Source organism: Filicampus tigris, chromosome 3 (assembly GCF_054856515.1).
Source record: "Filicampus tigris isolate MCC_2025a chromosome 3, RoL_Ftig_1.0, whole genome shotgun sequence".
Classification (NCBI taxonomy): Eukaryota; Metazoa; Chordata; class Actinopteri; order Syngnathiformes; family Syngnathidae; genus Filicampus; species Filicampus tigris.
This window is the reverse complement of record NC_141219.1, coordinates 28,382,220-28,670,577: the sequence shown is the minus strand read 5'-3', so window position 1 is coordinate 28,670,577 and position 288,358 is coordinate 28,382,220. Positions and strand designations below refer to the sequence as shown.

General features: G+C 41.0%; 9 protein-coding genes and 1 long non-coding RNA gene across 36 annotated transcripts in view; 4 read left to right on the top strand and 6 right to left on the bottom strand.

Annotated features, from left to right (window-relative positions):
• Window positions 1-36,102, top strand: part of LOC147150535 (multiple epidermal growth factor-like domains protein 11) — a 143,608-nt gene extending 107,506 nt beyond the window's left edge. For 3 of the 8 annotated variants that reach the window (XM_086025415.1, XM_086025409.1, XM_086025414.1), the window contains exons 11-25: window positions 2,966-3,086; window positions 3,707-3,870; window positions 3,993-4,095; window positions 9,179-9,325; window positions 13,731-13,865; window positions 20,733-20,861; window positions 20,959-21,087; window positions 22,292-22,420; window positions 22,491-22,619; window positions 24,980-25,213; window positions 25,981-26,135; window positions 28,017-28,086; window positions 28,365-28,418; window positions 29,746-29,964; window positions 34,250-36,102. In XM_086025415.1, the coding sequence (XP_085881541.1) occupies window positions 2,966-3,086; window positions 3,707-3,870; window positions 3,993-4,095; window positions 9,179-9,325; window positions 13,731-13,865; window positions 20,733-20,861; window positions 20,959-21,087; window positions 22,292-22,420; window positions 22,491-22,619; window positions 24,980-25,213; window positions 25,981-26,135; window positions 28,017-28,086; window positions 28,365-28,418; window positions 29,746-29,964; window positions 34,250-34,434 (2,103 nt within the window). In that variant the 3' untranslated portion in view covers window positions 34,435-36,102. The remainder of the gene's footprint in view (window positions 1-2,965; window positions 3,087-3,706; window positions 3,871-3,992; window positions 4,096-9,178; window positions 9,326-13,730; window positions 13,866-20,732; window positions 20,862-20,958; window positions 21,088-22,291; window positions 22,421-22,490; window positions 22,620-24,979; window positions 25,214-25,980; window positions 26,136-28,016; window positions 28,087-28,364; window positions 28,419-29,745; window positions 29,965-34,249) is intronic. The other 5 variants (XM_086025412.1, XM_086025410.1, XM_086025411.1 and 2 more) reach the window with 5 other exon arrangements.
• A 707-nt stretch (window positions 36,103-36,809) lies between these two features.
• rab11a (RAB11a, member RAS oncogene family) lies at window positions 36,810-54,741 on the bottom strand. Its single transcript, XM_086025426.1, has 5 exons — window positions 54,559-54,741; window positions 53,090-53,285; window positions 51,503-51,696; window positions 43,940-44,020; window positions 36,810-39,102 (listed from the first exon to the last, which is right to left on the bottom strand). Exons 1-5 carry the CDS (start codon window positions 54,596-54,598, stop codon window positions 38,966-38,968), a joined length of 648 nt encoding a protein of 215 aa, XP_085881552.1. The 5' UTR covers window positions 54,599-54,741; the 3' UTR covers window positions 36,810-38,965.
• A 1,271-nt stretch (window positions 54,742-56,012) lies between these two features.
• sh2d7 (SH2 domain containing 7) lies at window positions 56,013-67,142 on the bottom strand. Of its 3 annotated transcripts, none has more exons than XM_086026042.1 (7): window positions 67,007-67,142; window positions 63,564-63,717; window positions 61,895-61,984; window positions 61,304-61,469; window positions 58,757-58,999; window positions 56,881-57,546; window positions 56,013-56,798 (listed from the first exon to the last, which is right to left on the bottom strand). In XM_086026042.1, the coding sequence occupies exons 2-7, from the start codon at window positions 63,713-63,715 to the stop codon at window positions 56,754-56,756; spliced, it is 1,362 nt and encodes a 453-aa protein (XP_085882168.1). In that variant the 5' UTR covers window positions 63,716-63,717; window positions 67,007-67,142; the 3' UTR covers window positions 56,013-56,753. The 3 variants fall into 3 exon arrangements, with proteins under 3 accessions (XP_085882168.1, XP_085882169.1, XP_085882170.1); XM_086026043.1 differs by having other exon boundaries at window positions 61,304-61,404; window positions 63,564-63,685; window positions 67,007-67,127; XM_086026044.1 differs by lacking the exons at window positions 56,013-56,798; window positions 67,007-67,142 and having other exon boundaries at window positions 56,942-57,081; window positions 57,468-57,546; window positions 63,564-63,741.
• Window positions 67,143-69,418: 2,276 nt separating this feature from the next.
• dapk2a (death-associated protein kinase 2a) lies at window positions 69,419-80,718 on the top strand. The gene is made up of 8 exons (XM_086025546.1): window positions 69,419-69,489; window positions 74,236-74,457; window positions 76,548-76,686; window positions 77,594-77,723; window positions 77,815-77,890; window positions 78,569-78,721; window positions 78,807-78,852; window positions 79,043-80,718. The coding sequence occupies exons 1-8, from the start codon at window positions 69,428-69,430 to the stop codon at window positions 79,694-79,696; spliced, it is 1,482 nt and encodes a 493-aa protein (XP_085881672.1). The 5' UTR covers window positions 69,419-69,427; the 3' UTR covers window positions 79,697-80,718.
• A 7,094-nt stretch (window positions 80,719-87,812) lies between these two features.
• herc1 (HECT and RLD domain containing E3 ubiquitin protein ligase family member 1) lies at window positions 87,813-187,057 on the top strand. 11 transcript variants are annotated; one of them, XM_086024808.1, is made up of 80 exons: window positions 87,813-88,055; window positions 97,184-98,160; window positions 98,956-99,051; window positions 99,988-100,182; window positions 101,220-101,531; window positions 103,491-103,587; window positions 104,743-104,886; window positions 105,218-105,345; window positions 107,016-107,160; window positions 107,406-107,577; window positions 108,458-108,592; window positions 108,872-109,037; window positions 111,263-111,388; window positions 111,653-111,874; window positions 112,104-112,256; window positions 116,280-116,412; window positions 119,511-119,702; window positions 120,659-120,883; window positions 121,018-121,191; window positions 122,783-122,897; window positions 122,982-123,102; window positions 123,313-123,484; window positions 125,779-126,121; window positions 126,989-127,109; window positions 127,922-127,973; window positions 128,394-128,459; window positions 135,281-135,552; window positions 137,140-137,355; window positions 137,494-137,614; window positions 139,838-140,075; window positions 140,161-140,333; window positions 141,977-142,132; window positions 142,208-142,314; window positions 143,200-143,310; window positions 143,392-143,562; window positions 146,902-147,141; window positions 147,879-147,962; window positions 148,228-148,787; window positions 150,478-151,084; window positions 151,314-151,584; window positions 151,877-152,087; window positions 154,537-154,703; window positions 155,104-155,220; window positions 156,719-156,962; window positions 157,123-157,244; window positions 157,335-157,564; window positions 158,001-158,269; window positions 159,392-159,444; window positions 160,229-160,429; window positions 161,725-161,899; window positions 162,146-162,413; window positions 163,557-163,770; window positions 164,192-164,448; window positions 164,535-164,662; window positions 165,073-165,209; window positions 166,743-166,943; window positions 167,082-167,212; window positions 167,302-167,519; window positions 168,375-168,495; window positions 168,602-168,748; window positions 168,975-169,076; window positions 170,236-170,409; window positions 172,393-172,692; window positions 172,797-172,862; window positions 172,975-173,100; window positions 174,447-174,585; window positions 174,788-174,969; window positions 177,279-177,434; window positions 177,510-177,632; window positions 177,745-177,847; window positions 178,018-178,187; window positions 178,330-178,468; window positions 180,089-180,258; window positions 180,476-180,645; window positions 180,738-180,903; window positions 180,985-181,061; window positions 182,326-182,578; window positions 184,183-184,335; window positions 184,424-184,729; window positions 186,380-187,057. In XM_086024808.1, exons 2-80 carry the CDS (start codon window positions 97,210-97,212, stop codon window positions 186,563-186,565), a joined length of 14,955 nt encoding a protein of 4,984 aa, XP_085880934.1. In that variant the 5' UTR covers window positions 87,813-88,055; window positions 97,184-97,209; the 3' UTR covers window positions 186,566-187,057. The 11 variants fall into 11 exon arrangements, with proteins under 11 accessions (XP_085880934.1, XP_085880933.1, XP_085880932.1 ...); XM_086024807.1 differs by having other exon boundaries at window positions 164,189-164,448; XM_086024806.1 differs by having other exon boundaries at window positions 150,454-151,084; window positions 157,335-157,543; window positions 164,189-164,448.
• Window positions 187,058-187,963: 906 nt separating this feature from the next.
• On the bottom strand, window positions 187,964-203,529 carry LOC147150530 (uncharacterized). 4 transcript variants are annotated; one of them, XM_086024817.1, is made up of 7 exons: window positions 203,211-203,529; window positions 202,350-202,403; window positions 199,221-199,701; window positions 197,934-198,009; window positions 196,309-196,387; window positions 192,895-193,003; window positions 187,964-191,631 (listed from the first exon to the last, which is right to left on the bottom strand). In XM_086024817.1, the coding sequence occupies exons 3-7, from the start codon at window positions 199,659-199,661 to the stop codon at window positions 191,245-191,247; spliced, it is 1,092 nt and encodes a 363-aa protein (XP_085880943.1). In that variant the 5' UTR covers window positions 199,662-199,701; window positions 202,350-202,403; window positions 203,211-203,529; the 3' UTR covers window positions 187,964-191,244. The 4 variants fall into 4 exon arrangements, with proteins under 4 accessions (XP_085880943.1, XP_085880942.1, XP_085880941.1 ...); XM_086024816.1 differs by lacking the exon at window positions 203,211-203,529 and adding an exon at window positions 203,007-203,173; XM_086024815.1 differs by lacking the exon at window positions 203,211-203,529 and adding an exon at window positions 202,558-202,992.
• A 3,273-nt stretch (window positions 203,530-206,802) lies between these two features.
• LOC147150529 (tetraspanin-18B-like) lies at window positions 206,803-227,981 on the bottom strand. 3 transcript variants are annotated; one of them, XM_086027037.1, is made up of 9 exons: window positions 227,831-227,981; window positions 215,773-215,861; window positions 215,489-215,683; window positions 214,283-214,357; window positions 213,994-214,092; window positions 213,727-213,903; window positions 208,884-209,106; window positions 208,759-208,800; window positions 206,803-207,219 (listed from the first exon to the last, which is right to left on the bottom strand). In XM_086027037.1, exons 2-9 carry the CDS (start codon window positions 215,833-215,835, stop codon window positions 207,167-207,169), a joined length of 927 nt encoding a protein of 308 aa, XP_085883163.1. In that variant the 5' UTR covers window positions 215,836-215,861; window positions 227,831-227,981; the 3' UTR covers window positions 206,803-207,166. The 3 variants fall into 3 exon arrangements, with proteins under 3 accessions (XP_085883163.1, XP_085883161.1, XP_085883162.1); XM_086027035.1 differs by lacking the exons at window positions 206,803-207,219; window positions 208,759-208,800; window positions 208,884-209,106 and adding exons at window positions 209,978-211,035; window positions 211,290-211,373; XM_086027036.1 differs by lacking the exons at window positions 206,803-207,219; window positions 208,759-208,800; window positions 208,884-209,106 and adding exons at window positions 209,978-211,035; window positions 211,290-211,373 and having other exon boundaries at window positions 215,773-215,837.
• A 4,208-nt stretch (window positions 227,982-232,189) lies between these two features.
• LOC147150528 (uncharacterized) lies at window positions 232,190-233,333 on the top strand. Its single transcript, XR_015086226.1, has 2 exons — window positions 232,190-232,465; window positions 232,683-233,333. It is a non-coding gene; the product is annotated as an uncharacterized LOC147150528 (long non-coding RNA).
• Window positions 233,334-240,521: 7,188 nt separating this feature from the next.
• LOC147150527 (CD82 antigen-like) lies at window positions 240,522-276,024 on the bottom strand. The gene is made up of 9 exons (XM_086026204.1): window positions 275,826-276,024; window positions 261,424-261,496; window positions 258,533-258,605; window positions 245,704-245,825; window positions 245,262-245,336; window positions 243,605-243,703; window positions 241,987-242,160; window positions 241,818-241,901; window positions 240,522-241,722 (listed from the first exon to the last, which is right to left on the bottom strand). The coding sequence occupies exons 2-9, from the start codon at window positions 261,484-261,486 to the stop codon at window positions 241,645-241,647; spliced, it is 768 nt and encodes a 255-aa protein (XP_085882330.1). The 5' UTR covers window positions 261,487-261,496; window positions 275,826-276,024; the 3' UTR covers window positions 240,522-241,644.
• A 6,920-nt stretch (window positions 276,025-282,944) lies between these two features.
• ccnb2 (cyclin B2) lies at window positions 282,945-285,685 on the bottom strand. 3 transcript variants are annotated; one of them, XR_015086276.1, is made up of 8 exons: window positions 285,517-285,685; window positions 285,296-285,409; window positions 284,248-284,505; window positions 284,013-284,171; window positions 283,695-283,931; window positions 283,471-283,611; window positions 283,288-283,420; window positions 282,945-283,219 (listed from the first exon to the last, which is right to left on the bottom strand). XR_015086276.1 is itself a non-coding variant. In XM_086026578.1 (8 exons), the coding sequence occupies exons 1-8, from the start codon at window positions 285,541-285,543 to the stop codon at window positions 283,112-283,114; spliced, it is 1,155 nt and encodes a 384-aa protein (XP_085882704.1). In that variant the 5' UTR covers window positions 285,544-285,685; the 3' UTR covers window positions 282,945-283,111. The 3 variants fall into 3 exon arrangements, 2 of the variants coding, with proteins under 2 accessions (XP_085882704.1, XP_085882706.1); XM_086026578.1 differs by having other exon boundaries at window positions 283,288-283,398; XM_086026580.1 differs by having other exon boundaries at window positions 283,288-283,398; window positions 285,296-285,406; window positions 285,517-285,681.
• Between the last annotated feature and the right edge of the window lie 2,673 nt (window positions 285,686-288,358).

The following is a 288,358-nucleotide window of genomic DNA, read 5'->3' as shown; positions in this document are numbered from 1 at the left end:
GAAAATAGAATAAACATAGCATGAAAATATTAGAACGAAACTCAAAATATTTTTTTTATTCGCCACGTCATAACATTGCATCGTACAGTGGAAACATTCCGTCACCTAGTGGAAAAAAAATGTGACAGATGCTCACCCCAATTGATGTGGGCATAGTTAAAAATATTATAATTCTAGTGTGAAAATAGAATGAAACTCACAATATTTTTAATTCACTTCGCGTCATAAGGTTGCACCATAGAGTGAAAACAACTTTTGGAAGGAAAAAAAACATGACACATTCCCACCAAAATGTATGTGGAGTAGGATAAAAATATAATAATCTTAGTCTGAAAATATTGGAATGGAATTCGCAATATTTTGGATGATTTTACCGGAATGACTCAAGTGTACTTCTCAGTCCTCGTCGGAATTCCGACACTAATGTCACCCAAAGTATTGCGAGTTTTGTTCTAATATTTTCAGATATGGGTTTTGGTGTTGGAGGCAGCAGCAGCTGCACCTGATCAATCTGATTACACCTGCCTGCTCTTACACTAGAACACTAACGTCGGGTGATTTTCACCCATACGATTCTTGTCGTGTGATTTTCATTGTGTTGCTGCTGTCTGAGTTGCTTGGGTCCTTGGGTAGCTTCAGGCTGCTCACTGATGCCATTAATAATATGTTTGTTTCCCTCCTCCCATCGATGTTTTTTTCAAGAGGCATGCGTTAGGGTGATTTTCACTCCACATTAGTGATAGAGAGTAACATAGAGTATTTTGCGGGTGGAATTTACCCAAGATTAGTGTTTGTATGGTTTTTGTCGCGTGTTCTTCCTTTTTTCTTCCCTCTAAATTATGGAAATACTTCACGACGCCATACTGCATTTTTATAGCATAATATACCAGGAAAAAAAAAAGTCCAAAATAATTTATAAATTATTCATCATTGTTTCTTTGTTTATTATATGTGTTTTAAGGCTGTAAAACCCCTCACCACACATCTCAGACAGCCATTAACATTTTCTCACATTTCTCTCACACCTTTGTAGATTTAAAATAATAACTACTCTGTTATAGAATGAAAGCAAAACCTGTTTTCAGGCCAAAACATTTATTTGAGAAATAAAAATCTAATTTGTTCAGTTCTAACTGAGTATACACATTTTCCTATTAAAAAATATGACTGCTTTTAGAAGTAACATTTAATTTTAATGATCAATCTACAAGATTGGACACACAAAAAAATATGAATAGTGACTCACGTGTATTTCACTGACCTTCCCTCTGACCAGGCCTGCTGGTCCTGGTGCTGCTCAGCAGTAGCGTCTTTGGTGTCTTTTAAAGTTTTTCCAGTGAAGAGCAATAGTTATGGGTAGTTGTTTTTTTTCTTCTGGGCGAGACAGTTGCTATAAACAGACTTGCTATCTTCCATTATATTTGAGAAAGGGTCCATTACCAAATCAGATCATATATATCATATATATATACGATTACAGTTTGGTTCGGCTTTGAAGGACTGACGATTGCGGACAGGTGCCCAGGCCACTGACAGGTGATGAATGACAGACCGGCAACATTTTGTTAATTGCCCACCCTCTGGAGTATGTTTCCTAAACAATAACTGAGTTAATTTTCACACCAGGCTAATGATATAGGGCACAAGTCTTGTTGTTTGTCGAGATTTACTTGCACAGACTTGTCCACATGTCCACTATTTCCATAGACAAGCTTTTACAGCAATTTCAAAGAAATATTAACTCTCTTGTTTAAAAACTTCCAGTCACACTAGATTATTTGTGTTTTCAAGCTTCAAATCATTATAAGCAAATGGTCACAATGACACTAACTTGCTCTTTCCTCGTACAAACAACAATAATGTCCCCGGAGGTGCTCTGCGTTTGCAACATGCCACAGTTAAGAACATGGAACTCCAGTGAGGGCTGTTTTTGCGTACTCGGCAGGACAACAACCGGGTTCCCAGTGGGTGCCACTAAGTTCGCTCCTTGTCAGCTATTCTGCTTTTTGATGAAGGTGCAAGTGGGAAGGAGGGTGCACATTGTTGTTGTGTGCTTATTCTTCATTTCCAGCCATGTATCAATGGAGAACCACCAATTTTAGCCCAGAGTCAACATTCACTCATGTACTATATACTTTATTATTAGTCCGTATGAATACTGGTATTAACTGACACTACACTTTAATCTGCCCCCCAAAACGTTGTATTTTTTGGGACGTAATCGAAGTCTCCTGCTGGTGTTGGCAAGCCTTGTGTGTCTCTTTGGTGGTGGTCGCTTCCTTTAGGCTGAGAAGTTGTTTGTCGAGACCAACTGTAAATGTAAATCTTTTCACCATGCACTTAGTCGGCCCTATTTGAATAGCAGGGTGATATTTTATGGTGAGGACTGTTGTTTTAGGGTTGAAATGTTTTCCTTTTGTCAAAATGCTGAGCAAGTGTGGGCACCAAATGGTCAGGATTAAAGATCACTTCATTACCAACCACTCGAGCTAACCTTCAACATTAATCTCATCAACCACAGCAGTGCTTCTTTTTTCCCCCCAAAGAAGGTGAGTGAGTAGGTGTTTCAATAAATCAACCATTCTGTGTCTATCATAGTACAATACTGTACAGCAGTACAGCTTGGTGCTGAACCCTCCGTAGAGTTTACATGTTCTCCTGGGCTCAAAAGTGGTTCGGTAGATGTACTCTTGCATCATTCATCCCGCATCGGAAAAAACATTATTTTTGTTCCAGTATGTGCCATGTGATTGACTGGTGATCAGCCCAGAGTTTAGTCCTCTTCTCGCCCTATGTCAGATGGGATAGTTTTCAGCTTTTCTGTGACCATAAGTAGGATAAATGATAGAAAATGAGTGAATCAGTGACTGTATATCGTTGCGTAATCATCCCCGTATTTGCACTCTCTTCACTGTTGATTTCCATTTCTGTATTATTTACTTTTTTTTTTTTTTTTTAACATTAGGAAGAGGACTGCTCTATTCTCTGTCCTGCAGGCCTGTATGGAACCAACTGCACATCGTCATGTTTCTGTCACAATGAGATATCATGCTCACACGTCGATGGCTCGTGCGTCTGCGGAGAAGGTTGTCAGCCTGTATTTGTGGTCATTATTGTCCCTTCTTTACATATTGATGTCAAACAGAGGGTTTAATACCACTTGCCCCATTATTGCTAGATAACAGACTTTAGTTCTCACATTTCAATTTTAAAGAAGGAAACATAAGTAGAACGTTACACGATTAAAAAACACATACATTATAAAACACTTCTAAAATTTGAGATTTTACAAAGATTGGATCTCGTAAAAGTTAAGGTTAGGAAAACACCAACATTTAATTACTCACAAAAGATATACTGTAATTCAATGCACTTTATTGTTACTTAAACAAAAAACAATCATTTTACGTAGCCCTTAAGGTGGAATGGAAGAAACAAAAATAAATGTTGCACTCTCTCGAATTCTTTTGCATTCCCTCACAAAAACGTTGTGCTTGCTCACAAAGATTGCATACCCTTACTACCTTTGCGTTCTGTAAAAAACTTTGTGTGGGAAACATTGTTTTAATGCACGTTGTTTATGTACCTCGGGGTCAACTTCCAAGTAATGCGAGATGTTTCATGTTAATGTATACAAATGTATTTCAAAAATTCAGATGCAAAAAAAGTGCTTTATGAGTAATAGTCAGTTTGGTTCTATGTCCAGGTTGGCAAGGAGTTGACTGCTCCATCCCATGCTCCAGTGGAAACTGGGGTCTAACCTGCAATCAGACTTGTCAGTGTGCTAACGGGGCAGCCTGTGACCCTGTTAATGGAACCTGCACCTGCTCTCCTGGCTGGAGGGACGAATTGTGTGACATACCCTGTCATGTTAGTGCTCACGGAATTCACTTTTTTCCCCTTAATTAACAATTGTTATTTTTTTTTTTTTTGCAATCTGGTAAAGTTGAAATGTTTTGTATACTGTAGCTCATTTGCTTCTTGGCTTGCAGGAGGGATCATATGGCCTGGACTGTAAAGAGAGATGTGACTGTGCAAACGCTGATGGCTGTGATCCTGTAACAGGCGCTTGTCGCTGTGTCGCAGGTTGGACAGGTAAGTCGTGCGCCCGCTGTTAAGACATAAGAGAAGTCACTTAAGGCTCAGGCTTTTCAACTAACTTAGGGCTTTTATGTTGATTTCTGCCTTAGACGCTCAATTTGGTTGCACAAATGAATGAGACAGGAGTCACTGATACATTCCATGCACTACCAATCCAACAGGTTTAGTAAAGTCAATATACACAAAGTCTATCAGTCAGTCGAAAGACACATCATTTGATGAACAAATAAGGGCAAAGTTCATATTCAGGCATCTACTCTGTTCTGAGTCCCAAAGCTGACCGGTGCTGCTGAAAGTAAAGTTGGCAGTGAGAGGAAAATACTTTTGAGGATTTTCTCAGTCCAACAGACACGTATGTTGACAAGATTTACCCTGGAATCATTGACACTTGAGATCCTGCTCCAAGTGGAGGAGTTCAAGTTTCTTGGGGTCTTGTTCACAACTGAGGGAAGAATGGAGATCAACAGACGGATTGGTGCAACATCTGCAGTGATGATGATCAGTCTAATGTGGTGAAGAAGGAGCTGAGCCGAAAGGCGAAAATCTCTGTTTACCTGTTCCTACCTTCACCTCCGGTCACAAGCTGTGGGTCGTAAAAAGAATCAGTTTGCAGAAAAGAAGAATGAATAGATGGATGGATGATTTTGAAGGATGCATCCAGAATACCCACGAAAGTGGAAGTATATGAAAAATACACAAAAGATCCGGATTCGCTGCTTATGGACTTTGAGGCAGCCAGTACAAAAAATGACGGTGTTGGTTTCATATGATTGCAGTCAGTGAAGTGGCCTTGTTTTGATCAGTATCTGGTTCACCTTTGTCATCCGCTACTTCTCGATTCACGCTGGGTTTTCATTACAACCGCCTGACGGACAGGGCAACTCCTTTGCCCCCACCATATGGCTCAAAGATAGTTTATTAATTGAGTCATTATTATGGCTGCTGACACTCCACTCTCATATTCTCTCATTTTCTATGTCAAAGGAATTTTCTAATGAGCTACTGATATGCCAAGTAACAGAGGAGGGATGAAGAAATTCTCTATTTGCACACTGTCCTGCTGTGTGAGCATGCGTGCGTGTGTGCGTGTGGGTGTGTGTGTGCGTGTGTGTGTATAAATATGAATTCATGTACTGTGAGTCTCAAAGGTACTGCAGCCTCCAGACTGTCCCCTGTGAACACTGGCAGTTCTGATCCATTCTTTAAGACTCTCTCTTAGGACACACATGTAAAACTGATGAAAGACAGAGACATGAGAAAGATTAAAGGGCAAAAAGCTTAGGCTGATTTTGAGGATTCTTGGCTTTTTGGTTAAACTTGTGCTACATATGCAACTGACAGTAATAACCTGCATTAGCATCAAAGGGTGTGTTTATCTGTTTTTCTGAAGACAAGCTTGAGCACTGATACCCCTGTCTAATGTTGTGTAGGTCTACCTCACGTGCCCACAACAGCTGGGACTCATAGGGACCAGTACAACTCATAACACATCAGCACATTTATTAAGTCCTGGAATGTGAAAAAGTGCAACAGAATGGGTCAACTATTTTTCAGAGGATTCTGAAAAATTCACGAGACCAAAGATGCGATGGGATTGGCAAGGGTCGTAGTAATCCAACCGGAGGCCGATGGAATGGTTTATTGCAGGCGCAAACCGAGCAGGCGTTGAGGAATTCTACAATGTCTTTCCGCATCCCTGGCCAACAAAACTTCTGGTAGATGAGGAAGTGGGTGCGCCCCACTCCGGGGTGGCAGGCGATCCGTGAAGCATGTCCCCATTGTAGTACCTCGGCGCACAACTGCTCTCGGACGAACATCAGGATCTGTGGACATCCGTCTGGGACTTGAGCAATACACAGGGCTTCCTGGACTTTCCTCTCCACTTCCCACTGCAATGCTCCCGCCACTCGGTCCTTGGGAATGATGGTCTCGGAACTGGTCCTCCACAGCCAGATCATGAAGCCTGGAAAAAGCATTGGGCTTGGTGTTAAAGGATCCACTTCTGTAGATAAATATGAAGCTGAACCGGGCGAGTAACAGCGCCCACCAGGCTTGCCGTGAGTTGAGTCGCTTGGCTCTTCTGATGTAGGGCCAGGTTCTAGTGGTTCGTGAAAACTGTGAACTGTTCCTTGGCACCCTCCAATAGAGATGGGCACCGAAAACCCGGAATGGAGTGGAACCGTATCTATCATTCGGGTTCTCCCGGAACCGTTCAGATTTTAGAATGTCGGTGCTCACGGATGCAGTGTCTTGTCCCTCTTGTCAAAAAAAAAAAAAAAAAAAAAGAAACACTGCACAGTTGAAGAAGCAGGACGGATTAAGCTGGCAGCCAGTGACTTTGAAATGTACTCATGTCGTGCTTCTTGTTTAGGTTGAGACACTTGGTACATTTTGAGTTTGGTCATGGGGCATTCGGGACGAGATTCTTTGCACAATCATAAGGTCGATGCGGAGGCAATGACAGAGCTTGATCCTTGCTAAACACCTTTTTCAAATATGATAGTCTGAGTGGACCTTATCAAAATCTATGACCTCAGGACTAGGTTCAGCAAGTCGTGGACTGTTGACCTCTGTGGATTTTAGGCAATGGGAATGACAGAAAACACTCCAATTTTCTAAGGCGGGGGTGACCCAGTTAATGTCTGGGACATGTAACTTAAGCCAAGGTCACCCCAAAAAGACAGGAGCGGATTCAGAAGGCAAAACCAAAAAGCGTTGCATTTAAGCCAGGAGGCGCCTGTTGAGATCTAACATGCCTAGGTTCGTGAAGTAGGAGGGTTGGTCCCTTGGACATCTAAGAACCACTAAGACACCTGGATCGATAAAACAATCATTGGACCCCAAGTCGATTAAGGGAGTTACTTTGATGCCATGCTCAAATCCTGAGACTTCTCCCACCAGTTCGAGCCTCTTGGCATGATAGTCTGTCACCAGGTTAAAATGTTCCGAACTGTCCTCAAAGTACTCACACTGGTGACTTCTGCTGGAACTGGCCGCCTGGGTTTCCACTTGTCGTTGATGCCTCAGAGCCAGAGACGAATCGGTGTGGAGGTCTAGCCTGGCAGGAGGATACCCTGTGTCCAAGTTGACCACAGTAGAAGCAGGCTCCCGTCTGGATGTCAATCGTTGTGCCGGATTGAAGCAACCTCCACCAACTTGCACTGGCTTGTCACCGGTTACCGGGATTCCCCTTGTCGGCTCCATGGCGAGTGAAGCAACCCAAGGGTCACTCCAGGAAGTCAGCTGGTTCGTCGGGGTGGACCTCACTTAGTGTCTAGGGTGCTCCATGTCTCACTGTCTGTGCCGTTCCCTCAGACAGATATCATCCCGGACACCTAGCTCATCCTTAAATCCTCTACGGAAAATACGGCATTAAGCAGAGTTGTCTGTAAAGCAAGATACGAAATTCTATTGAATAGTCCACTACTGACGTTTCTTTGGGCATCGTCCAATAGTTGACTTCCAGCCTCCTTGCCCTCGACACGGTGATCAAAGACTCGTTTAAATTCCGCAAGAAATGCCAGAAGTGATGTGCGTGATTTGGGATTCCCCCCTATACTCATCAGATTAATGCTCGCACCAGTTGGCTAACATAGCCACAACTTCCCTGAGCTCAGTCAAGGTCTGTTCATGACGTCCAACCATGTGCGTGACCAGGGCATGGCGGACCTTATCCGATCATATACTGTACATATATACTCCATTCCATAATCTATACCGCGTGTCCTCACAAGGGTCTCGGGGGTGCTGGAGCCTATCCCAGCTGTCTTCGGGCAGTAGTCAGGGGACACCCCGAACTGGTTGACAGCCAATCGCCGGGCACACAGAGACAAACAAATGTACACACTCACAATCACACCTAGGGGCAATTTAAAGTGATCAATCAACCTACCATGCATGTTTTTGGAAAGTCCGAGGAAACCGGAGTACCCGGAGAAAACCCACACAGGCACGGGGAGAACATCCAGAGTGCAGAGAGAGAGGGAGAGAGAGAGAGAGAGAGAGAGAGAGAGAGAGAGAGAGAGAGCATGCTTTTTTTTTGTTTCTTTGAATTTGTTTGAAATACAGCTTTTAGTATTGGAGTATATTTGGTATTGGAGTAATCCAGAAGTAATTAAAGTATTCAAGTTACATTACTTTAATATTATGGAACTTGGATTACGTTACTAGATACATTTACTAACAGGTAACTGGTGACTGTATTGGAATAAATGTTTAAAGTGACCCTCCCAACCCTGCCTATATTTGACCCTGAACAGAATAAGCGGCAGAAAGTGGGTAGCTGAATGAATTCGATATAACAATATATTCTGTTTTATTGGAAGAAAGGAATGGATGTCATGCACAGATCGTCAATATACCGCACACCACATTTGACATTTCTCAGATCTCACGTTAAAACAAGAACTGACATTGTTGATTGGATTTATTAAACTGACATCAGAAGTGTGATCGGAGAGAACAGGAGAAGTACAGCTGGTTCAGCCTTTTGGAAAACAAACCGACTTAACATTTTGTGATTCATGTTGGGATAGTTATCATATGACCACCCGCTGGCTCCTCATCAAAATGGGTAGAGCAAAAACATGCTTTGGAAATGGAACAGATTGCTTCTTGTTTTTGAGTGTGTAAGAAACAAGTCAAATGATGCTACTGGATACAAATTGTACTGCTTGTGCCTTGATGAAGTTCTCTTGGGCAAGGTGCACAGCACCCTCAAAGTCAGCTCAGGAGTTCAGAGGGGTAATAGATAGATCGATAATCCAATGAAATTAAATAGAGGTTATCATTCCCATGCAGTCTGCGGTCTGAAGTTATATAGAAGGTTTGAATAAGTTACATGGTGATCAGTGTGTAAGATGCTGTAGCCCAGCTACCACTTACATGATCAAGAGCTCAGGGTGGAGTTTGCTGCAAAAATGTAGCTGTTATTTTTTTTCTTTAAAAAGGTAAAACAAACACTTTTACATAAGCATTTACACATTAAACATTTTTATTTTATTCAAGTAAATGTATTAAATTCAATCATAATTCAGTTACATGTTTGTGTGTGCGTGTGTGTGTTGGTCTTCCACAGGTGTCCATTGTGACAGTGTGTGTAATGAGGGACACTGGGGACCCAACTGTTCTTTCAGCTGCACCTGTGTGAATGGAGGCTCGTGCTCCTCTGAGGATGGCGCATGTGTGTGTGCCCCTGGTTACCGTGGCACCAACTGCAAACGAAGTAAGAAATACGATTTGGCATTGGGAATAATGGTATGGAAATGGTAGTACTGGGGCATTGTAAAAAGTCAATTGCAATTTCTGGACTACTCAGTAATGAGTAGTACCAATATTTAGCCCTTGACTTGCCCTTACCTATGGAAACCGAATCCTGGCCTACCTTGAATAACAGCAAACAAAATCCCCACCATGTGTACTGTATGCTTAATGGGTATGTCATGTACCAAGAGAAGTTAGAACAAATAGCATAGTCGTTACTCAAGTCCTCGTTTTGTCAGATATACAGTTTCTGTGTATTTTAAACATACAGTCATACAATTCACAGCTATTGGTTCAGCTATTATGTAATGCAATCAGGAGTGAGACTGTCTCTACATTGGGGAAACCAAACAGCATCATCAAGCTTTTGGTTAGTTAAGATAAAAAAACAACTGTTGTGAATATAAACTAAAGTGAAAACATATACAGCACAGGGGTGTCAAACAAATTTTTGCCATGGGCCACTTTGTAGTTCCAGCTTCCCACAGACGGGTGTTATGAGGGTGGAAATGAATTTTTAATGATAACCCCATTGTATTATTACTAGTGCTGTCAAACGATTAACATTTTGTAACTAATTTATTGCTAAATGTTCCATAATTAATCACGATTAATCGTATTTTTCAACTACAATTTTTTACGAAGCTTGAGTAAAATCTTGGAATTAATGTGGAAAAAAAATAAAAGTCTATTTCGATTCAAAGACTGTTCTAATAGCTTTCTTTGATCCTTGAATATGATTCTTTTCCTGTAAAATCCAACAGTTGAACGATACACCAAAGACGTACGGTAATATGGTATTTGAATTTGGCTGTGCAAAGGTGCAAATTATTTAGGATTTCTCCAATGAGCCGTCAAGCAACTTTTTAAAGCAAAACTACGTAAAAGTCTGTCTTTGCGACAGTGACTCTCCTCTAAGTTTGGCTGCACAGTGAGCAGAGGTCAGCTGCTACAGGAAGTAAATAAGACTGAGTTAACAGAGTTAATTTTTTTTGTGCGTTATGAAATTTTAATTAATCTCCATAGTTAAAGCTTTAATTTTGACAGCCCTAATTATTACGTATTATTATTATTATTGATGGATTACTAGTTTCAAATCAGAAATCCAGGATAATAGTTTGTTGAATTATTGTTCAAGTTACTGTAAAAAGGATACCAAATAAATTCTTGCAAAATTCTGTGTTATAAATGAAAAAATTGAAATTTTGGTACGCATATTATCAAGGATCATGGAAGTTGACTCACATGATTTGCTTTTGCAGGCCACATAAAATGGCCCTTGGGCCTTGAGTTTGACACCTGTCACATAGACCATTAAATATGGTATATTAGAGGTACGGCTGAGCTTTGCAGGAAGCTCTTGGAATGAAACAGCAGGAAGTTGAAGGATAACACACACACAAAGCTTTTCATTACAGCAAAAATGAAAGTATGTATTCCATCAAGTATGAAAGAATGGCGATAGCACAAGTAGAATCCTCGTATTGCATATTGACTGAGAGCAACTTCTTGAATACTGTAGTAATGTAGTGTTTAATGCAAAGGGCTACAAGTTTATTACACACATCTCAAATAACAAATTTACTCAACTTTTAAATTGATTCATTCATACTCAAATTTTAAAATTATTCATTTATATGTTGTTAATGATATTTGTCTGTGTGAAGACTCAATTCATGTTAAAGGGACTCTTGGGTGAGCTTAACATTGGCACTTATATAATAAGTTTGCATGTAAAAATGACATCAGTACCAAAGTGCCCCCCCAAAAGACTCTGTAGGGATTTAAGGGTTTTTTTTGTGAATATGTTTATGACAAATTTCCCCGCCCCTGTCTGGGGCGTGGCTTATGTTATGTTTTCGGTATCAGCTGTCCACGTCACGGGAGGGAGCCAAGCGTCGTAATATTGCTCGCTTTGTCAGTTCTGTTGTCTAAAACGGTGACCGATCGCCCCCAAAATGCAAATGCACATTACTGCTCTTGTCCACTTCGACCTGTGAAAGTATAAAAGTGTTCTGCCCATTTATTGACATAAAACGTGATCTCATAATGAAAACCTCCACAAAATCAAAATTACCGTGGCGATTGCTCCTCCACTTTCACAAGCTGAAGCGGACAAGACCATGAATGCGCACACGAACCCCGACTGGTTATATTTGGAGCGTACCTTTTCGGCTGTTTACTTTCCAAATTGGATGGCGTGTTGTCGATCGAGAAAATGGGGCCATTCATCATCCAAATAAATGTGCACGTCTACTCATTTCCACTTCAGTTTCTGTTAATATCCTGACTGGTGTTAAATGCCTCGCTCGTCCTAACCGTGATCAACAAAGAAGCAGTGTTTTTTTTTGGGGGGGGGGGGGGGGGGGGGGTTAAGCAAAGAAGCACTGTGCTCTCGTCCCAGCCTAAATCTATGTAGCTCTGCTCACTTCCACATTTCTTCATTCTCATATAAATCAGCCACGGACAAGTTAATCTTTTTGATATGTTGAAGTGGGCAAGTGCCGGTGCACGGGAGACGGTTGGTCCAACGCAATTTTTGTGACTTTGATCTGGGCGTAGGCAGACCAAGCTCTGCTGACGTGTGGTGGATGTCGGACGTATGTATTTCTCTCATAAATACATGCATGCGAACATGGCCTCAGATGGTACTGGGCACGTCCCCCCCACTTTGAAAATGACCTCGATCAGTTCCCCTTCCTCTCTTCCCCCGGAGGTAAAGATCTGAAACGGAGATAACTTGCGTATGTCCGGACGGTTATGTTCTGTTTCAACTACTGATGCATTTAAGTTTAACAAGAACGTCAGAATTAGCACCTTCGAGCCAGACGTGTTAACCACTTGCCCATCGTGCCTAGCTTTTATTCATGTCACAGCTAATTAATATAGAAACTAAGGCCCTACAGCACCAAAACGAGGTGAGTCTCTGTTTACATGTCTTAATTCTATCAATAGCCGCTTTCTATTACAGATAATGACTTCAGCATATCTTTCGATTTAGGGCTTTGTTTAAAAACAAGGGTTAGTTCCCCGCTACTTAATCAGGTTCCCAAGTATCCTGCTGGATCTACGCCAGGTCCGATAAACCCAGTGAGAATGTGTGCAGCAACAACAACAACAGAACCTTTCAGCCATCATCCAAAGACTCCAGGCCACTGTGTGGAGCCCCCTAAAAAGGGAAAACTTAGACTTGTCGGCCTCATTGTCCCTTAGGGTGCTCTGCCATCCGAGGCACGGGATTCACATGAGAGGCACTCTCCTCAATCTTCAAGTCTCACCCCTAATAAAAGAACCAATGGATGGATCATCATTTAAATGGCTGACAGATATATTCAATATAGACGCTGCAATGCTACATTTACTCAATGATGTTATAAATGAGTGCCGGTATGTCAAAGAAAGCTGCTATGGTCACACCTGCCCAGCTGAACAACATCCCTAACCCTGCTCGCTGTTTTTTTTTTCCAATGTGTAATCTTTTTTTGTTTCTTTTTTTTTTTTTTGTAAAGGATGCTGAATGGTCATTTTATTTTCTATTACAGACTGCTACTATTTAATTAGGCCACACAGTTATGAACTTGCTTGACTCCTGTACAAAATCTGCCTATTCATATCTGCCTTCAAAATAACTTGAAATTGGAAGAAGTGTCACAATTGTGCGTCATATCCGTAGGCGCTGGACGAACACGAGAGTGACGCTTTTACAGCAGCTTGCGGGTAGGTGTGCTTCCAGATGACTCCTGTGGCTTTTCGGTCAGCAACAATTTCAAATCTGAAGTCATTACCTTTGATTGAAAATCTGTCTAAAGCTTGAATTGCATGCCTGAAAACAGAGACTTGGAAAAAGTGGATAGAAGGACGTCTGACAGCGTATGTATGGTACAGTGTTCATGGCTTTCCATTTATACAGTATATGGATTGCACCCCCCCCCCCCCCCCCCCCGGCGCTTTTTCTTGTGTTTCTTCTGTTTCTTCCTGCATCGGTGGGATCAATTCAAGCTCTTGGTTCAAAGTTTAGTCAATTGTCTTAATTAGGAGCGTGAGAGAAATGGTAGAGAGTCTCCATGGCCTGGCTTTCCACTTAGGCTAACACCAATTCAAACAAATTAAAGGTTTTAGCAAGACTTATGCGGGAGGATCAGTGGTGGAAGGCATACAAAGCAAAAGGAATGCTACAGAGAGGCTGACACAAAGGGAGGGAAATACATTTACAGGTACACGTTTTGCAAAGACCACACAACAGTAGCCTACGTATATGAATGAATATGGGTGGGAGAAACCACATCGTGATTATAACAATGAAAATGTCAGTCTCCCCATGACAGACACTCTTCTCAAATGTGCGTATGTGTGTGTGTCTTGCGCAGCATGTTCACCTGGTTTCTATGGCCATCGGTGTAGCCAATCATGTCCTCAGTGTATCCACAGCGACGGGGCTTGTCACCACATCACTGGCCACTGCGAATGTTTGTCTGGTTTCTTTGGCACCCTCTGCAACCAGGGTAAGTTGACACTTTCCTAAATTGCAATATATTCTGACTTGTGACAGACTGCTCTGAAATGCAATTGGGATGTCTGGTGGATATCGCACAGATGTCTTTACATGAACCCAACTAAACCGACTGAAAATAGAATGTACAGTGGCACCAAAAGAAGAAAGTACAAACAAAATGAATGCAAGCGCAAGAGCTCAGTTGAGAAATAGCATTCGTATGCATGCCACGACGTATGAATGCTGTTGCGGTACCTTTACATTATGTCCCCGGCGGCCACGGCAGTCAAGTTTCAGGCCGCCGTGGACAAAGCACGATGCAGGAGACAACGCGGGGCGATGGACAAACGTGACAGGATGTGATTGGCGTGGATGCTAGGACAGGCTTTTAAACAAGGGCTGAACAATTTGGAATAAAAGTCTAATTGTCTTTGTTTTGACCCTCAATATTGCAGTTGCCATTTAATATGCCATTATTTTTTTCAAGGTTCTCCTCCCGTGTATTTTTTTTAATCAAACACAAGCGATACATGAATCTGTATTGCAATAAACAATATCAGATTTATTGTAGAAAAATGTTTTGGGCAAATGAACCATACATGGATTCATATGAAAATCAGTTTATTTATCCACTTGTAGGTTTTTAACTCACTAAGCACTATGACTTGCAGTTTTTTAAGAATTGATAACTTCACAAAATTCTACCAAACAAATGTGGTATGAACATAAATCAGTAAGTCATAAATCAGATGACAGTAATGATGCAAACTAATGTGTGGCTTTATCACTTCAACGTTTCTTGTTTCATGACACAATCATTATGTAAACAGGTGGACTGCACTTCGTAAGCACTGAACCCATCTAGACACTATAAAAAAACACATGAAATACACATTGGTATATGAAGCCAACCAAAATAAAGCAGCGGTCATTGTTCAGTCCTATTTTAAATTGTGAAAAAAATGACCACAGCAGTGACGATGCAGATGAGAAGCCTGGTTAGCCGAAGTAAAACGATATGAAAGTAGCTAAACGTGATAGCACGTCGTAGGCTATAACTACTGGGAGGCGATCAGTAGTAGAGGTGGGACGGACATCGTTTGTATTCCCTGGACTCTTATGGTCCTTTCAAGTTTTGTCCCACTTTGCCACATTTTGTGATGATTCTCATTAAGCTTGGTTGGATGATGGCCATTACGTTGTGTGGTGGATTACTGGCCGGGCACGATGTCTTGCATTCCACTAAGGTCTGACACAACACGCACGGTCTGGGTGGAGGTAGCTATTCAACCTGAATATGGAGGGGAAAATGGCCAAATGAACCATGGGCACTGGAAACTTTATGTAAAAACCGAGCATTAGAGGAATATGCATACATTATACAGAAGATTGTGGGAGATACTTCTTGGAACATAAGATTTAAATCATATTTTAATGCGCATTGGCGTTTGTTTAACTGTGTCAAAGATTCTGTAATTTTTGGGTAGCCTGAAATAATTTGTCTTGGTAGGAAATTATTTTCAGGTATTTTGTTTAGTGTGAATATGTGATCACGAATAATCTCTTGAAGTGGAATACAGAATCTGCATCAAACCTTTTTGATGCATCGGTTTATGACAGCAGTGAGTGTATTATGTGTTTACTTTTGTTGTGGCACCATACATATAACCAGCTGCGCATTCCGCCTATGTGATGGATCTGTCCACCTATGACGGACGTCCATTTTGTAGGCAATAAACAATAGACGGAAAACGTTAAAAAAACCCAACAAAAAAAACGGATTAAGCGTAGTCAGAAGCATAGTCGTTTATTGTCTATTTTTGCGGTGAGGCTTCCATTTCTCTTTGGCCACGGCCGAGGTCCTAAAAGATATAAAAAGGGAAAAAAATTCCTAAAAGGAGACACATTTAGCCCGGCCGCAGTGAGGCTTTCATGCCAAAGTGAGTCTTTCGTTCATAATATCGCATGGAGGGGTGACATTTGGTGGAAGTTTGCAGACAGATATGCAAACGGACGCCTGTTTAAAATGATAGTCAGACCGGCCTATAGGCGATTACTATTTGTTCCAGCTGGACAAAATGGCGGATAAACAGACGGCGGCTGTTGGCGGAAGGTGATAAACGGACTGGGAAATTTTAGTAAAATGCCCAGCTCTGTATATAACATTGCTAAGTACATGTAATTTAATGCCAAACTGAAAGTGTGTGTGTAAGAGTAATGGTAATTTATATACGCTCAACAAAAATATAAACCCAACACTTTTGTTTTTGCTCCGATTTTTTATGAGATGAACAGATGTCTAAAACCTTCTCCACCTACACAAATATCGCCATTTCTCTCAAAAATTGTTCGCAAACCACTCTAAATCTTGAGGTGAAGGTGTTCTCTTCGCGGATGAATCAAATCAAATCAAATTTTATTTATATAGCGCTTTCCACACGTAAAAATGCAACTCAAAGTGCTGTACAATAAAAACATCAAGACACAACATAAAAAGAAGACCTGCTCCCTCCTTTCCTCCATCCCTCCCTCGCAATATACACAATGACAGATATCCACAAGCTCAGAAATTCTGTCAGTGCAGTACGGGAACAGGCTTCCGTTGGCGTTTCCGTCAACAAAACTGCACGTTTCAGAGTGGCCTTTTATTGTGGGCAGCTAAGGCACACGTGCACGAATCATGGTGTCTAATCAGCTTCTTGTTATGGCACACCTGTGAGGTGGGATGGATTATCTCAGCAAAGATTTCGACTGCTTTGTGAACAATTTTTGAAAGAAATGATGATATTGTGAAAAACACATAAATGGGAGCAAAAAGAAAAATGTGTTGCGTTTATATTTTGGTTGAGTGTATGTATGTATTTGTAATTTGTTTTAACATATACAGTACATTTGAATGGAGTAGTTTTCTCTGTCGCCATAGTTCTTTTATTGCATTTCAATGCATGCATAAAGTGCCTTGGGCGAACACCTCTTGTGAATTAGCACCACATAAATAAGAATGACTTGAGTACTGTTTGAACGGAAAGACGTATTTGCTTCCCTGCTCCATGTTATGACAGTAAAATAGAATCAATCAAAATGATTGTCACTGACACTCTAACAGAGTTTGATCAGTCAGCTGAAAATGATGGCGCATGTTGGAGAGGGCTGGCCACAGTCTTGCTGATGTGTATCTGACATGACATCGATAAATGCTAAACAATGCATTCATGATTTCAAAGCCATTACGGGGATGATGTATTGTGACATTACACAGACACTGAGGCTGAGCCGTCTTCAGAGGTTTGCACTGTGAATAAACTGAAGCTTTCAAACCAATTGGATATATCCAAACGGACGTTTGCCGTATATAAAGACGACTGTAGAATGTAACAAAAAAAAAACACACAAATCAGTGGTCATGGTAACAGAATTACTGAAGAAAACAAGAACCTGTCATGATAACCCCAACTTTACATTCAGACATCCTGTAGCAGGTTAAAATGACATTTAACTGTTATGTGCAACATAATACACAAAATGATGATCATGAAATGATGAAATCGTCACTCAAATTGATGATCACATTAAGCCTTTGAAGGGGAGAAAAATGCACAGTGTGCTCTGTTGTTCTCATAGCAATCACCTTGTTGTGGCTACCAGAGGGGAAGTAGCTCGAGACCCTCATCAGACTGAATGAGGGGGGTCTGTCGTAATCTTTGCTGCGGCATACATCAGGAAGGTGATGTGTTTTTTTTCCTGTCCTGCCTGCCAGCGCAAGCAATCTGTTGTGGTGGTACAAAGTGCATTGGGTCAGCATCTTATTTGGCAGGTTGAACAAGCTTAGCTGAAGGATGCTGTCCTCAGTCTTCTCAGACTCAAAGTTGTAAAACGTAATTGGCGGAAACAATAATAATAAATGTTTAAAAAAAAAAAACAATCAGTTTGCTAAGCTCTTAAAGAGGAAGTCAATGCAAACATTTTTTTTTCAAGAATGTGTTCTATGCAAGCCCACTAGTCGAAACAGGGCATTCTGATTAATATTGTCTTTGTGGAATAAGTGTTAATCCACTCGTTTTTAGCCATCTCTGCGGGAGGCCATTTCGTCTTCTGTCGACTGAAAATGACATCACAACTGCTCACAGCGACCAATCATGAGTCAGATTCAGAAAACAGGTCAGCCATGATTGGTCGTTGTGAGCAGTTGTGATGTCATTTTCAGCTGACGGAAGACAAAATGGCAGAGATGTCTTAAAACGAGTGCATTTTGCTGCTTAATTTATATTCCACAAGTGCAAAATTAATCAGAATGCTGTGTTTCAACTAGTGGGCCTGAGTTGACTTCCGCTTCAAGACTTGCATTAACCTCCGAAAATGGTGCTGTGTCTGAAAAAGGTTTATATTCATAAAATATGGTTGACAGATGCTTTGAAATAATTATTTGTGAGCCTTCACCTTTGCTGAGATAATCCTTGCGGTTGGCATTCGAGACATTTTAAGATGTTGATTAAAGAGCATAATTATTCCAGTTTCCATTAGGTTGTCAATCGTCACATTAAAAAGTGATTTAATGGACTCATTGTTCGCACATAAACGCTAATAGTCTAGACAGATCATTTTTATGAATAAGGGCGTGGGTCGAAGCCGGAAGAGGTACCCAGGTCAAAGGTGGAGGGTCGCGGCCGGACCGGCAAAAGAGGGTCAAGTGCCCAGCTCTGCGTACACTGTATACATTTTTGCATGGCAGCATGGTGGTCGAGAGCTTAGCATAACCACCTCACATTTCTAAGACCGAGGTTCCAATCAGAGGTCCTGCCTCCGTGTGTGGAGCTCTTGTCTAATTAACCTTTGTCACGTGAGTGTTTTTTAATACTCTTATTACGTATTACCTCCATTACACACGTTCCATTTTTGGAAATGTATTCCATCACGTTCTTTGTGTGCTGTAGTATATTTAGCGTCATTAACATTGCCTTGGGTTCAACAGATGTTAACTGGTCGATGAAGGCAGCCAAAGGTTCATTGCCAAGTTGAATTCTAAATGGAGACGCTGGAGAAGGGAGCTGTAAAATATTCATTAGCATTAAAAATGAAGGCGGCCTGTCCTACATTAGTTATTCCGCTGCGTCTTTGAGCCGATCCATAGATAACTCGGCAGCCCTGACAAAGCCGATGCCGGTGTTAGCACCGATCCATCCTTACACACTCTTACACATCAGACCCTCACCCCCATTTAGGAGAGGACTGGGATTTCATTTAATTTAAACCAATCACTTTTATGGACGCTCTATAGGACACTCGTTAAAATTAGGGTGCAATTCAAAACTTTTTTTTTTTTTATTGCAAAATCTGCTTTTATTACATCAATATGTCTTATTGTCTTCACAATATTATGGTGCATCATAATGTGTTCAATATTATCCTCATTTTCTTCACTGATTAGTTAGAGGAAAACACATCTTTATGGTGAGGCATGCAGGTCCATTTTAAACACTTTAGGGCCTAAAATAATTCCTTGCCTTACCGTTTACATGTAGTTTGACTTCAATGTTTTCATGGTGACTTTTTGAAGACCTGATTATGTTTTTTGATCTGATTATGTAGCATTTAATCAATCTTTCCCTTGGATTAACTCTGACACCTAACGCAACTTTGAGAGTGGTGTGTTCGGAGAGGCACAGCGTGCTCAGATCTTATTCCGAGAGCGCAGCCACGCTGCTATCGTTTGGTCAAATATAAAATAGCTTTTTTGACATGTGTATTTTCTACTGTGGTCTATTGTACTGACGGGCCACACATTATTAATTTTTATGCCAGAGGTTACGGGCAGGTGGAAATTTGAACACGGTCCTCATTTGACCTGCGGGCCAGACTTTGGACATGCCTGATGTTGACATTCTTTGTCAACTGGATACGGAACACTTTAAATTGCCTCATGCCGATTTTCATCTGGGTTCTCATGGTTCAACTTTCTGAGTGTTTGTCAAAAATTAAACAAAAGCCAATTGGACCGCATTCTTGTTGTTCTCGATACCCTCTATGGGCTTCTACAACGTTCATAATCAATTCCAAGTAAGTGCTTGGAACCAACGAGGCACTAAGACCTTGTACTTAGCCACCTGTCTGACCTTCTTCATCTTCATTGCACGCCTCACAAATCTGTCTTTCACTTTAATTGCAAAACTCCTATATGAGTCCTTCAATCTTTTGTCTGCGTGTGTGTGTTTGTGTGTATGTGTGGGGGTGTGTGCGTGCATGTGTGCGCATGTTTGTGTGTGTGTGTGTAGCAAATTGGCTAATACAGTGTTTGTACTAGCCAATATTGTTTAATTACCGTCTTTCCTCATTATATTTTGGTTAAAAACAGAAAATTCCCCAAATGTTTTTTTTGCTGAGTACTTTATCATAATTTTAAATAATACATTTTGTGAAATAGAAAATATATAGCCCGTTAAAAATATATATCTAGGAAACCAGACTTTTAAAATTGCTGATACTATCGGTCGCAGGTACTGGAGCCTATCCCAGCTGTCAACGGGCAGTAGGCGGGGGACACCCTGAACTGGTTGCCAGCCAATCGCAGGGCACACACAAACAAATATACACACTCACAATCACACTTAGGGGCAATTTAAAGTGATCAATCAACCTACCATGCATGTTTTTGGAATGTGGGAGGAAAACGGAGTACCCGGAGAAAAACCACGCAGGCACAGGGAGAACATGCAAGCTCCACACAGTGAGGCCGGGGCCGGGATCGAACCCACGACCTCTGAACTGTGAGGCGGACGTGCTAACCAGTCGACCGCCTTGCTAATGCTAGTCAATGGTTATTGCTTTGCAAAATTGAAAAACATGAATATTTTCTATCCTTTTTATGGTTGTGTGTCAACAGTATGCTCAAGTGGAAAATATGGTAAACACTGTGCCGAAATGTGCCTGTGCACAAACAACGGCACTTGTAATCCCATTGATGGCTCGTGCCAGTGCTACCCTGGATGGATTGGAGAGGACTGCTCCAAACGTAAGGCATGAATATCATACACAATATCGACTTTCTTTGCCTTTTGCTGGCACGTGCAGTCATCCCGGTGACATATTTGTGTGTGTCTTGTTGTCAGGCTGTCCTCAGGGCTCGTGGGGTCCCGACTGCATTCACACATGTAACTGTCACAATGATGCCCAGTGTAGCCCCTCAGATGGAGAGTGTGACTGCAGCCCTGGATGGACAGGACTCTTCTGTACTCAGCGTATGTCTCTCTCTCTCTCTCTCTCTCTCTCTCTCTCTCTCTCTCTCTCTGTCTCCCTCTCACACACACACATAGCTCACTCAAACCTTTAGAAGAAATACATTTACAAAGTACCTACTTTTCAGCTACCTATAAATCACTTGAACCACATCAACCTTCAATCAAAGTTATATGATCAATCGATGCTTTGACTACAGTATATCACAGGTTTAAAACTAATATTGTTTATTTATTTATTTTTTTTTTCAGTTTTTTTACAAGAGCAGTACTGTCAGCATCCACCGCTGCTGTGGATACACAAGCACACTGGGTTACATTCTGAGGTTCAGTCACCATCTAGCGGTCGATCAATACAACTACATGTCTTACACGCAGCCTCAAGGCAAAAAGTAACTGCCCATATCAGTTATGAGCTCGTGCCTTTCTGAGTGGAGCTTGCGTGTTCTCCTTATGCTTGTGGGGATTTTCTCCAGACTTGCTCCAATACATGCAAATTGAGTTCCCTGTGAAGACTCTAAGTTGTCCGCATAGGTCAGTCCTTCTCAATGAGAGAAACGGACCTTAGCTTGCTTGGTGTGATACCAGGGATGGTTTTTTGTCTTGTTTTGTTTTTTTCTGTACTAGAATAGTGTAATTGCACATCCACTACAGTTGGTGGCACTGGCGTTCTCATTATCTGAGTGTGCATGGGGAGTGTAAATGTTAATAAAGTTATTCAGCAGATTTATATTTGTTTTTGTTTTCTTTAATATTAATGAGAACACAATGTTACGCCGAGGTGTGCTTATAACAATTTTATGGACAAATTATACTATTTATAGTCGCGATGGAGAGTTGGGGGGGGCACAATTTTTTTTCTTCTTCCAAGGGGATGGGTATGGCGGGGGCATAACAGAAAATAATTGAGAAGCTCTGCCCTAGGTGATATATGCGTGTTAATTTTACCGCAGTTTGTTTACGTGTGTGCATATTTTGTGACGAAGGTGTTCAAAGGGTGGTAAATTTAAGGAGGGCACAAGGGTTAAGCATGTTGAACTTCTATCCACTCGCCTTGCAGTTAGTAAAGGTTGCATATTACAGATGATTTCCCAAAGAATACAACATCCCAAACAAATTGTGGGTTAACCAGCATCCTCAATGGTTTTGGTGAAAGCATAACATACCGATGTTTTTTTTTTTCTTCTTCTTTTTGGTCCTTCCTCAGGCTGTCCAACAGGTTTCTACGGCGCTCAGTGTGCTGAAGTTTGTCGCTGTCAGAACGGGGCTGACTGTGACCACATCAGTGGGCAGTGTTCGTGCAGGACGGGCTTCATTGGCGAGAGCTGTGAACTCAGTCAGTTTTGCTTCCACTGTTTCATTTGCACAATCTGTGTGCTGTGCAAAAACTCCGTTCATGTGCGCAGAATGTCCTGCTGGGACCTTTGGATACGGCTGCCAGCAGCTCTGTGAGTGTATGAACAACGCAACATGCGACTACGTGACAGGAACCTGCTATTGTAGCATTGGATTCAAAGGCATCCGTTGCGACCAAGGTGAGTCTTCTCCCATGTTAAGCTGTTGGTTCACATTGATAAGGAGAATAAATAAATCCAATATAAAGAGCTCTTCAAATGTTGCGTGTACTGTACTCAATGTTGAGAGGGGTAATAACAGTATGGTTGGAAATGCAGCTTTATTATTTTGTTTCTCTTTGCGGCAACTGCAGTGGCTGCATGTGTTCAGTAAAGATCAGTCTTCATTTCTAGTGGAATTCTTATCTGCAGTTGAATTTTCCATTAAAGAGATTGAAAACATTCCGCACATTCTTCATCTCAATGCGGAACAGTTGAAAAATTGCTTTGACTTAGGTCAGGGATGGGCAAACGATGGAGGGGGGCATATGTGACAAAAAAGCCATTTTAAATAAGGAATACATTTCTAGATATGTTTATTTTTTGAGCCGATGTGCATGAGAGTGGGTGGCACGGTGGTCGACTGGTTAGCACGTCCGCCTCACAGTTCAGAGGTCGTGGGATCGATCCCGGCCCCGGCCTCCCTGTGTGGAGTTTGCATGTTCTCCCTGTGCCTGCGTGGGTTTCCTCCGGGTACTCCGGTTTCCTCCCACATTCCAAAAACATCCGTGGTAGGTTAAATGGACTCTCTAAATTGCCCCTAGGTGTGATTGTGAGTGCGGATGTTTGTTTGTCTCTGTGTGCCCTGCGATTGGCTGGCAACCAGTTCGGGGTGTCCCCCGCCTACTGCCCGAAGACAGCTGGGATAGGCTCCAGCACGCCCTGCGACCCTTGTGAGGAGAAGCGGTATCGCTAATGGATGGATGGATGGATGGATGTGCATGAGAATATATTAATGCATATAAAAGAGCCACTCCTCTACTAGAAGGGCTTTGAAGCAAACAAACAATAACGCAAAGGGCTCTCTTGCATAAAAATTCCCATTCTGGCACATAACTACTGAACCAACCAACCTTAAGCGCAATAACTCATTTTGTGCACATTTTCACAAAACACAACTCACTCAAAGATGTGTGTATTAGATGTCCGTGTTGCTTGTCGTGGATGCCATTCGAACACCTGAAATCCATAGACTGGCTCACTCACCTGTGTGAACAATGCAGTATAATAGCAGTCAAGTTTGTCCCCAATGCGTCCCCCCCGCGTGGCGAGTCCGCCGTCCGTCACAACAGATGCTTCTCCAAGCCGGCATATACGTTTGTAACACTCTCAGGCGTTGGGAGTGTTTTTGAAGGACATAAATTTAGCAACTCTCATCACTTCAAAAGAACTTGTCTCTTGTGGCTTATGAAAAAAAAATGCTGTTTTGATATTGGCTTTGTAGTGACGGTTGAAATCTTTCATGGCTGATAGCGTCTGTCAGCAAATGAGGCAGACATAGATTTGCATTTTGATCAGAGGTGATGAATCCAGGACCAGAAAGTAAAAATCTTGCCACTGTTTGGTTTAAGCCACAAGTGCTTCTACTCACTCAAATGTAATAGAAGTGAATTTAAGCTTTTTTACCTGGCGGTTGGCGAGAAGCCAGAACACACGCTCTCTTAATTCTCTGATGCACAACTCCTGTTTTGGGTTTGGAGGCATTGGTAATAGTCTGCCATCTAGTGGTGAACACTGTTATTACAACTTAAGACTGCTGAGCTATAGTACATTTTTATTTGAAAAATGTAATTGAGGCCCACTCCAAGTGTGGGCATGAGCCGCATGTCGACTGTTGCTTATCCCAGACCTTTTTTTTTAAAGGTTTGATTAATCCTAAAATGAGATGCATGGATATCTATGCCATGAAACAGTGTTATAAATGCTAGTATGCCATCCAAAATGTAATAGAACTGAATCTAATAGGCAACGCAAGTTTGTGTAGCACTACTCATACACAAAGAAAATCTATAATGCGTTATAGAGGCAAAGAAATAATGATTAAAACAAGATAACATGAAACAATGAAAATCTAAATCAAAGCAGGATAAATGATAGCCAGCCCCAAAAAACAACCCCCCCCCCCCCCCCACACACACACACACACACAATTTAAAACGGCCATGACACAACGTGGGCCGTAACAACAAATATTTTGGATTCACGAAAATGCAGCAGTGATCAATAAGGTTGTCAGGCCAGATTTAAATGTCCGGACAATTTGATCATCCCTCAGGTGTTCATCAAGTTTGTTTTTGTTCCGCAGTCAAAGAACATCGAAGCGTCCATTTGTTTAGTTCTGGTTCTGGAAACGTTCAATAAGTCTGCACTCGGTCACCTTAGGGGTCTACAAGTCTCGTGGGGAACGAAAAGTAATGAGAGTACTTAGGCCCAGGACCTTTCTGAGCTTTGTAGACCAGGAGTAGAGTTTGACATGTTGTCCATTAATTTTCCTTTGTCAGCGGCCCTGTTAATGGAGGAGCTGAACCCCTACACCAAGATCAGCCCCGCTCTTGCATCAGAGCGCCAATCAGCCGGCGCCATCCTGGGCATCATCTTTCTGCTGCTGCTCATCATGGCCATGCTGGCTCTGGTGGTTTGGTTGCGTTACCGACAGAGAGACAAAGGCCACCATGTCCCCAGTGTCACCTATACACCCGCCCTGCACATCAACTCCACCGACTACTCCCTCTCTGGTAAACTCTCTCTCTCTCTCTCTCTCTCTCTCTCTCTCTCTCTCTCTCTCTCTCTCTCTCTCTCTCGCTCTTTTTTTTTTTTTTTAACTAGTGTGTTTCTCTCAACTGCAGTTTGATCCTATGTTTCCTTAAAGTGGAAGTCAACGCTAACATTTTTTTATGTTCAATGTAAGCCCACTAGTTGAAGCAGGGCATTCTGATAAATATTGCGTTTGTGGAATAAGTCTTAATCCACTAGTTTTTAGCCATCTCAGGGGGCCGCCATTTTGTCTTCTGTCGACTGAATATGACATCACAACTGCTCACAACGACCAATCATGGCTCAGATTCAGAAAACAGGTCAGCTGTGGTTGGTTGTTGTGAGCAGTTGTGATGTGATTTTCAGTCGACAGAAGACAAAATGGCCGCCCCCTGAGATGGCTAAAAACGAGTGCATTTTGCTGCTTAATTTATATTCCACAAACGCAAAATTAATCAGAATGCCGTGTTTCATCTAGTGGGCCTTAAGAAATTTAAGTCCTTGTTGCTGCTGATGTTGCACCTCAGATGAACGATTTAATATAATCCTTCCATTGCAGCATACACCATCATCAAATATGGCAACATTACGTGCCATTTAACAACTTCTTTCCAGTACTCACATCTTTTTCTGACTTTCCAACTTTGTACGCTAGTTACCAGATGTTGAAGTCTGGATGTTATGCCCCCCCATGTGTGTAGTGCATATGAAACGGTGATGTGAATGTGGTGATGTCATGTGGCGCCAGCAGGGCTTCAGTGCGCTGGCCTGCTCGCTTCTGCAGAGTCGTCACCTTGTAACAGCTCGGTAGGCCACTGCTTCTCCAACCCCAGCTACCGCACACTGGGCCCCTGCACCTACGCCGCCCACTACGCCAAACCGGACAAGAAGCGCTCCACCAAGGTGGGCCTACCATGGCTTCTCTCACACGTCATCACAGGACATATATACAGCGCATTCTAGGGGGTTACACTAGAAGGGTTTTCGCTCCCGTCCCATCCCACTCTCTCAGAAAAAAAATCCCATCCCGTCCAGTCCCGCACTATAGTAATAATAATAAGAAAAAAATCCTCTCTCGTCCCGCTCCCAGTGAAAACAACCCCCACTCCCACGCTGCTGCCATTTTGGAGGTCAGCTACATTAAAAATGGCTGAAAATCTGTCTGAGGTTTTTTTTTTTGATACTGGATAATCCTGCTCCTGTCTGCTTCCGTGATTGTTTTTTTATCCTGTACCGTCCCGATCCCGTGATTAAAGGTAGAGTTGAATCCTATCCTGTGGATTTCCATGACCTGCAGGATTCCTGAAAAAAAATGTCAACCTATGGCGACCTCCATTATTATTGCCACCCCTGGTTAAGATGCATTAAAAACCTTCAAATGAACACATAATCTGATATGGAAAATTGCTCACACGGTTCACCACACAGAAGCAAGCTCCTCTCCGTACCTCAAATCCATTGAAAACCTGTGGAGGGGACTAAAGAGAGTGCAGAGGAGAGTAGAGGAGCCAGGTCGCTGGATGATTTGGAGCAGGGGTCACCAAGTCCGGTCCTCAAGGGCACCTATCCTACATGTTTTCCATTGAAATGATCAGATCATCAGCTCACAGTTTAGTAGCTGGTCAGAAGAAACTATGCTGTTTTGAGTCAAGAGTCAAAACATTTAGCGTCAGAGGGCAGACTGATTTTCATTAGATTCAGATTAGAGTCATTCAATTTGACTCAATTAAAAATATGAACGCATTCATTTTTGCAACATTCGCCAAAGTCTCATGAGACGAGGCCATTTGCAGCGCTGGGCATCATCTATCCGTCTAGAACTTCTGGGCGGTATTTCCAGCCGACCCACTTGGTCCCAGAAATAAAAACCAAATGGGGCATATGTCATTGCATCTGTGGGACCGAAAGGTATACGACACTCTTTTATTTTGTTTTATTTTATTTGTTTGGCTGCGTGCGACGTGTTACCAGTAAAGTCCGTTGTCGACGCCGTTTGGCTGACTCGGACCGACCGGATGGGTCTGAAATATCAACGGAAAAATCATAGACCTGGGGAGGCCAAGTCCGGTCCTCAAGAGCCACAATCCAGCCTGTATTATGTTTATCCCTACGGCAACACACCTGATTCACATCATCAGGCTCATTATCAGGATTGTGCAAATCTTGCTGATGATCTGATCATTTTTCAACAGGTGTGTTGCCGTAGGGATAATACTAAAACAGGCTGGATTGTGGCTCTTGAGTACCGCACTTGGCCACCCCTGTCATAGGCGGACTAAAGCATGGACGAATGCCCAGCTCTGGCCAGTTGAGGGGAACTCAACAAATAAAGAATTATACATTTGTTGTAGCTCCCGTCAATCGCGTGCCCTGAAAGTCGTTGATGTCAAAGGAGGAGCAGTAGGCCATCTGTATGTGCGTGGGGTTCGGAACTGGAGGATCATAGTTAATGTCCTGCTGCAGACGAAATTACTGACAAAATGATCAGGAACAAAGCCGTTTAGCACGAAATATGAAGTAGACCCACTTTATGTGCTTTAGTGGGCCACATTTAATGATATGTTGGGCTTTGATTTGACACTGTAAGATGTGCGCCCCTTTCATGCTGACATCTGCCTCCGTGTGTGATCTGATTCTGTGTGAAATACGGCACAAATGTACAGCAGAGTAGCAGTTGAATTTTCCCCTTAAGGTTTGCAACAGGCTTTGTAAATAATGATATAATAAATCAATGTCCCAACCTTTCCCGTGTGTGTACAATAAGGCTTTGCTTTTATTTCCCAGATGAAGGCCAAACGACGATACAGGAACAGTGCTCCAGAGTGGGGCGCCTATTGTAACCTCAGTGAGTTGGGTCAGTCTCTGGTGCGCCTTTTTTTTTTTTTTTTCCATCTTTTGACTGCATCAGACTTCAATGGAATAACCGTCAATGCTTTTCACACATGAAAAGGCAACTCAAAGTGCTACACCAGAATTAAATCAAAGCCTGCCCCACCATCGCCATCACTTTATGGAATTTCACTGAAAAAAAACAAAAAAAACCCACTTCAAATCAAATGTATTCACGGGTCACAACCCCACCCCTCTAACTTGTTTGAATTGTTCTGGCTATTCCTTGTTGTTACCTTCCAGGTGTGTACTGCATTGACCGGCGTTACAGTTATCAAGTGGAGCCACACTACAGAGGTACTGTGTGAGGGGACCTCAACTCGTGACCTCATCACCTCTGACTCCTCAGCCAATCCGCTCGTTTCAACACTTTCCCCAGCCATGATTGCCACTCATGCATTTTGAACCTCCTCAGTTGTGTCGTGACACTGGAGCATTCAATGTCATACAATACTGCATATTCAAGTCGACGCTTCGACAGAACTTCATTGTCATACATAAAAGTTTGGGCTTGCCTTGGAATCTTGAAGTTAACAGAGTGACAGACGACTCTAGACTTCTATTAATGTTAAAGTGATCTTATAAAAAATGTGAGTGTGGGGTTGAGTTCCTACTCAGTACCGCTGAATGAATGGAATATTTAAAAAAAAAAGACAGCTAGGATAGGGCTCAAGCTCCCCTTGACCCTGATTGGGATGAGCAGTAGAAAATGGATGGAGTTTGCGGTGTCCATCACAAATGATGCTTAAAACGGAAGTCAACCCAAACATATTTTTTTCAAGAATTTGTTCTGTGCAGGCCCACTAGTTGAAACACAGCATTCTGATTGATTTTGCGTTTGTGGAATAGAAGTTAAGAAGCAAAATGCACTTGTTTTTGGCTATCTCCGGGGGCGGCCATTTTGCATTCTGTCGACTGAAAATGACATCACAACGACCAATCACGGCTGGCCTGTTTTCTGAATCTGAGCAGTGATTGGTCGTTTTGAGCAGTTGTGATGTCATTTTCAGTCGACAGAAGAGAAAATGGCCGCCCCCAGAGATGGCTGAAAACGAGTGCATTAACACTTATTCCACAAACGCAATATGAATCAGAATGCTTCAGAATGTTTCAACTAGTGGGCTTGCATAGAATATATTCTTGAAAAAAAAAATGTTTGTGTTGACTTCCACTTTAACAATGCATTACATATTACACATAAGACCGACGAGATGAACAAAAGAGGTGGAGCATGGAAAACCCCAATGTGCTCAATCTAAACTCGTACCTGAATGTTTTCTTACACCGCTGAGATGTTGTGTATGAGCTTGTCCTTATGAATGTGTTTGTGTCTGCAGGTTGCAACTGATTCCTCTCCCGTGTGTGCCACCCCCCATCCCTCCCCAAACTCACTCAAGAAATCTCTCCTGCACTGAAAGTTATCACTGTGTGCCGTTCTTCCTTTAAGCTTCTCTCAATGTCTGTCTTTGAATTTATTTATTCACTTCTGATGTTGAACTTTTTGACAAGTGTTCTCTGGAATTTACTTTGAATGATTTCTATGATAGCATTTGATCGGATGAGGATAATTTCTGAGTGCAACAATTGACAACAAACGTGTTTGTTGGGTTTGTTTCTCACTTAGACTACATGAAGAGCTCCATGTCCAGCACCTGCTCCCTCAACAGCGAAAACCCGTACGCCACCATCAACGACCCACCTGGGTTGGCGTGCAAACACTTGGAGAGCAGCTACGTGGAGATGAAATCACCAGCTCACCACCAACATGTGGCACACTGCCGTGCGGCGACCGTCGTCGCCGCTTCCAACACCAATGTGCCTGCCAAGAATGTCTACAACATGGGTATGTTGACTTGACTCTCCAACACTCTTGGGTTAGAAGTCACACAAATTGGGTGAAATAGCTAGCACAGCACTGGCTCCAAAAGCAAATGCTGGGTTACTTAGGGCATTGGGTTGAGGATTTGCCCCATCATGTTGAGTCGAGATGTTGATCCAACAAGAGGTGAAAATGACCAGAGTTGGGCATTTTACACAATTTTGCTGGTCCATCATCCGTCACCGGCCAGGGTACCAGTCCGTCATTTTTCGTGACAAACAGAATCGTAATCGTCAGAAGTCCAGATAATTGGAATTGCCATGTGGCGTCAACTAAAGGCTCTTGCCTTGGGACCAATGTTCCTTCTAAACTGCGCGCGTGAGCAACTGCGCACCACTTTCTTCCTCTCAGCGCACACGGTGACGCTGGCGCGCACCACGCACACACATTACATTTCTCCACTCATTTCTTCATTTCCAACCCAGTTTAATGTACAAACAGGAACCACCCCATTCTCATTTCCCTAACAGTTTCAGTAGTGCGTTTACTGTCGTTTGGAGCATACCTTGACACACATACACTCACACGCACCACTGACGAGACGCTCCAGGCGGCTCGTGCTGGCTCCATTCAGGAAGTCCAACCATGGGCGTAGTTTATAAGTTTCTTGCTCTTTCATGCGTTTCAGAGGTCAGGTGGCTAGAAATGTTTGTGTTTGATTAATTGACATGTTTTCCATTACTGATGAGTGGACAATGCCGGACCATATTTATATAAATTGTATTGAGACTTAATTATGCTTAAAATGTGCTAAAATAAAAGTAACAAACTAGGGATGATTTTATTGGTGTCACAAATTGCTATTCAATGATATGTTCTATTTTGTGATGGGGGTGGTTTGATTTTTTTTTTTTTTTTTGTAACATACCGACATCACGTAACTGGTTATGGTCTCAGATTTTGGAGCGATGTGATACTGGTTTGGTTGCAGCCATGTGCATGTCTGATGTTGCTCACCATGGGCCAAGGAATGCTCAGGAAATTTGTGTGAATGCTCAGATGCATGGAAAATTAGAGGAAATATTCCTTGGGACACACTGGATATCACGGTTCGTCCTGACTGGGATCCAAATCCCGATCCCTGTGTTCAAAGTCAGCGGGGTTACCCACTGAGCCATCCAGCTGACATTTTCCCAGAATGTTACAATTCATTTCAACTTCAGTACATACCACAAAATTGTTCAAAATTGCGATCAGTTTCAGCCCCCCTAAATCAAATCTTCAAGCCAATCTGTGGGGTTAAATTCGTTAACCCAACCTTGGGTAAAAGTAACCCAATCTTTCAAAATCCACAGCTATCCAGAAGCGAGTTAAGGAAAACAACCTAGTGTTTTTTGTGCACTGTAAAAAACACAGCTTGTATTTTTGGGGGCTAAAACGGTAATTTAGGTTGGTACACCTTTATATAAATATAAATTCTTGGCATTTATGGCAACAATGTTGTTTGCTTCACATTTGCTGAGTTGTTTTTAGTTTTATCTTTAAGTTGGGTTACAGTGCAAGGGACAGTTATCTCTGTAAATTCTTATTTCTTTGCTGAAAATGCGAGAAAGCCAATTTTCACATTAGCAAAATGTAAAATATTTTGTTGAATTGTGCAACTTAAAACTTTACCAGTTTGTTGCCTTGAAATTTTGAGTTCACTCAACATTTTTTTTTTCATTTTTCGCCATTTTTTACAGTGTATATATCTAATTCACAAGCAAATCAGCACAGACATGTATACAACATTATTTTGACACTAAAAATGCATATTAATAATTTGTTGTTTTTTTGTCCATGACTGTTAAAAAGAACAATCAAAATGTATAGTCTGAAAATTGGCCAAAAATGTATAAATATCAAAGACCAGTGCGATATGTACCAGTGGTGACTTGAGATATGACTTCTGAATTTTCCAAGATATGAGCTACCAATCAACCGATTTTTTTTTTCTTTGAGATATTAGCGCTGTATGGTGGGAGGTGATTCAACTCGCTTCACAACAAGCAGGAGCAGTTGAAAAAACTCAACATTATTTTCAGAGCTCTTTAAAAACAACCACATCTGCATACGAAGTGCTGTACATAAAGCAAAAATCAGAGATGAAAACAAAGTCGGTTAAAACAATAACATAGATAATACATAAACATAATAACATAAAAACAGTAAACACAATAAAACAGGAAAACAATGCTGCATGCTGAGTCGAAAGCCAAAGAATAAAATGTGTTTTAAGACAAGTTTTGAAAATGGAGAGGGAGCTTGCCTAACATTTAACGGAAGGTCATTCCAAAGTTAAGGCCTGTTCGCCTCTGAGGTTCTGCTTAGTCCTCGGTACCTCCAGTAGGCTCTGGTACGCAGACCTGAGGCACGTGGAGGAGCTCAAACAGGTAAATTGGGGCGAGACCATTTATAGATTTAATGACAAATAAAAATAATCTTAAAATGAACTCTGAAATGCACAGGGAGCCAGTGAAGGGATGCCAGAGTTGGAGTTATGTGCTCCCTTCTAGGAGCTCCCAGTTAGGAGGCGAGCAGCAACATTTTAGACCAACTACAGATGCTTGAGGGAGGACTGGCTAACGAGGGCATGAATTACTGTTTCTACTGCTGTTATGAAAAGAGAGGTTTCACTAGCCAGCTGCCCAAGATGGAAAAAAAAACAAAAAAAACCCGAAAAGGCTGGATTTAACAACAGCACCAATTTGACGGTCCATTTTAAAATCACTGTCCATTTAAAACACAAATTCAAGACTTTTGGCTTTAGATAAGGCGCCATGGGGCCCAAGTCAGCATGATGGGATGTACAAGGGCCACTGGGACCAAACAGCATAACTTCTGTTTTCTTTTCATTGAAGTTCAAGAAAACAACATAACTTTTGTTTTCTTTTCGTTGGAGTTCAAGAAGTTAAGTAAAACCCCAACTAATTTTCTTTAAATTTTTTCTTTGAAATGGACAATATGCATGCAGCTCTTCCGCGCTCGGTGTCACAAGGCACCGAAGCTTCCGGTGCCGGGTATAGATGCTGTAGCAGAGCGTGCTGTTCATGTGATGTAACCCGAGCCCATAAATCCTTAACCGACTCAAAAAGAACACGGACCGCTCCTTTGTTTAACACGAGGACAACCCGAATTCTAAAACTACTTAGATCTACTAGAGCCGTCATTTTTCTTTGATGAGACCGTCTAAAACGTTTAATATGCATGTAAAAAACCTTAATGTGGCTTAATTTAAGCAAACTACGACCGATCACCACCAAACTATAGTGGTGATTGCTTCGATATTTTCAGAGATTGAAGTGGGCATCAGTGGAGATGCGCATGTGAATTTTGGTGGCAATCGGTCGCAGTTTAACAACATTAAGCCACGCCAAGCCCCTTGACATGAAGGATTTTATTTTGACGGCTTGTGCTTTTGCAAAGACGTCATCACCTAAAATGATTATTGCTTGCTATTTGAGTAGCTATTAAAGGTATTTGATTTATTAAAAGTCTGTTCTGAGTATCTTTGAGTGTAAATTGTAAATTACGTACTGTAGCTCCTCTCCTGGGACCAAGAGTCCTCCGGCTCAGTTTCAGAAAACAGGTCAGTGGTGTTGGGCGTCAATATTAACGGAATGCCCACCTCTGGAAAATGTTGAGTCAGATGACCAAGAAAATACAGCATTAAATATTGAGTACTATTTTTATCTCTTTTTTGTTGTTTTTTTGGAGGTTGGAACAGATTAATGTTGTTTCCTTTCGTTGATGATTTGAGATAGGGTACAAGTGGTTTGAGTAAGGAGCGTGGTCACGGAATGAATAAAACCCGTATCGTAAGGCATCAATGTATCTGTTTACTCAAACTTTATTCCGCCAAGTAAAATATGTATACTATACTGTACTATACTATACTATACAAGACTATACTACTATATACCTTGTATATGATCCTTGTTAGCAAATATGTAGTAACTATCTCCATTGCTGAGGCTAACAATTTTGACAAAGATAAAATTACATCCAGTGCATGTAAATTGGGACTTAACAGAAAAGTGTAAGAGAAAAAAAAAAAAACATCATACTGACGGGATAGTTTTGGATCACAGTAAGAATCCATTGATGATAGATCACGGTCTCGGTCCGGTCCACTGTGTAGCCCACCCCTCATCCTAAATCAGCTCCAGAGTTCCCTGTGACCCTGAACAGGATATAGACTGTAGAAAAAGAACCTTTTTTTTTCCAAGGGACCACATAAATGACAGCTTTGTTCTTTTGTCCCTCCCAGAGCCCACCATCAGTATCATCCCCGGAGCTGGAGGCGTGGTGGTGCCCAGTTACCCGCAGAACCCCTACGACCTGCCCAGGAACAGCCACATCCCCAGCCACTATGACCTGCTGCCCGTGCGGCCCAACCCCTCTCTTAGTCACAGCCCGCCTCTTCCCGGCAGCCCCACTGGCTCACTGCTCTAGAACAGCACCCAAACATACATTCACACACTCTGGAAAGCCACTTATCCCTGCCTGGCCCTCCGTGAACCGGATGGAAACCAGTGTGACGTACTTGGAAACTGTGAAGAGGCCGTTTGGGTTTTGTAGGGGTTTTTTTGATAAGTGCGGAGGAAATGGGAAGGACAACAAATGTGAGGTGCAATTTCTACTACATTGCATTGCACTGCTATTTGATATTTTATCATTGTAAATAGATTCAATTTTAGGTGTTTTGTGCCATGAAAGTTTTGTTTTCACTGCAAAAAAAAAAAAAAAAAAAAATCTGTAGAAGAAATTTAGGCATCGGTATACTTACTGTACATACAACAGTGTACCTTTTTGTGGTAAAAAGATGTTTTTCCATACATTCACAGGGAGAATTGAGCTACTGGGCCTATTTGAAACCATGCACACAGCACACACAAAACACACGTGTGTGTCAGCAAGTTCGGCCGATTCAGCTGGTCGAGAATTCTCCACTAAGTGGCCACTGAAAAGGATGAACAGACACAAGCAAGCAAGCCTGATTAACACAGCATCATTTTTTTTTACATTCTTTCTTCTTTTTTGTGTGTACTGTAGAAAATGTGTTGTATTTGCTGTCCACTTGTAGTTGATTATGTTGTTGCATCAGGGTGAATACATGCATGCCAAAGATTATTATCATAGTTATCCAGCAATATCCTTATTACATCAATTAGAGCAAATTTCGTCATCGGTCAGACTCCACATAAGACTGTTACACCAACGTAGCAGTTTTGAGTAGTGAGAGGATTTGATACACACAATCAGGGTTGGTTGACTCATTTTTTCAAGCAACTTTTATTTGTTCATTTTCCGTGCCAACATAAAGATGGCATTCTTGCATTTGTGGCAATGTTAACTTTTGTTTAATTATTACCAGAGCTGGGCAGTCCGCCCCTGGGCCGGACTGGATGCCCATTTTTGGGGCGGGGGATGGGGGTTGACAAATTTTGAAAAATGGCTGGACTAAGCATGGCAGGAAGTGGATTTTAGTCCGGCCCACTAATCGGCCCTTATGCGTTTGACGTGGTCGCGAGGCGGCCAAATTTCATCTCAGCCTACTCAGTAAAAGGCTTCTTTTTAGGCTTCTTTCTACTCCCGCGTCAGCGAGAGCGACAACTGCCGCATTGATTCACGTGACCGACGCATTGTGCTGTTGGCGACAGGTCTGCGACACATGCCACGCACCCATCAGGAATTGTTGCTGATTATGTCACATGTTGCGATTGACATACAGTTTCCCACACGGAGAGGAGAGAGAGGATGCAGCACGCAGCTCGTTGCTGCTGCAAAAGCAAACTAGTCTGGCAATAAAATTAAATGCATAGGCTAGTCATCTCGGTCCCTGTATGGTTGTAGCAGGTACGATATCCATTGTTGTCGCTGTCTTTTTGAATCGACACCCCCCGACTTGGACCATAACGGTTTCGAAACAACTTGTGCCCGCAGCACTCAAGTACGACGCTGCCACATCAAGGTGGAGTTCATGCACTTCTTCTGACGTCTTTCCTACTTCCGGAAATACGCCATAGCAAACCTACTGTTTATAGTGGTTTGCTGGTATGCTTTTATTTTGAAGGCCGTGAACAAAGGGAATTGTGGAAAATAAATAAGTAACTTGTTGAATGCGACTTCTGGCCGTCTGTTGGACCCAAATAATTACCGGTATACAATACCACAAAACCAACCCCGGGGCTCGCAATGGAAGTAAGCACACGCAGTTGGGTAAGTAGTAAAGTACTAGTGGCGCATTTTGAAACGTGTCCACAGCGGGTTCGAATAGTAAATTAGCCAGCTAATGATCATTAAAAAGCCTCTGCCATTAACATCCCTCCCGCGGTGGCGTCAATCATGGACATTTTTTCTTTTGGGGCCAGGTGGTGATCGTTTTTATGAATAAGGGCGGGGGTCGTGGCCGGATGGGTACCCAGGTCAAGGGTGGAAGGTCGCGGCCGGACCGACAAAAAAAGGGTCAAGTGCCCAGCTGTGATTATTACAGATGAAGTAACACTATAGTGCAGTAAATATATGTATGAGGCCCCACTCACACAGATCAATCAGTAAAGTACTGTGCAACTGGCCACTAAGTTCAACTTCACACAGCAATAAGATGACATTTTGACAATCACGTTTATTTCCCACTCCAATTACCTTCTGTTACTGTTGCAAATGGATCCAGTTAGTACACGTTTTTTTTTTACCAATCTAAATTGGATTATCATTTCCTGTTCATGTTTCCAACCAATAACACTGTTATAGCTTCAGGGAGTAGAATCATAGTCACTCATAGTATTAAGTTAGTGAACTTCCAAGTCAAAAGACAAAACATCTAAAAGGTTTATGACTGGTGCGCTTTATTAAGATGAACTGATAACTTAAGATATAGACAATTGTACAATTTTATCAATCTGTACAAAACAAAACCATTCACTGGGGGCGGCAATTTTGCCACTTCTGTCGACCCCCTCTCACATTTAACCCTTCATAATAATTGAAATGACATCATTTCACTCTTACACTGGAATTACAGTCAGTTTATGAATTTCAAAACATAAAAATGACAAATAAAAAAGATTCAATGAAAAGACACAAAACAATGGATTATGATCTGGATTTTTTTTTTTTTTTTTGATGTCATCTGTCAGCTTGGGAGTATGTAGAAGCTTAGTTGGCGGCGCCGTCTGTTCGAGGAAACGCCATTGGTACTGCCAGCATGGCTCACACACTCCGCAACGACCCATCCATCCTCTGCCTCTACATACACACACACACGCGCATACACATACACCAAGTGCAGGTAGTGCACGTCTACCAAAACTATCAACGCTGGATATGACTAGAAGCTGAATGAAAACTCAGTATTGGACTGAGACTTGTTAGCTTGTCGTCCGAGAACGCCAAGATGATTTGATGGACATTGATGTTAGCAACGGAAGGCGGTAAACGTGGAATCCCACCAAAAGCCAAGCACTGTGTTCAAGTCAGAGGCAGCTTGGTGTAAAGTAGGCTTTATGTGACAGGGAAAATACACTGAGGGGACGGACCATCTGTGTGTGTTGAAGGAGGGCGATGCAAAGGTGAATGAAGGAGGCACCGTGACCAGAAAAGAACAGCTGATAACTTGGATGAATCTCCACATCTTTTCCTCTAAACATCAACTTAATATAGCTCAAACTCTTTTACGGAGGCTATTTTTGACTAAGCAACTAATGATTAAGTGTTTGAGACTCAGATGTGGTGTCACCCCCAAAATAAAAAAGTTCATTCTGAGAGAATAGATTTGAAAACTAGACTAGGCTTGTTTACTAAAGCTAGTAAAGTTCAGTGCAAGAAAAAAGTAAACACAAAAACAAGTAAGGTAACCAAGCAAGTCAAACAGTGATATTGTAGCTTTGTGGTCATATGCAAGCATGTTTCGGCATTCAGAACCACAGAGAAATGTCGCAAGCCTACATCAGTGTGATTTGAATGCTTTCAACTAGTGCACCAAGAAAAACACATCTGAACAGCCACATGCTAGTTCCTGCATAGTTGTCAATTGTGAGACAGATGTAAGCCCTGTTCCTCAATTTGAAGCAGAAATTTCCTCACCTCACAAGCATGTGTGCCTCTGTGACAAAGGACAACCAATGAACACGTTGCACTTTCAAGGTGGCGCACCTTCAAGGCGACAGCCGCGTTCCACAGCAAAGCCCAGAGAGTCTCTTGCCGAATAAAACATGCAGCACGGCATACGGCCGTCATTTCACAGACATGCAAAGCTGCCCCCAATCTGCTTTTTTTTGTAAACAAGATGGTAACGGCGCGTGAGGCGAGCTCGCTCTCTCGCCCTCTCCACAGCATAACCAGGACTGGCGGCTCTACATTTCACTAGCGTCATGTTCACAGCAATGGGATCAAAGGTCATGATACTCCTGCATGTGGTTTCCTAAACAGTACATTGATGGCAAAGAGGAGAGTCGACAATGACAGGAGCTCATTTAGAGGACTAGACTTCAGAGCAACTTCCATGTGCTTTATATTCATATATACTAGGAGTTGAGATTTGATACAATAAAGAGAAAGATCAGAAAAATGTAGACAAATCAACAGGGGCACAAAATATAAAGACAAGTAAAGGGAAACAAATCACATTCATATATTAAGACATTTTTTGTGACATGTCAGCGCAACAACTGGAATGAAATTTAAAGTGATATGAAATGCCTGCTGCCTTCTGTCCTTACGAGCCGAAAGACAGAGCGGCTCAGCTTGGGGGGGGAGGGAGGAGCCCCACGCTGCAACTTTCTATACTGAGACATTAAGTGTGGGTTGGGGGCAAGAGGGCAGAGGGGATGGGGGTGGGGATGGGGGTGGGGGAGAGAGATCGGGTAAAAGTAGTGGCGAGTTCAGGTCACAGGCCTGGAGCCCGAAAGGGAATATGGAGAATGGGAGAAGTGGGGCAGGATTTGGGGTTTTGGAGGCAAGGGTGGGAGGAGCCAGGGACAAGCTAGATGTTCTGGCAGCACTGCATCTTTGGTTTGTTCTCAGTGGGCTGCACTTGGATGTTGACCACGTTGTTGCTGGGGGACATGTCGCTCTCCTGGCGCTCCGACATCTGCTTTTGGGACACGATGCGGTAGATCTCTGGAGGGAGAGCACGGCGTTAATGTTTCATTTGAGATTACAAGTTATAACAATAGCACATTGCCCATAAACGTCTGTTTCCGTGAGCCGCTGTTTATGTCAAGGCTACCAATAGAGGAATCTGTAACCCAATCTGAAATGCAAGTTCTGCTGGACGCTTGAGACCAACTCCAGCTAACACGGGCACTGCACTGTTTTTCCAACTTTCTTCTCTTCCCCAGTTACAGAAAATGACACTCCAGTTTTAACTGTCTTTCCACTTTCAGTGTCATGGCCATGTGTCTTACTTTTTTTTTTTCTTCCTTATGCTGTTCATGTAGTGTCCAATTCTGGAATGCTCGGTATGCACATGCACCTCACACAACTCTCATAACATTTTTAATACCGAGTCTAAAAAAACAGCTTAACCCATTCAAGCCTGAAGCCCCTCGTGAGACATCTCTCTAAAACCTCCGGTCGTCTTTGGAGTCACCCTTGAAAACCTGACATTTTCGCCACCTACAAAATAATTAATATCTCAGCCCCTGTAGTAGATAGAATCATAATTCCCAAAGAATTTGAGAGCTAAGACGTGGAGTTTATTACATGGAGTTTATTATTATTTACTGTTTCAATCGAAGATGCAAGTGAAGCACTATTTTTGATTTGAAAAAAATCGAGTGGTAATTACCATGCTGTATTCTCCTACAAAGACGTTGAAATCGTCATTGTCTACGAACATATATCTTAACCGTACATCATGTTTGGATGGTTTCACGGCTTTAAAGTCCGCGAGCATGTCGTCTATATCACTGCCGTGACTTATAGCAGAGCTCCAGCGATCGACGGCGGTCGCCATTACGCCTCGAAAAAATTCCGGATATGTTCCGACAACTCAGGCTACCGTCACATGTATATTCTGATGCATTTCTTTGGCTAAGAGACCGGGAATTGGATTAAAAAAAGAAAATGATGTATACGCTCTCTGGCTTTAAAGGGAGAAACACGCAACAGTGCTCCCGGCTTTAGTGGTATAAAACACGGTTATGCGCTCCCATCCTTAATGGGTTAATAACAGGGGTGTAACGGTACGCTAAATCACATTTTGGTTCGGTTCGTTTTTTTTGGGAAATTTCGGTTCGGTATATTTTCGGTACAAATCTTTTTTAAATTTTATTTATTTATTTATTTTTTTAAATATGTTTTATTTTGAAAAGATGACAAGTAAATGGTATTTTTTTTAGAAAAAATAAAAGCAAACCATTCGGGTGATATTCTAAAAAATTACCCCAGAATAAAAAATACACTAACAATAAAGGTCTCTTAATTTTGTAAATTATTAAGACACTGAAATATTTAAACACTCAGCAGCAACAGCCTATGACACACCAAGTTTAAGACAAGTTAACATAACAGTACATGTATACACTTTTTGTGATAAAAAAAAAAATACAGTAAGAGTTACAATTATTGCTTAACTATATCAAAACTCTTTTTATAATGAAAAAAATACAGTATTTTTAAAAAGCCTTTATGAAATTGTATACACTTTTTAGGCATTGAAATCTTTGAATGTTCAACAGCATATTGTAACGAATTGGGTTGCCTGTGTTGTGGTGGGATTTGTGTTTTGCTGAGTTGTGATGTTTCCGAGGTTCATGAATGTATCGTACGGCAAGCGAGTGGAGCAGCGGAGAAAGAAGAGTGCGAGCAGTTGTACTTGGATTAATAAAAATGTGATAACTACGTCTGACGGCCTGTTCCTAGAAGACGCTACAATATGATAAATCTCGCTATTTAAGTTTGACGTTTTTTGGCTAAAAAGACTGCTTGCTTCCTCGTCTAAGAAACATTCAAAGTCGGATATTTGTTATTATGTTACACACAACTTTGGGACTTATCCACGTACCTTTCCCCATCGGCAATTTTAACAGGAAAGCCAGAATGTTGCCAAACAGGAGACCGCAGTGTATGGGGGACCTTCGAGCTCTGGTTTGTTTGCGTATGCCATAATAATGCCATTTATCCATGTATTTATGATTTATCACGACTTCTGGCGTACTGGCTCCTCTTTAGTGCTGCCACCCTCCACTCCCGCGAGCAACAGTCAAAAGCCTGCGCTAATAATAACAAGTGATCAGAAACGGAACGCAAAGTGGACCGAACCGAAAATGCCATTTATCCATGTATTTATGATTTATCACGACTTCTGGCGTACTGGCTCCTCTTTTGTGCCGCCACCCTCCACTCCCGCGAGCAACAGTCAAAAGCCTGCGCTAATAATAACAAGTGATCAGAAACGGAACGCAAAGTGGACCGAACCGAAAATGCCATACTGGAACGTATTAATACACCCACGTGTACAGTTACACCCCTCGTTAATAACAGTAAAAAGTAAAACATACAAAAACAAACACTGCATTAACTTTGATCGGTGTATGCATTCAACTAAACTACAAAAAGCGTGGTCAGACTTAATCCCAGAAGTAGTAGTAATAATAATAACAAAAACTGTGTTTAACCGCAAAGTTGTCCATAAACGTATTTTTGACACAGATTTAAAAAAGGTCTCTTACTTTCAGCACATCAGGTTTTTGAGAAATCAAAGCTATGACCTATGAAAGCTTGCAACATACCAATTTTGCCATGCCTTGCAATTTATAGTAAAGCCATTTCAGGAAAACTCCACCTTTTGCTGAACCCTTAATTTAGAAATATGACAAAATATGAATGACTACATTACATACTATATTACTATTATGATTATGATTATTATAAAACTTCTAGGGCGGATCTGGAATCAACGCACTCTGACTAAAAATTTTAGTGTAAATGTGTTGACCAGCATAACTTAAGTTCATGTCGCGACTGGCTTTCAAGGGACCCAAAGATGCTGAGGAAAAAGGACTTTAGATAGACCCACTGTCACAATCTCAAGAATGATACATTATGGTCCGCCCGCGCATGTTGCAGATTTAATAGCAGCTAAAAGCAGCCGTGCAGTAGTAGTAATAGGAAATCCCAGACAACAGAAAGGTGTGTTTCTCTTACGTCAAACATCACCTCCATTGCCTTGTAAAACACAAACGTCATGTAATCATATTTGATCAACTGAGCCAGAATGGTTGTTTCAGTAGCAAGCAACGGTTTGCCTGAAATAACGCCATAGTGCTAAATCATCATTCCATCTGTGATTAGTGGTGCAACGGATCATCTTTGATCTGTACGGATAAAACACCACGGTTCGGGCCGGGCACGATCCGCGGAAGAGTTGGTTAAAAAAGTTTTTTTAAGGTGTTAAGGCAACATGATTAGCCCACATTCACTGTAATAGCAGCAGAGGAAGTTGAAAACCCACACGGATCACCTAAATCGCGTGTATGGGCGCATTTTGGCAAGTTGAAAACCCACACGGATCACCTAAATCGCGTGTATGGCCGCATTTTGGCAACTTGGGGCGAAAAAGAGTCCTCAAATGAATGATACAGGATTTTTTTTTCTGGCTCTTGTCAGAACACCATCATTCAGACTAGTGTTGTCACGATCCCAAAATTTGGACTTCGATACTATACCTGCATAAAATACCCCAATACCGGTACCTTGACAAAAATCTAAAATGAGCAAATGCATCACAACTCTTTAAACTGGTGGTATAACTTTGGATGGCGATCAGTAAGCTGCTTGGCCAGATTGGATGTGTTCCCACCTCGAGCCACGGTCGTTTTAAAACAAACTTTAAGGACGGACTTTGTCATGCGGGTCATCTTGCCATGGCTGTCGGCCATCTAAGCAAAAAAGTTGCTTAACAGACACTTTTGCGCGTCATGCTTTTCAACGAGGAGCGGAGGGGCAGCTAGCGCTTCAATGCTTGAGGCCATCTTCCTCACACGCAGAGGAGGCGTGACACTTGAAGGCACATGTCGGTAGACAGGCGCCTTTAAGTGTGTATACTTGTCTTTAAGACAGAGTTGGTGAGCTCCTTTTTTTTCTTTTTAAATACCGGTGTTAAAAAAAAAATGGTATCGAGAGGTTTTTTTCGACGCTGAAAAATCACGGTACGGTACTGGCACCGGTATCCCGTGCAACACTAATTCAGACAGACATGGGACGCTGCATACATACTCAATGAACACGCCGCCTCCGTAAATGCTAACTTCAAAAGAAAGCTTACCAAATAATAATTGAGTCATTGATGCAAATTCAACAGCCTTAGTAGACTTTTACTTTTCAAGATCGCCCGCGGCTAACGTGACTTCCATTTTCGACTTTTCGGCTTGCCTTATCGCAGTTTTAATTGACCTTACATAGTTGCCACCAAACGTCAACAAAACACCATCCCAAAATCATATCCGGTCGGTAATTTAGGACGCTAACAAACCACTAGTTAATTATGCCGTCATTGTATGATACTGCACAAGTCTCCGGCGTTAGTGGCTAGCAGCTACTTAGCATTAGCAACAAGTGCCCAGCCGGCAGTTCAACAGCTTTACCTTGATTTCCTTTTTTTTTTTGTTTTTACTACTTTTTCCAATATTGTGGACCTAGATAACTTTGTAATGCACTCTCCATGTTCAAAGGCAGGGAACGTGCCTTAAATTGCACCTTGAGGTTAAATTATTAAAGCATTTTAAGAAAACATTCATCTCAAAATGTCTGGCAGGATATCTTATTTTGTACACTCTACCACTATAAAATAAGAATGTGTCCTGCTTATATTGCGTTAAATTGCGATTCTGATCCGAACTGTGACTTATGTGATCCGTTGCACCTCTATCTGTGACAAAAGATCTTTTTTTTGTTTTGATGGTTTTGAATTCACATGAGTCACCATTAACATAATACTTGCGCATGTACACACCTGTGAGAATGGTCTGGAAGGCAGTCTCAACATTAGTGGAATCCAGAGCTGATGTCTCCAGAAAAGATAAACCATTTTTCTCTGCAAGCCAAAAAATAAGAAAAAATAAGAAAATTAAACAATGTTACTAAACACTGAAATGTGTTGCAGTCCACAGCAAGAATCTTAAGTTCAAACACAAATGTCTTGATTTCACGACAAGCACAAACCATTAATTTTGAGAGTTACTCCAAGTAGCAAAAGTACAAAAAAACCCAACTTTTTTTCCCCCCTTTTCTCTGTGTAATATGTGTATTGTGTTGTTGATGAGGGAGTTCTGAGAGAAAAAAAAAAAAAAAATCACAGTACTTGCATACTTGAGGAACTACGGCCATTATGTGGGATTGGCAACATTATTTTTTGGGACACTTTTTGAATTGGTAACTTTCCCACATTCGGAAAATAAGCGCCCACGAGAAACAGATGTTGGCAAGCATATAAAAAATGTTGCTTAATTGGAACAGATGAAGCTAGATCTTCACAGATATACAAATTCATATAATTACCTATAAAGTGGACCCCCACTATTTGCGGGGGGGATAGGGAGGGGAGGAGCCGCTAATTTGCTGCGTCAACCCCATGGCTCCGGAGAAAGGTTTAACCAGTTGAAATAAGGTTGCTGATAACATTGTAAGGGAAATAAGGAGGGAGTGAGTGAGTGAGTGAGTGAGTGAGTGAGTGAGTGAGTGAGTGAGTGAGTGAGTGAGTGAGTGAGTGAGTGAGTGAGTGCCTCTATTTGTCTGTAAGCCACATTAAAGCTGCTGCAGAAGATCGTAGGAAAGCACTGCAAGTGAAAAGTCAATGGCTGTGCCTGTTTCACTACAAGCCAGTATGACGAAGACGGCGGCATCTGCATATGGGACACGCAAGAATAAAGGAGCACCCACAAAAAGCAATGGAGAGAAGACAGTCACGATGAGATTTTGCTGATGGCCAGTTGCTGCTTTGATGATGCACTTTTTTTTTCCCGAACTTTAAAACAAAGATTAGTGAAAGATGAACATTTGTCATAGTATACAGTATTGTATTTGGGTAAAACTTAAAGAAGATATTTAATTGTATGTTTTCATTTAACTTTATAAGACATCCTGCTGAGCCTGGGAGCTCCCTGTACTTTTAAATTTTTTTAAAAAGTTGTCAATTTTCTAAGATCTAAAAAAACACTAACATATTGCAATTAGGGGTGGGCGATATGGGCGAAAAAAAAAAGTTTAAAAAACTCGATAACGATAATTTGACGATATTCTACAAAAAATATTTTAAATCTGCACTTGCTTCACAGACCAATTGTGGATAGACAGCGTTTGTGAACATCTCTTTTAAATTTCTAAATACATCTTCTGCAAAACATAATGATATTCTAGGACAATATTTCACAAAGAACAAAAATTAAGTATAAACTTACATTGATTTTTGGGAATGCTTATGTTATTTAAATGTCTCTGCTATTATTCCATAATGATGTGACATTTTGAGCTGCAGTAAGTACTGGCGTACCACTGCCAACTACTAGAGCAATCAGAATGGCAAATAAATGTATTTGATATGTGATTTGTGTGACAGAAGTGTCACATAAGAGTTCACATAATGACTGTGTTGTCATGCGTGCTGCAACAGGTCTACTGTGCTATAAAAATTCAGTCGTCAAATATTGCCATAATTCAGATGGCACTCCTAACCATATCAGGTTTCATATTCTTCCTTTGGGAAAGGAAAGAAGAAAAAAAAAGATTTATTGCGTGAGTGACTGGCGAACGTAGCCAACCTGTTTAGTGCGCAACAGTGTGCCACCGTTCAATTAGGGTTACATAATGTACAAAAACCGGGATAGATCCTCACCAATATTTATGTGCAAATGCGTAGGCATGTGATAATCAGTCTGAAAATATTAGAACGAAACTCGCAATATTTTGGATAACACTAAGGTTTTAATCTTACGGCCATACAACGTTAATATAATCAAAAATGTTGCGAGTTTTGTTGTAATATTTTTAGACTCTGATTAGGATATTCACATCCATATGCACATACATTTTGGTGATAATCGGTCACATTTTTTGTACATTAAGTGACGTAAACCTTTTTTTTCCTCTACGAGGCAACTAGGAGGGGCAAACGTATGACATGAATAGTCTTGTATAATAGTTTTGTTCTAATATTTTCAGACTACGATTTTCACATGCGCACATACATTTTGGTGAGGATTTATCCCGGTTGTTGTACATTATGCAACCCAAACGGAACAGTTGCGCACCATTGCACAGCACACAGGGTTGGCTGCGTTCGCCAGTCACTCCCACAATAAATGTCGTCTTTTTTTTTTTTTTTTTTAAACCTGAGATGGTTAGGAGGCCATCGAAATCAGGGGTGTCTTTATGAGCACCTACCCAGCCTGTTTTGTATGTAACCCTGTTCCAACCGACCTGATTCAAATGATCTGTAATGATCGTAATCAGGCTTGTGCAAAGCTTGCTGATGAGCTGATCATTTGAATCAGGTGTGTTGGAACAGAGTTACATACAAAAGAGGCTGGATAGGGGCTCACGAGGACCGGACTTGGACACCCCTGATCTAAATTATGGCAATACTTGACGACAGCATTATTATAGCACATTGGATCAGGAAACCAGTCCAAAATGAACAAGTGTCTAAGTGTTGCAGCAGGCGTGACGATGCAGTGATTACGTGAACTCGTCCAAAATTGCAGCATACAGGGTGTGTCATTATTTTGACAAACATCTTAAACATTTTCAGGGAATCAGATGCCAATGATATTGGCACTATTAATGTTCATGCCTAATAGGATTAAGGGAAATTAATTTTAAGTAGTGTGTATCTTTAAACACTACTAAGTAAGTTACTGTATTTCCCGGACTATAAGACGCACCTTTATATAGGCCGCACCCACTCTATTTTAAAAAAAAAAGAATGAAAAAATATATAGAAGCCACACCTATCTGTGTTGAAAAATGTGATATTTACTGCATTTACAGAACGATTTTGAACTTTAAATGTACATGTATATTCTGGCTTCTGAAGATCCATATATTGTTTGTTATCTGTTTCTATTGTTACAGTTACAGGGCTGCTTTATTTTGCTAACGTAAATTTATGTTATTGTGAAAAGCAAACCGGATGTTGTTGTTGTGTGACACTTCCTGTTTAGCGTCATACGGGGAAGCTACATAAGGTGGACTGCAGCTTCGTGTTCTGAGCTAGCGATTAGCACATTAGCTCGCGAATGTTAGCATGCTAGCGTATTCAACAGTTTGTCAGGTAACAGAAAGGTGGGGTACATTGGATTGTTGTGTTTTGTTTTAGAACGACATTTAAGTGTTTTTATGTGCTTGTTACAGTTTTACACCTTGACTCGCCTCTACGGTGAATAAATAGCAGAAACCATCAACAGGTGTGATCATTGAAGGAGTTATCTGTCTGCCTAACTGCAACGGGGACGTGGCAAGGGCAGAACAATGTATGTACCTGAATAGACTCTTTCCGAACAGTGCCTTTTAACATGGTAGTAACTTTGCTGATTAAAACGGAACAGAACACAGAGAAAATAAACACTAAACAACATTTATTTATCTTCATTTCTCCTGTGTTTGAACTCACAATTCATTTTAATCATCTTCACAGAAACCCATGAAGTCGTATTCTATGTTGAGAAATTATATTTACTACATTTACGGAACGATTTTGAACTGTAAATGTACATGGATGTATCTGAACAGATTCTTTCCGAACAGTGCCTTTTAACACGGCAGCAACTTTGGTGACTAAAACGGAACAGAATCAAGAGAAAATAAATAGTACTTATCGTCATTTACCTGCCCGCTGCCGCTCCAGTTTGTCAGCTATTGTCCAACAGACTCCACCTTTTATTGTTCTACTACATGCCACCTAATGCACAGGTGTCAAACTCAAGGCCCGAGGGCCAGATCCGGCCCACAACCTCATTTCATATGGCCCGCTAAGGCAAATCATGTACATCAACTTAACAACACTGAGGTATGAGATACATATGAATAAGAAGGCCTTTATTTATCCCACAATGGGGAAATTTTCGGTGTTCAATGTGTTATTTGTTACCACTCCTCCTCTATAAAATAGAAAGGAAAATAATTGAACCAGCTTACCGGCTACTAATTTCAAAACTAGCTATCTATCAACTTGTGGGGTGTGTGATCATACGTTTATGGGTTCACAGACATGGGTTCACAGACAAAACGGCACTCCGAGGGACACCAAAACGAGCATGTGGCCCCCGACTAAAATGATTTTGACACAAATCATATGATGATATACAATAACCCAGTGCATGGCGCCCTCGCCTGTTGAAGTCCCCCACCTGCAGTCACATAGTGTTAATGGCAAATGTGTTGTATTAAATTGTACTGTAATTCCGGTTAGAGCGCAACTAGCGGTGGAAGAAAAATCCAAAGAATAGCCGCACCAGACTGTAAGCCGTATGGTTCAAACCCTAGGAAAAAAAGTAGCGGCTTATAGTCCGGAAAATACGGTAGATTCAATCAGTAATGTAAGAGTTTTAATATAGTTAGCAATAATTGTAACTGTTATTGTATGTATTTTTTTTTCATCACAAAAAGTGTATATGTACTGTAATGACAACTTGTCTTTAACTTGAATACTTGGATATGTCATAGTCATAGGCTGTTGCTGCTGAGGTTTTAAAGAAATCAGTGTCTTAATAATTTACATAACTAAGAGAGCTTTATTGTTAGCGTATTTTTTATTCTGGTGTAATTTCTTAGAATATCACAAGAATGGTTCGCTTTTATTTATTTTTTCTAAAAAATGTACCATTTACCCGTCATCGTTTCAAAATAAACATATTTAAAAAAAACAAAAAACGTTTTTTTTGTACCGAAAATATACCGAACCGACGTTTCCAAGAAACTGAACCGAACCAAAATGTGATTCAGCGTACCGTTACACCCCTACTTGTATCAGTTACTGTTTTCTGTTTCATGTGCAGTTTGTCATAAGATTAACTTTTGATTAACAATGTAAGTCTCCGGTTCCGACTGTCCACAGCTAAACGCGGGTCCGGAGATATCCGCAAACTATGGCCGGCGTTTTCGGTTTTCAATTAAAAAACATCCAGGGGCGTGTGGATGAAAGGGCAAAACGCAGGCTAATATCCACCGTTTGCAAACCCCCCGGCTACGTGTAGACAAGGCCTGAGTTTGAAATGTCCTACTGTGTTTGAATGTCTTGTGCCAATCACGAGTGACGTCAGTGTTTATTTCCGTTGCGATCGTCTCCGTTTGAACCACAAAGATTGATTGTATTAGAAACGATGACAAATATTCATTTACATGCATCTGCCTGTTAATGGCACAAGCGATGTAAGAGTGAGCCACCAGCTTTCACTTCACACACACAATAAATGTTTCCGGCGTTGTGTTTTAGAACAGTGCCTAACAGTATTGATAATTCCACATGTACCACTGGATGAAATAGATACACGCACAGTCTCCGTTGTCAAAATACACCACGCGGGTCACTGGTTCAAAATGTGCTCCCACTGTCCTTTGTACAAATCATGACAGTGTTAGCACGCTTTTGTTGCAATTTGTCCCCCACCCCAAGCATCAGTACTAAATAATGAATGGCATTGCATCATTTTTGCCCCTTTAAATTCACGATACTGTTATGGTAGTGGTATTTCCTGGAACACAATTGTGAGCAGCTTTTCTCTGTGATCAAAGTTAACAAAACATCACATATGAGTTGCCTCACTGAGTCCGTCCTGAAATTATTGACAACACAGACCCTCACATTTACATTTTGGATTCACATCTTCACTCAAAAATGTGTGGTTTTAGTCAGTTGAACAAATGTTTATCCTACTTGACCCATTACCGAAAGCACAGATCTTGAACTCGAGGCCGGGGGGCCAGATCTGGCTTGCAACAGTAAATTAAGCATGTCAACTACCATGACTCTTGCAAAAAATCATTACCAAAATTTAAAATTGTCAATTTGTCATATGTATTACATACCGTTAAGATATTGCAAGCATTTTCTTGTTATTAAAGGAATTTAAATAATAGTTAAATTATCATTATTGACTTTTGATTTCAAAACTTATGATTAGGGATGTTCCGATCAGGTTTTATGACACCAATACCGATACCAATCATGCATGAGTGTGATCGGCCGATACCGATTCCAATCACATGGAATAGCTGTATATTTTTCCATTTATTTATGGGGACTGCTATTATGCAATATTATCTGGGAAAAAAAACAGCCATATTATTGCCATAATTTTGACAAAAATCTATATATATTTTCAAAAGCATCAAGAAATACAAAACCGTTGCTGGCACAATACAACAATTACTCAGTCACAAAGATAACTGAAAAACTTAAATTTACCAGCTTTTAGTAACACAGTTATTAACAGATCAAAATAATCAGCAGTCTCAAAAGACTTAATCATGCAAAAAGTCAAATAAATAACATGCCACCTAAACATTGCATGGTTCAGAATATAATCAAAGTAGAAAAAATAGTCACATGCAGGCTTCACTTGAATAAACTATTCAATGAGTTCCTAAATTGAAACGACTCAGGAACTTTATTGTCTTGTGCATAGACAAACTATCTTGTACATTTGTCAACAAACATCCGATCACCAGCAGCTGCTGCTTCGCAGCTTTGTGTTGCGTCCCTCCCCTCTGCTCTGCTCGCAGCGGAAGCGTGGCTGCGTTAGGGAGCCTTTCTGGCGGCGCGTTTCAATTGGAGTGGTTGCAGGCATGGCGGCGCGGCGCGAGTGATGCTTTTGGACGGGGGGACGTCGTCACATATTAAACAAATCAACTTTTTTTGCCATTTGGTCTCGCGGCAGCCAAGCAGGAGCTGCGGGTGATCGGATGTTTTGATCGGCAATCAAAGGCTTTGATCGAATATTCCGATCACGTCATTTTTCACGAAAATCGGCCAATCATGATCGGTGCCCGATCGATCGCAGCATCCCTACTTATTATCCATCAATTTGTTGAGTTTGTATGTAAAAATATGATGTGGTGGTTAAACATTTATATGGTTTCACATCATAGCGGCCCTCCAAGGGAAACAATGTGGTCCGCAACAAAAATGACTTCAACACTCCTGACTAAAAGTGTGCTTTGAGTTTTGACCCCATTTTCAAATTGAGTTTGACACTCTTGCACCAGCCCACGAGTCCATATTGACCTCAAGTATTGATGTGGATGAATTTGCTCTAATGACACGACCCGTGTCCTTCAGCTAAATATTCAGAGCGTCTTGAATTGAGTTTGTGAAGAACGCAATCCTTAGAGAGAGAGATGGAGCTGAGCCCATACAAAAGAAGTGCATGGCATATACGCACTCACATATGTGAGGCGCGGAACGTAAAAAAAGCATGTGGAAGCCAAATGCAAAGTTTGAAGTTATTTTATATAGTTATACAAATCAAAGGGTGGTTTTCTATTTCAAAGAAGAAAAAGAAAAAAGTGAACTTTGGTTTACCAGCAAAAGCCCGGGCCTCGTCAGTTGGAACAGCCCGGAGGTGACGTAGGTCGCTCTTGTTGCCCACAAGCATGATAACGATGTTGCTGTCAGCATGATCTCTCAGCTCCTTCAGCCAGCGCTCCACATTCTCGTAAGTTAGATGCTTGGCGATGTCATAGACCAGGAGTGCGCCCACTGCACCGCGGTAGTACCTGCGGTTTCCATTTTGACAGAACACCCGGCTATCAATTTTCATCAGAGTCAATTCATTCTAACAAAGCTGGTGATTTTACAGCCATTTGGTAACCTGATTTCAGCAAGTTGCCTTGCGTCATTGGCAATGCAGCTGATTGAAAATCGTTTGTGGAACTGAGTTACTGCCGAGGCTTGTTTGAGATTGTGGACGGGACGAAAAGAAGATAACACATGTCAAGAATCTACACCTTGAGGTTACTATCGTTAATGTTTACAAAACTGTTCCAGCCACACTCTATGTAAAGCACTCATCTCCTAAAAGTGAATTGAATATTTAGGAATACTTTCTTGCAACAAGCCTGTGAACAATCAACATCACCACACCTTTGCATACTTTTCTTAGCCTGATAAAATACAAGCTCTATTCTGTTTCAAGGCGGACTGATGGCTTGCTCAATCAAAATCATTTACTCTAACCTCTGATGGTAATTCTTTGTTGCTTTGGCAAAAGGTTCTGGGTTAAAAAAATGCAATAATGACAGAAGATCTCCCAATCAATTTGGATGCAGCTTGAAATTAGCAAACATGTTTTTGTTGATGTCTTAGTTAAAGTGGAAGTCAACCCAAATATATTTTTTCCTCATAAATATGTTTTTTGCAGGCACACTGGTTGAAAGAGGGCATTATGATTAATATTGTGTTTGTGGAATACAACAAAATCCACTCGTTTTTAGCAATCTAAGTGGGCGGTCATTTTATCACTTCTGTTGACTTAAAATGACATCACAGTTGCTCATGGGTAAGGTAAAGACCAATCACGGCTCACCTGTTTTCTTAAGATGAGCCATGATTGGTCGTTATCTGAGCTCTGAGCAACTGTGATGTCATTTTCAATCGTAAGACGTGACAAAATGTCACCACCTAAGATGGCAGCAAAAACGGGTGGATTTTGCTGCCTAACTCATATTCCACAAACACAATATTAATCCGAATGCAGTGTTTCAACTAGTGGGCCTGCTTATAACATATTCTTTAAAAAATATATATCTGGGTTGACTTCCACTTTAATGTTGCTGCGAACAATGAGGTCCCAAAATGCACGCGCACACACTTATGTCAAAAGACTAACTGAACAGGAAAGCGTGACAGGTGAGCCGAGACCTGTTTCAGTTCAAAGGTGAAACAGCAGTTTCCACTGTCCTATGCAGATCATAAAAATAAAAAAAACAATAAAAACAACATCAGTGCTTGGCTGTGGTTACACATCTTGTTTAAATGCATTATGTCTTGACCAAATTGGATAGTTTCCACAGCCAACTTGAATTTTGTGCCCTTAACAGGCCCATACAAATTGGCTTTCCCAGTTCCAGAGGCTTCCTTTAGTGCATTTTCAATACTGACAGTACTCACGCTGAAGTGATGGCGCGGTAGCGCTCTTGGCCAGCTGTATCCCAGATCTGGGCCTTCACCGTTTTTCCATCCACCTGAATGCTGCGTGTGGCAAATTCGACTCCAATGGTGCTCTTACTTTCCAGGTTGAACTCATTGCGAGTGAATCGTGATAGCAGGTTACTCTTTCCCACACCCGAGTCACCAATAAGGACCACTACAATTCAGAAAATATTGATTAAAGCTCCTCGCATGGATCAATTGTATCAATAAAAGCATAGTAGGTGCGGGTCAGGTACACCTGGAGTCTAATGTAACCTTATTTAAGAGTGCTGTCAAACATTCTGTTTTCATGAATTTTTGAAGGCTCGGTTTTGATTGACAGATAAGTATACTATGACTGAAGTATACAGTGTTATACAACTGCATCACTAGGTCATATTGAAGGTTTCTAATTGTAGCTCAAGATCACTAAAACCCTACTAATGATAATAACTTTGTTCTAATAATATTTTACCCCTCTGGGTTAAAGACAGTTCTTGGAATTTGATATATGAATAAACATACTGGCAATGTAATTAAAATTGAGCTTTCTTCAGAGTTGGATTTATCTATGCTAAATTCATTAGATTGTGCAGGTGTCCCTACGTGGAGCCAGTGAGTGTACTTTTAAATCATAAATACAATGGGTGCACTGGAATTGAAACCAATCATCCCAGTCGTTTCATAAACAACATCGTATTTACTAGAACAGCTTTACGATATTGCTCAAAAGGAGGTTGATTAGGGTTTAAAGTTGTCACGAATAGAAATGTAAAAATTTTAGTTAATGATGATGGGTTTTCCAAGAACGGCACATAAATGGAAAGACGTAATAATTTCTCATCCTAAACATACACAAAAAAACAAAACCCAACCGCTGAATATACATTGGCTAATTCTTTGCATTTACTTTTCTTGTACATTAGGTTAATTCGCGTGACGGCTAATTGCTCGAAAATGTTAATGAAAAATCCCTTCCTGTTGTGTTTTGATGACCTACTTGAAATCAAACTAAATGTTATACCAAAGTATTCCGTGCTTTAAGTTTCAAAACTCTGTACGTTACGTATGTGATGCGTTTTAGCTACAATTTACATCGTTTTCTTCGATAACGTTGGTGTCAATGAATAAAGCTTGTGGACTTGCTACTACTGGCAATCCCATGAAGATAATGTGATAACGGTAAACGTTAGGCGTGTCCGCTAGTCCGCACCCAGCACCACCAAAAGGCCCGGCACTTAAAGATTACAAACGGAGTCTCAAACTTTTGTCTTTTTACAATACCTTACGAAGATATCGCTTTTGTGTCGTATCAGTTAATTGAGCTCGCTCACATTTTCGGAGAAGCTTGACGAAATGCAGTCAGAGCACAAAGGTAGTGGCGGCTACGTTTAGCCTGGTAGCTAACAGAAGGAAGGGACAACATAACGACAAAAAAGTCATTTTACCTTTGAACAAATAATCATATTCGTCATCTCTGGTGCCCATTGTCTTGCTGAAGATTAGTTAGTCCAAGATCGAGCTCGTTTTAATGATAAGAAACGATCTAGTGTGTTTTAGTCTACCAAAAGGGAATCTATTTAAAAGCCGTACTTCCGTAATTTCTTCTTCGTCTTTTGCATGATCGCACACCAAGAGCTCTCTTACACCTAGCGGCCAATACCAGGAAGTGGAAAAGTGGCATTTCGCTGTGCAGCGCTTCAGATTCTGATTCGTGGGGCACTGAGTACACTTTTTGAAATACAGCACTCGATCGGACGCACACTGAAAATCATGTGTATGTTTTGTTGAGTGATATTTTGTGCAGATCAGCAAACGACATCAATGAAGATGGATCAATCCTCCAACAATTACGTCAACAAATATTTACAGTGAACATTTAATAAAGGGACAATGTGTAGAATGTTTAGATTTTGATAATTCATTTAAAAAACCCACTATTCATTTCAACAATATGCAAAAAAAAATGCTCTATTAGTTGACCTTTAGATAGCACTGAATCTACACAATGTCCTTTTACGTTAAAAATATGATAAAAAGCTATTTATAACATTGCAATATGTGATTTATATCTATTGTGAATGTTGCTTATTCATCTTTAAAGAAGAAGTCAACCCCCAAAAAATATTTGCAATAGTATGTTCTATGCATGTTCACTAGTCTAAACATGGAATTATGATTAATATTGCATTTGTAGAATATGAGTTAAGCAACAAAATCCGTGTTTAGCGATCCAATGAAGCGCCTGGCCATTTTGTCAATTCTGTTGACTGAAAATAATATCACAGCAGTGTTGCCACCTCCTCAGTAAGTTAAGTAGCTATAGGCTGTCGTAAAAGTCGCTGGAAGTTGCTAAATGACGCCGTCACCCAATTTGCATAATTGTTCTTTTGACTAGACAGCTTACACTGAGCCATGTTAAGCTAGAGAGCTAATATTAGAGGTTTTGCTTGCTTGTGTGAGAAATAAAAAACACACACTGAACTGTCTGGACAAGGTGAGTGTTTTTAAATGCAGTTGTTTATTTAGACAAGAAAATTCACATTTACTCCGCCGTGACTGTAAACCAAGGCAGAGAAAAAGCTTCGGGTTCTCATGCGCGATTCATAATATTTCCAGTCTGCACACGGAGGGGTGAACATCTCCTGCTCTGACGGCTGCTGCAAGAGGACTGGGCCGCCTGTGAGTACTCTGAGGGCGACAAAAGCACCCGCTGCATGTCGAGAACCAGAGCTGAGCATTCCGTCCCAGGGACGGAATGGTCCGTCCGTCTGTCCGCCCTGGATGGACGCCCATTTTGTGAACGGTCAGACGGAGGACTCTTTTAAAAAGGACGGACTAAGCAAGGACGGAGGTCGGTTTTCGTCCGTCCCTCTAATCGTCCCTACCACCTGACGGGTAAAACTGTAGTCGAACTTTCGCCGACGAACGCCCGCTTAAAATTAGAAGCAGACCGGCCTATGGACGGGTACTAGCTTAGCACACTAAGCATTGTAGCACGGGGAGGAAGGAATTTTAGAACACCGGTAGGTCGACGCAAAGAGTCAAAGACCGAACACTCTAACAATTCTACCCCATGTAAGCAGAAGTGTTTAATCATATTAATCATAATCAACCTCGTTTGTGTTGTGTAATGGTTTGCTGATTGGTGTGCTAACTTAAATGGACAGATGGATGAGCACATAAAATGTCTTATTTCACATGCTCTCCTAATACAATGTGTGAGAGGCAATGAATGGACCAATAGAAGTTCAAATGTATTTACTGAAATTGAAATACAATGCTTGATTTGGTAGTAACAGGAAACAAATAGTTTGTTTGTGAGTTCAGTACAGTGTTCTGTTATTAAAATGTTGTTATTATTACATATGGGAACATTTCCTTCCACCCGTTGTGCAAAATAGGATCAATGAAGACAAAGTTTCCTGTAGATGAATGTGAATGTTTATCACCATTTGTCAGTTCTGCAATAGACTGAGACTGGTGATGATTTCAGGGTGGACCCCACCATTCGCCTGAAGTCAGCCGTGGAACAGATGATGATTGGATGACCATTATTCTATTAGTAGTCTTATTTTTATTGTGTCTTGTGATTGTTTTGTCTAAATCTGTGTTTTCTGTCCAGATGGTCTTTATGGCACATTTATTTCTTCATATAATCAGGGAAAAATTTCTTCCACTTCACATTCTGTAAACAACAAAAAACCAAACAAACAATTATTTAATGGTGTCCTTCACATCAACATTTAAGATTTTCATCTCTGACTCACATTTTTTCCCCATGTAGATTTGGTTATCTTGGTCTTTATGTCATCAAGCGACTCGTAAGTGTTTCCCTGGTTTTCAGTGGACTTGTCGGGGACCTGCGCGTAGGTGGTGTCTGGGAAAGTGACAATTGCTGGCTTCTGCTGAATCTCAGCATACATAGTGGTTCTCGGAGGGGTTGAACTCCATTCAGGCCTTTCAGAGGTCTGGTACAACGGGTTGGGCTTAAGCAATTCCAGATCATCCCTCTGCTCCTCTGACCACAGGTTGCTCACTCTCAAAGACTCCGCGGGGCCATGAAGTGAATATGTGTGGCATGTGACCCTCTTGGCAGCAGCATGGGATTGAGATGCTGAGACTGTGAATGATTGACTGTTAAACTGGTTTGAGTAGGTCTCCTCTTGTTGATTTGGTTTGCTTTTGTTTATCATTGGCACACACTTCCTTCTGCCACCCACAGGCGTCTGCTGAGAGTGAGCCACATGGCCACCGGGATAGCTTGCATCAGTGTTTAAATGTGAAGTCCGACTGGTTAATAAGGTTGTGTTTTCTCCAAGTCTTTCTTCTCTGTTTGTGCCCTTCTGGGTATTACCTGGTGGCAAGGTGGTGTCAGAAAACGATCCACTGAGGGAGAAGGCCAGTGGAACACCCCTTTTTGGAACAGCAGGACTCTGGAATAAATCATGATAAATTCAACATGTTGTCAATGAAATAAGCATATGTTAGTTATTTTCATTTTAGAGTCTATGGCAGCGGTCTTCAATCCTGTTCCTCCATGGCCAGGTGCCCTGCCTGTTTTCCATCTCTCCCTGCTGCAACACACACCTTATTCAAATGATCAGGATCAATATCGATCTTCTGCATGACCTTGCTGATTATCTGATCATTTGAACCAGGTGTGTTGCAGCAGGGAGAGATGGAAAACAAGCAGGACACCGGCCCTTGAGGAACAGGATTGAAGACCCCTTGTCTCTGGACTCTATTTTTGTGACCAGCATAAATCTTGCAGAGCGCATAGTGTGACTCTGCACGGAAGTAGGTTAGACCCAATGTTGGTAATTTCTGCAAGTGGGCGAGGGCTGCGCCTGTGTGGGAGGGGTCACAGCTGACTTCAGTCATGGCCAATCAAAATGGCTCCTTTCGTTCCCCTTAGATGAGGCGCCCGAGTCACATACTGGAGTCTCAAAATGGAGAAAGCACATTTGTGAAGTGGCCACTTGGGACACTTGATCATTCAAGTGTCCTCTGATAGCTGTGCCACCCAGTGGGATGATTTAAAAAATATAATACAATGATTCAGAATTTCAGAGGGTTTGATGACCGCTGTTCACTTATGTATTTATGAATGAATATGTCACGTTAGAGCTGTCTATCCTGTGCTGGTGTCAGACGTGGCCTGACTAGGCGTGAGGTTGACTGACTTTCTGCCGCTAAATTGTCACTTGACCAGGCGGATATCCAAGACACTCCTTCTGCTGCGCCAGCCTGCCCACACTGAAAAGAAATGGTGTGTTGAATTTACTCAATTCTATTTCGTCAAGTGGTTGCACAACATCATCTGCATCCAGTTTAATTTTTTTAAGTACCTCTATAGTCTACTTAAAAATATACCTGGATCCAGATGATTATATTTCGTGCAACCGCTTGGTGAAATAAAATGGATTAAATTCAACAAAAACTTTCTTTAGTGCAGCTTGGCAGAGACGAGTCAACCAAATTGGCAGACAGACACAGTGAGCCTTGCGCTGATATAAAAATCGGGATCTGACAGCATTTACGCCACTGCGCAGATGTGCTGTCTACAAAATAGAGCCTTATGTGTAATGGCTTAGTCAAACAGATCTCAGGAGGAAATGGTTGTCATGTGTGCCTGTTTCATACCTGAGAGAGGGACAGGGAGTCTACAGACAGGGTTGCAGTCAGTTTTTTGTTTCTGGATTTAGGTGGCAGTGCAGGTGGCTGAACTGTAGTACGTACGCCACCAGTTTGTTCCTGGATCCTTTGATTGTTTCCAGCACTGCTCTTCTTTTTCAGGTCCCATAGGCTCCGCAGAGCATGGACACTTACTCCTGATTCCCCTTTGCTGTTGTAATTCACCACATCATACAGTTCACCCGTGTTTGCCTGGAAACAACAACCCCTTTTATTGTCTCTTTATAGCTGCTAAAAAGCACATTCGCTTCATAACCCAAAACAAGTAAGATACCAGAGCTGGGCTCCACCTATCTGCCTATGACGGATACCCATTTTGTAGGCGATAAATGATAGACGGGAAACTTAAAACGGTGATATGAAAAACCTGTCATCTTCGTCACTTTCCACACTTCCCCCAGCCCCACATATACCAAAAAATGTCAGCTACCGTAATGTATGTGGTATCAACAAAAAGCTCCACCTATCTGCTATCAGAATCCACTGCAATTTCATTGCGAGCTTAAATGGTTCATGAGTTACGGTGATTTGAAAAATGTGTCATCTCCTGTCAGCATTGACAGGGTCCTGGAAAGTGCTAAAAGGCTATGCATTTAGTCTCAAATATCACCCAGCGATAAAAGTTTTAACGGAAGCCCGTTTAAAATGATAGTCAGACCGGCCTATAGGCGATTACTATTTGGTCCGACCGGACAAAATGGCGGATAAACGGACTGCGGAAGGCTACCCCGGCTGTAGGCAGAAGGCGGTAAACGGACCCCAAATTTTTAGTAAAATGCCCAGCTCTGTCAGATACAAAAAACATTGAACTGATATGAGTGTCACTTTTGTATTTTTCCAAGGTGGCAAATGCATGGCAAACATTCAGGGCCCTGTTTTCGTTCAGAACATAAGTGTGGGGCAAAAAGCATTCTAACTGTGCATTTACGTAGTTAGACTTTTCTTTGTTTTGGTATTTTGCTATACTTTGCACAGGTAGAATTGTACGGGGTAACGAGGCATTGGCACCTTTGTGTATCGTTGTGAAATGGAAATGGTCTTTTCCCAGCCAATCCCAGTGGCATCCCTCATTTGCATCAAAATCTGTGTGGTCGGATGCGCAGGACACACGAGTACGCTTGACATTGTGGGAATAGAAATACTCGCTGGTGTCCATGCATAACATTGGCAGGTATAATTACAAGAGCTCCCTTTGCCAATGATGGAGTCAGCCGTCCATCGGACATGGGCAATTCCATCTCCGATTATGCGTCTGTGTAACATCTGCCCTCGCAACCTTCACCCCCCCGTCAATGATTACGTTTCGGCACATGACAACGTTGCACTCCCTAACTCCCCCCATCATCAACAAATAATTTTCGGCACATGACAGCGGTCCATAAATATTCCCGGCCCACATTTTAGTCCCAGCACGTACCTGATGATAATGACTATAATTCGTACAATGTATTGATTTCTACAACGATTTAGAGCAGGGGTATCAAACAAATTTTTTGTCGGGGGCCACATCGTAGTTATGGTGTCCCTCGGAGGGCCGTCATATAAATGTATGATCGCCTTAAATGATCTCATATACACAACAAATTGATGGATAGGTAGTGTTGAAATTAGAAGCCAGTAAGTAATTGTTTTTTCAGTTTTTTTTTAATATGTATTTTAAGGGGAGGATTGGTAACAAATAACACATTGCAGTATCTTATTTCTCAATGTTGTTAAAAGTGAAAACAATTGGCAAGAAATGTGAAGTTGACGCACATGATTTGTCTTTGCGGGCCACATAAAATGAGGTTGCGGGCCCCCGGGCCTTGACTTTGACACCTGTCATTTAGAGGGATTGTCCTGCACTGGTGTCATATGGATGAAATCCCATCACGTCCACCACACAGATCTGCAGGGCATTAAATTTTTCTGCCTGCACCTTGATCAAACACACTAAAATTGCGTTAGACCACCTGCACTAGAAGTTAGACATGGTTTTTGCAAGTCTAAAATCTAGTCTGTTTTGTAACCAAACCAGTGAGGCCTATCACGTCTTACCAAACTCACAAATATGCTGAACTAGACCGAAGCCCCGGCACGAAAATGACAATACAGTACACCCTTTTTACAGCGAGCGCAGACTACTTTCTGTTCCCAAATCGTCGGAGGAGTCGGGGGTGAGGCAACTCGGAACGTCCAGACAGGCGCAACAAACACGGTAGACTAGATTTGCACTGGCACGAAAATGAAGTTATGCCTGTTTTTATGCCAAGTAACATGGGCGCCAGTCTACCAAAATAGGGCCTTTAATGTTCTCTTGTCTTCTTAGCTGAAATGTGTCTCTCCTTTAATTTTATGGTTTCAATATAATTCTGCAGTGAGATAGTTAACAAGTGCAATTTTCAGCTGAAAAAAGTAATAGATCATTTTAAGGCCTTGTAAACAATCTTCATTCTACTTGTACAGCATTATTCACTCACATTCCAGAGGATTGAAAGTTAGTCTCAAAGATCTCACCTCATGACAGCTGCTTGTCAGGTACTCTCCAAATGGCTGGATAGGGCTGACTTTGTAATGATCTATCAGCTCGGTGATGCGGGAGTAGGTGTGACAGTCACCTGATATGAAAAAAAGTCCCTCTTGGTTTTGCGTTATAACATAATGGCGGCACCTGTCAAGGCCCCTGTGGGGAGAAAATGCATGACTCATTGTTTTTGCTGAAATAATTGCTACTATTCTCGCTAGTATTCCTCATTTCTGGACAATGGATGGACAAAGACATGACATCAAAAATAATATTGATCATCTCAGTGAAAGCTTTTCTAACTGCAAAAGTGGGACTAACTCCATATAACTTAGCATAGCCGTCAAAATGAGTTGTCTCAAATTGTATATATCCACATGCAGGAGCTTAGCAAAAATCAAATTAAAAACCACATTTTTTCTGTCATAGGCTCATTCTCTAATTTAATTTTATAACATAGACAATTGCAGTGGTCTGTGCTGTTCTAATGGCATTGATCTGTATATTACACCTATAGGCTAAACTCACAAAATTATTTCTATAGGTTTGTGTGCTTGATGGCACATTCATCTTCTACTTCTTACTTGTAGGAAAGGATGTAGCCGATGGCTTTATCACTGAGGCGGATGAGAAAAGAGCCCAGAGCTTTATCTCCCAGGAGATCCTCTGCATGCCTGTGACAGTAAGGCAGACAACAAACATCAGAAGCAACTGAGTTGAGTAATATTTCAACTGAGTTAACAATTACCCGCCAGCACTGTGAAGCTTCCACTTTATCTCCAATTGCTAAGAGACAATTATTGGCGGCCTTGGAGAGCTTTTTCTTTCTTTGTTTTTCTGCTATGTATATGAAAAATTAAGATGCTTTTCAAAATGTAACTTGATAGTCAGCTACATTCAAAGGCTTGATTTAGTAAGATTTGCAACATGCTCTATGCCCAAAATGCCCAAATGACAGCATCAAATACGGATAAATGTATTTCCTGTCATTAATAGCATGATGCATAAAAAACACAAGACACACTGAGATGATACAACCTTTTGGAATGTTTTCACACAAAATGAAGGGTTTATGGGTCATCCATTGGTTCCTCTGGAGATTTTGTTGACATGTCCATCCAAAGTATGTGAATGTGAGAGTCTCAAGTCACCTGACGTAACTCCTTGGTAGGTAAATGCCATCATAGCAAAATGCACACATCCATTGCAATACAGTAACTGAATTGATTCAGATAATAATTATAATATGCTACAGTATTCGTTTTAATTAATTATGAAAGTAAAGAATCACTCTGGAAAAAAATGAAATGGAGAGATACATAATGTACTTCAGTTCCTTCACATTAACACATTTGTATTGAGTAGTGATATTTTTTTGGTTGAGATAAGTGAACATGCTAATATTAAACAGCATGGTAATATAAAAGGGTAAAATGTCGAATAAATACAGGTCACTCATAGAATAGAATTACTTAGGTAAATGTACTGTTCAGGCGTAGAATTGAATGATTTTTTGAACTAAGGATGTAGCCGATTTTATCAGAGGTGACCAGTATCCTGAGGACATGTTTAAGGCATCCATCCATCCATTATCTGTACCGCTTCTCCTCACAAGGGTCGCGGGGCGTGCTGGAGCCTATCCCAGCTGTCTTTTGGCAGTAGGCGGGGGACACCCTGAACTGGTTGCCAGCCAATCGCAGGGCACACAGAGACAAACATCCGCACTCACAATCACACGTAGGGGCAATTTAGAGTATCCAATCAACTTACCATGCATGTTTTTGGAATGTGGGAGGAAACCGGAGTGCCCGGAGAAAACCCACGCAGGCACGGGGAGAACATGCAAACTCCACACAGGGAGGTTGGAGCCGGGATCGAACCCACGACCTCTGAACTGTGAGGCGGACGTGCTAACCAGTCGACCACCGTGCCGCCATGTTTAAGGCAAAACATATATATTTTGTCAAAATATGACTTAGGTCATTATTTTAAGAGGCTGGCGATATCTGATGTTTATCAAAAGGTTGTGTAGTTATGTGTTATCAGTTGTGAGAGAAGTTAAGACCGCATAAGAGAAGTGAGCACGATGTGGGATATTCCATTTATGATGGCATTGATATGCACAGTTTCACATCAACTTTAAACCAGACAAATAAAAGGGGGGAAACAATGCACATTTCATGATAGGAAGAAATTGGAACACTGCAATCTATTTCATACTTTGAATGATAATCGTTGATTCTTGTTTCTTACTTTCTTCCAGTGAATCCTTGAAACCAGTTAGGAAAGTTTCCATTTTGCAGAATGATCTGTGCCTGTGTCCCAATGAACCACCGAAGCACGAGCTCCTTCAGACCTCCTTCAGATGAGTCGAGCTGCAGATCAACACATGACTTTGTCTCCATCCCTGCACATTTGTCATGAAACCAACACACAGAGCACTTGTCCTGAATGAATGGTCCCTGCTTAGATCATCTCTCAAAAGGAAGGACGGGCTCTCATTTGACTATAAAACAACTCTCTCATGTGAACAACGGTATTGTTTGACTTTATCATCGCTTCATCACTCAGCTGCCTTTCCCTGCCTATCTGTGTTCCGTGTGCGTGGTGCATGATAGGTGGGCAGCAAGTACAGACAGTACTTTACAAAGTGAGGAGAAAAACAGAAACCTGGAAAAGTTTGGCATGATGAGTTGCCAGAATAAACACATGGGGTGGTAGCTGGCAAGTAGAAATCACAGAGGAATTCACAATATCATGTTACAATATTTTGCGATAGCCCGAGTCCTGATGACACAGGACCCATTGATACCCTTTTAAATTGCATTTTAGATATCAAGTCATGGATGGCAGATAATTTCCTACAGCTCAATCAGGACAAGACTGAGGTTTTAGTTATCGGTCCCGAAGGTCAGAGAGAGAAGCTTTTACCAAAACTACACATTTTTAATCCCTCACATTGTGTGAAGAACCTTGGCGTCATTTTTGACTCTGAGCTCAGTTTTATTCCTCATATTAAAAATGTAACCAAGATTGGTTTTTATCACCTTAAGAATATCGCCAGAGTCCGCCCGTTTCTCTCTCAGGCTAACACGGAAGTGCTGATGCATGCCTTTATTTCCTGTCGTTTAGATTACTGTAATGCCCTGCTCTCTGGCCTCCCGAAAAAGAGCATTTCACCACAGCAACTACTGCAGAATTCAGTCGCTCGGGTGCTGACGAGAACCAGAGGGCGGGAGCACATTACGCCAGTTTTGAAATTGCTGCATTGGCTCCCTGTGTGTTCAGGATCGATTTTAAAGTACTTTTATTAGTTTATAAATGTGTTAATGGTCTTGGGCCATCTTATTTATCTGATTTGCTTTTATCATACCAGCCCTCGCGGATCCTGAGGTCCTCTGGCGCCAGCCTTTTATTTATTCCAAGGGTGAGGACCAAAATGCATGGCGAGGCTGCATTCAGCCGTTTTGGTCCTCACCTTTGGAATAGCCTGCCAGAGGACGTCAGGTCTGCAGAGACTGTTGATATTTTTAAGAGGAAGCTCAAGACACACCTTTTTAGTTTGGCTTTCAACAACTTTTAAATAATTTATCTTTTCTTTTGATTGAAGATAATTCTATGTTTTGCTTTGAATGTTTTAAAGCACTTTGAGTTGCATTTTTATGTATGAAAAGTGCTATATAAATAAAATGTGATTGATTGATTGATTGAGTCACGAAACAGTGGTAATATATTGTAAGGTACACAATATGATACGTTAGTAAGTAAGGAAACAATACTAACTGGTAATCATTCAAACTCAAACCATCCAAAGTTTGTTTTATAATACTTAAATGTAATAATAATGAAATCACCAAACACCTGTGAATATTTTTATTCATCCAGGTCATTTCATTCTCAGGGCACTGAATCAATTGCATCTGGTTCTGGTTGTTTTGGAAGACGTTTCGCCTCTCATCCGAGCAGGCTTCATCAATTCAAGCAACAAGGCTTGGTAAGGACTGCTCTAGGTTCCCACAGGCTGTGAGATTAAGATGCCCCTTCACAAGATTTTAAATTTGGTTTTGTAAAACAAAATTGTAGTCTTCTGTATTTAATCACCCTCCACATATGTTTACTTGAGTGTACTTCTTATGTACATATTGGGCCCTATTTACGTGCAGAGCGCAAGTCTCACGCAAGGCGCAGTCTAACTTTGCACATAAATTGAGTTTTGTTTGTTTTGGGATTTGGCTAGATTTTGCATAGGCAGAATTGGGCGTAACGGGTCATTTGCGCCTTTGTGCACCATTGTGGGATTGAAATAGTCTCTTCCCGAAAATAGTCTTTTCCTTAATTTGCATCAAAATCAGGGCGTTCTAAGCGCAGTGCTCCTGAGTACGTCGTGTTTGACATAGCAGGAACAGAAATTATACTCTCTGGGGTCTGTGCATGACATTGGCAGGTAAACTGCAAGCTCTTCACTTGCGGATGATGAAGTCGGCCGTGCGTGTGACATGGGCAATTGGAGAATGCCTTGCACCCCCGATCGTGTGTCTGCACAGAGCCATAAGCTGCCTTCCAGTGATATACAGTCATGGTGGAAGTATTGGCTTAAACCTGCATATCGCTGGAGTCGGGCAAAAACACTGTACCTCCGAAAGAGTCATTTTTCAGGAGACCGCAAAAAATGGCATGGCTGTTCAACCATTAGCATTGCATTGTGAAAGACAGCCATTTTCAACACTTTAGATTGGACAGTAATGTGTAAAAATAATACCCACATGTCTGGACAGTAATGTGTAAAAATAAAACCCACATGTCTGGATTGACCAATAGTATAGAGTTTTGGAAAAATAAAAAAGAGATTCACCAAAATGTAACTTATGAGGTTTGGCCCGACGCCACCGACGAACATTTGTTAACATTTGTTAACTAATACACTTAATACCAACATTATCATTACCAGTCCTCATTTTATAATTTTTTTTGTTGTTGGTCACTGTTTATGTTGTTTGTTAAGAGTTAGCTCAAGTTTTTTTTCCATTTTCCAAGTGGTCAATAACAGCATACTGTTTGAATTGGAATGAGAGAAACTCAGTATTCAGTATTCGCAAAAGTCAATTCCGGTAAGAGCTGGGCATTTTACTAAAAATGTATCGCCTTCTGCCTTCCGCCGGCCGTCTATCCGCCTTTTTGTTCAGCCCGACCAAACACTAATCGCCTATAGGCCGGTCCGACTATCATTTGGCTTCCGTTAGCATTTCTGTCTACCAACTTCAACCAACTTCCACTCTGCCCACCGCCCCCCACCCTCCCCGCTGAGCAATATTTGAAACGAAAGACTCACTGTGGCATGGAAGTAGGGCTGTTCGATTTTGCTTAATAAGGAAATCCCGATTATTTTCTCTCAAACCTGATTTTACGATTACGATTTCTTTGTAAAATAAAAAAAAAGAAAAATGAAGTATTTTGAATGTCTTTTATTTAAACTTAATTTTTCTTTCTTTGAACTCAAAATGCCAGTCAATTTAAGTTCAATGAAGGGGATCGGCTGGCTAAATGCCTCCTACCAGCCCGACCAGAGCAGGGATGATTCAGAATGGTTCAGTTCTATTACAGGCAGTTTCCAAGTTTCAATCCTGGGCTCCTAGCTCACAATCGACCTGGCCAATTCCGTCAGTTGAGCATACGCTCCACTTCACTTCCTCACTCACTCGGCAGTCGGCTCAGATAGTCGGCTCCTGCAGCAAACAATCCCCCACGTGTCACTTTCTCCTCGGCCAGCGGACAATCGCTTCCGCATTTCAGCAATTGTATTGAACACGCTACTCACGTGACCGTATGACAAACACGGAAGTAACCACCGGAAAACAGAGATTTTAATATGAAGAGAAGAGTAACAGAAAGTACAAATACGAAGAGAATGTATAAACAGAACACAATACAGAAAGTACAAATGAGCTACACTTAGATACACCAAAAATAACAAAATCGAACGTGCCAATTTGAACGTTTTTAACATCGTTTTATCCAGAAAATTCGGTTATGGTTCAAAATCGCTTAATCGAGCAGCTTCTTCTTCTTTGAGAACCCAGAAGCTGTCAAAAAAGCCTCACCGCGAAAATAGATGATAGACGATTACATAGACGGAAAAAATGGGCTTCCGACTATGCTTGGTATGACTATTTTTTTCAAGTTTCCTGTTTATCGCCTACAAATAATTTGCTCCCACCGTAGGCAGATAGGCGAACCGGGCCGTCACATAGGCGGAATGGCCAGCTCTGCCAGTAAATATGTTTTGTTGTTCTAGGACTCACTAGGGGGGTGTCTTCAGAAAAAAAGTAGCCACAGCTGCAGGCCCCTCTGACCACCACCAAATATTCACACCCAGTTAAAGACCAGCGCGAGTGACGCTGGAGGCAAGGTGGGTGAAGTGTCTTGCCCATGGGCACACCGACACAGAGCTCAGACAGAGCGGGATCCAAACAGCGGACCTTTCGGTTACTGGACAACCTGCACTATCTCCTGATCCAAGATCGCACCTTGTTTTGCATTTAATTTGTAAAATCCACAAGTCCTAACAACATAAATTTTACTTAAATTGTGTACCTTCTTGTGCTTCTATCTTGACGCGGCAGTCAACTCAAACATTTTTTTAAAGAATATGTTCTATACAGGCCCACTAGTTGAAACACAGCATTCTCATTAAGATTGTGTTTGTGAGTTAAGCAACAAAATCCATCAGTTTTTAGCCATCTCTGGCGGCGGCCATTTTGTCAGCCGTGATTGGTCGTTCTCTGAGCCCTGAGGGTCTGTGATGTCATTTTCAGTCGACAGAAGTGACAAAATGGCCGCCCCCTGAGATGGCTATAAACTGGTGGATTTTGCTGCTTAACTCATGTTTCAGATTAATCATATTGCCTTGTTTCAACTAGTGGGCATGCATATACCACTTTCTTGAAAAAAATATGTTTGGGTTGACATGCTCTTTAAGCCTATCACAAACGCATCCAGCAACATGCATCCACCACTATTCGCCTGTCTACGCCAACTGAAAAAATTTCAAGGTGACCAGTTCAGGGTGTACCCCACCTACCCTCATGAGGGTAAGCAGTTCAGGAAAATAGATGGCTGGATGGATGGATGGAGAAATTGAGCAATATTGTCAAGTTTGATAAATATCTGGTGTTCCCATCTTCGCGTCTACTCTTGTATTTGCCAAAACGGCGCGCCCGCAATCCCTGTGGTTAATTTTAATGCAAGGCGATTAATAAAGAAGTGGAATGTTCTGTCAAGCGGTGGAGATAGGAATGTGGTGCCTATCAGAAAATACTGCTTTAGATTGTTAAATTACAGTTTGTTATTCTTGAACAAGCATTAACTGATGTGTGGGGATCAGTATTTAGCGGCATTTTCCTTTCTTTATTGAAACACAGTAAGTTACTGTTCTAACATTGGAAATTTACAGCAATCCATAGTTTTATGCTGTTAACGCTGTCCTTGTGAACTGACTGATCTAACTGTTAATTTAAATGCTATGGATGAATATTCAACAGTATTTTACAATTATTATTTAAAAAAAAACAGTAAGATACTGTTATAAATTAATCGTAAATTTGCAAAAATTCATTCCAGTGTATTTAAATCGCTGATATAGAGGGCGCGCCACACAAAATCTTTCCCAGAACACCACATGCAGTATGTAGGGTCTACAACCATACCTACTTTTGCAAAACTTGCACACTTGCGTTCAATTTTAATGAAAGAATATCCATTAGCCTATACCTAATAGACATTACCCTTCATGAAAGGAGTACACTCATACACCAAAGTTTTTCCAGCAGTACTGCATACGTATATGCAACTTGCATGTGCCTGTAATGGGAGCACACCAGATGTCAGGACATGACAGAGAGTGATTGAGAGCCCCCCACAGAGGACACAGAGTTCACAATTGACACTATTTTTAACTCTGCAAGACATTTTCCTACTCACAACTGTCTTGTTTACATTCGAGTTGTGCATGGAAGAACAGACAGCCACAGAACGAAGTTCTTGCATATTTCAAACACGAGGCCATGCACTTGTTCAAAAGGATCAAACTGCACTTTTAAACAACACTGAGGACTTCAAACATGGATATTTTCAAGCAACAGAAAGTTGAAGATTTCTATGAAATTGGGGAAGAGTTGGGAAGGTAATGTGCAAACTGTTTTGCATGGGTAAACGTTATTGGGATTGTTTGTTGTTGTTGAGATTAATCTTAGTGAATAATAATTGATGGTCACTCTGGACGTAAGTGTTTACAAAATAGATTCATTCTGAGATTATGTTATCGCTAACACATTGATATTTGGTTACATTGAAGTTAGTTTTATTGGCTTTTGGTTAATCTGAACTAGTGTTCTGGCATTTGAAATCAACAATTTAGCCTTGCATCATGTTTTATTCCCTTGCTGTACGCGCATAGCCAGACGTGATGACAAACACTCAAATGAAAGCAGCAACCTAAATGAGACGCATGGTAACCGAGCTTGTCTTTTTGACATGGTAACGATCTAAAGCCGACGTTTTCAAGGAATGCTGTTCTTTGCTTTTTACTCCATGCCCATTGGTTTTTGTTTGCCATAATATCAATTGTTTTTAGTGTTTTATACTGTACTTTCACATCCAATCTTCCTCTGAAAACCTAGTGCAACATGCTATTTTCCTTGGTTCAGGTTCACTATATTGTCAGGTGACAGGAGACAACTGCTTGTCAGCCTGCTTTTTAAAGGAGTGTTCTATCTTTAGATGCACACTATCTCTGCTGTCAGACTGGCTGCAGATAGGGAAGTAGTTTGTTCACTTGCAACCACTCATTTCAACACAAGAAGTCAAATTTAGAACTTACTTAGAATCTACTAATAATGACAAAACAATACCTTACTTAATGTCAGCACATTAAATCAGTGATCATAGAGCAATAACTAATTAGGGAAAATCAATTTATTCATTTTCAACTGCTTATCCAGGCAGGGTCATGTATGAGCTGGAGCCAACCCTTGCCGATTTGGGGTGTGAAGTGGGTTACCCCTTGGACTGCCCAAACAGCAGTCATTCATGGGTTGAGTCAGGAAGGGCATCTGAAGGGAGGAGACAAAAGTCACAAAAAACAATAACCGGACAATATGCTTTCTTCTCAGGAATTAAGTACTCCCTGCCATTCACTCAATCGTGAATATCGATTTTCTGCTGTGATGTCGTGAGAGGTAAATCAGGGCACGGTGGTTCTCTTGACACAGAATGTTCCACCAAAAAAAAAAAGGCTGATTTACTTTCATTCCAGCTGGTTGCTTGAATTATAACATAAATCCAACAAGGAGCCAAATGTGCCCATAAATTATCGATGCTCCAACAAAAGTCTTTTTATAACTTGAACATAACCTTCCTTCAAGTTGAGTGATCACTTCCTCTTCGTCACTTCAGCGCTCTTCTATACCTGACTTCCAATGTGGAAGTTTGGTTGAACAGGCAACTATTTATTTATTTTTTTTTTTTTTTTAAATAACATACATAATGTAGGCAGTATTTTGTCATGGAATAAAAATATATAATTTCAGGAATTTTCCACCACCTTACATAATATTGTGTGTTGACGAGTTTTTCCACAAATAACACAGAAAAATATGAATAGTTGAATTCATGAATGCTGGAAAGAATTCTCCGAACCCCTTCAAAAAACCCAAGAAAAGCAGTTTATAAGATTGGGGAAAATTTGAAGAAAAAGAATTGTATATTTGAAAATGTATATATTCAATATGTGAATCCATGGGTGCCGAACCGCAAGTATGCGAGGGTCCATTGTATATTGACATCATTAAACACGTATTGTTGTGCTTGTAGTTTGTGGGTGTGTATGTGCTGTGTAATACAGAGAGGTGTTTCTGATACAGTATTTTGGTGTCCTCGTGTAGCTAAAGAGTAAAAATATTGGAAACAGCTACATGGTGCAATTCAATTCCACCATTGTAACAACACTCACAATAATAAACATACAGTACATACTGTCAAATGAACAGAGGTGTCAAAACCAGGTCCAGAAAATAAAAATCCAACCATAATTCAACTTACATGTGCTTCTACTCAAGCAGCAGGTAAATGAGCTCGTTTGAGTAGAAGCACCTGTGGCAAAAGCCAGACTGTGGCACGTTTTTAACTTTCTGGACCTGGATTTGACATGTTTGCAAATGAATATTCGAATGACTTTTCCAATCAAAACTGTGCATTATTAACTTAAAAAAAATAGTGTACATCACAAGGTTATTATAGTTACAATATACAAATACAAAAACTTCCGAAATAACTAAAATAAAAAAATGTTCGTGACTAAAACAAGAATGCTTTTAAAAAACAAAAACTAACTGAAACGACATCTTATATTTATAAAACTAACTAATTATAACAAAAATGTATTTTGTTTTAGTCTTTGTCAGTTAATATCATACATGAGCTTTTGACATATATATATATCCATCCATCCATTATCTATACCGCTTACGCTCCTATACGAGGGTCGCGGGGTGCAGGAGCCTATCCCAGCCTGAACTGGTTGCCAGTCAATCAGAGGGCAGGCAGAGACAAACAAACATTTGCATTCACAATCACACCTAGGGGCAATTTAGAGTGTTCAATTAACCTACCATGCATGTGTTTGGAATGTGGGAGGAAACGAGATTCCCCGGAGAAAACCCACGCAGGCACTGGGAGAACATGCAACTCCACACAGGAAGGCCGGGGCTGGATTCAAACCCACGACCTCTGAACTGTTAGGTGGACGTGCTAACCAGTCGCCCATGTATATTTATATATATAGATATATATATATATATATTGTATATTTAATTTTCATATATTTATTTCTGTATTCCTGTACGTCCGTACAGAAGAAGGAAGGTCAAACCATCGTTTGAGAATTGAATTCTAGTATACTTTATTACACAACACTTCGTGACAATTTGTTTTGTTTTTTTAACATGGACTCGACAAAGACTCCATATTTAAAAAAAAAAAAAAAAGACGAAATTAATTCTAAAACTGATAAAAGCTAAACTAAAACAGAATTTTTGAAACAATACAAAAGGATAAAAACTAACAAACATGCTCTAAAAACAAATGAAAATGAATGAAATGACATTCATCTTGGATTTTAAGATGTTCACCAACAAAACTAAATTTCTGGTTAAAGAAAGTACTGTTGTACTCACCTGTAAATATTATCTCTGGTAGAGTGAGTGAGTGAGTGAGTGAGTGACTGACTGACTGAGTGAGTGAGTGACTGACTGACTGACAGACTGACTGACTGACTGAAGGTTTTATATCATATAAATGCAGTATTGATTAATGAATTACTGAATTATATGGAATGTCTTTTTTTTCATTTCATTTTATCCATCCATCATCGATACCGCTTATCCTCACAAGGGTCGCGGGGCGTGCTGGAGCCTATCCCAGCTGTCTTCGGGCAGTAGGCGGGGGACACCCTGAATCGGTTGCCAGCCAATCGCAGGGCACACAAAGACAAACAAACATCCGCACTCACAATCACACCTAGGGGCAATTTAGAGCGATCAATTAACCTGCCATGCATATTTTTGTAATGTGGGAAGAAACCGGAGTACCCGGAGAAAACCCACGCAGGCACGGGGAGAACATGCAAACTCCACACAGGGAGATCGGGGCCGGGATCGAACCCACGACCTCTGAACTGTGAGGCGGACGTGCTAACCAGTCGACGCCCTTCATTTTATGTATTTATTTTACATTACATTTTTATATTTTTAAATTGAGGTAAATTGTACTGCAAGCAGTGAGTGAAGGTTTTATGTCATATAAATGCCATATTAGATTAGAGATTATTGAATTGTGTAGTATGGCCTTTTTAATTGATGTATATTTTACTATTTATATTGTACCGCATGATGTGGAAGAGCACAACTGGGGACTGGAGTTGACAATTAGCTAAAGCATCACATCAACTGCAAGCTTGTAACCAGGGACGCACTGGGACTTTATATAACTTTGAAATATTCTTCGACAGCCGGGTGTGGGGACGGTGCGTCCGCCGGCCTTCACGCTCCTGAATGTAATCGTTGACGTGGGACAGTGGGTGTCATACAGCGGACATCACACAAGAAAAGTTCATCTGTGATGGGTGTGGCACACCTGATTCAAATGATCAGGTCATCAGCAAGCTCTTGAGAAGCCTGATAACGATCCTGATCATTTTAACAGGTGTGTTACAGCAGGGAGAGATTGAAAACCTGCAGGGCAGGTGCCCTCGAGGACCGGAGTTGGTGACCCCAAGGCGGAAAGACTGGATCACAAGCTTGACCTCTATGACGTTGGTATGCTCAGAAGTGGGCCCAGAAGCAAGGCACTAACACTTAGAAAGATGTCCACTACTCAGTCTGTCACTAATGGCATGTGCTCACTAAAATGGGTTCAGTAAAGTGACTTTTTACATAATGCATGTACAAACCCATCCATCCATCCATTATCTGTACCGCTTCTCCTCACAAGGGTCGCGGGGCGTGCTGGAGCCTATCCCAGCTGTCTTTGGGCAGTAGGCGGGGGACACCCTGAACTGGTTGCCAGCCAATCGCAGGGCACACAGAGACAAACATCCGCGCTCACAATCACACCTAGGGGCAATTTAGACAGTCCAATCAACTTACCATGCATGTTTTTGGAATGTGGGAGGAAACCGGAGTGCCCGGAGAAAACCCACGCAGGCACGGGGAGAACATGCAAACTCCACACAGGGAGGCCGGAGCCGGGATCGAACCCACGACCTCTGAACTGTGAGGCGGACGTGCTAACCAGTCGACCACCGTGCCGCCCGCATGTACAAACCATTTAATTCAAATATAGAATAATATTTCTTCTACTTATTGTGTTTTAGTGGACAGTTTGCCATTGTGAAGCAATGCAGAGAGAAAAATACAGGACAAGAATTTGCTGCCAAATTCATCAAGAAGCGGCAAAGCATCGCCAGCTCTCGGGGTGTTCGGCTGGAAGAGATACAACGTGAGGTGGAGATTCTACAGAAGATTCAGCACCAAAATATTGTCACTCTACACGATGTCTACGAGAACCGCACTGATGTGGTTCTCATTCTGGAGTTGTGAGTGACTCATTACTTTTTACAATATTTTGTTAATTTTCTGGGAATTATTCATGTAATGTGCACACAAGGAGTCAAGCGTGGATTTGTAAAATACACTAAATACCTTAGGAAATTGCAGCAAAAATGTTTGCTTCAGCCATTTAGAAATATTGTAACTATGTACTCCATAAACCCATGTAAACCATTCAGGGCCAAATTCACTAAAGGACTGCATGGCGCTAACTGGTAAAAATGGAACAAACATCAAGCATCTGAATCACAAAGCATGCGCTGGTGGTGAAATGCATCACAAACTGCGCTGCCAAGCAGAATGTGTCTCTGCGCGCCGGTGTTAATTGCGCATATTTAAATGAGGTAATTTCCCACCTCTACGCAAATGAGCCTCATTTATAAACGTCTAATTCACTAACAGCCACACGCAGTTTGAGTCCCGGCAGTTTCACCTCCTCGGCGAGGACCCCAACGTCACACGCAGGTGCCACAATGACATGTGTACACTGTTGTTTTTATTTCCAATCATCACGCTATGTGTATGTGTGTCTGTTGTTTTTATTTGAAATTTTTCTTTATTTGGCTGCGTGTCTGCTTGTGCGACGCCTACGTGTTACATGAAAATGATGTCCGATGTACATTCTTTGTGAAGTGTTTTAGAAAAAGAAATAAATAAAAGGTATATACTAAACACTGAAAATAATTATGATATTGTCTTACTTTACTTACTTTCATCGAAACATCATCGCAAAAAATAGAGCGTCTAAAGACGGTCTACAGACATAAGACGGATTAATAATCATGGTCTTCTGATTATGCTTAGTCCATCTATTTTAAAATTTTTCCGGTCATTCGTCAACTGTCACCAAAGTGACAGTCATCTCCCGCAGTCCTTGCTTATGTGCCCAATGCACAGACAACTAAAGCAGACTCCATGCTATTTCAGAAATGTGATCTTTTCTTTACGCACTCGCTTTCCCAATAGAGAACACAACTCCAATGCATGTTCAACATTGCAGTATAGACAAGTTCCTTTGTCCAATAAGACTCATTCCTTCTTCACTTTGGTCTTTTCATCAATCAAAGTCACTGTAGTTGCAAAGGTGCTTCCTTGATTTCGTATGGAATGCTGATGTGTGCTTTTACTGCGGCCTTTAATTGGCATTATTTTATATTGTTGCCAAATATAGGGGCTGCTGCGATTCTTACGAATCACGAACAACCATTCACGCTCACAATCATACCTAGGGACAATTTAGAGCGTTCAATCAACTTACCATGCATGTTTTTGGAATGTGGGAGGAACCCAGAGTACCCGGAGAAAACCCACGCAGGCACAGGGAGAACATGCAAACTCCACACTGGAAGGCCGGGGCCGGATTCGAACCCACGACCTCTGCACTGTGAGGCGGATGTGCCGCCAACTCGGGTTTAAATAGTTAAACATTGTTTTTTAAATAGTTAAAAATTGTTTCACCCACAAATTAAAAAAAAAACAGTCACACAAGGAAGGTTGAAGACAGTTAGATTGGCCATTTCTGCCAATGAGGTGTACCTTTTTTTTTTTTTTTCAGGGAGTTGGCCCTGGACTGTCCTCCAAGAGAGGGTAATTCAATTGTGAATAGGGTATTGAGCTCAGCTGCATTAAAACAATTATGTGAACCACTAGACTACCAATAGCTATTCTTCAAAAATACTGACAATACAAATGGAAAGAATTATTTTTTTATGCTAATTGCATGTGCTTCAGCAATGATAACTAATTATGAACAGATTTATATTTCCGTTTTATATCACACCACTGTTACCTCACATGGGGGAAAATAGATAAATAAATACAGAGAGGCAATTACAGCAATCAAAAGCAAAACACAGCCACAGTTGTCCCACTTCCAGTACACTTGTGAATTGTGAATTGATACAGCTTTCCTTTGTTCTTCAAGTCACTTATCATTAGTTCCCTGTGCTATATTCCCGATCCCGATGGATAATCTGCATTAAGTGACCACAAGTCATTTCAAAGTCATTTATCCAGTAAATGGAAAAAATACAAAACGTACCGGTAGTCAGCTAAATGCTAAACGTCTGTATTCCAGGGTCTCTGGAGGTGAGCTGTTTGACTTTTTGGCCCAGAAAGAGTCTCTAAGTGAGGACGAGGCAACCCAGTTCATCAAGCAAATCCTTGAGGGTGTGAACTATCTCCACTCCAGAAAAATAGCCCACTTTGATCTCAAGGTGTGTCCTGAAAAGATATCCCATGCTACAAAAAAAAAAAAAAAAACCACACAAAAAAACAAACAGCATAGACCAGCATGGTTTTGTTGTGTTTTTATGTTGGTCTTGCTGATGTCCCCAGCATGTCAGTCTTGCTCATTGGCTTTTGCTCAGTTGGTAGAGCAGGTTGCATAGTGACTGACGGTTTAGGTGTTCAAATCTTTGCTGCTGTTCTTGCTAGTGACACCAGCACGCTGCTGTTGCCCTTTTACTAGCTGGTGACACCATCAAGACCAAGACCAACACAAAAACACAACAAAACCATGCCGATCTATCCTGTTTTTGTTTTTTGTGTTTTTTTTATCAGGGTACCATGCACTTTTACCCTTTGTACTATTAAACTACTGTATTTAGTCAGTACTTTTAGCTTGCTCAAGAAAGGAAACTGTTTAAAACAATGTGGGAGCAAGAGTTAACAGAGGTTTGACAGTCGATTAAAGATAAGGCATATTCGTGACATGATTTTTCATCATCCACAGTAATTTAAAATAGAAATGGTACTTTACATAATTTCAGAACAGCTAGGCTTGCGTAAAAGCAATTGATTCTGGTACTTGAGGCCAGTTGTAGTACACCACGATCGGCCTACAGTACAGTCAATGCAGTTTGTAGCGGGGCTATCGGTAGCGCAGTGGTTCACACTGATGCCTTTGTCGTTACTGGTCGATGCCCGTCACTCAGCCCTGTGATTGATCATCAGTGCAGGGCCTGTACAGTATAGTTATTTCTTATTGATCTGCTGTGTTTTTAAAAAAAAAAATATTTTTTAAACATAATCAAGAGTTTTCAAGCTTGAATGTTCATTACTGTACACTACAAAATACTTTAGCAGTGCAATTTGATTAATTTGTCATTTGTTTTTCTTCAGCCTGAAAACATCATGCTGTTGGAGAAGAATGTACCACTGCCGAGGATTAAACTCATTGATTTTGGTCTTGCCCACAAAATTGAAGCTGGAGTGGAGTTCAAAAACATCTTTGGAACACCTGAGTTTGTTGGTAAGACTGATTATGTGCTCATTAGTGTTAACCAGAATGTTGTGTTCTGCTACTTTAACCGTAATTGTTTGTATCATTTTCTTTTTCAAAGCACCTGAGATTGTCAACTATGAGCCGTTGGGTTTGGAAGCAGACATGTGGAGCATTGGTGTCATAACCTACATTCTGCAAGTGAACCGTGATAAACAGTATACAGTCGACTCCGCATACTCGTGATTTGGCACCCGCGGATTCAGATATTCGCAGATATTTTTTGTCCAGATTTTTTCATTTGTTGTTTTTGTTCATTCTTCCGGGATTTATTTCCCCACATTTCGCCCCCGGTTGTCCTACAAAACGCATACTGAATTTTTGGTGTTTTTTGAAGAATTTCTGGGGGGTGCCCAATGCATTTCAATGGACGTCAATTATACTGTCACGTGAGGATCGGGATTTGGACCCATTCACAGATATGACACGGAAGCTGAAGAGTAAAAAGTCTTTTTCAAGAAAAAATACAAAGTAACAACAGAGATCAGCACTGGAAGAGAGTTTGCATCCTCACTCTAAGAAGGTTTGACGTACTGACAATGTGTCACTGTTTAACTCAGTTTTAAACTGTAAGACTTAAGGCCTATATGACATCATAAAGGCCAAAGCATAAAAGGACCATAGCAACTGCAGAGCAACTGATACATCACGTAAACAACCAGTCATAACATATACAATTATATGTACTACAGATCCACTTTTTGCGGTCCTTTGCCCCTGTGATTAGTGAGGGTCGACTGTACTTTAATTCACTTCACACATTTTTTGCCTCAAACAGAAAAACAAAATGAATGTGTCTCGATATTATATTCCAGGTTAAGTGGTGCTTCTCCTTTCCTTGGGGAGACTAAACAGGACACACTGAAGAACATTTCAGCCATAAACTATGAGTTTGATGAGGAGTTCTTCTGCAACACCAGTGAACTAGCCAAAAATTTCATCAGTCACTTGCTGGAGAGGGACAAAAAGTAAGAGCTTGGTTAATGATGTTCTAGGCAGGCTGTATAAACTAAAAATGCAATGATTTGATTTAGGTGTATTTTTTCATTACAGGAAAAGACTGACAATTCAAGATGCTCTTAATCACCCATGGATCAAGGTAATGTGAATTGCTCATCTTCGATGTGTCTGAAAACTACAGACACAGTGTTCGACTCCAAAAACTGATATTATTGGTCAGAAGTATTGCTTGTAATTGACACAAATTTAAACAAAAACATGTTTTTACAAATGGCACCTTTTATGAGGGTCTAATTAAACACGTACTATCTGTTCTTTAAACCCTCAAGTCCAATGAGCGCAAGGAGGAAAATAAAGGCCAAGAGCCGCAGAAACGAGAGAGGCGCCAGCTCAAGACAAAGCGTCTGAGGGAGTACACCATTAAGTCCCACTCAAGCATGCCACCGAACAACACCTATGTCAACTTTGAGCGCTTTGCCCAGGTGGTGGAGGACATTGATCAAATGGAACGCTCGTTCATGAGCTTGGCAGCATCCCATGATTCTCTGCAAGAAGATATTGATGCCATGGTCTCTATATACAATGAGAAAGAGGCCTGGTACAAGGAGGAGAGTGAAGGAGTGCGCCACGAGCTCTCGCAAATCCGCTACGAGTTCCGTAAGGCGGAGTCCTTGAAGAGAAATCTACAAGACGAAATGCAATCTTTTAGCTCCAGCCTCAGTGGCATCAGCAGCCGCTACCAGGAGAGACAGAACCACTTTGATGCACTCAACCAAGAACTCAGCAATGAGCTGACATGGCTACAGGAGGTGATGGGTTCATTTCCCACCGATGGGGGTGGTGGTGGTTACCCCGATGGCAACTTCACCACCGTCTTCAATAACGAGGTAAATGAAGCCCTGAAGGAATTGCTGAACCGCTCCTGTGGAGGAGAGTTGCTGTCTGGGATCAATCTGGACTTAACCGAAGCTGGGCAACATTGATAGATGAGCATTATTTGGAGTTTCTGTATGAATGTATAATACATTTATGATGGTATCATTGGTATGTTGTAATTGCTGCACTGCATGGTAAACTGGATAAGATTGCTTCCCTCCAGAAGGCCTCTTCCAAATATTGTAGGACAATTAATGTCTCTGGACCTACTGTCCATTACATTTTGGTGTCTGTTGTTGAAACTTGCCTTTCCCCACATATTTCTTGACAGATCCTAAATCTGGCATGACAGGAGTACAACACTATAACGTTCATAGTCACAGTGGCGATAATGTATGTTCCTGTCTTAAAGGGGAATCAACCCAAACATTTTTTTTTTCATGTGTGCATATGTTCTATGCAGGCCGACTAGTTGAAACAAGGCAATATGATTACTATTAAATATGAGTTAAGCTGCAAAATCAACACCTTTTTAGCTATCTCAGGGAGATAGCAACAGCTCACCTGTTTTCTGAAGCTGAGCTATGATTGGTCGTTATCTCAGCCCTAAGGGTGTGTGATGTTATTTTCAGTCGACAGAAGTGACAAAATAGCCGCTCCCCAGAGATGGACAAAAACAGGTGGATTTTGCTGCTCAACTCGTATTCCACAAACACAATATTACCCAGTAATCAGAACCGTGTTGCAAGTAGTGGGCCAGCATAGAAGCTATTCTTAAAAAAAGGTTTGGGTTGACTTAAGCTTTAAAAACTGTGTAAAGCTGTCTATGATATTGTAATGCAGTTAACCTGTTAGTAAGCCTAAGAATGTACACTGGATCTTTGTTTTAGCTTTTCCTAGCCTAGGTTTGGTCAGTGAATGAAATGCGTCTACGTGAGTAATGTTTATGGTCATGAGACTGATTGTTCAATTATTCTTGTATGGTACACGCAGCTCACTGCATGGACATTGCTAAAACGCTGTATGTGCCAGAGCTAATGGCCAGAACAACGGTGTATCATCCTGACAACCATCAGCTGTGATAGTAACTTTATTGTTACTGAAGGCAAGTAAAATTCACGAAAGAAGATCCTTTGTCGTGTGACTCTGTCTACCCACACACCGCCATTGCACCGAAAGGTACAAGCACAACAATATCCATTCCAAGAGATATATCAAATATCCTGTCTAGATATTCAGTTTGGATTGACACTGTTAAAAGAGCCATTCATTTAAAGTCAATCCAATTTTTTTTTTTTCAAGAATATGTTCTATGCAAGCCCACTAGTTGAAACAAGGTATTCTGATTAATATTACGTTTGTGGAATATGAGTTAAGCAGGAAAATCTAGCCATCTCAGGGAGCGGCCATTTAGTCAATTCTGTCAACTGGAAATGACATCACAGTTGCTCAGGGCTCAGAGAACGACCAATCATGGCTCAGCTTCAGAAAACAAGTGGGCTGTGATTGGTCGTTACCTGAGTCCGGAGCAACTGTGATGTCATTTTAAGTCGGCAGAAGTGACAAAATGGCTACCCCTTGAGATGGCGAAAAACGAGTGGCTTTTACTGCTTATTAAAGCGGAAGTCAACCCAAACATATTTTTGGCAAGATGGATTGTTCTGGGAGAAAACATTCCAAAAGATTGGGTAATTGTATAGGTAATTCATTTGACCACATTTTTTTGGATGAATAACTCAAAAAGTTGTCAGTCCCTTTTTGACCAATATTGGGTTATTTTTGACCCAACCGTTTTTCGAGTGTTGATCAAATGAATCCTTATCCTTATGAATGGTAAATGGAGTGTACCTATACGCTTTACAGTACCTACACCATACGGTGCCCCAAACACTTTACAAATTCTCACATTCACCGATTCAACCATTCACACACCAATGGGCAGCTGCTGCCATGCAAGGCACTGCCAGGCCCTCGCGGAGCAGTGTAGAAAACATGCCTTCTAGCCATTCCCTAAAGTGAGCAATACTTGAATAAGATGCTTCAAAAGATGTGGAAAGTGTTGCTATTTCATTAGTGCCATGTAATGGTGTCATTTCAAATTGGGAATTTTATCAATATATGAAACGTGCTTTTTTTTCAATTATATGGTATAATGTGCCATATTGTACCACCTTTCGTATTGATATTAATGCTAAATTATTATAAGATAAGGTATTGGATATTATACAGTACAGTATATATATTTTATACAATATATATATACATGTAATGTTTTTCAGCTTACTGTTGCCTATAAAGTATATATTTTTAAACAAAGAAACATTTTCAACCAACACCGATTTTTTGTGTGTGTTGTAGCCACTAACCACATGTCTGACAATTTCAACTAAACAAACCGCATGAAAATTGCTTGTAAAAATTAATCGAGTTAAGATTTTTTAAAAGTGTGCTCATGCTCAAGGTCTCAGCATAAATAAATGAATTGGCGAGGCGGTGTAATGTGAGGAGCAGAATTTGAACCCAGTAGCTGACAGGACACAGAAGTGGAAAAGTAAAAGTCTTTTGAAACAAAAATACAAGGCAACAACAGAGTGCAGGGTTGGATGCAATTGGCATGGAAGAAAGCTTAACATTCAAATCACGTGTCACTGAGCCCATTCAACCTTAAATACGGAAAGACATCAGGCCATGCCCAACCCTATATGACACAATATGAAAAAACAAGACGAAAACAGAACCGGTGAGCATGTCTGCCTCACAGCTCAGAGGTCATGGGTTCGATTCCAGCCCCGCCTTCCTGTGTGGAGTTTGCATGTTCTCCCTGTGCCTGCGTGGGTTTTCTCCAGGTACTCCGTTTCCTCCCACATTCCCAAAACATGCATGGTAGGCTAATTGATCATTCTAAATTGCCCCTAAGTGTGATTGTGAGTGTGTGTGTTTGTCTGTCAATGTGTGCCCTGCGATTGGACAAAGGTCCAAAACATGCGCCCGCAAATCAGATGATACAATTACAAAGTCAATAATTGACCTGCAGCCTATGGTGTCCTGGTGCCAAGTGCACAAACACCTTTATGTTTGAACATAGTGTTTGTTATGGACAATCCGTGACGAGCACAGACGTCCGATAACAGAACACCACTCGGGTTCAGATCGGGGGGGCGTTCCTCCCAATAATGCCCTTCCAGGTCTCACTGTCATTGCCCACGTGACAATTGAAGTCCCCCAGCAGAACAATGGAGTCTCCAGGGGGAGCGCTCTCCAGCACACCCTCCAAGCACTCCAAAAAGGGTGGGTACTCTGCACTGCCGTTTGGTGCATAGGCACAAACAACAGCCTAAGGCGGAGGAAGGCTACCCTCTCGTCCATCGGGGTAAACCCGAATGTACAGGCGCCAAGCCGGGGGGCAATAAGTGTGCCCACACCTGCTCGGCGCCTCTCACCTCGGGCAGCTCCGGGGTGGAAGAGCGTCCAACCCCTTTTGAGAGGACTGGTACCAGAGCCCAAGCTGTGAGTGGAGGTGAGTCTGACGATATTTAGTCGGAACTCCTCAGCCTCACACACCAGCTCGGGCTCCTTTCCTGACAGAGAGACAACATTCCATGTGCCAAGAGCTAGTTTCTGTAGCTGGGGATCGGACCGCCAAGGTCCTTGCCTTTTACCGTCGCCCAACTCACAGGGCACCCGATCCCTTTGGCCCCTCCCAGAGGTGGTGAGCCCATGGGAGGAGGGACCCATGTTGCCTTTTCGGGCTGAACCCGGCAGGGCCCCATGGGTGCAGACCGACCACCAGGCGCTCGCCAACGAGCCCCACTTCCAGGCCTGGCTCCAGAGGGGGGCCCCGGTGACCTGCGTCCGGGCAAGGGAAAATGAGGTCCATAAAATGTACTCATCATAAGGGGTCTTTTGAGCCATGCTTTGTCTGGACCGTCACCTAAGACCTGTAGGAACATTGGGACATGCAAACCCCTCCACCACGGTAAGGTGATGGCTCATGAAGGGATGTTTAATGTGCGTGTAAAAAAACCTTAATGTTGTAAGCAAATGACCCACCAAAATACTGTGGCGATTGCTTTGATATTTTCAGAGATTAAAGTGAGCATAACTGGAAATGTGCATCTGAATTTTGCTGGCAATTGGTCGTAGTTTTTTAACATTAAGCCGCATTATAAGCTTTTTGACATGAAGGGTTTCAGACCGTCATCACCTAAAATGATTATTACCCGCTGTTTGAGTAGCTAGTAAAGGTATTTTATTTATTAAAAGTCTGTTCTGGGTACATTTGAATCTAAATAATGTACTTTAGCTCCTCCCCCTGGGACCACCCATGGAGACTTCTCAAAAATCAATGCTGCCGCTGAAAAGTGAATAGGGACTCAAATATTTGTTTATTTTTTAAGACAACAAAATGGCAGCATGAGAATAATATTTATACATAGACAGATAGAGTTGAAAGGCCAGGAACATCGTCAATCTATGCACAGAGTAACAATAACACATCAAAAGCTTGAGGACTGTCAAACTAAGGCTGTGGGAGTTATAGTTAAACAAACAGCGCCCTTTTGTGGTTGACGGATGTATTATTACATCAGCAGGTGCTGCTCATCAAACCGCAGTAACACTGTGTAGAACCTATACAGGCAGTCCTCGTATTACGACGTACGCGACCTATGAAGTTTTGATTTTACGACGCCCATGCCTCCTCCTCCTCCATTTTGTCCCCAGCACCATAGTGACTACGTTTGCGTGCAGTCAATATCCGGGTTAAAATCTAAATTCCGATTTCTGAAACATTCTGAATATCCCGTTCACATGATTGAGCGACAGAGTTGCTCCGGCATTTGAATAACCCACTGTGTACGGCGACACATGGCGTCATGACTCAAATGGACGTCATTTCCGCTTGTTACTTTCAACCGTCAATATAACACTTGATATTAAGATAAGATAAGATAAGAATGCCTTTATTGATCCCGCAGTGGGGAAATTTTCATTGTTACAGCAGCAAAGATATAGGTCACACAGGGACGGCGGCATAATGTGGCCATTAATGTATAACATTGACGGCAAACATTTAGGATCAAACCTATGTAAATATACGCAGTAACATGTGTATATACACGTGTATATACACACCAACCTACATCTACATAAAAAGTATGAGGAACACTCATTTTGGCCTGTACACAGTACAGAGGAAAAATACTCTAAGTAAGTGACAGTGCTGCAGTGCTGTAGTGAAATGTAAGGGACAGCATTGGATAAAAATAAAACTAGACTAACAGTAGTGGGGAATGTTGAGTATTGCACGGTATTACAGTAGTGGGGAATATTGGGTATTGCACGATATGAGCTCAGGTGCAGGAGCACAATTGCACTAATGTCCGCCAGTTTGTAGAGACTACACAATGTTCTTGTTAAAGAGTCTGAAAGCAGCAGGCAAGAAGGACCGGCGGAATCTCTCCTTTGCACAGCGAGGGTGTAACAGTCTGTCACTGAAGGAGCTGTGGAGTGCTGTTAGGGTGCCCTGGAGGGGGTGGTCCGGGTTGCCCAGCATTGATGACAGCTTGGCCAACATCCTCCTGTCCCCCACCGAGTCCACAGAGTCCAGGGAGCAGGGAGCAGTCTGTCCAGCCGCTTCTTGTCCCGGGCCGAGACGCCGCCTGCCCAGGTGACCACTCCCTGGAAGATGACCGATGCAACCACCGAGTCATAAAAGTTCCTGAGGAGTGTCCCCTGAACCCCAAAAGACCTCAGTCTCCTGAGTAGGTAGAGTCTGCTCTGACTCTTCCTATAGAGGGCGTCTGTGTTGTCGCACCAGTCCAGTTTATTGTTCAGATGAATACCCAGGTACTTGTAAGTTGAGACTCTCCCAACATCTGTTCCCCGGATATTCACTGGTGCAGGTGAAGAGTGCTGGCGTCTACTGAAATCCACCACCATTTCTTTGGATTTCCCCGCATTGATCAGGAGGCGGTTCTGCTGGCACCAGTCCACAAAACCCTGAGTAAGTTCTCTGTACTCCCGATCATCTCCGCCTGTGATGAGGCCGACAATCGCAGAGTCGTCAGAGAACTTCTGCAGGTGACAGGTAGGGGTGTTGTAGTTGAAGTCCGAGGTGTAGAGGGTGAACAGGAAGGGAGCCAAGACAGTTCCCTGTGGGGCCCCCGTGCTACAGAGGAGCACGTCAGACACACAGTCCTATGTCCTCACATACTGTGGCCGGTTTGTGAGGTAGTCCTGGATCCATGTGGTGAGGTGGTGCGCCACCCCCGCCTGCTCCAGCTTGTGTCCCAGTAGGGTGGGCTGGATGGTGTTGAAAGCACTGGAGAAATCAAAGAACATGATCCTCACAGTGCTCCCCGCCTTCTCCAGGTGGGAGAGTGAAGTGTGGAGGAGGTAGATGATGGCATCATCCACACTGATGCCAGGCTGATATGCGAACTGGAGTGGGTCCATTGAGGAGCTCACCAGGGGGCGCAGGTGGACAAGGACCAGTCTCTCCAGGGTCCTCATCAGGTGAGACGTCAGCGTCACTGGTCTGAAGCTGTTGAGCTCCTTCGGGTGGGGGGTCTTTGGCACCGGGACCAGGCAGGATGTTTTCCATAGCTGGGGGACCCTGCCCAGCTTCAGGCTCAGGTTGAACATGTGCTGGACAATTGCACACAGCTGGTCTGCGCAGGATTTGAGGAGCTGGGGGCTGATGCCATCCGGACCCGCTGCCTTCCTCGCCTTCATCTTCTTCAGCTGGTTCCTCACCTGAGATGTTGTGAAGGCCAAGGCTGGGCAGGAGGGAGTGGTGGCTATCTGGTGTAGCTGGGAGCTGGAGACTGTGGAGAAAAGGGGGGAGGGGGTGACACGCCCAGCAGGAGGAGTAGGTGTAGGCTGCAGCAGGAGAGACTGAGTGGAGGCAGGCATCTGATCGAACCTATTGAAAACGAGGTTGAGCTCATTTGCCCACTGGAGGTCCCCCCCAGTCCGGGTCTTGGGTTGTCCGTGGCCTGAGATGGTCTTCAGGCCCCTCCAGACTCCCCTGGCGTTATTCTGCAGCAGCTGCTCCTCCATCCTCTTCCTGTAGGACCTTTTCCCCTCTCTGATCCTCCTCCTCAGCTGGCGCTGCACAGTCTTCCGCTCCTCTATGTTGCCTGACGCAAAAGCCCTCCTGTTCATGTCACTCACCACATGAATGAAGCAGCCGGTTTCCTCCTCGCTCCAAAAGTGTGCGTTTGTGCTGCATCCTTGAGCTTGTTTACCTCTGCTTAGGTATTTGCGGTGGTTGCGCGCCAATTACCGCACTCCCGCATACAAGCGCTTTCTGGACTACAAAGACCAGTATTCCTTTGCGGTTGTGTCTCGATCGTGTCTGTGTGCGCCGGCAGTATCTTTGCCTTTTTCGCCCTCATCTCGTCCTTCTCCATTCACTTCTCAGCAGTAATGCTAAGAACAGCATCTTATGTTTTTGTTTTAATGTATTTTCGTTTTTTATACCAAGTATTTTGACGTAAACTTCGACTTTAACGGTGAAATCTGACATACGCCGTAATTCAGGTTACATCGCCAGTGTAGGAACGGAATTCGTTCGTAAAATGAGGACTCCCTGTATCTGGGTAGTCACACAGCAGTGATAGCTCGATGTACTGTCTCCTCTTACCACCTTTTCATGAATACGCGCATCCACACACATAAAAATAATCCCTAATAATACCCCAAAACGTTGACAATTGATAGAAATTCTGTGAAGTAAAACTGCTTCAAAACAATTGACGCTCGGTATGACCGGAAGGTTCATTGCCCTATGAGATTTTACCGGAAATAGTGCGTCACACCCACTCCGTACATATATCCATCCATTACCGATACTGCTTATCCTCACAAGGATCGCGGGGCGTGCTGGAGCCTATCCCAGCTGTCTTTGGGCAGTAGGCGGGGGACACCAATTGGTTGCCAGCCAATCTCCGTGCATATAGTCCATACTATACTACAATTTGTAGTGTATGTAGTGATATGCTTACTGTTGCTAGTATTTTATGATGGTGCGCAGTCAGTGTATTTTATTCTTAAAGAAACATTGACCACATAGTCTTAAAATCCTCTTTTATGAATGAATGTCATGATTCATCCCTAGCACACGGGCATGTTGGAGAGTCATCAATCACCCAGCCCCAGGCCAAATTGGTAGATCTAGGCAGGGTGAGATGGGGAGTCGTGGTCGCACGCGTCCACGTCACAGTGCTGGGTTGGGGCTCGGTGAGGGGCTGAGCGGTCGACTACTCCACGCACTCAATGCAGTAGAAGGGACGGAAGAGGCGGTTACAAGGCATGGATATCCATGCACGGCCCTGTCTGTGTGCTCAGATGCGTTTTTAAATCCTGCGGACATTGCCTCAACTCTTCATGTTGACACGATGAAGCCGTTTCACATTCTCTTGTAAACCCAACAATAGAGGAGGCCTTTGACAGTTGTTGATGGTAAGAGAGCATTTATACCTGCTAACTATAAAGCGTAGCCAGCAAGCTAACCTGCTATGAGACCGCAGAAAGCACAACTAATGTGGTTGTAGGCTCGATCAATTATTACTGACATGGGCTGTTGTTTATGTATCCTAACACAATGCACAACTTGTTATTTACGAGCCCCTCGTCATACCTGCACATAAGGGTGGTGGCTACCTTTCTGATCGCTGGGGCGTTTTGCCATGCTAGCTCAGTGACGTAAGGAAACCTAGCATATGTTAGCTTACGTAAACATTGGCATTTCGTTGACAGTCGTCTTCCTCGGTCATATTGTCGTAATAAGTAGCGAGTTGACATTCCTCGCGTAATGACATCCATGTGTTGGTAGTAGCTACGTGTCCTGTGTCTATGCTGTCCGTGGTTTATGAAGCTGTTTGTCATAAACAATCCCCTGCCGAGTATAATACAACAAACAAGTCAGCAAGCATTTGTGAAAACCACTGTTTTTGGGTAGCACTAGCTGGAGGGTGGCGTCTTTAAATAACGTTGCACAGGAATTTACAACAATTGAACCAAATTTAGTGCTAGCAGCAGCATGGCCCCCTTGCTACTGTTAAGTTGACCCATTGGCTTGCTGAGGGCTAACCGCTTATATAAATACCGGCATACTCTATCACCCAAAACCTCTAAACTGCTGCAAAGCTGTGGGTTCATTTTATGTAACCTTATCAGTGTGTCATCACAAGGAGTCTCTCAAAGCCACTCAATTTACCTTCACAGTATTTTGAGTACGTATATTCCCAAAAGGTAAATATTAAGTCTATTGTATTGCTCTCTTTAGCACCCGTGTGTCCAGGCTTCATCTGAGCCTAAAATAATACCTTAAGAATTGAGAAGTAAAATGTAAAGAATGCAAGGCTGATCATATTTACAGTTGTTTGCTGTGGACTGAAGTGTGTATCATTTTCTGTACAAGGTTGTGCTGTTGTGAATTGTATTTATCTGTGCTACACTTAGGCTAGGTTCACACTGCAGGTCTAAATGCTCAATTCGTATTTTTGGGTGAAAAAAACAATTTTTTTTTTGTTTCCGCCTTCACATTAGGTACATTATAAATGCGACCTCGGTCTGTCTGTTGTGTGAGCATGTGCATCCCCAAAGTGACCCGCATGCGCAGAACAAGAGACGATGTCACTCATGACATAGTGTTTACGGAAGTCAATGTGGTCTAAGGCTAGCTTCTCACTGCAGGCAAATGCGCGACCCAGTTCAGATTTTTTTGCTTTTTTGTGACCTGCATCTGATTTTAATTTTTTTTTATGACAGTCTGAACTGCTCGATTCCGATTTTTTTTAATGCGACCTGGGCCACTTTCATATGTGGTTCTAGATCGGATACATATTGGGGTTTTTGCCATGTGACCGCAGTCTGTACTGCCAGGTCGCATATATCTGACATTGATGTCATCCGGAGCCCAAAATGCGCTCCGCGTGGGCGGAGGAAGACTGCTGGGAGCTGGGAAATCGAATCTGCAAAGTTGTTTTGAGTAACAGTATTGACTTTATGTTTGACTTTAATTTAATCCCGCTTGAAACATAAAGTGGACATTTATGGTGATAGTAGTAATTCACCCATAAAGATTGGTTCATTTTTTTCGCATGGTTATGACGTGACGTCATCGTTAGTAATGTCTCCATGCAAGGAGATAGAAAAGCCTCGCTCCCCATAATTACCCCCAAATACTGTATTTATTTCTACCTCCTACCGAATCGCACCACTGTAGAAATGCCCCAACACGCTGGACTGCATTTACTTCCGTAAACACGACATTGTGAGTGACGTCTCTTCTTCTGCACATGCGGGTCACGTTAGGGGCAGACGAGACAGACTGAAGGTCGCGTTTGTAATGTAATCCGCAGAGATGGGCACTTTACCCTATTTTGCCCGTCCGTCCGCGACCTGGCCACCCTTCCATCTTTGTCACTCTGACCTTATTCCAAAAAATAATTGTTCTCCGACCCCGTCTGCCCTCATCCTTTTAAAGCACTTCCGTCCTTACATTTTGTCAGTCCGCCCCCCAGCCACACACATACACAAAAAAAGCGTCCATGCACACCATAGGAGAGATGCTAATGGTATAGGTTTCTTGATTCATAAGCATTATTTAAAGCGCATCAGCTGCCTAATTTGCTATTCACATCCACTTACTGACTCGGAGTATCTTGTGAGTGGATTCAATAGTTTACAACTGTTTAACCAAGATAGCATTTAGCTGCCAACACATCCAAGTCGGTCACTGGATGGAGCCCGCCTAGGGACATCACGAGAATATTTAATATTGCTTTATAATTCGATACTATTGCGTTTTATTGCAAAACCTGTTTTAATGCAATAGGTTTTCAGTTTTATTGCGTTATTTCACAATAAAATAATTATTGCAAAATAACGCAAGGTTATTTTAGAAGGAAACGAAAAACTTCCACTTCCGGGTCGTGGCGGCACTGGCAGAGATTTTGCGCTCAAGTGATGTTCCAGATAAGGACATACTTCGCATCCAAAGGGATAGGTATTTAAATATTAACAGGTAGTAAACAAAACAAAATTGCTATCCACCCTTTTCCTATGCCCAATACATACCTTTTCCTGGATTACACACACAAGACAAGCAGGGCATGTTTCAATTGTCTGTGGCGTCCTGCTTGTGGGCTTGTCCATGGTGTTAGATGTGTTGACCCACTAGAGGGCAGACTATACCTGTGCAATGTTACAGGTTTGTTGCTGGGAACATGAAAAGTGTTGTGCACTGTGTAGGCAGGTAAAGGTGGCATCGCAGAAGAGAACAGTGGTCTTTTTTTTTTTTTTTAAAGGAACCCAACACAACACTTGACCCGGTTAGGGACGAACAGAGACACAGATGAAAAACCCACTTTCGCCCATGCTTCGTCCGTCCTTTTTAAAAGACTTCTTGTCCTTTGTCCGTCCGTTCGTAAAATGGAGATCCGTCCAGGACGGACGGACCGTTCTGTCCCTGGGATGGAATGCCCGTCTCTGGTAATGTGAATGCTTACGCACACACAAAAAAAACAGATTTTACCAAAACATTTGAACTGAGAATTTAGACATGGAGTGTGAACCTAGACTGTGTATGAAAATACTTAACCTCTTAACATTACATGTACATTTCACTTCATCTTGCATGTTCTTGTTGTAAGATGATCACAATATAGAGATGTGGTCAAGCAAATGTTAACACAATTGAAGTAATGTGGTTCTTCTCTTCTCTGGCTTGCAAACCAACTCGAGTAAACTCACTCTATTCATGTTGCATCAATAGCCGGGTTTACATGGAGACTTTTTTTGTCATACGTAAGAAATCATTCCGATTGAAGCTTTCTGGTCACCTGTTTACATGTGACATGATCTATTCCGATTGGCCATTTACTTGCTCCACCCTTTTGATCAGATCAGCCATATTACAGCCGTGTTATCATGTGATCTATCAAGATGGAGTTCATTCATCTCTTTAGCACAGTATTCGCGATTGTTTTAACACTTTTATTAGAGCAGCATCCTAATAAAGACAAGTTACCAGTACTTTGAAACAAGTTCTCCCGTCACAGACGAGCTCTGGTAAGACGCTCCCATCTTAAAGTGCATATACAGTACAATGACGTCACTACGCATTTATGTCAAGACAGAGCATGCACAGACCGGACACAGCATCAGCATGGCCTTTCCAATTGAACTGTTTACATGATGCACGTTCGGATTGACAAAAGGAATATACCCCCCCTGTGAATCAGAAATAAATTATATTCGGATTTGGCCTTTTTATTCTGATCGAGGTGTTTATATGGAGCATTTTCATTCCGACTGGTCATTCGGATCCTTTCTAATCGGAATACATGGCTCCATGCAAACCCGGCTACTTTGTAGGGTTGACATGATTTGTCTTGGTCTTTTTTTTTTTTTTTTTACACAAGGGTGTGTGGACTTTAGTGTGTCTTGGCGCACTACAATTCCCACTTGCATTCACTCTGTCAAAGTGGAAACTGAACTTGTGCTCCTTGTGCAGAAGTCAGGTGAATGAAGAACTACATAGTTCCCAAAGTTATGATATATTATAAATACTATCAATTGGTAGCTTGCTACAACTGGATTACAAGCAATTGAGTGCCTAAAGGTAGTCTGCTTTTGCACATGTCGTGCATCATACACACGCATGCAAAATTGAATTGAGTGCCTTCCCTCATGAAAACCATAATAGTGAATATGCTCGAGCCGTGCTAGTATAGTACGAGTCCATGCACTCCCCTCCAGGAGCATAAGAAAAGTGAAGCAAATGTCTTTATTGTTGCAATCACCTAACACATTTGGGTTTGACATAAAAATGTAAATATCAGAGCGGAGTGTAAATTTACGTCTTTTATTTGCATTGAAATAAAGAACAATCAAATATCTTTGATAATTAATTAAAAATTTAATTAAATTAAAAAAAACTCAGGCGTTGATATGTGTATATATGTGTTTTTTGACCACAGCATTTGACATATTAACACAACACACATACCTTATCTGTAGTGGCAGAGTAAAATTATGTCTTTTCTTTCCTTGCTTCCTGAACAATTTATCTTAATTTCCCTATTTTTAAAATTCTGTTAGGAACATTACAACAAGACTACATGCAGGAGTGTTTAATATTTAGCTTCAAAGAAGACCAAATTATTTACTCAGCAGTGACCTTTCAATAATGCAAGTTGCACACATAAATGCGGACACACACATTTTAAAATAAATGCGGGACCCCATTTTAGTAGTGTTGTCACTTGTCACGATACTAAAATTTCAAACTTGATATCGAGGAAGATACACAATACTCAATACCATTTTGATACCGTGGAGATAAAAAACTGAAATACTTTAAAAAGACGAAAATATTTTTATTAACACGAACAAGACTGGCTGGTTGGTTGGCCCTCCTACCGCCACCGCACTGGCCGTACTTAGCAGCAGTAAAACGTGGAACTGGAAGCAGGGTCCCTGTGAGGGCTTTCCTGCAGGGCTGCCACAAACGATTATTTTGCTAGTCGACTAATCACCAACAGTAGTCGCGATTAGTCAATTTATCGGATCATATGTCATATGTAAATCACGGCATAATTGCGCCAGCAAGCAGCTGCTCTTATACTGTATGACCATTGGTAGTTTACAGCTTCAATTCCTGCAGGTATGTACTGTATGTACAAATGAATAATAAAGACAATTAAGATGATAGTACGTTCAACTTGAATTAAACTTTGCAGCTTGTACCAGCTGAGTTGTTTATAATTGATGGAGCAATGGAAATCGAAGACTATATTGTGGTCTTCAATTTTTTTTTACTGTACACTATAAAACTATACACTATACTGAGTTCCACTAATACTCTGAAACCACCTATGAATACTAAAATAAATACTTGTAAACATATTCCACTTAAAAGAGATTAAAATGTGAGTGCATAGTATTTATTTCTTTTGTTCTATTGAAATTCTTTGTAATTCATGAGACAGAATACTTGTAAACATATTCCACTTAAAAGAGATTAAAATGTGAGTGCATAGTATTTATTTCTTTTGTTCTATTGAAATTCTTTGTAATTCATGAGACAGTATAGGATAGCCAATATTAAGCCTGGTGCTTCAGCCTATTCCTTTTTTTCGGTTAATTGATGTTTGAAATGATTTGTGTATTTTCTTTTCTTTATTATGTATACAACCGAAAATAAACTATTCATTCATTCATTCTAAATTAGGAAAATGCACTGTGGTAAAGAAAACTGAAGGAATTAAAAAAACTACACTTGAATTGATTTTAAATGTTGTTTTATCTTAATCCAAAATGTTTTTGTTTTGGTTCTCTAATATGCATAATTTGATCTACACATTCAAAAATTGGTATGCACCTGGAATGGAAAAAAAACAAGCTTATTATTAGGAAGAACATATTTTTTTAGCACTGTAAATTAATATGTTCTAACGGCCTAGGTAGGTTATGTTTTTATTGTTTGGTGTTGCCAAATAGGTCATTTTGTTACTTTGAGTGCTGAAATGTGCAACTTCATAAACGCAATAATCGGTGTGTGGTCGCGGGTGACAATGAGGCAGCACATGTGCTCTTGCTGTTTAATGCCAACCGCGGGTATACAAAAGCTGTTTTGGTTTTTAATAAACGTGAGTTCACAGATGAATGCCTCCATAATCCACAGGAGATGCTCCAATATGTCAACTGTTTAGCCATGACGCTGATTTCCAACAATACTTCTGTTTTACATCACGGATGACCCGGATTACCACTACTGCGCATGTGCGTTGCAGACAGAGACATACAGCCAGTGGGAGATGAGGCCTTTTTGAGAGACACAGAGAGGCAAATAATTAAATATATAAATTAGTCCTGTTAAACGATTACATTTTTAAAACGAATTAATCGCAAATGTTTCCATAATTAAATTTTACCTAATTGATCACGATTAATCATATTTTTCAACTACAGTTGTTGACATGGCTTGGAACCATATTTACTTGAGTAAAATTATATTGATTCAAAGACTGTTCTAATAGCTTTTTTTGATACCTGAATATGATTCTTTTCCTGTAAAATGCAACTGTTGATCGATACACCAAAGACGTACAACTAATATGGTATTTGAATTTGGCTTTGCAAAGTCTGCAAATTACTTTGGATTTCTCCAATGATTCATCGAGCAACTTTTTAAAGTAAAACTACATAAAACCCGTCTTTGTGACGGTGACTCTCCTCTAAGTTTGGCTGCAAACTGAGCAGAGGGAAGCTCCCACAGGAAGTAAATTAAAACTGAGTTAATTTGTTTTAATGCGCAATAAAATTTAAATTAATCTCCATAGTTAATGCTTTAATTTTGACAGCCCTAATATAAATAAACGACATGTCCACATTAAAATTAATTGACAACGATTCGTTGTCGTCGTTGTGATTAGTTGACTAATCTTGGCAGCCCTACTCTCACCAATGCCGTAGGGTGTCTGCCGGGTAGGCTGCGCTGCTTGCAGAGGGCGCACGGTGAGCGCTGCGGGCTCGCGCACAGTAGTATTGATACCATGACATATTAGTATCTTATTTGGCTTTAAGTGTCAATAATTTTCAAAGTATCTATACTTTTGACAACACTACATTTTGGTGGTAATGGTCATATTCATGCAAAGACATTTTCAAGGACCAAAATAAAAACAATTGATTAGAAATATCACTTTCCATAGCTGAAGTTCAATGAGCCATGGCCGTTTGCATTCCAACTTGTATTAATTACTATTATCACGGTTACGACACAATGCAGTTACATAGCATTTAATAAGCACCCATCCATATTCTGAACCACTTTTCCTCTCTGAGGACGCAATAAAGTTGTCGTGAGTTGTAGTCTCCACTTTATTGGACATCATAATCTGGCAATGAAACTTCACTTTGTGTTGTGGTTACTTTTAAGTACAGTTGCACTGAAGCGTGCATGGGGAATCTGAGTGTGTAGCCAGGTTTCGGTGATTAATAAAATGCAACAATCCCGAACTAGTGTTTGTTCCTTCCAGATCAGCGGTTATGTGTCTTATGGATCTGGCGTCGGAGGTAGAACGGCTTGGCAAGGGACTTTGAGAGGTTAACATTTACCTTTGCCTAGTCTTGCGCTGCTTTTGTTTACGTTGCCTTCGCCTACTACGCCGCCTGCCAGACCCGACAGCAATCGATTAAGTCCACACGATTGTAGTATCCAGCAGCGAAGGTAAATGTCCAGTTATAAAGGAAAATTCACGGTTCGTTCGTTCAAAGGCTCCAGCCGCTGCCTGAAGCCGCTCCCCCAGAGGCGGGGCCACGACCGTCGGGCCGAGTGACAGCCGAATCAGCCTCGGCTGTGGCTCGCATGAAAGTTAATAAAACCTAGCCAGCGTGCCCTCGTGAATTTTTTTTACTCCAAGCTTGAATATTTATAATACATATAGTTTTTAATGTCGAGGAGACTTTGGCTGGTTGTACATGTCCAACCTATAATTCTTTTCAGTTGCCACAGTGAAATTTGGACGCCTGCGCACCCAAGTTGGGCGCACCACAGAGCCCTGGTGTAGCCTGATAGGGGAGCAAGAAAAACATGGCGGCCCACTATAGATTTAGAAAGCACTGGGGGAAACGCTGCATTTAGACCTGATACACAACTTGAAAGCATTATTATATGAAAGCATTATTTGTCATGAAACAAAAACAGTTTCGGTAAGCAAAAGTATTGGAACAAATATACTTAGTGTTGAGGACTTAATATTTTGTTGTATATCCACCGCTTGCATCAAGCTGCTGACCCTTTGTTGACATTACCGAACTTTTGCATTCTTCCTTTGTGATGTTTTTTAAATGAATAAATTAATTAATTAATTTTACCATAGCCTCCTTCAATTCTTGTTCATTTTGGGGGCTTCCTCTCCTCAGTCTGTTGTTGAACAAAAAAAATGCATGCGTTTGTCTATGAGGTCAAAGTATGAAGATTGACTTCCTTACTCAAAAGCCTTCCATTACTTTGTCCCCGATGAACCACTTTCTTATTTTGACAGTGTGTATTAGGTAATTGCGTTGTTACATGATTAAGGCTCTCCCAATCAGTTTGCATGTGCATTTCTGTCATCTAAGTGACCTGCTGTAAGAGCTTCAGGTTGACTTCCAAGATCATTTTGCTGCACCATCGTGTTGTTAATCAGTGAAGATTAGTGAGCCCATCCCAGAAGAAGCCATGCAAGCCCGAGCCATGACATTACATCCACAGATGATTTATGAGCTTGTATGTGTGGGTTGGTGAATGGTTTATATCTTCTGCAAACAGTAGTGTGTGATACCTTCGATCCTGACCTCTGGAGTTGTTGTTGCTGATGTCACTAACTGCGGTTTTACGGTCTTGTGTATCGGTGTTTGTGAAACATTTTTTGTTATAAATACATAAATGTAGATTCTAAACTGTTGTGGGAACAATTTCCACTGAAGTCCCCTGTCACGGTCACACTTTGCCTTAAGTCCGTTGTATGTTATAGTGATAGGCTGATTTACACTCAACACTAACCTATTGCATTATGTGTTATTCATATTTCCAGGACTGATGGCTCCAGAGTGACATGCCATGGCGTTAATGATCCCGCCAGTAAAACTCAAATGGTTGGAGCACCTAAACAGCTCTTGGATCACAGAGGACAGCGAGTCGATAGCCACCCGAGAGGGTGTTTCTGTCCTGTACTCGAAGCTCTTGGCCAACAAAGAGGTCGTGCTGCTACCCCAGCAGGTGCTATGTCTAAAGGGTCCCCAATTGCCAGACTTTGAGCGCGAGTCCCTCTCCAGTGATGAACAGGAGCACTACTTGGATGCTCTCCTGGGCAGCCAATTGGCTTTGGCCAAGATGGTCTGCTCAGACTCTCCCTTTGCTGCTGCCCTGCGCAAACGTGTTTTGGTTCTTCAACGTATATTCTATGCACTTTCCAACAAGTATCATGACAAGGGAAAGGTCAAGCAGCAGCAGCACTCTCCAGAGAACAACTCAGGCTCCAGTGATCTGCACTGTGTCAGTGAGCGGCCCCGCTCGAGCACCGATGCACTCATTGAGATGGGTGTTCGCACAGGCCTCAGCCTTCTGTTTGCGCTGCTGCGACAGAGCTGGATGATGCCCCCTCCACCAAGCCCGTGCGGGGGATCTGGCGGCAACTTAAACCTGTGTAATGATGTCATTCGCACGGCCATTGATGTAGTTAGTTCCCTGCCGCCCCTTTCTCTGGCCAATGAGAGTAAGATCCCGCCAATGGGCCTGGACTGTCTGGCCCAGGTCACAACTTTTCTGAAGGGAGTTACGATGCCAAACTCTGGGGCAGATATTTTAGGTCGAAGGCTAGCCTCGGAGTTACTGCTAGGACTCGCCTCCCAAAGGGGTTCCCTTCGCTACTTGCTCGAATGGATTGAGATGGCACTGGCAGCGTCAGCTGTGGTTAGTACTATGGAACAGAGTAAGGTGCTACAAAGCCAAGAGGGTCTCATTGGCTACGATTGTTTCATGAACATCCTAATGCAGATGAGACGTTCATTGGTAAGTAAATCAACAGGTAAAGCAAATGTTTTGTCACTTTAGTGTGTTGTAAATTCTCTACTGTTGAACAATAATTTGGGAAGTTTGCAATAAAAAATAAAATAGTTGTTGGCATAAAATCATTAGGACTTGACAGTAGTACTTGATAAATGTGACCTGTGAAAAAAAATCTGCTGTTTCTGTTGCATCTTGTGCCTGGCATTTGTAAGGCAGGAAATCACTGCCCCCAATGAAAAACAACCAATCAGAGACAGAAATTGATGGCAGTCATTTGTTGCACACTGCAGTCATAACCTCTAATGCCTCACAAAAATAACACTTTAAACCAATAACCTATTGTGATGAAACACAAATGATAATTAGTCTGATTTCAGGAAGTACTGCGGAAGTCAGAACAATTACTCTTGAGAGGCTGAAATCAGGATTTGGACAATTTAAGTAGTTTGTGGATTAATCTGATAATTGATTAGTTGTCAATCCATCAATTCATTTGGACATCTCTAACCTTATAATTCAAGCCTTCTGTCTCTGATTTGTTTACTTCACACGGGTGCAGTGGTTTGTCAAATTTGAGGCACACGATCAAGCCAGAGACTGTCAAGAGATAATGACTGTTTTAACAAATATGAAAACTTTATTTATTTGAAAACTTCCCCCTTTAAGGTACGGCATTTGGCGACCACCATGTGTTGCCTCATTTCCTCATATGAGAACTGGGCAATATAGCCTTGTGTTTGTTAGCATGCTAAGATTCATACAATCAAAACCTGTGATCTGTGAATTTGATCTTTTCAGGGCTCTTCAGCAGATCGTAGTCAATGGAGGGAACCCACAAGGAACCCTGATGGGCTTTGTTCATTGTATGAGGCAGCACTCTGTCTTTTTGAAGAAGTAAGACGTGGTTCATCTAGTTCATCTGACCATCACTGTGTGTGTGTGTGTGGGTGCGTGTGTGTATGTGTATGTATGAATGTATTAGGGCTGGGAAAAAATATCGTATTGCAATGTATCGTGATACATTTTATGCCGATACCAAGTATCGATACGTTGATGAAGTACCAATACTTTTGATACCTTATGTTTTGCATGTCCTATAACAGGGGTGTCCAAACTCGGTCCTCAAGGGACGGTGTCCTGCCTGTTTTCCATCTATCCCTGCTGCAACTCACCTGATTCAAGAGATCATGATCGTTATCAAGATTCTTCAGAGATTGCTGATTTAAATCAGGTGTGATGCAGCAAGGAGAGCTGGAAAACTGGCAGGAAAGCGGCCCTTGAAGACCGGAGCTGGACACCCCTGTCCTATAACATACTTTTGGAACATTTGAAGGTCCTTAAAGTTGAGCTTTGTGAATGGAGTTTTATTTATATATATGATATTTGTGTATATATACACATACAGTATATGTATGTATGTATGTATGTATGTATGTATGTAGCGCACTCTACTCACAATTTATGAATGCAGCCTGTAAACAGCAGCTTGGTACTTATTCTTCATTTTGCATGTTAGTTAAAAGTTACATTTATTAAGTGTAACAAGCATTTAGAAGGGTGGTGGGAACCGTTGTTGGATGGTTCGTAAGGGCTTAATAAAGGCCTAAATCACACACACACCAAAATTCAACTTCTACTTGGCGGTAATTCACTTTTTACAGGGGGTTGGGAATGTATCACCCATAGAAAGTGATGGAACAATGCATATATGTATGTATACTGTTTGCATGAATCCATCTTGCTTCTTGCAGAATTTAGCAAAATCAGTATGCAATTTACTCTGAAAATCTATATGTAGGACATTCACCTAATTATAAGTTTGTCTTCCAGGTATGTCGAATGGCTTCCGACTACTCTCGCACCTGTGTTAGTCCAGACAGCATCCAGACAGGTGAAGCTCCTGTAGTATCTGAAACCTGTGAGGTTTATGTGTGGGGCAGTAACAGCAGCCACCAATTAGTGGAGGGTACACAGGAGAAAATCCTGCAACCCAAGTTGGCCCCCAGCTTCGCTGACGCACAGACGGTAAGACAACATATCTGCTCTGGTGCACTTTGTACAGTGGTACCTAGACTTCTGCACTCAATTCTGGTGCTGAGTTCAATACAGTCCATGGCCACGTGTAGCTCTCCTGTAGTTCTCCCGCCCGCATTGCAGCTCTGGTGGTCGCGAGGGCTGTTTGTCTGTCTTTAGCAGGGTTAAGTTCCAAAACTTGCTTCGCTATAATGCCGCACTCTGTTGCACGCAGTGACTGATGGCCGTGCTGTGGTCATAGGAATGATACTCTGTCCACCTGTACTGTGAAGCTAAGAGTTTATTTCTCGAGAATAAACAATTTCATATAAACAAGACAAGCGCCCTGCCCCGCTAGCAAGAGCTCAACGAATGCCACCACTTAAGGGCTTTCCAACAGCAGAATCACTTGCACTTTTAACTTTTTAAGAACCGCACATAGGACAAATTTACAACTTAAAACAAACATAACTAAAATACGTGACACTTGGAATGTGACATTTAGGCTGTGTGAGGGAAAACATAACTTAGAATTCCCTGTGGATGTCAAGATTTTATGAACAGAAACATAGTGGTTCCACTTCCACCTTAATTGCTCCACTTTTTTCCTGACCAAGCGATAACTTAGAATTTGGGGCACTCAACTCAAGGTACCACTGATACTTATATGCATGTTGATGTGTGGTTCTGTCATGTATTCAATGAATATAAACTCAGTGATAGGTGATATGGGTCACTTTAAGACGCATTAAAAAAAAAAAAAAAAAAAAGGATATAGGCACAAAATCAGAATCGGGCACTTAAATCAATTCCACCCTTTCTAGCCTTAAAAAAAACATTTTCCTGGGATCAAGTAAAAAGTTTGTCAATGCACAAAACAGGCAGAACCCATTTTTTTTTATTCTCCAGTTCCCACCCTTCATGTTATTATTTTTTGGAGATGAGGGAAACAGCGCCGATTACCTACAGTTTGAAACGGGTTCTTCTGTAGTCATGATAAATACATTGTCATGCTCAATTAATTAACAAAATTTCCCTTACTTTAACAGATTGAAGCAGGCCAGTACTGCACTTTCGTAATCGCTTCTGATGGCTCAGTGCGGGCTTGTGGGAAGGGAAGCTATGGCCGCCTAGGCCTCGGGGACTCCAATAACCAGTCCACACTGAAAAAGCTGACCTTTGAACCCCACCGTGCCATCAAGAAGGTGTCTTCGTCTAAGGGCTCGGATGGCCACACACTGGCCTTCACTACAGAAGGTGAAGTGTTCAGCTGGGGTGATGGTGATTATGGCAAGCTGGGTCACGGGAACAGCTCTACACAGAAATACCCTAAACTTATCCAAGGGCCGCTACAAGGAAAGGTAGGACTTCAGCCAGTTTACTTCAATTTCAGTGACATATTTAATCAGATTAGATGTTGGAATTCGCATCCTGCCTTCCTCCTTTGGTCGGTTCCTGGATTCTTGTACTGATGCAAATGTGATTACATAATATAGTAGATGCTACATAAAACTTCAGATTACATGATGCTTTTAGCTGCGTTTGTAAATGTTGATCATTTGTGATTTTTCTGACTTTTTCACACAAATGCAGTATTCTTTGAAAAATGTACAATTGATCTGAATGCACACTTTTAAGAATCAGTCTTATGGAAAGAACATTTGATTGTTACAGTCAATATCAATCAAAAGCATTACTTTCACACTATAGCAAGCAAACAATATCACTGAGAAGTCATTATCATAGCATATAGTCATGGTTTTATGAAATAAAATGCACATATGGACAATCCAAATAACCGGCATTTCTGGTGATAACCACAATGCAACGCGCCTTAGTCAATGAAAAAAAAACCCACTGTATTGCATTGCTTTTGCCTGTGACAGTATATGAAGCTCGCAGAAAAATCATGCCTAGAAATTGTTGTGCGGTTGGATCGTTATCCAACCATAACATGGTGGAAACTAAATTATTATTCCATATTACTGTCGCAGGGATTCAAGCGACATGTTTAGAGCAACTCGAATGTCTTCATGTGTCTCTCTTCATGTCTCACAAGCTACCACATAGGCACTTCTTGTTAGGCTTTTCACAATAAAACGTGATGCACTTAAAACAGGTTACGCCACAATTACTGTGTGAACCGTGAATGTCGGAGAAAGTGGGTAAAAGGCTTGAAGAGAGTGAAACTGGACTGTTCGGAATGGAAGCTAACCAAGACCGCGCTGCTTTGTGCTGAGCACTTCTTAAAGGGGAAATTTACCCAAACAGCTTTTTTTCAAGAATATCCCCAGCAGGTTGAAAGACCGTATTGTGATTAATATTGCGTTTGTGAGTTAAGCAGCAAAATCCGCCCCTTTTTAGCCATGTCACGGGGCGGCCATTTTGTCACTTCTGTCGACTGAAAATGGTAATGACCAAACACGGCTCAGCTTCAGAAAACAGGTCAGCCGTGATTGGTCGTTATCTGAGCCCTGAGCAGTTGTGATGTCATTTTCAGTCGACAGAAGTGATAAGACTCGTTCAGTAGTGTGATAAATGTCTCACTTTTGCCTCTGCAGGCAGATTGTTATAGTAGTCAAATGACATTTCATCACATTTTGAAATCAAAATAATTCTCACAAATCAAATGACAAGAAGCCAAAGTTCAATGCTTTTCAATGAGCGGAGAGTTTGTTTTCACCGACTTAACCGCCATCTTGACTTGTTGTGATGTCATTTCAACGTAAGCTTGTAATTGTCCATACATACCAATCTTACACACACTCATAGTGCAAACATGAATGAGCCTAAGTTTAAAAAAAAAAAAAGGTTCAGTTGTGTAGAATTAAGATTTTTTTTGTGTGTCTTTGTGTTTTTACGATGATTTGAATGAATTAGCCATTGATCGCAGTATGCAACTGGCGTCGGCCATTGGTGATAATTGATCAGCTGTAGCCTATTAGCTGGTGAATAAGTGCATGAGATTGAAGTAGACTATAAGTAAAGAAAATGTCATAATCTACTTTGTAATAAATTAAACTCAGCCAAATGTTGCTTTGGACTTGACTTGCTTCTGCTTGATCACGAATGTGACGGGTATTTGTATGAATTTTATTTCATGAAACACTGACTGGATGGTATGATAAAGAATCATGCATGCATTATTCATTGCCACTCCTCACTAAGGAGCTGTGTCACACTGGTCACCCAACTGAAACATTTCTGGCTACGCCCCTGAATTGCCCCTATGACATAAAACAAAGAAAATGAAATCAACTTGTGTAATGACCAGCATTGATAAAGATACTATATGTGAAACTTTTTGTTTTTTATATCAGGTGGTGGTATGTGTATCTGCTGGCTACCGACACAGTGCTGCAGTCAGTGAGGATGGAGAGCTGTATACATGGGGGGAAGGTGATTTTGGAAGACTGGGTAAGTCATTTATCTCAAACACACATTACGATAAGTTGGTCAATTCTGAGCCCAATTATCTGTTCCAGCAACTGCTGTGCTAGTCATCCCAAATAGACCACACACGATAACAATGGCAGTAACACGCAACATGATGATCATAATTATTTTTTTAATTATAATGTGCTTGGGTATTGTCAGGCTTTAAATGTATCTACTTGTAATGATGCGGTCACCTTTTATTTTTCATTTTAAGGTTTAGATTTTAACAGCTTTGCATAACTTTCCTCTTAATGTTTGACAATTTGCTTTGAATAGGTTTTATTAGTGTTTCAAAAGCATTTAAAAAGTTGAAGCAGAAGTGGAGGTCTGCATTTTCTTTTTGTATTTATTTTACATTCATTACAACTCAAAACTAATGCCGCAATTGCAACGTGGATGGATGAGTAAAAAAAAAACAGTCTTGAGTGAGCAGATTTTCATATACAATAGAGAAATTTTGAATTATATTTGAATTATTGCCAAAACTCCAACATGTGAGTATAAAATATGATCAAAGGGACTAATTTTTGAATATTGTTTTATAGTCTGTTCGATTCCATTTTAAATTTGTGTTTTTGCTACCATGTTTCCCAATGCAGCACCCTACAGTGCAGTGTTTTCATTATACATATTTTGGGGAAAGCAGAATGTGGTTTTCAAATAAAATGTAAGCTCACTTTGTTCATCAGGAGTAGCCGTTTCAGCTTTAAATTCGCAAAATTTGACCAGTTGAAATAACATGTGACTTATACAGAATCACTTTTTAATTCTTTTATCCAGTCAGTCAACGACGGAGTAGCTGCTGTATTGCTCTGATAACATGCAACTTTACATCTCCTGAATCGGCATTGTTTATTGGTTTGATGATCAGTAGCAGCCTAGCTGTAAAGAAGTAGAAGACGACGACCTTGTCGTTGTACTTTGCATTATGAAATTCCGTTCAATACACCTCAGCCCATTGACGCACAACAACGAAGGGACAAGTACACACTATATAAAAACAAGCTATTAAATCAACACGTTGAAGTCAAAGTAAAGTCACGTCAAGTCTTTCTTGCAGCGTTGTGGTTGAACTTGAGAATGGTGTTTTTCCTTGTATATACAGTCTGTTATGGTGTGTTTTTTTAAATGCAGGTCACGGTGACAGCAACAGCCGAAACATTCCCACCTTGGTCAAAGACATCAGCAATGTGGGCGAGGTTTCATGTGGTAGCTCTCATACTATTGCACTGTCAAAGGATGGTCGTACTGTTTGGTCCTTTGGAGGAGGAGACAATGGTGTGTAAACACTTTTACACAATTGGTTGCTGTAAACAATCACTTTGGAGTAGGCATATGTTTATTATTAATCTTATACCTACCGCAAGATGATAATAAGGTGAATAATTGTTAATGTACTGAAAATCGAAATCTTTTTAGTCTGGTTTCATACGTGCATATTCAAACAAACCTTGTATGTAGTATGAACATAATCTGTACTGCATTTTTTTTCATTGTATTCATTTCAAGTTTGTTCTCAACAAATGCTTTGTGGCTGATTACAATCTTAGACTCACTCAGAATGAATTTTCTAAAAAGTGCCATATGAAACAAAATTGTTGTTTGGCAGGGAAACTTGGTCATGGTGATACTAATCGTGTTTACAAACCAAAAGTGGTGGAAGCCCTACAAGGGATGTTCATCAGAAAAGTGTGTGCTGGAAGCCAGTCGTCTCTTGCCTTAACTTCAACTGGACAGGTAATGTGGACATGCAATGGGGTAATAGGTTCTTGATCAAACTAGCCTGTGTTTAGAATGTTTATTTTTTTCACAGCAACAAATAGCTAAGTATTGGGAAAGAGGTTATATTTCTGATTTGTTTGTAAGTTAATAGCTGTGCTCAAAATGTACTCAACTGATTTCCACAGAACTTTGTGGAGGTTTGTAAGATTGCAGTATTGATATTGTAATGCACAAAAATGGCAGCTATTGCCACATAAAGGACTCTCACTATAAAGGTCTGGTTGATTTACTAAAGCCCGTACGTATCTCACTGAGCGGCGAAAATTTGCCAGCGTGTGCGCATGTAGTGAATGTTATTTATTTTTTTTGTCAGCCTTCGTTCAATGTTGCAAACAGTTGCAAAGAGACGCAAAGACATTCGCCAGACATTTCCAAACAGTTTTAATGGTTGCAAACAGTTTTTCTTGCCGCCATCATATGTTGAACATGTTCAAAATTTGTTTGCGACAAGAAAAACAGTTTGAGAACAAGTTGTTGGTGAACGATGTCTTTGCGACCGTTTGCGACCTTGAACAAATCTTGATGAAAAAACAACATTCGCTAGGTGCGGACACAATAGCTTCACCCTCATTCAGTGAGGAGTAGCCTTAAGGACAAAACAATCTCTTCAAAGCTTTCTGGCCCTGTATGGAAAAGGTACTCCCCCTCCTACATGAATCAACAATAAAGAAGTGACTGGGCAAAAATGACATCCATGACAGAGTTGAAAGGCAAAAACCACTGCTGACCAAAAATAAAATAAAGGCTCGTCTTACTTTTGCAAAAAATATCTGAACATATCATTTACAAGACGTTTGTGAGAATATTTTATGGACCAAGAACTAATAGTTCAACTTTTTGGAAGGTGTGTGTCTCGTTACATCTGGCGTAAATGTAACACAGCATTTTCGAAAAACAACATCATACGAGCATTCAAACATGGTGGCGCAGTGGTAGTCGGGGCTACTTTGCTAGTTTAAGCCCTCAATGACTTGCTGAGATTGATAGAACCATGAATTCTACTCTTTACCAAAAAATCCTGAAGGCGAGTGTTCGGCCATCAGTTTATGACCTTAAGCTGCAGCACACTTGGGTTTCGCAGCAGTTCAACGATCCAAAAGACACTAGCAAGTGAACTTCTGAGTGGCGTTAAAAAAAAAAAAAAAGATGTTTTTGGAGTGGTCAGTCAAAGTCCAGACTTGAATCCTATTGAAATGCCGTGGCATGACCTTAAAAAGGCGCAAAAACTTTCCATTGTTGCTGAATTAAAGCAATTTTATAAGGAAGCGTGGGCCAAAATGTCTCCCTAGAGATGCGAAAGACTAATTGCCATTCACCAAAAAAAATGCTTGATTTCAGTTGTTGGTGCTGAAGGTGACCCGACCAGTTATGATTAGGGGGCAAGTACCTCTTCACAGTAACACAGCGCCAGGTAGCTTTGAACTGTTTTTTTTTCCTTTAATAATCAGCATTCAAATACTGCATTTTATGTTATCTTGGATTAAGTTTGTCTGACTATTTCTTTGATTATCTTAATCAAGTGGAAAAACTATGCAAAAAAGCAAGAATTTGGGAAGAGGGTCAATGCTTTTCACTGAACTGTATAAGTAGGAGTAATCTGTTCATGTTCCTTTTTGTCAATGTAGGTGTATGCTTGGGGTTGTGGCGCTTGCTTGGGTTGCGGATCTTCTGAGGCAACAGCACTTAGACCTAAACTTATTGAGGAGCTGGCTACAACCAGAGTGGTGGACATCTCTATAGGGGACAGCCACTGTCTGGCCCTGTCGCATGGTATGTTTTTTCTTTCCCGCCCATTGACTCCTTTGCCATCTTAAAATGCATGTCAATGGTAACCAAGCAGCAGCCATACACTAAATATTAAGAAGAATTTGTGCAATACAAAATCCAAAGACCACAATAAGATACTCCTCCCCTTTGAATGAACTTAAATGCTATGAAATTAACTCATTGTAGTGCAGTACATTCTCTGGAAATTAAACTTTTTTTCTGCTCTTCATCTAAACTAACATCTTTAGACAATGAAGTATATGCATGGGGAAACAACTCCATGGGCCAGTGTGGGCAGGGAAACTCCACAGGACCAATCACAAAGCCGAAAAAGATAGTAGGCTTGGATGGGGTGACTGTACAGCAGATTTCAGCAGGGACTTCCCATAGTCTGGCCTGGACAGCCCTTCCCAGAGACAGGTCAGCTATCAATATATGGATTGACTTTGATGTTATAAGTGCTCATGGCAATACCTGAGGTCTCTCTTCTTTAACCCATTAAGGACGGGAGCGCATAACCGCGTTTCTACCGTGCCACCGGTAGTGCTATTGCGTCTTCCTACCCTTAAAGCCGGGAGAGCGTATACATCATTTTCTATGTATTATTTAATTCTCAGTCTCTTAACTAATGAAATGCATCAGAATAGACATGTGACTGTGTCGTGAGTCGTCGGAGGATGTCCGGGATTTTTTCGAGCAGTAATGGCGGACGCCGTTGATCGCGGGAGCTCTGAAAGGAATAACAGCAGTGATATTGACGACGCGATTGTGGATTTTGAACCAGTAGAACTAGTCGAACGGTTAAGATATATGTTTGTAGATAATGACAATATCGATGTCTTTGTAACAGAAAAGAGGATGTAATTACAACTCGATTTTTTTTATTTTTTAAATCTAAAAGTAGTGCTTCTCTTGCACCGACACTTTATTTTTACCTCTTCGATTGAAACAGTAAAGATGAATAAACTCGGGTCTGTTGTGAAAGCCACACGCCTAAGCTCTTAAATTCTTTTGGAATTATGTTTCTTTTGACTACATGGGCTGAGATATTAATTATTTTGTAGGTGTTGAATTTCTGGGAAAACTCCAGGTTTACAAGGGTAATTCCAAAGACGACCTTAGGTTTTGGGGAGCTGTTGAGCCAGGCGCTTTAGGCCTTAATGGGTTAATTGAATTGTATGAAGTTGCTGACCTGTCAGTTTGTGGTTTATTGCACTTGGCCCTCTTTTGGGCTTCATTTGCATGTGCTGACTCTCTCCACTTGACATTTAGGACCAAAAAAATGTTTTTTGTACTCTAGACAAGTGGTAGCCTGGCACAGACCCTATTGTGTTGACCTCGAGGAAAGCACCTTCTCCCACTTACGCTCTTTCCTTGACCGCTATTGCGATGGTATCAACAGTGAAGTTCCTCCTCTCCCCTTCCCTTCGTCTAGGTAAATATGTCTAACTTCACAAAGTAATAGTATGATGACATCATGACAGTACTCTTATAGGAAGGCTACCCCTTCTAGACTTAGACTTTTTCTGTGTGAGTTTTTCACCTGCCTTACACATGCTATCTCTTTAACAAAATAAGGAGCATGGCTCGAACATGCTCTATTTTACAGTTATATTGAGTGAACCGTGATTTGCAGCTAAAGGAAAAATGACAAATGGGGAAAACTGATTTTGAATACCATGCCGCGCCTCTGAAAAAAATCATGTGTTTTCAGGGAGCATCATAACTTTCTTAAGCTGTGCCTTCGGCTTTTATCCAATCATCTGGCTCTGGCACTTGCCGGGGGAGTAGCAACAAGTATCTTAGGTCGGCAAGCCAGACCACTGAGGAATCTGCTCTTCAGACTGATGGACTCTTCTGTGCCAGATGAGATTCAAGAGGTAATATATGATCGAAACATTACATATTAGAGACCAAAATGACTGTATAGAATGATGGGAGCCAAGACATCCAATGTAGCAAGGGTCAGGTACAATTTAAAATTTCAATTATTTTCCACGGTACTGTTTATCAAGGTCAAATATATACTTCTAAATGTCAGGCCTGCATCAGCCAGTTCTCCAAAGATTGTTTTCAACAAATTTTACAGGATTAAATTATTCCGATCTAAAAAATTTTAACTTTTCAGGTATTTATTGCTTTGACGTCAAATTGAGTTATTTCTGCATATTTAGAAAGACCATCATTGTGCTTTTGTTTTGTAGTCACCATGCAGTGACTGGCTACATTCATTTTAGAAGTTGAAGCCATAGTGCCAGTCCAATTCAAATGTAGAGATTTTTGACAACGTGCTGTCGCATTTATTGGTCCGTCTTCAAACACTACGGTAATTATTGTTCAAGGTATAGTGGAAGACTATAGAGAGAAATATTTATTTGCTTAAAGGTTAAACACGGTTCTCCCAGACTTTTCTACAATTCAACAACTGTACTAATGATATTTGATTGAAGATGCTTGAGGTGGCTGGCATCAGATGTTATTTTTAAAGTGTACCTGTGCTGCTCAGAAGGAAATATATACAGTATATTTATGGTTTATTAAGAAAAAATGCATCCAAATGTATTTTAGTTACACTGGTTGTATTAAAGCAAGCTCATAGCTTACAGGACCTAACTGTCCGAGATGCCATGGCAGCTAATTGCGCAGACATACAGTACTAGCTGTTGAAAACCGTCTTGGTGAGGCTGTGTCTCCAATTTGGCGTGGCTTTGTCTTGGTCAGATTTGGATAAATCTGAGTCTGTCTTGCCATTTTTCAGAGGTGGGCGTTCCGTCAATACTGACGAAAGATCCATCTCTCCGTCACTTGATGGCTGCCCGTTTTGCTTACTTCTTCTGACATAAATGGCCTCGCTCTAATACAGCTCTCAGCGCTTATCAAATGCACCGTAACAAAGCAATTCAAATAGGAGCAAATATTTAAACAGGATAGAAAGTAAATATTTTGTACTCAAACACAATATTGCCGCATGTTAATAAATTAACAAATACAAAACAATATACGTAATCCCCAAATCAATACACAAAATACATAATTCCCCAAATGCCTGTATATAAAAGAAAACACTTATTGGCTACTACAGGGTAGGTTATTAAAAAGCATTAAAAGTCATGACATGGATTTTATGAAAATTAAGGCCTTAAATGGTATTAAAATGCATTAAACATGATACCCAGAGGCATTAAAAAAGTAAAAACAATTGATGGAAAAACATTGTAGGGAGGTGCGACTCTGTCAGATGAGGACTGTGCGCAGGGTGAGCAGCGCATCAGCCGCTGTATAGAAGGCGGAAGCCTGTCTGATGCGGGTCAGGTTACATCCTTTCCATTTTAATAAATAAATAAATATTCACGTCTGGATTCCACGTTCACTGCCGTCCAGCCTGCCGGGCAGATCCCGGGGTATCTCGCTGTCGAATGCAATGGATGAGATAATGGGTGGCACTGAAGCACTCGCTCGCAGCCACTGTAGCAGTGGACTTTTTTTTGTTTTTTTTTTAAAGTTTGGGGAAACCTTTTCTACGACGGCTTACTACGGTCAGCTATGGAGGAAAAAAAATGAGACAAGACAAATATACATCCATAGGCAAGAGTCATTTGAAACACAGTTACATGAAGTACATGTCGCACTCAATGGGAATGTAAAAGTTGACTTGAAGGTATTGTTTCATGACTGTGTTCTGAATCTGGAGACCTTTCTGGCTCAAATATACATCGCTGTTGGCCCATTTCTTCTTGACTTTCCTCAGAATACTCTGTTTTAGCAACGACAGCAACAACGATCTGGCATATCACTCAATAACCACTGGTAGTTGCAAGGGAAGGCCCAGTCAACGATGTGACGTCACATCGGTTCCTAACATGGTGACTTGCAGTAAAATTAACCAGGGGAATTTTGGCTGTGCTGTTTTGGCGAATACAAGACTAGACACGAAGATGGGAACACCAGATTTTTGTCAAACGCTACAATGTCGCTCCGTTTCCCCATCAATACCTTGAAATGGGCTGTCGGAGGTACTTGAAGTCAACTATGCTGTCTACTTAGTGCAACAGGTTTTAATCATTGTTATATTGGATAACTATTCATGAGTGTTTTTCCTTATCAGGCAGTGATTGAGACACTTTCAGTGGGAGCAACCATGCTGCTGCCTCCACTGAGAGAGAGGATGGAGCTTCTTCATTCCTTGCTGCCTCAGGGCCCTGACAGATGGGAGAGTCTGTCCAAAGGACAGGTACCCGATGCTGCCGAATGCACAGATGGCGTATAACTTGTTTATGAGGATTGGATTGGAAACCAGGACTGTGTCCGTTTTTGCTTCTCCTAAATGTGTCTCGACAGGAAAAACATTTGCATCATCATGCATAAAATGGAAGTCATTAGTAAAATAAAGCAAGAATATGATAAACGATCCTTATTATCGTTATTAGGATAAAATCATTTTTGTACAATATTAATGTTGGTCATAGGTCTTAACGACGTATCTCAATTGCCACAGAGAATGCAGCTTGACATCATCCTGACCAGTCTCCAGGACCACACGCATGTGGCCTCACTCCTGGGTTATAGCTCTCCTGCTGATGGTCCTGAGGCGCTTAGCTGTGGCCTGGGATTCACAGTGGCCCCAGACCCAAACCACAGTGCCACAGCTGGCCACCCTGATACCCATCTCGCAGAGATCCTCATGAAGACACTACTGAGGAATCTTGGTTTTTATACTGTGAGTACTGGAGATGGTGGGCTATGTTTTGCATAGCTGGATTACTGCAACTCGCATATCGGAAATACAATAACGATAGTTCACCCAAAAGGAATCAAAGTCAAGCCGCTATAAGTCATCACACATTTGCACTTTTCTCACATATAATTGTTTGAATTATGGCCCAAGGTATCTTTCCTACCTGAAACAAACACAAAGTCCCTTTTGTGATTATATGTTTACTGTGCAGGATCAGGCTTTTGGTGAGCTGGAGAAAAACAGTGACAAGTTGCAGCAGGGCATGTCCTCCTCTGACAGCAGCCAACCAGCTCACCTCCACCAACTCCTTTGCTCATTGCAGAAACAACTATTAGCCTACTGCCATGTCAACCACGTGACTGAGGTATGAATACTTAAGTTTTCTTTTTCTTCAACATAATTATTACACAATTATTACAATGAAATCAACCACTAATGTAAAATGTTTAAACACAAACATTCACATCACAAGTAGCAAACACAGGGTAGCTAACCAGGTCCGATTGGTTGAGGTTTTCTCCAATACTTTGGTGATGTGGAGGAAATTTCTGTGGAGTTGACTCCTTTATAGGCAACACTGTTATCATTTGAAGGAATGTTGATTGTTATTAGGGCTCTTATTATCGTTATATATTTCTGAATTGATTATCCTCATGACTCTTCCATCAAATAGTCGAGTAATCGGCTACCACCTCCCCCGCCGTGAAGGATATTCCCCACAACCAATAATTGACAATAATCATGTTTTACCACAAATAATGTACTGCCCATGCTGACATTCAGCAGTCTGTCTGCTATATTACATGAATGTATCTGGCATATTTAGTCTTTCTGATCGGCCAGAAAACCGACTGAAAGTGCACGTGGCCATAAGAAAGTACATTGCCGCTGCCAAAATGGGGCAGTGTTGTGCTCGAATGGTGCAGTGCATAGAATAGACAAACATAACCACTAGAGCAATCCTTGGCTGGTTGAGGATGTGCAGACTTAGCCTCCATCTTGAACAGGGAGTCTACAGCGATCTCTTCCATTCCTTTGTATTGAGGTAACTGTGTTTGGTTCCAATTAATTCATCATAACTCGTGAAATTCTTTACTGATTTTGACACGGATTGGTTTGTTAATAATATCAGACATGAAGGTATGATACCAGACACCTACATAATTTTACAGTGGGGGATTTTTATAACATTAAATATAAAAGGAAGACCAAATGTTTTGTTCTTTCAATTTAAAAAAAAATATCAGCAAAAAATAACAACAACCCAATAATGAACTTGACTTTCTATTCAATGTTTTTCTTGCCATCACATTGTTGAACAGTGTGGAATTGATTGAAACAATCTAAAGCAGTACACATTTATTCAACAATTCAATTTAGACCTTATTTGAAACATGTTCCGATAAAGGTCAAAATTGAAATATAGGCTGACGTTCTATTTTGGGTTATATTTTTATTTCTGACTCCACTGCAATAGTGCCTCATCAGTCATGAACCCCACTGCACATCACTGCCTAGCAGTACATTCCACTTTGTGATGCTAGTCTAACTATATTCCGACTAGTGATGGTAGAGTAGAAACACATTTTCTTCCAGCTGAGCAATGTGATGGATTGCTGCCTTTGACACAGAGGACCTTGGTACAAACCCCACACACGAATGACATAGTCTTAGTGGGTTGGCTACACCCCAGTTCCCAGCCACTACCTGTCCCAAACCCAGATATAAGTGAGTGGGATGCATCAGGAAGGGCATCCGGTGTAAAAACTATGCCAAGCATATTACAGTGGCGACACCTGACGTGCATAATTAAAATCTCACTGACTGCAGTGTCAAGTTTCTACCAATAGGGGGTACTAATAGACTAAAGATCATGTAAAGATCATGAGTTGTTTACATACAGTAGAATGTGTGTTTCTATGGCCTGGATATGTCGATGTGGATGGCGAACGATGGTGCCCGCAGTCACCCGGGGCAAAAAATTTGTTTCAGTTTTTGTGATCAACTTGGTCACCTTTTTTTTCCCCTAATTTTTACTTCCGTGCGCTCATTTTCATCATTATTTAAGGAATTAAAACGACCCTCTATCTCATAAATTTCCCCAATAGTTTTTTAATAGCTGACATTTTGACAGGCATTTGTTTGAGTTCTTGTGAGAATTGGACCCCTCGCTGACCTGTAGTGAATAGCAGCAGAGTACTAATATTTTGTATTTACAGTATCCTGGCCAAAGGAAATAGTCACCTTTACTCAGATATATTTTTATGCGGGCATTTGTACTAGCCCTGGGAAATTAATCGAAATGTAATCTTGATTTCGATTTTGAATTCTCCTGATCATGAAAACATAATACAAGAAAAATTATGAATGTGCTGAACAGTGTGGTATATGTATGCAAGTGTTGTGATCGTACACTTGAATGCCCTTGTGTTACTTCGACGCATATGATGTCGGACGTTTTTTATTCTGTGCTCGCTGAGCGTGCTTTAAAATGTTCACTGTAAAATTAAATGCACACAAAAAAAGAATTACACACAGTGTACATTTAGATTCAACACATACTTCATTTTAGAAACTTTGCCATCTTATTGCTAGCAGTCAATGGAAAACCCCATTGATGGGCTAACAAAAATTAGCATTTGTCTTTATGGAAGGATTTACCTTCATACCTGTAAAGTTTGGACTCCTATTACTGTGCAGTTTTTCCAAAATCCACCCACTATTATAATATACTATAATTATACAATTATAATTATAATATGATTAATATATAATACAATTATCCATCCATTATCGATACCGCTTATCCTCACAAGGGTTGCGGGGCGTGCTGGAGCCTATCCCAGCAGCTTCGGGCAGCAGGCGGGGCACACCCTGAATTGACTGATAATATAATTAATCTATTTTTAATCTCACTTTAAAGGAGAAGTCAACCCAAACATATTTTTTTCAAGAATATGTTTCCAGCAGGCCCACTAGTTGAAACACAGAATGATTAATTTTGTGTTCGTGGTATATACATTAAGCAGCAAAATGCACTCGTTTTTAGCCATCTCTGGGGGCGCTCTGGGGGCGGCCATTTTGTCTTCTGTCGACTGAAAATGACATCACAACTGCTCACAACGACCAATCACGGCTGACCCGTGATTGGTTGATGTGAGCAGTTGTGATGTCATTTTCAGTCGACAGAAAACAAAATGGCCGTCCCCAGAGATGGCTAAAAACGAGTGGATTAACACTTATTCCACAGATGCAATATTCATCAGAATGCTCTGTTTCGACTAGTGGGCTTGAATAGAACATATTCTTGAAAAAAAATGTTTGCGTTAACTTTCACTTTAAAAATGATGAGAAAACTCCCCCACCGCCTGTATTTATGTATCTGTATTTATAGTGTATATCTTTTTTTCAATTTCCCAGTCATTTGCAACCTTGACGAACTGTTTGGTGCATTTATCTACCAAGTCCCTGGTTTCTGTTTTCACGACGATCATTGTAAAAAGAGTTGACGTTCCTCACCATCAATAAAGTGTCCAGTCACCCCCAAATAACCATGGTTGCCATTTAAGGTCTAGTGATCATTTGTCCGAATCCCCCACCAAAACGTCAAGTTTGCTTTTCTTTTCACTGTCATACATCTTGCTGGTTTTAGTCATCATTGCAGTCCTGTACGGTGGTTTGTATGATGGGTCATTGGACGCTGTTCGCAACACCTCAGTTAATCCCTTGTCTTCAACTGTGTTGATCGGCCTGCAGTTCATCGCCATTCGCTTTGCAAGAACATTCATCAGCCGGTCGGTCGCAGACTTGCTCATATGCGGGCTGTTCTCCAGTTTATTTTAGCAAAGAGCTTTGCAATGGCTTGCTACATTAGCGTCTTGCGTCCAGCGTTGTTATCATTAGCTGTAGCTTTAGTCGCGGCTGGTTTCTTTGCATTTATGTGGTAGGCTTGAACTGCTTCTTTTGTAAGCAAAATCCTTCTTAGAAAGAAGGCATATCACTGTGCCTTTGTCATTTGTGCCATCATGGTGTCTGTGACACCGACCATTGTTTTCACACCTACACAAGCCCCACGCATCAAAACGGATCTCATCATCATATAGAAACAGTAAAGTTAGAGATTAAAAATTGGATTAAAATGATTTAAGAAAAATAACGCTTTAATTGTGACTGTAATTAATTGATCGCAATTAATGCACTGTTTTGTCACCCTTAATTTTGACATCACTATTAATGTATTAGCACTGACTATAACAGTTCTGAAGTTGTTCAACACCTACTTTACACAGGTTGAGGCTTTTTGGGCTGTGAAGACATTTAAATAGTGCTGCTGACAGCTGGTGCCATAAATGCATCACTAACTCTATATGCATTTTGTTTTCTCCAGAACTCCAGCAGTGTTTCTCTGCTCCATAAGCATTTGCAACTCCTCCTACCTCACGCCACAGACATCTTCTCCCGTTCAGCTGCTTTGATTAAAGAGAGTTCCTGGAATGGCAGTGTACGCGAGAAGCTACAAGGTGCGAATGAGTAATCAATCATTTTTACAACAAGGTTAGAGGGAAAGTCAAGTAAAAATTTGTTTTTAGAATAATATGTTCTAATATGCCCCTCTAGTATAAACACGGCATTCTGATTAATATCACATTTGTGGGATATGAATTAAGCAGTGTTTTGTTTTTTTAAAATTCATCTCATGGAGCAGCCGTTTTGCCACTTGCTGTCGACTGAAATGGCATCACAATGCCCTAAGGCAGGGGTGTCATGCTCATTTTTGTGCCACTTTGTAGTTACAGCTTCCCTCATTGGGCTGTTGTTGACGGTGAAACAGAATAAATGTTTAATCGTCGCATATTATTATTACATATACGCAACAAATTGATGATTTATTAGTTTTGAAATCAGACTTCAAGGATACTAGTTTGTTGAAATATTGTTCAAGTTACTGTAAAAAGGTTAAGAAAAAATTCTTGTAAAATGTAAAAAATTGTAAAATGTCAACATTATTTATTCACTGGGGCTGCCAAAAACGATTATTTTGCTGGTCAACTAATCACCAAAATGTAGGCGTGAGTAGTCGACCAATCGGATCGTATTTAATTCACAGCATATCGCACCAACATGCAGCTGCTCATACAATAACCATCATAGCTTGCAGCTTGAATTCTTGAAAGCACTTATCCCACTGAGTGGGTGAACAGCTGCGAGTGTTTACTAAGGCAGCAAATGTTGCATTCGTTGAGTGTCTCTAATGTTCGTAAAACGTTCGCCAGATGCCCGCCAACAGTTTTAGTGATTTAAAAATGTGTTAAAAATTTCCTTGCGATAAGAAAAGTACAGGCGAACGTCTGGCAAATGTCTGCCGACCATTTGGCGAAACATTTGTGACATTGAACGAACCCTGACGTGAACACGCATTTTCTACCTACGCGAACCGTTTACCCCTCATTGGGATAGGACAGGGGTGCCCACACTTTTTCAGCCTGAGAGCTACTTATGACATGACCGAGTCAAAATTATCTACCACCTACTAAAAATGCAAAACACATTATTTATAAATATATTGAGAATTATTTTTATATGAACTGTATATGCTGGTGTACCTTGCATGACTGCATCAAGCTATACAGCACAATACAACAAAAAAATGTGTTGTAATTACCTTACTCTGATGACTTGCACTGAATGGAATCAGCCAGTAACGCTTGGTCCGGACAGTAGCTCCTGATAGGCAGCCTCAAGCAGATTTGAAGCAAAAACAATCCGCACATTCGCTCCATTCGGCGCGTATAAAACAAGCCAACTTTTTTGCACACTATGCTAATGCTATCAATATTGCTGGCCGCCGAGTGAACAGGACGCTGTGTGGCTGTGTGTGACTTAGTATGCCCGATGCTGATTGGCTACCGCGAGGCGAAATGGCAAAAATTTGACTTGTTTTACACGAGCCGAATGGAGCGAATTTCTGGTGCTTCGCTCCACATCCCACCGCTCCAAACGCATCATTCGCACCGGCCCAACTTTGATTACTCAACTTTGCAGCTTGTCCCAGCATTCATAACAGGTTTATAAATGAGGGAGCACCTTAAATTGATGGCGATACTTTGGCCTTAAATTTTGTAGCTGTAATTATTTAGTGCATTTCAAAATGGAACCAAATACAATAATTTGTTCTATGCAGGCCCAATAGTCGAAACACGACATTCTGATTAATATTGCGTTTGTGGAATATGAGTTAAGTAGTAATATCCTCCTTGTTTTTGTCCATCTCAGGGGACATTTTGCTATCATAGTTGCTCAGGGCTCAGATAACGACCAATCATGACTTAGCTTCAGAAAACAGGTGAGCCGTGATTGGTCGTTATCTGATCCCTGAGCAGTTGTGATGTCATTTTAAGTCAACAGAAGTGATAAAATGGCCACCCCCGAGATGGCTAAAAAGGGGTGGATTTTGCTGCTTAACTCATATTCCACAAACGCAATATTAATCAGTTACATCAAACATAAACAATAACCTGTATTTGCTAACTACAGCTAGCTTCCAGATACAACTGTCCCTATGTCAAAAATGAAATCGGCCATCAGCCACAACATGCTTCCTCTTAAGATGCTCGTTTGTCACTGACACACCGCTATGAAAGGCAGGTTTGCATCATATTAAGTACTTTTGGTGAAATGTGTCGAACTTTCGGACTCTATTACTAACATCAGTTAGCCATGGCACTTTATTAGCCACAATGCTTTTGTTTACATCACAGACTATTTACCACTTCTGCACATGCGCATCGCAGACAAGGCATACAGCCAGTGGGAGAGACGAGAGAAAAACAATGAGCCAAATAAATAAATGCTTAAATAAATGACTTGTTTATTAGTAGGCACCCCTATTACACATGACAATTACAAATTTTGGTACAGATTTTAGCAAGGATCATGGAAGTTGACACACATAATTTGCTTTTGCGGGCCACATGAAATGATATGGCAGGCCAGTCTTGAGTTTGACACCTGACTGCTCAGGTAACGACCAATCACAGCTCACCTGATTTCTGGGTTTGGTCATGTGACATTCGCAAGCTTAGGCACGGCGATGTCATTTTCAGTCGACAGAAAGTGGTAAAATGCCCGCCCCGAGAGATGAATAAAAATGGGTGGATTTTACTGCCTAATTCATTTCCCACAAACTTAACATGAGTATGCCATGTTTAGACTCATGAGGGTGCATAGAACATAAAATAAAGGTATGTACCTTAAAGTACATTGGTATTGCTCCCTCCTTTATCTTCCTTACACAAAGGTTTTTTGTTTTGCACATTCATCATGAAATACTTTAGCTGCCTTTCTATATCAAGGTGTTTACATTTTTTATTGATTTGCTTCTGTTGTGTTTTGTCTGTCTACGTCAGAGTATGATGTGTACATTTTTCTTGAATTGGTATGACATTTGCAAAGCAAGTTCAATTTAGTCTGTTGGCCATTTCACAAACTCCAAGTCATAGAGTCGTCCTATTAACCTTTGGCTCTACTTTTTATAGCCCTTAAATGTTCTGTAATTTTCTTAAAATTCCATCACTAGGATTTTTCTGAAATGGTTTCAACACGTCTCTGTCATTTCCAGATGTGATCTTTGTATCAGCGGCAGGCAGTATGCTGTGTCAGATCACCAACTCATTGCTGCTTCTTCCTGTATCTGTGGCGAGGCCTTTGTTAAGCCACCTTCTTGACTTGTTCCCTCCTCTGGACCGGCTAAACAGGCTGTTGCCTGCTGCCTTCCCTCTGGAGGACCAGGAGCTGCAATGGCCTCTTCATGGTACGAAATTTAACCAGTTCATTGTTTCATATGATCAAACCTATATTGTAATGTGTATGGTAGGCTTAAAACTTAAATGTAGACTGCACTATCAGTAACAAGTCCTGGGTGGACACAGCACAAGATCACTCATGGTGGCCTCTGGGGTGTCTGGGAGAACGGCTCACGATTGATCGTTGTTTGATATTGCGTTTCCAGACAACACGATCATGTGATCACGCGCTCCTGACAGACTCTGAATCTGTTGTATCAAATAGGGCTGAGGCGGACGCCTATTACTCGAGGTAATAACTCAGCTTTGGTGCTTTTTAAGTAAACTTGCACTGAACAAGCTGAAGCCTCGTCACAAGTATGTCCTATCAGTACTTTACGGGAGCAAATGTCTTCCACTAATGATTATTATGATTATTGTAGGAAATGTGAATGAAAAATAGATAAAGAGCATAACAGTCACGACTGGATCTTTTATTATTATTATTATTTTTGATGTATATGTCCTCACGTCGACTGCCAGCTAGCTATCGGAGCAGCCTAAAAAACTACGCGAGAGGACTTGACCTGGCAAGAGAGCATGACCATGGCTTACATGAAAATTAATATGAAAGAATTACGAAGAAACTAAGTATAGTGCAGGGGTGGCCAACCACGCAAAGGCAAAGAGCCATAGGTTGTGGCTCCTCAATTTTCTACATGGAAGATTGAGGATCCAGTCATTTTCTTGGACTGGACGGGGCTGGTGTTTAGAGAGCAGGAATGAGCAGGAATGCTCCGAGATAGGTGAATGGAGGAAAACACCACTTCAGGGGTGTTTTTGGTGAGGAATTAGCATATTAACATGGCTAAAAGCTAAAAACTAAAACAAATGTTGGTTCTGCATGACAAGCATCAATGACCCTGTCAGACATTTTAGTGTAATTTTTTCATTCAGCAAAATACTGCCTCCTCCAACTTCCTAGGTATGTCAGACTTCGCGGAGCCAGGTTCAGGAATGTCTCTTCCGCAGCCAGCGCTGTCCTGGGTGTGGCTTGTTGACTTGGAGAGGACAGTAGCCTTGCTGGTAGGTCGTTGTCTTGGTGGGATGCTGCAGGGCGCCCCTGCCTCTCTGGAGGAGCAGGATACTGGTTACTGGCTCAAAACCCCTCTTTTCAGCAATGGTTTGGAGATGGACATCCCACAACTGGGTAAAGAGACATTTACGTTATTCTTCTTGACTTCTAACCGTCCTTTTTCTCAGAGCTGTATTGCTACATTAAGTATTTTATAACAGACATGTTAATGTGATGATGTTTTTTTCCAATCACTGTTATTTTTTAAGATGCTTCTATCAGCTCGTTGCTGGAGGCTGCACTGTCAGATAATGAAGAACAGAAGCCATTTGACTGCACGGTGCATCCTAATTTAAGTGTCCTGGTAGATTTGGCTTTAGGCTCCTCCAAAGAACCTGCCAATAGCCTCTGGATCAGCATGCAAGACTATGCCATCAGCAAAGGTCAGTCTTAAATCAGGCATATCGTCACCTTCCTAAAGTAATGGGTAGAACTGGGCGATATGATATACATACCATGAACTCCATCGTTGTTGTTTTATCGTGTTATTGTTTTACTATCGTGTCTCTCATCACTCGTCATTTGAAGCAAACAGTGAATAATAAGAACGGCAGTGAAAGCTTGAGTGATGGTCAAGCGTTTTTACTTACCATGCTTGTTCCACACAGCAGCCACAGATGGCAGACTGAGCAATAACCCATGGAAGTGAATCACGATACGTAGTCATCACATTTTAGTCTTATGGTGCAAAATTAAATCCAACAGTCTGTGTCAATTAAGAAATACTACACTACCTGCATATATATAATTGATAAATAGGATACCTCAAGGCATGTGAGTACTCCTTCAAACTACACAAGGCCTGAAATAGACTGTTTCGCATAGCGGGTTCCGAGTCTGAATTTGATTTTTTTTTTCCTTCATCTCAACACAAAGAATAGCATAACTGAGAATCACAGATTTCTTTTTTTTTTTTTTTTTTAATTTTTCCTATAATTGAACAGCGGAGACGGTCCCAAAAAGCTTTGCTAGGCTGCTTACGTTACAAACGTGCGTGTAGTCGACAGGTTGGGGCGAGATCGGTGTTACTTAGGCGGCAGCTCCTAGTTAGCTAACAATGAGCTTTGGCTGGCTACTACTCCTCATAAACACTACTCTCCCCAGGAATCCGCAGAGAAAAAGTGTTTATTTCACGGAGAACAATCCTGATTCTGCAGAGAGCAGTTCTTGATTCCGCGGCTTGAAAGTTGTTTTTCTGCGAGCATTAAAAGGCAACCTAAAATGACCGGTTATAAAGTAAATTAATGTAATAAAGAAGTAAGAATTATTTTTTGGAAATTATTTGCAAAGCCAATAAAATGTGAAACATTGTGGTCATAAAATAATCAACATCAATATCCTCTTTCTCCCTCTTGAGATTTATTTTGCATTACTTATAAAGTGCAAAATATTTCACCAAACTATGGGTTTGAAGCAGAACAACTACCTAATATTAAAGCAAGTATTTAAACAATGTGTAAACAATGTTGTATGTCAATTTAGCCACACATCTATTACGCGTGGGAATGACGCGACGTCATCTTTAGTAGACGTCTCCATGAAATGAGCAGATCGAAAAGCTTTGCCTCATTTCCCCAAAATATTTCTACCTCCTCCCTCATTGCTTCTCTATCAATATGAGATGATAAAAAGATGAGCCCCTACACCAAGGGTGGGCATTCCAATCCTTGAGGGCCGATGTCATGGCTGTTTTCCATCTCTCCCTGCTGCAACACACCTGATTTATATAATCATATAATCAGTAAGGTCTGCAGAAGCTGGATAAGGATCCTGATCATTTGAATTAGGTGGGTTGCAGTAGGGTGACATATAAAACATGTAGGATACCGGCCCTCGAGGACCGGTATTGCCCACCCCTGCCCTACACACTGGACCATACAGACTTCCGTAAACACAATGATTAGGCTATAACTACAAGGAAATGTCCTGAAAAAATGTATGATAATGTGATGACTGTTATGCAATATTTTGCAGATTGGGACAGCGCCTCTCTTAATAACGAGTCCCTATTAGATACTGTATCCAGGTTTGTTTTAGCAGCCTTATTGAAGCACACTGGGTTGCTCAAACAAGCACATGGAGAGGGAAGGTAATACATAATTTTTTTTAAAAAAGAAGCCCAAATTGAATATAGTTTGAATTGTCCAAATTTCACATTTTGTCTTTCCTATAGAGACCAGCCATCTAAGTCCTTGGCAGAGATTTATCGCAGTGTTTATATGGTACGAAATCGGCTGCTAGCATGTAAGAATATGGACTTCATTCAGACGCGATCTTCATCTCGGGAGAGGAGAGTAAGTTGCCATTACACAGACACACGTGGATGTTTTTGTGTGTATTTCTTTGGTAGGAGCTCTGAAATGACATGTTTTCTCATTGTCAGTTATCCTTATGCTTACCCTAATTAGGGTAGATAGTCTTTTATTTTCTTTCTGAAAGTTCACTGTGTTATCGTCATACAAAAACCATTTAAAACAAACATGTTATATTGTCCATCTGGTAAGATTTCAGACAATCAGGACTCTTTAGACATGGATCCACAAGAACATTCGTTTACCCGCACCATCGATGAGGAGGCTGAATTGGAAGAGAGAGCTGACCGTGAGAGAGAAGAGGGCCATCAGGAGCAAGATGATGATGAGGAAGACCGGGAACATGAGGTCATGACAGCTGGAAGTAAGATCAGCACATATTTGGAATGACATTAAAATGAAATACAAAATCAATCAATCAATCAATCACATTTTATTTATATAGCACTTTTCATACATAAAAATGCAACTCAAAGTGCTTTAAAACATTCAAAGCAAAACATAGAATTATCTTCAATCAAAAGAAAAGATAAATTATTTAAAAGTTGTTGAAAGCCAAACTAAAAAGGTGTGTCTTGAGCTTCCTCTTAAAAATATCAACAGTCTCTGCAGACCTGACATCCTCTGGCAGGCTATTCCAAAGGTGAGGACCAAAACGGCTGAATGCAGCCTCGCCATGCATTTTGGTCCTCACCCTTGGAATAAATAAAAGGCCGGCGCCAGAGGACCTCAGGATCCGCGAGGGCTGGTATGATAAAAGCAAATCAGATAAATAAGATGGCCCAAGACCATTAACACATTTATAAACTAATAAAAGTACTTTAAAATCGATCCTGAAACACACAGGGAGCCAATGCAGCAATTTCAAAACTGGCGTAATGTGCTCCCGCCCTCTGGTTCTCGTCAGCACCCGAGCGGCTGAATTCTGCAGTAGTTGCAGTGGTGAAATGCTCTTTTTCGGGAGGCCAGAGAGCAGGGCATTACAGTAATCTAAACGACAGGAAATAAAGGCATGTATCAGCACTTCCGTGTTAGCCTGAGAGAGAAACGGGCGGACTCTGGCGATATTCTTAAGGTGATAAAAACCAATCTTGGTTACATTTTTAATATGAGGAATAAAACTGAGCTCAGAGTCAAAAATGACGCCAAGGTTCTTCACACAGTGTGAGGGATTAAAAATGTGTAGTTTTGGTAAAAGCTTCTCTCGCTGAATGATGAATTGGAATGTGGGAGGAAACCGGAGTACCCGGAGAAAACCCACGCAGGCTCGGGGAGAACATGCAAACTCCACACAGGGAGGCCAGGACATCTGAACTGTGAGACGGACGTGCTAACCAGTCGACCACCGTGCCGCCCTTATTTGTATACAGTCCCCTCCAAAAGTATTAGAAAGGCAACACCAGTTGTTTTGTTTTTGTTGTATACTGAAGACATTTGGGTTGCAGGTCATAAGATTAATATGAGCCAACGATTCAGAAGTACAACCTTTATTTCATGGCATTTCCATCTAGATGTGTCAACAAACTCAGGACATAGCACCTTTTGTTTGAAGCCACCCACCTTTCAAGTGAGCAAAAGTAGTGCAACAGACATTATTAAAGGGAAGTCAACCCCAACATTTTCTTTCCAACAATATGTTCTATTGTTGGAAATGAGTGGTTTGCATCTTGTAGTATGGCCGGTATAATTCTTCTTTTGAAGTCTTTTTCGAACAATGGCTTGTGATACATTCACTCCTGGCCTGTGAAGATTGGCAGTGATGTCACTGAGTGTTGTCTCTCTGTGCGCAGTACAACAGTAGTTTCTTCCTTTTCCAGGACATTCCAATCGCTCTAATCACTTTTCCATTTTCTCTCAGCTTCAAAATGCTTTTGATTTTCTGCCATTAACAGCTCTTGTGTTGTTTGCTTAACAGCAAATGCAGTTTTCAGTTTCGGTTGAACCCCACAGCCAAGAACAAGCACTATCTAATGTTTCAGCACTCGATCTAAAAGACAACACCTGAGCAAGTAGAAATACCATGTGTCCTGAGTTGTTTATCACATCTAGATGTAAATACTGTGAAATAAAAACTGAAATTCAGAATTTTGTCTCATTCATCTTTTGACCTGAAACCCAAATGTCTTCAGTATACAAAAAAAAAAGGAATTGACCTTGCTGTTCCAATACTTTTAGAGGGGACTGGATGAAAGTGGACGAACAAACCGCTGGTTTATAAAATAAATGAAGACAAAGTTCTATTTAGCTTTTTTTTTTTTTTCTCATATAAAAAAACTATCCGATTCGTGACTCAAAATTCATGACCGATCCGAACCGTGACTTTTGTGATCAGTTGGACCACTAGTGAGTACCAAAGACAATCTCCTCGTACTCATGCGTGTACTGCATGAAAAAAATGATGTGCACCCCTGCTTATAGCCATGTCACACAGCCATAATTTACCACAACTATGTGGAGTGTTATCATATATGATCCTGCTCATGTGGCTGTTGTCATATGGTAATGAAAAGTTCGACACATATGGGGCTACAAACCATTGGACTGAAATGTTCAAGCATGTTTTCATTCTGAGCATGAGTTGCCTTAAATTGTGTATTAGGGTGTCTGCTACTTTTCCTGCAACCTACTTTAATGTGTCTATGTGCATGTCTCACACAGAAATCTTTCAGTGTTTTCTCTCAGCACGAGATGTAGCACGTAGTCGGGACCGAGAGAGGGCTGTCAGCTTAGGCCTTGGCTCCAGCTTGGTATCCAGGAGCGGAGGAACAGGAACCAGTGGAGGAGGAGAGGAGGATACGATTCTGTCTCAAGAGGGAAGAAGGGGCAGTACGATTCTCCCTGAAGGCCAGGACTTGTACACAGCAGCTTGTAACTCTGTGATTCACCGCTGTGCCCTGCTAATATTGGGGGTTAGCCCTGTATTGGGTGAACTGACCAAGCAGAACCAAGAAGAGGGACAAACTACTGCTGGAACACAAGATTGTCTAAGCTTCATGACAAGGTTAGATGCAGTCAGTAGCATGGGCGGAATAACAGAAGCTTGAAAAACAGTCATTGACAAAACCATTACCAAAGCAACTTACCACCAAATCTAACCTCAATTGTAAATCAAGCAAGTTGAGTGAGCAGTAAACCTTTTAAACTAGGCTGTTAATGAAAATAACACAACTTGATAAAATTGAGTTTTACATTGTCATAACCCACTCACAGATGTAGGAAATGCAATCATCAAATTGCAGTACATACTATTTGCATACAAATACTGTACATTGCCAGAGCAGCGGTTATTAGCTGTCTTTTTAAGCTTGAAGGAAAGACATGTGACTTTCGACCCTAGTTACAGAGATCAGATATGATTGAAAACCATAGGACTCTAGTTCTGATAGGGGTGACAAGCATCAAAAAAGGTACTGCACTCAGAGAAGCTCCAGATGTTTGTTTATTGTATTTTTTTCTATTAATTCTCCAACATTTCAGATCACTGTCTTTATCAGACTGGTCACCATTTGAATTGTTTTTGATTTTAAAGAGCATGGTTCCTGTAAGGAAATCAGACAACTAATACCAAACAAAGCACAAAGAAACTAGCCACAAGCATACATTAGTATAATTCACAGTTGTCTGAAACTTGTGTTATATAATCGATAATGTTGTGATGTCTTGTAAACATACACCAAGCTGCATGTACTTTGTACTAATTGGCCCTTAACTAGCAACCTTGAGCATCAGATATCCTTTGAAGTAAAACCAAGCGCAACACCTTGAGCAATCTCTTACTAGTACTTTCCCCAAACCAGTAACATTTGTTACAAGACTCTGTTGTTTTCTTCAAAATGTATTTACGGTAGAGCTGTTTTTATTTTCCCAGGAGCGAGAGTCTGAGTGCTGAGAGCCGCTCAGTGCAAAGCAGTCCGAGCTACAGATTGATGAAATCCAGGAGCGAGTCTGACCTCTCCCAACCTGAATCTGATGAAGAGGGATATAATCTGGTACTTCACACTCAGATGTCATACATAGATTATGTACATAATACTAATATATTGTGGTTCTAATACTTAATCTCTTATGTTTGTGTGAAAATTGAAATATCTTTTATATTTCAAGTATCTTTACACTTAACATGGCTGATTCTCAACAGCCAGCGTGCAATAATCAGTGTCAATTTATTTGATCTATTAATCGATGAATCACATTAAAAAACATGTTTTAAGTTCCATCCCTTTATTAACAAACAGGACAATAATTGAAATTTACAGTGTATGAAAAAACAGAGCTGGGCATTCCGTCTATCTGCCTATGATGGGTAAAATTTTAAAATAGAGGGACTAAGCATAGTCAGAATCCCATGTATTTAATTTGTCTTTCGTCTGTAGTCCGCCTTTAGTCTATTTTTGCGGCGAGGCTTTGATGGCCGCCGCGAGGAACAATAGTGAGATGTTGTTGCTTGGGGGACAGATTTGATTGAGGAATCAGGCTGTGAACAGGCTTCCATCGAAGTTGGCAGTCTGAATGGCTGACAGAAGCCCGTTTAAAATCAGAGGCGGACAGGCCGATAGACTGGCACTAGATCCCCCCCCAACGCCCTACCCCCGAAAATAAGGCAAATGACGACAGAAGGGCACCTATACTGCAGACGGATGACGAATAACAGACGCTAAATTTTTAGTCAAATGCCCGGCTGTGTAAATCACACACACATTAGTTCAATATAATTCAGTTGCTGGTTTGGTCTGTAACATGTCTGAAAATGGGGAAACCTTTGCACCGTTTATACAATGTTTTTTTTTTTTCCTTCTTTCAGAGTGGAAGGAGAAATGTTGACCTGGATTTGGCATTCTCTCACAAAAAGAGAGGTAAAGATAAGTCTTTAATGTATAGTAAATGTTTGTTTTACCCAGCACTATGCTGTCAACTCCCCTTGCTTGCCAACAAATCTTCTTAACTTTTTGCCCGATGCTACCAGTCTCAGATAGCATTCAGCCTCAAAAGAGTCAGTATCCAATATGATGTTTTATAGGCATTGCTCCAGCAGTTGCCACTGTACAGTATGCCTGCTGCTGGCCAGTATTAAACTAGCCTAACTATATTAAACCTAATATAAATCCTAACTTTTCTAGTTCACGTCTGAACAAGTCATACCAAATGGGATGCATAAAAATGGCAACATTTGATACATTAATGACTTTGTAAAAGGATCTCTTTTTGCAAGCTAGCATTATGTGTCCATCCCAAGTTACTCTTGTCTCTCTGTCTTTTGATCCCTGCATGGATAGTTTATTTGCTACTTTTGGGGCAATTGAGTCCCAAGCGCAAGAGGAGCTGCAAGCACGTAAACGATGGCATGTTTCTTTGTCTAATTAGCTTGATTCTCCATCTCTGTAATGCGCCTCCCATTCATTTAACTCTTTCACTTATGGACTTGTATTAATTTCGGTATTAGTGGTAATATGGGTGGCATGGCTCTGGTGGTAGAGTGGTTGTCTCTCAACCTGAAGGTTGTGGGTTCGATCCTGTGCCTTTGTGACCATGTCAAATTGTCCTTGAGCAAGATACTGAACCTGGTTGCTGCTGATGCTGGATCGTCAGTAGGTGAATGAGAAGACAGTATTAAAGCACTATGAGTTCCTTGAAGTTAGAAAAATGGTGTGACTGAATTGACTGAAAGCCCATTATAATTCTAACTCAAGATGTAATTGCAAAACATTTTTCTGTAATAAGAACTTTGTTTGCAACAAGCAGTGGCTGACAAAACAGGTCAGTTTTTTTTGTGTGTAACTTTAAAGTGGAAGTCAACCCTAAAATGTTCTGTCCAGTAATATGTTCTGTGCAGGCCCACTAGTCGAAACATGGCATTCTGATTAATGTTGCATTTGTGGAATATGTGTATAATTCACCCATTTTTGTCCATCTCAGTTTTTGTCCATTTTGCCACTTGCTATCGACTGAAAATGACATCACAGTTGCTTAGGGCTCAGATAATGACCAATCATGACTCAGCTTCAGAAAACAGGTGAGCCGTGATTGGTTGTTACCTGAGACATGAGCAACTGTGATGCCACTTTCAGTCGGCAACAAGTGGCAAAATGGCCACCCCCGAGAGGGCTAAAAACGAGTGGATTTTGCCGCTTAATTCCACGAACACAATATTATTCAGAATGCCATTTTTAGACTAGTGAAGGCGCATAGAATATGTTTGGGTTTGAAGGGGAAGTCAACCCAAACATATTTTTTTCAAGAATGTTATATGCAAGCCTAGAGTTGAAACAAGGCTTTCTAATAAATATTGCGTTTATGGAATAAGAGTAATCCACCCGCTTTTAGCCATTACTGGGGCCAGCCATTTTGTCACTTGTCGACTGAAAATGACATCACAACTGCTCAGGGCTCAGGCAACGACCAATCATAGCTCACCTGTTTTCTGAAGCTGAGCTGTGATTGGTCATTACCTGAGCCCTGAGCAGTTGTGATGTCATTTTCAGTCCAGAAGTGATAAAATGGCCGAACCTTGAGATGGTCAAAAATGGATGGATTTGCTGCTTAAAGCGGAAGTCGACCCTATTTTTTCAAGAATATGTTCTCAGCAGGCCCACTAGTTGAAACGCGGCATTCTGATTAGTTTTGTGTTTGTGGAATATAAGTTAAGCAGCAAAATGCACTCATTTTTAGCCATCTCTGGGGGCAGCCATTTTGTTTTCTGTCGACTGAAAATGACATTACAGCTGCTCACAACGACCAATCACGGCTCAGATTCACAAAACAGGTAATCCGTGAATGGTCATTGTGAGCAGTATTATCAGAATGCCCTGTTTCAACTAGTGGGGCTGCTGGGAACATATTCTTGAACAAAATATGTTTGGGTTGACTTCCCCTTTAACTCATATTCCACGAACGCAATATTACTCAGAATGCTGTTTCAACTAGTGGGTCCGCTGGAAACATGTAATGTGTTTGAGTTGATTTCCCCTTTAGGTGGTAAAATCCACTCGTTTTTGTCCATCTCAGGGCTTAGCTAACACCCAATCATGGCTCTGCTTCAGAAAACAGGTGAGCGGTGATTGGTCATTCATTATTTGAGACCTGAGCAGTTTTTATGTCATTTTCAGTCGACAGAAAAGACAAAATGGCCGCCCCTTGAGATCGCTTAAAAGCTTAACTCATATTCCACAAACGCAATATTAATCAGGATGACATATCTATACTATTGAAGGCACATAGAACATATTATTGTAAAGAATATTTTTCATTTGACTTCCCATTTAAAGCGGAAGTCAACCTAAACATATTTTTTTCAAGAATGTTCCCAGCAGGCCCACTAATTGAAACGCGGCATTCTGATTAATGTTGCGTTTGTGGAATATAAATTAAGCAGCAAAATGCACTCGTTTTTAGTCATCTCAGGGGACGGCCATTTTGTCTTCTGTCGACTAAAAATGACATCACAACTGCTCACAACGACCAATCACGGCTCAGATTCAGAGAACAGGTCAGCCGTGATTGGTCCTTGTGAGCAGTTGTGATGTCATTTTCAGTCGACAGAAGACTAAGTGGCCGCCCCCATAGATGGATAAAAACAGGTGAATTTTGCTATATTCCACAAACGCAAAATTAATCAGAATGCCGTGTTTCAACTAGTGGGCCTGCTGGGAACATATTCTTGAAAAAAATATGTTTGGGTTGACTTTCGCTTTAAAAGAAGACAAAAAAGTAGGGGTGGGCGATATGGCAAAAATATCATATCACGATTTTTTTAAAAATAAAATCAAGATCACGATTTTATCATGATTCAAGGCTAATTTGCACATTTCTGACCATTTTCCTCATGTTAAACATGTTAAAAAACACATTTAAAATGTGTATAAAACTCTAAAAGAAAAAAAGACATTTTAAGTCAGCTAAGCTTTCTGAACAGGTTTTAATTTGAATAGTGACAATTTTTATCAAAATGTGCAGTGAATGTAAACATAAAAACAGCTCGTAACACAGTTTTAGTACTTTGAAGAGTCTTTTAAACCCCTCGTTTTCCACTGTTTTAATGAGAATCATGTCTTCATGCCTTTGGCTGTCGGCGCTGACGTCCGAACCGAGTCTCTGCAAACTTTGCAAATAACTGGTTTGCGCTTTCCCCTCCGAGGAAAAGCCAAACCAAATCGACAGTGTGGATGTGGAGTTTCTTTTCAGAACCAACTCTGCTTCGTGGTGACTTTCCACTTTAGCTTCCCGCTATACAAATAAACAAGGAGGTAGGGAGTGTCACGTACCATGCACTGTGCGTGCTGTGATTGTTTGGTCGGGTAATACACGTTAGCAGCTTTGTGCCGCCATAGAGCTAAACTGTTTAGAATGTGACATGTAGACAATCAAACGATCTTTCGGCTTTATGAGATTGTGAACACGTTAAACCGCTTAACGATCTAACATCATATCGCCCACCCCTATAAAAAAGGAAACAATACCACAGCAAAAACTTAAAACAAAAGTAAAGAGCAGTGAAATGATAGCTAACAGCTATAAACTTCAAATTCATTTTACTTGTATTCAACATTACAATGCTCTTAATGAGATTAAAGATACATTTTAAAACTTTTTAAACACTTCAGAACACTTGAATATGAAAAACATTTGACTCACACTGCTGATATATTGTATATGTATTTACATCCAGGACTTTACAAAAGTCTTAGCGTGCAGTCTCGGATGCCAAACTGTGGAGCGGGTCGTGAGCGCCTGAACGGATAGAAGCCTGAATGGGAAGCCGTCATTTCTAAACCACATAGTGGTAGTTAAGATAGGTGACTGCTGATGTGGCAAAGTGCACATCCAGATTTGGATATTTATTTATTTAATTTAAACACGAACCATTTTATCATGAAGACGTGCGTCACAGACGCTTCCGCCTTATGAGCGCAGTCTGACAGGCCGACAAAGTTGGCGCGCCTTAGAAGTCTCCCTACTCCAACACACCTGATTTAAATGATCATCTCATCAGCAAGCACTCTAGAAGCCTGAAACAATCCTGATGATTTGGAATAGGTGTCTTGGATTAGGGAAACATCTAAAACAGGCAGGATATGGCTCTGTGTAACCTTAAGTTCCCTATCCGCTGTAGTCATTGTTACATGACGCTAGCTTCGCATTAGCTTTCCCGTGAAAACTACCAGAACGTTCTTCCACTGGATGTGTTTACTTCTACTGTTTCTGGCTGTGTTGCGATGTTGCGTAGTATAAAACGTACATATATCTTCTTCCTCCAATTCTGATCAGCTGAGAATGACATGATCGGGCCCGATTTCCGATCACATGATTGGGATCGGGACATCCCTTGAAGGAACCTTTTGAACTGTAAAGCGGTTGCTTGATTCAGTTTCTGTTTTCAAATGCCAGTACAATACATGAATAGACAGGGTTCTCATTCCTTGTGAATACTGGATTTGAGTTGAATTGCTGCAATTAAAAATTGCAATCACAATGAAATCTCCACTGATGTTGATTTATATTGATTACTTAAGTTTACAACCAATACTGTATAGCATTGGTCCCAAACCTTTTCTTGCGGCACAGACCGGTTTCATTTAAAGCAATATTTTGACAGATCAGCATAAAAATGTTGGAAATTGAAGCAAGGTATTCAGTGTTTTGTTTTTTTTGCTTGCAGTTTTTAAAGGCTGCACTGCTTTACTTGTGAGGTTGGCGGCACAAATTGCAGACGGAGTTTGCAGTGTTAAAACTGCTTGCAACATTTAAATTTAGTCTCACGGAGTGAGCAAAAAAAAAAAATCTCTATTTTTTCCAAAAACTCGATAACGATAATTTGACGATATTCTACAAAAAATATTTTAAATCTGCACAGACCAATTGTGGATAGACAGCGTTTGTGAACATCTCTTTTAAATTGCTAAATACCGCTTCTGCAAAACAATGATATTCTACGACAATATTTAACATTGAGAAACAAAAAATTATGTATAGATTTACATTGATTTTTGGGATATTTATGTCATTTAATATCAATCAATATCAATATTCAATACCTCTGCTGTTATTCCATAATGATATGACATTTTGAGCTGCAGTAAGAATAAGAATAAGAATAAGAATGCCTTTATTGATCCCACAGTGGGGAAATTTTCATTGTTACAGTAGCAAAGATATAGGTCACACAGGGGCGGCGGCATAATGTGGCCATTAATGTATAACATTGACGGCAAACATTTAGAATCAAACCTATGTAGATATACGCAGTAACATGTGTATATACACATGTGTAAGTACCACTGCCAACTACTAGAGCAATCAGAATGAGAAAAAGGTAACTACAGAAATCAGAATGGGAAAAAATGTATTTGATATGTGACGTGTGACGGAAGTGTCACCCAGCGAGAGAAAAAAAAAAGACGTTATGACAACACCAGTTCTCATACATTGGCCACCGTATTCAGAATAAAGTTGAATAACAAAATTGCAATTTAGTGGGAAGTTCATTTTCCCACTCATTCATCGCTGTTATATGGAGACTTGTGACTTTATTCATGTTTGGCTGTATCCTGGCGTCACACTAATAAGCCGTCGTAGTTTGTACAACATGCCTCGGGAATACAGGCTAGTTATGAATGATGCGGACTACAACCGTGTAAACTGAATGTTAAAAGATCATCCAGGCTGTCACGTTTGACTTGTACTGAGCGTGTGTGTGCGTGCGTGCGTTTATATTTGTTGATTAAACTCTGCGACTCTCAACTCTCTGTTTTCTAGGTGTGTGTGTTTAAGCTTTTGTTTAGCGTGCTTGCGCGGTTGCCAAGTTTTCCTCGTAATCCATACGGCTCGTGATGCAACAAAATTGCTCTTCACAGTGACCGTTTTGGCACATGTTATTCCTACCGACGTCAGTCTTGTCAACCCCAAACCATTTACAGACTACGGACAACGTGGACTCGCGCCTTGCTATGAATCTGATCCCCGCTCGACACTTTGTTTGAAACAGCTCGGCTGCAGTGTGGACAGAGTCACGTGACCGGGTCCTGCCCGCTGATTCGGCAAATGATTATCACTTCCTCCTCATCTGCCGTCAACGCACCCCGATTTTCAGCATTTCCTTATACTTTGCGGCCGTCCACTGACTCGCTTTTCGAGGCAGTATTAATAATACTCGATAATCTAAAATTACACATCGTGTAAGCAAGATTGACGATGACATCGATGACGATCTACATCGCCCACCCCTGGTCTCACGTCACTAATCCTTTCCTCCAAATCCTTGACTAAAGTTACGTTCTTGCCTAACAAAACATGCCCATTCATAATGGCATGCAATAATGTAAGTTTGTCATCATCATGACATAGTCACAGAGAAGGCATATTTAGCGTCAGCAAAATAGTTGCACTAGCAATACTGAGCTACCATTTGGATCGTAAACAAGCTGTTAGCCGTGGTTGTACGTTGGTAGCATGACTAATTCCAAATGGAATGGTACAATAACACAGGTTTAAAATTCAATTTTTTCGAATGTACAATCAATTAAAGACCAAAAAGAGATGATGAGCGTACCTCTCAAGCAGATTAAGTGTCCTCGTCAGGCACACTCTCTGTCTCTGATTGATTGTTTTTTCTTAGCCCCTTTTTCTTCAAACTCAAATTAGAGGCAGAGGTTCTCCACAGACATTTTTAACAAATTTTTGCTTTCTTGTGGGCTTACTTTTTTATGTTCAGTGTCATGTGAGCGAGACAAGGGCCTCGACGTGTACAGAGGCACAGGTGGATGGACCTGATGTTTAAAAATAGAATTTCCTTCAGACTCTGATGATCAATAAAATTTTTTTGTTCAATCTCTCCGTGTGGCCATTTACCAAATGTCCCACAAACCAGGACCGGTCCACAGCTAGGTGGATAGAGACGCTGCTGTATAGCATTTCATAGCATTCTGTCCAGTGCAATTATCAGAAATTCAATTTATTCATTATAAACAAAGTCATGTTGGCTGATTAAGGCATGTGCAGGCATGAACAACCAGAATTTTGATGTATGCTGAAGTTGTTCCTGTGGAATGATAAGGCTTTGCACTGAAATTGATATGTGCTTACAACAACATAAGTCATCCATTAAACAAATATTTTTATATTTTTATATTACCTGCTGAAGGCATTTCCCCTCTCTTCATTTCCTCAGGTCTTCTTTATACCTCTCCAGACTCACTGGCGGAGTCTTGGTTTCGTGCAAAACTGAGCCGTCAGCGTAGCTACAGCTCCGCATACTCATACGAAGAATCAGACCTGGACCTAAACCGCTCTCTTGGTATTCATGCTCTGATTGACAATATGATCAGCTTCATCAATGGCGATGTCGGCCTCACTCCAGCCTTCAAAGAACCTGAAGAAAGCATGTCAACCAGTCCGCAGGCCACTATCCTGGCCATGGAACAGCAACAAAGCAGGGCAGAGGTGAGAGATTGATAAAGTATATACAGTATATGCAATGATATTACGAACAAAATAGTTGTTCAATAGCCACATTTTACCACCACCTGCAAAATTGGAAGGGAACATTATTGACAATTTATAATTGATGCCAGATTACTGGCATCAAACATGCCTTGAATGAACCTTGACGAGAACGTAACATTTGCTACCTTCGCAAACACTTGCTAATATTTGCAGTTCGGTCGGCTAGTGGCTTTACTGATATGCTTACATTCGGAGGGTTGTAGCGTCCGATGTGAAGTCCGAGGCAAGAAAGCGGAGGTCAGGTGCCCACCGGTCCTGGCCAGATGAGGTGCGTCACAGGCACTTAGGCCGGACCCGAAACATGGAAGTGGAGCGCTTCCAAGCAACCTGCTGAAGAAAATTATATTTTAAGCTAGAACAGCACATTATTCAAAACAAGACCACAATGATATTTTTTCACGAATTATCTTTTTTTTTTCCATCATCATCATCTGGTGGGTCAGATATAATTGGTGGTGGGCCAGTTTTGATCCGTGGGCCCCAAGTGGAAGAGGTTTGGCGAAGATTTATCTCTGTCTCATTAAACGAGGGTGTGTAGACTTTTTATATTCACGGAAACCATTGTGATAAAGACATATATTTTTGTCATAATTTAAAATCATTCGCAGATTTTTGATAAAAGGTCAGACTCGGACATTCTTCCGTCAAGATACATAATATTAAAAACTACACCAGCTATTTGTATTCCAGCACCGTCTCATAAAGCGAAAGCTCTGCCACTTCAACACCTGTCCCATTGGGTAGTGAAGGCCATATTAGTTGCTTATGAGAGCCGTGGGCTGCTGCCTTCTGATGGTTTGCAGTCTCATTTCACAAGAGGCATGTTGCCTCTTGGGTCCTGTTTAAGTGGCTTTTACTCGGACGCATCGGCTTAGCTGCTGCTGGTCCTCTCCTCAAATGACCAAACTGCCGTCATTTGCACATTCAATACTCAGTGTGCAAATTTGGGAGTATGCAATAACCGTATGTCCAACCATGAAATACTGAGCAATGTTTAATCCAAGGTCTAAACTGCCTTGCTCAACATGTACCCAAAACCTAAGGGCAACTAGAGAGTTAATGGCATCACAGTTGCTCAGGGCTCAGATAATGACCAATCTTGGCTTCGCTTCAGAAAACAGATGAGCTGTGATTGGACGTTACCTGAGACTTGAGCAACTGTGATGTCATTTTCAGTCGACAGAAGTGACAAAATTTAAAGTCTCTTATTTGTTGTGGGTCAAGCTTACCCATTTTAAAGTTTCAAAAATGCTCAAAGGGAGCTTTTTTCTTTATGAAACCTCTGCTTAGCTAAGCATTATCAAGGAATTTCCACGATTGGTTACGCCAGTGGACGATTCACTGCACAGACTTGGACTGATTCAAGTAACCTGATTTCCCACTTTGTTCCACATATCAATGCACCCTTTGGAGAAATATGATGCTGTATAATTGTTTGTTTAAAAAGACACGGAGAGTGCATATATACTGTACATATTATCCGATCAGTGTCCTATTTTCTAACATAATGTTTTGTGTCTGCAGCTGAGGTTAGAAGCTCTCCATCAAATTGTGGTATTGATTGCTGGTATGGAGGAGAAGGGTTGTCTGCCAGGGAACACAGACCGCCCATGCAGTGCCTTCCATTCCTCCTCCCTACTCACATCTGTCAGGTTGCAGTTCCTGGCTGGTTGTTTTGGCCTGGGAACTATTGGCAATGGAGGGCTGAAGCGAGAGAGTGTGCAGCTGCATCATTATCAGGTATGAGACGTGGCAGTCTGACAGTAATTGGAGGAACGTGGATTATGCATTAAAAACTATTTACTGTATTTAGTTGGAGTTGAAAGCTGTTATTTACCTTAAACTTTGCTGCCCTTCCATATCCTTCCATCTTTTTAGGATGGTGTAAAAACAGCTAAGAGAAGCCTCCAGTTGGAAATCCAGACAGCAGTTCATAAGATTTACCAACAATTATCTGTAACACTGGAGCGAGCGTTGCAGGCAAACAAACACCACATAGGTAAGCTCTAAAGTAGTGATCGAAAAATGGGAGCCTACAGGCATGCACCTTCACACTGAGTGGCCCCTTGATTAAAAAATAAATAATCATTTATTTTCAGTATTTTTATTTTTTTTAATTTTTCAATTTTGAGTTTTTAGGCAGGAGCCAACCCCTGTCTTTTGTGGAAAATGCATATTAGAGGTTTATCAGCGATTTTTGGTGGTGTTTTTTCCAATAAATTTCAGTGCGCGTCAATTATATGCAAATTTTGCCTTTCGCAGGCCAACCCTGTCCTTATCCCATGCGAATAGCCGGTTTCAACTGAGTAGTTTTGTTGCAATATCACCTTTCATCACTTGATAGCAGACAAGACTCAGTTGTGCTTGCACTGTGTCTTATACTGACATACACTACGTGAGTGGGCCTAGTGATTTTTTATTTATTTATTTTTTTGGGTCGATTTGAAATTACATTCATAACATCCATCCATCCATTATCTGTACCGCTTATCCTCACAAGGGTCGCGGGGCGTGCTGGAGCCTATCCCAGCTGTCTTTGGGCAGTAGGCGGGGGACACCCTGAATTGGTTGCCAGCCAATCGCAGGGCACACAGAGACAAACATCCGCACTCACAATCACACCTAGGGGCAATTTAGAGTATCCAATCAACTTACCATGCATGTTTTTGGAATGTGGGAGGAAACCGGAGTACCCGGAGAAAACCCACGCAGGCACGGGGAGAACATGCAAACTCCACACAGGGAGGCCGGAGCCGGGCTCGAACCCACAACCTCTGAACTGTGAGGCGGACGTGCTAACCAGTCGACCACCGTGCCGCCGTACACATTCATAACATATATTATAATATCGAAACATTTCGAGTGACTTGATTTTGGTGAAAAATAAAATGCACAAAATCTTTCTTGCACTTAAAGGGGTAATCACCCCCAAATCCACTTATTTTTGTGTGATTAACTGGATAAACTGGTGTTTACTATTGCTGTCTTCATGTCCTGGTCATTATTTTTGACATTTTAGTGCATATTTGTTGAAATCTTGTATTTGGGGCAAAATAAAGTTTGTGTTGAGCCATCTTCAGGTGAAACATTACACTGCATGTGAATTTGGCTTTCTGTCCTCTGATTGGGCTAGCAGAGACCTTGACATAGTCATTCTGCCACAGTGGTGTATATTAGCGGCTCAGTCTCATACACGCCTCCGTAGCGAGTTGGAATATTATCGTTTGGGAACATCTCTAGATCAATTTTCAGGTAGTGATTTATTAGCATTTTATTTAGCATAGCTTGTATATAAATTATTTAGGTTGTTTGTTACTGCTGCTGTCAGTTACAGCCAGACAAAAAATTATGGCCCCCTCCATCATTTAAATTGCCCATCCCTTATGTAAAAAAAAAAAAAAAAAATGCAACCCGGATGAAAGTACAGTGTATATGCACAAGTGCTTTTCATGCCCTAATTCTGTGGTCCCCAACCACAGGGCTGCAAAACCCAATGTCTGTGGTCCATTTGGTCAGGTGCATCTACCCGTGCCTCTGTACATGTCAAACCGCTCCTCTCTGTTACATGGTACGATATATAAAAAAATAAGCCTAGCAAAAATGAGTCAAAAACAACCTTAACAACCTTCTTTGGAGAGCTCCTTTGGAAATGGAAAAAGGCCAAATGATGAAACAAAACAAGAACCTATAGCTCCCAAGTAGATAAAGCTGCAATTAAGAGACAATATCAGCAAGCCCTACTCACAATAAGTGTTTTTCACTCCAAGTGATTCACATGCACCAAAGCTTGCTCTGCATAAAATAGTATGTGAGGAAAGGCTCTCAAATGAGGCAAAGAGTCCTTCAAAACTGCCCCAATCAAGCACTGAATTCCTTGCTTCCAGTTCCAACACCCTATCATGGTGTAGAGGGATTTTCTGTCAAGACGGTGGCCAAAACTACTGGTAAATTAGAATAGACTGCACAAGGCTTCCATTAATTACAACAAAATCATTCAGTGTAATGATGAGTTGTGCTTTTAATTATGTGTTTTTTTGTGTGTTTTTTTTTTTTATGCTGGTCTTTCAAAATATTGCCTTTCATGAAACCGGTATCTGGTACAAAAAGGTTTGGGGACCACTATGAATTTGCATGTGGGTCAAGACCCAACCAAAATGATCAAAGTTTTTGTCAGCACTCAACCTAAAACGTTCTACTCTTTTGATTTTCTTCCAACTCCCAGAAGCCCAGCAGCGTCTTCTGTTGGTAACTGTGTTTGCACTGAGTGTTCGCTACCAGCCGGTCGATGTCTCCCTGGCCATTTCTAGCGGACTGCTCAATGTGCTTTCCCAGCTCTGTGGTACAGACACCATGCTGGGGCAGCCCCTCCAACTGTTGCACAAACCGGGAGTATCCCAGCTCAGCACTGCTCTGAAGGTGGCCTCTACGCGGTTGCTGCAGATACTGGCCATCAGCACTGGGTAATTTGTGGTATACAGAAAGAACACTATATATATATTTGGCATGGAGGACATTAGATTTTTAATAACATGGTTAATTTTACAGGACTTATGCAGACAAATTGAGTCCAAAGGTTGTCCAGTCATTGCTGGACCTCCTCTGCAGCCAACTGAAGAACCTTCTATCTCAGGCAGGAGTTAGTGTCCTGTGTTCTGGAAAAGACCACGAAGAATCCAAACAAGAGGATGCTTCTGAGTCAGAGAAGAAAGATTTCAGAGGTGACCAAATATTTACAGTTGAAACCAGAGGGTTACACTATATGAAAGGATGCATACTTTTTTTTCTTACTGTTTGACATGAAATCAGACTACCGGTAAACCTTTCCTGTTTTAGGTCATTTGCGAAATGTTGGGATAATGAGAAAATGATTTTTAAGACAGATTTTCATTACTTTTTCAATATCAGAACTATACATAGAGTAAGAGTAATGTAGCCTTTAAACAATTTGGGAAATCCCAGATGATGTAACATGGAAAAGTCAAAACAACTATGCCAAGATATCAGAAAGTTAATCGTGGAATTTCACGAGTCTGGTTCATCTTTGGGTACAATTTCCACATGCCTGAATGTGCCACGTTCATCTGTTCAAACAATTGCGAGCAAATATGAATACCATGGAATGTCCAGCCATTATACCGCTCAGGAAGGAGGTGGGTTCTGTATCCCAGAGATGAATGGGCTTTGTTCCCAAATTTGCATATCACCCAAAGAACAAAAGCAAAAGACCTTTTGAAGATGCTGGCTGAAGCTGGTAAGAGTATGTCATTGTCCAGAGTGAAATGAGTACTGTAACGACAGTAAGAAGCCATTGTTCAAAAGAAACATCAAAAAGATTAATTGTAGGTTGTACCACACAGGGACAAAGGCCCATGTCCTGTTATCTGATGAAATTAAAAATAAAAACTCTTTGGCCACAATTAGCATTGTTACATTTGGAGGTCAAGGGGGAAGCTTGAAAGCCTGAGAACACTGTCCCAACTGTGAAATACGGGGTGGCGGCATCATATTGTGTTGTTGTTTTGCTAAAAGAGTTACTGGTGCATTCACAAAAAAAGGCATGATGAGGAAAAAACAGTACGTTGAGTTACTGAAGCACTGCGCACAAATGGGTCTTCTAAATGGGCCCGAAGCATACTACCAAACCGGTGACAAAGTGGCTTCGGAATGACAAATGAATCATTTTGGATACGCCATCACAAAGGCCTGATCTCAATCCTATTGATAATTTATGTATACAATTGAAAAGGCATGTGCCAGTAAGGCAGCCTACAAGTTTGGCTCAGTGACACCAAATCAGACAGGAGGAATTTCCTGCCGACTGTTGTGAGAAGCTAGTGGAAAGATATCCAAAGTGTTTTCCCCAAGTCATACAGTTTAAAAGCACAGGTGTCAAGCTCCGATCCTCGTGGGTCAGTGTGCTGCATCTTTTAGATCCTCCAACACACCTGATTCAAATGATCAGTTAGCAAGCTCTGCAGGAGCCTGACAACGATTCTAATCATTTGAATCAGGTGTGTTGGTGGAGGGAAACATATCAAACATGCAGGACACCGGAGTTTGACATCTGCATCTGGCACCAAATACTAATGAAATGTTAGTAAACTTCTACCTTTGACGAATGTAATTCATTATTCTGCCATTTAGCAAATAGAAATAATTTTGGTAATCCTAATTGACCTTGAACAGGATAAAATGAGTCTGATTTCAGGTCAGACAGTGAGAACAAAACATCTTTATATTTAATGTATTTAAACTTCTGGTTTCAGCTGTAGGAATTTCTTTCCAAACCCGACCATAATAAGTTTGTAAGTTTTGACCGATTGGGCACATTTTGTTGAAAGGTAGTGATGTCGTTTTTCAGCTTTACTACGCAAGCAACACACTGCTGAGCTACACTTGGGAGACTTTCTAGTATTCCTAAGGAGAGTAGTGTCCTCCAAAGCTATCCAGTCCAAGATGGCCTCCCCAAAATGGACTGAAGTGCTGCTTAATATTGCTGCACAGAAATGCTGCTCTGGTAAGACCATCTGTAATTCAATGGTTTGGGGATGGCCTATGACACTAATAAAACATACTGGACTTTCAATTCTAGGAGTCCCTCTGGTGGGGAACCTAAGAACTCGGCTTTTAGCACTTCATGTTTTGGAAGCTGTCTTACCTGCATGTGAGGCCAATATGGAGGATGAACAAATGACTCAGGTATACAAGCCCCCGTGCAGTTTGGAATGATATCAGGAAACATAGATTCCTTAGTATCTCTAGCTTGAACACATACTATTTTATCTTACTCATTCCCACAGACACCACCCTTTTTATCTCGCATATCTTGACAATATTGATTATTCTATTGAATCTGAATGTTGATTTATTTGATTGTAAGGCCTAGATAGACCAATCCGACGTTGGCCAACTGTGACAGACGCTTACCTCCTGTGGCGTCGGGCCGACTGTCGACAGGTCACGCTGGAAAAATACACCTTAACAACAGACAGCGACACTGACCATTAAAGTACCTTCAGCGCATGCGTGAGATGTAATACCTCTCCATATCATCTGCGTCGGTAGTGGTTAGTAAAAGCCAACCGGAAAGCTGTTGGCCGGGGTCGGATTATAAAAACGTGAACAATGCATTCAGCGATATTTTTCGCTCACAATGAGCAACCCCTCAAGTTCTTTACACAGTGTCGAGAAATACTTAAATTATCAACCCTCGCTCTTGTTCTTTTAAGACGATTAAGGCAGCAAAGTCATGCTCACTGTTTATCCGCATTTGTCACTTCCCATTCGTTGATTCTGTAGCTAACAGCCAATCAGAGTGACCAAATGTCACAACTCACTACGCCGATTCAAACATGATAAAACGCCCACCAGACGCTTCCTGACGAGGTCCGATGTTACGACGGAGTTCGCAACATCAATCAGACGGCACAATCGGACCCCCCGACGCTTACTGACATCCGACGTCGGATTGGTGTATCTCGGCCTTTAGGCACGGATGAATGATGATTTTATATGCTCTAAATGTTTAATGAAAAAAAAAAACACACACAAACACACAACTGACTTGATAATTTTCTCTTCCAGGTTGTTGAGCGGCTATTCTCCCTGTTGTCTGACTGCATGTGGGAAGCTCCCATTGCTCAAGCCAGGCACTCCGTCCAGATTAAAGAAAAAATACATGAACTGAAATTGCAGGTTGAAAACAAAGCACAGTTATCTCCATAAAGTGGGTCACTATCTATTTATTTGTGGCACTAACATACCTTTTATTGATAGGGAGACGCCGAAGAAGAAGAGGAGAACCTTCCCATCCAAGAAGTGTCCTTTGACCCAGAGAAGGCTCAGTGTTGTGTGGTGGAAAATGGACAAGGGCTGACACATGGCAGTGGGGGTAAAGGCTATGGCTTGGCCTCCACTGGAATCTCTTCTGGTTGCTACCAGTGGAAGGTACTATTCTTTGATTTCCCCTCATTTCTATTACTATGAAGTGCCTAGAAAATATATTACACCACCACCGAATATAAACTGTATAACACACCTACATGTTTCTGTAATAACTGTACCAGTATGTCAAAGCAAAATGTGTAATGCTGAAATATAATTATTATAGTTATCCATAAATGTTTAAGTGATGAATAAGATTACAAATTATAGTTACTTGCATTCTTTGATCCCATTTGAAGTATTGTGATCAGAAGGAGATGAAGGTTTGTCAGAAGTGCAAATGTTCTATTCAAACAACGATAGTATGGCGTTTGTGAAACCCATTTTCCCTTAGCAGTACAATGCTGCATGCTTTTGCTCTGTTGCTATGTGCAAAAAGGCACACGGAAATGCAGAGGGGGCGCATCAATAAATTTTAATGGGACATCCGTCCATCATTGTCAGTCCGTGATTATTTCAAGCCGAACTGTAATCGTCAATCCGTCATTATTTTTCTTCTAAAGTTTGGAGTAAACAATGTAACTAAATAAACGAAAACAAAGAATCAGGAAGTACAAGACACTGTTGTTTGCAACAGCTTTTGCTTGTCCACCATGTTTTACTGCAAGGACTGTTTGCACCAGTTACAAATTCTCATAAGTGCGCTGTGCAGAAAATGTGGCCAATGCAAACCCACACACATGGGGCGTGGTTGCTGAAATGACGTGATTTTGAAGCGTGGACCCGTGCTGACCTTGTGGACGCATCAAGCATAAACCAAGCTTCAGTCATCAACGAAATGGCAGTCCGTCAGTACTGACCCGGTTATTGACGATACGTTGATGGAAGAAAACACTTCTGTCAATGCCTCTTGCATCAGTTTTTCAAAGTGACCCGTCATTTGTCATTCGGCAGCAAAACGGGCATCCGTCATTGTCAGATTGATGGAATGCCCACCATTGCAGAAATCACCCATATCCCTAGCAAGTTCAGACGTACTTCCAGGTGCTTGTACACAAAGTCCACAAGTCAAAAAATCAACCCAAAAAGTTCACCATCACAGGGTTCCCGCTGGGTTTAAAGTCTTAAAAGCATTGAATTAAAGAATTTGGAAATAATACCTTAAAATGTTTTGGGAAAAGTATTGAATTTTTATATCTGGGGCTTAACTGTTATGCTATATGTAAGTCCGAGTCTCATTAGCTGACAAATGTCCTATTCACATCCACTTAACGGCTGGGAGTATCGTGAGTGGATTGAATTGTTTACAACTGTGACCCACATTTAGCCAGGTGATATCACAATAATATTTAAGATTGTGTTATAACACAAAACTGTTGGGTTTTATTGCAAAATGTTTCCGTTTTTATTGCATTATTTTACCATAAAATATTTACTGCAAAATAATGCAGTGTTATTTTAGGAGGAGAACGAAAGACTTCCACTTCCGGGTCGTAGCTTTAAGTGTACGGCGGTGCTGGCGTGAGCATGAATGACTGTTTGGAGAGATTTTTACGCTCTAGAGCAGTGTTTCTCAACCTTTTATTGAGCCGAGGCACTTATTTGACATTGACATAAATCTCACGGATCGCCACTTAGCAAAACTATGCACAATAAATGGCTATACAGGGTCATTATGTAACTTCTGTCATCTAGTGGAAGAACATTTGATTGTTTTGCCTGTTACTATACGTGGTTGGCATAAATAAATTAACGAAACAGTTTTAACTAAAATATATATATATATTTTTTGTCAACATAATTGGCGTTGGATGATTTCCTGATGATCTCTCACGGCAAACTGGTTGAGAATCACTGCTCTAGAGATGTCCCAGACAAGGACATACTTTGCAAATGGATGAGGTATCTACTAAATGTTAACAGTTAGTGCTAGCCACCTTTTTTCTAGCCACCTTTTTTCTCGTCAGTGAAATTGGCATCCTGTGGCGTAATGCATGGTGTAACATGAACCACGAGAGGGCAGACTATGCCTGTGAGTATGCCTGTAAGGGCAGATTATGCCTATGTGTGATATTGCAGAAGAGAACAGTGGTCTTTCTTTTCAAGAGAACCCAACACAAGACGTCAGTCGGTACTTGACCCGGTGAAGGATGATTACAGGGACGGCCGAAAACCCACTCCCGCCCTTGCTTAGTCCGTCCTCTTTTAAAAACTTCTCGTCCTTCGTCCGGGACAGACGATCGGACCGTTCCGTCCCTGGCACGAATGCCCGTCTCTGCTGTTGTTGTCGCACCTCGTTACAATAAAACGGTCCTTACTGCTTGAACATATAAGGACTTTAATTTTGTAAGTGCCGCAGGAAGTGTTAAGTGAATCTTTGCGACATGTCTTCCAATCACAATGCACATGATTGGCAGGCGGCAGGGGACAGGGTCTAAAACAATTTACTTTTTAGCTAACTTGGCGAGCATGTCAGATGAAATTGACTCGGCAATTATGGACACACTTTTTGTGAAGAAAGATGCCGCATTGGGAAACATCGACACTGGAGTCAAAAATACTGGAGATAGTGATAGGCATGACTTGGCGCAAAAAAATCTGTATGGTAGTAATGTCAAAAAGTCCTGCTCCGCCACCAGTCAGAAGCCACAGACAAGGCTGCAGTTTCTTCACTTGAGCGCACCTCATACCTACCGGGGGGCCCCAGCGACAACAAACGCACTGGCATCAATGACTGACCACGTCTGTGAATTGAAAGTGCGAGTGTGTGCTTTCATAGCAGAGCACGACCTTCCCTAACCATATCTCAACCGTTAGTGGAGCTAATCCAAACATGCGCTATTGATAAGAATACACTGTCAAGACTGTCCTTATACAATGCACCAGAGCTGGGCATTCCACCATAGACGGACACCCATTTTGCTGACGGTTGACGAATGATGAGAAAAAAATTTTAAATAGGCCATGTATTTAATAATCCATCTTTCGTCTATAGTCCGGTCAGGAACAAACTCGTTCCATATTGTCCACCTGTTGTGGTGATGTCGTGAGATTAGCCTACTCAATATGCTGCATTCTTACATCCTGCACACATTCCACATTTCCACACAAATTCACAGATTTTTGGGGGACGGTATGCATGCGAAATTGGTATTACTTTAAAAAAAAAAAAAAGGCTTAGATAGGTCTCAAAAGGCCTTAAATTTACCTTGAAGAAACCTGGAGGAACCCTGCCATGAGTCATCTTGTCTGTTTAGTCATTTTAGTCTAATTACCGTGTAGATTGCAGCAAATTATTTTTTAGGTCTTTGATTTTTCAAGTTAATGTTTTGCATTAATCACAACAGAATTTATGTTATCATATGCCTCTTTGTATTAATTGTTGATCTTATTTTCCCATAGTTTTACATTGTGAAGGAGAATCGGGGCAATGAGGGCACGTGTGTAGGTGTTTCACGATGGCCCGTGCATGACTTCAACCACCGCACCACATCAGATATGTGGTTATATCGAGCATACAGTGGAAACCTCTATCACAATGGGGAACAAACCCTGACTCTGAGCAGCTTTACCCAGGGGGACTTCATCACTTGTGTTCTTGACATGGAAGCTAGAACCATTTCGTTTGGGAAGAATGGAGAGGTAAGAGGTGGTGATGGGTTGCATTGGCTATAAACACAAATGTGTCATGTTTAATTTAATGCAACATTTCTGCATTAAAATGTATTGGCTAGGCACAGGGTAACAAACTATAATATCGATAACATCTAACTATTGGAGGCCTCTGATATGACCAATTATGGTAGCTTAAATATACCACATCTTTCATGTGAAGGACCAGATGTCTTTGATGTAGTAACTCTGTATCGAAATTTAGCACCGACATTCTAAAATCTGAACAATTCCGGAATAACCAGAATGATCGCGGTTCCACTCGAGTTCCTTGCATTCATATTGAATTTTATTAGCTTTGATAATGACTCGATAACAAAATAATGCAGAATCAGTCAGATTCTATCTACCAATTTGCTCTTTTCTAATACTTTTTTTTCTTTTTTTTTATTGGTAGAAATGCGTCTCCGTAATTAAATGTTAATCAAATTTTTGGCTGTTTAATCCTCACTCTGCCCGTTACATTAGTCATGGACATGTTTGTTAAACTGCAACAATAACTAGTAGTAATAGTAAACAATGACAATTTTAATATCCTCATGGAGTTGTTTATGAGATTTAAAGGAATCTTACTGTATTATTCTGAAAACTAATTATGCAAGTAACTAACTACCAGCAAATCATGCAAATGCATAAGGAATGCATAAATTATCTGCATATTTCTCCCTAACTACTAATATTTCATTCCACAATATTTGATTCCACAGGAACCCAAGTTAGCCTTTGAGGATGTGGATGCCACCGAACTCTTCCCTTGTGTAATGTTCTATAGCAGTAACCCAGGGGAAAAGGTAAGAGAGAAGTGCACACGAGATAGCGTTCTACATAACAAAAAGATGATGTGTGTCCCAGAGTGCTAAATTATTACATACCTGATGATTCTATGCTTTTTAATACAATTTTAATTTCCATGACCAAATTTGCCTGTTTGCAATTGTCGGTGGGGAAGTGAGGTTTGGAATTGTTTCAAAACATACATTCACAGTATGTCATGCCCTTCTGTCTTGATATGCAAGTGTATATTTTATGCTCGTCTAATCATTTAACCCCTTCTAGGTTAAGATCTGTGACATGCAGATGCGAGGTACACCTCGAGACCTTTTGCCCGGAGACCCAGTTTGTAGCCCGATGGCCACTGTCCTTGCTGAGGCCACCACACAGTTAATACGAATCTTACACCGCACTAATGACTGGACGCATCGTATCAACAAAACCATGATTGAACGTCTTCAAAAAATCAAGCCTTGCTTCAGAGATACAGCAAGTGCCTCTGCTAGCTGTGGTGGTCAGAGGCTGAAAAAGAGTCGCTCAGTGCAGGGCCGCGAGGAACATGACATCCAGCGAGAAAGTCAAGAAACACCTATTCGGACTGAGGAAGAAAGGGGGCGCCACGGACGACAACATGGCTTAGGCGAGCTTTCGGAGCACCTCTTAACAACTCTCTGCACTGAGGTATGGCCAGTCTTGGCCGTAATCGGGGGTGCGGATGCAGGTCTCCGTGTTGGCGGACGATGTGTTCACAAGCAGACGGGACGGCATGCAACTTTGCTTGGAGTGGTGAAGGAAGGCAGTACCTCAGCCAAGGTACAGTGGGATGAGGCTGAGATCACCATCAGGTAATTTTCTTTCACTTTTGGGTGGGGGGACTGATACGCATTACAGTAATTTGTCATTTCTGTATGATTAAGTAATTTATCAATCATGATCAGAATTCGGGGCAATCAAGCTGGCATTCAGTGCTATATTTTTCAGTTGCTATGTTTTGATGCATACTAGATGTTCATGTGGCAGCAACCAGCAGAAGGGACACTTAACAGAACTGTTTTTAAGATAAAAACTGTTGCCGCTCATTTAAACAACAGTATTGTTTTGGTGAAGAAAGAAAAGTTGAGAAAATTATTTCCAAATGAATGCTTTACTGCAAAGACGATCACATTATTGTTCTTTGTCTGAACACTACAAACATTTTCTGAAACGGAGGACATGCCCATGTACCTCACATTCATTCATGACTGACTCAACACAAGAGCTTTTGAGCTGCATAATGCCTATCTCCGCAAAGCGTTGGTTTGTTGTCTTCTGTAACTGTCAGAGTGATTAGCTGTTTTAAGACTACATTTGAGACCATTAATTAATAGGCTGTAGTTTAATTTAGTTTTAGTGTGCTTAGGCAACTCAATGAAGAGGTGTATCACAAAGCTGCTGTAATATTGGAAATGGTTTATTGTGCAAGTTACAATGTTGCTGGCCAGTGTATATTTTGCTTATTCTACTTATTTGGTGAATCATATGCTTGTTATTTTTTCCTCAAGTGCCCATCCTTAATGTTTTGTACCTACAGGTATCTTGACAAGTAAATGCCCAGTTTCCTAAAATAATTGCAGTTTTAAATGTTGAAATAATTCTTATTACACAAAAGTGACATGTTAGTAATGCCATGTATTTTTTATATTTTTGTGTATTTTTTTTCTGTTCATTGCCCTGTAGCTGCTTCTCTTCATATCCTCTCTGCATGACACTTCCATTTTCTACCCTCTTCCACCTTATTATTAAGGATAGACCAATATGGGTTTTTTTTCAGGGCCGATACCAATACCGATATTAGTGGTCAAGGAGGCCGATAACCGATATTTGGACATTTTCAGCAAAAAGTAAATAAAATAATAGCGTGAAAATCTTAAAAAGTAAATAAATTAATCAAAACATTAAAATGTAACTTTGTTGAAACGTCTTTCAGCGTATGTTTATTGGGCAATTATTCAGTTTTGCATAATGTTCATTTTTTAAAAAAATATTACTATAATTCTTTTACTATTTTTATTGTTATTAGATTTATATAAATCTTTTTTATAAAATTCTAGCAAAAAGTTCGAGGAACACCCAGGGTTGTCAGCATGTCTTAAAAAGTGAAATGAAAAGTGAAGCAATAGCACCATATAGTTTTCTACAATAAATGAAGTCCTCCAAAACTTCAAAATGACAGAAATGTTAAACTTTCACATTTCTTTGTTCTGATTTCAACACAGTTTGAAATTGATTTATTATCAGCCCTCAGATTTTTTAAAAATGCAGATGGCGATATTCGTCAAAACGCCAAAGACCGGCTCCGATAATCGGCCCGGGCGATAATCGGTCCATCCCTAATCATTATTATTTTACATGCATGTCTAGTGCAACCTATACATTTTTTTCCATCTGTCTTCAAGTTTCTCTCTTGCCCTTTTCCCTCACTTTGCTTTTCCTTCCCTTGTCTGTTTTAATTCTCGACTCACGTCATTAAAGCTTCCCAACTTTCTGGTCGCCTAGTGACACACCGTTGTACAACCTGGAACCCTGTGAGCCTCTGCCCTTCGACGTCACACGTTTCCGTGGCCTCACAGCCTCGCTCCTTTTGGATCTCACATACCTGACCAGCATCCATGAGGAAACGGCTGCGAAACTCAGCGCGCGGCGCCACGAAAAGAGGCATCGCAACGCACACTCGACAGGACATGAGCCGGCTAGTAATGAAGACAAGTCAGACAATGAAGTGGCCAACCATAACGAACTACGGGACAACATTTGCACTGGATCTGGAGCAGTTCCACATACCACTACCTGTGACCTGCGCGTGTCGCATAGTCTTGATGAGGTCAAGGCACATGTGGCACCCAAGTCAGAGAGTGACATTTCCTCAGGTGGTGGGGGTGGTGGAGTAGTTGGAAATGACGCACTCTTTCATGCTCCTGTTGAGGGGAACCGGAAGAAAGGCCACGAGCATGGCTCCCGGAGCCATGAGCCGTACCCCTCTTTTACTGCTCCCCAGTCGGAGATCCATGCAGTTCAGCTTTCCTATCTCTACCTGGGAGCCATGAAGACCCTCAGTGTCCTGCTTAGCTGCAGCAAGTATGCTGAGCTTCTGCTTATACCAAAGGTACTCACAACATAACTCATTCACAGTTGATTTTTCCAATCGAGATTTTGATTTATGAAAGAATTAGTTCAGCGAAACTACTGTCATCTGGTAGGCTTAGTCATGCAAGAATTTTAGTTTGAAAGACAAATCAGTCATCTGTACTATTAAGAATGTCGATTTTTCTCCCTGATTTCGACTTGTAGACTGGCACACTCCCATAAAATTCAAACCTGTTATCTTCCTTAAGGTGTTACCAGAATCCAGTGGGCACAATGCTGATGTTAATGCCAACACCAGTGCCAGCACAACTGCAACATCTCCAATCTGCCAAGAAGAGGTGGAGATGCGGGCTGCTCTCCAGTTTCTCATGCGTCATATGGTGAAGCGGGCAGTCTTGCGCTCCCCCATCAAACGTGCTCTGGGGCTGTCAGACCTGGAGAGGGCACAGGCCATGATCTACAAGCTTGTGGTCAATGGACTGCTGGAGGAAACCAGTGGGCCAAAGGCTAATAAACCTGGTGAGAAAATTAAAATCTATATATACAAAAAAATGTTTTGGATTAGAACATTTATAGTCAAGTTTTTAATGTGATCACCAGGTGAAATGCACAAGGTTAAAAAAAAAAAAAGGGAAAAGCTAAACAAGCACACAATGTGTATTTGATTTTTGTTATAAGCTTAGCCACCATCTATTTTCTGCCATCTCAGGCAGCATGATGTTGTTCTAACATTTTTATTGTTACTGCTTTAATATTGACCTCACGCGCAAATACTCAAAATAACAGACATGTTTCCTCGTGTCTGTTTTAGGCGTGCGCATTGAGCCAGAGAGTGAAGGCGAGGGTGTAGAGGGTGAACAGCTGGTACAGACACCAGTCACCACCAGCCCCTCTGCCTCTAGTACCACTTCCTTCATGAGCTCCTCTCTAGAGGACACCACCACTGCAACCACACCCGTCACGGACACTGAAACCGTCCCTGCCTCGGAGTCTCCAGGGGTCATGCCCCTCAGCCTTCTCAGGTTAGGTCATATGCTGTGCACATTAGTCATTTCCTAAGTTGTCATGATATGATTTCAAGGAGCAGCAGTCCTTGAAGGACCTTTACGATTTTTGGGGCTTGAATGCAATGTGCAACACAAAATAGATTTTAAGTCTTGTTGTATGACGGATGTCAGCCGTCATTCTTGACGTGCCTTTAAAACGGAAGTCAACCCAAACATAAATATATTTTTTTCAAGAATGTGTTCTATGCAAGGCCACTAGTTGAAACAGGGCCTTCTGATAAATATTGCGTTTGTGGAATAAGTGTTAATCCACTGGTTTTTAGCCATCTCTGGGGGCAGCCATTTTGTCTTCTGTCGACTGAATATGACATCACAACTGCTCACTATGACCAATCACGGCTCAGATTCAGAAAACAGGTCAGCCGTGATTGGTCGTTGTGAGCAATTGGGATGTCATTTTGCTAAAAACGAGTGCATTTTGCTGCTTAATGTATATTCCACAAACGCAAAATTAATCAGAATGTCGTGTTTCAACTAGTGGGCCTGCTGGAAACATATTCTTAAAAAAAATATGTTTGTATTGACTTCCGCTTTAAGCAATGCACAGAACCCATATTTTGTTCAGCGGTGCCACACACATGTGCAACTCTTGTTTTGGTCATAGCTTCCAAACCTGTGTGGGCTACGTCTTTGTCAGCACATTTATATAATTTTGAATTGGAACTCCAATTGAGTTAGTTTGACACTTAACTTAAAATAGCAACGCGACAGGGAGCCACCATCTTGGTGGAATTTTCTAAAAAAGAAAAACACCAAATTTGCACTAGATATGCCTCCAAAATACCCCATGAAACATACATTCATGAGTACCAGTAAACAATTGCTGACAAAAGCACATGACCTACTTTACTGCCTAAACTGCTCTTCTTATGAATGCTTAATTTGCGGTACTTACCGGTAAGTCCGAGTTTTTTTTAGGACAAGTCATGCAGTTTAAAATGCAGTAATTTTAAGAAGCCCACTTGGAGCACACCTAGGAATTTCGACCCGAACAAGCTTAAGATATTTTTGGCTGAAACTTGTCACCTAATCGAGAAGGGGTTGTCCGAGTAGCAGACAAAATTAAAGGATCGGTTGTAGTTGTAGACATCTGTATATTTGATGCTCTCATTCTAGTGAATGGGACCTAGCACGCAGTGCGTGCATTTGTGAAAATGTTTACCCCAAGTATCATTATTTAGAGTAAATATTGTTTTTGGAGTTGAGGAGACTTTGGTTGGTTGTACGTGTGTACAACCAATAATATTTTTCATTCGCCATGTTGTGAAATGCACGCCTAAATTGGACGCAGTGTCGAGCCCTGTTCAGTGTTTAAGAAGTGCAGTCCACTTGTTCACATATCATGTTTTATGCAACATGCAAAGTTGCATAGTTGAAGTGTTAAAGCCACTGATTTGTTTGTATTATTGGTGTAATCTGCACTTTAGTTTGTTTGATTCTTACTGATTTACAGTATAGTATACGCATAAGTTTACGCCACAACTTGTGTGTCAGTATTATGTTGTCATGGCGAATGCTTACAAGACTAAGAATGTCAAATTATATGACAGTAATTGTAGTAGTGAAATAAACTCTTTCATAGCCCTATTAGCCATTAGCTCAGCAGCCCAACTTTTGTTTCCTCCGCTGCCCATGCCGGCTGCCAGATCCAACAACAATCCACCGAGATCCCGCTGGTTGCGCTCTCTCATCCGGGATGTTGCAAGTGTGGTGAAAAGTCGCCCACAAGTGTGGTGAAAAGTCGCAACAGAGTGAATTTCCGAACATGTCCCTAACGAGCTCATTGGTAAATGAAATAAAGTGTTGCAAACATACAATTTGCAGAGATAAACCCTGCCCAAATGACTGTTCGCCCTTTTTACTTTTTTAATATGCTGATACACACGGACAAGATTGTTGGTACCCTTCCATGAAAATGAACTAATAAACTAAACAGAATTATTAAAACAACAGCAACAAAAAAAATCATGTTATAGCATTTTTAATTAATAGATTGTTTTTTACATTTTATTTTTTATTATAAGTTCTGTCGGACTAGAAAAGTTGAGGAATGTCTCATATTTATTGGATAAATGTATTATTACTTTATTAAGTTTACGTTAATGACAGTGACCATTGTGGGATTTTCTTGGATTGAGTAGTAGTTCACCTGTGAAAAAACCTAAAGGTATGATGCTGAAAGGTGGCAAAGTGGCATCTATGCTATCAGAGGCGGACGTATTTCAACCAATAATTTGAACCAATAATGGTTTATTATTATTTGAGTGTGTGTGATTCATTTAAGCACAATTAATGACCAATCCATAAAACAATAAGGTCTTATTATTCTTATTTTTAAAATGCTTGCCTGTATGGATGATAGTTTGAGGATTTATGAATTTGAAATGATTTTCTGTTGGCCCAGACAAATGTTCTCCAGCTACCCAACAACCACCTTGGTTCCCACTCGGCGAGCACAAACACCCCCGGTGTCATCTCTGCCAACATCGCCTTCTGATGACGTCGGCCGCAGGCAGAGTCTTACCTCTCCTGACTCACAGCCTAGCAGACCGCAAAACAGGTCTGGTACCTGTAAGTATGCCATATTTACATGACTGAATAGGAAAAAAAATGAAATGTAGGAATTTTTGCAAATTTTTGACTTATATGAATTTATAACTGAAATATATGATCATAAGTATTCAGACCCTTTGCAGCGACCTTCATATTTAACAAACATGAGGGATATATATTCATATATATGTGGACATGAATATAATATGGTTTATTGACGGTAGCAAGTAACAAGCGGAAATGACGTCTGTTTGCGTCCCGACGTCTGTGCGTCTAAGTCACTAAGTCATTGATTTGCGAGTTAACTATTGAACCATGTGATTAATTACGATTAAAAATGTTAATTGACTGACAGCCCTAATATTGATTTTCTTAATATTTAATTGCACTCACTAACCATGGCTCTTTTTTGCTTCAGCTCTATCAGACCCCAGCAGCAGGCTGTCAACATCTCCACCCCCTCCTGCAATTGCTGTACCCTTGCTGGAGATGGGCTTCTCCTTGCGCCAAATCACCAAAGCTTTGGAGGCAACTGGTCAGTCTCTACTAGACTAGCTGTTGTTGCATTTCATTGTTGAATCATACTCATTATTAAAGAACAACAGAGTAACCATGACTTTTAGAACCCAAAATAGATAACCCTGGTCTGATGTGTTGAATGGTTAGACATTGGTGATGCTCCAATCGATCGAGCACCGATAATGATCGGCCGATTTTCGTGAAAAATTACGTGATCGGCATATTCGATCAAAGCCTTTTATTGCCGATCAAAAAATCCGATCACCCGCAGCTCATGCTTCGCAGGCCATGAGAGACCAGCCTGCGAGCAGTGTTGCGCCCCCGCCCCCCACCCCTCCCCTCTCCCTCTGCACGCTGCGGAGGCGCACGACAATAACAAACAGTCAAACATCTCTCCTCTGTGGAGTTTGCGTCTTGTAATATATGCCATGAAAAGGTACCTCGCGGGGGGGGCATGGCCACAAGTTTCAACACAACCAGCTTAATCCGACATTTGAAGAACAAGCAATTGGAAGACTATGGTGAGTTTACGAGGCTAAAGTAAAGTCAAGGCAGACACAGCAGCAACAATGACGGCAGCTAACGCAGCCCCTGCTGACCAACTCAACCCCATATCAGCGCGACAGGCAAAAGGCAACGCAAATAACCAGGAAAATTATTAAATGTATCAGACGTGATGACCAGCCATTCTCGGTGGTGGAAGACACCGGATTCCGCCGTCTGCTCGCCTACTTCGAGCCTCGCTAGGTGCTAACAGGACGCAAATACTTCACAGACGTAGCTCCACCAGAGAGTGTATAGTCGAATCGAAAGTTTCCTAAAAGAAGGCCTATTATCCTGTTTAAGTTTTACAAGTGTTAAATGGAGCTTGGATGTCAGTCCTGTGTCGATGTTGAGTCTACCAAGGGAGTTTTTCGCGCAGTGTAAGTGGCATTATTGCCACAGAGAGACGCATTGTTGGTCACTTGTGGGCAACAGACCCACTATATCATTTTATCATTCACAAAAAGATTAACAGTGACTTTTTTCTCGTTGACAAATGCACAAGATAGTTTGTTTGTGAAGCCTGCATGTGACTATTTTTTCTACTTTGATTATATTCCGAACCATGCAATGTTTAGGTGGCATGTTATTTATTTGACTTTTTGCATAATGAATTCTGTTGAAACTGCTGATTGTTTTGATCTGTTAAAAACTTTTACTAAAATCTGGTAAATTTAAGTTTTTCAGTTATCTTCGTGACTGAGTAATTGTTGTATTGTGCCAGCAACGGTTTTGTATTTCTTCATGCTTTTGAAAATATATATAGATTTTTGTCAAAATTACGGCAATAATATGGCTGGGGTTTTTTTCAGATAATATTGCATAATAGTCGTCACCATAGATAAATGGAAAAATATACAGGTATTCCATGTGATCGGAATCGGTATTGGCCGATCTCACTCATGCATGATCGTTATCGGTGTCATAAAACCTGATCGGAACATCCCTATTAGACATCTGTACGTTTCCAGGTGCAAGAGGAGAAGCAGATGCCCAAAACATCACAGTGCTAGCAATGTGGATGATAGAACATCCTGGTACAGACGACGGGCATGATGAGCCTCACACGAGAAGCAATGGAGGTGATGTGTCTGACTCCCCGTGTCCAGGTGCAACAGCATCTAGTGGAGGCAAATCTCGGGACAGAAACTCCTATGTTTCCTCACCTGGAGACATTGCTGATGTTTCCGAAATGGAGGAGGGCTTCAGTGAGAGGTACAACGGCCTTGAAATGTTTAGTTTGTTCCGTGTTTGAATTGGATGTATACCGAACCGAATTTTGTGGTAGTCAGAGTTTTCCACCCCTAACTGTGAGAAAGTTTAACAACTGATGAAATCAATGTTTATAATCATAATCTGTTTGTGCACACTGTAGTCCAGAGGGACAAGAGCAGGATAATGCATCCGCCTCTAGTGGTGTTCCCCTGAGAGGACGTTCTGCTGTTTCTCGGAAGCACCACTTTGACCTGGCTGCACGCAGACTGTTTGCCCGTGCTGGTGAGAATTAGATATTTACAATTGGTCAAATCAAAACCTAAATAAAGATCCCACTTCCTGACCACTCTTTAATTTTCTCCACCGTATTAGCTGGATTGTACCGGTCAGTGCAGGCCCAACACAGCCAGTCACGCAGGGATGTCCCATCCCACCTGCCACAACAAGACCCCGGTGCCCTTTATGACTTTAACCTTCTGGATGAAGAGCTTGAGATGGACCTGGACGAGGAGACGATGGAGGTCATGTTTGGCCAGGAACTTGCCAGTGACACTGACATTCTGGGAATGTGGATCCCGGAGGTACTGGACTGGCCAACATGGGTGTGTGTGACTTTATGCTATGAGCAGAGGGCTGCCGTCATGTGTCAGGTCTTAGTTATCCTGCATTACTTCTCACTTCACAATCTAGTCAAATGAGTAAACTGAATTCTCTATTGCTATTTTTCAGCTAGTTTTTGGGGTTTTTTTTTAAGCTGCACCTTTTTAGGACATTGCTTCGACTTAGCTGGCATGACCTTAATTAATCTTGTCTTTTAAAAATGTAGTCACATTTTGCGTCTGTTGCTTGGGAAGATAGTTCACTAACACTTACACAAGTCCAACACTACACTGCCACTAACACCTGTCATTAACTAATGTCTTTGATGTACCATTCCATGAATGCTCAACTCAATTCTGTATAGTGTTCTATGTTATGTAAATATGTTTAATGTATGTCAATGTGTTTCTTTTTGTGATACATTGCCACACATCACAGCATGTATGTGAGACAGATGACCGCGATGAAATGGTGGTGTGCGAACTGTGCGAAGCAAATGTAGCCAACTTCAATCAACATATGAAGAAAAGTCACCCTGGTTGCGGTCGCAGTGCCAACCGGCAAGGCTACCGGAGCAATGGCTCCTACGTTGATGGCTGGTTCGGAGGGGAGTGTGGCAGTGGAAACCCCTACTACCTTCTTTGTGGTGCCTGTAGAGAGAAATATTTAGCAATCAAAAGCAAGGCAAAAGTTCCAATTGTGGAAAGGTAAGCACAAATGTTTGCATTTTAAACATCAGTATGGGTGGCTAACAGTCAGAGGTCTTCTGTTTGATTATTAGCTTTGGCCTTTCTTTGGCAATTTCTTTGGCAAAAATGTTCTTTACAAGAAAATGTTCTATGGAAGCCCACTAGTTGAAACAAGGCATTCTGATTAATGGTCCATTTGTGGAATATGAGTTAACCAGAAAAATCCACCCGTTTTTAGCCATCTCGGGGGGGGCGGCCATTTTTGTCACTTCTGTCGACTGAAAATGACATCACAGTTCGTCAGGACTCAGTTGACCACCAATCACGGCCCCCTGAGACGGCTAAAAACGGGTGGATTTTGCTGCTTAACTCGTATTGCACAACCGCATTATCGAGGTTTTTTCTGCATTCAAAATTTCGAGGCAGCCGCCTCCAACCAGAGCGATTAATATTGCTCAACACAGCGCGATTGATGTCCCTCTGCAGCAACTGTAATTTCTGTAACCTGTATTTTATCTATATCTACTGTATTTTCCACCGTAATTACGTCATGAGCTGCCTTGCATAGAGTCCATTAAGCCAACATACAGGTTTGAAACACTTTTAAGTATTGAATGTATGGGTGGTTCTCAGAAACTGGTCCAACAGGATGGTCAAATGTTGACCCACTTCGAGAGTCAATATTTTATTCACTTTACATTCATTTACCACATTTTACTTATTACAATATGGCAGACATACTGTGAATGTCGATACAGTTGTTATAAGTACACCTCTCCATAACATTGTATACTTTTTACCATTAAGAAAAACAAAAGAAGAAAAAAATATATAGATCAATGTACAACAATGAATAACTTTATTAGCATCATTTTATTTCCTCTGGCTGCCTTTCTTTTCATCCCTGTTTAATATTTTTACATTTTCACCTTGGAGCTAATACTCCATGAGCACACTGGCAGTGAGAGTGTCACTGCCACCTACTGTAGAGATGTGTAATTACACTTTATAGTAGTAAAAGCAAAACAAAAACATGTTCCGGGGGGACCTGCCTCACTATTTGTGAAAGACTGAATTAGACATTTTATTATAGTGGGTGAAATACATTTTCTTAAATATCGTTTGATTTTGTTTTTTCAGGTATAAGGGTCAGGCTCCTGACCTTCTGGGAAAGCAAGACAGTGTCTATGAAGGTACAGTGTCCTTGAACACAACACTATACAATTATAAGGGCCCAATTTAGTAAAAATTAAAATAGTGGCTGCTAAATTGCGTAACAGATTGCACCCGCTGTTGGCAGGGATATTGTGCATGATCTAAGACTGATCTGTTACTAAGATCCCAAATCATGGGTACACAATTGGGTTTGCGCTCTTTCTAACTGATTGCACGCATTGAAACTTAGGACAGAACACACAGAAAACTGTTGCGGGAGAGGCCAGCCCCAATTGTCACAGTTTGCTGTGAATGACCCCCACGGAAAAGCAAAGTTTTGTCACGGCGATATGTCATGACTCCTTGTGACTGACTCCAAGTCCAAGGATCCTCCCTTGGGTCATGCAGAATCTCCCAAAAAATGCAGAGCTGATCAAAAGACATAAAGACATGTCGTGCAAATGTTTGTTTCTGAGATTTTAAAAAATGTTTACATGAGCAAGGAGGTTCTCCTTGCCGCCTCTCATTCTGTCCGTGCTGTTGGCGCCGCTTTGTGCGCTTATTTGCACCTGTCTTTTAGTAGTGGGATTTAAAAATGCAAAATCAGCCAGTTTGTCTAAGGTTTGGTAAATAAATGGTGCATGCTAAAGGATTCTATGTGCATATATTCCTCCCAGAATGTGAAAAAATTAAATCTGAGTTTGCCCAGTTAGTAGACCAGGTTCCACATTGGTTTGCATGAGCAAACTTTTAAGTAAATCAGGCCCCAAGTGTGTTTCACATTGTTCAGTTCACATTTATTGTTTGTTTGTGACACCCCAGAGGACTGGGACATGATGGATGTTGATGAAGATGAGAAGCTAACAGGGGAAGAGGAATTTGAGCTTTTGGCAGGTCCTCTGGGTCTGAGTGAACGCAGGACTGTCCCAGAGGCTGTGCAGTTCCCTGATACTGACCCTTTGGGGGCCTCTGCAGCCATGGTGACTGCCACCAACAGTATGGAGGAGACATTGCTGCAGATTGGTGAGTGTGCTCTCTCAAAACTGCAGCTTTGCTGCTGTGTTCTTTGCCTAATTCATATTTTACTAAGTTGAGACATACACACCAAAGCATATAATTTGAGAGATCAGGGATGTTTTGTGAGCTACTTTTACTTGCTATCAACATGTTATGTGGCCTTCTTAAGGGAAGGCTCCTCAATAGCACCAATTGCGCCAACAAATTGTTGTGTATTTTTGCCCATAAGTGGAACTCAACCCAAACACTTTTTTTTCAAGAATATGTTCCCAGCAGGCCCACTAGTTGAAACTCGGCATTCTGATTAATATTGCGTTTGTGGAACATGATTTAAGCAGCAAAATCCACCCCTTTTTAGCCATCTCAGGGCGCGGCCATTTTTTCACTTCTGTCGACTGAAAATGACATCACAACTACTCAAGGCTCAGGTAACAACCAATCACGGCTCAAGCATCAGAAAACAGGTCAGCCGTCATTGGTGGTTAGATGGCTAAAAACGGGTGGATTAACTCTTATTCCACAAACACAATATTTATCCGAATGCCTTGTTTCAACTAATGGCCTTGCATAGAACATATTCTGAAAAAAAAAATTGTTTGACTTCCACTTCAACAAATGACATGATACCGTCATGCTCAGGTAACGACCTATCACGGCTGACCTGTTTTCTGAAGCTGAGCCGTGATTGGTCGTTACCTGAGCCCTGAGCAGTTGTGATGTTGTTTTCAGTCGACAGAAGTGATAAAATGGCCGCCCCCTGAGATGGCTAAAAAAAGGGGTTGAATTTTGCTGCTTAACTCATATTCTACAAATGCAATATTAATCAGAATGCCGTGTTTCAACTAGAGGACCTGCATACAACATATTCTTGAAAAAAATGTGTTTGGGTTGATTTCCCCTTCAACACAATAAATACATCTCCAAGTCTGAATGTGTACTTTGCCACGATCACGGCCATCTAACTGAACTACGAGTTTGCGTTTCATGTAGGCTGGTGTATATACATTGGGATCCTCAATTGACCCAATTCATTGACGCCTGGCGCGCTGGGTGCATTTTGGTGACAGAGAAAAATAACACACGTGAGGACTGACCAATAGTGTCTGTCCATTTGTGAAAAATTATGAGGTTTACTCCTATGAAATTTACTATTTGTATTTAGTAAGTTTCTTCTATATACAGTATATATGCAAATCATATAAATACCGTAAATATAGCTTGACAGGGCTCAAACAAAAAAAAAGTTAGGCCATCAGTCAGTGCCGTAAGCACAGTATAACATCAGGTGCATTTATTTGCAGGTTGTCAGATATCAGTGGATAAGAGTTCTTCAGGCAGGGTAACGCTTGGGGAACAGGCAGCCGCCCTGCAGAACCCCCACGACCGAGTGATGGCCCTGAGGAGGGTGACTTCTGCAGCCCAGGTTCTGCTTGCTAGGACCATGGTGATGAGAGCCCTGTCCCTGCTCTCTGTCAGGTAGTTTTCACCCACGTGTGTTGGCAGTAGCCCCCTATTGTACTGTCTATGCATTCACCAAAGCAAACGCAAACAACATAACACAATATGATACATATGTACACCATAGTTTTTAGTGTATATGCAAAGTAGTAGTAGTAATAATAACACGCATAAATATACAATGCATTTGTGTAATAGGCATATTTTGTCTTGTGCTCTACCTGTACATCCCTCTCTCCACCATCACAACTTCCTCCAACCCAGCGGCTCAAGCTGCAGTCTTGCAGCTGGCCTGGAATCACTTGGTCTAACAGATATCAGGACTCTGGTCAGGTTCATGTGCCTGGCGGCAGCAGGCCGGGCCGGGCTTTCTACCGGTCCTCCGGCAGCCTCTGGCCATGCTGAAAGGACGCGTGGAGCTGCCAAGGCCAGCAAACCGATTTCCTGTCTAGCGTATCTCAGCACAGCAGTTGGCTGCTTGGCCTCCAACAGCCCCAATGCTGCCAAACTGCTGGTGCAGCTCTGCACACAGGTACTTTATACTAGCCATATTTAAAATACTTGATAAAACTGAAAAGCAAACATGGTTTATGACACAGGTGTCAAACTCTGGTTCTCGAGGGCCCTTATCCTGCATATTTTCCATCTCTCCATGCTGATACACATCTGAGTTAAAAGATCAGGATCATTATCAGGCTCCTTCAGAGCTTGCTGATGAGCTGATTAGTTGAATCTGGTGTGTTGCAGAAGGGAGAGATGGAAAACATGCAAGAAAGTGGCCCTTGAGGACCGGAGTTTGACACCATTAACAATCTCTATAGTATCCTGTCAAGTCACGATATTCTCTTTCATTCTCCTATTCCTATTTAAAGGCAACCTCCGGTGGGCCAGTTCATAGTATTGATGGGGAATCTGAGCAATATTGTAAAGTTTGATAAATATCTGGTGTTTCCATCTTTGTGTCTAGTCTTCTATTTGCCAAAACAGCATGCCAGCAATCCCTCTGGTTAATTTGAATGCAAACCGACACCGTAGGAATGGCTGTGACCTCAAGTCATTTTTCATTAAAATTACACAGCACTGTTTTCATGGACATTAAAAATATTATTCCGATTAGAACTTGCGTGTTCATGCATCACACTTTCGATTGGAACAAATTAATTTGACGTGCAGATTAATTTGACGTGCAGATTGACCAAAAATACTGGAAATAGTCATCGAAGAACCCAAGGATGTTCTTCCTTGTCAACAAAACATCACTCCATCCATTTCTACTTTAAATGTAAAGCGTTATTTTGCGTATTTTACCCGTTTGCAGTGTTACGCCGATTTAACACTTCTTAATGGAGCCGCAAATGTACCAGGTCCGCCTTGCGCCTGTTATGTCTTTCGCTCGCTCTGCTTCTACTAGCTTCCGTGAATAACATAAACGCGCATACTAATGTCACAGACATGCGCAATAAAGCGGGTTGGTCCCAAATTTCGGAATAGTGTTTTCATGCACTCCAATCGGACTATCAATCGACATAAAACACACCCCTCTCATTCTGAATTTTTTTTTAGGTTCAATAAAAAAACCTTAGTTTGTCATATGCAGTATTGTGCATCCCTGTTGCTACATTTCGCTGTAAATTGGATTTACTGTCTTTGTTGAGACTTTATCTTTCATTCACAGAATCTGATCTCCGCAGCAACAGGCATGAATTTGACAATAGTGGATGATCCAGTCCAGAGAAAATTCCTACCCAGCTTCCTACGCGGTGTGGCGGAGGAAAACAAGCTTATTACCTCTCCCAACTTCGTAGTGACGCAGGCTCTGGTAGCTCTCCTGGCAGATAAAGTGGCAAAACTCAGGCCTGCTTATGACAAGGCTGATATGGAGAAAAGAGGTGTGTTGTGTTTGCATACAAGAAATGTTGAGAGTTGGTTCGATACTCACTTTAACCTTTACATTTGCTACTAGTTACACTACAGTTTCTCTTACAATGTATTTATTGAATTGTCTTGATGCATTAAAGTGATGTTAATCACCAAAACAAAATATTGTAATCTAGCAGTTATTGTTTGCTGTCCAAAGTTTTGTGCTTGCTCTGATGTATGGATTATCATGTTATCATGAAAAGTAAATGGCCATGTCCAATTGATTATACGACTCACATTGATTATTTATGTGAGCGTGCCACCTTTTAGTTCACCTTTCTCATGTCACCTTTGCTTTTTACATACTTTTTGTGTCATTGTCTGTCTTTTATTTTGTACATTCTCTCACTCACGGGCAATCCTTGTGATCTTGTTTTCCATGTCAAGCAGGTCTAATTGCGCATTTGTATGCCCATCCTTCCCATAATCCCTCCGCTGTAGGCCCTCTGGAGCTGGCCAATGCTCTGGCAGCCTGCTGCCTGTCCTCCAGGCTTTCTTCACAACATCGGCAGTGGGCCGCCCAGCAGCTGGTGCGCACACTAGCTGCCCATGACCGCGACAATCAGAGCAGGCCACAGACCTTTGCCGATATGGCAGGGGACCTGCGAAAGTGCTCTTTTATCAAGCTGGAAGCTCATCAGAGTAGGGTGAGTTGTCATAAGTTGTCATGCTCCTTTGCTGGTTGGTTTAGAACTACTGTATTTGACATTCAACCACGTTTCCTATGATTTAGGTCCTCACGTGCTGTTGGTGCAAAAAGAAAGGCTTGTTGGCAACTAGTGGAAATGATGGCACAGTCAGGGTGTGGAATGTTACCAAAAGCCAATATACCCTCCAGCAGACCTGTATCTTCAATAAGGAGTGAGACAACAAATCCAGAAACCTTGACTTGTTCTCTCTTTCTTTCTTTCTTTCTTTCTTTCTTTCTTTCTTTCTGTCTTTCTTTCAGGTGTAGAGACACCTGTATAAGAAAAAGAAATTGTTGACATGTTCAAGTGATCAGTCTTTATCACTCAGATTTTTGTTTGGGGAAAATTGCTGCAATACCTATCATAAGAATCTTAATTTATACTTCCCAAAAATATGCAAATAAAAAATGAATAAGCTAACCAATGAAGACATAATGGAATTTGTTTGTTGTTGTTTCCTCTTTGTCTTTAAGCGCAAAGTTTAGAAGTAACACTTTATCTTTTGTATTCTTGTTTCAGTATTCACAATAAGAAAATAATTTGTTTGTCTTGTCTTTTATTTCAATCTATTTTTCCTATTAGTGATGGTTCTTCAGCAGAGGGCCGGACATGTTTGGGATCACCTAGTGATTTTTGCCTGTCCCCGTTGGCTTGGAGTGTAACTGGAAAATATCTTGCATCTGCTATGGAGAAAATGGTCAACATTTGGCAAGTTAATGGTAAACATTCAACCAACTCTTTATTTCTGTTATTTTTCAAATGAAAATGAATTAGTAGATATATTTTCATAATAAAATGTGTAATGGAACATGTAATTGCGGCCTTGGGGATTAGGAGATCGTAATTTTATCAAATCCTGATAATTTTACAAATGCAATTAATCGTTCAGCCCCACGCCACATGTTCAGTTTAATTGCACATGTTGTTGACACCAACACAGATGGGCCTGATAGTGAGCCATGTTATGCTGCAAACCTTGTTTGAATATTTGTAGTTGACAGCCAAAGTGCTGACCTTGGTCGTAGACGTCTTGTGGAGGTGCCCTCTTCACGGCCAGTCTGCGACATCCCCAGTTATATGGAACTTGGCCTTCAGTTTGGAGACGGTTCACTCCAAACAATGCCGCAACTTGGTTTTGCAGAACACCAGCTTGAAGTTGGCCTATCCTACGAGCAATATCCCGATCAATCTCATTTGGCATGCTGATTCTTGTAGCAGACATTGGGAATCAGAAGCTCAAAGCAAGTGTCAATGGCAAGCGCAAAATAAGATGTTTGACGTTGGCAGAGAAGACTTGGCAAATGTTTCATTGGTGCAACCCACATACTTAGCTGCGCCGCTCAATTATACATGTAGCACTACTTAAAAGGGAAATAAACAGGCATTTCAACAGCCAAAAATGTATTGCCAAGAAGTATTGTTGCAACAAAGAAAAAAGTACCAAACACAACTTTCCTTTCTTATTATGCCACGTTTAATATAAATTTGAATGACTTCTGCTGGGTGGGTATTTGTGGGCATGTCTACATCAGGGAGAGGTTCTTGGTCAGGTCAGTGCTGGGCAATTCCAGTCCTCGAGGGCCCGGTGTCCTGCGTGTTTTCCATCTCTCCCTGCTGCAACACACCTGTTTCAAATGATCATATAATCAGCAAGGTCTGCAGAACCTGGATAACGAGCCTGAGCATTGAATCAGGTGTGTTGCAGCAGGGTGACATGCAAAATATGCAGGATACCGGCCCTCGAGGACCGCAATTGCCCACCCACACTAGGTTGTTAGGCTCATTGATGACTAAAGACTAAATTCCCCATGGGTGGAAATGTGAGTGAATGGTTGTGCCGTCCGATTGACTGCGGAGCCATGAGGGAGGCTCCAGCTGATCCACATCCAAACAAGGATAAGCAGTACTTAAAATGGATCTGGTGTGTGTATATATATAAGTAGTCTTTCACTGCACATGAAAATTCCATAGTTTCCTGCCATTTTTTTCTGTCCAAGCCATTGACCATTGTTGTGTTTAATACATAGCACAGTGTCTGAAGAGTAATTGGTGTTCCCAATTTTGTCAGGCATTAACGTATTCATGAAGACAAATGACATTTATGACGGTCGGTGGCAAAATAGTAGCTGTTCACAAGCCGTGCCAAACAAATGCAAGTGACTCGCTGAGGCAACCCTTTACAGGACAAGCCAAAGATCACAACAACAATTCTGTGTTTTATGATTGATTAGCCTCTTATTTCCTCTCTGAAGGCGGTAAAGGCCTTTTGGATGTGCAGCCTCACTGGGTTTCAGCAGTGGCTTGGCCTGAAGATGAAGCAGAGTCTTTGTGGTCTGGGGAACCCACAGACATGCTGCTGGTGGGTCGAATGGATGGATCGCTGGGCCTCATTGAAGTATTGGATTCCTGCAGTATGCACCGCACTGAACTGGAGCACTGCTACAGGAAAGATGGTATGGCAAATGTTTGATATTTGTTATTGCCAATGTGTCAACAGTGGTTTCCGCAGCATTGTGATTGACAACCCACAACATTGTTTTGCATGGTACATACTGTGCTTGCGATTGATGTTTTGATTTTTTTTTTTTCAGTGGCAGTGATGAACATAGCCTGGTACAGAGAAGACAAGCCTTTTGCGGTGGGCTACGCAGATGGCAAGCTACTGATTGGAACCAAAGAGCCCTTAGAACAAGGAGCCATTGTGGTCATTGATGCTCACAAGGTATACAAATTCTCAATAAGCCTCAAGTATAATTACAGTGAATTTACAATATGCAACTTATCAAAGAAGTGAATATATGTGTTTTTCAGGAATCGATCACTAATATGAAGTGGAGTCCTACAGGTCAAATCTTGATGACATGTGCCAAAGAAGAAACTGTGAAGCTTTGGGCTAATGCTGACTCGCGTTCTGAACTGGGCACTGGCTGGCATTGTTTAATGAGTCTTAAACAGCCCTCCATGGTTAATGGTGTTGCCTGGTGCAGCTTACCTGGAAGTGGCCCAAAGCCCCTCAACATGCTAGCTATGTAGGTCATCATCCAGAAATAATATAAACGGTCAACAATTTCCTGAAATGTGTGAAGGTTAAGACGTATACTATATGAAATTCTATGACTGCTCCTTTAAATAACACCTGGTGTTAAGAGTTATACTTGGCGAATGTGTAACCGTAAAACAATAACAAGTTCACAATCATGAATGTTTTAGTTTAAATTTGGGGATATTGCATTTCATATCTGAATGCCCAGTGATTATATAGAAAAGGAAACAGGTCTAATATATTATACACAATCTGTTCACACTATCAAGAGACAGATGTTGTACCCAGGAACAGATTTTCTCTCAAACATAAACAAACAGTAAATCCTGGTTTTCATAATAACCCATCAGGAACTTGCTATACAGCTTACGGTAATTGATTTTATGATACATACTTTAGGTGCATAAAACAGTTGTCGTTATTCCTAAATATTTAAGTTGTGCCCAAATTAATGTTTGCTGGACACGCAGCTTGATTTGGGCCTTCCCAAGCTTCTTGAAACCAAAGCCATTTAAAGAAAAATACATGATTAGTTGAGTTTAACAATGCACATGCAAGTAACCTAGCAGTTCTACCCTCCAAAAAAATGTAAATCAGTTAGTCAAAAAGCTTCCCGATCCAAAAGCGCCTATGCAATGCATAGTTAACTAAATAATGTATGTATATTTTTTACCCTTTTTGAACCCCGAATAATTTTCTCCTTAGTTCTCGCAACAAGCTTGCAAAATTTGTTTTGCAAATGTTTCTTTATTCACGTACCCAGTGAGTGCATATAAACTTGTGACCACAACTTTGACTGCTTTTAATTGGTTCGAGTTTCATGAGTCACCATGTTTTTCAGATGCTGTCAGAATGGTCTGGTCACAGTCTGGACTGTTCCACAGGTCATCTCAAACTTCCCAGAAGACTGTTCCTCAGACTCAGAGGGGTGGTGGGAGAAAGAAGCAAATCCTAAACGCATGGTATTTTTTATTTTTCTTATAATGGAACATCATATATTTTCAAAAATATTGTGACTAATACCAAATGTTTGACTTTCCACATGCTTTCGCTGTGGTTGTGTTGCAGTCGTCACAATGGTCGTACAACGGCGCAACGTGTGTTTTCCAGCTGAAAGGCCATATCACTCCAGTGAAAATGGTCGCCTTTAGTCCTGACGGCCTTGCTTTGGCCTCGGGGGGTGTTGGAGGCCTCATGAACATCTGGTCCCTGAGAGTAAGAAATATATTCTGGATGTGAAGTTGCAGCCCCAGATAATAAAAAAACACTACAGGTGCCAGTCACAAAGATGCATGTCAGAGACAGCAGGTCTTTTGGGTAGTGTTCTTGTTCCTGCAGATATCTTTTGTGTAGAACATGTCCTCTAAACTTATACAGTATGTCATGCATGGTGTCTGCAGTTGGCTTTGTATGAACCCGAGTCATTTTGTGTGCTTAACAGGATGGGTCAGTGGTTCAAACAGTTGTTGCCGGTTCGGGCGCCATTCAGAATATTGTGTGGATCCCAGATGTGGGTGTTGCTGTCTGCTCCAACAGATCAAAGGTAAAGCATGTCTCCTGTTTCATACTATTCTGTGGTTGTAGCGTAATGGCTATATAAAAGCCGATATATATTTGGGACGGCAGGGGCAAATCTGTAAGAACTCAGGCTTTGCAGCTGGAGGGCCATGATTTAAATCCTATTGCAGGCAGATGTAAAAAGAGCAAGTAGGACTGCAACTAACAATTATTTTAATGATAATTAAAATAATTATAATAATAATAATAACTATCGATTTTTCGATTAATTGATGAATCCGATTTTTTTCCCCATCCTTAATTAAAGAAGGATATTATTTCCAGTTGGCAGTGCAGAAAGGTTCACAAAGGTTGCTGCACGAATATACCAGAGCTCTTGAAGTCATATTAGATTAAGAAAAAAAAAAAAAGTTGATCTCAAATTACAACGGGACATGGACTGACAGAAGAAACATACAATAAATGCTCTACAATAGTTGTTGTCATCCTCCGTCACTGTACTTTCTGTCTCAGTCTCAAATGCCACATCCAAGATTTGCAGGCTTTCCCACAACCTCACCACCTCTGTGAATCTAGTGACAAAATAATCACTTTCTCACGCTTGACCTCTTTTAAGTCTTATCCATAAGACATTCAGTTGATTAAAAACATATACTAAGAAGTAAAAAAACACTTGTTTTCAAAACTTCCCTCTTAACTCATCACAAATAGAGTTCAGATAACTCCATTTGCCAAACCATTTGCCATTTACTAAAGACATTGTACACTATTAGAACATTTTGTCCTTATTTAATCGAAATAATATATTCCTGTATAAATAAATGTCAACATAATACTTGACCTTTGTTGATGTACTCGAGTGGTGAGCTACCCTGCGTTTCCCTATATGTCCACTGGGTGGCACTAGTAATTTGAAAATAAAATTCCTCTAAGACTTTGAAAATGTAACACTTGTAATACTTAAAATTATTCAGAGAGTAAGTTTGTTTGGTTAACATGAGCATAAAGATGTAATTTTGATGGAAAATTAGCACTTGTTTTGAAAATCTGTACAGTGAGTGCATCCATTATCTCTTCAGTTACGTGCCTCTGTAAACAGTCACTAGATTATAATGGCTATAATAATGTTTTTTAAAAAATTCAATACTGTCTTTGCTTTGTTTTCCTTTGTGTGTGTTTTTTAGGACGTGTTGGTTGTAAATTGCTCAAAGGAGTTCATGGCAAGCAACCATGTGCTGGCAACTTGTCGCACAGCTCTGAAGAAGCAGGGTGTACTTGGCCTCAACTTGGCCCCTTGCATGAGGGCCTTCCTGGAGAGACTACCTCTTATGTTGCAGGAGCAGTATGCATATGAGAAGGTATGGACATATTATATGCTGTCTAGTTATCTTAATATCTCAAATGTAAACATCAGTTTTTTCTTCTGTCCATTAGCCATGCTGTGGTAATCTTTGAAATTCAAATCCTACAAATATACAGTATGTGGTACCAGTCAATCGTTGAGGAACGCGTTACTATTCTGTCACATTTTTGGAACGTGGGACAATGTTTCATTACCCAGAGGGAACACGTAGGGAGGACCTGAAAGGTCTGCACAGTAGGGCTGGGCAATATGGGCAAAAAAAAAAAAATCTCGATATTTTTTCCAAAAACTCGCTAACGATAATTTGACGATATTCTACAAAAAATATTTTAAATCTGCACTTGCTTCACAGACCAATTGTGGATAAACAGCGTTTGTGAACATCTCTTTTAAATGGCTAAATACAGCTGCAAAACAATGATATTCTATGACAATATTTAACAATAAAGAAGAAAAAAATATGTATAGACTTACATTGATTTTTGGGAATATTTATGTCATTTAAATGTCTCTGCTGTTATTCCATAATGATGTGATATTTTGAGCTGCGAGTAAGTACTGGTGTATCACTGCCACCTACTAGAGCAATCAGGATGAGAAAAAGGTGTAAACTACAGCAATCAGAATGAGAATTTTTTTTTATTTGATATAAATATCTCAGCGAGAGAGAAAAAAGACGTCGTCATGACAAATATAACGTCATAACAAAACTGTAATTTACCGAAAAGTGCATTTTCCCACTCATTCATCGCTGTGATATATAGACTTGTGACTTTATTCATGTTTGGGTGTATGCTGCCGTCATACTAATAAACCGTCGTAGTTTGTGCAACATGTCTCTGGAGTACAGGCTAGTTATGAATGATGCAAGCGAGTAAACTGAATGTTAACCGATCATCCAGGATGTCACGTTTGACTTGCTCACTAAAGTACTGAGTGTGGGGGTGCGGCGTGCGTGCGTTTATATTTGTTGGTTCAACTCAACGACTGTTTTCTAAGTGTGTGCGTGTTTAAGCTTTTGTTTAGCGTGCTTGCGCGGTCGCTGCGTTTTCCTCGTAATCCATTTGGCTCGTGGTGCAACAGAATTGCTCTTCACGGTGACCGTTTTGGCACATCTAACAATGTTATTTCCACCAACGTCAGTCTTGTCAACCCCAAACCATTTACAGACTACGGACGACATGCACTCGCGCCTCGCTATGAATCGGATCCCCGCTCGACACTCTGTTTGAAACAGCTCGGCTGCAGTGCGGACAGAGTCACGTGACCGGGTCCTGCCCGCTGATTCGGCGAATGATTATCACTTCCTCTTCTGCCGTCAATGCACACTGATTTTCAACATTTCCTCATACGTTGCGGCCGTCGACTGACTTGAGTAGTTACGCTATTAAGGCAGTATTAATACTCGATAATGTAAAATTACACATCGTGAAAGCAAGATTGACGATGACATCGATGACGATCTACATCGCCCACCTCTACTGCACAGCAACAAATCATTTGCATTCAACTCATTTATTTGTGGTGCAACAAAGTAGATCAACAATAACTTTCTTGGCACCACCCACAGTGCATATACACTGAAAAACACTTGTATAATCATTTTTAATGTGCCTGTCAACGATTTAAGAAGACTACACACACCGAAAATCATAAGCAGATTGTGTCTGCAATTGCCTGCGCTTTGTCGTGGAAAAGGTAAAGGGCTAAGTATCTTTTGTATTCCAACAAGAAATGATACCAACCATGCTGACGTTATATACGACGTTATTCTCTTTCTTTTCTTGCTTTCAATTTCTATGGCGGTCTGATCAAGCAGCGTATCACTAAACCTTGGTTATACAGTACAGTGCGTATGGAGATTGATCACTTTCTATCCGCTCAGCAACATTCTTGGCTGGTCGGAGGATATACTTGAACACATGATTCTAAACATAGTTTCCAGTTTCATTCATTGCCTTGTTTTCTGAACTTGTAGCCTCATGTCGTATGTGGGGAGCAGCTTATCCACAGCCCCTACATGCAGTGCCTCGCCTCTCTGGCGGTGGGACTCCACCTGGACCAGCTTCTGTGCTGCCCGCCGGTGCCGCCTTCTCTCCGACACTGCCCACCCGAGTCTGGCTCTGCCATCTGGAGTGCCAGTGAGTGGGCCTGGCTGGACTGCTTCTCAACAACAGTAAAGGCAGCAGAGGCCCTGGCTCGAGGTGCGAGCTTCCCCGAGTCCTTTATCGTTCCTGACCTGGAACCCGTTCCCAAAGATGAAATGACTTTGCTCATGGTGAGGAGGGTGTTCGTGTTTGTTCTATACATTTTAAAATGTAATTTATGCTAAGCTAAAATGAACATGTCAAGTCATCTTGTTTCTGCTGTGTGTTTGTACAGGACAACACTAAATGGATCTCTGGTATGGATGAACAAATCATGTCCTGGGCTACCTCTCGACCTGAGGTAATTAAATTGCTGCCCGAAAATAACACAAAACAGCTTGTAATTATTCTTTCTATGGTGATAGCACTTCATGTGTCCATTTTCGCTAAATGTGCTCGTTGGGTGTTTCCAGGACTGGCACCTTGGAGGGAAATGCGATGTGTATTTGTGGGGTGCTGGACGACATGGCCAGTTGGCTGAGGCAGGCAGAAATATCTTGATCCCAACCATTGCGCCGTCCTTCTCACAGGCGCAACAGGTATGCTTATGCATATGTCGTTGTCAAACACAACTCCAGTGTAATTATGTGACAGTTCACAACATCAGCTTTGTTCAGGCCAAGGATCAGGTTTTTACTTCAGGTTAGAAGGAAGTTTCTCAACAAGCTTCATTCGAAACCAACATTTTGCGTTCATAGGCCACATTTGATTGGACAGATGGTCCAGGCTATTTGTCTATGTAGTACCGGTAGTCAAAAGATGCATCCATGCATCCCTGCAGACATTGGACGAGTACACACTGAACTGGTCGCCAGCCATTTGTAGGCCACATATAGATGGATAAAGCATTCTAATGCGTATTCACACGTATGGACAATTTAGTCTTCAATTGACCTAACATGCATGTTTTTGGAATGTGGGAGGAAGCCCACGCAGGAACATAGAGAACATGCTAGCAATGCCATGAGTCAAACCCCTCAACTCAGAATTGCTAACCAGTCGGCCACTGTGCCTGCATATAAAATGGAAAACAAAATCATTCATTCCCATTTTACAACCATATCTGTAACTTATATAATTATAATGCATTAAACAGTTATCAAATAAAATACAGAAAATTCAAACATAAAACTTTTTGTTTTTCTATTATAGTGTGTATTTTATCTAAATCAAATCAATTGACAAGTTATTTAATTAGCTAAATGAGTAACACATGAAAACATTTTAAGTAGACAATTAAGGATACTTTGACAAATGCGAAGGCGCTCGCTGGTGACAGCGTGAGCGAGGTAATGAAAACATCAAAATTATGAAATTTGTATGAAATCTTTTAAATGACAATGTGGCATCCCACTTAATGTGTAACAGAGAAAGACACGTTTCCCTGAATTGGTCTGCCAAAATCACTGTATTAGAAAAGAAACAGACATAAGAAACAGATTTTCTCCACGTCATTGTGTAAGAAACTTTTTCAATTAGGAGCTATAGTCCTCTACCGCTTTTTCCCCTGCTCTGGTAAAGTTAATGAGCAATAAATATCTATGTTTTCGAAGTGTTTTATTTCTTGATAACAATGTGCGTGTTTTCACTTGTTTCTATATTGCATTCTAATTATTTTTAACCATACACAGGTAAAATAAAATAAATAACTTAATTTGGAGGCTAAAATTGATTAATTGCATTTTCATTCATTTCAATTTCAAGTTACAAATTGGCTCACAGATCCTATTAAGTTCGTAACTAATAACTGTATATTAACTATTTTACCAAAAGTAAAATGTCTCTTTTTTTTTTTCCGTAATGTTTTATACATGCTGATATTTGAAATCTCCAACGTTTAGTGAATTCTTTTCCAGTTAATCTGTCAGCATCTCTCCCCCACCAGGTGGTGTGTGGTCAGAACTGCACCTTTGTTATGCAGCCGAACGGGACGGTGTTGGCTTGTGGAGAGGGCAGCTATGGCCGTCTGGGACAAGGCAACTCTGATGACCTGCATGTCCTCACTGTCATCTCAGCTCTTCAAGGTCCGGTTTATATGTACACGTTTTCTGTTGGCCCTTTGAGGCATCATGAGATGAATTATGAATGACAAAGTCTCAAATGACTGCAATTGGTTACGATGGGTTGAGATGCGGGTTTAGTTAGGACTTACGAAAAGTGTTGTTTTCCTGTAATTCCTTATTAGTTACTGTTACCCTTGACTGTCAATTTCTTGGTGGTCATTAGGTTTTGTGGTGACTCAGTTGGTGACATCATGTGGTAGTGACGGCCACTCCATGGCGCTGACAGAAAGTGGGGAGGTGTTCAGCTGGGGCGATGGTGACTATGGCAAGTTGGGCCACGGAAACAGCGACCGCCAGCGCCGGCCAAGACAGATTGAAGCTTTTCAAGGAGAAGAGGTGGTGCAGGTCAGTCGTGTTCCTAAAGTAATGAATGGGCCTTAAAATGAAATCATAATTTTTAAGTTGCGATCCTACATACGACGTAAACATCCTTTCAACTTGATCGAAAAATGAGACAATTGGTTGCTGCTTTGGTCCAGTGGCTGCATGGCGATTTAGTGTAACAGCTAAACTGCTAATGTTTATGTGGGCAGGCTCTGCAAACTCTGCTCTCATCATTTTCACGCCTTCCACTTCATGACTTGGGTGCAAGTCAACAAGTTTTGTTGTGTTGCCTTCTTTTTGACACCATACATTGCACAAATGTTTAATTTACTCCGCTTCGCTCTGGAGATCCCGCCACACAAGCGATGGGAAGGAACTTCTCGTCAAAATAACTTAATCTTCGCAAGTTTACGCCAAATTATGTCTGCCCATCAGCTGCGCGTTTAGCTGTACGTTTGGTCACTGGTACTTAGGGATGTGCACGACTAGTCGTTTAACCGTTTAACCGTTTAACCATCCACGATTTATTAAACGTTTTGTATTTTACTAGTCGGTTAAACGCTGCATTAAGTATCACGCATCTTGTTCCACACGCCTCTGCCTCGGCCTCTGTAAACATGCTGAGCACCAAGAGAAAGAATTGCTCCCTCCCCCCCTAAAAAATCCTATTTTTTTGTTTAAGCGTTCATATTACATTAAAAATGCAACCTCTGTCTTGTCTGCTGTATGAAATTGAACACATGCGTCGTCATAGTGGCCCGCCTGCGCAGAAGAAGAGACGACGTCACACCCGTCGTTGTGTTTGCGGAAGTAAATGTGGTCCAGCGTGTCGGGGCATTCAAGAGATTAGGTAGCAGGTAGAAATAAATACAGTATTTGGGGGAAATTATGAGGCGAGGCTTTATTATCTCATTTCATGGAGACATCACTAACGATGACGTCACGTCATAACCGCGCGTAAAAAATCAATCTATCTGAGTCGTGGCTCGAATTACTACGATCGCCATAAATGTCCACTTTATGCTTCACGTTTCAAGTGGGATTACATTTAAGTAAATTATAAAGTCAATAGTGTTACTCAAAACAACTGCAGATTCGATCCCCCTGCTGCCAGCACTTTCCCTCCGCATGCACGGAGCGCATCTTGGGCTCGTCAATGTCGTATACAGTACATGCGACCTGGCCGTTCAGACCGCGAACGCATTGGAAAAGATCGGATACGCATCCGATCTAGGACCACATATGAAAGCGATCCAGGTTGCATTTGAAAAAATCGGAATTGAGCCGTTCAGACTGTCATAAAAAAATCTGATACAGGTCGCATATGGGCAAAAAAATCCGATCTGGGTCGCATTTGCCTGCGGTGTGAACCTAGCCTAAGTGGTGCTAGCGAATGAGACCCTGCTGGACTGGGAGTCGGTACCATTACTCATTACATTATTCACAATAAATGCCATGCATTGCATTGGAAAATGTATCAGAAATGTATTTCTCTTTCAGTTGTTCACCTTTATTCAGTCAGTTGTTGTTACATCAATAGAATTTAAGTGAACAAACTGTCCTGAATGTTTGGGCTAAAAAATAGCCCCTAAATATTCACAACATTTGCATTTTAAACTTTGAATTCAATATGTATTAAAATTCAAGTTTTCTTCCTTATAGACTCGTCGACTAGTCGCAAATCAAATTTGAGACTAGTCGGCGGGCAAATTAGTCGAAATTCCCATCCCTACTGGTACTACTACTTTCTGTTTGCTTCTTCTTTCATTTATTGGCACAGTCTGTTTACTTCAACTTGCAAACCAAAGTTAGAAGGAAACGCCGGACTCTGATTGACTGCAGTCACGCACATTTCCGCAGCATCTGATTAATCAAATATGCTCTCAGCCGGTCACATAATATCACGATTCTCAATCGTATAATCACCCAGTCCTACTTCGATTGCCCTTAGGAAGGTAATCGATGTTGTGGGGGGCCTGACGCATATGCCCCGTAAAAATAATAAAGGAAAATGGTATGAGACCTGGAAGGGCGTGAATGTATGGAACTTCCTCACCCCAATTTGAACCCAAGTGGTGATTTCTTATTGGACTTCTCTGCTTGACTTCGACTCGGGACATTGTGGGTTTATTGGTGATCCTCATTAATGCCAGTGGCACACCTAACAATGAACTTGGAGGTGCACACATTCACATTTGGTTTAATTGGGGGGTTTTTTTTCTGACAACTGTCTCCTAGTGTCGTGCATCATTTCAGTAAAAGACCCCACAGGTCTGACATAATCGTCTCAGCCGTATGTCGTTGATTATCTGCTTTTTTCTTCTCCGTAGATGTCATGCGGGTTCAAACATTCAGCTGTGGTAACAGCTGATGGAAAGCTTTTCACTTTTGGCAATGGTGATTACGGTAGACTTGGTTTGGGAAACACTTCCAACAAGAAGCTGCCGGAGAAGGTCACGGCTCTGGAAGGATATCAAGTTGGTCAGGTCAGATTTACTGAAGGGAAAATTGATTTGGGTTTGGCTGCGCTCCGTGTCAACACTGCTTCTTGCACTCTTCAGGTTGCATGTGGTTTGAACCACACGTTGGTGGTTTCTGCCGATGGGATGATGGTGTGGGCTTTTGGTGATGGGGACTATGGAAAACTAGGACTTGGGAATTCGACAGCCAAGTCTTCTCCTCAGGTTAGGCCCGCTTCATTATCTGAGAAGCACACATGAGAGGAAAGAGCGTACTAGTTTAGTGTTATAACAGCTCATGAACTCGTTATTAATCATTTGAATTTTCAATCCGTAGAAGGTGGAAATGCTGTGTGGAATTGGCATCAAAAAAGTGGCTTGTGGGACACAGTTCTCTGTGGCTTTGTCAAAAGATGGAAAAGTTTTTACATTTGGTAAAGGTATGTTGAAAATGTTCATTTTAGACTGATTTTTGAATAGTTGCAGAGTAAAGGAAAGAATATTTGTGATATATTAGAATGTAGCTAAGTGTACAGCGGTAAATACTTTTGAAGGGTGTCAATTTTGTGTTGTTGTTTTTTTTCTGCAATGTTTTTATCTTCTGCTCTAGACCGCCTTATTGGTTTGCCAGAAGCCCGGGCGAGGAACCACAACCGTCCCCAACAGGTGCCGGCTCTGTCAGGGGTCCACATCCAGGATGTTGCTGCAGGTGCTGAGCACACCTTGGTTCTGTCCTCCACGGGCGACGTTTACACGTGGGGCAGCAACTTAGAGGGCCAGGTAACTCTCATGGCAACGCTCACAATGACTGCCACAATCTTTTGGAAAGCAGGAAATACATTTGCACTGTTAAATGTTAATTCAATGTCTAATCCTACTAATGGAATGGACCTTTTTTTTTTTTCACATTTTACAACTTTAGCTGGGTCTGGGCCACACCAACCACGTTCGAGAACCAACCCTGGTGACAGTGCTGCAGGGCAAGGGCATCAACCAGATCACTGCAGGACGCTGCCATAGTGCGGCGTGGACCGCTCCCTCTGTACCCCCTCGAGCACCAGGTCAACATGCACACGCAAACTCACTCTCACGCTGCATTCGTTTCAGATCCAATGACCGCAAATCTAAATGCAAGTCTTGTTTTTGTTTCCATTTTTCAAGAGCTACATCAAAGCTGTAAGAATGTATGTGCACAAAAGCCCATTTGATCTCAAATACTTTACAAATACACAAGTATCTAAATCTGTTTGTGAGCACTTCTCCTTTGTTGAGATAATCAGTCTGCCTCACAGGTGTAACTAAAGATGGTGATTAGTGCACAGATGTGCCTTAGTCGCTTGGCAATGGCTACAAAGGTCCATTTTGCAAAAATAATTGGCGATTGCCACCCTAGTGAACTGTGCTAATAAATCAGCTGATTATGCGGCCCCATATTGTAAGACAAAAATGAGCACCAGGCAACAACGTCTGCTGCTCCTTTGAGAGCCAGACCAAAATTGTGCAACCCTGCAAAAAAAAAAATATATATACATTTACGCTCGTGCAAAAAAAAATCGATGGTATATTTTTCATGTGAAAAGGACTATGTAAAGAATAACACAAAACTGTTATTTAAAATACTGTAACTCAGTTAAACTGCTTATACTTATTGTTTATATCTGAGCAGCATAACCTGAAGGTTATTAAATAGTAATGGGACTAACTACAGCAGTGATTCTCAAATGGTGCTTTTCCATTAGCTCACACTGAGACTGCCTCGCTCGGCCCCCGAGTGGTCGCTTTGCCATTAGGCCCCATTTTTCGGGGCCAAGCGGTTACAATGGAACCATCTCGGAGGTGGTTCTAAAACGCTGGTCATCTGCGGCCGAGTGGGGTCGTGTCGTCACTGTTACCTGATTGGCCGACAGCGATGCGGCAATGAACTCCGCTGCACATGCACATTTCCTGGTTTTACATGACCAAGACAGAGCCGCCCGCCAGCTGTTGCCAAAGTCATTCAAATACAGTGTGGACCATATTTACAAATTCAGATTTACTTATGGATTAAATTTTAACGATTGGCGTAAAAAAAAAATTGCCATCAAACGCACCGCTCGCCGGGTCCCATTCATTTGAATGAGAGGTGTCCAGTCGCAGTGTCAGGTACTCTAAGAAATCCGTTATAGTGGCTCCCCTTTTTTAAATCCAGTGAAGTATATTTGTTAAAGTACAGTTCAGTTGTATTCAAGTTTTAAGTACAGCGCAGTTGCATTTGACCATTTAGAAATGTTTGTTTTCACACAATTATTAGGTGACGTTTGCGTATTCAACTTTAGTGTGGATTTTAGTTCATTTGTTGCTTTTTTCATTTTCATATATTTAAGCACAGTGTCAGTGTTCAAACTTACAGTAGCTTGCATCCGTCCGTCCATTCTTTGTAAATAATGTTGAATATACTTTTTAAGGGGAAATTATGCCTTGTTTATGACAAACACTTGGGCCTACTATGCGACTGTATTATAATATTGGTCAGTATGCTGGTACTTGGAGAGACAAATATTATTTTACATTGTAATTGTTTTAAAAGTTTTAAGAACCACTAGCCCGAAGAATAAAGTCACTGACCATTTTTTATAATCCAGTCAGTCGGACCTGTGTACAATTTGTCTTTGTCTTCCAACTGACGCTTGCTGCGTCCTCAGGCTCTTCAGTCCCCCTGCAGCTCGGTCTGCCCGTGGCTGTGCCCCCGCAGTACAGCGTGCTCAAGGAGGTCAGCATGGAGGCAGTGAGAGCTCGCCTGCGCCTCCTTTACCACTTCTCCGACCTCATGTACTCATCTTGGAGACTTCTCAACCTCAGTCCCAACAACCAGGTATTCAAAAGAACCTGCACACACGCACAGATATTCATGAGACTTTCATGCAAATGCCAAATGATTTTATGTTTTTTTCCTTACCTTTTTGACCTTTGTCATTTATCATTGACTTAATTCAATTTGCTTCAAATGAATTGTCCAGCTGCCATTGTCTGAAGGGTGAACCAAAATCTTCAGTATTAGAAGAACATAACCATGTTTTGATGCTTTGCAGAGCTGCACCTCCCGCTACAATGCAGGCACCTGGGGGATTGTTCAGGGCCAATTAAGACCCTTGCTAGCCCCCAGAGTATACACGTTACCCATGGTGCGCTCTATTGGCAAAACCATGGTGCAAGGCAAGAACTACGGTCCCCAGATCACTGTCAAACGAATCTCCACAAGGTCGGTCCTTTTCACTCGTAGTGGAGGAATCCGGCTCCTTGCTTTGTTTGCTCACCATTTCATTTTGTCTCCGTCTCTGACTGTTTTTGCAGGGGACGCAAATGCAAACCCATCTTCGTGCAAATTGCCCGTCAGGTTGTGAAACTGAATGCTTCAGACCTCCGTCTTCCCTCAAGAGCTTGGAAGGTGAAGCTGGTGGGCGAGGGAGCCGATGACGCGGGGGGCGTCTTTGACGATACCATCACAGAAATGTGTCAGGTATGACGCAACCATCCTTCCATTGTTGCGCGTGTGATTGGTAGCTCTGTTACTCTCGTCGTTCTGCAAATGTGTTCATAGGAATTGGAGACGGGTGTGGTAGACCTGCTCATCCCCTCCCCCAATGCCACCGCAGAGGTTGGCTACAACAGAGACAGGTGAGGCAAAATTCGGAATCAAATCTGTTCTTGTTCTCTGTTGTTGTTATAAACAACAGAGCCTGAACGATATGGGATATTGGGGGCCGATGCGTTCCCGATATCGGGGGCCAAACAAAAACACGATATCGGCTGATAGATGAAAAAGAACACTCATATACAGTACACAGGATGTGTATTGTACATGAACACAAATTCTTATCATATATATATGAGTAAAGGCAAAGAAGCAGAACACTATTCATTCACAAACTAATTTTAGCAATATTAAAGAAGAAGTCAACCCCAAACATTTTCTTCACAATAATATGTGACTAAATGACTGCCCCCCCAAGATGGATAAAAATGGTGTGTGAGTGGTAGTTTGTGGAAGTTGGTAGTCGGAAATGCTAACGGAAGCCCCTTTAAAATCATAGGAGGACCGGCCTATAGGCGATTACTATCCGGCCGGACAAAAAGGCGGATAGACGGACAGCGGACGGGTGTAGGCGAGAAACGAAACCGCAAATTTTTCGTAAAATTCCCAACTCGTTGTAAAGACAATTTGGGGCTTGACTTCCCTTTAAGCCATGAAGGCCTAAAGTGCCTGGTGAATCATCTCTCTAAAACCGAAGGGCGACTTTATAATCACCCTCCAAAACCTGAAGTTTTCTCAGAAATTCAACACCTACAAAATAATTGATATCTCAGCCCCTGTCGCAGATATAACATAGCTTTGACGTGGCTTTCACACAGGCCCGGATTTATTATTATTTACTGTTTCAATCAATCAAAGATGTAAAAAAAAAAAAATAGTGTCAGTGCAAGAAAATCACTATTTTATTTTATTTTTTTAAATCGAGTGGTGATTACCATCCTCTATCTACTCTGTTACAAAGATGTCAATATCGTCATTGTCTACAAACATATTTTAACCACACCAACCAAACATCTTTTATCACGTTTGATTTGTTCAAAGTCCACAAGCGTCTCGTCTATATCACTGCCGTCACTTATTTCAGAGCTCAGTGCTCACAACACCGTCACGTGTATATTCTGATGCATTTCATTGGCTAAGAGACCGAGAATTGCATTTAAAAAGAAATAGAAAATGACATACACGCTCTCTCGGCTGTAACTGTAAAGAATAGTTTCACATGTCTTTATTGCACCAAAACGTTTTGAACACGCCAAGAAAAAAAGGATTGAATGAAATGGTTGAAGTATTTTGGGTGAGCAATTGACAGCAGAACTATTAACGAGTTGAAAACGGGTCTTTTCCAAGGTTCCTCCTCAACCCGTCATCCTGCTTGGACGAGCACATGCTCCAGTTTAAATTTCTTGGCATCCTGATGGGTGTGGCCATTCGCACCAAGAAACCGCTGGACCTTCACCTGGCGCCTCTGGTGTGGAAGCAGCTGTGCTGTATCCCGCTGCTCCTGGAAGATCTGGAGGAAGTGGACCTCCTTTACGTGCAGACGCTCAAAAGCATTCTTCACATCGAAGACAGCGGCATCACCGAGGACAATTTCCACGAGGTGGGTCGATGTGGGCAAAAGCAAATGGGATGTTTTCTCAGCCAGTGCAGCTTTCAGGAACAAGCGCGTCCAATACTTTCACGCATCAACCGTCTCTTTATGCCTGTTGTCCTGGTAACCCGGAAACTGATAAACAACACTCTCCAAACCTAATTCCAAACCGAATCAGATTTTGTCCTTTAAGGTTTTCCCGCAGCTCTCTGGGCACTTTTTTTTTTGCACATGCTTTGGCTAGCCGCCGAATTGCTTTTCAATTCGGAGTTCTCGCTCATGCCCTCAGACTGGCTCCCGTTCCATCCTTGCCTCACTCTCTCGCCCGTTCAGCAATGATGAAGCTACTCGAGCCACACAACCTTTTCCCCCGCCACCATTCCATCACTCAAATGGACCGGCTCAAAGTGCAAATGGCAAGCGCGTCCCAAAGGCCCGATTCTGCCGAAACAAATGTGATGTGGGACCCTTGCCTGTATGGGCGGGGCAGAGCTGCCGTTGATGCTTCATATCCTGCCTGGTGCAAATGTGGCCCCACTTCAGGTTTTCAAAAGTCAGGGGCTTCAGTAACTGCTCAAATTGGCCGTCGCCAGTAATGAGCTCTTTTCTGTTTCGGAGGGGACGTTTCATTTAATTAAGCGGGGCACAATATGATTGGCCGCTTGCAGCGTTGAGTAAACCGCCGCCTCTTTCAAGTGAATTTGCCTCCAATTCCCTTTTTTTTTTCTCTCCTCCTCTGCGAGCAGTTACGCACGGAGGGAGCAAGACGAAAGAGGCACTGCAAACAGATGGCGTTTTGCTTTGTGCAGTGTCAGTAAAAAAAAAAAATCAAATAAAAAGTGGGTACCTTTTAGCCACAAGGGCAACGTGAGTAGCCTTCGCGTCTGTTTTAAAATAGCTTTTTTTCCCACCAAAACCGATAACAGAGAGAGAGAGAGGGGGGGGTTCATTCATAAACATTCATTTGTAAAAAGAGAAATGAAACTTAATAAATGATTTCGTTTTTTAGATGTGTTATTTATCCTCTTGCCAATCTGTGTTTGATTATTCTCTTCCTAATTATTCTCATAGAGAAGACAAAGCATGTGTGCAAGCACTGGCACACTCTTGAAGTAGGAAGCCCAACTACGTTTCCGTTTTGGATGTGTGTTTTTTTTATATTTATAGTTTGTAAAATAAAATTGTTCTTGATTCCTTCATGATGATTCATTTTGGATTCATAGCAGGGCTCATGCTTTCTTTCATTCAACAATTTTGTGTCACCGTATTTTTGTTGTTTTGAATGAAGAGGACATTTTGTTTTGAATATTACACCTGTTGTCTGACCAACCTCAATAAATGGACCATCGATTTGTATTTGACGACTCCCGATTTGAGGTCTGACTCGGAGCCAGTCACAAGAAGGAGTCATGCCATAGCACTCATATTTTACAAAACTGTGCTATGTTTCTTAAAACAAAATAAGAATTGCTGTTTTTGGGTGGGGGAACAAGATCATTGAATTCGAAATGCTTTTGAGTTACGAGCTTGATCACGCTATGAATTCAACTCTCAAGTCAAGGATAGCACTAGTCTCAAGGTTTTTTTTTTTGTTTGTTTGTTTTACCTTTCAGATGATTCCTCTGGATTCCTTTGTTGGTCAGAGCGCAGATGGGAAGATGGTGCCCATCATCCCGGGAGGAAACAGCATCCCTCTCACATTCTCCAACAGAAAGGAATATGTGGAAAGGGCTATCGAGTACCGCCTGCATGAAATTAATCGCCAGGTGAGGCTGTTTTCATTTTGGTCCCTGAGCTGAATGAAGATGAACGTTTGTTGCCGAGCGCTAACGAGGCGCGACGTGCTCCTGTCAGGTGGCGGCCGTGCGTGAAGGCATGTCCTGGATCGTGCCGGTGCCGCTGCTGTCGCTGCTGACGGCCAAGCAGCTGGAGCAGATGGTGTGCGGGATGCCCGAGATCTGCTGCGACGTCCTCAAGAAGGTGGTGCGCTACCGAGAGGTGGACGAGCAGCACTCGCTGGTGCAGTGGTTCTGGCAGACCCTGGACGAGTTCTCCAACGAGGAGCGGGTCCTCTTCATGCGCTTCGTGTCAGGACGCTCCCGGCTGCCCGCCAACACGGCCGACATCTCGCAGAGGTTTCAGATCATGAAAGTGGACAGGGTGAGTCAATAGTGTCAATTTTAGCACAACCATTCAAAAAATTGTTTCATTGCCATTTTTTATTCCCCCCCGCCAATACTGCGATTTAATATCCAATTATGTTTTCAAGGTCCACCTCCCATGTATTTTTCAACAAACACAAGCATTAAATTAACCTGTATTGCAACAAACAACATCCTATTTATGGTACATTAAGTGTTTTGTTCTCATGGGTTAGGCTTGCACTAAAATAAAGCCAAATGGACCATTAAGAGGTGGGTAGAGTAGCCAAAAAATTGTACCCAAGTAAAAGTACTACTGTTACTTCGGAATAATATGACTCAAGTAGAAGTCAAAAGTAGTCATCCAAATAATTACTTGAGTGAAAGTAAAAAAAGTACTTGGTGAAAAAACTACTCAAGTACTGACTAACTGTAGCAACGTCTCGTTTATTTTTTTTTTTAAAACAACCGTTCAATCAGACGACAACACAAAATAATCATCTTCAGGCAAATTACAGTCCATCCAATCAATAAAATGAATTAGATTTAATTAAAGATTATTTTAGAATAATCTTAAGGTAAATTCAAGTACTTTAATAAACATTAAAATAATAATAGTACAAATAAAAGAAATAAATGAAGCACAAGTAGCAGCTAAAACAAACATAGTGGGCATTCCTGCGTGACATTTTCGATCCATTTCATCCGAAAACAAATCTTTCCCGCAGCTGAAGTTGAATATGATCACGTGACGAGCCTGCATGGCTACACGGCCATACGGCTACGTTTGATTGGTGAAACACAGTCACGTGAGCGAGTGAGTGAGTGCGTGAGTGAGAGGGTGAAACACAGTCGAGGGAGAGGGGGAGATTTAGGGGGAGAGAGGGGGGGAGGGAGACAGAGAGAGAAGAAAAACGGGTTCAATGTAGCCTAATGTAGCGGAGTAAGAGTACAGTTTCTTCTTCACAAATCTACTCAAGTAAAAAGTATAGTAATTTAAAACTACTCCTAAAAGTACAAAATTTCCCAAAACTTCCTCAAGTAAATTATCGTTACTACCCACCTCTGACCATTAATGAATGTGAACGACAGTTTATCAACTTCAGTTTGAGTCGTTAACTTAAGAAACACTTGCAGTCTTTTAAGCGTTCTGCCAAATATGAAACAGAAATAAATACATAAATAAAAGAATGAAATATATTTTGGTTAAAAAAATTAAAACTACAAACTAATCTGTGGTTTTATCTCTTCAACTTTTCATGTTTAATGAAACAATGAGGTGATAAATGTGGATTTTCGGGCGGGGAAATTCCAATAATTGACGTCCATTGAAATGCATTGTCAACCAAAAAAAAAAAAAAAAAAAAAAAAAAGGTTTAAACCTTCCAAAAACTGCTGATTACTGTCTAATTTGAGTTTGGCTTCCCCAAAAGAACAGCAAATAGGCGAACTGCAAATGTGCAGGGTCCACTGTATAGAAAATAACGTCTACCGACCAACCAAAATGAAGCAATTTGTTTTTTTCAATCCCAAATTGCAACCCTTGCAATTTGATGACATTTATACTGCATTGCAATGTCAACTTGAATTTGATGAATCGGTCGGGTGTGAGTGTTTGCACGCGTGTCAGTGGGGTTGGTGACCGGTGGCGTTCTTGTCATCTGTGCAGCCATACGACAGCCTGCCCACCTCCCAGACGTGTTTCTTCCAGCTGAGGCTGCCTCCGTATTCCAACCAGGTGGTCATGGCCGAGCGGCTGCGTTACGCCATTAACAACTGCCGCTCCATCGACATGGACAACTACATGCTCTCTCGGAACGTGGACAACGCCGAGGGCTCTGATACGGACTACTGACGCTCGCTTGGAAGGCTTCAGAGCGCCACAAATGAGCCGGCATGCCCAGATTTAGCCGAATGCCTCACAAAGCCTGAGATGCATCATCATCATCACTGCACCAGTATAGCAACTCCAGCGCAGATGGGCCACATTTTACATTCATTTATATATTTTCAAACAGCACAAAGTTTATTTTGTCCTTAGGAACTATTTTTAATGACACAAAAATCTTCACAAGTGCATTTAGTGTGTGTGTTGTTGTTTATTGTTTATTGTTTTTTTCTCCCCCCATTTACTCCATATCCCATGTTTGGGGCGCTGCATGGAGTTGTTTATTTGTTTGGAAATGTGCATAGGACATTCAAGAAGGACGTTAGGACAAATATATTGTGTACATTGTGTATAATGCTTCATGACAAATTTCTTGCTGTAACATCCATATTTATTGTTTTATTGCCTATACGTGGTTTCCCAAAGCATCCAAACCAACAATAAATGCTGCAGAATGGATTTTTGTAATCTTTTAATAAGCTTTAGACATATGCAGTGTTTGTAAATATTCCTCAATAGTCAATACAATTTACTGTTGTTTTTTTAATAAGCAACAATCATTGGCTTCTATCACAATGGCATCCAAAATATTACACACCAGTTGAAGCCAGTTGGTTGTAAAATATCAATGTTGCAGGATATCATCTTAAAAACTGCCAGGCTTTACCTTGTAAGCCTGAGGATGTTTTCTGTTTACTGTCTCGTTTGACGTTGCAAGAATTTCGAATTTGCTTCCACGGCAGTTGCCGGTAGGTGCACTGACATTGACGCTCGCATGTCTTTCTTTGTAAGGGTACTCTAGAGGTTCTCAATAGAGTCGGGTCAGGGGTTAATGGTGGTAACATTGATCTGGATGATATTCATCTAGCATGATATTTATCAGTGAAAATTATTGAAAGGGGTGCAGAAAGCAGATTTCCGGGACCCTGCATCAAAAGCTACTTGGAATTTTAGTCCGGAATAGCAGCTTCAAAAATGTTCTTGCTGTTCACAACTGGCAATTTAACTGCTGCTATCTTCATACAACACGTTCACCTGACAGAAACTTTCCTTAACATGCCTTTATCCGAACAAACCTGCGAGTCACACACAATTGATTTTCCAATGAGTTTGCTGAAGTTTTCTTTTAACGCAGTTTTCATTCCTTTCTCAAAGCATTGTACCATTCCATGCATCCCTCCTCAGGTCATTTTTCTTTATTTAGGCTCACCTGAGAAGCGAATCTTTTGTGATTGATAACAGTGACCTAAATAGAATGGAGAGACAACATATGCCAGATATTCATCCATCCATGTTGTGTAGCAATTATCCTCACTAGGGTTGCCGGTGAGCTGTGGCCTACCCGTTACATTGAGCAAAAGCCAATCGCACAAATGAAAAACTTTTATTTAATCTTACATGCATAACAACATATGATGACATGACATCACATTTATTAAAGAATTTATTTACATATTCATTGATGAAGTACAAAATATCACAAAGGCCACATTTTGGGGGAAGAATAAATTATTGGAAATTGAAATTATCTACATCAAAGAAAAATGGCTGCATATGTCTAAAGCAAAGGTTTTCTCTCAAACACTTCTTGGCCAATGTAGGGTTTTTTTTTTGGGGGGGGGGGGGTACACCTCCACAGCCGCCCTTCCAATCTAAAGGCACTTGGACTGATGAAAGACTTGAATGTTCAAATTTGAACTTTTTAAGTATTAGTTGTCAAAGTATTGCAAAATGTTTCTGTTCCTCTGTGATAGCCGTTTTTGGAAGTCCTTCTATAGTCACAAATTGGCTAGTAAAAATAATTGTCAACAGAGAAAGAAAAATCCCCAAAACCTCAGGATGAGAAAATGAAATGAGGGACGCACTAATTTCTGAGTATCACAGGCGCATTTCCTAAGCCTGTGGCCACATTGTTATGACTAAAGTACTAACAACCCAAATGCTCTAGCTGCCTCTTGACCTTGACTTGAAGAGGTCAAGTGCTACAGAAACTGGATGGAGGAATTCCATCCAGAAAACTCCTGATTGCCATTTAGTGGAGCATTATAAGCTATTCTGGAGCTTTTTACTGAGTATTGGAATGAACTACATTTGTGACTTTCTTTCCCAACAGAGGTCATTATTTTGTGGCAACGTTTGTATGCATGCATGCATGTGTCGCAGCAGTAAACATCACACGCTGTGGAACTTGGCAGAGGTAGCACACTTACAAGGAATGACAAACGCAAAGCAAACTAGACGAGGCATTTCACACTCTGAATTTGCAGAACAGATCCCTATTCATGTGTCTTCTTAAACTACTTTGTTTATACAGGGCCTGTATTTGTGCGGAGAAGACTTGCAATAAATCATCTGGGGGGAAATCAGTTGAATGATAGGTCAAATTGACCTGAGCCAACTAAAGCACATACAGAAGGTGAGCAACAAACTTGTGATTTTGCAAAGTGATCACTAAAGCATTTTTCCTTCCATTGGAATCACTTCAGCCATGCAGACTGCTGCGGGGTTAGCAGTAGGTAGAGGTCACACAAGGTCACAGTCGTTGCACTCTGCTCGGAAAACTACCCAAAGAATTACCAAAGGTAAACGCGCATTCATTCCGATTTCCATTCATGAATCGAGTGCTGTATGTTGGCTGCCGGCCACACCGTGACTGGGTCTCGCTCTACCGTTCACTCAGCTAACATTGGTACAAACATGATGAAATGGAAGTCAAACAACTGGTGGTCAACCTGGAAGTCTCTCATGTGCAACCCTGAAAGTGATCCAAAGTTGAACTATGACCTTTGACCGCTCTGACTCACTTGCAGACAAGCTTTGTACAAGGAAACATGCGTTCATTGATGTTCAATTAACAGCTTGCATTTCCATTTTTTTTGTCTGTTTGTAACACCAAGAAAAACAATTTGTTTTTCTGATTGCAAAAAAAAAAAAAAAAAAGTATTTGGAGACACGATGCATTTGCATTACATTTGTTTTTCTTAAGGCCGTGTCAGTATGTTGGTGGCTGCAGACTGACATCCTAACGCATTTGCAAGCCAGAATTCAACCATAGAAGCAACTAAACATTTCATTGTGACATTTACAGTGTATCATTAACAACTTTGTATGTTTAAGAATGCCCATTACAGTTCAAAAGCTCGATCTGCTTCGTGGCTTATTTTTATCGTCAACGTGTAAACATTGGAAATATTCAGTAGGTCTTGACAATGGCCACACATAGGCTTATATTAGGGGTGTCCCATAACCACTTTTTGACCAACGAGGGTACAAGTGGATTTACTTTTTCCACTGTGTACTATATGTGAGCTGACTGTGTGTGCATCATCGCAGCCTCTCGCTAAGTCTCGTCCACTATTCAAATGTGCCGTTGATTTAATCAGAGTCAAGCCGGATACTTTGCCATCCGTATTTGTAATGAAGTGTTTGCTCTAATAAAGTTTTGTAAAAATCCGATAGTACAGTACAACAGCTGTGTTTATAATTCGTGAACGCGGCGCGCTCCCAGCCGGCACGACTTAGACATCGCCAAATAAAGTGTGAAAGTGTTAGTTTTGTCTTAAAACAGCTTACCTTAACTACAATCCTGCGTTGCATTTCATCCAAAGGACTTTATTGATGTTATTGGGCAAAGATAAAGTTATTACATGATCCCCTCCGCGGCGGCCATGCTTCTTCGTTTTTAAATGAAGTAGGAGGCAACAAAGGGAATGAAGAAGAAAAAACAGGGATGAAGAAAGGTCCGTTTTTACTTTCACTTTTCGCGACGACGACAAGCTTTTTAAAGTTCAGGATTGGATAAATGACACTATGGCATTCTAGTTAAGGTAAGTCAATTTTATGATCAAAATTAAAACTTTAACGTGGTTTTTAGCGAACGTTCCGTCGTGATCGTCAGCTGCCGCGATCGGTCGAAGCTCAATTCTGATCACAGCCTGCAAGCTTGGTATTTATATTCTTCATTTTGCATTTTTATAGTTAAATTGATTAACAAGTATTTAGAAGTGTGGGAACCATGTCGGGGGTTCGCAACAGCATAATAGAGGCGCAAATCCCCCCCAAAATAAAACTGTACAATAAATATCATAAAATAATGATCATAATATTAAGTCCCACGCTACTTTGCGGTTTTTCACCTATCGCGCCGGGTTCTGGCCCCCCATTAACCGCAATAAATGAGGGGTCACTGTACAGTGTAAAAGGTCATTTAACACAATGACAAAAATAAATAATTTGTGAACAATGACCTTTCATTCTGACACAGATGATGATTTGCAATCGCCGCTGTGCCAAACTGCCGCAGTACAGCGCCAACTACTGCTGAGGACGACGTACTGGAAGTCAGATTTCTTTGCCTTCACTGTTTTCGGTGGCGGATATCAGCAGCCTCCATGATACCTTACAATTAGGCCATGAACGGGTGTATTCTAGATGTTTGCGTCTTTGAACAGCCCCTTGTGGTCATGAAAAAAATGCAGCTTTAGAAGGCACTTCTGCATTGGCTTCACGTTCCATACTGCACTGTGCCTTATGTTCCCTCCAGCCCATAATAATAGGATTAAACCAAAGGCTTCTCTACTATGATTGACTTAGTTGCTTCTAGAATGAACTCCTCCAGCTGTCTTAGGATGTCACGCCGCAGCGCCTCACGTGCCCGAGTCATGCAAATATCCATGGCCACCGGCCTCCTTGTCGTGTCTTCTGGAAGCGAGGTCGCTCTTCTTGGCCTTCAGTAGTCTTTCCAGACACGGTGAGCTAATCTTAAAAGGCAGCGGCCCCCGATCGAGACGATGCGGCGGACCTCTCCGGTGGCGTGGGGGCAACAGTGCACAGTCGGTACTCGAAGAGACGAAGTTGTCCTGGGTGACGCCCTGGCTCTGGCTTTGAGGGCCAAGCGTTGACTGGGACCGTTCGAGGGAGCAGGCGGGCGACGAGCGCAGCCGTCCGACATGGTTGGACCAGTGGGAGGTGACCCGCGCCCCGTCTGAAGAGCAAACTGATGCTGGGGACCAGGGAGCACTGCTGTGACCCTGCTGGACAATTCAACAAAAAGGCTTTCACTCATACAGCTCTTGAAAATAAAGGCCACGTTGTCTTTTTATATAAGACAGACAGGCGGACAGACAGTTACACTATTTTGGTTCAAGGCAGTCCTGTCTTGATGCAGCAACCAATCATATTGCTGTATGTCCTGCCTTAAACCTAAGTCGAATTCATTCGAAAAACATTTACCGCTCCGCCATCATCGGATCAAACGGAAATTCCTTCACTCGGAAAAAAAACATTTGCAGTAAATTTTGTACTACTATATTACATTACCGATCAATTCCTTACAACGGAGGTTCCGGTGCTGTATCCGAAACCCATAGCAAATCCCGCAGTAGCGCAAACCCAAACAGTTCCCGCTCGATACTACGGAAAAACTTTGCTCCACCATCATCGGATCCAAAACGGCGACATGTAAGTCACTTCCTTGGAATGCGTTTTACTGAAATTGCGAAAGATTTCAAATGTATTCATTTACATTTTCATTTACATTGGCATCCAAACGAAGGAGAACGGTAATGGCCGTGGAAGAGAGAGGGAAATGCACCCGATTAAGCAAAGCTAGACACAAAGTAAAAAAACATCCAAGAGACACTTGAAATCGGAAAAACTCAAATCTTTGAAAAACAAGGTATCGATTCTGGCTCAGTACGATTCCAGCAGTTTGCCTGCTCAAAGGAAATTGCTTGCGGCTCGACGGACGAAGTACGGTGGCGTAAATGAACGTGTCCTTTTGTATGCACAAGCATCACCAGACATCAGTAATGATCAACGGGACAGTTATTTGCAATTAGCAACAAAACTATATGATACGCAGAAAAACATTTTCATACAGCAAAGACTGATGCCAACACAACTCAAAATAGACTCATTTTTTCCAAAGTCTGAGAAAAGTCAACATTAAAATACAGTACAGTTTACTGTAGTTAAGTACAGTACTGTACTGCATTGGTGTTAACAGTATTTTTTTTCAACAGTATTTGTACCATTTTTGTTATACTGTACTGTACTTTGTTCATATACCTGTACTTTATAGTGCAGTTTTTGCTTAATAAAATTTGTATTATTATTATATTGCTTGTGTTGTTAACTTGTTCCACATGTATTTTGTTAACATACTTGCACGTTCATACAGGACATGCGCCATATTCGTTCCCCACATAAGGAAATTCCGTTATAAGGAAAGATTGGACAATGCAAATATGATTCCTTACTAGAGAATACTTAATGTACATAATAAAGATTTGTACCTTTTGCTTCTTGGCTGGTGGGCCGTCATTGGCCTGATTTGGTTTTGTGCGAGGGAACCAACTTCGAAGCATCTCTTCTATTTTCATGATGATGCTGAGAAAGTGTCCTCTAGAAAAGATCAAACATGATGAGTGATGCTGACATATTTAGTATTGTTTTTTTGGTTTTTTTTGCAAATGTTGTAGCCATAATCCATAATTATAGCCCATTTTAAAAATAAATCCAAGCATGGTAAGGTAGCTGTCCATTTTTAATTGCAATGAGACATGTACACTTTGCCATGCTAACATTCTAATATTTAAGTCGAGGTCCTACTGATACCCCTAAACTTCTGATCCTAGACCCTCCTGGTTGTAGCAACGATTCAGAGTGGGAGAAGATCGGGTGGCTCTGGATGTCTCGCCAATGGCGATTACATAAGCCACCTAAAGCCTCTGACATCACATTAGGCGCTCTGGCGTTAACTGATTGGTGGATGAGAAGAAAACGCACCAAGACTAACTCAAAAAAAAAAAAAAAAGCTGCATGGGGGCGAATGCCATGTGTTCTCGACATCTGCATTCCTCAGTGTGCGTGCTGCGTGTGTGCGAAACCGTCATAGCTCAAGCCCGCATCCCACGATCACATGATTGTGACAGACGCAGGAAGACGTGCAGTGCATGTTCCGTTCCACATGAGCAATGTGACTGAGGCGGTCTGCGACCCACGCACGCACGCACGCACATACGCTGCAGTCCGCACGTGGCAGCAGGCCCTCATCTCATTCACAGGCTATATATAGCCCGAGCAAGCCACTTCCAGCTCCGCCCACTTGCTCGCTGCATTGGATTTAAAAATGAACTATTTCATCAAGTACTGCCCGCCTCCCTTTGGGAGATAGGGAGAGAGAGAGAGAGAGGGAGTCTCTCACACATTCCTGTAGTAGTTGTAAACTTGTCCTTGAATCATGACTACAATGTGGCTCACGTGTGCCCGCTGCGTCGTGCTTTATGGACAAAATGGGAAACTGTCTTCATTTATATTCTGTAGCAACTTCCTATTTTCATTTTGGCCCAATACCTTTGAGGCCCGTAGTTCCGAAATTTTGCTGAAACCTCTTAAATTACAGCTGAAGGTCGACACTTTCAACTAAGGCTTCGGGTTAAACTTGTAAAATCTCACTCACTCATTGTCCTAGCCTAGCTACCTAATGACGTATTTCTATCAGTCACTGTTACTCTATAATTTACAAAAGTAGGAAAATTGTAAAGGGAGAGGTTGAAGTCCACCTGCAAATTTCCTGGCGAGCCAAAACAGAGGTGGTACAACGGCAGGACCCGGGTGCGAAGTTTAGCACTGAAGTGAACACCACTCACTTCTCCCACCGCTTTGTGTTGCTAGCGATTGTCGCAGCAAGTATCGTATGGCTTACATCACATCAGATGCCGCGCTGAAGATCGGCAATCGGCATCTTATCTGTTCGCGGGATGCTGTTTTGTTGCAGTGATTCGCTCAATAGGTTGTGCAATGAAATATTAAGGCAGAATTTTTTTTTTTTTTTTTTCAAATAATGGACCCCAAAAGTAAAGCAATTCCCAATCACTGAGCTCCATGTGAAATGCGAACAAGTGTCATGTCGACTTCAAGCCAATTGTGACATTTGTTGTTGTGAGAACAACTTCAGTATTTGCCTTCAACTGCACATGGATTTGTGAAATGTGACGCTGCGGGAGACACGTGAGACGGCACTTCAGCCGCCGACGCTGCAGCGCATGTGGTCCCACTCACACATACACACACACACACACTGTGCCTGACAGAAAGGAAATGTTTCATCCTCAAAAGGCCACATATCATTTTTATGTATGCAGCCAAAGTCTTGAGATGACATCCGTAATCACACATCATCATCAAGATAGTGTGCCCTGCCGAGGATTTACAATCGCTGTTGTTGGATTTAGTCGTAACTCCTGCATGGCAGAATGAGGTGAAGTGAGCCGTTGAAATTGTACAGCAGTCTTGAGTTACGCTCTTTGAAATATGCGTTGGGAGAAAAAAAAAAAAATTGCCTTGCTCGTGGTCGGTTCACTTTTCGTAAACGTCTTTCCGCAGCGTAATCCAAAACTCAGAAGAGCCTGACCAGTCAAGTATGCGAAGGTTTTGCCTAACACTGTGCGGCGTTTCCAAGACAAAACACATACTACGACAACAAAAGGAGCACCGAGTGTGCTGTGAAACTGACAAGACGGCCATTACGCACGCTGGATTAGCCAGGGGGATCGATACTGTTTGAGCTGATATCACTAAGATCAATTGCAAAAGTCTAAACATCGATACAGTTGATTCTTGAGTCATTTCAGCCACTGTATTTGCAGTATTGTAGTGGTGCTGCACAAGATATCGAAGAAATATCGAAATCGCGATATTAGCCCATTCTATATGCATATCGCAAAAACATGCAAGAAGTTTGTTATGGAACTGTATGCTTTTATCTGCATTCGACCAGTCAGATCAAATGTGCTTAAATGCGCATCGTCATCCAATCATTGAACATTATCCAGGGTAATTACATTAGCTAAGAATACATTGGTCTTGCTTATTTTGCTTAATGAAAAAAAAAGACATTTCTTTAGGTATGTTAAATATTGCAATATCGATATCGCTATAGTCAACATCCATATCGCAAGTTTTTCCAATATTGTGTAACAAAAGAAAATCGGTATTGATTAGCAGATTCACACAAGGAGCACACAAGCAGCAGAGCCTATTTCCGTGCACTACTTAGAAGAGTTCGAAATTGAAAGTTAGCACCAAAATCTTTCAGTAGCAGCCAAATTTCATTTGTGGTGGACCACCAAAGGTCAAAGTGTTTGTGCAAAATACTGCAGCTGTAATGTTTTATTTTGCAGAGCTGATAAAAGACATTATGTGCAATCACAAAATGTGCATCAAATGCAAAATATTGGCTGATCAAATCTGTGTAAAGTCTACTGTATATTTTTAATTGAGTCCCACCAAAATGTCGGAATAACGTCAACTAAAAGTGGAATACAAGAGAGTAATGTAAAATTTGAGATGATTGTAAAATATATTTCTCTCCATTTTTACAGAAGCCCTGATTGAGCATTTTATCTGCAAATCAGAATGTTTCTGTGACTGTCAAATCAACATCATAGGCGTCACTTGAACTAGAAAGGGAGAAGACAAATGATTCCACTAAGCAGTAAAATGAGCCAGCCTGTTTAATTGAAGACCGCCTTCCATGCGAAAGTCCAAGAAGTATTATTTGACGTGAGCAACAATGAACGAGACATGAACATTAAACATGACTGTTTGTCTGAAAAGAAAATAACAAAATGACTCTTTGTTTGCATTTGAGCTCATCGAAACCCTGATACTACATGTGGTTGCCATCCTTAAGCGGTTGTATTTACCCCATGTTCGGATTTTGAAGGACTCCCATTATTCTCTGGATCCGGTCCATTGCAACGCTCTCCTGGAAACTGCTGAGACCTGTGAGAGAAGACAAGAGTGCAGTGAGCATGGAAGAGGTGTGGTTCTGTGTGCAAATGTCTTATCATGTCATTTGCTGTTTCAATTGCTAATTTTCATCCTTCTACTACCAAAACAGGATCAGACAGCAAACCACTATCAACATACATCATATCGTCGCTGTCCTGCGAAAAACACTTTTGTCCAATTTTGGAAAAAAAAAAAATTCACATTAATGCGATGTCTGTAACGCGGAAACACCATTGATGTTAAAATAAGCCAATTGAAAAAAATGGAGATAAGTGTTTTTCACATGACAGCGACAATATGATAAACTAGCAAGGCCCGACTAGTATGGATTTTTTTTTTTTTTGGCAGGGAAAAAAAACAGCTAACCAATTAATCAGTCATATTGAATGTTATAGCTTTTTTGGTCCATTAATGCTGACGACAACAAAGATATGAAATGCAAGCAGAGCATTTGATTATTTTACAATACTTTGTCCCTTACTTATTTGTAGAACTTTACAAGACTTTACATGAATTTTCAAATACAAAAACACCCACAACAGCATCAACTGATGAATTTATCTTGATTATAAGCAACATACTAAATGAAGTGGTGATGGTAAAATACAAAATATTTTAAAACCTATTTTAAAAAGGAATTCATAAAAACTGCCATCTATTTGTCAAAACATGGTGTGACAGAATTGCATTTGAAATATATGATGTACAGAGAGAGAATTCAACTGAAAATGGGAGCCTATGTTTTTACTAATTCATTAAAAAAAAAAAAAGACTTCACAGAAAAAAAGTTTTGCCTTCAAGAAATGTGTGTCCACAGTCACGCAGAGGCTGAAACTTCCCCAAAACTTAATCCTGTTACACACGGTGGATTTAAGGGCATGCATTTTCTACTGATCTCTACCTTCACTTGTCAGTGACGTTAAGAAGCAGAAGATTTTGCTGTAAAAGCACTATCATGTTCAGGTGCTTCTGCAGCAGGACGGTTACCTAGTACTCCGCCATAGTTGTTGTACGTAAAGTACGTGATACTAACTGGGACAACGTGTCAATGTCTCAAGGAAGCTACTTGAACGGAGGCCGAGCTCTATCTAGTGGACTAACAGCACAAGGACATCATACGGAGGAATATTACACAAGAAGTGCATGCATACCTGTGGATCCAATTGCCATGCACTCTGTGAGAGTTTAAAAAAAAAAAAGTATGGCTTTTATGCCATTTGGCTTCCCCCAAATTATCGACACAATCGATTTAATAATGTTTGTTTACCTTTTCCACAAACAATTCCCCCATTTTACACTTGAATGTTGTGCTTGCAGTGCTCTCCCAAACGTTCCGTGGTGACCAAAACCGTCCATTAAATATGTGCTGTCGTGTGCAAAAAGTAACCAACCAAAGTCATGTGGAATATTACTGATCAGGATATGCGTTAAAAGAAAATGAATATTTACTGATAGTGGGCTTGATTTTGGAGAGCATCCATTATTAAGGCAGTTTCCAAGTAATAACAAATCTGCCTTGAAAAAAGGAGACACTTACGTGTAGAGTACCTGCCAGATCTCAAACCTCGTAGGATGGATGACAGAGGCTGGATGTAGCACTGCAACTCCGTGCACTAAGTGGAGAAGACAACCCTGTTAGCATTCGCGCTATCTGCACTGCACCATTTGAAGGGTTGCCACTTGGAGAATATGGGCCCATCTCCAGCAGAGCCCTGTCAATTGTTTCCCTCACCTGACCACAAGATCACTTACACCCAAGTTTGGTTAAATCTGGCTTTGTGTCAAGGTCGTATTGATTTCCAGCTGCACGTGACTAGTCATTTACAACCGCTGCCGTTAGCAGCCGTTAGCCACTGAGGTGAACGAATGCAGGCCTTTCAGCAAAGGGCCTCTAATCAGCAGAGCTGGGCATCGCCTAACCGCCACAGAGTTGCCGTCTGCATATTTAAACGACCCACGTGGTTACAGTCGGTCTGAGCGACCACATGGGTCAATTAAATATGCAGGACGGAACGTGGTGGCGGTTAGGTGATGCCCAGCTCTGCTGAATACCACTGACAGAAACCAGTAAGGCAAGTAATAGCAATCCATGACACAAGTATCGCTTGCCATGTTGGCACGTGGCACATATTAAACTATTCGCATCTTTTTTAAATTTTTTATATTATATTCTGTTATTTGATGAAAAATTCACCAGTCACTGTTTTTGTGCTCAGGCCACAGCAATAAAGTATTACTTTGGCGACATCACGCGGCATCTTCATTTCATTTCATTCATTTATTCATTTGGTAGCTAAGGGACCAAACGAAGTGAGTTGAGGAGTTTCATTTAGACAAAGTTAGTGATTTACCACCATTTTGTAGCATCTATAGGCAAGTATAGCCGTATAACTTGCAGATTTCCACTATTTGTGGCAGGGCTTGATGCCTACACTTGTATTTAAAGGGGACTTCAAGTGCACATTTTGTGCAATAATATGTTGTATGTGGCCCCACTACTTTAAACATGGTCTTCTGGTGATTATTGCGTCGGTGGAATAAGATTTCCGGAGATTAATCAATTCTGTACTACCCCCTTCTGTCAACTGAAATTGACGTCAAGGGTGAGCGGTGATGTTCGCAATACGAGCCTGAGGGCACTTTGACATCAATTTCAGTCGACGTCAGAGGGCGGTATAACATCAAAATGGCAGCCTCCTGACATGGATGAAAACAGGTGGATTCATCTGCTTAATTCTTATTCTTGCGGAGAATTTATTTTCAATTGAGTACCTCCTTAACACTTCAGAAAATAAATAAGTAGTTGTAGATGCACTTTTCTCACCTTGAGTGAGAAAAGTTCACTTTGAGTGTCCGGTTGAGGATGAGCGCCATGTCCATCTAAAGTTCTCTTCCTGACTGAAAGGCGCTTGGGCACAACATAAGATGTCCCCTGCTTGCAAAGTGGGCTATCTCCCTTAACTGAAAATACTGTGGGGGTCTCCTGGGGAGTTGCACAGTTTGCGCAGCATGCACAATAGTCTCCGTCATCACAGCTGTCGCCGACACCGCTCCTCTTCGTCCTCCAGAAGGCACCAGAGTGAAATAGGGCGGTAGGAGATTCCTTCCAAGTAGTAGCTGAAGACGATGAGGATGAGGATGGCGCCGTGATCTGCACCGCTGGGGCCTCTGCATGCTGAGGAGTGAATCTCTTGAGGCAGTCACTGCTCTTTTCATCATGGACGAACCAGTCAGCGGAGTAATCGGAGTCTGAGGGTGATGACATGATGGAAGCAGACTATCAGCCAGTAGAGAGAACCACTGACCTGCCAATCAAAAACAACAAGTATCATTACAAAAAAGGTCATTTGGGGGATCCAATTCATTGTGCCACTCCTCCTGGCGTGCCCGCCTTGGCCGCAAGGAGGAAGTATAATACAAACGAAGAAGAGTAGTACTTCTACTACTACTGTAAGTAGTGATGGGTCGATAATACCTCCTGGAGTGTATTGACACAGTACACGAACTGTGTTGACACTGTATTGATACTGTGTTGGTCAGTCAACACTGACCTCTGCTGTACATCAAAAATCATTGCAGGTCACATTATGTAAAGAAGGATAAACTTGCATGCTGACCCAACATTAGCTTGAGAAGTAAATCTTTATTCAATTGCTAGTTTTGTACTTAAAATGTGATCTTTGTATATTGTATTGGCTCCATTTGTTTGCTGAGTGAAGTCGTTGATGAGAAGAGTTCAAATTCTGCTTGTTTGTGTAAAGGCTCAAATGAGCATGTAATATATATCAAATTTAGAGATAACGTGTAAGTTATGTATGGGATTTTGTTAACCAAAGTGTTCAATCTCCATCCAACAAACCCACAACATGTCGAAACAGTTTGTTTCCTTATAAACACAATTTGACACGGCACAGCCAAACGACACACTTCCTGTATTGGTCACATGATTTTTTTGTTAAAGCGATACACGCACCAATTCGGGGTTTCACACTTGAGATCTCGGCACAGTGCTGAATACTGATGCACCAGTGTTGCTCGTCCCATCACTAACTGTAAGTGACTAAGCAAGATGCAGTAGTCATTTCTTGTAGAGGATAAAGGATATATGCCTGTGAGTATTGTTTTATTATCTGTTGACATGTTAGCAGGTCAATTGTGTTTGGCATTGTTTGTTAGCAATGAGCATTAAGCTAGGTGGACTTTCCTAAGACAAAGCTATGTGGCGGTAGTTTTAAATACGCAATGTGTAATTAACTTTGTTTTATGTTTAGTTGGACAGTAAACTTCAACTGGGAAGTGGCTTGAAGAAGCTCAAAGCCTTTTTTGATGACTTGTTCAACATTTTTCAAACTGCTACTTATTGTTAAGTTGACTTCACTGCCACCATATAGAGCTCATATCTCATGTTTGCGTTTGTATGCCAAAGCAAAAAAAAGAAAATCAACCGAATGAAGGCTTGTATCTCATAAGATTGTAAGTCAGGTCACCAGGGCTGTACCTCAAGGCACCACTGCATTACGTATGACAGCTTTGTCATCATGTTACAGAACAACTTGTTGGTACCCCTTCAAAATGTAATAAGAGACACTGTCAGAGTGTTTCTCATTGTGCACTGAGATTCTAAAAGCTGTTCCTAATATTATGCCCTTCTCGCTGTATTGGACTGCTTTAGATGGAGCCAGGGTACCAAATGTTGTGGGCATTGAGATGAATGATTTCACAAATTGTTAGTTATGAATGGTGTTATAATGACAAATGAAAAACCACAGGTTGCCATGACAACATTATGGGGCTGGCTTCACAAAGATGTCAGAACAGTTAGGATGAAGACTTGTTTTGACAGTTGCCTGAGTAAACGCTGAATATAATTTGCTAACTCCTGGGTTGCATACAGACTAGGGCTGAACATTTAATCTAGTTCAAATCGACATTGCAATATAGTAAATACAATTTTGAGAGAGAGAGATACATATATTTTATTTATTTATATAGTGGCTAGATGAATTCAGATCTTTTTCATTGTTCAGTGAATCATGAACATTTGAAGTGATAGTCACAGATTTGTTAGCGTTATTGTTGAAATCTGATTTATGATTTCCAAACTTAAGTTTACACAATACTTGTTTGGTAGAATTTTGTGATGATGCCATTGTCATATTGGATGCTTAAAAGACTGCAAGTCAGTGTTTTAAAAGTTAAAATCTTTACTTGAACTAGATAATTAAACTGTATTTCATGTTCATTCATGGTTCATTTGCCTTAATTTTAGCATAATGCTAACCTATAAGAACAAAACATTTATACATAATAAACCTGATGTTGTTTGTGATCATAAAGATGCATGTATTGCTTGTGTTTGTTAAAAAATATTGTAATATAATGTAATAATTTGATTAAGTAAAAACTGTAAAAATGGCATGTGGGTCGCTGGGTATCCGAAATTCTAAACACATTTTTTATTCACTCACCAATGCCAAGTAAATCACTTTCACGAGGGGTCAATTGACATGAAAATAGCCACGTCAAGGAAACGTTGACCCTTGAACCCAGTTAAGCCTGGCTTCAATCCTCATTCTCCCCATTTGGAGACCGAATGTGATAACAGTGGTTTGAGTAACCGTCCCCCAGCCTTTATTCTCTTCCAAATGGGCAGGTCGTCCAGCATTATGTAAGAAAAAACGAGCAAACACATGCGCATGTGTCCTTTCACATGCCGAGTGCTGATGCAACGTTTTGTGTGGCTTATTCCCCACTAACGCCGTGTCAACTCCTGGACATTGTTGCTGCACTGGCAATAATGAAGTGTACCATCACAGCTGCGCCTATCATTTAGTTAACGGCACCCCGTGGGACGGTGCCAATACTTCGGGAAAGGTTATTCCAAACAAACCCACTGACCACAAGAACAAGCAAGTGAGCCGGTGAAGGATGGAGGCAGAGCAGCGAAGCTTACCCGGAGTCAAGCGCGTGTTCCCCTCCGCCTGGTGGTGTTTCGCGGACGGACAGTCTGGAGGAAAAAGCAGCATGAGAGCAGCAGACTGACTCAGTCAGGCCGGCGGCGGCGGGCGGGCAGGCAGGCAGGGCGGGAGGCTCCCGTCTAGCCCGTGGAGCCTCTCCCCGGGCAACGTGTCCGGGAGGGGAGGGGCCAGCGCGTTACGTACCTGCTTCACAAAAGACACACGACACGAATATCGGCAGAAGCAACAATTGGAGTGAACACGTGACCACTCGGAACGGTGGGTTTTCTTTTTTTTTTAATCCAACTCGCCTACTGGGTCGTAGCCACCGCAACACGTGACGAGGAGTAAGCGTAATTACTGTTACATCCACTGAATCAGCACAATCGGGATGAACAGCCAATTAATATTCATGACCAGGGAGCTCCTATTGGTCAGTAGCACCTCAACACTCATACATAGAAGCACGGACGTATTTATGAGCCGGCCTTATCCTCGAAACAAAAGTTGGTTTTGTAGTGCTCTACTTCTGCATATCATAAAATATTGATCATTCATGAAGCTTCCCGTTGAGTGATAATGTGTAACATGAAATAAATGTACATTACACAACAAGCGCCATTAGTAGTGTAGTGATATTCTCATACACTGGCCTGATTTGAGTGCGAACAGCATGAGTTCGAATTCACGCTCAGTGACGGTGGTACGGCAATTGGTCTTCGTGTTCCCTGCGACTGGCTGGCGAACAGCTCAATATGTAGTCCGCTTGGGGACAGCTGGGATGCACTCCGCCACCTAAATGGCAATTACACAACAAGCAAACTGGGTCTTGCACAAACTCCAACCAGGGGCGTTACCTGGAAGCGGGGTAGGGGCGAGGATGGTCAGGAGTGGTCAGTGCCGGTCAGTGCCCTCCCACGGACACGCTCTGCCCACCCAAAGAAAATGGACGTAGTTCTGATAAATGGGATATAAAAAATCAAAATCAAACCAACTTTTGTTTTATTTATTTTTTAAAACATGTTTTAAGGTGCAGTAGCCCTACGCTGGATTTCGACCTACTTGAGCATTGTCGCACTTTTTTGACTCCCCACCCCTCCTAGGTAAACCTAATGCCCATCCACACCTGGCATCCTGGTTACACCACTGCTTCCAAGTGATAAAGCGATACTGAAAATTATCTCGGCCCAAAAAATAATGATAAAATCAACAACAATAAAGTACAAGAGCAAATAAAATCACTACTTGAAAACAGAGTATTGAATGAAATTAACAAGGGGGGAAGCTTAATAAACTAAACTAAAACTAAAATCTATCAAATCTATCACATCTAAAAATGTGTGAACCCTTTGGTTTAAAAATCAAAAGAAACTACCTTAGCATTAACTAACTTTTTATATATGTCTCAGTCCGTCCTCAATCTATGTTTTGTTGACTTTTAGCCAGGTCAAACAATTTGGCAATTAATATTTTCTATAACATTTTTGTTTAACCAGTAATCGGCTATTTGAGATTAAGAAACAATAACCAAAATTACAGAAGTCTCTGTTCATACTGCTATTAAAATGTATAGGAAAGACTATAGCTAAAGGACAGACATCAAGATAATTATTTTGTGGTTGTTTGGTGGTGTACACATTTCAACTCATAGTTTTCTATTTTTTATTGTCATACAGTACAAAAAAAGAAGTGCCATAAAGGAGATTTTTGGTCTATTAATACAACAACAACAGCAACAGGTGGTTGTCTTTAAAAATGGTCATATTCATATTTGTTATCTTGGCCTTCACTGGGACACTATTTTGGGGACATCACAAAGCAGAAATATCAATAAAAAAGCAAAACACATGTGGAGTTCATCCTGTAGATGCTCACTGAGCTGAAGTCTTGCAGGATTTGGTACGTGGAATTCTAGATGTCTTTCTCCTAAGATGCATTTGCTTCAATTGCTCTATCCTGAGGGCACTGAGAATCGAGCAGCTTCAGTACTTTGGACTAAATGCTTCACTTGCTGTGCTGTCTATTGCAACCAAGCAGATAAGAAAAAGAATCCTCAGAGGACATGAGCTTCCCGTAAATGGAGATTAAACACCTAAAATGAAAAGATTTACAAGATCTGAATTACACAACAAGGCTAGGAAATGATGTCCTATGTGGACACTTTGCATTAGACACAGAGAGAGAGGGGGCGAGGGAGGAATTACATAAGTGCGTTCAACTGTATCAGAGTCACATGGTGAGAGAGGCTTGCAGTGAAACACTCACTGGGATTTTTACAGACAGTCATTAGTTCCTCAGGCTGCGAAACAGTTGGACAGGGAGCAAGTCATGTAATCCAAAACGGGGCGGTCAGGAGGCAAGCCCCGCCCCTGCAAGTTAAGCTCCACCTTGCTGTCAAACACATAAGCACTGCTTTTACCAACTGTCGCGAACACTCCTTCATTTTACGAGAAAGTGCTTCTTCAAAACATGATGTGTTCCGCACACTGGACATATGTTATGCTATCTAATGCCTTGATGGTGTTAATATTTCATTATACTGTGCTTGTACTGTTTCAAGACATCCTGTGCAGGATGTAACAAAGCAGCCCCAGAACATTGTGAGAGACTGAAGATCAAGCAAATGACTGTGGCACATGCTAACCCCCAATAAAACTCGTCATGTAGCAATGTCACGACTTGAATTAAACATTGTAGGATTATTGGTGTGTGCATAAGGCGTTTTTTCCATAGCATTTCTAAAATCACAAAACTAAGACAGATAAAAAGGAGGCTAGATATGCAATTGTCTATGCATTGAATGATTCGAATCACTCCTTTAAAATCCTCACAAATCATTCTCTAAAGTAAGATGTTGTTAATTTGTAATCCAATGTGTTTAACTTTATGCTACTAACATGAGGCAATCTTAGCTAGCCAGGTTAGCTACATGCTCTTGGTTAAAATATTTATAGCATATAGGCTTATTTTCATGATTGTAACGGACCAGTAAACAGATACTTGCCCAGATTTACAGGGACAGTGTTAGTCCTTATACTTTACAGTAGTTCCCATGGACGCGATGCAGTGGTTCACTTTTCCCATGGCTTTTCCCAGGCTACTGTATTCGTTAGGTTCGATCTTGTCAATTTGTATTATTGCCGCTTGTCATTATTTCTTTCATTTTTTCACAAAGGAGTTCTGACTTGACCCTTGCTCATTTTTCAATGAAATGTTATATTTGCTAAAGCTCAATCGCTAAGAGGTTAAGTGGGAAAAAGGTTATCTGTTATGTGGAAAAATGACCATAAGCAATTACAATCAAGTGTTGTTTTGTGTAAAAACAAAAGTTAAACCACTTTAACTTACAAGACTTTCTCTCATACTTTCAACAGAAGTTTGATTTTAGAGTGAGAAAGCATCAGACTGACGGGCTATCCCTTCATTCGCAAAATGTCACACAAGGACAGAGGCAGTGTGATTTGTTTTGGAATGTGCTGCCAAGTGCATCACCCACAACTTAAATGGGCCACTTACTGCATGTGGTTGTCCCTATTTAACATGAGGATACATTTCAAGCTCTGGCATACATCCAGGTTGTCCTCAGGAAACCCCATATTTTGCTGCTGACTCACACTTTACCATGTGTCTGGGGCATGTTAACTTGAGTGGATTTTCAGAAGGGCAGAAGATAGGATAAAACAAGCTAGCTTCAATTACTTTCTCTTCATCAAATAAGATGATTGCCATCATTTTGGTGATTAAAATTCTTTCTTTCGACTTGCCCTAAGTTTACAGCCCAAAACCCAAGTTATAAATAAATGGTCCCAATACAGACTTTCAAAAATATATTAAAACTTTTTTTTACACTTGACAAGTGACAAATAAGGCTGAAAATAAGATGCATCTGCAACACAAACCATATTTGTCATTCACCATTAGTGTTTTTAAATTTTAATGCATTAAAATATGTTTAGAGTACATGAGAGTGGGAATATTAAAAGGTTACATTTAACATTGTCAATTAATAATGGAGGTATTATTTAGAAAAATGATTTCCTTTTCTCAAAATTTGAAATCCAATCAAACGGGCAATCAGGTCATTTTTGATCTTACGGTCATCTCATGTGCTGCCCCCTATTGGTTAACCGCAACGTCTATAGACAAAACCATTTTGGCACTGTACTTGTCCCCAGACGAAACCGTAGAAAGAAAGAACCAGATTTGGTAACCTAATTCCTTGCATCGCAATATTATTAGGCTTTCATGAAATTCATGAATTTTCCCATTGAATTCATACAGTCAACTTTAGCAAGCGAACACCATGGCACAGAAGTAATTGTTTATCATACCATTCCGTCATGGTTTCATGACATAAAACACATATACCAGTTTTGCACACACACTCATAAAAGTGGGAACATACCTAAATAAAAAGCAATATTTAGAATTCTGAAGAAAATGAAGAAACTTGACTTGTGTCATTCAGCTTTTTAGATATGATTTGAATGATTAAGCCATTGATTGCGGTATGCAAAAATGATGTCAGCCGTGTGGCAATTGTTCACTCGAAGGGCTGTAGCCTGTTAGCTGATGAATCAGTGCATGACACTGAAGTAGACTGACACAACAAATGCAAAGCCACTGGAAAGAAAATGGCATTATCTAATGAATTAGGATCCTCAAAATATTCCTCTTTTACTTAGATTACGGGATGTTGCTTGATAAGAAAGATACTGTATTCACAACACTGGAAACCATTTTGTATGATTTTTTATTTTATTTGGAAATAATGTCCAAGAGAATGTACATGCAGGTCTCTGCTGTTAGTCAACTAGAGGGCAACCAAATAAACAATGAGCAGAAGAATTAGTCTCCAGTTTGGACCTGAAATGAAATATACACATTTTTAATATATAGTCTGACTGCAACTCTGGTTTAGGAAAAGCCTAATTTGAACAGAGCTCGGGCATTTTACTAAAAATTGAGGGAGAAAAAACCCAAAACATCGACGCCCCCATGCGCCTTTTGTGTGCACCGTGTACCACAATCTGGAAATGTTCTGTGTCTTTGACAAGGCTCGGCTTGTCTGATAGGAATTTGGAAATGTTGTTGTGTGCCTTCGATGAGCCACTTGTCTGATTGGGAGTCTTTCCCTCCACACGCTGCTTATACAGTATAGAGCGCTCACCTGTATTGCTTGTTCTTGATTGGTGGCCCTCGGCGGAGGATCAGCCATCCAATCAGTGCGCGCTGTGTGCGGGAGCCCTCCGATCAGCTCACTGATTGGATGGCCAATTCTCCGCCGAGGGCCACCAATCAGAAAAATCACTGCAGGGCAGAGCGCTTTTATCAGCAGCGTGTTGTCACGACAGTTCTTTTAAGTGTCCTGAATCATAAGAATCAGTTAAAAATCAGTTCAATGATTCGCTCACCGAACACACAAATACGCCACCTCTCCCCGAGCAGGGACGGAGTGAGTTAAAAAAAAACAAAAAAAAAACACTATTGTGCTCACCCTTCACTGAAAAGATTCGTTCTTTTTGAACAAATCGTTCGCGAACGACCCAACACTCACTTGAGCGTTCCCAGTCAAACAAGCTGCTCAAAGGAACACAGCTACATTTCCTGACAGACACACATTGAAGACACACTACAACATTTCCAGATTGTGGTACTCGGTGCACACAAACGGCCCTTACAGGCGATGCTGAACTCCCCAATGCCCCGCTGGCCAATATTTAAACAGAAATAGTGACTCACTGCTTTCACAGCCTGGTCCATCACTCAAATCTGTCCCTCAAGCAACAACAACTCACTATTGTTCCTCGCCGCGGCCACCGAAGCCTCGCCGTGAAAAATAGAATAAAGACGGACTACAGACGAAAGACGGATTAAAAACATGGTCTTTCGACTATGCTTAGTCAGTCTACTTTCAAATTCACTCGTCAACCGTCAGCAAAACGGGTGTCCGTCTTACACGGATTGACAGACCGGACCGTCACATAGACTGAATGCACAGCTCTGAATTTTAAAATACAACAGTATTCCGTTGTACTGTAGAGAACACAGTCCAAGTCAGGGGTGCCCAAACTACGGTGTCACTTGAAGCCATCTTTTTTTCCTGTACTGTAGCTACATTTATGAAAACTAACATTTGATATGGCCCCTGTCATTATCCTGCAATGTATTATTTACGCTCTACATTGGGCAGCAAGGCAGCTTTCCCACCAATCACACATTTACATGTGTCAGCGTACTGCAACACTGACTACTACCATGTCTACTCCTACTAATACTAAAGGTAAAGAATGCCAAAGTTGCCTTTGCCTCCTCTGATGTTTTAGTACGTCAACCTTGGAAGAAATGGTTTGGACACCCGTGGCCTAAATGAAGGCATATGACATCTGTTTCACGCACTCTTACTTGAGCGGCTCAACCCATTCTGAGGTGTAGAGGTGATGGACCCTAATGAGAAACAGTGTCCGGTTAGTCACAACTTATAAGTGTCAATCCTACCTTGATGTCGAACACAAACCAGACGGACTCACTTGTGGCCATGGCCAGCTCAATGGTGTGGTCTGAGAATTCGTGAGGTCTACTGACAGAACACACGTGGTTCCCCAAATCCTTCATTTTGACCCGTTGGATGGTGAGTCTGATGCCACCGTTGGTGTCGCTGATGGTGTAGCCGACCGTGCAGTTCTGAAAGGCCTTGTGCTTGATGTAGTGACACAGCAGCTCATTGTGAGGACTCCTCCACTGTACAGACAGCTGAGAGGCCAGCGTGTTGTCATGGTGATGCACGCACAACAGCGTCATGGGCTGACCTGGTTGACAGAGCACTTTGACAAAACTACCTGCAGACAGAAACCAATGTGGATAATATTCAGTCGCAATATTAAAACGTTCTTATGGTGAGCTTAGCTGTTTTTTGAAAATGGCAAAAAAAAAAAGATCAAGAAAATTCAGTGTAAAAGAAAATAGGGAAACCTTGGATCACACATCCAAAATATCAATAAATGAATTATTCCAGTTGAAAATCTTAATTATATCCTGTATTTGTTGTGTGTGATGAGTTTTCACCAATTCCATAGCCAAAGGAGTCAGCTCAACAATTAACAAAAAAATATTGAGAAAACATTGAGAACACAAATCACTTATTTAGAGTACGTTTCCCAGAACCTACCTTCACCAGTCAAGAGGAAACGCGTGAAAACATAGAAGAGTGCACCCTTCCAAGTCAGTTGAAAAGATGTTTCCCACATTTGGCAAATGTTTCAACCGTATTAGCTAATAGACTCCAACAGCAGGAGCACAAAGTTAATAAGATAGATAGATATCCGTCTATCACTTTTGTTTTTACCGCATAGGATCAGTTTACAAGCTTGGCGCAAGCAAATGGACTGCATCTTTGGTAACCTGCAAGCATCAAAACACTCACAGAAGCATGACTCATCAAACTCACAATCACTATGGCTGGCTGCTGCCGGTTCAACTCATAGTTTCCATCATCACTGTGCAGGTAAACAAAAAAAAGTTAACACAGCCCATTTAGTGAATGCAACTCAACTAAAATCTCAAAGTTTCATTGTTGATTGTTGTAATTTCCCCTTGCTCACGTAACAAAGTAAAAAACCTAGGAAACCTCTCAAACACATCAGTTTAATGCTGCATTCATTTACATTCAAATTTTATGGACAGACATTATTTTCTTATTATTTTAAACAGTGCCTTGGAAAATGCAGTACTTAATTCATGTCACCCTGGAGAAAGATGCACAGGCCTTCAAAGATACTGTATACAGTATTTACACACAATCGCCATCTATTTCATCAAGACAAATTACAGTTTCAGAATTATTAAAAGATTAAAACATTGAATACCTGAATGTTCAGAGACTACCACAATGCATTTATAAATGTCCATCAACAATCAATCTCTGTACCTTACTTTTCCAGGACTCACTGAGTGACTTATTATCTAATAGAAATATTTGTGCATTGTTCAGAAAACATGATTTTGACCTGAGAAGGTGTGAAATATCAACAAAAATGAAGAGTTTAAATCAGAAGCCGTCAAAATGTACAGCAATCAAATGAAACAGTGTATCACCTTTATAGTACATCACCGCCTGCCACATCCCTCGAGCGTCTCATGTTTCTCATGGAACATTTGTCAAGTTCAGATGACAAGCTTCACATTCACCACAAGGCCAATAATAGCAGCCATTTCAACATTCACAAGTGTGAGGCTTACTGCAAGATGCCGGAAGTGTGTTGTGCTGAAAACACCACCGAGCCGGAACTGAGGTCAATAAGCCGATCTGTTGCGGGTTTGTCTCTGGGTGGAGATTCCTCCTTGACCTCTGTCATTTCACTGGTTTGAATCACATCAGCAAGTCCGTTTGCGTTCCGGAGTTGAGTTTGTGGAACTCACAGGCATAAGAGTTAAGGATTACTTGAGAGTAAAAAGTGCAGATACTGCTTCCTGTGCTCAAAGCCGAGCCTCTACACAACGTCAACTACAAAATGACATCACAAAATCACTGAGACACACAGACGATCACTGTTTAAACACGCGTCATATTTTACATTGTGTCTTCTTTCAGTCCATGCCCTCGTAGTGTTTGGCATGTGCTTCAGTCTGCGTGCACTACTGGGTGCCTCGAAATAAACACAATGCAAACACCATGGCGAAGAGCTGTTGGGACAATGAGAAAAACAGCGCTCAGTCCTGTGCAAAGGACATTTTGCCACAAAACCATGCAGTCCCACTCAACAGGATTTTCCACAACAAAGAGCCAACTAGTAGACACTACTACATTTATATGAGAAACATGTTTTGTGTCCTCATCTGTCATTTTCTGTCCGGAACAATTGGACCTGTCTATTTATTATCTGTCTGGATTTTGAAAGCAAGAAGTGATCTCATATTGTTTTGGGAAGAACACCTACCTCGATTGTCAGCACCACAATGGCGAGCGCTCCTGCTGTGTAAATGTATGTCTCAAAGTAATCCATCATTGCAGAGTAACAGCCCTGCAATAACAACAACAACAATAATAATAACAATAATAATAGGGAAGCACAGTGGTCAACTGGTAGCACATCCGCCTCACAGTACAGATGTCGTGGGTTCGTATCCGGCCAACGCCTGTGTGGAGTTTGCATGTTCTACCCGTGCCTGTGTGGGTTTCTTCCGAATACTCCGGTTTCCTCCCACATTCCAAAAACATGCATGGTAGGTTGATTGGACGCTCTAAATTCTAGGTGTGATTGTGAGTGCGAATGTTGGTTTGTCTCTGTGTGCCCTGCGATTGGCTGGCAACCAGTTCAGGGGGTACCCCACCTGTTGCCCGAAAACAGATGGATAGGCTCCAGCCCCTTGTGAGGATAAGTGGTTTGGATAATGGATGGATGGATGATAATAATGATAATAATAATAATAATGATGAAAAACATAAGCTACACTGAATTGGAATCTGTATACTGTAGTTTTGGTAAATATTTCTTTATAATGTCTTAATGTAGAATAAAAATAAAAATAAAAACCTTTGGAGGAAACAAACCCTATTTGTGAAAGTTTATGCTGTGTTACAAACAGGTTCGGGGAACCAATTAAGTTCATAAATTGAGGTAGCACTGTATATAGGCTAGCTAAAACGATTGATCTCATATGTAAAGGTGGCTTGTTTGTGTTGAATAATTTAACTATTGAATATGGCCTGTTTATGTAACATAGGTTCATGATGTGTCCATGCTAAGATGCATGGTGTTGATTTTGCTAATTAGGAGAGCTGGGCATTCCACCTAGCTAACGGGCCAGTCCGTCTATCCGCCTAAGACGGACGCCCATTTTGCCGGCGATAAACCATAAACGAGAAATTTTAAAAAATAAAAAAGACGGATTAAGCATAAGCGGAAGTGGATTTTCGCACGTCTATGTAATCGTCTATAAACTGACATTGATGATTATTGTTTAGTTTGATGCAGGTAAGTTTACTGCTTGATTTGCAGGTAAGTTTACTGCTTGATTTGACTCTTGACAATAATCGATGCACGCTCGCAGACGGCTCCTGTTAGTGCCACTTGTATTCTGTCCGTTTATCTCAGGAAGAAACATGCCGAGTAAACACCGCTGCTATGGAACTTGCAGAAACAACTCCAGACACTACGAGCGTCCACATATGAAGGATGTATTCTTTATTTGTTTCCCAAAGACAAAAACTCAAGAGGGATAAATGTGAATGATGAATCAACTTGTGCGGACGTCCACGTTTAACGCCAGCAAGGTGAAGCCTTTTACCTTCATATGTAGTAAACATTTGGTTGGGGGCCATATGTGTTACAGATGACAATCCGACCATCCCTTGCTTTTTTTTTTTTTTTTTTTGAGAATGTGCATGTGAGGCTTTGTAAAGGTCTTTGGGCAGACTGATGTAGATACACATATAAATGCACACGTATAGATGGATAGACGGAATTTAGTGGTAGTTGGTCGCAGTTTGTAGTCAGAAACTGCTAACGGAAGCCCGTTTAAAATCATAGGCGGATCGACCCATAGGCAGGTACATTTTTTTCCGGCCGGACAAAATGGCGGCTAAACGGACGGCGGAAGCGTATCCCGGCTGTAGGCGGAAGGCGCAAAGTTTTTGTAAAATGCCCAGATCTTCTGATTAGTCTTTATCTGTGTTGTTACAGAAAACAGTAAACACATGAATCCAAATGGAAAAACAGTCTGTGTTCTATAACTTGGAAGGCTTTTCCGCCATTTTGTGTCATCTATAGGCACTTACAAATGCAGATAGAGGGGTGTAAATTACTCACAAATTCAAGCCATTTATATAACGACGTTGCTTTAAAGGGGAAGTTAAACATGTTTTTTTCAAGAATATGTTCTATGCAGGCCCACAAGTTGGAACACGACATTCTGATTAATATTGCGTTTGTGGAATATGAGTTAAGCAGCAAAATCCAGGATGGCCATTTTGTCACTACTGTAGACTGAAAATGACATTACAACTGCTCAGGGCTCAGGTAACGACCAATCACAGCTCACCTGTTTTCTGAAGCCGAGTCATGATCGGTCGTTATCTGAGCCCTGAGCAGTTTGTGATGTCATTTTCAGTCGACAGAAGGGACAAAATGGCCGCCCTACCGATGGCTAAAAAGGGGTGGATTAACTCTTATTCCACAAACACAATATTTATCAGAATGCCTTGTTTCAACCAGTGGGCCTGCATAAAACATATTCCTGAAAAAATATGTTTGAGTTGAATTCCACTTTAAATATATACTATATACAGTAATTAGATAACAATAGAGTGCGGCAGAATGATAGTCATCCCTTCACCACAATGCGTCTTCTGAGGAGACACTGACTTACACTGACCTTGTTGTTCTGAAAGGCGGGGTTTCCACTGACACACTGCAACATGCTGATATGCTCCATGTGTCCTTGGTAGTTGCTCCCCTGGCAACAGGCATCAGGCATCATCTTGTTGGGGTTGAGGAGCCTGAAGAGACTCACATCGAAGTCCTCAGGGCCACTTACGCCACAACAGTCGAACTGTATAGCAAGACGTACAGGGGATGGATGAGCATCAGGCTAGGATAATTAAGCAAAAAGCTAGAGAGGTGGTTACAAAAGCTGCTTTACTGTGGTCATGATGGCGTTCCATGTCGAGGTGAAGACGTCCGTGGTGTTGTAACCTTGATAGTGGTGTTTTAGCTCCCGGGTGAAATACTCTCTGGTTAACTGGGCGGACACACAAAGTAACAGGTATCGATTGCCAACCACCAAAACTAAAAAGTACCAAAAATAATCTTGGCCTCTTGACCTCAAAAACCTTTCATTAATAAATGTACTCCCAATACATATACTATAAGGTGTAGTTAGTGTAGTCAACTGTTTGCTCACTACTCTCGAGACGAGCCCTACTACTTACATGCTCTCTGAAGAAGAAAGCCAGGATGGCAGCTGCCAGCTCAGTCAGGAAGATGAAAAGGATGAACATAAAGAACTAGGCAGGGGGGAAAAAAATGTCATGTTACCAACTGAGTGCGTTATGCTTGTTTGGTTTTCCACTTTTTCCCACACTCTGAGCAAACGCTTTATTTCAACAAATGTTTTGCACGGACAGTCACTACTGCTACAGTTAAACAAAATCACTTTCATGCCTGTGAGTTTGAAACAAACCTTCTCAGCTCCTCTAGATGGTGCTCGTGTATCATGTCAAACTGGTCTTTTGTCATTTTCAATTTGGAGTGTGTGTGTGTCTGAGAAGTGAGGAAGTAATCACATGACAATGCCAAAATGAAATAGCATACTATATTTTTGCTTCTGCAAATTGCCAACATTTTTGGGACAGTTCAAAGACAACTTTACCTTGGTAAAATGTCTTCTTGCTTGTATCTATGTCTCAGTGAGAGTCTATTAATACTTCAAATGCACACAATATCTTTGTCATGAGCAACAATGTGTGATGTGGAATACATCATAGTGGTTTCATTCTTTCTATCACCGTCATTAAAATATCTTTCGACATGAGTGTGTGAAGGCAGGAAGCATTCCAAGAGGAAACAGGAGAAGCGCTTCAACAAGAGCTGCTATAAAAAGCCATGACACACAGTGGCATGACTGACTGACAGAGAAAGACTTGGTAACAGTCAGGGTCGGAGAGAAACAGTTTGTCAACCATTACATTAAAATGTAATGTTTATGCAACAATCCCTTTTATCCATCCATCCATCCATCCATCCATCCATCCTCCGAACCGCTTATCCTCACGAGGGTCGCGGGCGTGCTGTAGCCTATCCCAGCTGTCTTCGGGCAGTAGGCAGGGTACAGCCTGGACTGCTTGCCAGCAGGGCACACATAGACAAACAACCATTCAAATCTAGAGACAATCCAGAGTGTTCAATTATCCTACCATGCATGTTTCCGGAACGTGAGAGGAAAGCGGAATACCCGGAGAAAACCCACGCAGGCACACGGAGAACATGCAAACTCCACACGGGAAGGCTGGAGCCCGGATTCGAAACCGGGTCGGATGTGCTAACCAGTATTCCACCGTGCCACCCCAGGCCCCTTTTAAATGACCCAAAATGATGCCTCACTTAATATTGTAACTTTAGTGCAAAGTGAGACTCACAAAAAGTAGCAGACATTTGTTCTCGCGTATGGCTCCACAGCAGCCCAGGAAGCCCAGCAGGAACAGCATTGCTCCAATGGCCAAGATGACGTAGACCCCCGTGAACAACAGGGGGTTGGCCGCCACAATCTCTCTGAAGCCCAGCGGGTCCACCAGCACCCAAACACCAACACCCAGCATGAGGGAGCCTCCTACCTGGGAGAGGCAGTAACATGTATGTAAATGTGGTTTTAAGTGCATCACTTTTATTGATTTATTAATCTATTTTATGGTGGAGGACTCACAAAGATGAGGAAGTTGAAGATGAACATCAGGTACTTCATACAGCTGAGGCAGTCACCCTCCATTGCTGAGCACCCATGCACATACAAACCTGTTAGCCACATCAATAGAGAGTAGTGCCATACGTAAAAGATAATAGAGCTGAAATTAATAAGTCAAAGAGTTGCACATGAAATACAAAATTGGAAAAATGAAAATGAGTACTACAAAATGTGTTGTTGTTCTTGTTAAATATGTGATTACAGTATAACCATGTCCATCATGAATACTATTGCAAACTGAAGGTGCAAGATTTACTGGTCTTTGGTCAATTTGGGGGGGGGGGTGGCGTCACCCACAGACGCACGATGGGGGGTTCAATGCGATCTCCAATTGCACACGTCACCTGCACGGCCGACCACATCATCCGAAAGGGCAGATGTTGCAGTTTACCTGCCAATGTCATGCACAGAACCCAGTGTGTCTAATTTCAGAAATTTCAAGCAGGATGCACTCGTGCGTACTGCGCCTCAGACAGCCCTCATTCGCGAGGAGTGGCCGGGAAAAGACTATTTCCATCCCACCAGTGCGCACAAATGTGCGAACGCACCGTTACGGCGAATTCTACCAGCGCAAAGTCCAGCAAAATATCAAAAGGAAGAAAACTCCAGCCATGCACACAGTTAGACTGCTCTTTACGCTAGACTTGTGCTAGAAACAAAAATAGGGCCCTAGGTCTCACTTATTTCTCCTGGTGAATTTTAAGAGAAACACCTGAGAAACATTGGAGACAAATGAGAGTAAAATGATGTGGAGGTGAGATTCTCATATTTGTCTCATGAGCCATAGTGGGGCGAGCTTTGAGCAATAACATTTTCCTCTGGGTTCCACTGTATTGCGATTTTTCTGACAGATAAGCAGCAAAATGCACTCGTGTTTAGCCATCTCTGGGGGCGGCCATTTTGTTTTCTGTCGACTGAAAATGACATCACAACTGCTCACAACGACCAATCACGGCTGACCTGTTTGAGCCGTGATTGGTCGTTGTGATGTCATTTTCAGTCATTAGAGGTGTAACGGCACGCAAAATCACATTTCGTTAGTTTTTTTTTTAAACTTCGGTTTGGTATATTTTCAGTACAAAAAAACAGATTTTTTTTTTTTTTTAATATTTAAATATAAATATAAATATAATATAATATAAAATAAATAAAAGCGAACCATTCGGGTGATATTCTAAGAAATTACACTAGAATAAAAAATACACTAACAATAAAGATCTCTTAATTTAGTAAATTATTAAGACACTGAAATCATTAAACTCAGCAGCAACAGCCTATGACACACCTAAGTATTCAAGTTAAAGCCAAGTTGTCATTACAGTACATATATACACTTTTTGTGATGAAAAAAATACATACAATAACAGTTACAATTATGGCTAACTATATCAAAACCATTTTTATAATGAAAAAAATACAGTAACTTTAAAAAGTCATTATGAAACTGTATACACTTTTTAGGCATTGAAATCTTTGAATGTTCAACAGCATATTGTAACGAATCTGTGTTGTGGTCGGATTTGTGTGTTGCTGAGTTGTGATGTTTCCGAGGTTCATGAATGCATCGTACTGCAATCGAGTGGAGCAGCGGAGAAAGAAGAGCGCGAGGAGTTGTACTTGGATTAATAAAAACCTGATAATTAAACTACGTCTGACGGCGTGTTCCTGGAAGACGCTACAATATGATAAATCTCGCTATTTGAGTTTGACGTTTTTGCTCAGTTGTCTAGGAAACATTTACAGTCGGATGATGCCGTGCATGTTAGACGTGCTACCTGCCGCCCATCTCATGTAGCAATGTCGGCACACAACTTTCGGACTTAACCACGTACCTTTCCCAATCGACAATTTTAACAGGACAGCCAGAATGTTCCTAAACAGGAGACCGTAGTGTACGGGGGGACCTTTGAGCTCTGGCTCTTTTCTGGCTCTCACTGTTGTGCCGCCACTCTCCTCTCCCGCATGCAAACATACTAAGTGCTGTCAAGCGCTTATTTTCTTTAATCGTAGTTAATCGCATTTTTCATAGTTAACTCATAGTTAATCGAATATTTTATTTATTGTAAAAAAATCCCTTGATTTTTCTGTCCCATTATTTTCTTGAATTTTAATACCCTTAACATGAATAAGAGGATTTATTTTCTTATGCAAATACTTTATTCAAGTGAAGTCAACCCAAACATATTTTTTAAGAATATTCTCCATGCAAGCCCACTAGTTGAAACAAGGCATTCTGATAAATATTGCGTTAGTGGAATAAGAGTTAATCCATCTGTTTTTAGTCGAAATACAACAGTTGAATGATACACCAAAGATGTATAACTAATATGGTATTTCAATTTGGCTGTGCAAAGTGTGCAAATTATTTTGGATTTCTCCAATGAGCCGTCAAGAAACTTTTTAAAGTAGAACTACGTAAAAGTCCGTCTTTGCAACAGTGACTCTCCTCTAAGTTTGGCTGCACAGTGAGCAGAGGTCAGCTGCTACAGGAGTAAATAAAACTGAGTTAATTTTTTGGGGGGCGTTACGAAATTTAAATTACTCTCCATAGTTAATGCTTTAATTTTGACAGCCCTAATTATATATATTTATCATTATAATAGTCAAGTCTACTGGACATAAAAGCATGGACGAGCTTCTCCTGGTCTGCTTGCAACCCTTCACTCTGCTGGTTGCGGGATTGATTAATATGACTGCTGAAAGTCACCTTCGGACTTGGTCTTTGATTTTTTCAACACAGTGACTTGAGGTGTTTACTGACAGTAATCCTCTTCTGTATTGCCAAAATCTTGACCTCAGTGTTGTTAGGGTTTCATTGAAAGAAATTTGGGTTCATCCAGTTATTTGCTTGTTTTAGACAGTGAGACAACACCTGAATTTAAGTGTAATAATCTGTGGACACTGCCAGATGTAAGTGTGTCACCTGCATAGCCATTACAGTCAATATTAAAGTTCTGAAGAATTTGACCAAAGGGGAGCATATACTGGCTGAACAAATGGATCAAACAGCTGACCCTTGAGGGACCCCATACTGTATGTCCTAACCATTTTGATCGCATTCAAAAATTCCACTGGTCACAAAATCACTCCTTTCCTCAAAGTAGGACTTCTGGACTCTTCCACTTAGTCCTATCCAAGGCTCCAAACTGTTCAACTGTATATTATGATCTACTGAATCACACACCACACTGGGATCCAATAAGGCTAGAACAGACACCCATCCCAAGTCACTGTTCAACCTTGTATCCAGAGATGGGCATTCAGTTCCGGACGGACGTCCATTTTGGGGATGGAGGACGGAGGACGGAGGAGATGTTTTTTTTTTGTTTTGTTTTTTTTAAAGTACGAACTAAGCAAGGACGGAAATGGGTTTTCGTCCGTCCCTGTTTCACTGACGACTGACAGAATTTCGCCCAGCCCGTCTTGCGTGTGTAATCCTCCAATACACTGCTTCAGACTGAATGTGAAATATCACGATGCGCCGCTTGACTCATCCATGTGTGTTTGTATGCGGGAGGGAGTGACTTCACTTTGCATCAAGCGGACAAGAGGAGGAACACTCATCCTCTGCCAAAAAAAAAAAAAGTTTTGTACACATTGCCAGTCAGTCTAGTGACCGATGGTGGTTGTGTTGGCAGCTAAATGCTATCTTGGTTGACACTTACAGTTGTAAACTTTTGACCACTCACAAGATACTCTCAGTCAGTAAGTGGAAGTGAATAGGAAATTAGCCAGATAATGATCTTCAAATAATGTTTATGAATTCTGAAACCTCTGCCATTAGCTTCTCTCCCATGGCGTCATGTACAGAGATGCTTTTTTTTGGGGGCGCAGCAAGGACAGACTGGTGAAATGTAAGGACGGAAATGCTTTAAAAGAACGAGGACAGACAACAGTTATTTTTATGAAAAAGGACGGAGGGACAATGATGGAAGGGCGGCCAGGTCGCGAACGGAGGATGGACTGGCAAAATAAGGTAAAGTGCCCATCTCTGCTTATATCATCATATACAGTATAACTGTATGTTATCATTTAATTATACTGTGGTTGCTTTACCAGGTGGTAAGTTGGTATGTCAAAGTTTTATGGACAATTCAACCCACGACAATTTAGCATCAACTATCAACAATTCATCAGACATTTTATATTGTTTTCATATTTATACTTTACATTACAGTGCTATTTTTCAACTCAACTTTATTGATGGGGCACTTAAAAAAAAACACAGCTGCATACAAAGTTCTGTACATAAAGTAAAACCAGTCACAAAAACGATAAATGAATAACATAAACGGTAAGCAAGCCCCCTCTCTTTCCATCTTAAAAGCTCATCTTAAAACACATTTTTATTCTTTGGCTTTCGACTCAGCATGTTTTTGTTTTTTCGAACTCGTAACAAGACCAGCCAGGGTTGCACCATAGCATGTTTAAAATGTTGGGCGACTACACTTGAATACAGACCGCTGCTGTGTGTATTTGAATAAAAATGATTTAACTTACGAGTGTGGTGCGGATGGATTCTTTTAGTGTTTTCATCTTGGATGACAGACAACTTTCCACTGTTGATTTAATGTGAAGAGACAGGCAAATGCAAGATGACACAGTGGCAGCAACAGTTGTTGTCACTTGTGAAGATGTGACCATGGCAGTGTGTCCCTGCGGGATCGTATCACACATGGAGCGACATTGGCTGCTAGTGAAGTGGACATGTGGATGTGAGTGGGGACCTCAGTGGGGGTGTGAAGCAGACCAACTGTGCACTTAAGGTCCCGGATGGTGTTTACCAGTTGACATAAAGATGACATAAAGCCACCTGGCACACACAAAGCAGTCAAACAGTCTGGAGATGGTTCTACATATCGACATATCTTCATTCTCAGGTGTTGCTAACGTTTTAGTAAATCTCATAGTTGCTGAGTGTGGGGCTAACAAAATTAACACTACCAACTGTCATTCTTTGGGTTCTTTGTCTGACTTTGATCAATTTCAACTATGAGTTCAAAGGTGAAGCTGCATTTAGCTGTTATGATGCACACAAATGGAATTAGCTGCCAACAGAAGTAAAGTTAGCCCGGAGTGTAAATGCTTTTAAATGTGGGTTAAAAGCTTTTTTTCCCCAGACATTTGAAAATGGTCTTCTAAACAATTTTAAATCATTTTTCCCTCTTATATAGTGTAATTTAGAAATCCACTTTTATTTGCTTTCCTTTTAAATGTTTTAAACCTTTTTGTTAAATGTTGTCAACGTACATTCTAGTAATTTTTGTCAGCTACTCTTGTTTTCTCTGCTTTGCTTCTGAATGTCGTTAATTGTTGCATTTGTAAAAGCCTGTAGGTGTTGTGCCTTTGCTTTTGTGAAGCACATTGAGTTGCCTTGTGTATGAAATGTGCAACATAAAGTTGCCTTGCCTTAACTAAACATGTATTTATATAACTTTTTTAAATATATAATCTTATTCAGTCCACCAGTCCGTCAATCATCATTTCAGGCCGGCCCAGTTCGTCCGTCGTCATCAGCGACGGCCAATCGGCGTTGAGAACATACTTACAACGTAACACGCAGGCAAAGCACAAGCAAACACGAGTTTTCTTTTTTAAAGTACACCTTTCAGTACCACAGACCGCAATGACATTGTCACATATTGTTTTAATTTCACCAATCACCACACTGCGTGTGTCCGTCGGTTTTGTTTTTTTGCGTGCTCGTGCATGTGACGTAGTAAGTACGTTCTTGACGTCAATTGGCTGTTGCCGCCGCCGACGGACTGGGCACTTTCTTCACAAACAACTTTGACTTACATGATTCAACCAGTTTATAGTGCTGAATAAATGCATCACAATACTTGTACGAGTAAAAATGGGATAACCTTTGTACAATTATTCTAACAGCCATTTTGAAAAAATGACAGAAGGATGACTGACGGATTGACTTGTCCACCACTGCTAATTGAAATACAACAGATGCTGGTTTTATGACTGGCAGTGCACTTTAGGTAATTGCTGCCTCTTTGGGTGAGGCCAGTGCAAATTCGAAGGGTAGAGGCAAGAATGAAGAACTCAGATTTGTTAGAATGTGTCCATCTTTCACTCATATTGAGGCAAGTCACATGAAGAGAACAAGAAATAGGATTCTTTCTATCAAATGACTCAATTTGGCTGTTAAGTTCAGATTTTTGTGCAAATATAAACTTTCTACCTGTTCATATAAAAACAAATACGTTATAATTTCATTATATACACAGTACAGTGCAGTCAAAAAAGTATTTTGCCTTTTGTCAATTTCTTACTTTTGCATAGGTTCCCTACTTTGCTGTTTAAGACAGGCATGTCCAAAGTCCCGCCCGGGGGCCCAATGCGGCGTATGTTCAAATTTCCCTTCAATGGAGGGTTTGTAATCGGTTCCTCCAGTGACTCCGACCGAACAAGGATAGAACGGTAGGGGGCGCGGCCATTCTCCTCATTAACAAGAGGCCTTATTCATGGAGTCACTTATTTCCTAATTTCTCCCAAATTTATAGATAACATAGAAAAAGACACCTTTTTTCATTTTCCCGATCAAAAAATACATAAAATGAACTTGTTAGTGAAAACATGACCCCACCGTCCCTTTAACTCCAGGTGAAGATACTCCGAGTTGAGTAAACTGATTCAAATCAGCATACAAATAAAATTGCATTGTATTGTATTGTGGAAACTCTGAGTTTCTTATCTCAGAGTAGACCAACTCAAACTTCAAGATTAGACTGGAGTTTGTTGAACCCGCTTTTTGAAACGGACCCCAGGTATAAGAGGGTGTGCACACTTGTGCAAACACAATACCTCACTTGTTTGGTTTTACTTCCCCTCTCAAAAAGGGGTATTTTTTTTATCATGCACAGGTTATAGGTCACATTAATGGTGGAAAAAGTTTTAAAATGATCCCAGTCACTCTTTCTCAGATTTTTCCTATTCACTGTACTACATGTTACGACTTTGCACAAAAGAACAAGTTGTACCTTAAAAGACTAACATTGGGAGTGCATGATTATTAATCACTTAACTAAAATACCACGCTCAGTATTGGCAAGTGGGTCTTGTTTGAAGTGCAGCCGCCTCTGCCTCTCCAGTTGGTTAGTGTTGAGCTGTTAAGATTAAATGTTGACATGAGAAAGATGACATCAGCCTCTTTTCGATAGGAAATATTCCCAGTTGGTCAAACATCATGCTACTAACGCTTAGGTCAGATGACATTTGATTTTACTTAAAGATAAAGTCATATGCTGGAATTAGAAAATTCAATCTTCTGCCTTTAACTTATGACATCTACACTTTTGGGACCCAACAATACAGAAAAGTACAACATGAAAAGTTTTATTCAATTTACCATGTTAGCGTGTAAAGTAAGCATTACTTCATTCAAATCAACCATTTTTGTTACAAATCACTGTCTTGCCCAAGCCCACATACTAAAATAAAAACATTTTGGTGCTGCGTGACTCATGGGTCATGATTCATGTTTTTGTATTTGTTTTCTAAGCTGTGATTCAAATCTGTGGACCTGTTTGTCATCATGACAAAGAAGCAGCAAACAGGCATAGAGAGCAGTGAAAAAGAAAGTCGTGACAGCAAAAAAAAAAGTGTGAACAACTTGACAACCACTCAAAATGCCATTATTCTGCTGAGAAGTCGTCAAACAGAAGCGCAACGACAGCAACAATACTTTACGAACAACAAAACAAAAAAAATGTCCATGTTATCTTACCAGTGAGAAATGGGTTAACACGTAGCCTGCTCTTGGCAAAATGTAAATAATGATCCTACTTTACATGCAATGAGTATATGGTACTACTCAACACCAGTGTAGTAAAAATGCAAGCAGCCTAATCACAGTTCAATTGTGCTTTTTGAAAACAGATACAGCATGTTGGATGTGTGCTCATGCAACGATGTTTTTAATGACTTAAAAATTGGTTTCACCGGATTTTAGATTTGGAAAGAAAATGTGCTTCCTTATTTCCAATTTTACATTCCAGCAAACATTTTGGAAAATCAGCAGAGGAAAATGGAAACGTGTGTATATTACCAAAGAATACCATTAAATGCAACTGCCGCTATAAGATATTGTTTGAAGCTAGATGAAATCTCTCTCCTTCTTGTGAAAGGCTCTCCCTGAACAGGGCTGTCAAAGTGCTCCCCGATTTCTTTCAAATTCAAGCATTGTGCACATAGACGCAGAGGATGCAAGTCTCGGACAAAGCACAAGGCCGCACAGGCAACGTGTTCTCTTGCTGTCGAAGACATGTCACCATCATTACAGCATTCAGATGAGAAGTTGAGCATGTGGAAAACGGTAGTGCTATCTGACTTCTATTATAGGCTGCGGCCGCAGTGTTCAGAATTACTGGCTCCCACTTCCTAAGCGACATGATGCCAAATGTTTTTGCGATTTGGCTATGTTAAGCTGAGTCACTTTTGATCATTTTGTTGAATAATTGTACCTCACAGAAGAATTGCATTAAATGTACAAAATAGTCTGTGAATCTATATAAAGTATACATTGAATTGAATTTGAAATTATTTTGAACATGCAGTCCAATAAAAATACATACATAGCAGACCAAAATCCACAATATAAATATTCCTACCCCAAAAAACAAACAAACAAAACCAAAACACATGTACTGCTTGTCCGAAAAGCAGTAGGAAACAAATCAAATTTATTTAAATCCTACCTACCATAAATTATCAGACGTTGCAGCCCAAAATACATATACAGTATACGACCAATCACGGCTGACCCATTCTCTGAAGCTGAGCCATGATTGGTCGTTACCTGAGCAGGTGTGAAGTCATTTTCAGTCGAAAGAAGTGACAAAATGGCCGCCCCCTGAGATGACGAAAAAGGGGTGGATTAACTCTTATTCTACAAACGCAATATTTATCTGCCGTGTTTCAACTAGTGGGCCTGCTGGGAATATATTCTTGAAAAAAAATGTTTTGGTTGATTTCCTCTTTGAGGAACATCGAATGTGGATTTCTCCCCACCAATCCAATCAGCATACTGTTGCAAGTTTGGATCTGGAATATGTTTTGCCAGACCAGGGCCAACATTTACAAATAATTTGTTGATTCTATTTGATGATTCTACATTAATTCCAAGATTTTACACGTTCCGTACAAAACGGTAGAAGTAAAACAATTAGATTAGTTCACTTTAATTTAAACTAATTATTAAATTAAGTATACAATTAATTAATTTGAAATTTGTAATTACTACTAGATAAGCATATAAACCAATTGATCAGCAGACGAGCTGATGTTGTAAGGTTAGATAATTCACAGGGACAAAAATCAAAACATTTGAAGGAGGACCACCCACACCAGGAAAGACCTGCGCTGTCAGAGAAAAGGTTGGTGAATGGGTCACAGGGGAGCGCAAGGGGCTGAACATCTGCTTTGTATTTCACTGCGGCTTTAATCTTGTTCAATGTACAAACTGGAAAAGAGCACCTGGGCATTAACAATGGATCTCCCCACTCCCCAGTGTTTTACGGGAGGCGCGGTGAAGACTGTACACAAAATTATCACCACTGAGGTAGTTCTACCTTTTTGCCAAATTACATCAAGGACATTTATCAGCCTTTTTTCACAAACCATTGTGTGTACATTGCTTCACCTGACTTGTAGAAAAAAAGTAGACTTTTTGTGCATATTCTCCCTGTGCTCTCCCAGGCCAGCAGGTAAACTGACTGAAATATTTTCTTGACTGCCAATTTGTCCAGTAACCTTCTGTCATTGCAGCTACAAATAGAACACTTGGAAATTGGTAGGCTATGAATCAGAATTCAGCGGAAATGTTACTGAAAAAAACAAAATAGGCAGTGTTGTACCCGAATGAGTTCAATGAACAAAAATTCATAAAGTCCTTCATATTTTGGGCAAACGTGAATTGAACGTAGTGTATTTCTGCCTAACGAACATGTTCATTCTAAAGTATGCGAATGACAGTTAATCTTTGTTCATGAGTGCTAGGTTTCATTAGACTTCCAGGGGAAACACGGATAAACATATGCAGGATCCGACATTAACAGTGGCCCAATGGTCCGGGGCCACCACACAACTATGTCGGGCCAACTGAAGTTCACCGATGTTGGGCCGGCAGTAAGAAATATATGACTAAATGACATGAAATCAACACAATCTTGCTTTTTAAATATCTACTGTTCAATATGTTTAATTTTATCCACTAAATGGATCAATCATCTGAACTCTTTTTACCCCCGCTGTGCACATTTGATCGTCCCGATTCACTAATGAATTGTTTGCTACGTACCTGCGTGCATTTTGGCCATCCACCAGTTCAGTGGTTCCCAAACATTTTTTGCAGCACCCTTCCCCGCACCCCATCCCCCCCGCCGCCCTTTGGAGGTGAAATTATTTTAAGCCCCCCACCTCCCCAACACACACACACAGCTTTTCAATAAATACGCGTACGCTTAGCTTACAAACATTATTTCTTTGGAATTAGCTCCTTTTTTGTCACAGCCCCAGCCAGTAAAGGAAGCTGGCTGTGTTGTATGCCTTTCGGACCGGTCCCAAAGACCACAATCATATTGTTGCCCCACATTGTTTTCATTTCACCACACACATTCTGTGTCCGTATGTGTTTAAAAATATACATACTGTATATTTGGCTGTGTGTCTGTTTGCTCATGCGCATGCGTGTGATGTACTACGATTGGCTGTCGCCGGCGCAATGCGGCCCTAAGTTCACTTCATCCTACAAGGATGGAATGGGCGATTACGCCGCCAGTCACGCAACCACGCCTGACTGTGCGAACTGCATTGACTATATATGGAAATGCACGCCTTCAGTCTAGTGTGTTCAGGATAGCTCTATCATAACATCGCGCCAGTCAGATTGAAAACCACAACACTATTTCATACACAAAAAAATACCTTATGTTAAACCAGACATACCACTAGCTCTGTGAGGAAATACATGACTGTATTTTGTAATTGTACTCAAACTGCTATTCTGATCAATATACAACAGTAATAAAACAATTTGATGTTGGTAATTAGTCGTTAGCTAATATTAGAAAACATTCTGTCCGCCAGTCTGTATGTACGACTTTTGTTTGTTAGTGGCCGGATGCTAACAAGATGCTCTCCAGTCACCGCTGTTGGATCTAGGATTTTTTTTTTCCTTTGGGGGTGGGGGGGCAAGGATATCTCAGGGGGTCTGCACAACAAACATTTTTTTTTTTTTTTTTACAATTCCAAAAGATTATTCAGAAAACGCTTATGAAAAAAAATCATTATATGGTCTCAATCTCTTGGATGCAGGGAAATGTGGAAAAAGAAACCTGGAGAAAAAACCCCCAGAAAATACCCAAAAGTCAATTATCTGGTCAGGCACCGGGGGGTCCAAGCATATTTCGGGGTGGGACAGTGCCTGTGGTCCGGTACTAGCTCCGCCAGTGCTAGCGACATTAATATAGAGAGTACTGTATTCCATAAAGATGTCTGTCAACAAAATGACCCAAAATATAATCTACTTGGTATAATTTTTCATTTGACTTTATATTGTTTTGTGACATGTTCTGCAACCAGAATACCAAAGTGTGCATCTTGGCAAAAAACATATACCACAGTATTAGTTGTTGCCACAAGTAAAATGAAAAATAAGGTGAGGGGATGTTTAAGAAACAGTGAGTTTAAAAAAAGATTTTCTAGTCAATATTTACGTGCTTGATTATATATAATTGCGTGGGACTGAGTGACACCAATTAATTGAAGTAAACACTTGTTTACAATAAAAGCCATCTGATATTGTATGGAACGCCACCTGAGACGTTGGAAAATGAGTAGTTACATTAATTGTTTTCATGAAACCCAATTAAAGTTGCATTCTCACTAAATGGACATCAATTAACAGTCGTAATTGCAAGAGAATTTATAATAAAATAAGGGTAAACCTCGTCGCGCGTAAAAAACTATTTGACCGCTCAAGCAGATTGAGGACGTTGTCACTTACCGAGTTTCTGTTAGCCTTCCAGGTGGTATGGGCCAGTAAACCTAAAGAACTCCGGTACGGCTAACGTCGCAGAAGCCCAACAACTGTAGTTTGTCCTGACTCCTCACTGTGGTCTGTCAGTTGTATTTATTGGTGCTTCCATCAAGCCGAAATGCTAAGCTTCCGTCCATATTTTTCACAATAAAAGTATCACCGGAGAACAGGTGGTACCCCCACCCGCACCCTCGTCCCAAAAAACTGCTGTGCTGTACAGCGCGCTCTTTCGAGGAATTCCGTTCCTACGGCGGTGACGTAATTTTAGTCCATCACTAACTAACGCTAACCTAACCCAGTTGTAAATAAATCAACGTTTCCCTAAGTAACGGCGACATTGTATGAAAACACATCTAAGCCAATGTTAAAACAATCATCTGAAAAGCTGAGCATATTGCTTTTTCCCCGTGGCGATTTATTCTTATCACAGAAAACAGCGCAAAAAGCGATCCCTAATTACGGCACAAGAAGGCACGCTCCTTTACCACTGCACTTGTATTTGTAATTCGATTATTTTATATTTAACACCTCCATCCAAGGCGGCACGGTGGTCGACTGGTTAGCACGTCCGCCTCACAGTTCAGAGGTCGTGGGTTCGATCCCGGCTCCGGCCTCCCTGTGTGGAGTTTGCATGTTCTCCCCGTGCCTGCGTGGGTTTTCTCCGGGCACTCCGGTTTCCTCCCACATTCCAAAAACATGCATGGTAAGTTGATTGGATACTCTAAATTGCCCCTAGGTGTGATTGTGAGTGCGGATGTTTGTCTCTGTGTGCCCTGCGATTGGCTGGCAACCAGTTCAGGGTGTCCCCCGCCTACTGCCCAAAGACAGCTGGGATAGGCTCCAGCACGCCCTGCGACCCTTGTGAGGAGAAGCGGTACAGATAATGGATGGATGGATGGACCTCCATCCAATAGACAACACCGACATTCAAGTGTACATTTTGCATCCGGGTAGTGGTGCTGCGGCTTCCTCCCACAATCCCAAAACATTCTTTTTGGGTCATTGAACACTTCAATCTCAGCTGGTGGGCAGGTGGGAAACAAATAAATACCGGTATGGATAAAATATATAAAATGTCCTTGGTTTATGAGGACAACAAACATGGAACTTACTGCTCTTCATTAGTTTTATATTCTTTATTTATTTATTTTTAAAACAAATATTGTATTAACTGTAATTATGACTACTACGGTGTTAGAGTGCATGTTTAAAATATTATAAACTGTACATATTTTCAAAGTCTTTTCTTTTTCTTTTCTTACAAAAGTTATTTATTGTTCTTGGCTTTTAAAAGTGGGTCGTGACTCGTCGTGACTTAGTAACAATTGGAAAATGTGGGTCTCAGGGTGACAATATCTATATCTATATCCATCTATCTATCTATCTATCTATCTATCTATCTATCTATCTATCTATCTATCTATCTATCTATCTATCTATCTATCTATCTATCTATATATAAAAAGCATATTAGTCTATCCCTAATGTACATATATATATATATATATATATATATATATATACATTAGGGATAGACTAATATGCTTTTTTCAGGGCCGATAACGATTATTAGTAGTCAAGGGGGCCAATAACCAATATTTGAAGCCAATATTTATTTGTAGAGAAAAGGGGTAAAATGGTGTCAAATTTATGAAAAATAAAAACACCAACACTTGACTTAGTTTAAATGCCTAAATCCCATGTTTATTAAACAACTTTAGTGATGTACAAGATGTTAAAGCTTTTCTAGATCTTAAAAAATAGACCACTTTGTTTTAAGTCTCACAAAAAGGTGCAGGGAGCTCCCGGGCTCAGCTGCATGTCTTATAGTTCAATGAAAACAAACATCTCCTTACAGTAAATAGTTTTCTAAAAATCCACTATAACTGAAATGTTTATCCTTCACACATCTTTGTTTTAAAGTTCAAAAAGATAAAAGTGAATCGTCAACGCAGCTACTAGCCAGAAAAAGCATGTTCCCAAGACCGGACTTTCACATGCAGTACTTTGCCGTCAATTTTTGCACCATGTACAGCACTTGCAGTGGTGGTTGTTTTAAAGTGGTCTATAGATAAAGTTGAGTTTAGCTTTTCATTACGTGGCACACACTTACACACAGACACGCACACACAGGCCCTCACTCATGTCTTACTTTTATCACCATTTCTTGATATTATCAGCAACTTCTTGTAGGAGTTATGTCATTCACAAAGCAAATTAACTGTTGCGACACTGGGGGAGTGGTTAGCTTGAGCCGCAAGGCAGCTTACTGTGGCGAGCAGAACTGCCCCTTGTGTTTATATGACACAGAAGAGCTCATAGTAATGTTACAAGTGAGTTATAGTAGACTGACATTTACAAAAATTTAGGCGAAGTCTATTGCATTACCTTGAACTACTTCCTCGCCGACTCCCGTCGTGTATGTGCCTAGATCGTCCAGGAGACAGAGAGAGAGAGCGAGCAAGGAGCAAGCACGCAGTTTTACGCTGATTGGCTGTTAAGCAATGCACAAGGAACCATTCAGATGGTGCTTTGGGCGGGCCAATCTGCCGATGGAGTCAGGGCCAGTCGCCAAGAGAGAGAGAAGCATGCTGCAGCAAGCACGAATAAAGCAGTTTTTAATTTATCGGCCTTAAAAGGCCGATGCCGACAAAATCGACAAAATGCCAAATATCAGCCCCGATAATCGGCCCAGCCTATAATCGGTCTATCCCTAAAATATATATATGTACTGTCTTGATGGCAGCATTACTGATTTGTGTACATGTATTTATTTTTGTATTTTTTGGGGTTGAAAGACAACATGGAGTCATTATACAAGTTTGTTACCTCAAGTTCTATTGGGGGAATAGACAGTCCATAGTGCCCTCCCCCCACCATTCAGGAACATCATAGTCTATTTTTTTTCTCCCCTCTGTGACTGACTCGTAGTGTGACATCTCACCCGGTCCAAGACACAGAATGATATTTATCTGGTAGTCTGACAGCGCGACAGTCGTGAACGACAAAAAAGTTTTTTAGTTTGAGAAGGACATTAATGTCCCCTATAATAGTCTGGTGTATTTGATAAGCTCAGGCTGATATTAGCTTTTTTGAAATCGTCAAAATTTGGCCTTTTTTTTTTTTTTTTTTTTTAAGCATATAAACACATTACAACATAAGGCAAATATAATGACATTAAATTAACAGATAAATGTGCTTTTGAAGTAGCATTATAATTAGTGCTGTCAAATTTACCGTGTTAATGGGCAGTAATTAAATTTTGTAATTCAAAATATTTGACGCATTTAACACTGCGCAGAATGACCGCCGATGCATAATTCCACTCACTCAGAAGTGGACAGTGAGCAGTAGAGCGGATCCATGTCGCCCGCGGGAGTATAAAGAAGGATTTCGAAAAAAGAGGGCAGCTTTAAATCTCAGAAATGTGAATACATTGGTTTGCCTCAGCAACTGAGGATGAGTAGAGAAGAGGGCTGTCTTATTTTGTGTTAATAAAGTCAGTTTAAAGAAGGAACACACGACGTGCTGATACCACCTAGCATAACATATGAGCCAATCAAGTTCGTGTGCACTTCAGGATCACTTGGAAAACATAAACTCTAAGAATATTACAAGGGCCACATATAAATGTGTACATTACACAGACACACACTTTGTTTGCACAAATTTGAAACATTTCTGTCACTGTTCTGAAGCCCTTTTGCGTATTTGTTTTTGCAGTTAATAGAAAATACCTTCTACTACTGAAAGAATGTTAATAATTTTAATTTGAACATTTTAATTTACATCTCGAGGATTTGTTGCTGTAATACAAACTACATTACATATGAACAGTACCGGTATGTTGAATGCATATATCTGTAACCCAGTGGATACTGGGCCAAAGCATTCAGGAAAGATGATATATAAATAACAAAAATATTAGTTATTACAAATAAATACTTTGACTTGCATAATGTTCACTTTGAGGAAACGTTTACAGCCCAACTTTTATACAAACTGTCATTCATCCTAATTCTGTATTGTTATTGTTTAATGTCAAATTTATTCATCAATCCATTATCGATACCGCTTCTCCTCACAAGGGTCGCGGGGCGTGCTGGAGCCTATCCCAGCTGTCTTCGGGCAGTAGGCGGGGGACACCCTGAATTGGTTGCCAGCCAATCGCAGGGCACACAAAGACAACCATCCGCACTCACAATCACACCTAGGGGCAATTTAGAGAGTCCAATCAACTTACCATGCATATTTTTGGAATGTGGGAGGAAACCGGAGTACCCGGAGAAAAGCCACGCAGGCACGGGGAGAACATGCAAACTCCACACACGCTGGCCGGAGCCGGGATCGAACCCACGACCTGTGAACTGTGAGGCGGACGTGCTAACCAGTCGTTCACCGTGCCGCCATGTCAAATGTTAATTACTTTGAGATCGAGGGGCGTGACTCCAACTGACGCTACCTACTCGCATGAATTGTGAGTGTTTTGAGCACACGCTGGAGTGCAGCTGTGTCATCAGATATTTGGAGCCTTTTTGTACATAACATCGGGATAAACTACCCGTTTTCACTGGATGTTTGTACTCACCGGATGCCTAAGAGGTAATTAAACTTGTCTGTTTATGGTAAAAATAAACTATTACTGTCCGTTTGGTTTATATGAGCATTTTAGCAAATCGCGATTAGCGATTAGCCTAGCTACAACTGTGTCGTTAGTTGGATTTAGCTTCTAATGATAAGGAGTTGAGATACAACATCCCGCTAGTTCCGCACGAAATAGTATATGGATTTGTAGCTCAGTACTGTCCTGTTAATTCAGGAGCAGTCGTGGTCGTTTGTGAGCAGTCAGGGACACACTCTGCTGGACGTCAGGAGAGCCTGTTTCCTGCTACTGGCTTGGACTGAGGACTGGTTCTTCGCGCCGTGGCTCGCATTCTCCGTTCATGCTGAGTGGAGCGCGACCCCCTCATCTCTGCCTCTTTTAGATAACACCATTATCCAATACTCTCTTATTTGATACTCTATTTGCTAGTCTTTTCTTGGCTACTCTTCAGAATTCTCTTTTACCCTCTTTCCCCTCTGTGGAGTTCTACACCCATCTCTCACCGGAACTGTGAGTACGCAATCCATATTATTTGTGCACGACGAGCATCAGGCCTGCAACGTGTGTTGGACTGTGGTACTAGTACCTTGAGTGTGTGTGAGTGAGTGTGGGCCCACATTTTCTTTGTTATTTGATATATTTGTGCTTGTTACCATACTTAGGGTTGACTAATTGTTGTATTGGACATTTCATAATTCAGTGGATTGGGTGCTTTGAGCATATAGTAATTTCTGTAAATTTCACAAGAAATTCAAGACTTTGAGCCGATAGACTACATTGTTTTCTTCCTTTTCCCATGTTGTGATATTTTACGTGTTATTTTTACCTTTGTATTTTCATTAAATGCCTATGTCATGGCCATTTTAACTAATCCACAGGATTGCAACCAAATACCAAAAAAGAAATACATAAGAAAGTATAAAAGGAAGATATTCCAACTACTTCCACAGTTAATGGAGGCACCGCCAACAGTAATTAAACGCAACATTTAAAGGTTTATCAATTCAGGTGACAGCGCCACTTAGTTAAAGCAGAACCCAGGCCCCGCTCGAAGTGGGAGGGTTCTACATATCGGTCTTGTGTCTTTTATCTTTCCATTCCAACAACAATTTACATAAAAATATGGCATATTTTGGAGATAGTTCGAATTGCAATTAATTACGATCAATTATTTTTAGCCCTAAAATATATCTATATATATCAATCTATCTATATATATATATCTATCTATCTATCTATCTATATATATATATTTTAGTGCTGTCAAGTGATACAAATTTTTAATCGTAGTTAATCGCATTTTTTCATAGTAAACTCGTAATTGATCGCATATTTTATTTATTGTAAAAAAATCCCTTGATTTTTATGTCCCATTATTTTCTTGAATTGTAATACCCTTAACATGAATAAGAGAATTGATTTTCTTATGCAAATACTTTATTAAAGCGAAGTCAACCCAAACATATTATTTTTTAATATGCTCCATGCTAGCCCACTAGTTGAAACAAGGCATTCTCAACTCACGCAAACAGCTCCTCAGCCGTTTTCAAACACACACACATACACTTTCAGCTGTTACTGAAAGCATGGTACTGAACACCATTTGATTGGCTAATCTTGTCTTGCTTTAGAGAGAAAATATATATGACAAACACAACGCTGCATTTTAAACGCAAGGAAGGAAAGTCTAGTTAATCCAAGCAGTCTATGTAACCATAGGATGTATCTGTATGAAGGTACAGTATTTATATATATATGCTGCAGCTACGTATGATCTAAGCTAAATATTAGCTGGATATGTGCATTTGTGTGTTGAACTTGTTGGTTCAATGTTGCAATTAGACGTACTTAGCCGATTCTGACTTTGGTTCATGAGCCGCATCGCGTCATTCGATGGCTAGGCGTCGGCCGAATGAGCCAGCCAGGCAGGATGACCGACCCTGTGAAAGGCGACTGCTGCCACCGCGGTGCCGCGCAGTTGTGGAGATCTGTGGGAATTGGCCCGCCCAGAGTCGCCGCCGCTGCCCACGCTTGCCGGCCGGGACGAAGCGGGCCGAGAAGCTGAGCGCCAGTGGGGGCGAGCTAACGTGCTATTGCTACGCATCTTCGGCGGAAGGAGCCCGAGGCTGCGTGCCATGCGCGCACACATTTTTTTTTAACCGGTTGTACTTTGTTCGTAGCTCTTCCGCACGGCTAACTAGGAATCGAAACTTAGCACCGACATTCTAAAATCTGAACGGTTCTGGGTGAACCGGAATGATGGAACTGATTCCACTCGAATCCGGGGTTTCGGTGCCCAACCCTAAGGGGGACACAGCCGTGCATGTCTGCCGACATTTTTTTCAAAAATTAGAGGCAAAGTCTGCACAAAATACAGTACAAACAAAAATCATAATTTCCCTCAGGTTTGGACTGCCATAAAAATAATTCCTCCAATAGGTACAAAACCATTCCAGTGGATTATTCTTCCTGAAGAGGAATACTATCATCATGTCAAGTTTGGACTGATTTTACTGTATAGTTTTTTCAAAACTTGGCGGCAAAGTCTGCACAAAACACAGTACAAACAGTACAAAAGTCATTTCCCTCAAGTTTGGACTGCCATAAAAAACATTCCTCCAATAACTAGAAAATCATTCCAGTGGATTCTTCTTCCCGAGGGCCCATACTATCAGCATGCCAAGGTTGGACTGATTTTACTGCACAGCTTTTTTTTTTAAAATTAGAGACAAAGTCTGCAAAAATCCAGTACATGCAGTAGAGAAATCATCATTTCCCTAACCTTTGAACTGCCATAAAAAACATTCCTCCAATAGGTAGAAAATGATTCCAGTGGGTTCTTCTTCTTGAGGGCCCATACTATCAGCATGCCAAGTTTGGACTGATTTTACTGTACAGTTTTTTTTTTTAATTAGAGACAAAGTCTGCACAAAACACACTACAAACAGTACAAATATCATTTCCTTCAGGTTTGGACTGCCATAAAAAACATTCCTCCAATAAGTAGAAAATCATTCCAGTACAGTAAAATCAGTCCAAACTTGGCATGCTGATAGTATGGGCCCTCAGAAAGAAGATCCCACTGGAATGATTTTCTACTTATTGGAGGAATGGCTTTTTATGGCAGTTTAAACTTGAGGGAAATGATGATTTCTCTACTGCACGTACTGTATTTTTGCAGACTTTGCCTCTAATTAAAAAAAAACTGTACAGTAAAATCAGTCCAAACTTGGCATGCTCATATTATGGGCCCCCACTAAGAAGAACCCACTGGAATGATTTTCTACTTATTGGAAGAATGTTTTTTATGGCAGTCCAAACCTGAGGGAAATGATGATTTTTTGTACTGTTTGTACTGTGTTTTGTGCAGATTTTGCCTCTAATTTTTGAAAAATCTATACAGTAAAATCAGTCCAGATTTGACATGATGATAGTATTCCTCTTAAAGAAGAAGAATCCACTGGAATGATTTTCTTTTTATTAGAGGAATGGTTTTTATGGCAGTTCAAACTTGAGGGAAATGATGATTTGTCTATTGCATGTACTGTGTTTTGTGCAGACTTTGCCTCTAATTTATTAAACTGTACATTAAAATCAGTCCAAACTTTGTATGCTGATAGTATGGCCCACCTGGAAGAAGAATCCAGTGGAATGATTTTCTACCTATTGGAGGAAGAGGAGTTTTTTATGGCAGTTCGAACCTGAAGGAAGTGATGCATTGGGCACTGTATTTTGTGCACAGTTGCGACATGCGGAAAAGCATTTACCATCAACAAATAGCAAGCACAATCAAAAATAAACGACAACTCCGAATGTGCCAATCAGTTTCTAACTTTACCGGACTGAGGAACCGGGCTTCGAATGTTCTTTTAAACATGCTGGAGCCCCATGACAACGTTCCATCCTGGGCACAGATTAGCCAGACTGTGGTCCCTGCCTACAATCGCACAAGAGCCATGGTGGAGCGTATATAGTATTTTATGTTTTAATTTTTTGCGTTCACTTGTTATAATACTGCTGTTTTGTTGTTGTAATGTAAAGTGCTTTGTTACAGCTGTAGCTGTTATGAAATGCGCTATAAAAAAGTTGTATTGTACAAAACACAAGAGTTGAACAATACATCAAAGACGTACAAGTAATATGGTATTTGAATTTGGCATTTCAAAGAGTGCTAATTATTTTGGATTTCTCCAATGAGCCGTCGAGCAACTTTTAAAGTAAAACTACGTAGAAGTCCGTCTGTTATGACTGGTTGTTTATGTGCTGTATTGTTACAACACGCTGGACCGCTCACCTGTCCATCACAGGGCTCTTCATCATTGAAAAACTGGTTTCACCTTCCAAATGAAAATTAATTAATTGGAATGACAAACATTTTTGTAACATACATTTCCCTGTTTGTACGTTTCTCTCTCTGTTTTTTGAGAGACATCAGGTGGTCTTGTCTTTTCCTCCATGCTCTTCTGACTTTCCTTTGCTCTCTGCTGGATACTTCATTGGTAGACTTCAGCTTTCCTTCTTCCTTCCATCTCTTATTTCTTTCTCTTTCCTTTATCAAATATTCTTTGGATTTCACTGGGTCATTCTAACCCTTCGCCTGTACTCTGTCTCTGCTAGGCTTTTTGGCATTTTGGTGTTTTCCCCTTCAAATTAAGATAAAATATGAAATAATATATTGTTAAAATCAGAGAGATCTATGTATGACATTTGTATCTATGTATTATATTATTTAAAACTTACTTTATTCAAAAAGAAACATCATATTGTCACTACGGAAACCATTATGTCACAACCGAAACCTATCTGTATGTTTCTGTAGCGACCGGTTTAGGTTTATTTTTCCCTTCAAATTTTGATAGAATATGGAATATAGTATTGTTAAAATCAGAAAGATCTATGTGTGACATATGTATCCATGTATTATATTATTTAAAACTTACTTTATTCAAAAAGAAACATCATATTGTCACTACCGAAACCATTATGTCACTACCGAAACGTTTCGGTAGTGACATAATGGTTTCGGGAATGACGTTTTATGATAGTTGTTGACAATACTCAACAATGCTAGGCACAGACAGTTTTAAGCATGTGTACAGAGATAGAAAACAGTACATTTAGCATTAAAATCAAAAGTGCTCATTTTATTGCCGAAACGAGGTGTTCGGTAGTGACGGTCCTTAAAACCACATGCGGATTTTCAGACTTTGGAGGGCACATAACTTAATAATGCTGCCAACTAATTACTCGCCATGTGCCCAGTGATGAACATGAAGGTAATGTCTCTTACTGGTGAAATTTCTGTGGATGTGGCTAAAACTAAGCCCTGCCTACAGACAAATACTCTTTGCGTTTCAGTAGTGACATGAAAAGTTGGGACAGGTTTTTTTTACGTAAAAACGTCTAATTTGAAAAAAATCTACAAAATCTTTCGCCATACAATTTAAAAGCAACCAAAGTGTTCTATTAAAGTAAGGTATTTTTTAAATTGCCAAAAATCTTCTACATTTTTTTTCATGAATTGAAATTTAGGAGTTAGAGATCGGGACAGCCACCTCCCAATCGGAAGTGACATATAAAAGATTACTTTTTATACATTCAGTTTAATAGTATCTCAATTAATGCCTTGTGGTCAAATCGATCATAACAAGATATTACTAAATATGCCAGGTCTGAACACTTCATTGTTTTTTAAATTTTCATTTTCATTGTGGGACAGCAATTTCAACCAATTCGGTAGAATGGCTCATATATATTAGTGCTGTCAAGCGTTTAATATTTTTATACTAATTAATCGCAAAGATTTTCCATAATTGATTGCGACTAATCGTATTTTTCAAATACAATTTTTTACGAAGCTTGGAACCGTTATTTACTTGAGTAAAATCTTGGAATTAATGTGGAAAAAAATAAAGGTATATTTATATTCAAAGACTTTTCTAATCGCTTTCTTTGATCTAGAATACGAATCTTTTCTAGAATACAACAGTTGAACGATACACCAATGTACAACTGAGGCTAGGTTCACACTGCAGGTCTTAATGCCCAATTCGGATTATTTTGAAAAAATCAGATTTTTTTTGTGTAAGCGTTCATATTACATTATAAATGCGACCTCGGTCTTGTCTGCTGTATGGACGCATGCGTCGTCAAAGTGGCCCGTACGCGCAGAAGAAGAAATGACGTCACACTGGACGTTGTGTTTGCAGAAGTAAATGAGGTCCAGCGTGTCGGCGCATTTATACAGTCAAGCGATTAGGTAGCAGGTAGAAATAAATGCAGTATTTGGGGGAAATTATGAGGCGAGTCTTTAATATCTCACTTCATAGAGACATCACTAACGATGACGTCACGTCCTAAATGTGCGTAAAAAATCACTCTATCTGAGAGCCGTGGCTGAATTACTACAATCGCCATAAATGTTTATGCTTCATGTTTCAAGTGGGATTAAATAAAGTAAAATATTAAATTAATAGTGAAACTCAAAACAACTTTGCAGATTCGACCCCCTGCTGCCAGTACTTTCCCTCCGCATCTTGGGCTCTGGATGAGGTCAATGCCGGATATATGCGACCTGGCCGTTCAGACCGCGAACGCGTTGGAAAAGATCGGATACGTATCCGATCTAGGACCACATTTGGGCAAAAAAATCCAATCTGCGTCGCATTTGCCTGCGCTGTGAACCTAGCCTAATATGGTATTTGAATTTGGCTGTGCAAAGTGTGCAAATTATTTTGGATTTCTCCAATGAGGATGTGAATAAAAGTGAGTTAACTGAGTTATTTTTTGGTGCGTTATGAAATTTAAATTAATCTTAAAAACAGCCAGTCTGTTTTGTACACATTCTTGAACGCACAAAACATGCTTTTGTACGCAGTATTTGATGTTACCTACAGGCAAAACACCTTTGTACGCGGTATTTCACATTACATACACACGAAACACATTTTTGTACGCGGTATTTGACATTACGCTGACGTAATTGTGGCATCAATCTAACGCCATAAGGGTTTGCCCTGCCTACTGCCCGAAGACAGCTGGGATAGGCTCCAGCACGCCCTGCGACTCTTGTGAGGATAAGTGGATTGGGTATTGGATGTTCTATGCAGGCCCACTAGTTGAAACAAGGCATTCTGATTAATATTGCGTTTGTGGAATAAGAGTTAATCCACAGCTCACCTGTTTTCCGAAGAAGAGCCACGATTGGTCATTATCTGAGCCCTGAGCAACTGTAATGTCATTTTTCAGTCAACAGAAGTGACAAAATGGCCACCCCCTGAGATCGCTGAAAACGGGTGGAATTTGCTGCTTAACTCACATTCCACAAACACAATATTAATCAGAATGCCTTGTTTCAACTAGTGCGCCTGCATAGAACGTATTCTTGAAAAAAAATATGTTATATGAAATATGAAGTTCACTTGGTATTGTCAACTTTGATAAGAATAAGACAGCAGGATTTTTGAGAACTATTTGACTTCTCATCCTTGTCATCCTGCCTTATTAACTTTTGGTGCCACCTAGAAGTCTGAAAGGTTTTGTGGGAACATCTGCCTAGTTTTTTTTCTTTAATGCTCACTATGATTATAGTAACTACCAGAAGACTTCATATTCTCAGTTGAACTATTTAATGGATGCCAGAAAGATTGAGACATAGCTGCGGAGCCTTCTCAAGATTGCAGAAGGTCTAACCCCATCCCTCAGGATTCTGTTATACTCTTGTTTGCCCACCCATAAGGGGGGAGGGGGGGGGGTCAACTTTGCCTAGCCCATGCAACTATGTGTGACTCTATAGCCTTAACTGAAATCGACTAATAAGTGTGTCAAGGGTGTTTATAGAAAAGGGAAGCCAAGTGAAAGCAAGAGAAAGGTCACAGCAAGATAACGGTCTGACTCAAGTCACCTATCTAATCATATATGTTAAAGAGTCCTAATCTAACAGGTCAAAACATAATTTTTCATATTCCAACTTGTACTTAAGTTGAAACAGAAGTACACAAACCAGGGGTGTACAATTGTTTTTTTCCGAGGGCCACACAGAAAAAAAGACAGTGGTGGTGATCAGGCGAATTCTTTATTCAAGCACTCAATAAGCACAGAACAAAACAATGCGCTTTGAAAACAATGCTCCAACATGGCGGCACGTGACGTCGCAGAAAAACTATTAGGTTACGTTGGGCAGGTTAATTGGAATTGGAATAACTTTATTGGCAAAGGAAACAGAATAGAATGAATGTTGTGAGTCCAAATTTACTGAACCAGCTTCATACCAGTCTGTCTACATCATTAAAAAAAAGAGAGACACCTTTAAGAACACCATTACAGGGTTAATGCAGGGTGTTTTTATACAACGTACATAGCGGGTGACAAACTTATACATAACAAAAATACCACATGTCCTCGGGTGGAAGTTAAAATTGGTTTACAAAAGACTTACAGTATAAAAGAATTTCAAAATCTGTTTCAAAACAATAAAATCAATTATGCCCACTTTGCTCATGGCAAGTTTAAAGTAAACATGTCTGCGTATGACCTTTACGTTCGTTGGAAATCAATTACAAATGCTTTTCTTTAGTATCACATGACTCCTATTACAGCCAATAAGTTCTAAAATAAGAGAAGGAAAACATATTTTTCAAAGTACAATGAGCAACCAGCTTGCATTGATAAACATGGAAGTACTTTAGGGTCAAGTTCACAGAAATAAATGAAATTATATACAAAGTAATCACACACAATGCTGGTATGTATAAAAAAAAAAAAAAAAAAAAAAGAATTGGGGGATGGATTTGACAGCTGCGTAAATCAGCTGCAGAATCTCAGAAAGAAAACTAAAACCTTAAGAATGCCATAAACACAGGACCAGCATTATTTTAACCGCACATTTCTGCAATCTCAGCCCTCCTTCTTTGTCTTCTTCTTCTCTCCCAACTCCTGCAGGTTCCTCGAAACCAGTCAAAACATTTGCAACATCACTCTCGGATCAAAAGTTTAAAAGCAAAACTTTTCTAAAGTGCTTCAAGCAAGACTGGTCTGAGAAAAACATACCTCCGAAGAGGCATTCAACTAAATGTAAAGCTAACACATAAGTTTACATTTGGACAAAACATTGAACCTAAAATTGAGTGGAAAAATGCCTTATTAGCTTCAGTTCAAGCCAAACTCAGTGTGGTGAACTTTAGTATTTTGGCACTTTGGTGTAGTCCTCCCTGTGAATGTTCTTGCACAAGAAGATGGCCAGAATCATCCCCAGCAGCTGTCAGAGAAACAAACAAACAAAAAAAAAAAAGGAATTATGTGAAGAACTACCACGAAGAAGTTGAATTGGTGAGGGGGTCGTGTGTACTGTACCTCAATGAAAGCGATTGCAATGCAGATTCCAAGGACGACCCCGATGTTGGTCAGGAGCCAGCTCTCCACGCTGAGAGCACAGCCCTGAAGAGAACGCCACAAGCTGATTTCACTAACCAATCCCAAGCGCAGCTCTCATTTCAAGCGGGAATACCCAAAGGCACGTTACCGTGTCGTATACGGGCCAGTCGGGTGTCTGAGCCTCGCAGAATCCGCTCTCGGAGACATTTCCGGTCGCCAGGGACATGTTGTGGCACGAGCACGGAAACAGAAGTTGAGAACTGTTGATGATCACCATGTTTCCGTTCCAGTCGCTTTGACCATTCCAGCCGCAGCATTCCATCTGCAGGCAAGCAGGAATCAAATGCACTTCCAAAACACATTTCCAAGATTCTCTTTGTGTTCATGTCATTTGGTCTCTCACGCAGGTCGGTTTTTTTTTAGCTGGAAGTAAAGTTTCAAATCTGATATTTCACTATTGGCACAATCAACTTTTTGGATGAGTAGTCATGTCCCATGTGCTGTCGCTCCTTTGCCCAAGTCGAGCTGTCATACACCACGTCTCCAAAAGTCGCCAAGGGGGGATCCATTTGCATTATTCATCTGTCCTTCCTGCTTCTCACCACACCTTTGCTGGGATGTATTCTCATGCAGGTTATCTTTAAAGCGGAAGCCAACCCAAACATATTTTTTTCAAGAATATGTTCTCAGCAGGCCCACTAGTTGAAACACGGCATTCTGATGAATTTTGCGTTTGTGTAATATAAGTTAACCAGCAAAATGCACTCATTTTTAGCCATCTCTGGGGGGCGGCCATTTTGTCTTCTGTCGACTGAAAGTGACATCACAACTGCTCACAACGACCAATCACGGCTGACCTGTTTTCTGAATCTGAGCCGTGATTGGTCATTGTGAGCAGTTATGTCATTTTCAGTCGACAAAAGACAAAATGGCCGCCCCCAGAGATGGATTACCACTTATTCCACAAACGCAATATTTATCAGAATGCTCTGTTTCAAGTAGTGGGCTTGCATAGAACATATTCTTGAAAAAAATGTTTGACTAAGGCAAGCTGACTCAATCCTTGATCTTGTTAGTTCAGCCATTATAACACTGCCTCGCTCTACAATTCTGGTCAACTTCCAGTTCAGGTTATTAGGCTTCACGAAAAGACATAAAGAGGAAGTCAACCCCAGAATTTACTTTACAAGAAAATGTTCTAAGTGCCTTGATTAGTATAAACATGGCATTCTGATTAATATTGCATCTGTGGAATTTGAGTTAAGCAGCAAAATCCACCTGGTTTTAGCCATCTCATTTGGTCACTTCATGTCAACTGAAAATGACATCACAGTTGCACAGGGTTCAGGTAACAGCCAATCACGGCTCACCTCTTTTCTGGAGCTGAGCCATGATTGGTCGTTACTTGAGCCCTGAGCAACTGTGATGTCATTTTCAGTTGACAGAAAGTGGCAAAACGGCCTCCCCGAGATGGCTAAAAACGGGTGAATTTTGCTGCTTAACTCTTATTCCATTAACGCAATATTAAGCAGAATGGCCTGTTTAGACTAGTGGGACTGCATAAAACATATTGTTGTAAAGAAAATGTTTGGGTTGACGTTCTCTTTAACACTAAGCACCAATGAAACATTGCAAAAATCTCAGTGTTTGATTGAAGCTGGCATTGTATGCAAGTGGCATCACTGAACACTATTATTGTCAGGTTGAATGACAGAACCTAGGGTTCAACCAGGTCAAATTTGAAGATGGGACTTCTCTTCACTTACATTTCTCTGAATGTAGTCCCACGCCTGCTCTGTGGTCGAGTTGTTGCCTGGATAGTTGTCCAAGATCTTGGATACAATCTTAGACATCTCTTCATTTAACTGCGGGGGGGGGGGGGACAGGTTACAGTGTTAAATGATGTCAAAGACAATTTGCTCTACATGGCATAACATGTCAAACAAGGTTTCCCTATCGTCACCCTCCTAAAATAATGGCCTAGGTCACCCCCACCCCAGCCCACGAAAAGACGAAAAACGGAACCAATTCCTGATTACATTATATTCAATAATCATTTCATTTCAGGGGTAGAAACAAATGATCTCTTGAAGGATGTAGTCGATTTTAGCAGCGGTGGCCCGCATATTGAGGTAATGTTCAAAGCAAAAAAAAAAAATGTTTGTCAAAGTATGATTTTGGCCATTGTTTTAAAGTGGAAGTAAAACCCCCCAAAATCTTTGCAATAATATGTTCAATTCACCTTCACTAGTCTAAACATGGCATTCTTATTAATATTGCGTTTGTGGAATATGAGTTAAGCAGCTAAATTTACCCATTTTTAGCCATCTCGGGGGGCGACCATTTTGTCACTTTCTGTCAACTGGAAATGACATCAGTTGTTCAGGACTCAGATAAGGACCAAACACGGCTCACCTATTTTCTGAAGCAGAGCCATAATTGGTTGTTACCTGAGCAACTGTGATGTCATTCTCAGTCGACAGCAAGTGTCAAAATGGCCGCCCCCTGAGATGGCTGAAAACGGGTGGATTTTGCTGCTGAACTCATATTTCACAGACGCAATATTAATCAGAATGCTGTGATTCGACTAGTGGGGCTGCATAGAACATTTTCTCGTAAAGAAAATTTGTGGGTTGACTTCTTTAAGAGCCTGATGATATGATGTAGTTGATTGATGTCTGATTTCATTGACTGTGTTCAAATTGATGTCACTTCTGTCACTGTTAACATTTACTCTACTGTATTCATGAGGAAAATAAGGTTGTTTGAATTTTTTACAGAACTTTCTGATTTGTGGGAGTTGTAGGTCATTTGAGTACCTATTGCAATATCTTATTTCCCTTAGAGATGATAATCCATCTGAGAATTGAGAAACCCCAACAAACGTAGCTCTACAAGGAAAGGCTGAAGCTTTCAATTGACAAAAAGCAGCCTGCGAGGGTTTGTTTCAAAATTCATTTAGGCAGAGAGCGAGCTGACGCTTCCAAATGGGACATAGCTGTTGTTCTGAGGAGTATGGCCAACTTCTGCTTCAAGAGTGTTTCCACTTGGATTCAAACAAAACAAAAACAAGAACCAAGTCACTAAACAAATGGCTACCGTTTCCCATTATAATAGTGTGAGTTTCAAAAATGAGACCAAAAAAGTTCCTGTCATTGATTTCAAATTAGTACCGGTATGTAGAAGTGATGTTCTTGTATACCAATAATTTGCAGATGCAATTATATAACTTTCAACTGGAACATTCTTTGCCACCCTTGATCTTTATTTGGAGATGCTGCCAAACTATTTCTGTCTATTTCAATTTGTGTACCCATGAGTTTGACTTCAAATGATGTAGTCCTGAGTTGGTAGGTTTTGCTTTCTATTCACGTGGATTGTTGTTTGTAGATGGGTGTAATCATCACATAATATGTTGCTTACCACACCCTTCTGGAAGTAGATGAGGACGCCAGCTACAATCTCAGCAATGAGGATCAACAAAAGGCAGGTGAAGTACTGAACGGCGGGGAGAAATGAATGCAAAATAACATTAAACCTATTTGAAGCAATCAATCGACAGTTTACTTTTTTACAGACACATATATATTACAGACACCTTTTAAGTTTAGCTTGAAATGCCTTGATTTTTAAAACTCATACACTGCCAAAGCAGCCACTCAATCCCGGGAATTTATTTATATATATTTTTTTTTCAAAGGCTAGGGTAAAAGAGGGTCTGAAAATGTCTGGCAGCGAATGAGTTAATATCTCTGGATGTGCATGTTTTCCACTCTGACTTACCAATCACAACAAAATGACATTGATCGTGATACCGATTGATGACATTGTCCTAACTTGGATACAAATTCAACTCTCCACTCACGAGGCCAAGCAGACAGCGGATCTCATAAATAGCTCCCAAGCAGCCGAGGAAGCCCAAAAGCATGGAAAAAGTGCCGACTCCAATCAGGATGTAGCATGCAGCCTTGACAGCTATGGAGTCATCTGCAAGGAAAGGAAAAGCGCATAGGTCAGAAGGTGCAAACCAATACTAAAGGAAGGAAGCTATAGTTGCCTATAGTGCAAATGTAACCAGGCATTCACTATATGTAATACAGAGTATGTCTATGCTTTTGACCTCCAAGTAGTGTTCCCTCGCCACTTCGGTTCTTGCAGGTCACGGATTTTCATTTGCGACCATAATTTAATCTACTGCAGTTTTACCTCGCTATTTTGAAGGTTTTCTTGCTATTATTCTTCCTTCTAAGTCAGGCCAGTCAAAAATGTCCATTTTTATGTGGGGGTGTTATTTGTTTCACACAAATCGATGCCATGAAAATTAGACAGCTCGTCGCCTGTGAATACCTGGTTTCCACGTCGTGGGTGTGTTCTGAAATTTGCTCCGAGCACACTACAACGCGCAATTATTAAGCTGACGTTTCGCCGTCATCGTCCTCGTGCTGCTGGGAGGCGGGGCATCCGCTCACATTACAGGGATGGTTGGGTTGGGATGGTCACGTGTTCACTAACAAGTTCATTTTATATATTTTTTTGATTAGGAAAATGAAAACAGTTGTCATTTTCTATTTTATCCATTCATTTTGGAAAAATTAGGAAAAGTGACAACTTGAAAACCACCTACTTTTAATGAGGAAAGTGGCCGCGCCCCCTACCGCTCTCTCCATGTTCGGTCGGAGTCGTTGCATGGAGGGACCGATTACAAACTCTCCATTGGAAATCATTGTACTTTCATTGCTTAAAACGTCCAAAGCAAGCATGGATGTAAAGGTCCAATCAGGCAAGCATGGATCTTTCCATCCAGTATTTTAGTACTGATGTCATTTTTACATGCAAACCTATTATATAAGTTAAGCTCATCCAAGTGTCTCTTTAATTCAGTGTTTTTCAAACTGTGTGCCGCTATTGTCAGGTGTGCTGTGGGAAATTATCTAATTTGTGTGCCTGTGCGTTCTAGTGCCTGCGTAATCATGTCTTTACTACATTGTAGTGCTCTTCCATACCAGCAGGTGGCAGGAGCAGCAGGTAGCCAATTGTCTTTGTTTAGAGACAAGCGAATTAGTGACGCATGTTTATCCAAACAGGCCCATGTTTCACACTGAGTTAGTATCAATATGAAACATTCTAAAATACTTTTTTCTTTGTGTTTATTTAATTCCTATTCAAGACGTTATAACGTCATTCTTCAATGTTAAAAAATGCTTATATAAACAAGATAACACTTATCTTCTTAAAATAAGCTTTTTTTTTTTTCTCACAATTTCAGCTGCTGGTGTGCCGCGGGATTTTTTTCAATGAAATAAATGTGCCTTGACTCAAAAAAGTTAGAAAAAACACTGCTTTAATTTATGAATGCAGCCTATAATCAGCAGCTCTGTATTTATTCTACATTTTAATATTTTAATGTATTAAGTGTACCAAGCGAGTAGAGTAGGAAATGTGTGTGGGGACGGGGGTGGGGAGGGATCGGGAGGTAAATAAATGTTAACATTTATTTATTTAAACCTTAAATGGTACATGTTTCTTAAAGTACAAAATATTATATATTTTTTAATAAAAGGGATTGTGTTCAGTGGGGAAAAATGCAGTTTTTATTTATCCATATACTTCACCAAAGGAAGTTTCAGAAGCTGTAATTTTAATACGGTGATACCGGCAAATTTTTTGCTCACTGATCGGCCCATATCTACAGCCAAACAGAGTGTTGCTGTCGGCAGAGCTTTGTTTGGATGTAAACTGGTTTCATTATTTTTTGGGTGGAAAAGATCAATCCTTCAAAACATGAGCAAAATTTCCATGTCCTAAATTGACAAGTGTTCTTGGATTCACCTCAAAATCTAAAAGTCCTTCTTGACCAATATTGTGTTTGTGGAATAAGAGTTTAATCCACTTGTTTTTAGCTGGGGGCGGCCATTTTGTCACTTCTGTCGACTGAAAATGACATCACAACTGCTCAGGGCTCAGGCACCGACCAATCACGACTGACCTGTTTACTGAATCTGAGCCGTGATTGGTCGTTACCTGAGCCCTGAGCATTTGTGATGTCATTTTCAGTCGACAGAAATGACAACATGGCCGCCCCCTGAGATGGTAAAAAACTGGTGGATTTTGCGGCTCAACTCACATTCCACAAACACAATATTAATCACAATGCCGTATTTCAACTAGTGGGCCTGCTGGGAACATATTCTTGAAAAATATGTTTGGGTGCATTTCCTCTTTTAAGCCACATTCTGTATACATCATGCGATGGCACCTCTTTCTCCTCAGATATTTCAGATTTGTGTAGCTACTCAAAATTAGACCGGCATTTGCGTAAATCCGGCAACAGCTCACCTATGTAATGTTTTTTGGGGTTTTTTTTTTCTGATACAGGACACCCTCACATTATGACTCTTTATGGTTACAACACCAGATTCTTCAAAAAATACTTTATGACTTTATAGTGAATTTATGCTTATGACCAAAAAGTATTTTTTTTTACACTAATACTGCAATCATGACTTTACTACTGTGTTAGCATAAGTTAGTGAAAGAGGCTACAGACTGTTCAGGCTAAACACGAGTAAACGCCGGTGTTGTCAGAACACAACTCTTGTCTCTATTGCAATGTTTCCCAGCCTTTATCGGGCCAAGGAACTGATTTCACATAAGGAAAATCTCACGGCAGACCTCCAAACAAAAGTGTCACAATACTCAAGTTATGGTGATCTCATCTCTATTTACGCACAAATGGACTTACTCAGTGTGAAATATGGGCCTGATACACTGATTTATTTTACCTTCCGCCATCTGATGGAAGATCATTGACATCATTGTGCCTGTCACTTTAGGTTGTCGGCATACATAGATGATTTGTATTAATAATTTTCTGATAAAAGAAGTGAAATTTGACAACTTCCAACTGCACCCCTGTTGATCTTTCACAGCATAGTACAATCAGTACGCTAATGTGTAAGTTTAAGTCATTAAATCAAATGTACCGTATATGGGTCATTTTTATATAATTTGAGCAATAACAGTAAAGACAAATCAATAAATAAAAAAAATCAAATGTAGCTTTTTTTTGTATGCTGCCTTGTTTTTTTGTTTTTTTTAATCGGATAAATGCCTCCCGTGATGAAATACCCACTCTTAAAGTTCCATTTTCAAAACGTCACTGATGATTTACGTTAAGCATTCAGAGTAAAGGCAATCCGTATTGACAGAGCAAATACTGGTGGCCCATTGAAATGTACTTCTTGCATAACAGTAAAGTCAAACGTGCATAACGGTAAAGACAAACACAGCGTCATAAAAATCATTGACAAAGTGTTGCCCTCCAAACTCTGAGGATACAAGTGCATAAATGATGCTAAATACTCATTAAACCCATTGCACTGCTCTTTATACAATTATGCAATAGTTCTGGTGCTTTCACAAATGCACCGTATCTAAAAAATAACACCATTTATTTTGCTGCCTGCTATTGTGTGAATGCAAAATAGTGGAGTGACGAAGGTGGACCATTTGGAAAAAAATGTTTATACAAAAAAAAGAACTCTGAAGACACTAAAGCATTTTTTTTAGTTTTCATATAAAAGGCATATTTAGCACTAGGAGAAACATCCTCTATATCCAAAAATGTAATTAGCATTTTCAGAAAACATGTTGCATATCATGAAACTTCATTTGAGACACATTTTGGCATTAAAAGTTGGAAAAAAATGACCTTTTTTGTCCCTTAAAAACAATTATTATTGTTAAAATGATAACTGTGCCAATAATTCAGTAGAATTCAGTGGTGCATGTCTTTACCATTATTGATTCTTATTTATTCTATGAAAATGACCCATGTAATTAAAGGCCGGGATGGCCATGTTTTCACTAACAAGTTCATTTTATATATTTTTTGATCAGGAAAATGAAAAGAGTTGTCATTTTCTATTTTATCAATCAAGCTGGGGGAAATTAGGAAATAAGTGACTCCATGAATAACGCCCCTTGTTAATGAGAAGAATGGCCGCGCCGCCTAGCGTTCTATCCCTGTTCGGCTGGAGTCACTGGAAGAACCGATTCCAAACTCTCCATTGGAAATCATTGTACTTTCATTGCTTATAACGTCCAAAAACGGCGATCAATTGGCACCAAAATGTATGTGGACATCTCTACTAATGCCCACTTCAATATAGCTTTATGCTGGTAAGAGCGCACACTGCTTCTTTGCTTAAAAAAAAACAAAAACACTGCTTCTTTGCTGATCACGGTTAGGACGAGCGAGACATTAAACACCAGTCACAAAATTAAACACCAGGAAATGAGACGTGCACATTTATTTGGATGAGGAATGGCCCCATTTTCTCGACCGACAACACACCGTCCAATTTGGAACGTAAACAGCCGAAAAGGTACGTTCCAATGCGGCCACACTCTGTTGTGGAGTCAGCCTCGCTGGAACTTTTTGTTCGCTGAACATTGTCGCTTGTTCGATGAGGGCTTACCTCACTCTCTGGCGGCTCTCTGTCTGACAACACACACGACTGCTTGGGAGGCAACCCCGCGGCTTGAAGATCGACGCGGGCTGGACGCAGAGTAAGGAGCTAATGTTGTTGTGCTAACACCTTTTGTTTTAACGACCTGAAGCTAGTTGTTGCTATTAGCCGTCCCATTATCCTACCTTTAGCCAGGGAGGGAAGAGGGGGGCGTAAAGCTCCAATCTGCCTGATGCAAGCCGCCGTCTCTCTCCTCAGAGCTGTCACGAGTTTAGCGTCGCTAAATGTCCGAAATACAACCAGTCGGGGTTCGTGTGCGCATTCATGCTCTTGTCCGCTTCAGCTTGTGAAAGTGGAGGGGAGCAATCGCCAGGGTATTTTTGATTTTGTGGAGGTGATCATTATGACATCACGTTTTTTGTCAATAAATCCAAACTATTGTGCAGAACATTTTTACACTTTCACAGGTTGAAGTGGACAAGAGTAGTAATGTGCATTTGCATTTTGGTGGCGATCGGTCACCGTTTTAGACAACAGAACTGACAAAGCGAGCAATATTACCAAGCATGCCTCCCTCCCGTGACGTGGACCGCTGAGACAGAGAACATAACATAAGCCACGCCCCAAAAAGGGGCTGGGCTTTTGTCGTAAAGCTAATCACAAAAAAAAAGCCTTTAAATCACTAGAGTCTTTTGGGGGGGCACTTTGGTACTGATGTCATTTTTACATGCAAACCTATTATATAAGTGCCAATATTAAGCTCACCCAAGTGTCCCTTTAAGTGCAGGGTAATAATGATGTTGAAGTTGATCAATTGAAGACAATATCATGAAATTATAATATATAATACAGAAAATATTTCACTCGGGCTGGACAATTAATCAAAATGTAAACGTGATTTTGATTTTGGCTTCTCTCAATCTTTAAAACATATAATGGAAGAAAAATATTAATGTGCAGAAGGGTGCGCTGCGTTTATAAGTTCCCGACATGTGAAAGTACCCTGATCCACCATGTTGCTGATGTAGCAAGCGTGTAGCATGTATGTGATACTGCCGTCCCAGAGCGTGCTTTAAGATGTCTAATGACACCCAGTTGGAGTTTACTGTAGAACTAAACACACAACAAAATCAATTATAAACATTGTATATCATATTGTATATGCCAAGGGTTCAATCGCACGTGTGAACTCATCCATAGACGGCACCACACTGCCCCCGAGAGGCCAAAAGGTGCAGGAACAGCCGGTATTTTAGTATATTCTTATTTTACTTTCTTACAAATTTATTTTCTCGTTGTCCTTTTAAGATAGATTTAATGTTGAGTTTTCAAAGATTCAAGGAATGTTCCTTTCCTTAATATTTAAAGCAGAAGACAACCCAACCATATATTTTCAAGAATATGTTCCCAGCAGGCCCACTAGTTGAAACACGGCATTCTGATTAATATTGCGTTTGTGGAATAAGTGTTAATCCACTCGTTATGTTAAGCAGCAAAATGCACCCGTTTTTAGCAAACTCTGGGGCGGCCATTTTGTCTTCTGTCGGCTGAAAATGACATCACAACTGCTCACAACGACCAATCACGGCGCAGATTCAGAAAACAGGTCAGCCGTGATTGGTCGTTGTAATGTCATTTTCAGTCGACAGAAGACAAAATGGCCGCCCCCAGAGATGGCTAAAAACGATTAACTTATTCTTGATTTATATTCCACAAATGCAAAATTAATCAGAATGCCGTGTTTCAACTAGTGGGCCTGCTGGGAACATATTCTTAAAAAAAAAAAAAAAAAAAGTTTGGGTTGACTTCCGCTTTAAGGATACAACGATCCAAGGACTTTTTGTTGTACCAACACACATTTCCACATGACATGGCACGCAATCCAATCCCCGCGATCCCAGGTTAGCCCAGTAAGTCCCAAGACTTTTGAAAATAACAACAATATAACAATAATAATAATAAATATGATAAAGACACATGGGTAAAGCTTTTTCAAGGCTTCAATGTGTGCAAAGATGTGAATGTTAGCAGAATGAAAATGCAACAGGCTTGAATTTCCCGTGATATTTACAAGGTCAATTTGGAATTGACAAATACAATACAATACAATACAATTTTATTTATATAGCGCATTTCATAACAGCTGCAACTTTGTCATACACTGACGCGATTAGCACCAGGCTGATTCCGCCTAGTGGAAGACTGCCACTGAGCATCTTTTCACTTACGTCCCCATACAAGGCGAATCAGTCTACTGTACTTGAACCCTTTGCTGCGCGTGCTTTTTCCAAGATGCGACTGCATCGATGACCAGCACTGAGAAATGGGCGGACTCACGCCGGCCGCCTCACAGCGAGGCCCCGCCAGACCGGTGACGAGCGCAATGGTGAGTAAGGCAGCGAGCAGCACTGGGCTGACGTGATGCATGTTGATGCTGGACGGAGGAGAAAGGGCCCAGTGTCTGAGGGGAGGACACCTGCAGCGACGCCACTCACAAGAGACAAATGACTTCATCGCCTCCAAGACAACCACACACTCTCTCTCGCTCTCTCCCCCCCCCCGCCCCCCACCCCCAATGCACAGTGACACGTTCTCAGCTTGTATGCATCATCATCATCATCTGCAATTCCTTTCAGATTTTCGGTCTTGCCGACACTGCCACTCACACTCTTCTTGACATAGGCTACAACAGGGAAATCCTTTTGGAAAGGTTTGCTCATGTGGTTAATAATTGAGAAATAAAAACGTATCTTACATCTTGTCTTTCTCTGCTTCTCCTTTCTGACTAAACTCAGTGCTGTGCATTCTTTGTGCCCCACCAGATGCCGCCTATTTTTCTTTGCTTCTAATTCTTCTGGTAATTTGATTTCATTACAGATTAAAAAGGACGTATTTTAATGCTACTTGTATCTGTTTTTTTAATGACATTATCTCTGCCTTATGTTGTAATGTGTTTATATGCGTTAAAAAAAACAAAAAAAAAACGGCCGAATCTTGACGATTTCAAAAGAGCTAATATCAGCCGATTAACTGGTCGGGCGTTAGCTATAATAAACGTCTGTGACCGTTGAATATGGTGCTAAAACTTTGATGCTAATGAGCTTATCAAATACACCGGACTGTTATAAGGCACATTAATGGCCTTCTCAAACTAAACAATTTTTTGTCAGACTACCAGATAGATATCATTCTGTGTCTTGGACCGGGCGAGACGTCACACTGCGAGTCAGTCACAGAGGGGAGAAAAAAAAAAATAGACTATGATGTTCCTGAATGGTGGGGAGAGGGCACTGTGGACTGTCTATTCCCCCAAAAGAACTTGAGGTAACAAACTTGTACAATGACTCCATGTTGTCTTTCAATTTAAAAAAACAAACAAATACATGTACACAAATCAATAATGCTGCCATCAAGACAGAACTAGATGAATTCAAGTGTAAAGGTTCCATACCATGCAAGTGGTGCCCAATATGTCTATTTGTTTTACTCATTTGCTAGCTTGTGCATTTAATATTAGCGTTACGCGACAGAGACAACTTGGCTTCCTTGTGGGCGTTGTGCAATGTAAGGTAAACATACCGTTCAGCCTGTTGTTGTCTCTATTCTATTTTCATTTCAAATTGTTCGTCATTTAAATTTGAAATGACATGTCTGTTCCTGGTGTTGGATTTCATCAAATACATTTCCCCCAAAAATGCGACTTATACTCCAGTGCGACTTATATGTTTTTTTCCTTCTTTATTATGCATTTTATGGCTGGTGCGACTTGTACTCCGAGCGATTTATAATCCGGAAAATACAGTACTATCCTTTCCTATTTTTGCCATTTGTTTGCTTGTTTGTGTGTGCACACCACGTGCAGTCCCTCGTCAGATGTGGGAGGGCACCGTCTTCCTATTGGTCCACACCGAACGGACTAAGCACGGATGGAAGTGGGTTTTCGTCAGCGTAATCGTCACTAAGCGGGTCAAGTAGCAACGGACCTCACTGACGGACGCGCGTTTCGTTGACGAGGGATGGAAACACACCCCGCCTGTCTCGCATGTGTTAGCACGGCAGACTTACTTGAATAGACTGCGCTGTCTATATATGCACAGTAGGTGGCGGTATGAGAGAATCATAAGTTTAGTCAGGCTGGAAAGGCAACAACTAATGAATGAGCTAAGAAGTGGTTGTGAATACAGAGACAATTTTAAAAAGACGTTTTTGTGAGTTAAGTTTTACATTTCTATTCTTGGAAAGAGTAGGTTTAGGAGGTTTTGAAACGGTATGTTGCAGGCCCACACTCCATTTCAGAAGGTGGCAGTAATGTTGTTTGCCAACCGCTAAAAGACAGAAGAAGATAATTACTGCAAAAAAGAAGATGACGACGATGAAGATAAAGAATTCATTTATTGTCATGGCAACTTTATTTCAGTTTGCACAAGGACTGGGAAGCATATTAACCCACCAGGATTGTAGCTTTGGCAACAATGTGACAAGAGATTCTGGTTAAGGTAAGCGAAAGTTTAAAGTAAAACTTTTAAGAGTTAAAGCGGCAGAAGGCTCTCACTTAATATTTCGATAGATTGGCAAATAAGTGTAGGCTGTGTGAAATGTAAGTGAGTATACAGGTATGTGTGTGTAAAAAACAGAAATAGTGACTCACTGCGCTTTGGAAGCCTGTTCACAGCCTGGTCCCTTACTCAAATCTATCCCCCAAGCAACAACAACTCACTATTTTCCTCCCTGCGCTTGCCGCGGCCACCGAAGCCTCGCCGCAAAAAAATGACTAAGGGCGGACTAAATCAAGCGGTTTCCGTCAAAGCTTAATCCAACTATTTCTTAAATTTTTCCTGTCATTCGTCAACCGCCAGCAAAACGGGCGGCCGTCCGTGACGGACAGACGTACCGGTCCGTCACATAGACGGAATGCCCAGCTCTGGTTAAACAAAGGGAGATTTACGAGACATGGTAAGGGTTGGGCACCAAGAGCAGAGAAGTTTGGCTAATCTATCGCTTGACAAGATTGTAGCTCATGAGGTCATGAGAATAGTGGACAATATTTTGACACATGGGGAAAATACAGCTGTAATCACAAGAGACAGTGACCAGTAGGAATGTAACGATTCACTCAAGCCCCGATTTGATTCGATTTTCGGTTCCCGATTTTCGATTCGATTTTTTTTAATTTGCTACCATGCTTGTCTCTGTGCACTAGTTTGGTTCTGCAACCATCCACAAACGCAATACACAATGATGTTTGGCGCAAAAGCATCATTTGATCTACACATTAAAATGTGCTATACATCTGGAATGAAAAAGACATCATTTTCTAGATGAATTTAATCAACTCGATTTGCGATTCATCTAATCGATTAATCGGGGCGAATCGATTTTAAATCGATTTTCGATTAATCGTTACATCCCTAGCCACCAGCTAACAATTGAAAAAAAAAAAAAGGGTCCTTTCGGGAAAACACTGAACACCAAAGTTCCGTTAGAAAAATATATTATTTGTACTTGAAGCATCATGTGAACTCTGGTCTAGTGTGATGACAAAAAAGGTCACCTTGCTCCTGCCTCCTTGTGCCTCTCTATGATATCATCGGATTACAAAACAGACAAACCACATCTTTGCTAGACAACACTTGCGTCAAAAGGAACAGATAACTGTCCATTCCTGTTTGTATGTATATATGTTTGCACTTAAGGAAAATGCGAAGGCACTTCTTTGCGGCCGCCAGCCTGGTTGTATTTTGAACTTTTTGTCTTTTTGCATACAAGTTGTTTTTATGAAATTGTAGCTCTCATGTGGAATTCTTCATACAGCCCGTTATACTGAACCTAGTTTGGCCAAAATATTTCAAACAGTTTCTACTTGTGAGCGGTACAAACTGGTTAAAGCTGACAATTTACATACGTTTTGGCTCTGCCCTTCTTGAAATGTATAGTGGTCCGGTATTTTTTTACTGTGTCTTAATCTGGACTAAAACTTTGACTGGATTGTCCTGCAACGTTGGGTTTTTTTTTCCCATTTAAATCTGCAATTGTGTTTTGTTTTGTTTTTTTCTTTGCTATGATCAATGCTGTGCGGTTTGTTTTTTTTGTTTTTTGCTAATGAGATATGTGCCAGAAGAGGGAATGAAGTATGGGGTTTACTGGTTCTGTATGTGGGTATTTTCGTTTAACAAGAAAATGCTCACTTTTTTCTATGTAACTTTTGCTTTTGATGGCTTTAACTAGAAAACCAATTAAGAAAGTTTGACCCAAAAAAACGCATCTCTCAAAGTGCTTGTCCTGTCTCTTGTCTAGCAAGAAGACTCTAAAAATCATTGTATCATACATCTCTGCTGTGAAGTGGGCTTCCTTCTTTCAAACACTATCATTAGATAGCAGATAAACAAATCGTGTGAAGCTAAACATCAACTGAACCAGCAGTCTTCAATATAAGATGTCCTGCACACTTTACATACAGTATGTCTATATGTTTTTACACACTCCATTAAAGTCACATTGAAGTAAGGATTTCTAGCAAATGAGACGGAACCAATTTAAAGATGAAGCATGTAGCAATACAACACAGGACTACCAACTTTGATTGTTCTTTTAATTATGAAGAGAATATAGCAACACAGCCAACCTGGATCTGCTTCTGATCTGGTTGAAAATGTCCTGCACTTACCCCAGCAAAAAGGCGCACACTGTAGCCAGATGGCGCACACAAGTACAATATTCTTCACATCAAATCACAAAGGTTTCAGGAGAAGTAGTGCATTGGAGCCAATTTGAAAATGGAAAGTAAACCAGAGGAGCAATGCTTATTTTTAGAGAGACAGCCCTCCAGGAAGAGCGGAAAGATTCTTTGTAATTGCGCAATGTCGTTTTTGTTAAATACAACTTCGATGATACAAAAGTGAAAAAATCTGGCACACATGTGTGTTTAGTAATAGTTCCATAAGACACTAAAAACCCCCAAAAATATTCACAGTCCTGTGAAAGGACTTCGGCGGTTTCGTCCGCCTTTTTCAGGGTAACCGTCTAACGGAAAAAAAAACGGTCTTTATCCTCATGAACAAAAGCTGAAACCTTTATTTTTTTTCTGCATGTCTTACAGATATTCAATGATACTTGAACATTCCTAGAGACTGCAGCCAGACCTTGGCCTGTTTTCATCCTGTTAATCCTGGCTGCATTTGTATTGGCCTGCATTCTTCTATTTCAGACAACTCAATGGATCAGTGAAAACCATACAATGGAAAAAAAAAATGTCCTTTTTCATTCACTTATTTATTTGAGATATTTTAAATGCTGTGCCTCCTGAATCCAACATTGACTTTGTGTTAGACGTTTCCATTTAAACAATGAAAATAGTGACTTTGGAACCTAACCATGAACTGCTCACTGACGCACGAGTCCATTTTCATTCTGTACTACACCACATAATCTTATGTTGTGAGGGAATGTTGTTTTGTGAGAAAGAGTAGAAGCAATGAGCATCGGAAGGAATATAAACTTTAAATCCATTTCGAAACATTTTCTTTTGGCTTGACACGAGAAGTCTTTTCTTTTTATGGTATGATTTGTATTCAGTTTGAATGAAATTCATTTCAAATTTCTCTTTGTGCAGGGAGCTAAACACACTAATTAACTTTTTGAATCAATTAAATATCGTCGCCGCCATGTGAAAAACACTTATCTCCATTTGTTTTTCATTTTCTTATTTTTACATGAATGGTGTTGCCGCGTTACAGACATCGCATTAATGTGAAAATTAAAAAAGTTTGCAAGATTGGAGTGTTTTTCGCAGGACAGCGACGATATGGTAAATAACTAGGGATGTAACGATTCACTCAAATTCAATAAAATTTTCAGTTCCTGATTTTTGATTCGATTCGATTTTTTAAAAATTGCTACCATGCTTGTCTCTGTGCACTAGTGTGGTTCTGCAGCCATCCACAAACGCAATACGCAGTGATGTTTGGCGGAAAAGCATAATTTGATCCCCACTCAAAATGTGCTATGCATCTCGAATGAAAAAACGTTTCCAGACAGAATTTTCTAGATGAATTTAATCAACTTGATTTTGGTTTGATCGATTAATCGGGGCGACTCGATTTTAAATGGATTTTCGATAGTTACATCCCTACAAATAACTCATTTTAAATGAAGAAGCATCCATTTTCACTATGACGTGACCTTGTTTCCCTGAAGTGAAAATAAAAATTTGAATTTGGGACTTACTGAGCACAACTATGAAGCTCTGATTGTCCAGGAGGAGCCACAATCCAAAGCCCATGATGACGGCCCCAAGAAGCTGAGAAGAAAATAACCCATTAGTCAGGCATAATGAAAGTTGAACACATGCTGCAACAGCCAACGCATCATTAGATTGTAGTGTTGTCAAAAGTATCGATACTTATCCGAATACGATATTAGCATGTCATGGTATCGATACTACGGTACGCGTGCCCGTGGCGTCCGCACTCTACAAGCAGCGCAGCCTATCCCGGAGCGCAGAAAGCCTCCGGCAGTAAGAAGGTAGGGCTGCCGGAACCGGTCCGCGGCCCGGTGGTTGGGGACCCCTGGACTAACAAAAATAATCGTTTGTGGCAGCCCTGCAGGAGAGCCCTCACAGCTACCCCGCTTGCAGTTCTACATTTTACTGCTGCTAAGTATGGCCAGTGTGGCGGCGGCAAGAGGGCCGTTAATAAAAAATGTTTGTTTGCCCTCTTAAAGTTTTTGTCAATTTTTTTTAGCCATGTGGTATCGAAATGGTATCGAGTATCTTCCTGGGTATCGATATCAAGTTTGACATTTTTGTATCGTGACAACCCTATTAGATCGTTCCGGTCAGTTGCAATAACAGCAAAATGTAGTTGCTTGACTTGAGGCGAAAGACAGGTGACCTGAACTGGTCATCGCAGGACACGCAAAAAAAGTTGATTTGGACAATGTAGTCTTCACTTCAACCAACCATGTTTTTTGAAATGTGGAGAGAAACCTGAGTACCCGGCGAAACCCCGTGCCGTTAAACCTCTGAATGTGCAAACTCCTCACAGTAGGGCCTGAAGCAAGATTTGAACGGAGCATTTCTCAACCCCTGTGGATGATGCGCTCACCACTACACCCGCTGCTGCAAAGAAGATACCATTTTTCTCATTTTATTTTGCACTATGTTACATAGCTTCTGGTGCTAGGTCAAGCGTGGGTCATGAATTTTCCCCTGAAGTGCATGTAACTGCGTAGGTGGTTAGACTATCACAGAATAAAACATCTTTACTCAATATCCTGTTTGCTGCAATGCCTCTTTAAATCCAGACAGAAGAAAGACATTGCACCAAAAATGTGTACAAATCAGATTTAAAAGTTTGGATATACTTTGTTGCTTTTCCGTTAGCAGATGAATGAGTAGGGCGCAAATACGAAACATTAGGAAAATCTGTATTTTGCTTATTTAAATGCCATTTTTTGCCAGTCTAGTGGAGTAATAGAATACATGTATCGGCATTACGTATAAAGGCTTCCCCGCAAAAAAAAAATCTAACTGTAAACAAGAACTTGGAAGTAGGATGAGGATTAAAACGGACTACTTGTACAGCCACCTAGCGAGTTTCCCAAGAACCTTGCAGACCAGACCACGGCTCCGAGATCTTGGCCATGGCAAATACGTCATGATCTGTTACTTTGAGTAGAGATAGACCGATATGGTTTTTTTCAGGGCCGATACCGATACCGATTATTAGTAGTCAAGCAGGCCGATAACCGATATTTGGAGCTGATATTCATTTTCAGTAAAAAGGAAAATATTGGCATCAAAATCAAAAGAAAAATTTACTCTCAACTTTGTTGCAACGTCTTGAAGCATGTTTATTGAACAATGTTTCAGGTTTGCGTAATTTGCATTTTTGCACCCGGGGTTGTCATCTTATCTTAAAAAGGATAAATGAAAACTTAAACAATAGCTCCATGTAGTTTTCTACAGTAAATGAACATTTCAAAATGACAGAAATGTTAAACTTTCACACATCTTCGTTTTGATTTCCACAGTTTTAAATTGATTTATTATCGGCCAACAGAGTTTTAAAAAAAGGCAGATGCCGATATCCGTCAAAAAGCCAAATAACGGTGCCGATAATCGGCCCGGCCGATAATTGAGGGCTTAGCTGTATGGCGTGAAATACATGTCATGGTATTATTTTAATCTTTTGGTCCTAACAGTAATGGTGAGTGTAAAAATCACAACGAGAATATTTACGATTGGGTTATTTAAGCCATTGGCGAGTTCCGGCCGGTGTTAGCGCGTGTGCTAAATTGCTAATGTGTTCCTTGCCTTATTTTTGGTCTAGATATGTGTTGATTGTAATACAATTTCTGCTCATAACTGCTGGATGTCCACCCTTACGCGGTTCTAGTCAGGCTTCAGTAAAAAGTCTACTGTACACCTAAGCACTTATTTTGCTATTCTCGATTCTGCATTTCACTTTAGCAATTAGCATACATAGTGACCCCTCGTGAAAACTCTACTTGTTAGCGGGGGCTTTTGCTTGTCACAACTGAGGAGATGATGCGCAGCACGTTTCTGCTTTGCACTTGACTTACATATAGTATAAATAAAGACCGTGCTGCTACAGGGCAAGCTAGCTTAGCGCTTAGCAATCAAGTAGCCGCGAACGAAATGACTTCCGGGAGTACGGGCGACAGCGTGTAGTAGGACAACGCTTTTTTTTTTTCTAAACCAGTTCAGCGCTGGACCTGCCCACATTAGCGCGCCACTAATGGTGAGCGTGGGGGATAAGTGCCCGTTAAAGAAACCGCATCTTTGGCGATCTCGAGATCGCTATCTCGGTCTGCAAAGTTGTTTAGCGTAACAGTGTTACTTTTATATTTCACTTAATCCCAGAGTGGGGATGAATTCTAAACACACGTTTCATACACACTATGGAGACAAGATAAGGAACATTTAAAGTAAAGTTGTTGATTTAGTATTGCTAGTAGGGGTGGCAAGACATTTGGTTAAGGTGGCAGCTGCCACCCTGTAAAACCGCCTATGATTAAGACACATCATTGTTGGCATATCTTTGGCAACTTTTCTTCACCAATGCATATTGTTAAATTTAAATAATCATACTCACAAAGAAAATGAGGTTGAAGAGGAACAGGAAGTACTTGATCGCCGTCACGCAGCCTTTCCCCATGATGCTTTATCTGTAAAGGTGAGAGGGGATTAATTAAATTCTATCATTCAGTGTAATTCTACTCCAAATGTGGCAAACATTGTTTTAGTGATACACATGAATCGAACCGGTCTTAACGCAAAATAGTTGTAAATGAAGTTGAAGAGGATCTGCTTTGGGGAGAAGCCTCACTTGGTTTAGGCTCGCTTTGTGTTTCAACACTCTGAAACATGTCCGTGCCAGTCTACTAGGTCGAACTATGCAAACAACCTACGCTGGCCAGTATAGGACAGTGATTTTAGTTTAACCTCAAAGCAGGGATGGCTCCAGGATTTGTTGTCTCCTGGGGCTCAAGGGGGGCTTGACCGATACATAGGGGGGGGCTGAGAAAATAATTTATAAATATATTTTACAATATCAAATAACATGCTGGAGGGCTTAACTGGGGCTACACACCCCCTTAGCACCCCCTTAGCCCCGGTGTAGCACCATCCCTGCCTCAAAGGCTGCTGTTGATTTCATTGAATCTGTTTGATTCAAGTCAAAATAGCCGGCATCCAAATCTTGTTTGTAATACCGTACAGGCATTTTTTTTTTTTTAAGCAAAATACTGTGGTTGTTGCACTTGCAGTAGAAATCAAGGATGTCGGCTCAGTCTTTGTTTTGAGAGAATTTTGACACAGTTATTTAAATGCAATACATTTGCTTCTTAAAATCCTGTATGATACTGATACTGTATTTCCGAAATGTAAAAACTTTGTGCAAGAATGAGCTAAATTACAGCCAGTAAAAATGTAACTCCCCACCAACTGTCATTTTAATCCCCTTCTAATGGGGCTCCAACAAGCCTGTCTGATCAGAACTGGGTGGCTCAAATCTGTAGGATTAAATTTGCAAAACCAGTTTTAACTCAATCTGTGAGCACGGAAGGGGGCGTGTCCACTTTGCATACAACCAATTCACTGTGCACTCATGGCGGTTGTGGATTAAGAGTAAGATCCTTGCAAAATAAATAAGCAAATGTCAAAATGGCACATAAATGTAGACTGATTTGCAGTACAAAAGAAAATCTGTAACTTTCCATCTCACAAGATTCTCAAGATGAGAAGTTTGACAATACAACAAACGGATTTTTACACACATTAAGAAACTGAATGAACTTCAGTCGATACAAACAGCAAGAAAACCGAAACTGGTCACACATTAAATTAGGGCAGAGCGATATGGCCCAAAGTCGTATCGTACTGGGATCTTATTGATACGCATACATCGGTAAGAAAGTAAAGAAAATAGCAAGGACCAAGACAAGATTCGCTTCCTATTTGAAAGATATGCAGCCGTACATGAAATTTACAAATGCAAACTCAAATTTGAATCAAATTTTTAAAAAATTGGCAATCTATGGGTTGTAGTCTTTCCAACAATAACTGTGATTAAGTCAAATTTACAGGGTTATTATTCTTGCAAGATACTGCCCAATTAACAAAAACTAAAAAAAAAAATTAAAAAAAAATACTACTACTAATAATAATTTTTAAAAAGTTTGATCAAATAAAATTGATCACGGATGTAGATTGCATTATTTCTCGGCAAATTATAGAGGAGCAATTTTGTTAAATGAAGTCGAGCTCAGTTATATCGAGCCTTGTAGCAATATTTAAGCCATTTCACCAACAACATCAGACTGAGCGCCAGCTCAGGTTTTTTCCTCCGCACCGCAGAAAAAAACAAAACCAGAGCAGAGAGGGGAAAAAAGCAGACAGTCACACACACTCCAAAATCTTTCCTCAACTAACATACATGGCACTGTCTCATCATAACTCACATTAGAAAAAATACTGATATGAAATATAACTTTACGTACCACACTTAAGATTTCCAACAGGAAAGTATTGATTAGCTCTCTGGCAGCAAAACATGAACACCCACAGACTGTTTTCCAAAACATGTCACCATCACATAACCCTTTTTTCACCCTCTGTACAGTAATGGCCTTCTACTGGTCAATAAATCTATGAAAATCTGGAGGCCTGTATTCAGTATCCTGCGGCAGTGACTATGAGGGGCAAGCACATGACCCACATTCTCATCAGTGGAAGTGGGTTACTGTTACGGTGCGCCACTGTGCTATTTTATTGACTGGTGCTTGTTTCAAGAAAAAATGCGTAGGATGTGAAAACTATCAGGTTAGGTCCCTTTCGAATAGGTGAGGCCCAGCCCAGCCGCACTCAACGCGCCTGCTCAACAATGGCGAACACCTCTGATGACTAACGTGTGTGTGACAGGCTAGCGCTGATTCACGGGCATGTCTCCGAAGACACACCTTTGGGATTTCAAAGCTTATAGGGCTAGTCTCAATTTGCTATGTCGTCCCCTCATTTGAAGAGCCACTCCCACCACACACCAGTATCTACTGTATGACCAAGCAGCCCAACAAGACAGGTTAAAAACAAAGGAATTAAACCTCAGAGGAAAAAGTTATTATTCTGTCAATAATGAGAGGGGAGATACAATTCTGTCCCATGGTGAGATCTTAAAAAGTGGAAATCAACCCAAACATATTTTTTCCACGAATATGTTCCCAGCAGGCCAACTAGTTAGCCATCTCAGCCCTTCTAAACACACTATCTTTAAAATGGAGTTTATTTCATCTTTACATCAACCAGTTTATTTCACTCTTTCATAGTTACATTGACCTCTTATTAAAGGTTAAGTATGATGTTAAAATAAAATAACCTAAATGTATTTTTCTTCGGGTCATTATATTCAATAGTTTAGAAAAAGAAAACAAATTCAATATATATATATTGATATCGACCAATACGAAACACTTATATCGTGATATATTTTTCAGTCATATCGCCCAGCCCTAATCACAACTACTCAGGGCTCAGGAAACGTCCAATCATGGCTCAGCTTCAGAAAACAGGTCAGCCGTGATTGGTCGTTGTGAGCAGTTGTGATGTCATTTTCAGTCGACAGAAGTGACAAAATAGCCGCACCTTGAGATGGCTAAAAACGGGTGGATTAACTCTTATTCCACAAACGCAATATTTATCAGAATGCCTTGTTTCAACTAGTGGGCCTGCATCGAACATATTGTTGAAAAAAATATGTTTGGGTTGACTTCCAGTTTAAGGAAAAAACTGAAAATGTGATCTCCAACCAAATGAAATCGTGACGACCTTTCTATGGGTCCAATTTATCTCTCTGTGGGATACAATAAAGACGTGTGGACAGATGGCTCATTGAGATGCCTTGGCCTGAGACAGAGATTTGTTATCAGCCAGCTGATCAACTAACTACATTTGTGGGCCATTTACCGCCAACAAAATGGTTCTCCAATCAAGCAGAGGGTATTAATTATGTATTGGATCCATCTGTTTTCTTGGTGGCTTCTTGTTACTGAAATTATGGGGGGTGGGGGGGGGGGTGAAGCGGTTGCATATTCATAATCAGTTCATAAACAGAAACAGTGCTAAAATGTGTTGCTCATTGAAGAGATGCCAAAGATTCACTCACACACACACACCAATGAGTGAGTGCTGTTTCGGACTTTCTAATTAGCACATTTAGCTTTATGAGCAGGTCGAAGGGGTCAAATAGACACAGATTTTTGCATTATGTAGTGCAGATTTACAATGCTTGTACAGGATCTCATTGTCTTGTGTAAATACGTGGTAATGTTGTGGATATACAACGCGGTGAATCAATCACTTCAAGCAAATGTCATTTTCATATCAATGACCCGTTCACGAGTATTTTAAAAAACAGCAGTCATAAACAAGACGAATTGTTCTCTAGAGTAGGTATTCTGAAAAACGGTGAAAACCCAAAAATTGGACGCAAATACGGAACCAATAGAAAATATGCTAATAAGAGAGAAATCTAACTGGGTTTAAAGTATAGCATTCGTTTAAATTTCTACATACATTTCTTTTGTCTCAAACAGTTAAGCATGTTTAATTTTACATATTGCATATGTTTTATTGTCTTTTTTTTTCAGGAGTCAGGACTTCATTTAGTGTAGTTCTGCATTGCAGTAGGTGAGCAACAAATTGCATCCTATTACTCTGAGCACTACATTACTGTTTATATTTACTGCTTTATGAGCCAACACTAACACACAAGCCAGCCATACAAGTTGGACCAAAATGAGTTTGCCTTTTAAATTGTTGTTGTTTTGTTATATTTGATACACCTTGGAAACAGTGACTCACACTTCAACTGACAACCTTACAAGGAGCAGCCAAATATGTCATTTTATATGAACAATACAGTGCTCCAATAAACTTGCAGCACATTCTGTTTCCGCCAAGGTCAGAGATCTAACACATGACAATTTGAATCAGGAATCTATTCCAGTTTGTTTAAGGTGAGAGGAGGGGTACACCATGGATTGTCAGTGATCACAGTGATAACACAAAGAAAGTACCCAGGGAGAACCCACACAAATGGCAGGATTTACGCCTCTATCAAGCCATTAGGGCCGGACAGAGAAGCTTTAAAGAATGGGAATTGCTTTGGGACCAAATCATGAAAACCTCTATAACAGGAACAGGGAAACTTTACACTTCCTTATTGTTTTAATCCGGGAAACGTCCATTTTATTTTTGTGGTAACAGAACCACAACCAGTCAAATGGACAAACAATCTTTCTAAGGCAGAACTCATGGTTGGGGGCAGATGGCTGAGAGGATTCCTGGTAAAACGACAGGGCGGGAAGGTCAGTTGCCAAACAGGTCAGCAACGAAACATCAACCCATAGAGAAGTGTTGTAGATTCTTCCTTGGATGCTCACCCCAATTTTCGACTGCATTGTATTCAACGCCGCAGTTTTATAGGGTCATTCTTTTTTTAAACAAAATTTCTGCCTGTCTTTTTTGGGCAATGTTGACTGGTGAAAGCTTGCCACAGAAACGATCATGAGAAACGATAATGTTGTTGATGTTTTTTTTATTTATGCTGCTGATATTATGATTAGGCCCGGACGGATTAACCGACCTACTGATTAAATCAGCCGATTACAGCCCTCGGCAAATTTGCCGGTGTTTTTTCCCCCTATAAGTACACTAATCAATTTAAAATGATGGACATAGAGTAACGTGATCTCACATTTCACTACGTAGAAAACTATATCACATAACTTTGGGTGTACTGTACATATATTTATTAAATACAGTCATTGGATAGATTTACCAATTATAAATCAGAAACTTAGATTTTTACATGCAATGCATGTAACTTTGCAACTTTGCAACATTGGAACTTGTGTAGGAAACGACCGTAATGACGCTTATTTTACACACAACTTAAAGTCACAGTTTGTTCAAAAAATAAAAAATAAACCTAGTGCAACATAAATCAAACATGTTGCATTTAAATAAAGACACACATTCAAGAAACTACCGGTAACACAAAAACACATGACAAGGATTCCTTTTAACTTCAATAATTAGTTAATTTTCTGGGAACCGATTGGCTTTATCGTCATTCCCATATATATGAACAATAGGTAGATATCATATGTCTGTGCCTACAGCGGCGTCAGCCGTTATGCCGTGACTTGCTGCCGGGAACAACTTCAAAATAGAAGCCTACCAAGGCCTTGATGTCCATATATCATTTGGTAACTATGGTTTATTTTGAAGTTGGCCTTCTTACTCCGTTGGCGGCGTGTTACTGTCATGTATTGCATGAACAACTGTTGCTGTGGTTAGCTTGACTTCTTTTTCCGACAATTAAGCGAGTACTTGAGGCAAACAAAATTCCTTAAGCATTTTTTTTTAACCGAGGTACCTAAATTACTCGAGAACCTGTTTCAGCCCTAGTGTCGACCGAAAATAATTATAGGTTGTAGGGCTGCTCGATTAAGCGATTTTGAACCGAAACCGAATTTTCTGGATAAAACGATGTTAAAAACGTTCAAATCGGCACGTTCGATTTTTTTATTTTTGGTGTATCTAAGCCACCGTAGTTTCCTCTGCATTTCCGCTTCCTCTCACGAGCGCGCATAAAACTAGAACACCATCCATGGCTACCGGCGATTCTGCTATATGCTCAGGCAAGTGAGCGTTTAGTTAATATATCGGGCAAATATAGATCTGTAGTGTAGTGTGTGCCCCGCATGTACAATACAACCCGCGAACAAGTAACTCAACGACTGAAAGGCGTCCCTTTTTTTCTCCTCTACAACGGACCTCTGGTCCAGCCGGACTATATGCAACCGTACTTTAGCTTGACAGTGCATTGTATTATTGAGTGACAGTTTTGCACTAATCATTGATTTATGTTTAAGTAAGACCAGGGAGAAAGGAGAAAGGCTAGTCACTAGCTGGTTGTCAAAATGACTTGCTGACAGACTGTTAATGTTTACAGAATTGACTGTCTACCTTCTCTCATGTAGATGATTTCGTTTCAAATGGTATATGCACTTTCTTCTTTCATTATTGGTTTGATTAAGAACAGATCTGAAATCTATTGTGTAAGTAAAATGCTGTTAATCCCAATAGATTGTTCTGTGTGTATTAAGTTAAATTGACTGGCATTTTGAGCTCAAAGAAAGAAATATTAAGATTAAATAAAAGACATTCAAAATACTTCATTTTTTATTTTACAAAGAAATCGTAATCGTAAAATCGGGTTTGAGAGAAAATAATCGGGATTTTCTTGTTAGGCAAAAGCGAACAGCCCTAATAGGTTGTATAAGTACAACCAGCCGAAGTTTCCTCGACTCTAGACTATCGGCGGTCACTCAGCGCAAAGGGTCGTGGCCCCCGCCCCCGAATTGGCAGCTTTGGGCGGCCGCCGAAGCGTGATGACGAGCCGTGCCTTTTCCTTTTTAACTGTACTTTTTACTATCAATGGCTACGTTTACATGGACACATTTATGCGGGTTAAATGCATGATCGGAATAAAAATGCTTCATTTACACAACCCCTTCGGAATCATCTGACCTGATCAAAGCCATTCCAATCAAGATTTTATTTCGAACGAGAGAGGTAGTTTATGTCGATTGTTAATCCGATCGGCACGCATGAAAACACTTATCCCGACATTTCGTAACAAACCGTCCTTACCTCGCATGTCTGTGACGTCAGTATACATGTTTCTGTTATTCCCGGAGACTAGTAGAAGCAGAGTGAATGTTATATTGTTTGAGTCAATAAAGTTTGGGGGGTAAAATCAGAACGAGCGACAGACATGGCAGGCACAAGACAGAACTTGTAAATTTGCAGCTCCATTAGTTAACTCGACATAACAGCGCAAACGGGAAAAATACACTAAATAACGTTTATGTTTAAAGTAGAAATGGACGAAGCGATGTTTTGTTGGCACAGAAGTTGCTACGACTTCTACTACTACTTCCAGTATATTTGGTCAATCTGCGCAGGTCAAAATAATTTGTTCCGCTCGAAAGTGTGATGCATGAACACACAAGCCCTAATCGGATCGATATATATAGTGTCCATGAAAACAGTGCATCCCATCATAATTTTAATCCAAACTCTGATCGGATTCAAGAAATGTTATCCAAGTAAACGTAGCCACTGTTAGATACTATAATCCTGTGGATTTAATCAACATTGGATTACATTACAAATTGAATTACAACATCCCGGAAAAAAAGAGCGCGACCAGTGGGATCTCCGTGGATTATTGTCGGGTCTGGCAGGCGCCATAGGCGGCGGAGGAAACATAAGCAAAAGCAGAGCTGCCGAGCTAATGGATAATATGGCGAGCCACTCAGACCTCCGCAGGAGAACCTCTCTCCAACGCCAGATACATACAACATAACACATAAAACGTGTAAACTGGAACTACAGCTAGCAAGAAATTGCTAAATTCGGCATTGGTGCATTTTATTAATCACGGAAACCTGGCTACACGCTCAGATTTCTGACTCTTCAGTACAACTGTACTAGAGGCTGACCGCGGCACAAAGTGAAGTTTCATTGCCAGATTATGATATTAAATAATGCGCGGACTACAACTAACAACATCTTTATTGCACACTCACGACCTCAATGAGAATAAGAAGTTCAGAAATAGGATGGATAGATAACAAACGCAATGACACTGCACTGAGTCGTTACTGTCATAATAGGAATTAATACTTGTTGGAATATAGTGTAGCTAAGGTGAGAGATATTTTTAATCATTTGGTTTTATTTTCCCTCCTTGAAAATGTCTTCACGAAAATGACCATTGACACTGAAATGTTTGGGGTCTTACATTTATTTAAAAATATGTGTGTGCACATGTATGTGTGTGCATGGTGCATTGCTGAAATGTAACTGCCAAGTAAATAAGTTTGAGTGTTGGGAAAAAATGGGCTTCTGACTATGCTTAGTCCCACTATTTTTTTAAGTTCCCCATCTATCGTTTATTGCCTACAAAATGGTCGTCTGTTATAGGCCTGACAGGTCCGTCACAGGCTGAATGAAATCCCAGCTCTGTTAGTTGTTGGAGTTAGTTGTAATTCTTTTTACAACATGGAGACAAAGGTTCGTGATGAATTGAACCAAAAAAATGGAGATAACAAACGAGCTAATCAGACTAATTTAATGGGGAGTACTGTAGTTTGTCCGATTGGAGTTGCCAGAACGTGACGTCATCAGCACCCAGACGTCTTCGGCGTTGAGGCAGACGGACTTGCATTTCGATTGCGAACAGCCGTCAGTATGACCATTATTTTACACACTGATTACACAAAATTCATTAAAATCACATCTAAAAAGCACGATGATTCTTATTTCTTTGTTGGTTGTTCCTTTGGTTTGTTCTTGCTTGTATTTTGAGTGTTTTGCATTTTATTTTATGAAACCATGACAGTGATTGGTGTCACAAACAGTAACTTCTCAGCCATGTACGATACTGACCTTCATGTTAAAACAAACGAAGCATTTGGAAGAGAGAAGGTAGGGGCAATCTATGCAATTTTGCAACATTACATTCCCTGTGAGTTAGGAATTACTGCTTGTGATAATTAGTATCATAAATAGCTTACTTCGTAAGTGGGGTAATTAACTGCTCTTTTGTTTAAATTATGTTATTAAATGTGTGTTGTGGCCTTGCGGACTTGTAACGCGTTACGAGACTCATGAACTGTAATATTACAAAAATGTAAAGGGTACTCTTTATATTACTTCATTGCCTAAATGTAATATATTACTGTACCGCGTTACTTTTGTAATGCGTTACCCCCAACACTGTGTGCGTGTGTTTGTGTGTGTAAAGGCCTATATAAACCAATCCGACGTTGGCCAACTGTGACCCAAGCTTACTTCCTGTGGCGTCGGGCCGACTGTCGGCACGTCACGCTGGAGGAATACACTGCAACGACAGACAGCGGTGCTAACCATTAAGTACCTTCTGCGCATGCGTGAGATATAATACCCCTCCATACCATCGGCGGAGGTAGTCATCAATTCTCTTGGTTAGAAAAAGCCAACCGGAAAGCTGTCGGCGGGGGCGGGATATAAAAACATAAACAACGCATTCCGCTATATTTTTCGCTCACGATGAACTAACCCTCACGCTCTTGACACAGTATCGTGCAATACTTACATTGTCAATCCTTGCTCTTGTACTTCTAAGAAGATTAATGTAGCAAAGGTGCGCTCACTGTTTATCCGCATTCGACACTTCCTGTTCTTGCCCCGTGTGCTGATTTGCCAACTAACAGCCAATACAGCCAACCAGAGTGACCAAATGTCACGACTTACAACGCAGAGCCAACATGCTGAAACGCCCACCAGACGCTTCCCGATGGACTCCGATGTTCCGACGGTGTTCGCTACATTAATCAGACAGCGCAATCCGAAGCACCACTGCTTCCCGACGTCGGATTGGTTGATCTAGACCTAAAGACTGGTGTATGCGTGCATTTTATTTGATGAAATAATGACTGTTGATGGTATGATGAATATTAGCTTCTCGGCCATGTGGTTTGCATGTTAGTGCAGTTTCGCATTGCTGGTTGAGATTTAAAATGTGTATTTTGCCCCTCAAACAACCCCATTGAAAGCCAAAACTGCGAATGAGCCGGCGTTTAGGTGGTAGAACGCAGAGCTGCCAAATCAGAATCAGAGTGAAGGCTACCTTGTTCCGCCCATCACACATCGAGATTGTTCCAAATATTAAAAAAAAAAAAAACATCTGACTGACAGCTGTCTCCAGTCCTGCTCCCTATGTTTTTTTGTGTTTGTTTTGTTTGTTTCTTCGTTCCTCTTTGCGGTACCCGGGAGGCGGGGAGTGTGGAAGCTCACCTAACCAATCAGGGAAGAGAGCCCGTGTCGTGTGTGAGCCCCGTCATTGCCCCACAACTGAAGCATTTTACCGGGTCACAAGCCGCTTAACACACTGATGCTATGTTAGCTAGCTTGGCCGGCTGCGTCCTGTCTGCGCATGCTTTGTCTTGACGTAAATGCATCGTGACATTGTTGTTTACGTGCTCTGAAATGTCAGCGTCCTACAAGAGCTTGTCTGTGATGGGAGAACTAGTTTCAAACTATTTGAACTTGTTTTGTAATCAAGTCAAGATTGTTATCCAGCTTTTGCAGACCTTACTGATTATCTGATCATTTGAATCAGGTGTTTTGCAGCAGGGAGAGATGGAAAACAGGCAGGACAGCGGCCCTCGAGGAACAGGAATGAAGACCCCTGACCAAATTATTCAATAGCTGCAGCCCTAATTATTATATTAATATTCAGTGCATTAATAAGCTCTCTTTTTCCTGTTGAATGCAGTAAAGGCAAACAAAAAGCTTTTACATACTTGTGCGTGTTATACAGTTGGCAACTTCATAGTGTCATTTATGCTTAGTGGTTAACAGTTGAGCGTATCTTATTTTGCACTTCAATTTATTTTGAACAAAGACTAAAACTCAGGGAGTTGTCAGTGTTATTTAGCACTTTTGTGAATTTTGTTCCAATGAACCCTAAATTTAGAGTAAGTTGTTTGAGTTTTATTTTGGACTTAACCCCTCGCGAGTACACGCGGTTCACATAATAGATGGATGGATTCTGTATTGCAGATTGTCTGTTCTTCCTTTTATCAGAACGAAACGAAAGGTCTTTCTTTACAATGATCTGTCATTCGTATGATACATGGTTTATGCATCGAAAGTATTAGCGGTATCGGTAAGTACTCAAGAGTTGAGTACTTGTACTGAAAGCGGTCTGAAAAGTGGTACCCAACATCCCTATGTGATAAAATGACAAGTGTGCATGTCAGGCAGGTGAGCCCCTGTTTTTTGAACAAGAAATGACAACTCATTTTGATGCTAATTAGATGACATTTCACAAGGCGTGCTGAAGCCTTGCGAGATTTGCTGTTGTCTTGTGTGACGTCACGCACAATGACTGTTTGAGAGAAACATTTGGTTTTTTGCAACATTCCTACAGGACAAACTTCAAAGTATTTGACTTGAATGTATTTGTCATGATCACCATCCCCAACTTGTACTGATCATTTAGCCAAAAAAAAGCAAAGACAAAACAAGACGAGTAAATCAGTTCTTGAGCTCACAAAACAATCAAGTGAACAAAAACATCATGGTCAGATTGATAAACTTGAATGTACATGCAGAATTTACGACTCGTCCCAGACGAGAACAAGGCAGCATGCAAAGAGAAGGATAAACAACCAGTCATGTCTTCTCCCCACCTGACGACAATCCCACTTACACACACACTCAATAGTACAGCACACAGTCTCCCGCCCACCCTGACTGGTCACCAAAACAAAGACAGCTTTCACGCACTATTCTCTCTCAAGTGACAAAAGGGAGAATTTGAGACGCAGAGGGCTGCTTCATCCTTACATCGCCTCTTCTCGGGAAAACAACGGCAGATGGTTGAAAGATGCAACTTTCCACTTGGAGACCTGACCGACTGATAGTCTACACTTTACACACCATATAATTACATTTGTGAAACGAACCATGTGTTATGGCATATGTTCAAGATTTAAACCAAGCATTTGCCACTATTTAAAGCAACAGTGTGTAGAAACATCAAGATAGCAGCTTGGCAATCATCCAATCACCCCAAATTATTTTATTATAGACTGGTCTCCTCTTGGCATGTCGTCAGAAAATTGATGAATTTTTACAATAATCTATTGGGCTCTATTTCTATTTGAATCTATTTCCTTTTAAGCAAATACTTTTGATTTTTCCTTTCTTGAATATCTAATATGAGTCGTATTTTCATTCAGTTTAAATAAATCACGATGGCAATGTGAAGGATGTTGAAATGTGACAACAAGCAAAACGCTGAGAATGATTGTGCGCTTAGTGAACTTGACCTTTAAAGCCCCGAGTAAACTCAACTGGGGCTACAATTACTCACTTCAGTGACACCATACGGAAAGCAGCTTAGAAAAACTATTTCACAGCGTGAGAATAAGATCTGAAATGGAGCCAGGCAAAAGAGAAAAAAATGCTTATACTGTATGTGAATTAGTGATAGTAGCTTTGGTCTTATAGATGAGGTGCAACAATGAGGGGTCACCAACCTTTTTAAACTGAGAGCTACTTCTTGGGAACTGATTAATGTGAAGGGCTACCAGTTTGATACACTTGATGACACTTCTAAAATAACATCATTTCATTTAATTTGTCAAAATGATTTCATTCATGAGAAGACACTGGATCATGTTATTGACTCCTCACAATAATTAACAGGCAAATATCAATGGGCAACAATGTATTTTTATAAATCTCTGCCAGCATTCATATTTTTTTAGGTTTATTTTTATTTTATTTTTTATTTTAATGGGCATCAACAATGGGGTGGCAAGAGTTGCCTCCCATTCAAACAATTATTCAAGTTGATTTGTGGAGAATCAAACACCCAGCTGTTCATATTTGCCTTCATAAATCCATCCATTCTCTATTTTACTATGAAAACAAATTACATCTGACAGCAACAATCGAAAGCAATTCTCTGCTTACATTTGTCCTCTTAGTTGGGGCAGGTAAACTATGAGGAGCAACTTGAACTTTATTAAATCCACAAACAGCTTCAGGGCAATTCCACCAAACAGGGGAAACAGGTTATGATACTTGTGCAATGCCTCAGTCAAGGCTCTTCTTCTTACCAGCTTAGCAGTACAGTCGTTTGTAGACTATTCTGGTGCACTTTTAAACAAGGAATCAGATGAAACTCTTTCGTTCAACAGACCAGAGGCTGCCTGGATGCATCCAAAACTTAACCAGCAACAGCTGTGAACTCTTGCAAAGCATACTCCATACAACATCTCTGTTTGCAGGATATGGAAAGGTAATTAAGGTCACATTGGGGGAGAAGGAAACTCTGATTTATAGCCTCATATGTTGTGTTGAGTAAGATACCGTGGCGGAATGGGTGCCATGGGGGGCCCAGGGGTTTGTAGGGAAAATTTGGGCTTAACTGTGTTGCCATCATTCCTGGTGCTGACCCACATTTCCATCTGTACCCAGCTGGTCCTCATAACCACTCAATATTGAGCTATTAAATGGGGGCACAAATCAGTCAATAGGACTAAAAGCTCTGCTGGTGTGACAACAATATGGGCCGTTATTGTATATGTATAACATGTTTTGGTAAATGTGTTCACTCAAAGTCACTGTCAGCCACACACCCTTTCTCTAACCTAGATTTCTCTGAAATAAATAATGGTAACAAATGTTACCACTTTCCAATGTTTCTTTCAACTAACAGCCCACGACCACTTTATTGTTGGTATATCAAGAAAAATGTTCAGTTTATTTGAACAATCGTTTTGCTTGTAAATGTCTCAATAAATCAAAATTTAGGTCAACAAGGTGTATTTCTTGACAGGAACAGGAATGCGGTCTGTTGTGCTACTCCAGCATTTAATCAACGACAGGACTCAAGATTAACCATTTGTAACCTTTTAAGTGACCACTAAAAATTTTTTCGGTTCTGCATTTAACATACAGTAAGTAGTCAAATTGATACTTGTGTGCCAAATTATGTGCCAACAACATGGGTTTTTACACACCGTTTTCAAAATTTCGTTAAAACGGCGAAATAAGTGTTCTCAAGGGAAATCGAGATGATGAGATAGACTGCGCTGAATCAGCAGAGGCCACTGGAGTCTATCAATGTTGTCAACACGCGCCACATCACCATTCGTAAAGAAGACGCCATGAAGCTAAACAAAGACAGACTGGTTTAAGAAAGTTGAAGTTTCACGCGCTGATCAGATGAAAAACCTGGACAAAGTCGCCGTGTACACATCGTGCTTGTGGTAATTCTTCATGCGTTCAAAAAAAAAAAAAAAAAAAAAAAGACAGGCTCCGTGTTCAAGTCCCACGCAAAGTCAGAGAAGAGGCTTGATTACTTACTGATTCGGACGTAGCGCAGAGAAAAGTTGTTGAGCGTGTGTAGCTGAGAGCTGTGTGCGGCTCCTGTGTGCACTGAGCGAGCTGCTGGCCGGAATGTTTGACCTCCTCCACCACCACCACGGACGCCGACAACAATTTAGCAGCAGTCAGGAAGGCTCAAGATGGGTAGACATCAGGGGAATCTCCTCCGGTCCCCACCATGTGGCAGATATGGGAATTAGCAAATCCAACACCCTCCTTTAACCCCTAAATCCCCGCAACGCCACCACAGCACACAAGGCGGATTTAAAATACGTCTGTTGGCACAAACGCACACTGTATCATTATCTACAGTACACTTTATGAGCATTTTTGTGATACACGCGCATTTCTCTGCTTTTTATTTATCCGGAAAGTGAAAATGTAATTAATTCAGACGTGTTTTTTTATTTATTTAGACAGTGTCATTCAGTGTCAATCATTCATTCATTCACCCTCGTCCCTAATCACTCTACAGTACTGTATAGGGTTTAGTACACATTGTTCAAACTTAAGGCCCGGGGCCCAGATCCGGCCCGCGACATCATTTTATGTGGCAAAGGCAAATCATGTGTGTTGACGACATGTTTCTTTCAAATTGTTTTCACTTTTAACACTACATATACCCTATGAGATATTGCAAACATTTGTAACCAAAACAAACTGAAAAGAGATGAACAAACTATTTATTGGCTTCCAATTTCAAAACTAGTTATCCATCAATTTGTTGAGTATATGTGATAATATAAAGCGATCGTGCATTTTAATGGCCCTCCGAGGGACACCATAACAATTATGTGGGCAGCGACAAAAATGAGTTTAACACCCTGGTTTAGTAGATTATAGTACATGTGTGCCCGCGCGTCAACATTTTTAATCATTTCTGAGATTTGATTAGTTGAGTTGTTTTTTTTAATTGTCATTTATTGTTTGAAATTATTAATAAAGTATGTATATGTATACACACGTCTGTCTATATAGACAGATGTCTTACATAAGCTTTCATATATAAGATATCTTACATCTATTTTTTATCAAGCAGTTAGTAGCAGTGGCTCAATCCATAAGGACAGTAAAGACTGGGAAAGTCTTTATTGCACCGAGGCCCAAGACACATATTTTAAGTTGGAAAAATCTAACAGCACATCACCAAACAAAAGTGTCGCAAAAAAATGCATACACATATCAAATTTATTCTAACTGCCATCTCAATGATTGTTCTAAAAAAGTAATTTTCTGACCAATTAAGTGAAATTTTAATCATATCCCATGGCACATCTTTAGAGCTCTCACGGCACATTATAGTGTGCCCTAGCACACTGGTTGGGAATCACTGCATTAGGAGATAAGGAGGAACAAAGTGTTTCAAATTAAATGAGAAAATGTGAGCCTCTTCGGAAAGTCAAATCTCCCAACCTTTCATTCGATCTTTGTTGGATCAGGTCAAGGAGAGATGAAAGATGCTTCCTTTTGCACACAAGGAACACTGGTTCAAATGAATTCAACTCCGCTTTTCCGAACTGAACGTCATCGCATGACAGTGAGTATTGCTGAGGTAAGTCTAGAATGTGGACTTTACCTGCAAAATGTTTCCTTAATAAAGTGATAAACATCCATCCATCCATTATCCATAGCGCTTATCCTCACAAGGGTCGCGGGGAGCGCTGGAGACTATCCCAGCTGTCTTTGGGCAGTAGGCGGGGGACACCCTGAATTGGTCGCCAGCCAATCGCAGGGCACACCCAGACAAACAAACAACCACACTCACAATCACACCTAGGGGCAATTTAGAGAGTCCAATCAACTTACCATGCATCTTTTTTGAAATGTGGGAGGAAACCGGAGTTCCCGGAGAAAACCCACGCAGGCATGGGGAGAACATGAGAACTCCACACAGGGAGGCCGGAGTCGGGATCGAACCCACGACCTCTGAACTGTGAGGCGGACGTGCTAACCAGTCGACCACCAGTGTAAAACACACAGACACTAATTGTTGTTTTTGTGAAAGATCACTGATGATGTTTTTAGTTGATTTTAGAATTGCCCATTCTCTAATAAATAATGTAACGGTGTTTATAAATGTATTTCTGTTTGCATGGAACCACACCTTTCCTTTTGCTTCGAATGTACTTCTTGGCTTCATTGACAGTCCACTTGTGACAAACAAATCGTACTATTTTATTAAATGTGTGGGTTTTTTTTCAACATTTTTAAAGTCCTTAGCATGAAACTCGAGCATCTTCGTGTAGGCTGTCAACTATGTTGGTGCCCTGTTGTTTTAAATGTTGCTGCCGTAAAGAATTTTGTGAATATCCTTTCGTAAAGATTGGCCAGGAGTAATCTTTGCTAAAGGTTGCATCTAGGCACCTTTCCCAAGCATTTGTAAATTTGAATTAGATTTGATAGGAAAGGAAATTTCTTAGGTTATGTTTTTGGCATGATACGAGATTGCTTCCAGAGCTGTACCCTTGAGCAAGGTTCTGAACATTACGCTGCCTTGATGTCCTTGGAATCCATCATGTTTCTGGATTTCATCTCTTGATATAAAGATATTCAAAAAGCTAAAATACTGTAAGATAAAAGATAAAATGCTTTATTGTCACCTTAAAGGTTGCCTAAAAGCATTCATCTGTTAAAAGGAATAAAATAAACAGCAGAACAGAGAGTTTCCCTTTATTACTAACATTATATTAAACAATTACATTCAAATGAAAAATAACCATTATTAATGACTCCCCCAACAAGAACATATACCGTACTTTTCTGTCAATCCCATTTTGTTGCATGAACACTTGTCCTACTTCAGCGGCTCACACCATTCAATATTGACTGACCTGTCTGCATAGAGGCGGGTGGTGGTAGTCGTAGTGGTGAGGTCAGAGTCAGTCTGAACACAACAATGGGCCCCCTCACACCACATACTGTCAGTGATGGAGAGAACGTGAGACACAGTCACATTCTAAATGGTGTAATTCTGTAGCGTCCAATGTCACAAAGTTGAGATCACAGAGCTACAGTAAATGCCTCATTGTTTAGACCGTAACTGCACAAGTTAGGCAACAAACAAAGTGGTTAACAGTTTCTCAGCCATGGTCCGGGCTTCACGCAAGTTGTATAACAGATAAGTGACGCTGTGGATTAATGACTATTCAGACTAGAGTTGGTAAGATGAAACCTGAACTCAATGACCTTAGACCCACTTTTTTTTATTCGCTGTGCTACAGTCAAGGCCAGTCCCAGCTACTAGTTTAACTACATTTCTCAGTAACATGGTTGTAACGCCACTGTTTTCAACATCAAATAGCTTTTCAGGAGTGAAGCTACGTTTGTGATCACATAATGTGGCAGCATCCCCATAAACTGCATTTTCCTAGATAGTCCTAAACCTTAAAGTAGAAGTCAACACAAACATTTTTTTTCCAAAATATGTTCTATGCAAGCCCACTAGTTGAAACAAGGCATTCTGATAAATATTGCGTTTGTGGAATAAGTGTTAATCCATTCGTTTTTAGCCATCTCTGGGGGCGGCCATTTCGTCTTCTGTCGAGTGAAAATGACATCACAACTGCTCACAACGACCAATCACGGCTCAGATTCAGAAAACAGGTCAGCCGTGATTGGTGGTTGTGAGCAGTTGTGATGTCATTTTCAGTCGCCAGAAAACAAAATGGCCGCCCCCGGAGATGGCTAAAAACAAGTGCATTTTGCTGCGTAAGTTATATTCCACAAACGCAAAATAATTCAGAATGCCGTGTTTCAACTAGTGGGCCTGGTGGGAACATATTCTTGGAAAAAAAATGTTTGGGTTGACTTCCGCTTCAAAGGGAAAATCAACCCAAACATATTTTTTTCAAGAATATGTTCCCAGCAGGCCCACTAGTTGAAACACGGCATTCTGATTAATATTGCTTTTGTGGAATATGAGTTAAGCAGCAAAATCCACCCCTTTTTAGCCATCTCAGGGGGCGGCTATTTTGTCACTTGTTGATTGAAAATGACATCACAAACGCTCAGGGCTCAGGTAACGCCCAATCATGGCTCACCTGTTTTCTGAAGCTGAGCCGTGATTGGTCGTTACCTGAGCCCTGAGCAGTTGTGATGTGATTTTCAGTCGACAGAAGTGACAAAATGGCCGTCCCCAGAGATGACTAAAAACAGGTGGATTAACTCTTATTCCACAAACGCAATCAGAATGCCATGTTTCAACTAATGGGCTTGCATAGAACATATTCTTGAAAAAAAAACATGTTTGGGTTGACTTTAAAGGGCCAGTGTGTAAAATGCACTTGCCACATGCATGGCGCTATACCAGAGCTAGTGGGGCTATTTCCCCATCAGAAACCTGTAGCCCCCTTCAACCTCCCCAGCAACTTATTTATTTATATATTTATTACTACCAACGGCCATTCTGTTGCAATACATTTCCTGTTTCTATGTTTGTGCTGCATCTGTACCCCATGTCTGTTTGTGCGGGCAGGAAGGGGTGATACTTTCAGTTACTTTGTACATTTGCATTTTGGGCGCGTTCAGAAATCATTTCAGAGCGCGCACTGGTTCACTGAGAATGTTTTGAAAATTAGAGTGTTTCTCAAATTTGTTGGACGGTTATTCAGAGTGCACCAAAAATGGTGCTAAGCACTCGGTGCTCCGACTGGAGACGCGGTGCGCCACTGCTGGCTGCGTTTGGAAATTAATGGGAGCGGAGCGCACTCAACCTCTCCGAACATGGGCACTCTCAGAGTAGTGCAGTCAGAGTGAATCTCCGAACGCGCTTTAGGATTTTGGAAAATCCACCTAGCAGACCAGTAATTAGTGGAAATGTCTCAGTCACAGAACCTGCCTCTAAATTTGTGGCTTACTCTATCGAGCAATTTGTTGCACATTTGCCTTCCTACAGATGAGAAACTATTCAGGTTCTACTGAAAATTGAGCAAATACACTCCTGCATAGACTCCGGCATCATGGCCACAATGGATGTTGAGTGCTTATATAGCAATATTGCTCATGATGAGTTAGGACCAAGACATTTCTGGACATTCTTCAAGATACCATGCCTCAATATTTTAAAACGAATACTTGATGTCCCCTTTTATTGGGTTTGCAAGATTTTCAATTTTTCAAGCTATTTTAGTTGGTCCTAAATGCCTTGCATGTAAGACAGTTGAATTTCTCATTAATATACAATATGTAAATAACATTTGCCCTGATTGAGTAGCTGTTCTCCTTCATTTGATATGGAAAACAGCTTTCCTCTGATTGGTAGCTGCTGATGTGTATCTTGTGGCTGCCACGTCTCTTCATTGTGATGGCTCCTTTGAAATTCAGCAGGCGGTCAGTGTATTTGTGGTCAGCCACGGTGCACTCTGACGCGGCCAAAGCAGTGCGACACTCTGGTCCCCCTGGAGGAAAAATGTTTCTCCTTTTTTGGTTTTATAAAGTCCACCTGGTATGGTGATAACTGGCAACCTTGCGGCCACCCAGCAAGCAATAGGCAGACAAACCAATTTAAGGATTCAAGGACACATTTGAACATGACATGCCACGAAATACGATATCTGAGGTTCCATCTTAACCGAGTAATTCCTAAGACTTGTGAAAATAAAAACAAAACAACAACAAAAAAAGATATGATAAAAAGATAAAGGATTGTGCATGATTGCATTGTACATGATATCTACAAGGTGTTTTTACTGAGGTGAAAAGTGTTTCCGTCTCCCAACTTCGACTTGAATCAGGTGTGTTGGAAGAGTTAAACAACATAACCCTAACCCAGGCTGGATATGGGCCCTTGAGGACCGGAGTTGATGACGCCTGCACTAGACAGCGCATAAAACGATGCCTCTGAATTATGTGATAAAGCAGCAGAGAGATCAAAAGCTGGACAATGGCAGAAAAGAGGCAGGGATGTGTGCATTTTATGAATCCAATGGCCATAACTTGACTGTAACCAGTGGGCACATTGTTCGTAGCTCCTCGATTCCTGGGTCGTAAGGTCAAGGGCCTGCCAAGTTACAGCAAGATGATCATGCCTTTCTTTATGAAGTTTACGCTCTCCCTGCGCTTGTGAGTTTTCTTCGGCTTCCCTCCAGTTTGTCATGTGCAGTAGAATGTCTAAGATCAATCAAACACAATCCATTTGAGGCACAGGGAGAACATGCAAACTCCACACAGAAAGGCTGGAGCCCGGATTTGAACCCTGGACCTCTGTACTGTGGAGCTGATGTGATAAGCTGTCATTCACCGTTCGGCAATATAAACACTTGGATATTCATTTTTTTTCTAAAAATACAATCAGTACATATAAGTGTTTACACCTTCAAAGCACCTTTTGAAGCAACTTAAACTGACGACCATAACAGCACATACAAAATTAAATACAGCAACAAACTTTCACTTCACACCTTTTTGGGAAATTTAGGCCCCCCAAAAAAATTAATTAACTCATCTCAGACAGGCTTCACTAGGCACCCGAATTGTTTGTTACCAGGTTTGTGTAAATTACAGATTAAGATTCCACATTGAGTGCAAGTTTTGTGCTAGACATTTGAATACATTGGTCTGCCATAGTTAAGAAAAAAAATACTTTAAAAGAGGACGTCAACCCAAATAATTTTTTTCCCCCCCCAAGAATATGTTCTATGCAAGGCCACTAGTTGAAACACAGCATTCTGATAAATATTGCACTTGTGGAATAAGAGTTAACCGACCCATTTTTAGCCATCTCTGGGGGCGGCCATTTCTGTCAACTGAAAATGACATCACAACTGCTCAGGGTTTAGGTGACAACCAATCACGGCTGACCCGTTTTCTGAAGCTGAGCTGTGATTTGTTGTTACCTGAGCAGTTGTGATGTCATTTTCAGTCGACAGAAGTAACAAAATGGCCGCCCTCTGAGATTGCTAAAAAGGAGTGGATTTTGCTGCTTTAGCAATATTCCCCAAACGCAATATCAGAATGCAGCGTTTCAACTAGTGGTCCAGCTGGGAACATATTCTTGAAAAAAAAAAAAAAGTGTTTGGGTTGAATTTCTCTTTAAGTGCCATTAAAAAGGGGCATTCTTATGATAGATTGTATACCAAGTAAAAACTTATATACAGTGCATAGACAACAGGTCACTTTAATGTCATAAGGAGGAGCAGTGGTACAAGGCATTCTCATCGAGACAAAAAACTCCCAATCAAGGACTTAGTTATTTAAAAAGAAAAATAAAGGATTTAAAACGATAAAGTGCATGTGGCAGTTTATAATAATAAAAAAAAAAAAAAAGTTCAAGAAGCAGTGAGAGCAGCTGCCATGTTGCTGATGAGCGGCGACTTGAGCTGCGGAATCAAGCTGATCTTCATCAACCTGCTGCTTGAGTACTTGTTCCAGACAGCCTGCGAAGAGACGAACACTTTTCACGCTGCGCTTCTCGCCAACTTCGTTGTGCTCACCAGCCACTCACCTGGAACTTGGTTTTCCCGCCATTTACCCGCACAACATTTTTGGCCATGTGCTGCATGATGGGCTTCAGGTGGGCCTCAGTGTACGTCGAGTAGTGTTCCTGTGTGGCTGACTGACAGGAAGACAAACAAATACTTCAGGAAAATGATTCCATTACATCAAGTTAGCCCGTACACAGACTCACCCAAGGAAGTCCGTTCAGCAACAGCTGAGAAAGGCACAGAGCCGCAGCGGCAATCTCAGAAGGCCGATAATGCACCATTTCATAGTCAGTGAGAGTCAACTCCATCAGATACTTGGCCAGCGTGTGCCTTTCCATGTCCGACTGCGAGGAAACAAGCGGCCAAGTGAGACATTTATCATAATGCGGTCAGTCCATCTTAAGGAACAAGTCACTACAAATCTCACGTTAGCCACTTTTGAAGCTCTCCTGAGGAAGTGCAGCGGAAGAGGACGTCCGAGCTGAAAGTTGAGGCTCTTTAGAATCAGCTGCTCCATCTCCAAAATCTGAACCTTGGTGAAAGCTTTGTCCGTGACGTAGGCAAAGTCTCCCACCATCGGAGGATACGTCTCCTCATACTTTGAGGCAACCAGCATCGCAGTCACACCGACGAGTTGCAGCTTTCTACGGGAAACTGGTTGGATCTGAGGGGATAGCAGGGTGGTCCGTCTGGTTTTTGCGGAAGAAAAGTCCATAAAACCAATCAAAAGTGAAACAGCTCCTACCTGGAGAAACCGGTCGAGGACTGCAACAGAGAGATACAAGGTCTCCTGCAGCAGCTGGAACCTGGAATGAACCTGGACCATCCAGTCGATGAGAAGCGCTCGCATGCGGTCAGTGATTTCATAGCCCTGCATGTAGTTAGCACGTACAGGCTGCTCTACCTATGCCAAAGAGCAATGAGACAGTACGTCATGTATTCCATTGTGCAACAAGGTAGGCTGAGTGAGAAAAGATGACCTCCAGGTGGTGCAGATATTTGTAGATGTCCTTCACATATTCAGAGCACAGCTGGGGCATGTCAGCATCGTGCTCATCTACATCCTTGACTGGGAGCAGTGTGTTGGAGAAAGCCTGGCAGAGTTCCACCTCCTCTTCCTCCTTCATGGACACATCAGCTGATGCCTCTGAAACTAGAGGTGGAACTTCGGCTTGAACCTGAACTGACCCCACCGCTTTAGCTTTCTGAGCTCCATGTGCTTTGCCTTGTCCCCTTTCCTGGAGACAAAGGTTTGGAGTGAAGCAGCAGTGAGATGCAAGTGAGGGAAAGGGCAAAATAAGATTTATAAAAACAAAAAACAAACAAAAAAAGACTGCATCGGACAGTTAGTTGAATCAATTTCATAGTGGCACTCACATGTGTAGTACCTTCTTTACCGTATTAAAGGCTGTTGATCAGTACTACTACACAGTGGGCCAGTTGTGGTACTAATAAAAGGTTATCTGACCTTTACGTTTCTTAATGACACCATGTACATGGTACATTTGTGTTTACACACCAAATGCATATTTTATTTTTGTGGCTTTTTGACCGATGCTAGAGTGACTGCAACTACTGCAGACAATTTTTTTATTTGGCCTAAAAAGGTGGACCTGATTTCCCATCAAATTAAAGTTGCAGGGCAACTTCAAAACATACAGGACAAGCTTAGCTATATTATTACAGACTAATTTGCATTTTTAACAGAGACATTCACATAATTGTATATAGAATAAATGCATACATTTAATGTAGAAACGCAAAGCTCAAACCGTGCACAAAGTTCTTAGTAAACGTTTGTGCGTTGTTTCTAAAACGCCAGAAGGAGAGAAGAATGGAAATGGGAGAACTGTTTACTACAGTGAGTAAGTGTTCAATTGTCAATTGTCATAGTTTTGAAAAACGTGTTATTGTAACTCAGTAATTGTTTTGCTTCTGAAGCCATAATGTAAAACTCCTGTCACGTTCTTAAATCAGAAGCGCTAGAGCAGACCAAAGGTGCATGGCCCTTTGGCCTAGTAACTTTACCTTTGTGACGACTCCTGACGCGGATACGTTGGTTCGCTCGACAAGAGGAGCTCGCCTCGTTACAACTGCTGACGGTTTACCCATCTTTGGGAGGTTATCAGTCATTGGAAGCTGCTGAAATAAAATTTAAAATGCGTTCAATTTAAACTGACAAGTACAACAACCACAGCTAATAGCATTCGCTTAGCTTAAGAGAGCTTTTACTATTTTGTTTTTCTTACCGCATTTCGGACTTCCATGGACGACATGGCTGCAAACTGTGGAGTACAAACCCTAAATTTAATAGGGCAAGTAAAAAAAATAAGATAAACGTGATTTAAAAAACACAAATGTCGATGCTCGTTGAAAACGTCTGTTACCGGAATTGTATGCAGGTTTTAAATGTAGCTCCGTCACATTTGATTGGATATACGACATTGTACGACACTTTTGATTGGTTGAAAATATGGAGTTAAAGGTTAACTAATGCTGCATTCGAGGAACTTGGGCAGTTGGACATTCCGACTTCCAACTAGGAAAAGCGTACTAGAACGCCTCTTTGAACTGGGAGGTCCGAGTCACGAAATCGGAAGTCACAGCACTGACTGCGTATATATATATCCATTCATCCATTATCGATACTGCTTATCCTCACAAGAGTCGCGGGTCGTGCTGGAGCCGATCCCAGCTGTCTTCGGGCAGTAGGCAGGGGACGTGTGCGTGTAGCGCTCGAACTCGGACAATCCGAGTGGAATAATTACGATTTTCCACCTTCCCCGAATGCAGCATACATATCCATGACCACAACCCGAGCTGTGACTGCACGGCTAACCTAGGTGCATACACGGGGCCATTTTAGGAGGGACAACAACGTTCCCATCAAAAGCAACGCATCGACATTTACATTAAGATTAATGCATTGGATTTATATCGCGCATAGTCCAAACTTCACTTTCAAAACTATCAACACAAAACATTGGCGTGTAGTGTGTGGGGGGCACGCGTGTGTGTGTGTGTGTGTGTGTGTCGGGTGGGGGGGGGGGGGGGGGGGGGCGTTCATTTAAAACGTGAAATGTTTTCAGTTAGTTCCCTCGTAAGATGTTGTGCCTTTGCCCGCTTTGAGTCATCGTAGGAACGGATCCCCAAAGGGGCGTGTCGCATGTTCACGTCTACTGTCTCCCCACGGGACCTTTAATTCCTTACATCCATAATCCATTCCCTAAAGCCTAAAGCCCGTATCTCACTGAGCTGCGAAGGTTTGCGAGTGTGCGTACATAACGAATGTTGTTTCTGTGTCAGGATTAGTTAGGTCTTGCAAATAGTTGCAAAGACGTTTGCCAGACATTCTCAGTTTTAATGGTCGCAAACAGTTTTTCTTTCTTCAAAATTTGAACATGGTCAAAAACAGGGGCGTTACGGGGGGGAGGGGGGGGGCAGTACACACCCACGGACACGCTCTACCCACCCAAAGAAAACTGAATGTAGTTCTGATGGCAGAAACCCAAACAAAAAACATTGTCACCTGCATGTCCACACTGTTCAGTTATGGATGTCTTCTAAGTCAAATAAAATCAAATCACTTTTATTTTTATTTTATTTGTTTAGCCCAAATTCAATGAAGGCGGCACGGTGGTCGACTGGTTAGCACGTCCGCCTCACAGTTCAGAGGTCGTGGGTTCGATCCCGGCTCCGGCCTCCCTGTGTGGAGTTTGCATGTTCTCCCCGTGCCTGCGTGGGTTTTCTCCGGGAACTCCGGTTTCCTCCCACATTCCAAAAACATGCATGGCAGGTTAATTGATCACTCAAAATTGCCCCCAGGTGTGATTGTGAGTGCGGTTGTTTGTCTCTGTGTGCCCTGCGATTGGCTGGCGACCAGTTCAGGGTGTCCCCCGCCTACTGCCCAAAGACAGCTGGGATAGGCTCCAGCACGCCCCGCGACCCTTGTGAGGAGAAGCGGTACAGATAATGGATGGATGGAAATTCAATGATAGTTATCTCAATTAAGGAGAAAACAAAACACATTTTAAGGTGCAGTAGCCCTACGCTGGATTTCGAGGTAAGACTAATCCTGGTAAAACCACTGGTTAAAAAATATTGCGGAAAGAAAAAACTGTTCCCATGAGACCATTAAAATTGTTGAACGTCTCTGTGATCGTTTGCGACCTTGAACAAACCTTGACGAAAAAACAAACATTGGCGACTTGCGCACATACTTGCAAACCTTCGCTGGTCAGTGAGAACGGCTTCTAAACCAATTTTGTGCAGACCAAATCGTATGATGTCCCTCTATGGGCCGTTATGTCTGTGAACCCCATATAAATGTACAAACCCAGGCCAATTCCAAACGCAGCATACAGTGATTTGCAAATCATTTTCAACCTATATTTAATTGAATACAATACAGAGACAAGCTATTTAATGTTAAAAATGTTTTTAGCAAATAATCATTTATAGCTGCAATATGTTCCCAAAAAACTATTGTGTTACATAACCTTTTCATGTCATGTCATCTTCCAAACCGCTTATCCTATACAGGGTCGCGGGGAGTTGCTGGAGCTTATCGCAGCCGTCAATGGGCGAAGGCAGACTACACCCCGAACTGGTCGCCAGCCAGTCGCAGGGCACACATAGACACTGTCACTGAGCGGGAATCGATCCCACGCTGCCCGCACACAACTCAGGCGTGTGTACCACTACACTATCAGTGACCACGTTCTACATAACCTTTTCTTTAAACAATATTCAATAAACGTTTGGGAACTCAGGACACTCATTATTGAAAATTTGGAGGTGGAATTCTTTCCCGTTCTTACTTGATATACAGCTTCAGCTGTTCAACAGTCTGGTGTCTCCGTTGTCGTATTTTCCACTTCAATGTGCCACACATTTTCGATCGGAGACAGGTCTGGACTGCAGGCCGGCCAGTCTAGTACCCGGCCAGTCTAGTACCCGCACTCTTATACTACTAAGCCATGCAGTTGTAACACGTGCAGAACGTGGTTTGGCATTGTCATGCTGAAATAAGCAACCATGAGAAAGATGTTGCTTGGATGGCAGCATATGTTTCTCTAAAACCTGGATGCA

Excerpts from the sequence above, each read along its gene's own strand:
- ccnb2 (XM_086026578.1), bottom strand. The coding sequence starts at position 285,543 with ATGTCGTCCATGGAAGTCCGAAATGCG. Across the intron at positions 284,172-284,247 it reads AATATCTGCACCACCTGGAG|GTAGAGCAGCCTGTACGTGC; the intron begins GTCATCTTTTCT and ends TCTTTGGCATAG. Across the intron at positions 283,220-283,287 it reads GCGGGAAAACCAAGTTCCAG|GCTGTCTGGAACAAGTACTC; the intron begins GTGAGTGGCTGG and ends GTCTCTTCGCAG.
- LOC147150529 (XM_086027037.1), bottom strand. The coding sequence starts at position 215,835 with ATGGAGGGTGACTGCCTCAGCTGTATGAAGTACCTGATGTTCATCTTC. Across the intron at positions 215,684-215,772 it reads TCTTCAACTTCCTCATCTTT|GTAGGAGGCTCCCTCATGCT; the intron begins GTGAGTCCTCCA and ends TGCCTCTCCCAG. Across the intron at positions 214,093-214,282 it reads CTTTCTTCTTCAGAGAGCAT|TTAACCAGAGAGTATTTCAC; the intron begins GTAAGTAGTAGG and ends GTGTCCGCCCAG.
- dapk2a (XM_086025546.1), top strand. The coding sequence starts at position 69,428 with ATGGATATTTTCAAGCAACAGAAAGTTGAAGATTTCTATGAAATTGGG. Across the intron at positions 69,490-74,235 it reads ATTGGGGAAGAGTTGGGAAG|TGGACAGTTTGCCATTGTGA; the intron begins GTAATGTGCAAA and ends ATTGTGTTTTAG. Across the intron at positions 78,853-79,042 it reads TTAATCACCCATGGATCAAG|TCCAATGAGCGCAAGGAGGA; the intron begins GTAATGTGAATT and ends TAAACCCTCAAG.
- LOC147150530 (XM_086024817.1), bottom strand. The coding sequence starts at position 199,661 with ATGTCATCACCCTCAGACTCCGATTACTCCGCTGACTGGTTCGTCCAT. Across the intron at positions 198,010-199,220 it reads GTGAACTTTTCTCACTCAAG|TGCACGGAGTTGCAGTGCTA; the intron begins GTGAGAAAAGTG and ends TTCTCCACTTAG. Across the intron at positions 191,632-192,894 it reads CACCAGCCAAGAAGCAAAAG|CAGGGTCACAGCAGTGCTCC; the intron begins GTACAAATCTTT and ends TGAATTGTCCAG.
- LOC147150527 (XM_086026204.1), bottom strand. The coding sequence starts at position 261,486 with ATGGGGAAAGGCTGCGTGACGGCGATCAAGTACTTCCTGTTCCTCTTC. Across the intron at positions 258,606-261,423 it reads TCTTCAACCTCATTTTCTTT|CTTCTTGGGGCCGTCATCAT; the intron begins GTGAGTATGATT and ends TTTTCTTCTCAG. Across the intron at positions 241,723-241,817 it reads TTGCAATCGCTTTCATTGAG|CTGCTGGGGATGATTCTGGC; the intron begins GTACAGTACACA and ends TTTCTCTGACAG.
- sh2d7 (XM_086026042.1), bottom strand. The coding sequence starts at position 63,715 with ATGGAGACAAAGTCATGTGTTGATCTGCAGCTCGACTCATCTGAAGGA. Across the intron at positions 59,000-61,303 it reads TGACAAGCAGCTGTCATGAG|GCAAACACGGGTGAACTGTA; the intron begins GTGAGATCTTTG and ends TGTTGTTTCCAG. Across the intron at positions 56,799-56,880 it reads AATCTACATGGGGAAAAAAT|AATGTGAAGTGGAAGAAATT; the intron begins GTGAGTCAGAGA and ends TGTTGTTTACAG.
- rab11a (XM_086025426.1), bottom strand. The coding sequence starts at position 54,598 with ATGGGCACCAGAGATGACGAATATGATTATTTGTTCAAAG. Across the intron at positions 53,286-54,558 it reads ATATGATTATTTGTTCAAAG|TGGTCCTTATTGGTGACTCG; the intron begins GTAAAATGACTT and ends TCTGAATTGTAG. Across the intron at positions 51,697-53,089 it reads TACCGCGCCATCACTTCAGC|GTACTACCGCGGTGCAGTGG; the intron begins GTGAGTACTGTC and ends TGGAAACCGCAG.
- herc1 (XM_086024803.1), top strand. The coding sequence starts at position 97,210 with ATGGCGTTAATGATCCCGCCAGTAAAACTCAAATGGTTGGAGCACCTA. Across the intron at positions 147,142-147,878 it reads CGTTTGGGAAGAATGGAGAG|GAACCCAAGTTAGCCTTTGA; the intron begins GTAAGAGGTGGT and ends TTGATTCCACAG. Across the intron at positions 172,693-172,796 it reads ATGAAATGACTTTGCTCATG|GACAACACTAAATGGATCTC; the intron begins GTGAGGAGGGTG and ends GTGTTTGTACAG.